The following is a 288,358-nucleotide window of genomic DNA, read 5'->3' on the forward strand; positions in this document are numbered from 1 at the left end:
CTCTGTCTATGAATTTGAGAGTGGTTACATTTCTCCAGCCCCATCCCTCAGCTGTTTACCGAAACAGAGCGAGTGCTTTGTTAAGGTTAGTCATGACAACAGGTTATGTTAAGTACAGGCGGCTGATACACATTGGAGGTGGAGGAGAGTTTGAGAAAAGTCAAAACGTTTAACACTGTACTATTATTATGCAGCGGTGTACTTGGTACTGTCTGTTATATTACATTTATATACAGTTGAAGTCGGAAGTTTACGTACACTTAGGTTGGAGTCATTCAAACTTGTTTTTCAACCACTCCACAAATTTCTTGTTAACAAACTATATTTTTTGCAAGTCGGTTAGGACTTACAACTTTGTACATGACACAAGTCATTTTTCCAACAATTGTTTACAGACAGATTATTTCACTTATAATTCACTGTATCATAATTCCACTGGGTTAGAAGTTTACATACACTAAGTTGACTGTGCCTTTTTAAACAGCTTGGAAAATTCCAGAAAATGATGCCATGGTTTGAGAAGCTTCTGATAGGCTAATTGACATCATTTGAATCAATTGGAGGTGTAGCTGTGGATGTATTTCAAGACCTACCATCAAACTCAGTGCCTCTTTGCTTGACATCATTGTCAAATCAAAAGAAATCAGCCAAGACCTCAGAAAAAAAAATGTAGACCTCCACAAGTCTGGTTCATCCTTGGGAGCAATTTCCAAACGCCTGAAGGTACCACGTTCATCTGTACAAACAATAGTACGCAAGTATAAACACCATGAGACCACGCAGCTGTCATACTGCTCAGGAAGGAGATGCGTTCTGTCTCCTAGAGATGAACGTACTTTGGTGCGAAAAGTGCAAAACAATCCCAGAACTACAGCAAAGGACCTTGTGAAGATGCTGGAAGAAACAGGTACAAAAGTATCTATATCCACAGTCAAACGAGTCCTATATCGACATAACCTGAAAGGCCGCTCAGCAAGGAAGAAGTCACTGCTCCAAAACCACCATAAAAAAGCCAGACTACGGTTTGCAACTGCACATGGGGACAAAGATTGTACTTTTTGGAGAAATGTCCACTGGTCTGATGAAACAAAAATAGAACTGTTTGGCCATATTGACCATCGTTATGTTATGAGGAAAAAGGGGGAGGCTTGCAAGCCAAAGAACACCATCCCAACAGTGAAGCACGGGGGTGGCAGCATCATGTTGTGGGGGTGCTTTGCTGCAGGAGGGACTGGTGCACTTCACAAAATAGATGGCATCATGAGGGAGGAAAATTATGTGGATATATTGAAGCAACGTCTCAAGACATCAGTCAAGAAGTTAAAGCTTGGTTGCAAATGGGTCTTCCAAATGGACAATGACCCCAAGCATACTTCCAAAGAAAATTTGTGGGCAGAACTGAAAAAGCATGTGCGAGCAAGGAGACCTACAAACCTGACTCAGTTACACCAGCTCTGTCATGGAGGAATGGGCCAAAATTCACCCAACTTATTGTGGGAAGCTTGTGGAAGGCTACCCAAAATGTTTGACTCAAGTTAAACAATTTAAAGGCAATGCTACCAAATACTAATTGAGTGTATGTAAACTTCTGACCCACTGGGAATGTGATGAAAGAAATAAAAGTTGAAATATATCATTCTCTCTACTATTATTCTGACATTTCATATTCTTAAAATAAAGTGGTGATCCTAACTGACCTAAAACAGGGAATTTTTACTAGGATTAAATGTCAGGAATTGTGAAAAACTGAGTTTAAATGTATTTGGCTAAGGTGTATGTAAACTTCCGACTTCAACTGTATGAGTAACTATTAAATGGGATTGACAGTGGTGAGTGCTACACAGCTTAACCAGTTAGTCTACTTGACTTTAGTGTGGAGTGACTTTAATGTGCAGTGTCATCAACCTCAGTTGTTATGGTAACCAGGGCAGAGTTCGTGCTCTGTCAGACAGGAAGCTAAGGAGCTGAGACTGAGACAGAGAGGTGAGCCTGGGAGAACTAGGCAGAGTTGACAACACAGTTAGCAAACAAGCATAGTGGCCTCACTGACCTGGACACCCCTATGCTCCTCTTCCCTCTCTTACTCTGTCATCATCCCTCCGTTACTCTCTTTCTATCTTTCCCTACCCTCACATTCTTTTCCTCCAACCTCTCGTTCACGTCTACCTCCGTCCCCATCCCTTCCTGTCCTTGTTACTGACAAGGAGCGTATGGCTGAGCTCTTTGAACCACCACTTCATTAAGTCAGGATTCCTATTTAAGTCAGCCATGTCTCCTTTTGATTTATTTTTGTAAATAGTAGATCAGCTTTAATATTGCAGATAGATTATGGCTTCTATCAATGTAATTGTCTTCATCATTTCACTCTTTTCCCCCTGCCCTGCTACACAGCTTCTCCCTGCAGGCGGTCACGGAGTCTGAGGTGCTAAAGGAGCTCCTTAAACTTTGACCCCCAGAAAAACATCTGGGTCAGATGGTTTAGATCCTTTCTTCTTTAAGGTTGCTGCCTCTATCATCGCTGAGCCTATCTCTGACCTTTTAACCCTGTCTCTCCTCTCTGGGGGAGGTTCCCAGGAATTGGAAGGCAGCCACGTTGCATCCTTTGTTTAAAGGGGGAGTTCAAGCTGATCCTAACTGTTATAGGCCAATTCCTATCTTGCCCTGTTTATCAAAAGTGTTGGAAAAATGTGTAAATAATCAACTGACTGGCTTTCTTGATGTCTATAGTATTCCCTCAGGTATGCAATCTGGTTTCCGCTCAGATTATGGATGTATCACTGAAACCTTAAAGGTCCTAAATGATGTCACCATTGCCCTCGATTCTAAGCAATGTTGTGCTGCTATTTTTATTTACTTAGGCAAATCTTTTAATACGATAGAACATTCCATTCTTGTGGGTTGGCAAAGGAGTATTGGTGTCTCTGAGGGGTCTTTGGCCTGGCAGTGTGTAAAATCAGAACATCTGTTGTCTCAGCCACTGCCTGTCACCAAGGGAGTACCCCTAGGCTCGATCCAAGACCCCACACTCTTCTCAATTTACATCACCAACATACACTACATGACCAAAAGTATCTGGACACCTGCTCATAGAAAATCATAAAAATAAAGAAAGACCCTTGAATGAGTGGGTGTGTCCAAACTTTTGACTGGTACTGTACATGTACACTACCGGTTAAACGTTTTAGAACACCTACTCATTCAAGGCTTTTTCTTTATTTGTACTATTTTCTACATTGTAGAATAATAGTGAAGACATCAAAACTATGAAATAACACATATGGAATCATGTAGTAACCAAAAAAGTGTTAAACAAATCAAAATATATTTGATATTTGAGATTCATCAAATAGCCACCCTTTGCCTTGATGACAGTTTTTGGTATTCTCTCAATCAGCTTCACCTGGAATGCTTTTCCAATGGTCTTGAAGGAGTTCCCACATATGCTGAGCATTTGTTGGCTGCTTTTCCTTCACTCTGCAGTCTGACTTATCCCAAACCATCTCAATTTGGTTGAGGTCGGGGGATTGTGGAGGCCAGGTCATCTGAGGCACCACTCCATCACTCTCCTTATTGGTAAAATAGCCCTTACAAAGCTTGGAGGTGTGTTGGGTCATTGTCCTGTTGAAAAACAAATGATATTCTCACTTAGCCCAAACCAAATGGGTGGTGTATCGCTGTAGAATGCTGTGGTAGCCATGCTGGTTAAGTATGCCTTGAATTCTAAATAAATCACAGACAGTGTCACCAGCAAAGCACCCCCACACCATAACCTCCTCCTCCATGCTTTACGGTGGGAAATACACATGCGGAGATCATCCGTTCACCCACATGGCGTCTCAAAGACGCGGCGGTTGGAACCAAAAATCTCCAATTTCAACTCCAGACCAAAGGACACATTTCCACCGTGTTGATGTCCACTGCTCGTGTTTCTTGACCCAAGCAAGTCTCTTCTTATTATTGGTGTCCTTTAGTAGTGGTTTCTTTGCAGCAATTCGACCATGAAGGCCTGATTCACACAGTCTCCTCTGAACAGTTGATGTTGAGATGTGTCTGTTACTTGAACTCTGTGAAGCATTTATTTGGGCTGCAATTTCTGAGGCTGGTAACTCTAATGAACTTATCCTCTGCAGCAGAGGTAACTCTGGGTCTTCCATTCCTGTGGCGGTCCTCATGAGCAAGTTTCATATAGCGCTTGATGGTTTTTACGACTGTACTTAAAGAAACTTTCAAAGTTCTTGAAAAGTTCCATATTGACTGACCTTCATGTCTTAAAGTAATGATGGACTGTCATTTCTCTTTGCTTATTTGAGCTGTTCCTGCCATAATATTGACTTTGTCTTTTACTAAATAGGGCTATTGTCTATATACCCCCCCCCCAACTTGTCACAATACACAACTGATTGGCTCAAACGCATTAAGAAGGAAAGAAATTCCACAAATTAACTTTTAAGAAGGCACACCTGTTAATTGAAATGCATTCCAGGTGTCTACCTTATGAAGCTGGTTGACAGAATGCCAAGAGTGTGCAAAGATGTCATCAAGGCAAAGGGTGGCTATTTGAAGAACCTCAAATATAAAATAGATTTTGATTTGTTTAACACTTTTTAGTTTACTACATGATTCCATATGTGTTATTTCATAGTTTTGATGTCTTCACTATTATTCTACAATGTAGAAACTTTGGCAATAGTCCTGATAGCCATTTAATTAACTGTTCAGCGGTCTTATGGCTTGGCGGTAGAAGCTGTTATGGAGTCTTTTGGACCTAGACTTGGTGCTCCGGTATCGCGTGCCATGCGGTAGCAGAGAGAACAGTCTATGACTAGGGTGGCTGGAGGTTTTGACAATTTATAGGGCCTTCCTCTTTCAATTCCTCCCAAAGTTGTTCGATGGGGTTGAAGTCAGGGCTCTGTACAGGCCAGTCAAGTTCTTCCACACTGATCTCGACAAACCATTTCTGTATGGACCTCACTTTGTGCACGTGGGCATTGTCATGCTGAAACAGTAAAGGGCCTTCCCCAAACTGTTGCCACAAGTTGGAAGCCCAGAATCGTCTAGAATGTAGTATATATGTAGTATGTTGTAGCGTTAAGATTTCCCTTCACTAGAACTAACGGCCTAGCCCAAACCATGAAAAACAGCCCCAGACCATTATTGCTCCACCAAATTTTACAGTTGGTACTATTCATTGGGGCAGGTAGAGTTCTCCTGGCATCCGCCAAACCCAGATTCGTCCGTCGGACTGCCAGATGGTGAAGCATGATTCATCCCTCCAGAAAATTTCCACTGCTCCAGAGTCCAATGGCGGTGAGCTTTACAGCACTCCAGCCGACACTTGGCATTGTGCGTGGTTATCTTAGGCCTGTGTGCGGCTGCTCGGCCATGGAAACTAATTTCATGAAGCTCCCGACGAACAGTTATTGTGCTGACGTTGCTTCCAGAGGCAGTTTGGAACTTGGTAATGAGTGTTGCAACCGAGAACAGATTATTTTTACGTGCTACGTGTTTCAGCACTTGGTGGTCCTGTTCTGTGAGCTTGTGTGGCCTACCACTTCAAGGATGAGCCGTTGTTGCTCCTAGACATTTCCACTTCTGTAACGCCCTGGCCATAGAGAGGTTTTTTTTGTTCTTTATTTTGGTTAGGCCAGGGTGTTACATTGGGTGGGCGTTCTATGTTCATTTTCTATGTTGTCTGTTTCATTGATTTTGGCCATGTGGCTTCCAATTGTTGTTGGTTGTTGCTGATTGGGAGTCACACATAAGTGCCTGTTTTTCCATTGGGGTTTTGTGGGTAATTGTTTCTGTTAGATTGTTTCCTAACAGGACTGTTTTGCTGTCGTGTTTTTGTTCAGTTTTGTATAGTGTTCTTACGTTAATTAAAATGATGATGAACACTAACTCCGCTGCGCCTTGGTCTACTCTCGCTACCGACAGCCGTTACAACTTCACAATAACAGCACTTACAGTTGACCGGGGCAGCTCTTGCAGGGCAGAAATTTGACTAACTGATTTGTTGGAAAGTCACTGAGCTGTTCAGTAAGGCCATTCTACTGCCAATGTTTGTCTATGGAGATTGCATGGCGGTGTGTTCGATTTTATACACCTGTCAGCAATGGTTGTGGCCGAATCCACTAATTTGAAGAGGTGTCCACATACTTTTGTATATATAGTGTAGCTCAGGCAGTAAGAAGCTCTCCCATCCATTTATATGCAGATGATTTTGTCTTAAATGCTCTACAACAAAGCTTTCTTAGTGTCCAACAAGCTTTCTCTGTCCTTAACTTTGTTCTGAAAAAACAAAGGTCATGTTTGAGATACCTACTGCAACTCTCATCCTCCACATACGACACTCATTCTGCCAGTCACATTCTGTTAAAGGTCCCCAAAGCACACACATTCCTGGGTCTCTCTTCTTTTCAGTTCGCTGCAGCTAGCGACTGGAACGAACTGCAAAGAAACACTCAAACTGGACAGTTTTATGTAGTGTTGTGGTGTCTCTCTTGTGGTGATGTGTTTTTTGTCCTACAGTTTTATTTTAATGGTAGGCCGTCATTGTAAATAAGAATTTGTTCTTAATTGACTTCCCTAGTTAAATAAAGGTTAAATAAAAAGTCTCTCCCTCTCCTTCTCTTAGTTAATCTCTCCACCCCCTCTTTCCCTTTCCCTTTCTCTCAGCCTTCCCCCTCTCTCTCTCCCTCCCTCCCTCCCCTCTCTCTCTACCCCTCCCACCTGCAGCCTGCAGGGTGGAACAGCTGTTGCCTCCAACTAATCAACCCCCCCCCCCCCCCCAGAGTAACCACTATACAGCCCCCCACGGCCCACTGCTCCCCGGCATCCCTCCCAGCTCTCCACACTGATACCTGCTGGTTCTACAAGTCTAACAGTGCAGAACACTGGAGCGTATTTTACCTGCGATTGTCCACCTCAGTTGAATTTCCAGATCGAAAAACATCCTTCAAGAAATAGGGTGCCAGATTTTCTCTGTTGGAATTTCTGTATGGTGGGAAGGGGGATTTCTGAGACGAGGGTTTTGGGCTGGCTAAAAGTGTAGGTGACAGACGGGCTGTGAGCCAACCAGGTAGAATGACTGGCATGGCTGTGAGCCAATGTGAGAGTGCGAAGGGTTCTATTATCCTTGTACTCCAATAGAGGTCTTTGATACAGTCACTGCCCCGCCACTCAGGGCCAGTCTGTGGGACTCCGTTTCCACTTCACCGCAGATCACAGCACTGCTGACAAAGCCCCCCACCCCATGTAACCACCCAGCCATCCCCTAGTCACCCCCTTATCTCCACCCCTCACCCCTCGCTCCCGCCTGCCCCTCCCATGTCTGTCTGCCATTCCAGCTGTCGCCGCCTAGGATCAACTCAGACTACCCACACTGGGGAGGTTTGATGGAGAGAAAGAAAGAGAGGGAGTGAGAGCACGAGAAAGAGTGAGAGAGGGATGGGTATGGGTATGGGAGGGAGAATAAAGCCATCCACATGCCTCCCATCTGAAACAGTTTGTGCATATATCATGAAGACATTTTGCGATGTTTTTGTTCGTTTTGGTCTATGGCAAGGCTTTTTTCGGCTGTTCGTGCACATAAAAGCCGGTATACACTTCCTCAGAATAGTCAGAATTCATCTAAGATAACTCAAGAAATCTGTAATTAATTTAGATGTTTTTGCAGAGGATGTATTAGTTGCTCAAAATCTATCGAAGCTTTTTGGTGCAGTATTTCTCAAGTCAAAAACGTTGCATGAAAACAAATTGTCTCTCGTTGAATGACAACAAACACTTAATTGAAGAATTCCTACTGTTGACCAATCGCTGACGAAGGGGCATAGACTTCGGTTACCGAGCTTCGGCTTGCCTTGGGAAAAAAAGTGTGTGCACGAACAGCCCAAAGAAATCTTGCCTAAGACCAAAACGTCAATTTTTTGGGTCATAATTTAGGCACACACTGTTTCGGATGGGAAGCATACGGACGCCTTTAAGGGAGAGGGACAGAAGAAAGGGACAGATAGTCTGAGGAGATGTGGGGGAGGGGATGGAGATAAGAGGGAAGGAAGGAGGCAAGAAAGAGAGAAAATGACAAGAGCGAGACAGGAATGAGGGCAAGGGCAGAGGGATGGGAATAAACTGGCAGACAGGATAGTGGGGAAAAGAGGGTTGAGAAAGCGAGGGCAATAAAAGGGGAAGATGGCGAGGAAAATGGAGTGAGACGGGCAGAGGATTAATGGCGTGAGAAAGAGAGAAGTAGAGTCGACGAAAAGGGTGAAGGAGTGAAAGAGATGACTGGGAGAAGCTTTTTTTTATCTTGCTGGTAGGATATTCTTCATGTCTTGATGTCCCTCATAGGTCTTTCTTTCTGTCACATATTCCTGTTCTGACACTCTAAAGAGAAACCATACATCAGTCAAGAACACGAACCCATCTCACAAAACACTACACTGGGATACAAGTACAGTATTCAGCACTGCTCTTAATTGTGTACGGTACCATAGTCGGCAGGTCCATTAGGCTAGGGGAAGCTTTCCCTAAAGTAAATTGAATTAAGTTGCCAAAATTATATCGTCTAATTAGCCTACTACTGTCTATACAGAAATACATTTAAGGATTCAAAATAGGCTTCTAAAGCATGATTTGGCAACAGAGACTCATTAGCTTCTTTAAAAAAAGTGGATTGTTTTCTATCGCATTGCCTACAGTCGGAAGGAAAGACAGCGTGCACGTTTTGGGCAGCGTGCGAGGCAGATACCAAGTATACGATTAACGAGTTACGACAGTCAGTGAAAAGTACATAGGCCCAGCCAGTCATATCGCAATATTTCAAAATACAATCGCAGGAAACGATAGTTTGGAATGCAAATGGCTATTGCTGTAAAGAGACGCCAATGGAAAGACTCTAATCTGTGTTTTAGTTGATCAAAATGATCAACCTAATACAGCCTGTCATTGGCACCAGAGGAGAGCATCGGTCATATCCCCGGTGAGTACACTGCTCACTTCCATATCCACTCTTATCATTGTTGGGTCAGTGCCACTTCAACATTTTTTTGAGGACAATAATTTCCTCCTGTAGTTTAGTTGGACTTCATATTCTAATTGCGTCTGCCCTTCTCGTAGGCCTATTATATAGATCAGACAACGTTGTTTTTATTGCTCTGTCTGTCAGCAGAGTAGTGTACTGTAGGCTACCATGTCATTTGTAGTATTTAAAAAAGGTTCCAGTTTCATAAAGTGTAGTAGAATTGCATGAAATGTGTTTATAAAAAGACACAATTTTACCTGTGCAAAGAAAGGAGAAATGTATCTGATATACCCTATAGCCTAGCCTCTATGGTTATACGCGCTCAGCCACGCATCTGAGTTATATTATTAGCCTAAATTATGATTACAGAATCTACTCATCACATTACATAAGTCTTCAAATGCGTTGATGCATGGTACACTTTATTATAAAGGTGCATTTTTTGGGGGGTGAAACTTGAAACTCCCCAAACTTGAAACTCACCCGCTGCCTATGTATGGTAATTTACAGAATGCCAGTAACAACATCAGCAAAATGGATGCTGCACCCACAGTATCGCAGCCAGACTTGCTGCACTTTGCCTGCTTGGATATGGAGGTTGTACCTAGTCTGCTCCCATGTCATTGATACCCCTGGTTGGCTCCATTCGTATAACCAGAGGCCATTTGGGCTCTAATCCTGAGCCATGCAGTGGCACAGTTTCACCCTGGAGGCATTCACTTTATCTCCACACAAATGCAACTGCCAAATTCGTTTGACCAGGCAGACTGGCTCTCATAAAGGATTGAGGTATTGAGACTGCTTTCCCCCAAGTATGTGGAGTAGGACTGCATCAATATTTGTACAATTGGGTTTAGAATTCAAGTCATATTTCACTCACCACCTCAAACATATAGGAGTGAAATTGACGTGGTTTAGCCAAAGAAAAGACATCTCTTAGCATTTGGGGCGATCCATTTGAACCTTCCTGTACCGTCTATTTGAGATACAAACCAGCGACACCAGGAAATCCATATACATTTGCCTGGACTGAGAGGCTAGTCTTAGATCCACCAAGCTCTGTAACGGACCAGGGTCAACACACAAACACGCTGACATACAAACACAGTCCAATGTTCATTTCACACAGTTATATTAGCCTTTATTTCTATAACAGCCTGTCTTTTTATACCTTTTTGTAGGTCGACACGTAGTTCGAGTGGTTGGTCCCGTGTGGCTCGGCTGGTAGAGAATGGTGTTAGCAATGCCAGGGTTGTGGGTTTGATTCCCACAGGGGACCGGTACAGAAAAAAGTACGAAAATGTATGCACTCACTACTGTAAGTCGCTTTGGATATGAGCGTCTGCTAAATGACTAAAATGTAGTTGTATATTGTATTGTAGTTTATCCCTGTGAGGCCTACTCTAACTGCAGTAGCTGTCCCCTGCTTATGACCTTTCCATGGGGCCCAGAGTTGCTTTGCTTGTCAGTCGATATTCATGTACACCCTCTCAGCCTAGCTAGGCCACTGTCTCACGGGACACACAGGCAAAAACATGAACAGGAAAACGTTTCTGACCAGCGAATTCATAACACATAGGATGATAACATTCTCCTTTGTTTTCAAAGAGTACACACAGTATAGCACACTCAGTGTGTCCTCTACTGTACTATGGTTGGTCAAGAACTCTGGCTCAGGGGACACACAGTGCAAGGCCCCCTGTGTTTGGCCAGCCCCCCCCCCCCAGGAGCCCTAGGCCCAGTGCTAGCCTGGCCAGCAACAATGCCCTTCTAACAGCAGTCGCCACACACAGCCTGGCCAATGTGCATTGTGCCAGCTTTCTGGCATGAGCGTACGAGCGTCTGTATGTGTGCATGCATTTGTACGTGCATGCGTCTGTGTGCAGCGTGCGCTCTCTGTTGTTGCTCTGTTGTCGCGTGAGGCTGGCAGAGGGAGGCTGGGTGCCATGGTTGCCCTGTTAACTGGGTACTGTACAGTATGTATGTTGGCATTCTGGGAATGTTATGAATGCAGGGAAATGAGCAACTAGGATGTACCTGAATATATGCCAAATTCCTCAAATCATTGAATGAGCGGAAACTCTAGAGAAGGCCATGGGGTTGGGAAGCTGTGTAGTGTGACCTGTGTCCTCACTAGTTTACTGGTAGCCATTGGCCTCATCTCTTATCTGTTTATTGACCTGTGTAGACAGTACCAGTGTGTGTGTGTGTGTGTGTGTGTGTGTGTGTGTGTTGCAATCTGACTGACCATTGATCAGTGTCATTTCAGACACACTGAGCTATTCTACTTTCCCCTGCTATCCCTCTTCCTCTCTCTATCCTGCTTCCCTTCTCTATCCCTCTCCCACTCTCTAACCCTCTATCCCTCTCCCACTCACTATCCCTCTATCCCTCTCCCACTCTCTATCCCTCTATCCCTCTCCCACTCTCTATCCCTCTCCCACTCTCTAACCCTCTATCCCTCTCCCACTCACTATCCCTCTATCCCTCTCCCACTCTCTAACCCTCTATCCCTCTCCCACTCTCTATCCCTCTCCCACTCTCTATCCCTCTATCCCTCTCCCACTCTCTATCCCTCTCCCACTCTCTATCCTGCTTCCCTTCTCTATCCCTCTCCCACTCACTATCCCTCTATCCCTCTCCCACTCTCTATCCCTCTATCCCTCTCCCACTCTCTATCCCTCTCCCACTCTCTATCCCTCTCACTACTATCCCTCTATCCCTCTCCCACTCTCTAACCCTCTATCCCTCTCCCACTCTCTATCCCTCTCCCACTCTCTAACCCTCTATCCCTCTCCCACTCTTACCCTCTATCCTCCCACTCTCTATCCCTCTCCCACTCTCTATCCCTCTATCCCTCTCCCACTCTCTATCCCTCTCCCACTCTCTAACCCTCTATCCCTCTCCCACTCTCTATCCCTCTATCCCTCTCCCACTCTCTATCCCTCTCCCACTCTCTAACCCTCTATCCCTCTCCCACTCTCTATCCCTCTATCCCTCTCCCACTCTCTATCCCTCTCCCACTCTCTATCCCTCTATCCCTCTCCCACTCTCTATCCCTCTCCCACTCTCTATCCCTCTCCCACTCTCTATCCCTCTATCCCTCTCCCACTCTCTATCCCTCTCCCACTCTCTATCCCTCTATCCCTCTCCCACTCTCTATCCCTCTCCCACTCTCTATCCCTCTATCCCTCTCCCACTCTCTATCCCTCTCCCACTCTCTATCCCTCTCCCACTCTCTATCCCTCTCCCACTCTCTATCCCTCTACCCCTCTCCCATGTTCTCTCTGTGTGGCGCTTTCATCATGTTTATCAACTCAAGGGGTCTAACTGAGCTTAACAAAGAGGGAATACAAACATTTGTTTGCAGTGTGCCCATGTTCTCACGGTGCCTGTGCTGAGTCCAAGGCCTTACTCAGAGCCAAAACAGTAGTAAGACAGAACATACTGACACTACTACTCACAGGACAGGCCTCATTTGACCTTATTCATTCGTCTGTCAGCTACTTCTCTTTACAACCATTTACTATGTTCAACTAATTAGTCCACCACCATTGGTTGATTGGTGAGGTGTTTTGGTTGGGAACATACAGATGTGTGGAGTAGAAAGAGCGGCACTAGAGGAACTGTACGACGTTGATTCTGTAGAACACTCTGACCGCATCGGCAACTGACCCCATCCCCACCACTTTCTCCATCCCTGTATCCCTGCATCCCTCCCTCCATCCCTCCCTCCATCCCTCCCCCAACCTAGCCCGCAGGGCCTACTCTACAGCAAGCACATTCCTCCTCCTTTTCTCAACCATCCGTCCCTCCGTCCTGTCATTCAAGGTCTACGGTCGACCTCACTCCCTCCGTCTCTGCGTCGTCCGTCCTCCGCACCCCCTTCCCCTCAGTGACTCCTGTCATTGTGAGCCCAGCTCTGTCTTGGCTTGTTGTGTGAGAATGGGGTCATTGTTGCTGCACTCCCAGTGAGTGTTCCCTGCCCTAGCTAGCGAGCACCACCGTGTCCCTCTGTCCCACCTCCAGACACACACACACACACACACACACACACACACACACACACACACACACACACACACACACACACACACACACACACACACACACACACACACACACACACACACACACACACACACACACACACACACACGCATGTAACACATGTACATACAAAGACATGCGTGCGCAAACACACTACTCCCAGTGATACATTCAGTGAGGAATGCATTTCGAAAGCATTCAGACAGGGCCCTTGATTGATTCATTCAATTGATTGAATCAGGTGTTCTGGTGCTGGACAATACTTTCCTACTCCTGCCATGATGATGAATCAAGTCAATCTGTGATGGCTCTTCAAGCAGCAACATCCCTCTTTCTGTGTGTGGGAGAAGCCAGAAAGACAGGCTACTCAGAGAGTCCAGCCCAGTTATCTACCGACCGTCAGCTAGGCTAGTCTATCTCTGATAGGGATTAGCCGCTACTGCTAGCCATAATGCTAATCCTTTTCTAAACAAACACACATTCAAACACAAACACACGCTTTTCAGTGGCACGCCATGCACTAATCCGATAAGTAGCAATTATGGAACATGTATTCATATCATAACTGAAGGATCCCTAAATGTAAGATGATGATACTCAACATTTTGGTCCAACGCCATCTAACCGAGTAATATCCAAGTTACTAGTTCCTGTAATAAATGCTGAATTATCCAGTGGAGGGGAATTAACGATTAAAGACTGGACATGCCAGCTTGCAGACACAAGGCCCCACTATTCAGGTGACTGTTGAATGTGTAAACTTGCTTTCCATTTGAAGTGACAGCACTCAAAACAGCAGCAGGTAACGTCAACCACCCACCCCATCTTTATGATGCCTATATACAGTATTATATATACAGTATAACAGCCTCTTGTTCAGTATCTTCATTCTCAAACAGCTGTCACAAAAACTCCCAACAGAGGCTACAAACATGGGTTTTTAATGGCATTTCCTTGGTTCCTTTCCTTCTTATCAACTCATCTATAAAAGGACTTGATAGGTGAATCCTCAGAGATGGGTATCTATCCAGTCCTTCCACCTATCAGTGGTTGCGCAGGAAACTGGGTCATGGGACAGAAGCAACCATACAGTTGGAGTCAGAAGTTTATATACACCTTAGCCAAATACATTTAAACTCAGTTTTTCACAATTCCTGACATTTAATCCTAGTAAAAATTCCCTGTCTTAGGTCAGTTAGGATCACCACTTTATTTTAAGAATGTGAAATGTCAGAGTAATAGTAGAGAATGATTTATTTCAGCTTTTATTTCTTTCATCACATTCCCAGTGGGTCAGAAGTTTACATACACTCAATTAGTATTTGGTAGCATTGCCTTTAAATTGTTTAACTTGGGTCCAACGTTTCGGGTAGCCTTCCACAAGCTTCCCACAATAAGTTGGGTGAATTTTGTCCCATTCCTCCTGACAGAGCTGGTACAACTGAGTCAGGTTTGTAGGCCTCCTTGCTCGCACACGCTTTTTCAGTTCTGCCCACAAATTTTCTATAGGATTGAGGTCAGGGCTTTGTGATGGCCACTACAATTCATTGATTTTGTTGTCCTTAAGCCATTTTGCCACAACTTTGGAAGTATGCTTGGGGTCATTGTCCATTTGGAAGACCCATTTGCGACCAAGCTTTAACTTCCTGACTGATGTCTTGAGATGTTGCTTCAATATATCCACATCATTTTCCTCCCTCATGATGCCATCTATTTTGTGAAGTGCACCATTCCCTCCTGCAGCAAAGCACCCCCACAACATGATGCTGCAGACATAAAGATGGTTAATATAGCCAAACAGTTCTATTTTTGTTTCATCAGACCAGAGGACATTTCTCCAAAGACTACGATCTTTGTCCCCATGTGCAGTTGCAAACCGTAGTCTGGCTTTTTTATGGCGGTTTTGGAGCAGTGGCTTCTTTCTTGCTGAGCGGCCTTTCAGGTTATGTCGATATAGGACTCGTTTGGCTGTGGATATAGATACTTTTGTACCTGTTTCCTCCAGCATCTTCACAAGGTCCTTTGCTGTTGTTCTGGGATTGATTTGCACTTTTCACACCAAAGTACGTTCATCTCTAGGAGACAGAACACGTCTCCTTCCTGAGCGGTATGATGGCTGTGTGTTCCCATGGTGTTTATACTTGCGTACTATTGTTTGTACAGATGAAAGTGGTGCCTTCAGGCGTTTGGAAATTGCTCCCAAGGATGAACCAGACTTGTGGAGGTCAACAAAAAAGATTTGGAGGTTTTGGCTGATTCTTTTAGATTTTCCCATGATGTCAAGCAAAGAGGCAATGAGTTTGAAGGTAGGCCTTGAAATACATCCACAGGTACACCTCCAATTGACTCAAATGATGTCAATTAGCCTATCAGAAGCTTCTAAAGCCATGACATCATTTTCTGGAATTTTCCAAGCTTTTTAAAGGCACAGTCAACTTAGTGTATGTACACTCGCTGCTAGTCCACCCATTATAGCATCATTGACTTGAATGGGGAGGTCTGTTCTATAGATTGTATTTCTATGTGTGTTACAGTAGCCAGGTGATCAGTGGTACAGTATTTTGTTACCTGATGCTGAGTCATGCCCATATACTGTACAACTCAATGCAGTGGCAGCAGACACGTTAGCCATCACAGGGTAGAGTTACCAAGACCTCTTTCTGAAGACCCATTATCTAGGGCAGGTTGGATTTCAACTTGGTCAAATCACCTGATCAATAATGTTTTTAATTGAATGGCTATCAACTAGGGCCCTGTTTTTGAGAAATGTGTTGTTAATGACGTGATTGGTCACATGACCATATTCTTAGGGCTTCTCTGAGTCAGCCTACTATATGTGCTTATAAACTGTTATAACAGTTATATTCATATTTATTTAGATTTTGCTGCTGGCATGAGAGCCAGCACACTCTTGCCCTGAATCATATGACCCAAGGAGGATTGTGCACCACTGAGAGAGTGGGCTGATTGTGGATCAGTGTGACAGGTACGGCTAAAGGGACCACGGGACAGCGACCTGCCAACCCACAAACACCGCTGTCACATCACTCTAAGGAGGTCACCGTAATCAGATTATCCCAGTTAGACAGTCAGGCTCACTACTCTAGCCTCAGCCTTGCAAACAACAACACAGAGAGAAAGGCAGAAACACACACACTACAAATACAGTGAGTGTGAAGAGGAGAGGTTTGAGGGCCAGCCAGATTGGTGGGGAAGAAACAGAGGAGAAGCTGCGGGGCCTAAAGCTTCTCTGTAACCGCAGTGATGCCAAATGGGCGGCGGTTTGAAGCGGATATCTGAGACCTGTACACCTGGACAATGAGCTGAGGTGTAACCCTAAACTAAGATGAACCACTATTTATCCCCCTCTCTCTCTATCCCTCTCCTTCTACCTCCCCAATCTCTCTCACCTTCTATTTCTCTATCTTTCTTCTCCCTTTCTGTCCCCCTCTTTCCTCCCTTATCTTTGTAGCCTCTCCTCTCTCACCATCTCTTTCGCTTCCTTCCTTCCTTCCCTCTCTCTCTCTCTCTCTCTCTCTCTCTCTTCCTTTCCTTTCTCCTCTCTCTTCATCTCTCCCTCCCTCCGGGCTTCACCGAGGTAATGTAAACAGTCATCTTTACGTCATCGTCTGATCACATACTTGAATACTTTATTTTTTTTTTTTACGGGACGCAGAGAAATGAGACGGCTTGGCAGATTGAGACACTCCTTTGAAATCATCTCTTCACACGGAATAATTCCAAGTGAAGGAATTGACATTTGCACAGAGATGCTGACAGCGGGATGACTCAACACAACCCAGTGTCGTGAAGGCAGCTCTGTGTTGTTGCCAAGGCTTCGCCATCCAATACCCATCTGATCCCTATCGTTACAGCTACTGAAGGAACGGCAGCTTTTCATATGGCGGCTCCCTCTACATCACAGCTTCACAAACCAGGGAGAGATTAGGAACATTATGGAAGATCTGTGAGCCGGGTGTTTTTCAGCCACAGACACTCCAGATCGTCTCTCTCCTTCAAAAACCTCTGGACTCAGCATCCTGTAGCCTCAACTCGCATCTCTACACCCCATCCCCCATACTCACGTCACACACACAGACAGGCCCACGTACACACACACACACTAACACACACAAACACACAGTGTATTCCCCCCCCCAATACACCAACAACTGTGACTTTAAACAGCAAGTAGCACAAAGGACCAAAAATAGCTTGGTGAGCTGCAGAGCAGAACTGCTCTCCTTGAGGAGGGATGATAGAAAGAGGAGGATGAGAGGAGAGGATCGGAGGAGGAGGGAATAAATGACAGGGGAAAGATGGCAGAGAGAGCCAGCTCTCCAGGTCTGATCTTACCCTGTCAATCGCTACTCAACTGTCTGTGTGTCAAACAGAAAACCTCTCTATTTCATTTCATCCACACAATACTTAAATGAACCCACCAACATAAGGATTAACAGTATGTATTGTACTGTACATTCTGTAAGTGTCCACTCATCCATCCTCTGTTAAATTAATTTCATATACTATACTGCCCTTAACTGGAGACTGGGACTAAAATAGGCAATAATACAGTCTGTCTATGGCCTATGAGGCAATCAACTGTGTATGCATGGCTGATTCAACATGCAAAACAATACCAACGGAAAGAATTAACACATTCCCATTATGAGTGTGATTTGCCCCCAAATGTTTTATATTTTACATGAAATATGAAAGGACTCATTTGGAGCGAATGGGTCAGAAACGATATCTTTGAGATAGAAGACTGGAGTGGGAGGCGTTTGTTGGTATACTCACTGTTGCTAGACTTGAGGTCTCTGTGTATAACCGGTACAAAGGTCTGATTGTGCAGGTAGTCCATCCCTGTGGCGATCTGCACGGCCCAGTTCACCAGCACCCTGGGGGGTACCTTCTTCCCAGCTAGGGCTCTGTTCAGGGCCCCCCCACGGGCGTACTCCATCACCAGGCAGAGGTTGGGCTCTCGCAGGCACACCCCTATCAGGTTGATGATGTTGGGGTGTCTGAGCATCCAGAAAAGCCTGGCCTCTTGTCGTACGCTTTCAGCTGTGGCGCTAATGTCCTCGTCAGGGTCCTGCCTGGCAGCTTTAACTGCCACCTCCTCCCCTTGCCACATCCCCCTGTACACCTTCCCAAACCCCCCCGCCCCGATCACCTCCTCCAGCACCAGCTCCGTGAAGTCGATCTCCAGGGGGCACCCCTCAGGCACCCCACCCGCCACCAGCCCTCCTGGGGTTAGCTGCGGGTAGCTGCCGGCGTCCCTCCGAGTAACGTAGTTGCATGGGAAGATGCCCACCTTGTCTTGGATCTTGCCCGTCCACCAGCCCTCGTCCCCAGAGACTTTGGAGTCCTTGGAGAGGACCTCCAGGAGGTCCCCACGCCGCAGGGTCAGCTCCTCGTCTGCCGTGGCCTCGTAGTCAAACACGGCCGTCCAGTAGGGGTTGGAGGTGGTAGAGCCGCCCTGGTGGCCAGGGTGGGAGTCTGAAGAACCAGAGGAGGAGTTCCAGCTGCTGCCATTCTCAGACTGGACAGCTGTAGCAGCACACACCGGGGGAGCGGGGGTCATGTGCGGGGGCATGGAGGAGAGAGGGGGGCCATAAGGGGGGCCAAGGGGACCAGCGAGCACGAGGCCAGGGGGAGGAGGGTCGCAGCATCCCCCACAGTTGGTGCAGGGCAGGGGGGCTGCTGTGCTGCTCGCTCTGGCATACGGGTCCATGGCTGCCCGGCTGCTGGTCAGCGGTGTGGGCCTGCCCTCTGTCAACTCACACACAAAATCCATGCAGGGCCCATCAGCTGAATCCAGGCCTCCTTAACCAGAGGAGTGACAGATCAGTGGACAGGCAGGCCAAAGCTCCACTGTCCCATCACTGTCCCCGTTTACTGGGGTAGTTCCAGTTCCTGTCACCAATCATGTGTGTGTAGCAGCCTGTATTACCATGTATAATGCAGTGTGTATTTAACATGTATACCTACGAGTTCACTTTGGGGTGACCCATGGTTATCCCCGAGAGAGGCTACTGATTATTCTCCCATGTATGTTCTAGAAAGCTACCAGAGAGTCAAGGCTGGCCTGGGAAAATCCCAAAGTAGACCATGTGTTCCCTCTTCAGTGCTGTGAGATGAGGTTCTTGTGGATGGGATAGCTTTGCGCTGCTCAGGATCTGAACATGGGTCTCTGTAACATCCCACACTGCTTTTACGACGACTGTAGGGGGGCTGTGGAGGGCTTATGATCCTCAAAGCATCTATTGCTATTTCATATTAGACTACAGATTTTGTTTACTGTATCCCTCTCAAGACTCAGCAAGAGCTGGATGGTCTGAGTTGACCACAAAAGTTTATTCTGGTGTCTTACCATTTTTATTTCCTTGAATTTTTGCCCTGATGAATAATTCATGGGAAAGCTGCACTTCATTTCGCCTCATTGAGAACAGATCCTGACAGATTTAAAGAGGCAAACTCCTCTCCCTGAAGATTATGAGAGGCCAAAGACAGTGGGGAAGCTACACGACAGTTAAAGGAGATCACACATCTAAATCGGCTATTTATAAATCAATTGCACCACATGTAACAAAACATTTGTATTCAAAATAGTTGAATCTGTATAGTTTAATATCCTCTGAGCAAGGATCGTTGTTATTTCCAATCAAGCACAGCGCAGAAGAATATCGCTTGTCTGACATCTCGTTATTACAGGGTCATTGGCTTTTTGACAGCGATGAAAGACACTTGTCTTGACGTCGTATTTCGTTGAAATATCGATTGAAATATTTCCCTACTTTGCTGCTGCCTCGTCTAAATCCTGCACGTCTAAATCGATAAACGTATACGCCCGTTGAATGTTCTTAAAAAGACTACTCCTCCATTTTTAGATGGGGAATGACGGCGGACAGTATTCAGGCAAACATCATTGAGTGACTGTACATTTTGCACCTTTGTAGTCAGCGAACATCAATGATTGATCGTTCGTCTTGTTACATTGTCCGGCCTAAGTTCTGCGCACAGTAATGTTTCAATAAACACCATACAGTGAGCGTTCACGAATGCGCGAGTTCTCGCGACAGAAACATTTACATACAACGTGTACAGAACAGTCTGTTATAATTATCTCGCGTTAATTTTGTCGGCTATAAGACGGTGCTCATTCATAACATTGGATACATTTGTAATCATAAGCAATAGCCTTGTCTAGTTATATGGACCCAATGTTGCACATTTCAGTTATTTGTGATCAAAGGTCCCGCACCTGCTGGCTCTTAACGAATATATTTCAGTGCTTTTCTACACCTTCACACGCTATGTTAGAGAACGAAATAGCCTACAATAATAATACATTATGTGTTTTGTGAAAGCATTTGACTGTAATTCCAATTGCAAATATTTGTGTATCTCTGATCCGAGTTGTCGTGATAAAAATAAGGCGATTAATCCTCTACGGTAACGTGTTTTCTTTGGCTTTGATAGACAGATGCACCATCCTCGAGGCAATAATAATAACAACAATAATAATAATGTAACAGGTCTAATAAAAGCCTAATCCTTCCTTTTAGTGCAAAAGTCAATTAGAATCCTGTCTTTATGTGTATATTGCGTCTTGTCTTCTGGCTCAAATAAACCAAATATGAAATATTCAAATATTTACGGAAAAAAAGCCTGGCCACTGTTCATCACAATATCCATTGACATTGTCGCATGGGCGTGTGATCGCATCCAAATATCCACCATCAGATTCCATAATCCAATTCCACAAAATGAATAGTCTTGGAGTCCTTACTCATCTGGGTCAGTCGGTTGGCCACTTGTCCTTCACAATCAAATCGCTTTTTTCTCCAAAAGACGTGCAATTTCTAGACGGAGCTGTCAGTCTCTAGGCTGACTTTGTATCCAAATACACCGGCTGGACTGGGGGTGGAATATGCTGTTGTATTCTGGGTAGTGTAGTTTCTTGAGTAGCCTACATCCACATATGCCTTTATATCGCATAATTTGGACATAGCTCGGACGACCAAATTAACTTTTGCTTCATTTTGATTAAAACAAATCAGGGTTTAAAATAGTCTATCTGTAAGACTTATTTTTCTGTACAACAACAGCCTATACTGGTCATTGTCAATTAACCTAGGTCATTAGGCTGATGCTTTGTGGATCAGTGGGTTGAAATAGGTTTTCATGGTGTGTGTATAACACACACCATAGCCTGTGTGTGCCATGTGCGCTTGTGTGAGAGAGCATGCATGTGTGTGTCTCCAATTATTACACAGCATACTTTCTAAGAATGTATACAGCTATATTTTATTGCAACTTACAACAACAAGCTTAATGCATTACAATTCCATCACAATTTGGTAGATGTTTATCACGCAGATATCCAGAGACAATACAACATAACACTGCCTAAATGGAACCTTGGCCCCACACTGCCCCCTGGTGATTAGGATGGATGACACCTAGACCTTATCGGGGCAGCTTCACTTCCTGCACCTTCCCTCTCTGGGGCTCCATTGGCTCCCTCACCCATTCCACCTCCAGCCTCCCATACATGCTCTCCAGAGGGGTCCATGATGTGGCTGTTGAGCTGCCAGGGCAGGGGCAGCCCATGGTGGAACTGGGAGGGGGGCCTTTCCAATGATGATCTTCCGCACCACCCTCTGGCCCAGGGACACCTTGCTGGCCTTCGTAATCTGAAGAGGGGACAGGGTGCAGTGGTAGCGCTGGGCAGCCCCTGGGACATGCAGAGGGCCAAGAGCGGACAGTCTGGCCCTTGTGGAGCGGATGCCATATTGGGATACAAGCTTGTACAGGCTCTCCCTCCAGTTGGAGTCCCTCTTACCCTTGATGGGCTCCAGTGTGAAGTGTTGTGAGCTGTCTGGAAGCTGCACCAGACTAGCCTCCTTGCTCATCCCCATGGAGCTCACCCAGAGTCACTGGGGGCCTTGATGGTGGGGAGCTGGCTGTACAACTGCTTACGGGCTTGGATTACTTGTAGAGGTCTATGAGGGTGGGGTCATAGACTTGTACATGTACTTTCTCAGGGACCTCCACAATGCTCTCCCACTTGGCTGTGGACTGAGAGAATTTGCTGCATTTCTTTGGTGAGCGGTGTGGGCGCTTGAAGTCGTCGCTTAGCAGGCTGAGGCCTGGCTCCTCTTTCGGGGGAGAAGATTCATGGGTAAGCCCAAGGGACCTCATAAGAGGGAGGTCAGGAGTCCACATGTGATCTGTTTACAGAGAGTGAGAGACAGAAATAGACAGTAAAATAGAAAAAAGAGAGGAGAACAAAAGGGATGGGAGAAATAGGGGTGAGACTGATAATGATTAAGCTAAAAATAATAGATTAAATAAATATACAAAAATAAACTATTACTTGATGAATCGTGTCTTGCCACACCATCACCCAGCACATCTAAAGACTTCCAGGGTTTCTCTCCATGAAACACGAAGATTAGTAATTAGGGCAGAAAATCAGCATTTGCTTCCCCCTGATTAAAATCAGAATTTTTCCATCGGCAGACGCTGCCTGTTTAGTTAGCACCAGCAGCACTGCCCTGGAAAGCAGAGGCCTGATTGGGTACTGAGGGATGAGAGTGGTAGCTAAGCGCCCTGGGTACAAGATGAGAACCAGTCAGCTTGGGAACCATTCAGTCACTGTGTTCACTTTCATAGCATATTGAGGAACTAGTTTGAAAATAATATTATAGGTTTGTAATACAGTAAAAAGCCGTCATGTAAATGATGAACATTGCCATTGTGCACTGGAAGTAACGTGTTGACAATAATATATAAGCAATTAAACAAATGCACTGGTTATGACAGTCATATTGGGCCTCATAGATCCACAAACTATACCTTACTCTGGGCTTGGAGTGCCTGTGTCCTTTGCTGTGAACTCCAAGAAGGGCCCTGAGGAGACAGAAGAAAGGGAGGGGGGGGGCTTGGACAGCCTTCTGCCGATGGATTTGGTGGGAGCATCTGTAGATCCTTTGTGCTCCAGATCATCAAAACAGTTTTCGATCCAGCTGTTTATGGAGCCTGTGGTTGTGAGAAGGGGTTGGGAGGGGAAATACACAAACAAATCATAAATAGGATTCTTGCTAACAAAACTGTTTGATTTGTGAAATGTCAATCAGTCGTTCCTTAGATTAGCTCTTGGGTACGTCTTCATTGGCCTGCATTATATTCAGCAATGTCACGACCGTTGGATGAAGTAGACCAAGGTGCAGCGTGGTGAGCGTACATTTTCCTCTTCATTGAATGTCGCCAGCAAAACCAATAAACAATACAAAAACGACCGTGAAGCTTACAGGGCAAAGTGCCACAAACAAAGTTTACTGCCCACAAGGACAGGTGGGAAAAAGGGCTGCCTAAGTATGGTTCCCAATCAGAGACAACGATAGACAGCTGTCCCTGATTGAGAACCATACCCGGCCAAAACAAAGAAATACAAAACATAGAAAATAGAACATAGAATGCCCACCCAAATCACACCCTGACTAAACCTAAATAGAGACATAAAAAGGCTCTCTCAGGTCAGGGCGTGACAAGCAAGCTGGTCTTGTTCTCAGTGCTGTAGACCCGGCTCAGGATGTACTTGGCCATCTCCCGCAGGTCCACCGCTGGGTCTAGGAGAACCTTCACCAGCAAGTACAGGTGTTTGTCCTGGAAGTGATCTACCTGATCCAGTTTCTTCATGGACCCCCCCAGGCATTTCCAGTGGGGGTTCCCCTTCTGGATATGTTTCAGGAGGCAGAAGGTGAGGTTCTTTATGATCTCTGGAGGGATGCCGTAGGTCTGGAACATGCTGAGCAGGGCCTATGTTCAGTTCGCAAAGACATCACTGTCCATATCCTCCATGGTCAACATCAGGTCAACGTCATAGGCTCTCAGAGATATTCTTCAGAAGCTCATTTCCGTCACCAGTGTCATCTTTCTCGACTTCGGGTGGGGATTCATACTCGGTTGGGGTGTCAAGCAGTTTAGGCATGCGGATTGGTTTGTTGAGTCTTGCTTCTTTGGCCTTAGCGAGGATGACTGTGACTACTGGTGAGTGCTCTGGTTCCTCCTCTGACTGCAAGAAGGTTATCCGAAGGGCTTTGGCCTCCTTTGGCAACAGGGCCTTGGGTGGCTCCTGCTTCGGCTACCAGTTACGCAGCACTGAGTTGGGGAGGAAGCCGTGTGGGGCCACGGTCCAGTCTAGAAGAAGTGTGTCTGGTGGGAGTCTTGAATGGTGTTTGAGACTTGTCCCATTCTCGTGGCCCTTCTATTAGCTCGTTCTCCAGATTCACTTACTTATCTACAGTTTTAACCAATTGGAGAACACAAGACCAGGAACCTGTGAGAGGGGAAATGTTTGCTTTAACTACCATTTATAAACAGGTAAACTTGACTTTGTTATAAAACATTTCATACACCCTAATAATTTAAGTGTGGTCGCTTTGCTTAACATAACAAGTGAGGCTGATCCACTCACCTGGCTGACCCTCTTTTACAATCGGTGGAGTTGGTACCCGAATCAGCAGAGACTACTTCTTCCTGTCCCTATTCAGCACGTCCAGTACATTCTTACTTCCTGAGCTTTCTGGCCTCACAACATCAAGTACCGCTGGGGTCTCATTCAGCTCTGGTGTGGCCTGCCCAGGCTTCAGGAACAGCCGTGGCACCGAATAAATATCATAGCAGCTCTGGGAGCGAGGTAGAAATGGGATGGGATCATCTAGGATGTCATCCACGGAGGTCAGGTCCAGTACCTGCTTCAGCAGCCTGGCAGCCAGGTAGCTCAGGCCAGAAATGATGCAGATGGTGCCTCCAAAGCAGGCTAGAACGTTGTGTAAAGCACACCTAGCTAACCGGCGTACCCAGGCGTATCTTGGCCAACTGCACACCCCGAGTGACCCACACTTCCAAAGTGCTGACAGGTCCCAACACCATCACCAACTCTATGGCAGCACAGTCGATTAGGGGAGAGCAGCTGGAGCTTCCTTTTGCGGTACCCGCTGAACACCAGGCAGGGGAGGGGGCTGACCCCGGCCCACTCCACGCCACCCACCATCACCGCCTCCAGGCACATCACGCTGTCATCCAGGTCCTCGTCCCTGGAGGTCTGGATGATCCACTTAGCTGTGCAAGGGCACAAAGCCATGTCTAGCACCAGGACCTCTGGACTACCACTGGCCACCAACAGTTCCTTCCGACCAGGGTTGTAGGAAAACCCCCGCCCTGGTCCAGGAGGAGGAAGGGCCAGGAGAGAAGTAGCAACTCCCCGCTGGCGGGAGAGATCAGTCTGGGGATACTATCCTGCAACACAGCCATGAACTGTGCCCTGACCTGACTGATCTCGACCCGCCTCAGGAGCTGCATCCAACAGCCTGGGTCATTAAACAAACTGTACAGGTTCTGGAGCCTTCAGACAGAGAATGATGAAGAGGAGCGGCACAGGATGCTGTGCTCGCCCAGAGCCCACAGGTTGCATACCCCTCCAGGGCCATCCAGGAAGAGCTTGAGGAGGAGGTCCCCACTGCAGCTCCACTCCTTCACCCAGCCATCCAGGGAGGAGATGAGCAGCTTGTGGGTGCTAGGCCTCATGACGACCGTGGAAACTCCTGCAGCAGACTCCTAGTATCCCAGCTCCACACCTGAAGGGAGAGGAGATTCATGACACACATCCAAGCATCTCAGTTTATTTAAGTCATATCAGCCTTGCTGATTGAGCAATACAACTTTCAGAACGTTTACTCTTTAGGAACATACAGTATATAATTGTGTGGGTATCCTTTCTGCATAAGACACTGTTTAATTTTTTTCATCTCCTCTTTATTCTCTTCCCTTCATACCTGCACAAATCCAGTTATGTCGCCCATATAGAGGTACAGTTGAAGTCGGACGTTTACATACACCTTAGCCAAATACATTTAAACTCAGTTTTTCACAATATCTGACATTTAATCCTAGTAAAGATTCCCTGTCTTAGGTCAGTTAGGATCACCACTTTATTTTAATAATGTGAAATGTCAGAATAATAGAGAGAATTATTTATTTCAGCTTTTATTTCTTTCATCACATTCCCAGTGGGTCAGAAGTTCACATACACTAAATGAGTATTTGGTAGCATTGCCTTTAATTTTTTACCATGGGTCAAACATTTCGGGTAGCCTTCCACAAGCTTCCCACAATAAGTTGGGTGAATTTGACAGAGCTGGTGTGACTGAGTCAGGTTTGTAGGCCTCCTTGCTCGCACACACTTTTTCAGTTTTGCCCACACATTTTCTATAGGATTGAGGTCAGGGCTTTGTGATGGCCACTCCAATACCTTGACTTTGTTGTCCTTAAGCCATTTTGCCACAACTTTGGAAGTATGCTTGGGGTCATTGTCCATTAGGAAGACCCATTTGTGATCAAGCTTGAACTTCCTGACTGATGTCTTGAGATGTTGCATCAGTATATCCACATAATTGTCCTTCCTCGTGATGCCATCTATTTTGTGAAGTGCACCAGTCCCTCCTGCAGCAAAGCACCCCCACAACATGATGCTGCCACCCCCTGTGCTTCACGGTTGGGATGGTGTTCTTCAGCTTGCAAGCCTCCCCCTTTTTCCTCCAAACACAACAATGGTCATTATGACCAAACAGTTCTATTTTTGTTTCATCAGACTAGAGGACATTTCTCCAAAAAGTACGATCTTTGTCCCCATGTGCAGTTGCAAACCGTAGTCTAGCTTTTTTAAGGTGGTTTTGGAGCAGTGGCTTCTTCCTTGCTGAGCGGCCTTTCAGGTTATGTCGATATAGGACTCGTTTTACTGTGGATATCAATCTTTTGTACCTTCAAGCGTTTGAAAATTGCTCCCAAGGATGAACCAGAAGGTAGGCCTTGAAATACATCCACTGGTACACCTCTAATTGACTCAAATGATGTCAATTAGCCTATCAGAAGTTTCTAAAGCCATGACATTTTCTGGAATTTTCCAAGCTGTTCAAAGGCACAGCCAACTTAGTGTATGTAAACTTCTGACCCAGTGGAATTGTGATACAGTGAATTATAAGTGAAATAATCTGTCTGTAAGCAATTGTTAAAAAAATGACTTGTGTCATGCACAAAGTAGATGTCCTAACCGACTTGCCAAAACTATAGCTTGTTAACAAGAAATTTGTAGAGTGGTTGGAAAACGAGTTTTAATGACTCCAACCTAAGCGTATGTAAACTTCCGATTTCAACTGTATCTATAGTATGACAGCCAGTGGTGTAAAGTACTTAAGTAAAACTACTTTTACTTCACCACATTCCTAAAGAAAATATTATACTTTTTACTCCATACATTTTCCCTGACACCCAAAACTACTCGTTACATTTTTAATGCTTAACAGGACAGGAAAATGGTCAAATTCGAACACGTGGTTATCCCTATAGCCTCTGGCCTGGTGGACTCAATATACACATGCGTCTTTTGTAAATATGTGTTGGAGTGTGCCCCTGGCTATCCATATGTTTTAAAAACAAGAAACAATACATTTGTGGAGTGGTTGAAAAATGAGTTTTAATGACTCCAACCTAAGTGTATGTAAACTTCCGACTTCAACTGTACATCTGCACCCAGTCGGGTGACACACATCGCAGAGTACCCTGACCATGGCCCCTGAGAGCCCTGTACTCTTTCTTCCTCACAACGTCAAAGCTCTTGATCCCGCGGTTGCAGAGCGTGTAAAATGTGGACACCTGTCTCTCCGTCACCAGGCCACTAATGATAGTGTCCCTCTTGAAGGAGCTGCAGTGCCAATCCAGCACCTTAACAATCCCCAGGTGGGTCTGCACAGAGGTCAGATGTCAGGGAAAACAATATGGTCGCTACTTATCAGTCCAACCAAGGTGCGGGAATTGAGTAAAAAACAGGATGTGTCAGAGAAGTTGAAGAGAAAATTATGTTTATCTTAAAAAACAAGAACTGTAGTGCTTCCTAACAAGAATGTTTTAACATCCCACCCACCTGCAGATTAGTCCAGAGCCCCAGAAGGTGATGATGCCCATGCTGCCAGTCAGCAGCTTCCCAGTCTCTTTGCAGTAGTGCATACAGAGCACAGAGCCCAAGCAATTGGCCCGGTACAGGACCACCATGCCCTGAGTTGGGTCAGAGAACACATGCAGAGAGAGGTCATCGCAGGCCCCAACGAAGACCCGCTGGCTAGGCACAGAGACCAGGTGCTCCACCCGGTAGCCGCTTTCTAGGGGCTGGCTCAGGTTGTGCCTCAGAACACCTAGCAGGTTCTATGTCCACACTGACAGAGGGAGGTAAGAGTTCATGGTTTTGCAGTTTTGAGGTTTGTGCTAATTCTATTTGAGCATCATGCAATGGCATACCGCCCTGGAACTAATTGCCCTGGCCTAATAGGATCAATAAAATGTTATTGCATGGCACTGCTTTTTATTATACACAGTATTATCTTTTAATTTACATTGGTAAATCCCCATTTAATGCCCCCTTCTCACCCGATGTGACGTCATGGAAGCCCACCACCACAGTGCCACTGAGGCTTGAGTTGGTAGTGAGGCACTGTATTTAGTTCTGTGCACATGAGTATCGGAACTGCATGGCGGGAGTGCCATCCAGATATAGGGCTATCTCTTCCTCCACCTCATCTTCATCAGGACCACACACTTCCTATAAATATGAATGGGAAATGGTCAAGTTCTTGTAATGACGACGATGATAATGAGATCATGATCATAAATTAGATTTGAATGAAGATCATGAAGAACAATGGGAGTTCCAATTAGTTTGTTATGGAAAATTAAAACAATTCCTATGACGTCAGAACTAGTCAGGTATGATAAAAAGTCAAAATGTCACATCAAGAGCGAGTTAGACAATACCTTTATAGTTTGTTTCAGCTGCAGAAGAAAATATTTCCATTCTGGAACAATCCTTCTCATTGAAGTCATGCTGCACCTTATCCCTTTTTCACTTAGACTACATTACCCCTGTAATTGAGGATGATTTCCACTCAGTTTGCGATTCACCTGTGTCAATTGAAGAAATTGGAGAGGCTCTGAATTCAATGAAAAATGGGATAGACATTCTATAGACAGTTTTGGTAGTTACTAGAAGACCCTATTTTTAATATGTTTCAAGATTGCATTGAAAATGGGGAAATGGTCTCCACTTATTTCACTGATTCTGAAGCCTGATAAAGACCCTTCTCTCATTGACAATTGGAGACCAATTACTTTATTAAATATTGATTACAAATTGATTGCTCTGGTTTATGCCAAAAGATTAAGGAAAGAAATAGATACCATTATAAATTAGACTCAAACAGGATTTATGAAGGGCTGTCACATAAGCTCCAACATTCGTTTAGTCTTGGACCTTCTAGATTATTCAGATGCAATTGACTCAGATGCTGTTGTCTTATTTTTGGACTTCTGTAAAGCCTTTGACACAATTGAACATTAATTTCTCTTTCGGTCTCTAAACTTTTTGGTTTTGGTGAACATTTTATCAAAGTAATTCGCATGTTTTACAAAGATGTAGTTTTGTGTTACTAAACCTTAATACAGCCAAAATATTCTGTATCAACAGAAGTGTATGACAGGGATGCCCAATTTCACCCTTTTTATTCATTTTGGTTGTGGAACTTCTATCTATAGATATTCTGAATAATGCAAATCAATGGCTTAAATCATTTAAAACAAAGAAATCATAGTTTCCCAACTGGCTGATGATACTACTTTTTTTTTTTAAAGACAAAGACCAAGTCGCCCATGGCCTTAATGCTATCACTGCACTCTCTATTAAAACTGATGTGAAATGTGAAATCTTATGTTTATATGACTCTGATGATAAAGAAATATAAAATATTCCTGTAAAGGACTGTGTTAAATATTTAGGAATACATCTGTCAAAAACCCCCACTTAAGTCAGACAACATATGAATTTCTCTCCAAACATAAAGAAAACCATACTTGGGAGAGTGATTCTGTCCAAGGCAGAGGGACTGTGTCGCTTTGTGTACCCCTCATTATCTTTGTTTGTAAATCCCTCAACCTGTAAAGAGATCAACAAGACCTTTCTTGACTTCAAAAACAAGTCAGTCCTCTCTAATAAAAGAGGTGAAGGCGGTCTGGAAGTGTTGGATTTTGTTGACATAAATAACACTTTCAAGATCAATTGGTCGAAAAGACATTTGGTCAGTACTGAATCAATTTGGTATTTCATTCCAAACAATGTGTTTAATAAGTTGAGATGTCTTCCATTTTTACTGAAATGTAATTATATTCCTGAAAGATAAACCCACTAAATTGGCTAGGTTTCACCGACAAGCTTTAATGGCCTGGAAAATATGTTTCCTGCACAATTTCTCCCCACATAAAGCTCTTTTGTGAAATAATTCAGACATAACTGTAAGGAATAAATCATTGTTCTACCCTAGCTGGCATGAGAGGAATATTGACTTTGTTGTAGATGTTTTTGAGAACAGGGGTAATATTCTTGCATATGAACAATTTATAACATTGGATGAGTTTCCAATACCTTTCAGAGAGTTTATTTCTGTGATCAAAGCCATTCCCAGTGGTCTAACTACACTAATGAAAACTCATCTTAGCTTGGTGATGATCACAGAGCCTATCCAGAACTCAGTTTGGAAGGTGTGGGCTTACTTGAGAAATCTTTTTGTAATAAATACATAAGACACATTTTCCATTCACGGAAGCAACTTACGCCTAGAGGAAAAAAATTATGGAACATGCTTATTCCTGACATTGTCTTGGTTGATGCCTTACAAATATTGTATACCAAACAAATTTAAGGAAGTGCACTTTACATAAGATATCCATATCCATGTAAATCTATGTTGTCCAAATTTGTGGCTATTGATGATATCTGCGTTTTCTGTGAAAAAGACGGGAAAAATCTGACTCACTTGTTCTATGAATGTAAATCTGTGATAGAATTTTGGGAAAACCTCGCAGAATATTATTTACCATTTTGAACACTACCCATGTTTTTGACATGAAGGATATAATATTGCAATAACAAGACCATTGAAATGATTTATTTAAATTTTTTATACTTCATACTAAATACATTATACACAAACAAAAATTCCAGAATTCTATACCAAAATTACTAATATTTTGGATTGAATTGAATCATCTTGTTAAGACATTATTCCTAGTGAATAACAAAACCAATAACATCTTCCTGAATCATTATGAGATTCTGAGTGAATACAATTGCACTATAATTGTTTTATTTTTTGTATGTATTTTATTTTTTGTATGTATTTAGTATTTTTGTATGTATTTACTATTTTTTTGTATGTATTTTTGTACGTATTTAGTATTTTCTTGTTTATACCTGTGTTTTGTTTTGTTAGACATGTTTGATGTAGCGATGTAAGTTGTTGATAATTTTGTATTATGAATTTAAAAAAAATATGGCGATAAAGTATATAAATATAAGAAAAAGTATATAAATAAAAAAATATATAAAAACAGACTACATTATTATATTTCCTTGAAAAATTGGCGTATTATGACGTAGAAATAATGTAATGCAGCTTAATAGTAAAACGACACCTTTGCGCCATAGTGGTTGGCAAGCATATAAAGTGGAGATGATGGGATTTATGTTTTCAGGTCATGTCCAAAATAAAATAGTCAAACGCTCGCTGTATGCCACTATTTGTGTTTACGTGTAAAAATGCTTTGATTATAACTGACTGCCACAAGGTTGTGCTATTTACTAATAAGTAGGCTCCAACTCTATAACAACAACCCCAAATAGACAATTAACGTGATGCAAAAATGATTTACAGGCAAATATAGCTAGGAACTCTTATACCAGAAAAATATAACTGCGTATTTCTGAATAGCGCTGTTGTTGTTTTTTCTCGAAACATTATTGCAACAGCACTCACTGCATTTTTGCAATGAACATACTAACACGTCTATGTATGGTTGTAGAATACCGCCCTTCATATGTTACTATCGGTACTACAACAACCATGCTCGCACAGGCGCATTGCGGCGTGAGATCGTTTGCTAGCGCAGCGCGGTGGTTTCGCCTGGCTTCTGTGATCCGACTCCGAGTGAGCATTCCTGGCAACGTTTGCGAGCGAGATTGAACAATATAGCGGACTGCTTGTTTCTATCAATGTTTCTCCTAGGATTGGGGATTTCTAAAGGGATATAAGTTCGTCGAAAGTGCGAGAACGTCGATAGGTAAGAAACACTCCCAAGTCGTATTTCAAAAGTAGTTTGTGTAATTAGTTAGGGCTCCTCAACAACATTGAAAAGTGGCGAGTCAGCTAGCGAGGTAACGTTCGCTACCATTACTCACTACTTGCAACTGGCCAGCGAGAGCTATAACTTCATTCCTGCTATGCAGCCAACAACTTGCATACTACGGGTTCTTTTTCAATCGTTGTTGCACCTATCTAAACACGCAGTGAATATACGTCTCACCTAGACCCATATTATTCCGTTAACTAGTTAAAAACATAGTATATCGGTCTCAGAAATAATGTTTTGTTAACTAAAAAATGCCCGATCCTTCCTGGTCCGCCGTCTATACATACGCATGCGCATAGTATTTAGCATACTCCGGGTTTGTACTTTCTACTTGATTTAATCATACTTGTAAAGGCCAAGCTGCAGTGGTAAAATGACAAGTTCCAGACAATGGAACAATTGTCTCGTTAAGTGAAACGCAACAACATTTGGCAATGTTACTAAGTCAGCTAGCTTGAACGAGTTTAGAATTTTGAAAAGTGCTGCAGTAGGAAGTTGCTAATGTGGGTTTATTTAGTTTTGACTGAATTGCCCATAAAAAGGTTTCCATGTAAACACACTGTTTTCTGTAGGGGATTTGTGTTGGGGGATACGTGTTTAGGGGATACGTTTCGTGTTTGGCAGCCTACGACAATGTTTTGGTGTTGTGTGATTCATGGGTAAAATCTTACGAACTAGCTAGTTAACTAACTAGGTCACTGAAAATGGTTGTTCCTAGTATGGGTGACTCTGGCTAGCATGCTAACTAGCTAGTTAGCTAGATCATTTTATTAACTAAAGCCCTCATAAGTGGTCTTGCTGATTTTAATTCAATCAATCATCTTTCATTCAATCATAGAAACTTAAACCTCAAAAGTTCTCCAATATTTGTTTGTCATTGAACAGAATGCTAGTTAAGCAAGCCATGCTGACCTGTTTGTACACATTAGTGTCAACGCTGATAAGCTGTCATTGTGACATGTTAAGGTCAGTTGTTTCTGCCACCTGACCAATCGTATCTGTTAGGCAGTTGTAGTTTACCCATAACTCTGGAATGGAGTTTGTGTGATGTTAAAATATCCTCTTGATTCAAAGTTATCTACTTTGTTCAAAGTCATCTGGTGGGTGTGCGTGCAGTGCAGTGGGAAAGGGGGGTGAAGCGTCTACATGTCGTATATTAGTCCAAATGCCTGTGCACTGAATGCCGCAGGAAATAACACATCAAATATCAGGATAGACCTTTCATGCAGGGGGCAGCATAGATATGACGGCGCTTAACAATTTATTTTGGTTGCTTTCTCTCCGTGACTAATATAATGACGATAATGCCAGTACTGGCGACAAAAGGTCAAGTCCACTAACTTCCCTGCTTCTGAGAACAGAGTGTTTCAGATCAGCTCATTAATGTTACACTAATCACGTCTGCATTTTCCTCAGGGGCCTATTCACTTAATTTGAAGGAAATTACATTAGAAAGGCAATGCGTGCTTGTGAAGTTCTGAATACCACAGTTAATGTTGAATAACCACGACCAGGTGCCTCTAATTCCAACTTCAGATCCCCTCATTCATCCCTGCTGCTTTCAACTTTACAGGTGCCTATCACTGAAAGATAGAAGTGTTTAATTCAAACACTTAGGTGTGGATAATTTCCATCAGGGAATTTCTATCAATGTCTCATGTTTGATCAAAATATTTGACAAAAGTTCTTGAATCAAAACCTAAACTAAGAGGAGTTATGTTTGGTTAACAGAGAATCAAAGTCTTGAAACAGTTGGGCAGGCTATGACCTGGTTGATACTGCTTCATGGAATTCTCATGTGGTTGGTGACCTGCTGGAGGGTTGATCATGCTTAGGTCATAGCCTTGGCTACTGTTTGGGTCCAACAAGTGAAGTTATGCATTGCAGTCAAATGCACTGAGGGTTTTACTCCCAAAAATGTAATATTATGCCATTTACATGTTTTGGGATATTTATTTAGATGACTAGTTATTGTTGCCAGTTGCTGAATTGCTAAATTTGATCGTTTTATTTTGGTTTATTTAGCCTTTATTGCCTTTCAAAGTTATCATTTCTGTACGGCTTTAAAATAATTAGTGACTTAAATCACCTCTGGGGAGAAAAGCTTGCCTTTTTAAAAATAATGTAAAAGCAGCATGTTTTTAAATCCTCAGCATGTTTTAATCCTCTGTGGTGACTTGGGATCCCGTAGTAGTGCTTCCCAATGTAATTCCATAAGGAAAAGTTCAAAATGATCTCGATGAATATGCCGTAGTTTCTTGCTGTCTCTATGATTAGGCTTACATTATAAATAAAGTACAAAGTAGAGGTCGACCAATTATGATTTTTCAACACCAATACCGATTATTGGAGGACCAAAAACGTCTGTACCGATTAATCTGACGATTTTTTAAATTTTTTATTTGTAATAATGACAGTTACAACAAAACTGAATGACCACTTATTTTAACTTAATATAATACATCAATAAAATCAATTTAGCCTCAAATAAATAATGAAACATGTTCAATTTGGTTTAAATAATGCAGCAAAAAAAGTGTTGGAGAAGTAAAAGTGCAATATGTGCCGTGTAAGAAAGCTAACGTTTAAGTTCCTTGCTCAGAACATGAGAACATATGATAGTTGGTGGTTCCTTTTAACATGAGTCTTCAATATTCCCAGGTAAGACGTTTTAGGTTGTAGTTATTATAGGAATTATAAGACTATTTCTGTCTCTACGATTTGTATTTCATATACCTTTGACTATTGGATGTTCTTATAGGCACTTTAGTATTGTCAGTGTAACAGTATAGCTTCCGTCCCTCTCCTCGCTCCTACCTGGGCTCGAACCAGGAACACATCGACAACAGCCACCCTCGAAGCAGCGTTACCCATGCAGAGCATGGGGAACAACTACTCCAAGTATCAGAGTGAGTGACGTTTGAAACGCTATTAGTGCGCACCCCGCTAACTAGCTAGCCATTTCACATCGGTTACACCAGCCTAATCTCGGGAGTTGATGGGCTTGAAGTCATAAACAGCGCAATGCTTGAAGCATTGCGAAGAGCTGCTGGCAAACGCACGAAAGTGCTGTTTGAATGAATGCTTACAAGCCTGCTGGTGCCTACCATCGCTCAGTCAGACTGCTCTATCAAATCATAGACTTAATTATAACTTAATAACACACAGAAATACGAGCCTTTGGTCATTAAAATGGTCGAATCCGGAAACTATAATTTCGAAAACAAAAGGTTTGTTAAATCATTAAATCATCACCCGTTTGTTGAAGTAGGCTGTGATTCAATGAGAAATTAACAGGCACCGCATCGATTATATGCAACGCATGACACGGTAGATAACTACACATGGTTGATGATATTACTAGTTTAACTAGTGATTATGTTAAGATTGATTGTTTGTTTTTTTAGAAGATAAGTTTAATGCTAGCAACTTACCTTGGCTTTTTGCTGCCCTTGCGTAACAGGTAGTCAGCCTGCCATGCAGGCTCCTCGTGGAGTGCAATGTGAGGCAGGTGGTTAGAGCGTTGGACTAGTAACTGGAAGGTTGCAAAAACGAATCCCCGGTTCTGCCCCTGAACAAGGCAGTTAACCCACCGCTCCTAGGCCGTCATTGAAAATAAGAATGTGTTCTTAACCGACTTGCCTAGTTAAATAAAGGTGTACATGTCTTTTTTAAATATATATAAAAAAATTACATTAAAAAAAATCAGCTAATCGGTGTCCAAAAATACCGATTGTTATGAAAACTTGAAATCGACCCTAATTAATCGGCCATTCCGATTAATCGGTCGACCTCTAGCACAAAGACTTTGAAATACAAAGGGAATTGTATCTGGGTGACCCCAGTTGCATTCTAACCTGTAAACGTAATGATTCACGCCCCTCTCATTGATGACTCATCGAACTCTGTTTGTTTTTAAAGATAAAGACCACTGATTCAACTGGTTCTCAAGGGTACACTCTTACATGTTGACCAAGCCGGCATCGCTCACACGTTGATTTTTGTTCACCCACACCAGAAGCGGTTAGGACACGCAGGTTGAAATATCAAAACAAACTCTGAACCAATTATATTCATTTGAGGACAGGTTTAAGGCAATTTAGCTAGCTTGTTGTTGCTAGCTAATTTGTCCTGGGATATAAACATTGGGTTGTTACTTTGCCTGAAATGCACAAGGTCCTCTACTCCGACAATTCATCCACAGATAAAACTGGAAACCGAATTTGTTTCTCGTCATCTCTCCTCCTTCCTACAGGCTTCTTTTTCTTTTTTGGACTTTTATATGGTTGGTTGGCAACCAACTTTATGGTGCATTACTACAACCGACTGGAGTGTGGATGTCAGTTCATCTTTTAAATTACCCATGTGGGTATATGCTCCTAAAAACCAATGAGGAGGTGGCACGTGGGTATATGCTTTGAAAAACCAATGAGGAGATTTGAGAGGCAGGACTTGAGCGTCAAATAGAACCAACTTCTATTTTAGCGCCTAGCCATGCAGACGCTCGCAGTCGCTGCAATGATTGAATAACATGTATGTGTACATTTATTTTTGCAACACTCGCGCACCCGACGCGAGCGGTGTGGTCAGCATGTTACTCAGCTATTGAGTTAAAACAATTCTCATAAAATGAATCGAACATGGGTTGTGTGTCAGGTGTCTTCTCTAAAAGTAGACTATACAAGCCCTATAGATTTATTTCTTTGTCTTCCACTTAGTATTTTTCAGTTTCAGCTATTCCAACAGCACAGTTTGAGTCTTAACCACCACACGGGTAGTCCTCCCTCTGTTTTGTAATTTTAGATCTATACTGTTTCTTGCCAGGTTTCTCCCTAACCCCTGGGGACTTCCTGGTTAAATAAAGGTTAATAGAAATAAACAATGTACTGCACAGCTTCACATAGGATGCGGCAGACAGACTGATCCATCATGCTCATTAGTGTAGCATCACAGCTCCGAGAGGAGGAAGCAGCCTCAGGCTAGGGATACCATCTGGCCCACATCATGCTGGAGAGAGCATCATACGTTTGTGCATTGTTTTTGATTTGAGCACATATCGCTCACATCCTGAGTAAATAAATAGTGTTTATCTGCTATTGATGTTGTAATCTTACAATCTAAGTACATGGCATGCAATCGGCATTAACCCACCTGCACCAGTGTTGCTCACAGAATCTCTTTGAAGTATCGGCCTCCCTTGAAGCCTGTCTGTGACTCAGCATGTATGACAGTTTGAGTTATATAAAAAGGAGCAGGATGTTCGTTAAAATTAGGATCTACTTTATGGCTCCTTTACTGTCATAAAACATCATCCCCTAACCTCACTCCCTCAGGCACGAACCCCCGAGGTGTTTATAGATTCACTTTTCGATAGGGAGGGAGAGCGAGCACTTCTCCCAGACCCAGTGTTTATTCCCCTGCAGGCTTCCCCAGGCCTGTTTGACTGGGGTAAATATAGCCTGTTGGTTTTAGCTGGAGGATAAACACAGATGTTGAGTAGACCTTCCTCGCCACAGAACAGTGTCCTCCCTGCACTGAGAGAGGGAGAAATGGCCCACTGTCCACAAAGCTTTTAAACAGAGTTATAGGACTTATTAAGTTGCTGTTAGGCTATAAGTCTCTACAACAGGGGGTTTTCTGCATGAAAAGGGGTGTGGTAGGGTGTTTGGCAATGGGTGGGCGGCGAGACTGATTTCCTGCAATTCTACAAGTCCATGTAGCAGATAATGGACCCTAACAGATATTTATGTATACTGAACCAAAATATAAATGCACCATGTAATCATTTTAAAGATTTTACTGAATTACAGTTTATATAAGGAAATCAGTCCATTTAAATAAGTTCATTATGCCCTAATCTATGGATTTCACATGACTGGAATTGCAGATATGCATCTGTTGGTCACAGATACCTTCAAAAAAGGTAGGGGCGTGGATCAGAAAACCAGTCAGTATCTGGTGTAACCACCTTTGCCTCATGCAGTGTGACATGCAGTGTGGAATGTTGTCCCACTCCTTTTCAATGACGTTGCTGGATTTTGGCGGGAACTGGGACACGCTGTCGTAGACGTCGATCCAGAGCATCCCAAACATTCTCAATGGGTGACATGTCTGGTGAGTATGCAGGCTATGGAAGAACTGGGACATTTTCAGCATCCAGGAATTGTGTACAGATCCTTGCAACATTGGGCCATGTATTATCATGCTGAAACATGAGGTGATGGCGGTGGATGAATGGCACGACAATGGGCCTCAGGATCTCGTCACGGTATCTCTGTGCATTCAAATAATTAAGCAATAAGGCCCGAGGGAGTGTGGTATATGGCCAATATACCACGGCTAAGGGCTGTTCTTATGCGCAACGCAGAGTGCCTGGACATAGCCCTTAGCTGCGGTATATTGTATATTGCGGTATATAACCTTCGTCGTGGCCAGAACTACTCTTTCCCATAGGCTTGTACAACAGTTGAAGTCGGAAGTTTACATACACCTTAGCCACATTTAAACTCAGGTTTTCACAATTCCTGACATTTAATCCTAGTAAAAATTCCCTGTCTTAGGTCAGTTAGGATGACCACTTTATTTTAAGAATGTGAAATATACTGTGATATACTATCTATATCCACTTTACTATGGATATAGATACTTTTGTACCTGTTTCCTCCAGCATCTTCACAAGGTCCTTTGCTGTAGTTCTGGGATTGATTTGCACTTTTCGCACCAAAATACGTTCATCTCTAGGAGACAGAACGCGTCTCCTTCCTGAGCGGTATGACAGCTGCGTGGTCCAATGGTGTTTATACTTGCGTACTATTGTTTGTACAGATGAACGTGGTACCTTCAGGCGTTTGGAAATTGCTCCCAAGGATGAACCAGACTTGTGGAGGTCTACAATTTTTTTTCTGAGGTCTTGGCTGATTTCTTTTGATTTTCCCATGATGTCAAGCAAAGAGGCACTGAGTTTGAAGGTAGGCCTTGAAATACATCCACAGGTACACCTCCAATTGACTCAAATTATGTCTATTAGCATATCAGAAGCTTCTCAAAGCCATGACATAATTTTCTGGAATTTTCCAAGCTGTTTAAAGGCACAGTCAACTTAGTGCATGTAAACTTCTGACTGAATTGTGATACAGTGAATTATAAGTGAAATAATCTGTCTGTAAACAATTGTTGGAAAAATTACTTGTCATGAATAAAGTAGATGTTCTAACTGACTTACCAAAACTATAGTATAACAAGAAATTTGTGGAGTGGTTGAAAAACAAGTTATAATGACTAATGTGTTATATTTTATATTATTTTGCTTCAATAGAGTGATCAGGGGCATGCAGCTATAGTTTTTCACAGAAAATACACTATATATACATAAGTATGTGGACACCCCTTCAAATGAGTGGCTTTGGCTATTTCAGCCACACCTGTTGCTGACAGATGTATAAAATTGGGCACACAGCCATGCAATCTCCATAGACAAACATTGGCAGTAGAATAGCCCTACTGAAGAGCTCAGTGACTTTCAATGTGGCACCGTCATAGGATGCCACCTTTCCAACAAGTCCGTTTTGTATAATTTCTGCCCTGATAGTGCTGCCCCGGTCAACTGTAAGTGCTGTTATTGTGAAGTGGAAACATCTAGGAGCAACAATGGCTCAGCCGCAAATTGGTAGTCCAGACAAGCTCACAGAACAGGACCGCCGGGTGCTGAAGCACGTAGCGTGTACAAATCGCCTGTCCTCGGTTGCACACTCACTACCGAGTTCCAAACTGCCTCTGGAAGCAACGTCAGCACAATAACTGTTTGTCTGGAGCACACAAGCCTAAGATCACCATGCACAATGCCAAGCGTTGGCTAGAGGGGTGTAAAGCTCGCCGCCATTGGACTCTGGAGCAGTGGAAACACATTCTCTGGGGGCGATGAAATCATGCTTCATCATCTGGCAGTCCGACGGACAAATCTGGGTTTGGCGGATGCCAGGAGTATGCTATCTGCCAGAATACTTACTGCCAACTGTAAAGTTTGGAGGAGGAGTAATGCTCTGGAGCTGTTTTTCATGGTTTGGGCTAGGCCCCTTGGTTCCAGTGGGAAATGTTAATGCTACAGCATACAATGACATTCTAGAGATGATTCTGTGCTTCCAATTTTGTGGCAACAGTTTGGGAAAGGCCTTTTCCTGTTTCAGCATGGCAATGCCCCTGTGAAAAAAGCGAGGCCCATACAGAAATGGTTTGTTGAGATTGGTGTGGAAGAAATTGACTGGCCTGCACAGAGCCCTGACATCATGCCCATAGAACACCTTTGGGATGAACGCAGACTGCGAGCCAGGTCTAATCTTCTAACATCAGTGCCCGACCTCACTAATGCTCTTGTGGCTGAATGGAAGCAAGTCTCCGCGGCAATATTCCAACATCTAGTGGAAAATCTTACCAGAAGAGTGGAGGCTGTTATAGCAGCAAAGGGAGGGCAAACTGTATATTAATCCCCATGATTTTGGAATGAGATGTTCGACGAGCAGATGTCCACATACTCTTGGTCATGTAGTGTATATTAGTGCAACACATTTGGCAGAAAATAGCTTTGTTCATCAGATGACAACAGAAGTGCAGCACTATTTGGCTAGCAGCCACACCAGTAAATTAACTTATGAAAAAGCAAGTAATGTTTTTGCAAGAACGATGCATGAACATCATATTTCTAATGAATGTTTATCATAGAAAGAATGAAGTCAGATACATTTCCTAATGTTTTGCTTCAGAATTGTTCTACTTCATATTCATCATCGCTAGCACCATTCCAACATCAACATATGTGAAAATGGTACATTTCTGTTTTTGTAGTAAAAAAAGATAGAGAAGGGTTTCCAATGACATCATGCGATTGTTGTGATTTTGACCAATTGTGAGTAGGCATTGCCTACTAATTGGTTGATGTCATTGAAAAGATTTATCTTTCTCTACAAAACATAGAATCGTGCCATTTCCACATATGTTGATGTTGGGGTGGTGCTGGAAATGATATGACATTTCCCTTCAATCTTTCATTTTCCCGAGGAAAAATAGGCGACGCAGAGAAAAGTACCGAACTAAAATAACTACACATTAGTCAGAGCGCTGCCTTCTGATCGAATTCCCCTTCGTGAAATCTCAGAGTGCAGAAAGGGCAACTGAAGCACAAAATGAATCTGAGCAGATATTGTAATAAGAAGCGTTTTATAAAACACAGCAAGATATTTCTGCGCGGGGAAAAACTGAATTCTGCATTAACCGAAACCGATGCTGTGCCGAATCAATAGAACAGGTAGATGAACAAATCATGCATGCAGATCTCCAGGCAACGCATTTCCCCAATCCCTTAGGATATGTTGTGCAACTGAGGCCCCTTGCTTTGTTGTTCTTCACTTTCTTATTTTCTTCTGTATTTGCCTCTGCTGTTTCCACTGAGAAGCGCTAGCAAGCCTCGCTGTCTTTATTTCACCCGTTTCTAGTTCTCTCAAACCGTGTTCTTGCACATGGAGCCATAATGGACAGGCAGTGTGAGAGTTAAGATGTGAGGGGACTTCCACAAAGAGCCCTGTCACGCAGAGAGTGAAATGTTCAGTACAGGAGGAATTCCTGGATAAAGGGAAAAGGAAACGGCAGATTCTCTCTCTCTTTTATGTGTTGAGGAGGGGTCAAAATTAGACTTGTACACCCCACACATGGTCGGGATCATCATGCTGTCACTCATTGGTAGAGCTTCGAGAAGTGCAAAGCTGCTTCAACCGGGTTACTTGAGTGAATGACTGACAGCGTATGATGGAGCTGCCCAGGATTGTGTTCAGGAGAGTTGAAGTGACGTGTGTGCGTGTGTGTTTGCATGCGGGTTTGCTCACTTGATGAAGAGAGGGCAACAGGACCTCTGATCTTTGCTTGGTTCCATCTGTTTTTCATTGGGAGAAGAATTGTTTGGCTCTTGCTTGCCCTGGCCCTTCCCATTGCGTGAGTGGAGGTCCGGCTTTAGGACAGGAAGTGAGTGTGCTCAGCAGGAAGTGAGTGAGTGTGTACTGGTCTGTGTGGTCAGGGAGATGACTGTCGCTATGAATCAGACAGTAGGCATGACTAGAATCCACCTGGTCAGGATATAATAAAAGACAGCTTAAACCATAACTGGAAAAGTTGAGGATATGTTTTTAAGTATGCATTGATAACATTTTGGAATGGATGAATGGGTACAACCCAACAGCACCAGGAAAGCTGTGGTCATTTGCTTAATTCCACTTCCCCCGTCTCTGAGGATGTTTCCCTTTGGGAGCTGGCCAGTCACACCCATGTCTGTGTGTCTATCTGCTCATCTTTATTTTTTCCCCCGCTTTCATTCTTCATTTTCACTCTCCATCTCTCTTTTGCTCTGGAATGTGTCTAGAGGCATGTGAAAGTCCCTCCCACCCTGTATGCATTTGTCCAGTCCACCTCCCCACAGCTCAGATTCGGTCTCAACTGTAGAGTCATTGTTTTAATGTGAAGTGGGTGTAGCATGTGGTCATTCCATGAATGCCATTTGGCCAGATTTTATGGTACTGTACCAGTGTGTGCATTTTTCCTCCCCATTTTCGAAATCCGATTTGGTGGGATGGAGCTGCTGCTATAGCTATGTGGTTATACTATAGTATGTTCAGGAGAGAGAAGGGGGTTTCTGAGCGAGACGCAGGCTGTTTGTTGTTTCGGCGGGTGGGGCTGTTGTCTCTCCTAATGATGTGCGTGTCTCTCTGGGCCAGTGGCGCTACTCTAATGATGACAAATGTCTGTGAATATGTGTATGAGAGAAGGAGAGAAATAATTGTGCGCCGTTGACACCTTTTGTTCCTGTCCCCTAGGAGTGGGCCTGAGAGTGATGGAGTGAGGGAAGTTGTGTTTTCTCTCTAGAACAGTAGACCCTGTTATCATCGTGGGAGAGGGAGAGATGGATTGGCTAATAAACCCAGACGGCGAGGTGGCGGGACGGAGAGGAGGGCGGAGGAAAGGATGTGTAAAGGATGTCTGTAGCCAGCCCAGAGGCTAAAGCGGCCCCTACAATAAGGGTGTAACGGTACACGTATTCGTACCGAACGGGGACCTCGGTTCGGGTCCACACTGTGAACCTTAATGAATACACCAATGTAAACAGATACACTAGGCCTATAGGCTATACCTACGCTGCGTTTTATGCCATTGCCTGTTGATTAAATCTGATCTGAAAAAAACACTGTAGGTTATTCCGTTAAAACGACTACAGCCTATGCACATGTTGTAATGAAAATTCTAATCTTAACCGGCACATTTCAAACTATCCTTTCGTGAAGTGCAGCCGGGAACTAGTTTTGTATGATGGCGAGTGGGGTACATTTTGACTTCGTAGTAGATTACAACAACGATGGACAGAGTTGTGGATAAAACATGAGCAGTATGTCGCCGCTGCTCCACGAGGATAGCCTATGCAGAGTGGCGCGTGTAGCTTGTTGTTGTTGGCCAATCAAAGCGGCACTACAGTCATAGTGCCTCCGTGTGTGGCAAAGCAAGTTAGGAGATCATCTAATCAATGGAAGATGTAATTACAAAGTTAAATGAGAAGGACATGCTACAACGACCAAGAGGCAACAGGTAGGCTGCTACTTAATAATCTGAATGGAGTTGTTGTTATTGGTAATTGTAGGACAGGTAGAAAGCGCATGCAGCCTCAAATAGTTTAGCTAACTAGCTTCTCTGTTTTTTTTCTTTTTTTTTCTTCTCCTTTATTTAACTAGGCAAGTCAGTTAAGAACAAATTCTTATTTACAATGACGGTCTAGGAACAGTAGGTTAACTGCCTTGTTCAGGGGCAGAACGACAGATTTTTACCTTGTCAGCTCAGGGATTCAATCTTGCAACCTTAACGGGTACAAATCCAACGCTCTAACCACTAGGCTACCTGCCGCCCCAGGTTTTGATGCAGTCAAGACAGGTACTACACTATTTCTCTGTTTGATGTGGTCAAGACAGGTACTACATTATATATACAAAGTATGTGGACACCCCTTCAAATGGATGGATTCGGTTATTTCAGCCACACCTGTTGCTGACAGATGTATTATAGCACACAGCCATGCAATCTCCATAGATAAACATTGGCAGTAGAATGGCCTTACTGAAGAGCCCAATGACTTTCAACGTGGCACTATCATAGGATGGTCCGTTCGTCAAATTTCTGCCCTGGTAGAGCTGCCCCCGGTCAACTGTAAGTGCTGTTATTGTGAAGTGGAAACATCTAGGAACAACGCCCAGCCGTGAAGTGGTAGGCCACACGAGCTCACAGAACGGGGCCGCTGAGTGCTGAACCGTGTAGTGTGTAAAAATAATCTGCCCTTGGTTGCAACACTCACTCCAGAGTTCCAAACTGCCTCTGGAAGCAACGTTCGTCGTGAATTTCATGAAATGGGTTTCCGTGGCCGAGTAGCCGCCCACAAGCCTAAGATCACCATGCACAATATCAAACGTCGGCTGGAGTGGTGTAAAGCTCACAGCCATTGGACTCTGGAGCAGTGGAAACTCGTTCTCTGGAGTGATGAATCACGCTTCACCATCTGGCCGTCCGATGGACGAATCTGGGTTTGGCGGATGCCAGGAGAACGCTACCTGCCCGAATGCGTAGTGCCAACTGTAAATTTTGGTGGATGATATTCTAGACAATTTGTGCATCCAACTTTATGGCAACAGTTTGGGGAAGGTCATTTTCTGTTTCAGCATGCCCCCATGCACAAAGCGAGGTCCATACAGAAATGGTTTGTCGAGATTGGTGTGGAAGAACTTGACGGAGCCCTGGCCTCAACCCCATCAAACACCTTTGGGGTTGGAACACCGACTGCGATCCTGGCCTAATCGCCCAAAATCAGTGCTTGACCTCACTAATGCTCGTGGCTGAATGGAAGCAAGTTCCAACATCAAGTGGAAAGCCTTCCCAGAAGAGTGGAGGCTGTTATAGCAGAAAAGGGATGTTATGTTTGACGAGCAGGTGTCCACATACTTCTGGTCATGTAGTGTACGTAATCATGTTGGATGATTAACTTCTAGCTTGTTATCGCTAGGTAATTTGTCTATGGTTGGTTGCTGTCTCTGTCTCTCCTCCCTCCTCCTTGCACCCCGTGTCACTCACTCACAGTACACACACCGCAAGGCCACTCCTCTGCCTGTTAGTGTCTCGCCCTCATGATTTATCAGCTCTGGTTAACAAAGAAGCTTACAAATTGACTTCTGCTGCTTCCCTCACTCTGACTTGACCGGATCTGGATCTGACCGGATCTATACGGAACTGGTCTAGTTATCCTCGGGTACGTTCAGAACGGGTCTCTATGTAAAGAAAAACTATTTTATGCATATCGGATCCAGGTGGGAAAGCCCCAGGTCCATTTCGGACTGTGTCCAACTTTTTGGACCTGTGAAGACCTCTACTTGAGAGGTCCAACATAACAATCCCTGTCACAGCAGACAATGCAAGGAACATTGTGAATGCTGTCACAGAAGCTGGACTTGGGCCACAAATGGGGTGCTTTTTAGTTTAGCTTCTTTTGCCAAATAAACAAAGATGAACTATGGTAACTATTGACATGAAAGACATATTGGAAGAGGAGGAGGAGAGAGTGTGAATAAACCCCTAGAGGAAAAAGTGAGCGGCTTGAATGAGTGTGTGAGTAGAGGAAATGTGCTGTTGTCCGTTCCCCGTTTTTCTCCTGAGAGGGAGAGGGTGTGTGCTTGGTTTAGCAGGGCAGTTCAAATCAAATGTATTTATATAGCCCTTCGTACATCAGCTGATATCTCAAAGTGCTGTACAGAAACCCAGCCTAAAACCCCAAACAGCAAGCAATGCATGTGAAAGAAGCACGGTGGCTAGGAAAAACTCCCTAGGAAAAACTCCCTAGAAAGGCCAAAAACATATAAAGGATATTTTCTCCAAACGATTTGAGGGATGCGGCTATTCTGTGTTGAGCGGTTAACAAAGAAATAGGTACTCCTATATGCTTAATTTAGAGTTGTTAATGTAACTTTAGGTGTTCTACAAACATTGGGCTATATGTTTAGATGTTCAATACATTGTAAGGCTGCATGATGAGATTCTAATGATTTAAAAACAGTTGCTTGAAAGGCATGAGCTCTGCTTAGTTTTTTGCGCAGGTTCTACACACTACATCAGTCTCTCATTCACAATTTGACAAGCACTTGATGAGCGTAGAATTTCACAGCGGCATCCCCTTTGTGTGGCCATAATGCACCCTAAAAAAAAAAAAATGTAGTAGGCCTAACCTATAGAAAGCTGATGGGATCCTCTTTTTAGTAGAGGCCATCACTCTGTTTTCTTGCGCAATCGCATAGTCTATAGAAATGTTGCGCAACATGATCTCATGGGCTCTCACGAAGTGTTAGATAAGTTACATTTGCATTGATGTCAGAGAAATGAGCGGGACAATGGAGCCCTGCGTACCAGGCAGTTAGCAAGTTTGGTAGGCTACTAATGACCAGCTGCAGCACCAAGAGCTCGGAGAAGCCTAATTACCGTGACTAAACGGTCACGTGGAATTTGACTACCTTCAACACGTTCACCGCTACAGCCCTACACCCAGCGTCCTCGCCACTCAGGCATGATCCTCTCAGCTTTGCCCTTTCAAAGTTGCATGAATTCACTCTACACAGACACTTAAAACTCGCACACACTTGCGTGCATTCACATTTACTTTCATGCAGTTCTCTCTTTTGCAAACCCTTGGACACATTAACATTTATATACACACACACTCTGTGTTTTTCCAGTGGTTCCCATGTCTGGATTTTACTGGAATGTTGGCATCCCCATGGGGAGCCTCTAGGCAGTATCTTTCTCTTGTTTTCTCTAGACCCCCCCACCCTTCATTCTCTTTTTCTCAGTCATTAGACAAATGGTTTCACTGAGGTCAGGCTACATGCTGTTGTCTGTTCAGTGGGACGTGTACGTGTACGAAGTGTGTGTTGTGTGCTCATAAATGTGGCACCACCACGCCATAGGCTCACACCATATTTTAAACTTAACATGTTCTGTATCTGTATTTGTATTGGGTAACTTTGTGATTGTGGGAGCATACTCTGACAAGTAGTATGGTCCCCCCACTGCATCTGTGTTCTGCCTGCCGGAAAACCCTTGGTTAAAGAAACGGGTTTATTGCGTCAGAGGGACACACCTTTACCGGGCTATTACTGACCGAATTCCATTTCTGAGATGGCTCTGCGGGGGGGGTTTCTAGCAGGAAAGGAACTTCCCTTTGATGCTGCTAGCTTAGAATCAACAAGCAGCCATAAATAATGATGGTTGCTCTGTATTAGAACCACATGCTGCGGAGAGGACCGTTTCATTTTAAAGGGGCATCGACCCTTGGATACTGAAGGGTAGGTGTTGACAGCTCTGGGTGGGAGTTTTGTCTCTACATTAGCCTGCCAGAGAAGGGCTTTGTAAGAGCATACAAAGCTAGAAGTGTACACGCACACACAATGCTGCTCTGCATTGGAAAAAGCCACACCTTGCTCCTCGTATCTTTTTACCAAAGACTGCCTATATAACACTGTCTGAATAGACCTTAGCTCACCACCTGCCTCTGTTCACGTGGCCAGGATAAGGGAGTGGTCTGTGTGTGTGCACTAGGCCTAGTTTGTATATCTGTGTAACTGTGCTAAAGCTGTGCTGTGCCACGGGGAGTGCTTTTTAACGCTGTTTGCTTGGTTTAATGCCCATGCTGCAATCTTCGTATCTCGCTTTAGATTCCGTTTGGAAAGTGTGTCTTTTTTTTTTTGTTCTAGTGATTCCGTTCAGTCTCAATAGTGCTACTGCACTCAGTTTGCCTTGCTTTGGCAGGCCAACCCAGGCTGCTGCGTTGTGCTCAGGGGTTTTGGACATGTAACCAAGGCAGCTGTGAAGCAGTACTACAGTTACAGTATATCCTCATGTTGCCAAGCTGTTTTAGCAACAGCAGGAGAGATGTCTGTGTTGTGTAATAGTCTTTGAAGACAAATGTGTGATGGACTAAGTTGGTGTGTCTGTACAGTGTGTGTGTGTGTGTGTGTGTGTGTGTGTGTGTGTGTGTGTTTCGCATTGGGAGCTGCATGGGCACAGAGTGTGTACCCAGTGATGACAACACACAAGTAGAACGGTACACAGTCTGCATAACTCGGGTCCCTGGGACTGGGAACAGGCAGACTGGGAAGGGTGAAGGTCTCCACCGGGCCAGACCTTGCCCAGCTTTCACACATTAGGTTAGGTGTGAGAGAGGAAGAGCAGGCCCTAGTAAAACCCGTAACACTTCAGTGTAAGGCAGTGTGTGTGTGTGTGTGTGTGTGTGTGTGTGTGTGTGTGTATCTAGGTGTCTTTACACATAATTAATTGAAACCGGGCCCCCTGTTAGTCACACTGCTTCACTGGACTCTTAGGGTAAGGCCTGGCAGACACAGAGGAGGAGGGCAAGAGCAGAGAGATTATGAAGCGAGGGTCTGATTTAACACTCGGGGGGGGCTCCTGCCAAAACGCCTAGCTTAGTGCTTTTAATCCTCAAGCCAACGGGTTTTTGCTTACCGATGTGCTCTTGTCTAACTTCCTTTTTAGTTAGTTTGTGTGCGTTGTTTGTGAGTGTGTTCGTCGTATGTTATGTGCACAGCTCGTCTGGTTGTTTCCTGGTCGTAAACACACTAGTGAAGAGCCCTGATGTGGTTCGGAGTGAGCCCCCCCGTTGGGTTCTTCTACACAAACAGGCAGGCAGACGTGTTTATTTACCCTGGACCCTGCAGGGCTTGCATCTGCCCTGGGCGCCAGTATACAGCGTGGAGCCACAGCCTCATCTCTTCACTGGGTTTTTACCGCTGTGTGTCTGTTTTCCTCGCTGTGCTGGGCTCACAGTTAATAAATACATGCTCGTTCCACAACGTTCTTTGCGTTCTATTTTTTTGTTGTATTTAGACGGCTGCCATGGTAACGAGTGGTAGTGCTGTACACAAACTGAACCGCGCACACATTGTTAGGACTGCCTATGATTATTGCCAAAGAAGTTGGCCTACCCAACCCAGCGTTGATAGCCCAATCTGACATTGTGGGTGTGGGGTGCTCACAGTGGAGATCTGATGGAAGGAGCAGAGGCTTGGAGGGGCGATTTCAGTAGCAAGGGCCTGTCACTGTGGGTTACGTCTCAGCGTGGCGTAGCACGGCTCCTCTGCAGAGTCACGCCAGAATCCGGGTCAGCCCTGTTTCCCGAGCAGCCCGGGACGTGCTTCACGTCGATCTCGGCTCCCTCTCTCCTCTCCACTCCCACCGACGCTAATGAGGAGCACGTAACAAGCCCTACCAGGGATAATCTGAAAGGAGAGAGGGAAAGATGGGAGAAAGGGCGTGCGAGAGACTGGGAACAAGGGCGAGATTTACTGGTACAAAGGGGTTTGCCCTGCTTGTGTGAGAAAGGCTTGGTGAAGTTGTGACTGCTTGTTTAGTCATGCCAAAACGCTGTTTTTGAAAGTGGGGCTTGGGTAGAGAGCACAGTGGACAGCGTAACATTCTACGAACTGAAAGGGATCGGGCAGGCGTGAACGTTTGTCAGCGTCTCCTCAGATTACCTCTTACACCAATTTGTAACACTGAGCCGAGCGATAGAAGCGAAAGAGCTACGTTAGAGCTAAGTTAGTATATGGGCCGCGGTGTGCTATAGTCGTACTGGGACCTGCGTCATTGCCATGTCTGTTGCTCCAGGTTGGGATGGCACAGCATTGGTCTGTTGGCCAGACAGATGGCCTGGTGCTGGCTACCTCAGGGATGGACTGTCCAGACAGACCCTATTATCATCTGGGGTCTCTATGCCATGGCAGCTGCACCATACCTAGAACTAATGCCCAACCCTAGCTCTGCAAGGACTGAATAGGGATTAGGCTCTTTGGAATTTTCACCTTGCTGCTAACACCCAGGGCTGTCTCTATTTAAAGAAACATGGAACTCTCAGTTAAGCTAAAAGGATTTGGGGCGGTCCTGCCAAAGCAGTGATTTTTGTTCTACACAGAGTAACAGGCTGGAGTGGTTGCACTGTGGCTTTGGACACTGGATCCAGCGTTTTGAGTTGGAGTCCAAGGTGATGTGGTCTAGAAGCACAGAGGCTGAGCCCAGGCTGCCCACAGTCAATATTGGCTTTTGTGAGTGCCTGCCTTCTGGCGGGAGAACAAACAAACTGGTAAATGTCTTTGAGAGAGAAATGGGAGTGAGAGATGGATTTTCTTTCATTCTTTTCCCAAAGTGAGGCTTTTCTCTCTAGTGTACTGTCCCCTTGCGGCAGCTGTCACCCTTCCTCTGGAAATGGCCACACACACACACACACACACACACACACACACACACACACACACACACACACACACACACACACACACATATATATATCTATCCACTCTTGCTACTCTCTGCCTGAGATGTGACACCTGTTCCTAATGTTCTCCAGGTCTGCATTTATAAAACACTTGATGCTAACCACAGCTCTAAGTGGTGAGGGGGTGGGTTTTGATTGCATTCGTCTACAGCTCTCCCAGGTTTTCCTGTGTACATGCATGAATATGTGGTTAAAATGTTTGCGTCGTGAGCTGCTGCTATTTAAATGCGACACACCAACGGCAAACCGCTTGGGCAACGGCCACCCATTGAGCCCTGGGCAGTATGTTTGTCTCACTCACTCACTCTGTCCATCTGGCTGCCCGAGAGAGTGAAAGATGTAAAGAGTCTGTACAGCAGAGTCAAGGAGGTGTAGAGGTAGCAGCGGAGGGAAGAGCTGGCGAGTGAAGGAAATAGAGGAAAGGGGTGAGTGAGTGGTGGGGGGGGGGAGATACAGAGAGGGTAATGAATAGTAAAGGGTGTGGTGGTAAAAGTGTGTCTCGGGGTTTCCGCGACAAATAAAGAGACCAGCCACTCTCATAAACTACACGTGCCAGAGATGCTTTGAAGGGAACCTCTCCACTGCAACCCCTGTCTCTGCCTGGGCGTGCTTGTCAGGCCGCAAGTAATGATCATCTTGCCCTCTGAGGCTATCAGAAGGGCAGGCCTGAGCCAAGTGCTTCTCCCACCTATAAGCCAGTGGAAAACTTGTAATGTTTTATAGTTTTGTGCCTGTCTGTGTCACAGCCAGAAATGAACACATTCTCCCACCACAAAGATTGAACCTTGTGTGGTTGAACCTAATAGCCTTATTTACTCCCGGAATCAATTAGGCTCTTGTGTGTCCACTGGTGTTTTTAGTTGTATTTCCTGTTTAGTTTTTTTTGTCAGTTAGAGCAAACCGGTGGATTTGTTTGGAGACAAGTGCTGTGTCTGAGCATGTTTACATGGGGGTGATCACACGGTGGTAGGGGTGGAGGACTCGGACATGCACCTTACATCAGCTGTCTGACTGCCGCATTAATAATTCAGAAGCTTACCTCAGTGTTTTCATGTTCTCGTCCCCATCTGTGATTACCGTCTGTGCTTGGTCATGATGCGGTGGCCTTTTGCCACAGAGCACTGCAATTGTCTCCAACTCTGTTGGGTCAGGGTGGAGGTGTTAACAGGGGTTGCCAAGTCGTTTGTGTAGTGACAACATTTGCGTGCTGGCTTGAAAAGGTAGCCTGGGAGTGAGTGGGATGCCAGAAGCTTTTTGAATCAATACAATCCCACATGTTCTTAGCTGTTTTGAGATTGACTGTGAAAACGTAGAGGGTCATATTTCGTGGCTTCCCCTTCCCACTATTTTCCATTTCTCTGGCCTGTCCTCCCCCTTCATCTCAATCTCTCCACCTTGTCTCTGGCTTAGCCCCCTTCCTAAAGCTTTTTTTCTCTCTCTGTATCTCTCTCGCTCTCTCTGTATCTCGCTCTCTCTCTGTATCTCTCTCTCTCTCTCTCTCTCTCTCGCTCTCTCTCTCTCTCTCTCTCTCTCTCTCTGTATCTCTCTCTCTCTCTGTATCTCTCTCTCTCTCTGTATCTCTCTCTCTCTCTGTATCTCTCTCTCTCTGTATCTCTCTCTGTATCTGTACTCTCTCTCTCTGTCTCTACCTCTCTCTCTCTGTCTCTATCTCTCTCTCTCTGTCTCTCTCTCTCTCTCTCTCTGTATCTCTCTCTCTCTCTGTGTATCTCTGTATCTCTCTCTGTATCTGTATCTCTCTCTCTCTCTCTCTGTATCTGTATCTCTCTCTCTCTCTGTCTCTCTCTCTCGCTCTCTGTCTCTCTCTCTCTCTCTCTCTCTCTCTCTCTCTCTGTATCTCTCTCTCTCTCTGTATCTCTGTATCTCTGTATCTCTCTGTATCTCTCTGTATCTCTCTCTCTGTATCTCTCTCTCTCTCTCTCTCTCTCTCTCTCTCTCTCTCTCTCTCTGTATCTCTCTCTGTATCTCTCTCTCTCTCTGTATCTCTCTCTCTCTTCTCTCTCTCTCTCTCTGTATCTCTCTCTCTGTATCTCTCTCTGTCTCTCTCTGTATCTCTCTCTCTGTATCTCTCTCTGTATCTCTCTCTCTGTATCTCTCTCTCTCTCTCTCTCTGTATCTCTCTCTCTCTCTCTCTGTATCTCTCTCGCTCTCTCTCTCTCTGTATCTCTCTCGCTCTCTCTCTCTCTCTCTCTGTATCTCTCTCGCTCTCTCTCTCTCTGTATCTCTCTCGCTCTCTCTCTCTCTGTATCTCTCTCGCTCTCTGTATCTCTCTCGCTCTCTCTCTCTCTCTCTCTCTCTCTCTGTAGCTCTCTGTATCTCTCTCTCTCTCTGTATCTCTCTCTCTCTGTACTCTCTCTCTCTCTGTCTCTCTCTCTCTCTCTGTATCTCTCTCTCTCTCTCTCTCTCTCTGTATCTGTATCTCTCTCTCTCTCTGTATCTGTATCTCTCTCTCTCTCTGTCTCTCTCTCTCTCTCTGTGTCTCTCTCTCTCTCTCTCTGTGTCTCTCTCTCTCTCTCTCTGTGTCTCTCTCTCTCTCTGTATCTCTGTATCTCTCTCTGTATCTGTATCTCTCTCTCTCTCTCTCTCTCTCTCTCTCTCTGTATCTGTATCTCTCTCTCTCTGTCTCTATCTCTCTCTCTCTCTGTCTCTCTCTCTCTCTCTCTCTCTCTCTCTGTATCTCTGTATCTCTCTCTCTGTATCTCTGTATCTCTCTCTGTATCTCTGTATCTCTCTCTGTATCTCTGTATCTCTCTCTGTATCTCTCTCTCTCTCTCTCTGTGTATCTCTGTATCTCTCTCTCTGTATCTCTCTCTCTCTCTCTCTCTCTCTCTGTGTATCTCTATCTCTCTCTCTCTCTGTATCTCTATCTCTCTCTCTCTCTGTATCTCTATCTCTCTCTCTCTCTGTATCTCTCTCTCTCTCTCTGTATCTCTCTCTCTCTCTCTCTCTCTCTCTCTCTGTATCTCTCTCTCTCTCTCTGTATCTCTCTCTCTCTCTCTGTATCTCTCTCTCTGTCTCTGTATCTCTATCTCTCTCTGTATCTCTCTCTCTCTCTGTATCTCTATCTCTCTCTATCTCTCTCTATCTGTGTATCTCTATCTCTCTCTCTCTGTGTATCTCTATCTCTCTCTCTCTGTGTATCTCTATCTCTCTCTCTCTCTCTCTCTCTCTCTCTCTCTCTCTCTCTCTGTATCTGTATCTCTCTCTCTGTATCTGTATCTCTCTCTCTGTGTCTCTCTGTGTCTCTCTGTGTCTCTCTGTGTCTCTCTGTGTCTCTATCTCTCTCTCTCTCTGTGTCTCTCTCTTTCTCTCTGTGTCTCTCTCTGTATCTCTCTCTCTGTGTCTCTCTCTCTCTCTCTCTCTCTCTGTATCTCTCTCTCTCTCTCTCTGTATCTCTGTATCTCTCTCTCTCTCTCTCTCTCTCTGTATCTGTATCTCTCTCTCTCTCTCTCTCTCTCTCTCTCTCTCTCTCTCTCTCTCTCTCTCTCTCTCTCTCTGTGTCTCTCTCTCTCTCTCTCTGTGTCTCTCTCTCTCTCTCTCTCTGTGTCTCTCTCTCTCTCTCTCTGTGTCTCTCTCTCTCTCTCTGTGTCTCTCTCTCTCTCTCTCTGTGTCTCTCTCTCTCTCTCTCTGTGTCTCTCTCTCTCTCTCTCTGTGTCTCTCTCTCTCTCTCTCTGTGTCTCTCTCTCTCTCTCTCTGTGTCTCTCTCTCTCTCTCTGTGTCTCTCTCTCTCTCTCTGTGTCTCTCTCTCTCTCTCTGTGTCTCTCTCTCTCTCTCTGTGTCTCTCTCTCTCTCTGTGTCTCTCTCTCTCTCTGTGTCTCTCTCTCTCTCTGTGTCTCTCTCTCTCTCTCTGTGTCTCTCTCTCTCTCTCTGTGTCTCTCTCTCTCTCTGTGTCTCTCTCTCTCTCTCTGTGTCTCTCTCTCTCTCTGTGTCTCTCTCTCTCTCTCTGTGTCTCTCTCTCTCTCTCTGTGTCTCTCTCTCTCTCTCTCTCTCTCTCTCTCTCTCTCTCTCTCTCTCTCTCTCTCTCTCTCTCTCTCTCTCTCTCTCTCTCTGTGTCTCTCTCTCTGTATCTCTCTCTCTCTCTCTCTCTCTCTCTCTCTCTCTCTCTCTCTGTATCTCTCTCTCTCTCTCTCTGTGTCTCTCTCTCTGTGTCTCTCTCTCTGTGTCTCTCTCTCTGTATCTCTCTCTCTGTATCTCTCTCTGTATCTCTCTCTCTGTATCTCTCTCTGTATCTCTCTCTCTGTATCTCTCTCTGTATCTCTCTCTCTGTATCTCTCTCTGTCTCTCTCTCTGTATCTCTATCTCTCTCTCTGTGTATCTCTCTCTCTGTGTATCTCTCTCTCTCTGTATCTCTCTCTCTCTCTCTCTCTCTCTCTCTGTATCTCTCTCTGTATATCTCTCTGTATCTCTCTCTCTCTCTCTCTCTCTCTCTGTGTCTCTCTCTCTGTATCTCTCTCTCTGTATCTCTCTCTGTATCTCTCTCTCTGTATCTCTATCTCTCTCTCTGCGTATCTCTATCTCTCTCTCTGTGTATCTCTATCTCTCTCTCTGTGTATCTCTCTCTCTCTGTATCTCTCTCTCTCTCTCTCTCTCTCTCTCTCTGTATCTCTCTCTGTATATCTCTCTGTATCTCTCTCTGTATATCTCTCTGTATCTCTCTCTCTCTCTCTGTATCTCTCTCTCTCTCTCTGTATCTCTCTCTCTCTCTCTGTATATCTCTCTGTATCTCTCTTTCTCTGTATCTCTCTCTCTCTGTATCTCTCTCTCTCTGTATCTCTCTCTCTCTGTATCTCTCTCTCTCTGTATCTCTCTCTCTCTCTCTCTCTCTCTGTATCTCTCTCTCTCTGTATCTCTCTCTCTCTCTGTATCTCTCTCTCTCTCTGTATCTCTCTCTCTCTCTCTGTATCTCTCTCTCTCTCTCTCTGTATCTCTCTCTGTATCTTTCTATTCAAGGACTTTATTGGCATGGGAAACATTTGTTAACATTGCCAAAGCAAGTGAAGTAGATAATAAACAAAAGTGAAATAAACAACAAAAATTAACAGAAAACATTACACTCACAAAAGTTGCAAAATAATATATAGTGTTGTAACGATGTGAAAACAGTTAAAGTACAAAAGGGAAAATAAATAAACATAAATATGGGTTGTATTGACAATGGTGTTCTTCACTGATTGCTCTTTTCTTGTGACAACAGGTCACAATACTTGCTGCTGTGATGGCACACTGTGGTATTTCACCCAGTATATATGGGAGTTTATCAAAATTGGGTTTGTTTTCAAATTCTTTGTGGATCTGTGTAATCTGAGGGACATATGTGTCTCTAATATGGTCATACATTTGGCAGGAGGTTAGGAAGTGCAGCTCAGTTTTTACCTCATTTTGTGGGCAGTGTGCACATAGCCTGTCTCTTGAGAGCCAGGTCTGCCTACGGCGGCCTCTCAATAGCAAGACTATGCTCACTGAGTCTGTACATAGTCAAAGCTTTCCTTAAGTTTGGGTCAGTCACAGGGGTCAGGTATTCTGCCACTGTGTACTCTCTGTTTAGGGCCAAATAGCATTCTAGTTTGCTAATGTTTTTGTAAATTCTTTCCAATTTGTCAAGTAATTATCGTTTTGTTTTCTCATGATTTGGTTGGGTCTAATTGTGTTGCTGTCCTGGGGCTCTGTGGGCTGTGATTGTGTTTGTGAACAGAGCCCCAGGACCAGCTTGCTTAGGGGACTTTTCTCCAGGTTCATCTCTCTGTAGGTGATGGCTTTGTTATGGAAGGTTTGGGAATCGCTTATTTTTTATGTGGTTGTAGAATTTAACGGCTCTTTTCTGGATTATGATAATTAGTGGGTATCGGCCTAATTCAGCTCTGTATGCATTATTTGGTGTTTTACATTGTACACAGAGGATATTTTTGCAGAATTCTGCATGCAGTCTCTCCAATTTGGTGTTTGTCCCATTTTGTGAATTCTTGGTTGGACCCCATATCTCACAACCATACAGGGCAATGGGTTCTACAACTGATTCAAGTATTTTTTTGCCAGCTCCTAATTGGTATGTTGAATTTTATGTTCCTTTTGGTGGCAAAGAAGGCCGTTCTTGCCTTGTCTCAGCTCGTTCACAGCTTTTTGTGTGCTCTAGGGCAACGTAGTCTAGATGGAATTTGTATTTGTGGTCCTGGCAACTGGACCTTTTTTGGAACGCCATTATTTTTGTCTTAATGAGATTTACTGTCAGGGCCCAGGTCTGACGGAATCTGTGCAGAAGATCTAGGTGCTGCTGTAGGCCCTCCTTGGTTGGGGACAGAAGCACCAGATCACCAGTAGACATTTGACTTCAGATTCTAGTAGGGTGAGGCCGGCTGCTGCAGACTGTTGTAGTGCCCTCGCCAATTCGTTGATATACATGTTGAAAAGGGTGGGGCTTAAGCTGCATCCCTGTCTCACCCCACGGCCCTGCGGAAAGAAATGTTTTTTGCCAATTTTAACCGCACACTAATTGTTTGCGTACATTCATTTTATAATGTCAAATGTTTTTCCCTCAACACCACTTTCCATCAATTTGACCCTCATGCTTTTTTTTTAAGTCAACAAAGCATGAGAAGACTTTGGCTCTGTTTTGGTTTGTTTGTCAATTAGGGTGTGCAGGGTGAACACGTGGTCTAACGTACGGTCATTTGGTAAAAAGCCAATTTGACATTAGCTCAGTACATTTTTATTTGACCTTTTATTTAACTAGGCAAGTCAGTTAACCTGTTAGGGCTAGGGGGCAGTATTGACACGGCTGGATAAAAAACATACCCGATTTAATCTGGTTACCACTCCTACCCAGTAACTAGAATATGCATATACTTATTACATATGGATAGAAAACACCCTACATTTTCTAAAACTGTTTGAATGGTGTCTGAGTATAACAGAACTCAAATGGCAGGTCAAAACCTGAGAGATTCCTTTACAGGAAGTGGCCTGTCTGACCATTTCTTGAACTTCTTTTCCATCTCTATCATTTACTAAGGATCTCTGCTCTAACGTGACACTTCCCACGTCGTCCATAGGCGCTCAGAGCCCGGGAAAAAACAGAATGTCGTCATTCCAGCCCCAGGCTGAAACACATTATCGCCTTTCTCAAGTGGCCGATCAAGGGACACTGGGCTTATGCGCGTGACCCGACCGCCCCCGCCTTTGGGATTTTTTCCTCTGTTTGCCGAAAAGGAGATTCCCTGTCGGAATATTATCGCTTTTCTACGAGAAAAATGGCGTAAAAATTGATTTTAAACAGCGGTTGACATGCTTCGAAGTACGGTAATGGAATATTTAGAATTTTATTGTCACGAATTGCGCCATGCGCGCGACACTTCTTTACTATTTCGGATAGTGTCTGGACGCATACGAACAAAACGCCGCTATTCGGATATAACGATGGATTATTTTGGACCAAACCAACATTTGTTATTGAAGTAGCAGTCCTGGGTGTGCATTCTGACGAAGACAACAAAAGGTAATCAAACTTTTATAATAGTAAATATGATTATGGTGAGTGCTAAACTTGCCGGGTGTCTAAATAGCGAGCCCGTGATGCCTGGGCTATGTACTTAGAATATTGCAAAATGTGCTTTCACCAAAAGCTATTTTAAAATCGGACATATCGAGTGCATAGCGGAGGTCTGTATCTATAATTCTTAAAATAATTGTTATGCTTTTTGTGAACGTTTATCGTGAGTAATTTAGTAAAATGTTAGCGAATTCCCCGGAAGTATGCTAGTTCTGAACGTCACATGCTAATGTAAAAAGCTGGTTTTTGATATAAATATGAACTTGATTGAACAAAACATGCATGTATTGTATAACATAATGTCCTAGGGTTGTCATCTGATGAAGATCATCAAAGGTGAGTGCTGCATTTAGCTGTCTTCTGGGTTTTGGTGACATTATATGCTGGCTTGAAAAATGGGTGTCTGATTATTTCTGGCTTGGTACTCTGCTGACATAATCTAATGTTTTGCTTTCGTTGTAAAGCCTTTTTGAAATCGGACAGTGTGGTTAGATTAACGAGAGTCTTGTCTTTAAATAGCTGTAAAATAGTCATATGTTTGAGAAATTGAAGTAATAGGATTTTTAAGGTTTTGAAAATCACGCCACAGGCTGCCAGTGGCTGTTACGTAGGCAAGCGTCCCACCTAGCCCATAGAGGTTAAGAACAAATTCTTATTTTCAATGACGGCCTAGGAACAGTTAACTGCCTTGTTCAGGTGCAGAACGACAGATTTTGACCTCGTCAGCTCGGGGATTCGATCTTGCAACCTTTCAGTTACTAGTCCAGCGCTCTAACCACTGGGCTACTTGCCGCCCCTCAGTACATTGTTTTCACTGAGGAAATGTACGAGTCTCCCTTTCTCTGTATCTCTCTCATTTCTTTTCTTTGCTCCTCCATCCTGGCAAGCCGAGACCTGAGGCTGAATACCAGCTAATCCCATAATACATACTGAACCGACCACAGGAGAGGGGGAAGGAGCGAGAGGAGGCATGAGGGTTCAAGGAAAAGGGGGGGGGGGGCAGAGCAAAGGATTTTTTTGGGGGGGGTTCAACCTAGGGGCCAGTTAATTTGGTAGCTCACAGATAGGAATAGGGAATATATCCAGAAGCAAGGCTTATAAGGAAGTAGTAGTAGTTACTCAGCGGGAGGGAGGAGGGTGTGGTGATGTTTTTTTACTTTCCTCCAGCTCTGTCTGTCTCTCTGTCTGTCGTGCGAAGAGAACCAGGTTAGAATCACTCGAGGAGGGGGTGACGGGCACGACACTCACATGACTACCTCCCCCCTGGAACGAAGCTCCACGCGACAGGCTGAGTTCGCCTGCCTCGCCACACGGTTCTGTGTGCAAATGAATGTAGTATTCCACCAGGCTGACTGTTTTGCACCCTTGACTGAGTCCACCCGAGTTGCTGCTATGTGAACCCAGACGGCATGCTGCTCACGCCACTGCCCCGCTGAATTGTTAACCCACTGATGAGAAGGTCACAGTGGAGGGTCACTCAAAGTCCTTCTCTAGGGTCGCGACTGATTTCCCCCCCCGTCTCTTTCTTGACCATTGGTGAATGTAATGGGGCACACGTAAGTACAAGAAGGCCTACTTCTAATTCATAAAGCTAATGAGAGAACAACTGTGCGAGTAGTCCAGCCTGCTAGGTAGTGGATGTTGTTGTGTCAAATTAGGCTTGTTCTGTTCAAAGCAGAGAAAGAGAGGATCCCTCAAGATGCATGCAATCTGCTTGCAGTGCTGCTCTTCCTGGAGAGCTGAGTAGTCACTCTCCTGCCAGGTAAAGGTCTCTACACCCCTCGTATCCCAGAGTCCATTAGGCAGAGTCATGACAAGACCCATCTTAGAGACCTTTACTTTTTCATTTTGGTAAAAGTACAGTCCCATCAGTCTCGCACCCCAAACACCCACAAGGCGTGTGCCGTCAGTGGTTCTGAAACGTTTTTTTGCGCTGTGACCCAGTTATAGCTTTAAAATTGTTTCGTGACATACCAGTTGAACAAACCAAGTTTTCGTGACAACAACTAAATATTTTCGGTAACCTGGAAAACGGCAACCCACCTAGTTTGCCGTGCATTGCACTTTGTGCGTGAGCCATGAGCTGAATTTTGTGCTTGTGATTTTATCATCCGGGCCAGTAACCCTGTCTCTTCTTATTCCAATGCAAAACGAGTCAACTCCAGGTGGTGGGTGAAAAATGTTTCCCTGGCATTGAAAAGTGAATTAAAAAGGTACACCACTGCTCCCTCTTCTATTTTCCTGGATTGATGTGTAGTGTGCTTTGATTGGCTCCCGAGTGGCGCAGCGGTCTAAGACACTGCAAGAGGCGTCACTGCAATACCTGGTTCGAATCCAGGCTGCATCACATCTGGCCGTGATTGGGAGTCCCATAGGGCGGCGCACAATTGGCCCAGCGTCGTCCGGGTTTGGCCGGGGTAGGCCGTCATTGTAAATAAGAATTTGTTCTTAACTGACTTGCCTAGTTAAATAAATGAAATAACCTCAAGTCCAGTCTGATCTGCATTCCAGCCTTACTAGGCCAATGCTTCCCATATAAGTCCAGTGAAGTAGAGTAGAGCGGTTCACAGAGGAATCCTCAAAAGAATACATCATTTCACAAGCATCAGAAGAACAGTGGCATTATTATCACTATCTCCCGGGCCCCTACTGGCTGCCGAGCCCCTACTGGCTGCCAGGCTTATCTAGGCCACATGACTGCTAGATGCAGCATAGCTCTCTATGGAGAACCCAAACCTTCCAGAGGACAGCCTGACTGGCAGACTGGCTGACCGACTGGGGAAAGCGATCTGGGACTGGGGGGGAGGTCTATGGAGCTCACTCTTCAGGGAGCACGCTCAGTCCTCACAGGATCCTGCATCTAGCCTCCACTCTCAATGGCGCCATTGAGGAGAGAGCGTGAGAAAAGGAGGCAAGAGAAGGAGAGACTGTCTAAAACTGTGTCACAAGCCCTCTTTGTCTGGCTGTACTGTAACCCCCCCCCAACACACACACACACTCTGCCCCTTGACCCTGTTGATAATGTGGCTTTTTGTTGTGCGTCAGTTGGCGGGAAAAGAGAGCTCTGTGTCAGTCAGTTTTTCAACAACACACGCTAACTGGCAACAAAACCATAAATCTTGTCAATGCATTTTGTTTTTCAATTTAGTGGCCTTTTTTTGAATATTCAACAGCTTTTTTCCAACTGTTTAATAGTTTCTGTGAAAGAAAATCAGTCACTGATTCTGAGGAGTAAAACAACAAAGATGCGAGTGTCATCAGAGCTCTGACTGCATGTATGGACCATTGACATATTAATGTATTGACGTCTATGGTATGAATCATGTGCCCGTCTCACCACCCATATAGCAACAGTCAGCCACAATATGCCTCTTTCTCACTGGCCCAAAATCTTTATTCCAAAATCCCATCTGTGTTTCCAGAAAGCAGTGTTTGTTTTGTTTACTTCCCGATTGCCAGATTCTGCTCTTAGCTCGAACGTATTTTTTTTGTCTCTGTTCCACTGGTGGTGCTGTTTTCAATCGGTTTTAAATGTGCTGGAGGATGTGTTTCGGGGCGTTTCAGGGGCATTTTAATCGGTGATTGACCCCACTGATCTGGTGCGTGCTGCTGGCAGGACAGAATGGCGTCGTTCCTACAGACCGGCTCTGGGGCTGGACAAACAGCATGTTTCAAAATATATATATTTAGGCTAATGGTTTGAAAGCTTAACATCCCTTTTTAGATGGTCCAAATGAAACTCCATTTTTTTTTTATAAACTGCACTTTGCACTTTTTCTCTGGGTCCCTTGAGAAATAACACTGATGCCACTGACTAGAAGGGGCCATGCCATGGGGGACAGCTGACTGTGTGACTATTCTATGTCATTGTATGTCTTTGTTGGGGTCTTTTCTCCTCTCCCTGCAGGACACCTTTTGCTCCTAAAGCCTCATCATCATTTAGCCTCATTAGCCTGTCACTGGGGTTATACGGTTACAGGAAGAGCCTCGTCAAAGACCCCCAGACCTCCATTTCCTCCCACGTCCCTAATGTAAACGTGATGGCCGTACTCAGTCAGAGCAGAGGGCAGTGTAACACTAGAAATGTCCCCCTTGAAGGATATTCAGCAGCCACTGCTCCTACTCGTGCGAGTGGTCTACTGTTTGTCACTGTGTTGTAATTAGCCTATGAACTGGATCTGCGCTGTAGGATTCTCCTAAATATGTTTGTGTTTTGTTGACGGACTGTGAAGATTGTTTCCCAAAGCTAGGCCTGAGAAGATGGCATCTGCCGGAAAGGCGGATAAATCCCCACATTTTTGCCGCGTGTTTTTTAATTTAATTTTTTTACGCCTGGTAGTCAGTTATGCGTGTTGGCTGAGAGTAGCCTCTATGTGCTGAGGGGCTAATCCGCGCGGCGCAGCACTATCCCCCCTGTTCTCTCCTGGGACGCACGCCTCCATGTGAGCAGCAGCAGCTGTGGGGGTCTAACGCACCCCTCTGGTCCGTCATTACCAGACACCCCCCCCCACGTGGGGCGGTAGATGGGAAGGACCTCAGGCCAAGAGCGGAGAAGCTTGACCATTTACTTCACAACCATTACTTAAATAAGCTGTTTGGCTACTGTTATGTCTACCCAGTCCATCCTTATGCTTTCCTGACCTAGCCTAAACAATGGTTTGTCTTCATGACTCATGGCTGTGTAAAGACAGTTATACATTAATGTTAATGGCATCTGTTACAGTATGTAGTCCTTATGGCGGGGGAGGGGCTTCAAGAAAAGTGTAACCTTCACTTCTACCCCGGACAACCAGAATAAAGTATCACAGCTTTGCTATGACAGCTTAGCTCATCCACTGTAATGTTCTTCCCCTGACTCTGTCTGTGTGTGTCTGTGTGCGCGCGTGCGTTCATGTCACCTCACAGGAATGTGGGTCAGTCGGTCTGTCTGCTGGCTCCTCAAGCAGCATGTAGATGGTAATCAGCCCTGTGTGTTGACACCTACCTACCTGACGCCACTCGTTACGCCTGTGTGGCCCAGGTAAATAGGCATGTGTTACTCTTGAAACCGTGCGTGCGTGTGTGTGGGACACAGAGTGGGATTTAGGCCTAGCTCCTGATCCGCGTGTTAGCATAGCCGCGTTCTCTTTAAAAGCGTGTCTAGTATATGTGTGGAATTAGGGCTGGGAACCGCTAGGTTCTGCAAGATACAATATCATGACACTTGGGTGCCAATACGATATGTATTGCGATTTTTCACGATTCTATATGTATTGCGATTCGATACTGTCGTTTTATTGCGACGTTCCAAACATATATGGCTCGTCAAATGTCTGCTGCAGAGGGACAAGACAGAGCCGTGAGAAAACGAGTTTTGATCAGTCATGGGAATAAGTGTTGAAAATTAATTGGCTCCCTATTTAAAAAGATGGAGAACAAGCTATGAAGGAAAAATACTGCCATTTTGGTGTGCGGGTACAGCAAACTAGCGCCAAAATAATATTGTAATATTGTCAAAACTAAAACAATATGTTGTCCAAAAAAATATCCCGATATGTGACTAAGGATTATTTTCCCCCAATCACTATGTGGCATGCTCAAAAATGCAGAATATTTTTTTTGAAAGCATGCAGGCTAGATTAAATTAGGGAAACGGACACGAGTAACAGATGTTGAAACCTGAGGGATGCTTATTTAACCTGTTGGGGCTAGGGGGCAGTATTTGCACGGCTGGATAAAAAAATGTACCCGATTTAATCTGGTTACTAATCCTACCCAGTAACTAGAATATGCATATACTTATTATATATGGATAGAAAACACCCTAAAGTTTCTAAAACTGTTTGAATGGTGTCTGTGAGTATAACAGAACTCATTTGGCAGGCAAAACCCTGAGACATTTTCTGACAGGAAGTGGATACCTGATGTGTTGTATTACCTTTAAACCTATGCCATTGAAAAACACAGGGTCTGAGGAATATTTTGGCACTTCCTATTGCTTCCACTAGATGTCACCAGCCTTTACAAAGTGTTTTGAGTCTTCTGGAGGGAGATCTGACCGAACAAGAGCCATGGAACGATGATGGCCCATTAGACACCTGGCGCGCGAGTTCATGTTGGGTACCCTCGTTCCAATACGTTATAAAAGAGAATGCATTCGTCCACCTTGAATATTATTCATGTTCTGGTTAAAAAGGCCCTAATGATTTATGCTATACAACGTTTGACATGTTTGAACGAACGTAAATATATTTTTTCCCCTCGTTCATGAAGTGAAGTCCGGCGGGCTTAGATCATGTGCTAACAAGACGGAGATTTTTGGACATAAATGATGAGCTTTTTTGAACAAAACTACATTCGTTATGGACCTGTGATACCTGGAAGTGACATGTGATGAAGAGAATCAAAGGTAATGGATTATTTACATAGTATTTTAGATCTCCCCAACATGGCGGCTAGTCTGTATCGCAACGCGTATTTTTCTGGGCGCAGTGCTCAGATTATTGCAAAGTGTGATTTCCCAGTAAGGTTATTTTTAAATCTGGCAAGTTGATTGCGTTCAAGAGATGTAAATCTATAATTCTTTAAATGACAATATAATATTTTACCAATGTTTTCTAATTTTAATTATTTAATTTGTGGTGCTGACTTGAATGCCGGTTATTGGAGGGAAACGATTTCCTGAACATCAACGCCACAGTAAAACGCTGTTTTTGGATATAAATATGAACTTGATAGAACTAAAAATGCATGCATTGTCTAACACAATGTCCTAGGAGTGTCATCTGTTGGAGATTGTAAAAGGTTAGTGCATAATTTTAGCTGATTTTATGGTTTTGGTGACACCTGTCTTTGAATTGGCACAACATTACACACAACTCTTGTAAATGTACTGTCCTAACATACTCTAAATTTATGCTTTCGCCGTAAAACCTTTTTGAAATCGTAAAACGTGGTTAGATTAAGGAGATATTTATCTTTCAAAGGGTGTAAAATAGTTGTATGTTTGAAAAATTTGAATTTTGACATTTATTTGGATTCAAATTTGCCGCTCTTGAAATGCACCTGCTGTTGATGGAGTGCACCATGGGTGGGACGCTTGCGTCCCACCTAGCCCATAGAGGTTAAAGGTACGGTTACTATGACGTCTTTGATGAATGTAGTGCAATTTAAAACACGTTGTATTGCGTGTTTTAAAGCAGTAGGGCACGTGGTTGTTAATCTTTTCACGCCTGAGTTTCAAATATGTCCGAGCGTGTGTTATTTGTTTTTCTGTACGCGATGTCAGAATGCACTCACTGTTCCAAAAATGTGATTGTCACGCAACATGACAGTGAACACGTGCTGCCCTCAAACCAAGACACGCTGCCTGCTAATTATCTATAGGCTGCGTTTCCACATGTCAATTTCAAATTATTTTCTAACAAGTTTTATTTTCTAACAACAGTTTGAAGTGAGGTGTGTGTGTGTGTGCCGCCGCCTCATTATTTCACATAGAAGTAGACCATTTCACTGTTGCGGACAATTTATGTTTGAGGCTTTACTGAGCCAGACAAACTTCTCGCTTGAAGGAGAGCCCAAGTACTTCCCCAGTGTTTCCGCAGATCAAGTATGCAGACATTTGCGCAGACTCGCATAAACTTTTCCCACCTGGCACATTTTCTGGCTGGCGCTTGCATTGCATTCATTGTTGTTTTCCTTGCAAATAATATTGGACGTGTGCATTTCTATCAAAGTAAATGCCTTATTTTCTGTATATTGTGTTGGCGTTTCTACTGTAGCTTACAGTATGTATATATGGAGCATCATGTATTTATAGTTTTATTCACGTTTTCAAGTACTGATGACAAATCATGCATTCCGATTATTGCATAGATTGAAATGGACACCTGTGATGTAAATGTACTTTTTTGAAGGTTGTACTGATTATGATGAGCTAATGCTAAGCTATTTGCCAGCTATGTGTGGCGCCATGTTTGTTGACATTATACAAAGCATTCTGTCAGACCAAAGATGTTATAACAAAATGCAGTCAAGGAATGGTTCACTCGTTTTTTTTTAATAAACTTCCGTAAGGGAATGAAGGGAAGTGAATGATGGTAGATGACACACCCCCTTCAACATCTGTACTACAAACTGACCCAACTCATCTTGTAACCTCTTATCTTTTTTTGACGCGAAAAAACAAACATTGCGGCGCACACAAATTTCCCATCGTCGGATTACTTTCGATTTTTATAAGGTATTTTACTACATTTTTTTCAGTCTGGTGAGCTCACCCGTGATGTGATGAATTGTAAATAGTACGTAATTGCTATTAGCTAATTACTATTGTGGTTTCTGTCAGCCGAGAGTTATTTAAATATGACCACTTGTGTTAAGTCAATATTTCCTCAGTTAGCGCTAGGACTAATGTAGTCTACATTTTATGGTTTGGATGATTGTGTTATGCTGTCACTACTTCTTTTATTTATTTACCCCTTTTTTCTCCACAATTTCGTGGTATCCAATTGGTAGTTACAGTCTTGTCTCATCGCTGTAACTCCCGTATGGACTCGGGAGAGGTGAAGGTCGAGAGCCGTGCGTCCTCCGAAACACAACCCAGCCAAGCCGCGCTGCTTCTTGACACAATGCCCACTTAACCCGGAAGCCAGCCTCACCAATGTGTCGGAGGAAACAGCGTAAACCTGGCGACCGTGTCTGCGTGCACTGCGCCCGGCACACCACAGGAGTCGCTAGTGCGCCATGGGACAAGGATATCCCTGCCGGCCAAACCATCCCCTAACCCGGACGATGCTGGGCCAATTGTGCGCCGCCCCATGGGTCTCCCGGTCGCGGCCGGCTGCGACAGAGCCTGGACTTGAACCCAGAATCTCTAATGGCACAGCTACTTAGACCACTGTGCCACTCGGGAGGCCCTTTGCTGTCACTACTTCTGTGAATGTCTGAACACTGCATCCAAAAGTAAACTGTTCACATTGAGGACTTAACATTGTAACGTTTCAGTGAAACAGCTGTGGCCAGCTCAAATGCTGACTGTTGCGTCAATCGAAACTGGACGTTCTAATCACACCGGTTTAAGTGTACACTGCAGGGACCGCTGTAGAATGATCACACCCATTTGTTGGTACGTGTCAAGCCTTCTCACACAGAGAGATTGAGGAGGCTAGCTGGGAGAAGAGGGCGAGAGCGAAGGGAGTCAAGGGACACAGAAGAAATATAGGCGAGCAAGAGGGAGAGATTCAAGGGATAGAGGAGAGAAGTGGAGAAGGGGGTGAGAGATGGATGGAAAGAAAGAGGGAGAGCTGGAGGGCCAGAGGATGACTCAGCGATCGGAGAGGAGGCGTAGTCAAGGGCCTCTGTAAGGAGCAGCAGCAGTTCTGTGATGGTGCATCACTCTAAAAGCCTCAGTCAATCTCTCCTATCTGATTCATCACTGAGTCCTTGGTCTGTCAGGCTCTGCTCTCTCCTCGTCTTCAAATGCATTCTTTCTCTCCCTCACACACACACTGAATTCCCCCCTGTGCTCACGTGCTTTCTCACTGTCCATTAATTTCCTTTTCCTTTACAGGCTCTTCTCTGACTGCAGTCCTACTAGGTTCCTAACTTACTACCTTCTTCTTTCTCGTTCCCTCTGGCTATTTTCATTTTTTTTCCATCTTCTGTTATACTGACCTTCTCCCTCTTCCACTCTCTTGTTTCCACTATTCATTTTTCTGTTGGCTCCTTAACCCTATCTCTCTCTTATTCCCCCTCTCTCCCCTTAGAGATTTGAACAAAGGTGATAGTGATGCGAGAGTGCAAGTGGGAGGCTAACCACTTTTCCTGTACAGTGTGTGTCTGCGTGCATGCTTGTTAGAGTCCTCTTTCCCTACCTGTAGTGATAAGGACACATTTTGTGATTGACATATTGCGGAGTGGATGATAGGACATCTGTATTTATCGCTCAGGTTATGTGTTCTGAATGCTCACCGCCTCACGCCTACATCATAACTCTTTCTGTGTGTCCAGGGTTGTCATGGAAACCGACAGCACAGCAATCCAGCGTGAGCGGAGTGTTACATACATGCATACATACATGCATACATACATGCATACATACATGCATACATACATACATACATACATACATACATACATACATACATACTAGAGGTCGACCGATTTTATGATTTTTCAACACCGATGCTGATTATTGGAGGACCACAATTTTTTTCCCGATTAATCGGTCAACCTCTAATACATACATACATACATACATACATACATACATACATACATACATACATACATACATACATACAACACAGCATTCCCCAACCTAACCCATCCTGAGATGCTCAAGGTAGATGGTGGCGGTGCCCCTTACCACAGATCTAGGATCAGATAAATGTACCCCCCCAACTCCATTTCCAAGGGCTTCCATCTTCTCCTTGAAATTCAGCTATTACCTTTCACCCACTTTTCATGTGATTAGTCCGGTACTTCTCATAGCAGTAGCCCCCATCATACTGTAGGCAGAGAGACAGCACAGCGCCACGCGTCACACACTGGAGAGACATCCAGCTGAGGTAGGAGTTCTCTCATGCAGTTCTGATCAACCCTCCTATTTCCATTCAAATAGAGTCGGGGGGTGTGGGGTGTAGAGTAGAGTGGGAATAGGAGGAAGAAAAGGATGAAAGCGTGGAAATCCCACCTCCCTGTGTTTTAGTATGAATGGGGTTGCCCACCCCTCTCTGCAGGGGGTCCCTGCCTGCAGCACACTTTCGGGCTTAATAGTGAAGGTTGCTCGATGGTGGTGCTATTAGAGAAAGAAACCGTTTTAGATGCACACAATGCCTTTTAACACGCCTAGCACTGTCTCTCTCTAGCTGATAAGGTTTGATGCAGGGCAGTGTTCCTTATTGCTGGTTCTGTAGAGGGATATGCAGGTACTTTGAACCAACCAATTTATAACTGACCAACGGTGTCATTGTTGACTTGTCGATGCATTCTTTAACCTCTCTGGGCTAGGTGGGACGTTTGCGTCCCACCCTAGTCAACAGCCAGTGGAATCCCGTGGCGCGATATTCAAATACCTTAGAAATGCTATTACTTCAATTTCTCAAACATATGACTATTTTACACCATTTTAAAGACAAGACTCTCGTTAATCTAACCACAATGTCCGATTTCAAAAAGGCTTTACAACGAAAGCAAAACATTAGATTATGTCAGCAGAGTACCCAGACAGAAATAATCAGACACCCATTTTTCAAGCTAGCATATGTCACAAAAACCAAAACCACAGCTAAATGCAGCACTAACCTTTGATGATCTTCATCAGATGACACTCCAAGGACATTGTTATACAATACATGCATGTTTTGTTCAATCAAGTTCATATTTATACCAAAAAACAGCTTTTTACATTAGCATGTGACTAGCATGTGACTAGCATACCCACCGAACACTTCCGGTGAATTTACTAAATTACTCACGATAAACGTTCACAAAAAACATAATTATTTTAAGAATTATAGATACAGAACTCCTTTATGCAATCGCGGTGTCCGATTTTAAAATAGCTTTTCGGTGAAAGCACATTTTGCAATATTCTGAGTAGATAGCCCGGCCATCACAGGCTTGCTATTTTGACACCCACCAAGTTTGGTACTCACAAAACTCAGATTTACTATAAGAAAAATTGGATTACCTTTGCTGTTCTTCGTCAGAATGCACTCCCAGGACTTCTACTTCAATAACAAATGTTGGTTTGGTTCCAAATAATCCATAGTTATATCCAAATAGCGGCGTTTTGTTCGTGCGTTCAAGACACTATCCGAAGGGTAACGAGCCCGGCGCGTTTCTTGACAACATTTTTCAAAATATTCCATTACCGTATTTCGAAGCATGTCAAACGCTGTTTAAAATCAAGTTTTATGCTTTTTTTCTCGTAAAATAGCGATAATATTCCGACCGGGAAACCCTGTTTTCGTTCAAAGACTGAAAATGTAAACATGGAGTCGTCTCGTGCACGCGCGCCCCCGTCTCATTGCTCTCAGATCGACCACTTACCAAATGCACTACTGTTTTTCAGCCATGGCCTGCAAAGTCATCATTCAACGTTCTGGCGCCTTCTGAGAGCCTATGGGAGCCGTAGAAAATGTCACGTTACAGCAGAGATCCTTTGTTTTGGATAGAGATAACGAAGAAGGCCAAGAAATGGTCAGAGAGGGCGCTTCCTGTTTGGAATCTTCTCAGGTTTTGGCCTGCCTAATGAGTTCTGTTATACTCACAGACACCATTCAAACAGTTTTAGAAACTTTAGGGTGTTTTCTATCCAAATCAAACAATTATATGCATATTCTAGTTACTGGGCAGGAGTAGTAACCAGATTAAATCGGGTACGTTTTTTATCCGGCCGTGCAAATAATGCCCCCAATCCCCAACAGGTTAACGGTGTTGGGAACATAGAAATATAATCTAGATTATATGTCTATGGTTGGGAATCAGGGAAAAGAGTGTTTGTTGTGCAGAAATGAGGGATGGGCATTTGAAATGATTGCACTTAGAACAATGCATTTTTTTCCTCGGATATCCGGACAGTGGAATGTTTGTTTTATTTATTTAATATCTTCAAATCGAGACTAGCTCTTTTTTTCAGCTTGAGAGTGGGGGAGGGGACGAGAGAGGGGCAGGGGCCTTGCGTGTGTGTGTGTGTGTGTGTGTGACAGTCTGTGTGTGGCACGGTGAGAGAGAAAGTAGGCAAACTGACTCGTGCTAGCTAGACAAACTTGTAGCTGCAGTAGGATATCTATCATACCATCTGGCAGTGCCTGTCTTGACTGCATCAAGTCGTTGTAAAGAAGTTAGCTAGCTACAGTAGCCTAGCTAGCTAGTTAGAGTAGCAGAGCTAATCGATGCTATTTTGCTGCGATCCTCGTCCTTGTCTTCAACTCCACTCATATGAATGAAACTGTCGACCTGTTGGTTGATCATTGTAGCCTACTCCTTCTTATTTTGACAACTTAATTCCGTAATTTTTATGAATTCCATTTTGCGTTGATAAATCTCCCACTTCACTTGCTACACACAGAACCTCTGTAGCGTCGCTTTGATTGACCGACAATAACAAGCTACACACGTGTTAAACGTGTGTAGTAGTGTTGTCACGGTACCAGAATTTTGACTTTGATAATAAACTTGGTATCGGTATCATACGCGATACGTCATGATACCAAAACGAGAGTATTAGGAGTATTAGCCAAAGTTACAGAATGGCACTTGATCCTGCTAGATAAACTCAGCTGCTGCACTGTTCAATCGTAAGACATCTTTTGAGTTCAATATCATTACATTTCAACAATTGTATGTAAATTAATATTGACACAGCCACTTATGCATTAATGAATCAATTATACAATCAATTTTACTTTGGTAAAAACAATCTCACTACAGAACAACATCATGGTAATCATTTATTGTAAATCTATTAATAAACTGGGTAAATCCAGATGTAGACTAGGTCTATTCACAATACAGGTGAATGCATATTATTCAATAGGAGTGTGTGCGTGCATTGAGTTATTGAGGTTGTTTTAGCTGATTTCATGGGGCTACAGATTACAAACAATCCCTTCCATTTAGGACTTATTTTATTGGCTAGGAGAACATATTATTTTATTCTATTGATCAACAACCTTTCCATAGAAGCAATCTCTTTTATAATAGTGTGCGCTGTCTCTAAGAAAGTAATGAGTAGGGCTGTTAGTGACCGTATTGATGGCAGTCAAATCCCATGTTACTGTTTAGTCACGGTAACAAGGCTTCTCCAAGCTCTGATGCTGCTGATGGTCATTAGTAGCCTACCAAACTTGCTAACTGCCTGGTACTCCGCACTCTATTGTCCCTCTAATCACTCTGACATCAATACAAATGTGATCGAAAATCTAATCAAACACTTCATGAGAGCCCATGAGCTCATGTTGGGCAACATTTCTATAGGCTATGCAATTGCGTGAGAAAACAGTTTTGATGGCTTCTATTAAAAAGAGGAGGATCACATCAGCTTTGTAGACCTCCACAAGTCTGGTTCATCCTTGGTAGCAATTTCCAAATGCTTGAAGGTACCACGTTCATCTGTACAAACAATAGTACGCAAGTATAAACACCATGGGACCACGCAGCCGTCATACCGCTCAAATTATATCTCCTAGAGATTAAGTAATTTGGTGCAAAAAGTGCAAATCAATCCCAGAACAACAGCAAAGGACCTTGTGAAGATGCTGGAGGAAATGGGTACAAAAGTATCTATATCCACAGTAAAACTAGTCCTATATCGACATAACCTTAAAGGCCGCTCAGCAAGGAAGATGCCACTGCTCCAAAACCTCCATAAAAAAGCCAGACTAAGGTTTGCAACTGCACATGGGACAAGGATGGCAAGCCGAAAAACACCATCCCAACCGTGAAGCACAGGGTGGCAGCATCATGTTGTGGGAGTGCTTTGCTGCAGGAGGGATTGGTGCACTTCACAAAATAGATGGCATCATGAGGACGGAAAATTATGTGGATATATTGAAGCAACATCTCAAGACATCAGTCAGGAAGTTAAAGCTTGGTTGCAAATGGGTCTTCCAAATAGATAATGACCCCAAGCATACTTCCAAAGTTGTGGCAAAATGGCTTAAGGACAACAAAGTCAAGGTATGGGAGTGGCCATCACAAAGCCCTGACCCCAATCCCATAGAAAATTTGAAAATGTGAAAATGTGTGTGCGAGCAAGGAGGCCTACAAACCTGACTCAGTTACACCAGCTCTGTCAGGAGGAATGGGACAAAATGCACCCTTCTTATTGTGGGAAGCTTGTGGAAGGCTACCCGAAACGTTTGACCCAAGTTAAACAATTTAAAGGAAATGCTACCAAATACTAATTGAGTGTATGTAAACTTCTGACCACTGGAAATGTGATGAAAGAAATAAAAGCTGAAATAAATCATTCTCTCTACTATTATTCTGACATTTCACATTCTTAAAATAAAGTGGTGATCCTAACTGACCTAAAACAGGGAATTTTTACTAGGATTAAATGTCAGGAATTGTGACAAACTGAGTTTAAATGTATTTGGCTAAGATGTATGTAAACTTCTGACTCCAACTGTATCTACAACAGGAGTGTAGCCTACCTGACTGGCATGAAAATGAACCATGGGAAAAGCGTCCTCCCTTCGCTATTTAAGTGCATAGATTATGAGACAGGTGCATGATAATGGTTCATTCTAAATCAAAACTCATTTCACACATATATTAATTAGTATATGTAAAGACAGCAAGAATAGTCTGATGGATGACAATATTAGCCTATCACTTGTGAATGATGTATTATCGCTTGTGCAGTAAGGCAAGAAACAGCTTGCCTTTTTTGTGTGTGACCTTTTTCAAAACATAGTCGCGTACTTCATGTAGCCAAGCCCGTAGACCTATATGTTTTGAAAAGAGGGAGTATTTTGCATGACAATAACCGGCGGACAAAATTTCATGACCGCCACAGCCCTAGTAATGACATTTTGTGAGGCAGAATATGCCAGTGGAATCAGATTTTGTGGCTGCGGAATCTAGTGGAAACCAGACGGCTGGCGAGGGAGATGAAGAAGTAGATTTTTTGGTGGCGAGCGAGGCAAAGTGAACTACTAACGTTTTTGGTGACAATCAGCTTTAAAATCAGCATATTTTGCTTTATGGTTTGCATATGACAAACAAAGCAGTTAGGGTAGTGGTTTCAGCTGTGTGCTAGCACGGAAAGTTAGCCTACAATTAAAGATGGAAGCTACAGGTATAGTCTTGCATTGTAAAAGTGTTCTATCATGTATGGACATTTGTTTTGCGAACAGTAATGAACAGATTCAACATTTCTTAATTCCGTTATTCAAGTGTGTTAACTTCTGTGCAGCATGAGTGGGGAGCTAACGAGGCAGCTCAGACAGCTCTAACATTGAATAGGTAGAGAAGGCAATTGCTCTTTGCGCTATAAAGGGACTGCACTGATTAGACGTAAAATCCTCTCAATCACGTGAGACACATTTGACAGTACCGAATGTAACAAAAATGATATTATCGAACAGGTTTTTTTTTCGATTATGACCTCTCTGATTCAGAGGGGTTGGGTTAAATGCGGAAGACACATTTCAGTTGAATGCATTCAGTTGTACAATTGACTAGGTATCCCCCTTTCCCTAATGTGTAGGCTACCGGAGCTTTTTTTAACGGGGTGCACTCATACAAACTGTTTTATTAAAATGTTGAATGTGGTGGTCTATCCTTGTTGACTTAGGTAGCAAAGCCTTTTTTCATTGTTAAATTAGGTCTGTTTTTTTCTCTGAAAATGAATCCTCTCCCAAGAAATCAAATTTTCAAATCAAATTTATTTTTATATAGCCCTTCGTACATCAGCTGATATTCTCAAAGTGCTGTACAGAAACCCAGCCTAAAACCCCAAACAGCAAGCAAAGCATGTGAAAGAAGCACGGTGGCTAGGAAAAACTCCCTAGGAAAAACTCCCTAGAAAGGCCAAAAACCTAGGAAGAAACCTAGAGAGGAACCAGGCTGAGGGGTGGCCAGTCCTCTTCTGGCTGTGCAGGGTGGATATTATAACAGAACATGGTCAAAATGTTAAAATGTTAAAATGTTCATAAATGACCAGCATGGTCAAATAATAATAATCATAGTAGTTGTCGAGGGTGCAACAAGCACGTCCGGTGAACAGGTCAGGGTTCCATAGCCGCAGGCAGAACAGTTGAAACTGGAGCAGCAGCACGGCCAGGTGGACTGGGGACAGCAAGGAGTCATCATACCAGGTAGTCCTGAGGCATGGTCCTAGGGCTCAGGTCCTCCGAGAGAAAGACGGAAAGAGAGAAAGAGAGAATTAGAGAGAGCATATTTAAATTCACACAGGACACCGGATAAGACAAGAGAAATACTCCAGATGTAACAGACTGACCCTAGGCCCCCGACACATAAACTACTGCAGCATAAATACTGGAGAAATCAAACACTAATGTACGTTTGGATTTTTAAATAACCGTTCCCATCCCTAGCAGAAATGAATTCATATAATACAATGGCAGTGACATCACACAGCTGAAAAAGTCCACCCAATCTAACAGGGTAAAGAACAGCATACATTGTACAGGCCTTGTCAGCCAGGGTATGATTACACCAACACTTCCATGTGTCTTACAGGGCTTTCACACTAAATTGGTTTGGAGCGTTCCCCCCCCCAACTCGGGCACGTTTCACCCCCTTAATTCGGTTCGTTTGGACTGGTGTGAACACTATCCTCACTCGAGAGCGCACTAAACAACGCACCATGGTTCGTTCAAAAAGGGTGGTCTCGGTCCAGGCCAAACACGGGGAAAAAAACTGATTCGAGCATTTTCTGAAATGCACGCAGTACTGTAATTTGATATTTTCATGCAGAATCTGAAATTATTATTATTATTATTATTGATTAGGGAAGATGGGGGCTATACCGGGTTATAAGCTACTGAATATAGCTACTGTTGCGCCGTTTTTAGCGAAAGTAATATGACGTTTGGGATACACGTGCTCTGCTTCTTGATAATCAGAGATATTTAATATGAGCATTTTCCTCCAATAAACAAATGACTTGCATTAACATGTGGTTTTGTTTAGGTGTTTTAGTTTGTTTGACATTTGGCCATGTGGAACCAACCGGACCGAATGGGGTGGAGGGGATACAATAACAAATAATGGAACTCCGATTCGAACTATAGCTCAGAACTGTGTGAAAACGCCCGTACAGTTGCGTTGACAAACCCATTAGATGACTAGAACAGCACCTCTTCAAACTGGTTGGAATATGGAACGACTTAAGTAGCACTTTAGTAGCACTCACACACACTGCAAACTTTCTAAAATATTAATGCAGTCGGAGTTTGGAGTAATCCATTTCAATCGCAGCACAATGTGTATGACAGGCGGGCGGAAGGAAGCCCGCTCATTGCTTCTCTCCTCTGTGGCTCACCATGGAGCAGAGCAGCGCTGGATCAACCACTAATGATATGTAAAGTACGATTTGCATGTCCTCTTTGAAACGCGCCTGTTCTCTAATTCAGGCCGACCCAGTCGCACTGTGTTCAGTGTACTGAGAGAGATGTTTAATTACCTTGCTCTGCTGTAGGAGATGATGATTACTGAGCTCTCCCTAGCTCTAACATGCAGGGACATAACTGACCATGTTCACTGAGCCTACTGTACAGCCGTATACAGCAAGGCACACACGTTCATATTACACAGTACGCACACAGGCAGGTGTAAACACGCTCATTCACACTCATACGTACACACTCTTGGAAGCATAGCTACTTCACAGATCACAGGTACCAAGAAGCCCAGTCATCATACTCATAAGTCAAGAACATGCACTCAGATTTCCTGATAGATCCAGCTCTCCACCCACACAATCTCTCTCCCTCTGCACTGGGCTTGACTTTCTTTTCTCTTTTTGTTTGATGGTCATTCTGTCTGGCAGGCACTGCAACCACAGAGAATGACTCCAGTACTAAATATACAGTTGCTGTGTCCTATTTAAAAATGCACACATAGGAGGCTATATGGAGTGTCTTAATTTCTTTGTGTTTATTATAATGGAATGTATGCTAGGCAATTAGCCCCATGGCCTAGGTGTTGCATTTATACATTTCAACCCTAATAGGCTTACCAGTGACCCTACTCCATGGGCTGAAATGTTAGCCACCGCTGGAAAGTTTTCACTCTTTATTTGATTTGATTTTGGAAGTTGGGGAGGTCTAAACTGTAAATCCATGCTGACTCTGCAGGCTATATTCAGGACTGGCCCTTGGCTCTGGATACTATACTCTCCAGTAGTTTAGTCGATACACACACACACTCATGGCACACGCGCACACACAATGTCTCTCCCCACCCCCCCCCCCACACACACATTTACTAAGAGATTGTTATGCTGTGCGTCGTGGAGTAAGTGGACCTGAATTGATCAGTATTGATTGGTACTGTATTGTCAGACGGTAATGGGCCTCTCCCTCAGGATGTTTTAGCAGTGTCTGACCCCCCCCATCTCAGCCCAATCAACCTCACTAGGGTTGGGCGATATTACAATAGTATCGTATAGCCATCGTTGATGGCGACGACATCGTGACGTGACAGCCGATGGTTTAGCCTATTTGAACTTGAACGGAGTGGTACAGCACACAAGCGACATTCAGAGTAATTTGCCTATTCCTATTTGCTTTATAGCCTATTTGTTTCAATAAATATGTTAAAGAAAGCAAGGGAGGAATGTAGGCTAGACAGTAGAGCCGGGACGATACCAGTATCGCGATACACGTAAGTATCGTGGCAAGGAAACAAAACACAACGCGGATTTAATTTATTTAGGAAAACAGACCTAATGTTGGAAACAAACGTTCACTCTGGATGACAACATAATAACATTTATGTATTTCCTAAGCTATAGCACACAATATTTTACATACAGCGGGTTTTTAACGAGTTACGTCTGCTTTGTGTGTTCATTTTTGAAAAAATATCACAATAATGTTATCGTCCCGGCCCTACTAGACCGAGCGGAGAATTCCAACAAAGGCGTGCAAATTGTCCATTCTCTTTCGGAAGACATGTAGCCTTCACATAAAGCTTGTTGTTTTTGTCAGCCAATCTGAGCGACCCTACAGTCAAAGAAGCTATATGTGTAGCAAGTGAAGTGAGAGCTCACTAATGCACTGCAAGATTAACTCAAAATTACTGAATTAAACTTTGGCAAAGTGAGAGACGAGCAACTAACAGGTTGGCAATTGTTTGGAGTTGGTGGAATGGACAGCATGTAGACTCAATTGACTACCTAGCTGGCTACGTTAGATTAGATAGCCTCTCTAGGCTACTAGGACTTAACGGAGGGTACATTCATTTGAAGTAAATCACTTTTTGACAGCATCCCTTTTGATTTGAACAAAATGTTCCATACAGACCCATGGAAGAAGTGGCCAGAAAGGGATAAAGGTGCTCAAAGTTGACCCGTTTTGCATACTCCACCATACCATGAGACATCCATGCCTTCATCACTGGGGGCAAATGTTACCATTTTTTAAATGTTTTATTCTACCTTTTTTAATGTCAATTATCAATTATCATGATTCAGACCCCTTGACTTTTTCCACATTTTGCTATGTTACATCCTTATTCTAAAATGTATTAAATTGTAATTTTTTTCTCATTAATCTACACAATACCCCATAATGACAAAGAAAAAACTGATGTTTAGAAATGTTTGCAAATGTATTAAAAATAACAACGGATACCTTACCCTTTGCTATGAGACTTGAAATTGAGCTCAGGAGCATCCTGTGTCCATTGATCATCCTTGAGATATTTCTACAACTTGGAGTCCACCTGTGGTAAATTCAATTGATTGGACATGATTTGGAAAGGCACACATCTGTCTATATAAGGTCCCACAGTTGGCAGTGCATGTCAGAGCAAAAACTAAGCAATGAGGTCGAAGGAATTGTCTATAGAGCTCCGAGACAGAATTGTGTCGGCACAGATCTGGGGAACTGTACCAAAAAATGTCTGCAGCATTGAAGGTCCCCAAGAACACAGTGGCCTCCATCATTCTTAAATGAAAGAAGTTTGGACCCACCAAGACTCTTCCTAGAGCTGGCCGCCCGGCCAAACTGAGCAATCAGGGGAGAAGGTGCTTGGTCAGGAAGGTGACCAAGAACCCAATGGTCAGTCTGACAGAGCTCCAAGAGTTCCCTGTGGAGATGGGAGAACCTTCCAGAAGGACAACCATCTCTGCAGCACTACACCAATCAGGCCTTTATGGTAGAGTGTCCAGCTGGAAGCCACTCCTCAGTAAAAGTCACATGACAGCCAGCTTGGAGTTTGCCAATAGGCACGTAAAGGACTCTGACCATGAGAAACAAGATTCTCTGGTCTGATGAAACCAAGATTGAACTCTTTGGCCTGAATGTCAAGCGTCACGTCTGGAGGAAACCTGGCACCATCCCTACGGTAAAGCATGGTGGTGGCAGCATCATGCTGTGGGATGTTTTACAGTGGCAGGGACTGGGAGACTAGTCAGGATCGAGGGAAAGATGAGCGAAGCAAGTAGAGATCCTTCACGAAAACCTGCTCCAGAGCTCTCAGAACCTCAGACTGGGGCAAAGGTTCACCTTCCATCAGGACAACGACCCTAAGCACACAGCCAAGACAATGCAGTAGTGCCTTGGGGACAAGTCTTTGAATGTCCTTGAGTGGCCCGGCCAGAGCCCGGACTTGAACCTGATCGAACATCTCTGGAGAGACCTGATAATAGCTGTGCAGCGACGCTCCCCATTCAACCTGACAGAACTTGAGAGGATTTGCAGAGAAGAATGGGAGAAACTCCCCAAATACAGGTGTGCCAAGTTTGTAGCGTCATACCCAAGCAGAATCCAGGCTGTAATCGCTGCCAAAGTTGCTTCAACAAAGTACTGAGTAAAGGCTCTGAATACTTATGTAAATGTGATATTTCTGTTTTATTTTTTTTACTTTTGCAAAATGTTCTAAAAACCTGTTTTTGCTTTGTCATTATGGGGTATTGTGTATATATTGAGGGGAAAAAACGATTTAATCAATTTTAGAATAAGGCTGTAACGTAACAAAATGTGGAAAAAGTCAAGGGGTCTGAATACTTTCCGAATGCACTGACTGTATATTGTAGTTAACGCTTCGAACACACCGACAGCATCTTTGCGTAAAATAGTACGCAGCATCATCTGGATATGTATGGAACAGAAGTTCAACATTCACCTTCTGCTACCATTTCTGTCAAGCCATCTCTGCATACAGTTTGACGCGTAAATCCAACGTATACACCACACCGAACGCACTGCAACTGCCTCTGCAACGCAATGCTGCAAGGCAAACGCAGCGTTTCATTGGAAATGAATGTAATCCTGGTGTACCAAAATGCAACGACGCGGTCGGTGGGTTCGAAGCGTTAGACCCTACTTTATATCATCTGAGGTTTTTGTGTTGTGCCTACCATCGGTGGAGACACAACATGCTCTTGAATACAGGGTGGGTGTCATTTCAATCATAGGTCCATTCTATGAATTCTATTTCTATCACCTCAGACCACTGCAATTCATCTGGTACACCGTGACTTTTTATTTTATTTTTAATTATTTTTGTAATTAAATAAATAAATACAAATATAATTTTTTCCCCCAAATTACTACCACAAAGATGGCAGCTGGTCCAACCACCATAACTTAAATGGTCATGTCTATTCTATTATCTATATTTCTATGATTTCAATAGGTTTCCTATGAAGGATTGACAGTATAATTTAAAACAACAGATATTCTCATTCTCTAATGTGTGGACCTCCAACCATCTTTGTGGTACGATTCTGAAAGTTATTGAAATTTGATTACAAAATGGTTTGACAACCCGGTTTGTAAGCTTTTAAATTAAATCAATCTCAACCCCTTATCTTTTCCATTGATGAAGACATGTCTCATGGTATGGTGGGAACACTTATCTCTTGAATGTGTTTCGTCCAAAAAGTCACTTTCGGCACACTTTGACAATGGGTAAATATGTATGGAAGGTTTTGTTCAAATCAAAAAGGGGTGTTGTCAAAAAGTGATTGAATTCACATTGATTTAGGCTACCCTGTAGTCAAGACAGGCACTGTCACATGGGATGATCATTTCTTCTTCTCTCTGTCTCCCATCTGCTCCTATCTCGCACACCCCGCCCATCCATCTTTTCTCCATGTGCGCGCTACACAGCCACAGACACACACCCACCTGTCACATACTGAAGCTGCCTCCGCCAGGAAGGATATTAGAAAATATTTGCTCTGCCCATTTTAAACATCTTTTGTCATGATTTGTCCAGTTGTGAATGTGATTTCACTCTATAGCCTAATGGTGGTTATAGTAGGGTTTTGTTTTCCCGCCAATTGTATTTTTTAGAGGGGGTGGCCAATAGTGGCAATACCATTTGTATATCAGTGTTTTATGAGTACATAATCACGATAGGACAAAAGTTGACATCGCCCAACCGTAAACCTCACCCTGCCCTCCCCCATATTTGATCACCCCACCCTCTTGCATACCTTTTCACATCACTCACTCCGGTTCTGAGCAACCCAACACCATTTTTTTTACTGAGCCTACATCAACCCTGTTCCTCATCCCACTACTTTGTAGCCTACCCTCGGCTTGCCCCCAGTCCTACAACCTCCACCGACACACACCGACCTCCCATGCACTGGCACTAGCACTCTGAGTGCAGTAGTCCCCTGGCTCACCCTGCTGCTGTCGTTTTGTTCAGGAGAACATTCCGGTGCACAGGAAGAGGAAATCAGGAAGTTCGGAGGGGTAGGGCATTGGCACGGTGGGGGAGGTCAAGGATACAGAGGGATAGTCATCAAGGACGAGGTTGAGGGTGAGTGAGAGAAATACAGACAACAGAGGGACATGGGAAGAAAAGGGGGGAAGATAGAGAAAAACAGAGAGCGAGAGAGAGGAATAAAGGTGTCTGCATGCTTCCCAGCCAAAACAGTTCGGAAGAGTTTGAGCATATATTATAGGGACATTTTGTGACAATGTTGTTAATTTTCGACTTCAGTAGGGTTTTTTCGACTGTTCGGGCACACAATTTATTTTCTCTCTCGACAAGCCAAAGTCGGTAGTCGGAGTCTAAGCATAGGGATTCTTCAATGAAATCTTAGTCATTCAACGAGAGGGACGAGTTGATTTCATGCCCATTTCTTGAATTGAGAAATACTGCACCAAACAGCTTAGTTAGATGTAAAATTATGCGACTAAATGGACACTGCTATTGCTGCTTTTTGCTCATTTTCCAAGCAAAGGTCTTTAAGGGACCATGCAGACACACTTGTTCGCTTCGCCTAGCTGAGTTCGACTAGGTGCCAGCCGGACTGAAGCATGTTGATGCCTTAAGAGGAAGAGAGAGGGAGAAGGAAAGCGAGATGGGGAAAGGCAGAAAGAGGGAGAGAAATGCCAGAGGATGCTGCCTGATTTATCTGTTCAATAAAAGTTTTATTTTACTTCAGTATAACGTCTGACATGTATAGTGTCGTAGCTACACGAAAAGAGGTAAATGAACAGAGGCTTTATGTCTGAGCTGTTTTATCCGTGGAGGATCAGAAGATCTTAATTGTTTGCTCGATTTTTGGATGCTAACATATGAACGTTGTAGAGATAGCTGGTGAGTTTGTGTATTTAGGAGACTATGGTGTGTGCCACTGAGTGATTGGATGTAGGCCTCGTGTGTGTTTGTAAGACACAGACAGAGCCCCTGGCATCCACATCTCCTCATCACACAATAGACTCACTGCTGGACTGATGAGCCTGGAACTGACAGCACACACACACACACACACACACACACACACACACACACACACACCCCTCAGCCAGACTGTACACACTTAACTCCTCACACATCTTCCATCCATATCAGAGCTCAGTCAGCCTACTTGGAACGTAATTACCGGTTAACAAATAAACCTTCTGAATCTGCTAAAGTAAAGTAGCAAAATTTATGTTTTGCGGGGTGTTTCTCTCTTTTGGCCTAGATCTTCCCAATTGTGGCAGTGTAGTTTTCCTCTGGCTACCTGGAGGCTTTGTTAGGGCTCTCTGATGTTTCACTCAAAATGTCACCCGTTAAACTTTTCAACAACTGGTAGTTGTCTCTTCGGTTCCCTAATAACAGAGAACAGTGGTTCTAACTTCTTACCATTTGTTCCTCTTGTGTTCCAGGCAGCAGAGCTGTGATAAACTTCCCCTGTCCCCGCCTCACTGATCCCCTGATCCCCTGTGAGTCAACACGCACACGGACCACGCCCGATTCACCTGCGCAGCTGACGCCTGGAGGAGGTAGGCTAAATGAGTAACAACAGTGTGTGTGCACGTATGTGTTAGTAACACTGTTATTTTACAGCAGCAGGGCAATACGTGGTTGGCTGTAAAAGTGAATGAAGTCACGGAAAGTGTGTTGCATGATTTGTGTCCCTATCTACAGATTTATATTGCCTTCAGATTGACAGCTTGAAGGACTGGTTCAATACTCAGTGAAACTCCCCACCTCCCACCAGTAGAGTTTGGGGTTGCATTTGCATAGTCAACACGGGACTGTTTTGATTTGTTTGTGCCTGCTTCTGTCTATGCGTCCGTTTGTTGTAGCCTGAATGTTGACACCATTTTTAGGTGGTTCTACTCTTATTGAGAGATTGAATGTGGGCGTAAGTGTGTATGTTCGCACATGAACCCATCAGGAATACTGAAAGTCTTCTGTGCGACCAGCCTTAACCTTGGGGCATCACCTGATCCTCTGTTATGTAACAGCTGTCCTGTGTGTTGTCAATGTTAACAGCCGGGGGGGGGGGGTTAAGGGGTGTGTTTGACGTCTGTGGCTGAGTCTTAGGCCCTATTCCCGCTACGAGAGATGCGGTGTGGCGAAAGACATTTCTACTTTTCAATTCACATTACATCCTTGCTTTGCCTTTCGTTGTGGCTGGCAAAGCGTCGTTCTTGGTACGCAGATCAAATTGACCCTAAATATCACAGTAGCCATTAGCCAGTAAGCACAATTTATTTAACAATCTGAGAAACTTTTCTTCTGAAATATCATACACTATTGAATAATACAACCAAACCCGATTACACTCTTGAATAATGCACCAATTGACAAGCGTGGTTTATTTTCTCATCCGTACGCATTCAATTAGCTGAAAAGACACAGCTAACTCCCGTTAGCTAGCTATCTAGCAAACAACATTCTTCAGGATCAAGTAACGTCAGCATATCAATACTGAACGTTTACCCCTCCCGTACTAACAGAAGTACATTCACGTTATCATACAGCGTCATTCATATTATAATATAGGCTACACAGCTAGGTAACTTTATCTAGCGAACTAGTTAGCTAGCTAAACAAGATCATTTCTGCAACCTAAGCACATCAACTTGTGATCTGTTAGCCGAATGCTGACGTTTTCGCTGAACCATAGATAGACAGGAGCTTTTAGGCTTACACTAGCGTATTAGCGCTACCTTAGAACAAACCAGGTAAAAGCAAATTGCGTCTGACAACGTTGGACATTTCAGAATGTAACAGGCTGTTTCTACAATTTCAGGTAAAAAAAAAAAAATAGAGGGTATTTTTTGTAAAAAGTCTTAAGCAGGAAATCCTTTTTTTCCCCCTGATTTTTACCGCTGCCTCTACCTTTTACTCATATGAAATAGATCTACACTTAACCATATAGTCCTGGTTTTAATGTACTGGTAATATTCACTTAAATGCACTTCGTCCAATAGGGCTGTGAATTCTTAGAATACTTAGATGTCGATACGATATGTATTGCAATTCAATACTATGATTTTTATTGAGATTCCACGGTCCAAACATATTGCTCACCACATGTCTGCAGCAGAGGGACAAGAGAGAGCCATGACAAAACGAGTCAGTCATGGAAATAAAAGTGCTAAAAAAAAAAACTGCCTCCCTATTTAAAAAGAAGATAGAGAACAAGCTATGAAGGTTTTGGGTACAGCCAACCAGCGCAAAAATATTAAGATATTGTAAAAAACGATATGTTGTAAATTCAAAAGTAATATCATGATATGTAGCTATCGATCCCCCCCATCACTAACGACCGAGGCGAGTCATGTTCCTATTCAGTCCGAAAGTCGAGTACTGTGTCTGAATCCACTGTAGTCCTACTAAGCTACACCACAGACTTTTAGAGGTAGTAATGCAGTTGGCTGCTATTAGCTTTCCCTCTTTCTGAGTCAGAGAATTCCCCCTGTTCTCTAAAGTGGCTGTCTACCCCAGGGGAAAGGCCCAGTGCTAGATTGCAGCACAGCAGCAGATCAAAGTGGTAGTAAATTGAAGTCGATGCAAAGGTCTCAGTGAAATTATGATGAATGCTTTATTTGCCTAGCTGATTGGGGTTAAAAGTACCACTGCTCAGCATGACGGCCTCGGGTCACGCTTCAGAAATGGGCTGTAACAGTAAGTCTCTTTTTAAACCTGAATCAATGGTGTGTAGATGAGGGCTCATCTCATCCAGTCAGAGGGGAGAAGTTCCGATGTTGCGTGGCCTTGTGCTGATGTGTAAAGGTTTGTGTACGCCTATGTCATGGCAGAGACATCAAGGCGCCTATATAGCGACCTTCAACGTATCTCCCTCCCCTCGCAACAACTTCTCAAACTTCCACTGCCCTTCACCCTACTTCAGATCACAGGCAACCAATTGGAGGAGGGAAGATTGTAGGTCGCCCCTCATTCCCCGCCCATGCACCCTTCTCCTATGTGTGTGTGTGTGCACAATACAAATGTGTGCGTTTTCGCGTGTGTGTGTGGGGGGGGTTGCGGCTGAGTGTGTATCACTCCCTGCCAATGCTTCTCCTCCAGGCTAGCATTCTGTCTGTATGACGGAGTAGACCACAGCCGTGACAGTAGAGGTTATCAGGGATAGAGCGCAAAACAATGTCACAGGAAATCAATGGAGACCATCACAGCCGGGCCAGGAGAGGCAGCACAGAGACCCTGATCCTGACAAGACCTGTCACTGCCAGGTTCAGTAGGGAAGCACAGCCGACCTGGAGGACACACTAAGACAGGGGTGGAAAAACAAGGGCTGCAGTGTGTGTGTGCAAGCTTTTCCAAGCCGTCACTTTATCTCAAACACTGCAGCCCTCCAGGACCAGAGTCAGGCTAAGTCGGTCAAGTCTATCACACAACAGTCCCGGGAAAAACCATAGATAGGCCTTTTATCATGTTCATGTGGCACAGGGGTTTGGTTAGGGTCAGAGCTGTGGTCAGGTTGCAGGGGAAGCCAGTGGGGTGAGATCGGAGAGACGGGTCATCCTGGAATAGCTTGAGACAGACTAACCACAGGAACCCTTCAACGACCAGAGTATAATAGAGCTGAACTTTCTGTATCGTTACACATTCACAACCCACTGAAGCGACAGTAAGGTCCTAGTCATCTCCACCACTCACTAATCATCTATTCATTCATTATCAGGTCACAGTTCTCACTCATTACAGCAATTTTGTCTCCTAATAAGGATTAAGGACGCTAACGTTTTGGAAAACTGAACAGACATTAAGGGTCTCGTGTCATTTCCTCCAGTCACTCTCGATCAGTTTGCAAAGTACTGTTTGGCTACATATATTTCAGCACTTTATTCTCGTCTTCATGTATATTTTACCCCGGCCCTGGAGGTTGTGTATGAAGACTGCACAGCCCAGTCTCTGTTGTAGTCTATCTATATCAGGGCTGGTATTAGTAAAGCATCTCAGAGTAGGAATACTGATCTCGGATCAGGTCCCCCTGTCTACATAATCTGAATGCTGATTGGCTGACAGCCGTGGTATATCAGCCGGGTATGACAAAACATTTATTTTCACTGCTCTAATTACGTTGGTAAGCAGTTTATAATAGCAGTAAGGCACATCAGGGCTTTGTGGAATATGGCCAATATACCACGGCTAAGCTCTGTGTCCAGGCATTCCACGTTGGGTTGTGCGTAAGAACAACCCTTAGCCGCGGTATATTGGCCATACACCACACCCCCTCGGGCCTTATTGCTTAATTCTGTCGCTATTCTATGCGTAGGCTACCTCTTTATCTCAAATGCATTATTATCCTGCGTGGCGGTCTGTTCCACAAGTTACTTTTTCCTTGACCTTGATCACTTGGCTTTGTCACGATACAGTAACCGCTCTCTCCGTCTGGAGCATGTGTACAGTCATTCCGCTGGTAGCTGTAGCTCTCTCGTTGCTCTCTCTGTGATTATGGTGAGCGACTAGTGTAATTACCAGCTCCAGTGTGTGTTTGCGTTGTGTGGGCCAGGGGTGCACAGGCACTCCGAGCGGTGGGGAGCATCTTCAGAGGCCTCACTAATTGCTATGGGAGTAATTAAAAGGCATTACATTCCTGCTTTACGTCTTCTGTAGTTTGGGCCAGAGCTGTGTCTGCCTGGGGGTGGCTCAAAGCCCTTCATATTCCTCTGGCTTCTGTTTCCTATGGCACTTGCCATTTTCTGCCTCCCCTACTTAACTCTATTTAGTTATTTTCATTGTTTGGGGATAAAATTCATCCCTTTCACCTATGTGGGCCATCCTCTGTGCCTTGGGTTGCGATGGGTCTGTCTGGAGGAGTTTTCTTGCAGCTCTTATTTTGGGGCCGTGGCGAGCAGATCTCTTTCAGTTTTGCAAAGGTTCCGTGAACTGTGAAGGCTAGCGACGACATCGAATAACGTAACATTTCACATTTAGTTGAATTAGAAACGTATCGGTGCACTGCATAACAAGATGTGTTTGCCAAACACGTCCTGTTTCGTTGTGTGGCTGTGGTAGTCTGTGTCTGTCCGCCCTCCCAGCTTGTGCGGAGTAGTTGTGGCCCAGTTCTGCTCTGTCTGTCGGCCTTGACATAGTGTTGTGGACACCCAGAGACATGACAGAACTCCCACTCTCTCCTGACCTGCGTTCAGCTAAATAAAAGGGCCCTTTCTCTGGCTGTTGCAGCCGGGACCTATCTGGGATTGGGACTGATAGCGTATTAAAGCAAACGCGCCGGATGAGGGAAGATTTTGTGCCGGAGCAGCAGGATCAGACCAGGACCCTTCGGAAGTGGTCTTTTGAATCGCCTGTCTTTCTCCAAAACAAAGACATGATGCATTTGTGTGGTTAACTGGTGCTCAACTGACTGGGTGTTTTGTTCACTGCAAATGAGTTTTGTACATGGTATGTGTGTAATGCTGTCATATGCCAAAAGTGAATCACAGAGGATTGTGCAGAACGTAAGATTCATTCACTCTCTGCCTTGTGAGATGTAACACTCAATATTATTCAAATTCGGCTGATGAATAGAAGCTTGTGTGGAAATGATTACGATCCTCACAAAACATATTTTTCCCCTCGTACCAGTAGCTAACATCCGTTAAACAATGTCAGACTGAGAAATTGCCTGGATCATAAGCTTACTGGAGACAGATGTTGGGATGGAATGAGAACAAGGATTGATGCATCATAAGCCTGAATGGAGAGATACAGAAACACAGGGATGAAGCAAAAGAAACCGATAGGGATGGAGCGACGAAGGAGAGGAGGGAGTGTGAGCGGAGAAGAGACTGAATAAAATGGCGATAGATGAGCCTAGGTATAGAGGGACACAGAAACAGAGAGAGTAAAACATTAGACGGAGAGTTTTGAGCAGAGAAGACCCTGAATAAAGCAGAGGTAGATTAGGAGTCTCGGGAGGCTTTTTATAGCGGCGGGGCGGTGGTGAAGCCTGATTCTTTGTGACTGCCATATTAAGGCGAGTCATTTTGGTTCAGTGAACACGTTCCTGCTCTCTTCCTCCTCGCAGTCTCTCGACTCCGTCACTTTCTCCCCCTTTCAGTTTCCCTCCCCCCTAGCGTTCTACTGTTCTGTCGCTTTACATTCTCTCCCCCCTTCTCGGTATTCTATTCACCCTTCCCCTCCTTAGCTGAGTATAAAGTAGCTTAGTTATGTGCATCCTCGTTTGTTTCTTGCTGAAAACGCTATGGCAAGGGAGGGTGAGAATGGACAGAAGGATGGGTGGAGTAGGGTTGGGCGATATTACGATAGTATCTGATATCGAAGATGATTGGCAGCCATCGTCGATGGCGGCGACATTGTGATGTAACAGACTATGTATAGCCTATTTCAACTTGACTGGCACAACGATGTAAGGAGCTGACTGGGTAGCCCACAGCAAGGCCTTTTGTTATAGCCTGCACAACCTATTTCAATAAATATGCTATAAACAATTTATATGAATACCAGTTTTTTCCAGCCATGCTACTTCGTGATCAAACAATGAATTTATGTAACTGAGTTTTCAGAACATTTTAAGTTGTTATTGAATAACCTAACCTAACCACTGCATGGCCACTGCACCATCCTCGATCGCATGGCGCTACAGGGGATGTTGCGAACAGCCCAGTACATCACTAGGGCCGAACTCCCAGCCATCCAGGCCCTCTATATCAGACGGTGTGAAAGGAAGGCCTGGAAAATTGTTAGACTCCAGCCACCCAAGCCATGGACTGTTCTCTCTGCTTCCGCACGGCAAGCGGTACCGGAGCATCAAGTCTGGCACCAACAGGCTCCTGAACAGCTTCTATCCCCAAGCCATAAGACTGCTAAATAGCTAACTAAATGGCTACACAGACTATCTGCATTGACCCTTCTATTTTATTATCTCTATTCACACACTCACTCAATGCACTCTCTCTCACACACACACACACACACACACAACACACACACACACACACACACACACACACACACACACACACACACACACACACACACACACACACACATTCATACTGACTCTACACACACTAGGATTCTCACGATACCAACATTTTACAAACGATATGATACCAGGCCAAGTATCACGATACCAACATTTTACAAATGATATGATACCAGGCCAAGTATCACAATACCAACATTTTACAAACGATATGATACCAGGCCAAGTATCACGATACCAACATTTTACAAACAATATGATAACAGGCCAAGTATCACGATACCAACATTTTACAAACGATATGATACCAGGCAAGTATCACAATACCAAGTAGTATCGAAATACCACGGTGGGTAAAAATCAGTGGCCTAGCATCCTGTTTGCCCCGCCCCCCCGGCGCTTGTTCACATTTTTTTAACGTTCTCCAAAAAACTGTCTCTGAAATTCACACTTCTACTCAATACAACACATTTGAATTTAACTTCACACTGTTCAGTGTATAATAGAATTCTGCATAGAATGGCTGATTTGCTCATATTTGCAAAGGACTAACTGTGATTTGGCTGGAGGAATGGGAGGAAGGAGTATACATCAGTGGAGGCTGCTGAAGGGAGGACAGTTCATAATAATGGCTGGAACGGCACGAATGGCATCAAAACGCACAGAAGCCGTGTGTGATACCATACCACTCATCCGCAAAAGCCGTTATCACGAGCCCGTCCTCCCAGATGAAGATGCCACCAACCTCCTGTGATATACATGCATAATGATCTGCATGTCATTGTGTCAGTAAGGGGAAAACACTGCATGAAGCCTTTACTCTGCAGTACACACACACACACACACACACACACACACACACACTGCTCCCAAACAGATTTTAAGGAGCACCAGAAATAGATTTTTATCTAGTTTAGGCTTAGATTAGGCCTAATATGAATCCTACCTTTTGAAGCACATCATAAATAGCAGACCCTTTTCCTTTCTTTCTGTGCCAATCAAATGTGCCTAAACCTACTGTCAAGTACCAGCTTGTTAGCTAGCTAGGTAGCATAACCGAACAACATTTTTTGTTATCAAGCCAATAATTAGCGACCCGGGATTATTTTTTTTGAAACGGCCCACAACATGGTTTGTGAAATTATTTAAAATGCATGCGAATCTCGATAGGGGAAAAAAAAGGCATCTCCGGTAATATATATTTTAAAATCCGTTTAGGCTAGAGATGAGCCCTTTTCTTTGCTGTAAAGCTGCAAGCATGCCTTTCACAATTTTTTTCCATTTTCCCTCTCAGACACTCACAGGCTGCATGATAGTGAGCTTGCAAAGTCGACTCAGACTGGTCTGTGCTCTTGGATATAACAGGTGATGAAATGATACAATGTATCAACATTGCTGGCTTTGCACACTGCTCCAATGAAACAAATGTAGAAATCTAACAGAAGACTCATCGGGGTCTGCATCCCCACTCGCCATCACGGCTAAATTGTATTTTTAAAAAAACTGAAGGTGGAATAGACGTGAAGTGCTGACGGAGAGAAGCAGGTGAGTGAGGGCTGATAAGGGATGTAAGCAGGATAATTACAGCTGCCACACGTGATATACACATGAAAGTGAAGTGGATATCATTGGACCTGCCCATACAAGAGACTAGTGGCTGTTGCTTCAATTCAACTAAATTTATAAACAAAACTGACTTTTATATAAGGCACCAGCAGGTTCTTTAGATCGGTAGGGCATAAAAAGTTGTTAGTATCATATAAAACGGTAATACGGTATTCTAAAATGTTGGTATCATGACGTTTTGGTACCGTGATATCACTGGTATATCGAGCAACACACACATAATCATCAAACTGAGCAGCAGCATATACTGTATCATATATCCTGATGCCTAGTCACCTTACCCCTATACATATCTATCCCTACCACTCCAGCATCCCTGCACATTGGAAATATGGTATTGGCACTGACCCTGTATATAGCTTACTTATTTTGTGTTCTTCTTATTTCTATTTCTTGTGTTTTGTGCTATTTGACTTTTTTTTTATCATTGTTTTATACTTGTTTTATAGTTCTACTGATATTGATTACTGCATTTTTGGAAAAGAGCAACTAAGGCATTTCACTTCATGTGACAATAACTCTGAACTAAAAACATGATAGGCTTCAGGTAATAATGAGACGGGTAAGAACAAACAATGGCAAGATAGAAAAATCGAATGAGTAGTTTGAATAAACCTTACAGTTGAGCGTCGCTTAATCTAAATTAAGTTATGCATGCATCCGTCCTCCTTGCCGTTGCAAACCAAACGGCCAAAAGCAAAATCCTGCTAATTAAAATAGCTTATCAAAAGCATTAAGACGAGTTAAAGCTATGAGGAGTATTTCCCAAATAGAGGCCATTCTAATGGTGTTTGTCCTAAAAGTTGCAGCTTTCAAATGGTAACAATTGTGAAAATCTGATTTTATCAGATTTATTTTGAATGACAAATATTAGTCAACAAGAAGTGAAATTGAGCAAACATTTTTTTTTAAAGTTTTAACAAGAACTCAAAAGAAAACTTACAGCTTATGAAGAAACTGTGGAGAGTAGACCTATCCTATTTCCATAGTTTATTATTACTTATGTAAAGTGCATTTGGAAAGTATTAAGAGCCCTTGACTTTTTCCACGTTTTGTTACGTTACAGCCTTATTCTAAAATTGATGACAGTTGTTTTTTTTAATCCACACACACAATACCCATCTACACACAATACCCCATAATGACAAAGCAAAAACAGGTTTAGAAATGTTTCCAATATTTATTACAAATAAAAAAATTAGAAGCCTTGTTTACATAAGGGTGGCAGGTAGCCTAGTGGTTAGAGCGTTGGACTAGTAACCGAAAGGTTGCAAGATTGAATCCCTGAGCTGACAAGGTAAAAATCTGTCGTTCTGCCCCTGAACAAGGCAGTTAACCAACTGTTCCTAGGCCGTCATTGAAAATAAGAATTTGTCCTTAACTGACTTGCCTAGTTAAATAAAGGTAAAATAAATCAAAAATAAGTATTCAGACCCTTTGCTATGAGACTCAAAATTGAGCTCGGGTACATCCTGTTTCCATTGATCATTCTTGAGATGTTTCTGCAACTTGATTGGACATGATTTGGATAGGCACACACCTGTCTATATAAGGTCCCACAGTTAACTGCATGTCAGAGTAAAAACCAAGCCATGAGGTCAAAGGAATTGTCTGAGACAGGATTGTGTCGAGGAACAGATCTGGTGAATGGTACCAAAAAATGTCTGCAGCATTGAAGGCCCCCAAGAACACATCGTTCTTAAATGGTAGAAGTTTGGAACCACCAAGACTCTTCCTAGAGCTGGCCGACCAGCCAAAATGAGGAATCGGGGGAGAAGGTCCCTGATCAGGGAGGTGAACAAGGACCCAGTGGTCACTCTGACAGAGCTCCAGAGTTCCTCTGTGGAGATGGGAGAACCAGAAGGAGAACTATCTCTGCAGCACTCCACCAATCAGGCCGAGTCACCAGACGGAAGCCACTCCTCAGTAAAAAGGAACATGACAGCCCGCTTGGAGTTTGCAAAAAGGCACCTAAAGGACTCTAGGACCATGAGAAACAATATGTTCTGGTCTGATGAAACCAAGGTTAAACTCTTTGACCTGAATGCCAACCGTCACATCTGGAGGGAACTTGGCACTATCCTATGGTGAAGGAGACTAGTCAGGATCAAGGGAAAGATGAATTGAGCAAAGTACAGAGAGATTCTTGATGAAAACTTGCTCCAGAGCACTCAATACCTCCGACTGAGGCGAAGGTTCACCTTCCAACAGGACAAGAATCCTAAGCACACAGCCAAGACATCGCAGGAGAGGCTTTGGGAAAATCTCTAAATGTCCTTGAGTAGCCCAGCCCGAGCCCAGACTTGAACACCATTCGAATATCTCTGGAGAGACCTGAAAATAGCTGTGCAGCAACACTCCCCATCCAACCTGACAGAGCTTGAAAAGATCTGCAGAGAAGAATGGGAGAAACTCCCCAAATACAGATGTGCCAAGCTTGTAGCATCATACCCAAGAAGACTCCAGGCTGTAATCGCTGCCAAAGGTGCTTCAACAAAGTAAAGGCTCTGAATACTTATGAAAATGTGGTCTTTTTTATTTTTTATACATTAGCTAAAATTTCTAAAAAACAGTTTTTGCTTTGACATTATGGGGTATTGTGTTTAGATTGAGGAAAGTGTCATGGAAATTCTTACAGATGGACACAAAGTCAATCTTAAATGAATCATTGTTTATTTGTCAGCGCGCTGGAGAGGTTCCAACCAACTCGATGCACCATAGTACACATGTCAATCGGGAGCTCTTCCTGGGTAGACCCAGCAGTTGTCTTATATATGGCTATACACAAGTTATATTTGCTTGATTTAGCATAATTAATTAATCATTACTGTTTTGTTTCATCCATGTGACAGACCAATACCTCACAAGGCTTCTTTCTCTCTAAGCTGAGACCTTGAAACTGAGATCTTTCGTTCGTTCTCAAAACAATGTCTGGGCGTACTGACAAATTACAGCTACTGATAGTGAGGATTTGTAGTCAGCCACTTGCATGAAAACGGAAATTGGTTATTAGAACAGCACATGAAAAGAAGACAGAAATTAGTTACAAGAAAAGCTCTAACATTCAAATTCCCATTACAAACGAAAAACAATTTAATCAATTTTAGAAGAAGGCTGAAACGTAATGAAATGTGTAAAAAGTCAAGGGGTCTGAATACTTTCCGAAGGCCCTGTATAGAACCTTGCCTAGGCATAATAATAAAGGAAGATTAGGCAAAGATGCAAATCATTGTAGAATTATCCAGTTCTGGGGACAGCAGAGTTGCGTGCTCTGAAGCCGTGCCCTTCATGACAACCCATCACACGACGCTCAGCCTGCGAGGCTGCCTTGTGCGTCGGCACACACAGACACTCACCTCTTTCGTGCCACAGCTTCAACAGAGAGGAATAGGCTACTGAAAAAGATTTGGCTCCAAAATATATTTTGTCATGATTCCTCTCGTCCCTCTCGCAGCATGCGAGCTCGTGTTAGCTGTCCCTTTTAGCTTTTTCTTTAAATTATTATTATATATTTTTATTCAAAAGTGTTTCCCAATGGGGGATGTTGTTTTATGGGTAATTAATCACAATAGTACAAAGGTTGACTTCACCCAACCTCAGTCATGCTCATGTTTGGCCTGGTGCTTAAACTTATCACCACTGCACACACACCTCACATACCTACTCTCACACACGAATGCATATGACCTCTCACTGCCTGACACCAGCTGTAATGCACTTGTGTACACACACATACCTCTCACAGGCTGATACCAGGTAAAATCTCACAAATGATCTATGAACCTACCAGGTACAACCCCAAATCCGTAAACACGGGCACCCTCATAGATATCATCCTAACTAACTCGCCCTCCAAATACACCTCTGCTGTTTTCGACCAAGATCTCAGCGATCACTGCCTCATTGCCTGCATCCGTAATGGGTCTGCGGTCAAACGACCACCCCTCATCACTGTCAAACGCTCCCTAAAACACTATAGCGAACAGGCCTTTCTAATCGACCTGGCCGACGTATCCTGGAATGACATTGATCTCATCCCGTCAGTAGAGGATGCCTGGTTATTCTTTAAAAGTGCCTTCCTCACCATGTTAAATAAGCATGCTCCATTCAAAAAATGTAGAACCAGGAATCGATATAGCCCTTGTTAGGAACCAATTATACACAGGCAGTTAGGAAAGCTAAGGCTATCTTTTTCAAACAGAAATTTGCATCCTGTAGTACAAACTCCAAAAAGTTCTGGGACACTGTAAAGTCCATGGAGAATAAGAGCACCTCCTCCCAGCTGCCCACTGCACTGAGGCTAGGAAACATTGTCACCACCGATTAAATTCACAATAATTGAGAATTTCAATAAGCATTTTTCTACGGCTGGCCATGCTTTCCACCTGGCTACCCCTACCCCGGTCAACAGCCCTGCGCTCCCCACAGCAACTCGCCCAAACCTCCCCCACTTCTCCTTCACCCAAACCCAGATAGCTGATGTTCTGAAAGAGCTGCAAAATCTGGACCCCTACAAATCAGCCGGGCTAGACAATCTGGACCCTCTTTTACTAAAATTATCTGCCGAAATTGTTGCAACCCTTATTACTAGCCTGTTCAACCTCTTTCGTATCGTCTGAGATTCCCATAGATTGGAAAGCTGCTGCGGTCATCCCCCTCTTCAAAGGGGGAGACACTCTAGACCCAAACTGCTACATAACTATATCTATCTATTCTACCCTGCCTTTCTAAGGTCTTTGAAAGCCAAGTTAAACAGATTACCGACCATTTCGAATCTCTCCGCTATGCAATCTGGTTTCAGAGCTGGTCATGGGTGCACCTCAGCCACGCTCAAGGTCCTAAACGATATGATAACCGCCATCGATAAGAGACATTACTGTGCGCCGTATTCATCGACCTGGCTAAGGCTTTCGACTCTGTCAATCACAACATTCTTATTGGCAGACTCAATCAACAGCCTTGATTTCTCAAATGATTGCCTCACTTGGTTCACCAACTACTTGTCCGACAGAGTTCAGTGTGTCGAATCGAAGGGCCTGTCGTCCGGACCTCTGGCAGTCTCTATGGGGGTGCCACAGGGTTCAATTCTCGGGCCGACTCGCTTCTCTGTATACATCAATCATGTCGCTCTCGCTGCTGGTGATTCTTTGATCCACCTCTACACAGACGACACCATTCTGTATACTTCTGGCCCTTCTTTGGACACTGTGTTAACTCACCTCCAGATGAGCTTCAATGCCATACAACTCTCCTTCCGTGGCCTCCAACTGCTCTTAAATGCAAGTAAAACTAAATGCATGCTCTTCAACCGATCGCTGCCGGCATCTGCCTGCCCGTCCAGCATCACTACTCTGGACGGTTCTGACTTAGAATATGTGGACAACTACAAATACCTAGGTGTCTGGTTAGACTGTAAGCTCTCCTTCCAGACTCACATTAAACATCTCCAATCCAAAATTAAATCTAGAATTGGCTTCCTATTAAGCAACAAAGCATCCTTCACTCATGCAGCCAAACATACCCTCGTAAAACTGACCATCCTCCCGATCCTCGACTTCGGCGATGTCATTTACAAAATGGCGACCAACACTCTACTCAACAAATTGGATGCAGTCTATCACAGTGCCATCTGTTTTGTTACCAAAGCCCCATATACTACCCACCACTGCGACCTGTATGCTCTCGTTGGCTGGCCCTCGCTTCATACTCATCGCCAAACCCACTGGCTCCAGGTCATCTATAAGTCGTTGCTAGGTAAAGCCCCACCTTATCTCAGCTCACTGGTCACCATAGCGGCACCCACCCGTAGCACGCGCTCCAGTAGGTATATCTCACTGGTCACCCCCAAAGCCAATTCTTCCTTTGGCCACCTCTCCTTCCAGTTCTCTGCTGCTAATGACTGGAACAAACTGCAAAAATCTCTGAAGCTGGAGACTCGTACCTCCCTCACTAGCTTTAAGATCCAGCTGTCAGAGCAGCTCACAGATCACTGCACCTGTACATTGCTCATCTGTAAATAGCCCATCCAATCTACCTCATCCCCATACTGTATTTATTTATTTATCTTGCTCCTTTGCACCCCAGTATCTCTACTTGCACATTCATCCTCTGCACATCCTACCATTCCAGTGTTTAATTGCTATATTGTAATTACTTTGCCACCATGGCCTATTTATTGCCTTACCTCTCTTATCCTACCTCATTTGCACATGCTGTATATAGATTTTCCTACTGTATTATTGATTGTATGTTTGTTTATTCCATGTGTAACTCTGTGTTGTTGTATGTGTCGAACTGCTTTGCTTTATCTTGGCCAGGTCGCCTACCTGGTTAAATAAAGGTGAAATAAATTAAAAAAATATATATATATAGCATAGATGCTCTCATATTTATCATTGCCCTGAGCAGATATGAGGAACCATACATACATAAGTTAAATTAGCTGAAAGATGACACTGCAGCAGTAACCCAACGTGTGTGTGCATATTCTGCCTCCATGCGACTATCCAGTCGGTTTCTATTTTTTCTTTATGAAGTGTGGTTTAGCTGGGATTTGTCCTAGCACTTTCAGCATGGCTTTATGATGCAGGACTTTGATTTGGTGTAATGAAAATGTAGTGCGTTCCTGTGTGTGTGTTGCTGCTGAAATATGACACTAGTATGATAATAATAACCCTGCTTGTCAGGCATTCTGAAGATTAGTCTCAACGGGAAAAATCCTCGGTCAAATCCCCTCACCTCACTACTCTCTCTCTCGCTCTCTCTCTCATATCCTCCTCTCTACCTTAATCACTCTCTCACACTCTACTGCAGATGAGTTGCTGTAGTCAGTTTTCGTGGTGTCATTTCATTGGGTAGGAGGGGGGAATCTGGGTCAGTTTATGTTAGTGTTTAGGTGTGCATGTTAAGAAACAGCGTATTACTGTATGCATGTTTTTTTGTTATGGTCATCAGCATATCAATGTGTGTTTTGTCTCCTCCCCAGATCTGCCCAGAGCCTGAGAGAAGAGAGACAGCCTACTGTGTAACTGGGCCTATGAGCAGCAGCGTCTCACCCTCCCAGTGAAAGCGATGTGTGTGGGAGGTGGAGGCCACAGCATCAGCAGAGTGTGTGTGGGACTCCTCTCCCACTCCCCTACCCCCCACCCTGGCCCGGGATGCCAGCCCACTTCCCCCCTGCCTTCTGTCCTGCCCTGAGCTCTCCTGGGGCGCCATGAACACCTACAGAGATAGAGGGGTCACCTGCACCTCCTCAGACCTGCTGGAGAGGGGCGGAGGGGGAGGCCCTGGGTCCCTCCTCACACAACATGCTGCCTTCCACCTCACCCTCAACGGCCATCCTGCCCCCTTTGACCCAGCCACCCAATCCCGTGTCTCCGTTCCCAAGATGGGTGTCCGCGCCCGTATTGCTGAGTGGCCGCCACGCCATGCGCAATCGAGGGAGTCGCTCCTGGAGAACGGGCAAGGTGGTAATCACCATGGAGACGACCCTTCCACGACGACTTCCTCCACATCTTTCCCCATCTCCGAGGTCGGGCTGGTGCGGGGAGGAGTAGCTCGTTTACCGAGGCGACGCACGAAGGACGTGGAGTTCCGTGGTGGGTACGGGGGTGAAAGAGGGTCTCCCGTAGGCCTGCGTGCCTTCCCCCCGTTACGGCAGCGCTCCAACAGCGAGGTGACTCTGAGCGAGCAGGATGAGAACGAGGTGGAAGGTCGTGGAGGTGCTAATCTGTTCCGGGAGTACGGCAGCACCTCCTCCATCGACGTGCAGGGCATCCCCGAGCAGAGCTTCTTTGACATGCTCAGCCAGTTCCACCAGGAGAGGCCCGACCAGCGCAGCACTGCCCCCGTACGCCTGGGGGAGCTACTGTACTTCAACTCCCCTCCCTCGGCACCCCTCCCCACGGGCCACTCCCCCACCCCCACACCCCGGGGGGAGGATGGAGGGGTGGGACGGTCGGAGAACAGGGTGAGGAAGAAGAGTGGGGGGACAGACTCGTCTCTGGGGACATCCTCTCTGTTCCGGAAGCTCCGCAGCTCCAGCAGAGGGGAGCTGGACAGAGGGGAGGCGGGGGAGGACGGGGGAGGCCGTAACTCTACAGATACCCCCTACAAACCCTGGGTGTGCCCCAAGAGCTTTGTCCACTACGACGCCCAGAGCATCCTGTTTGACCTCCATGAGGCTGCTGCTCAGCGCGTGTATGTATCCCAGCGGAGGAACACTGCCACCGGGGCATCGGCGGCCTCCGTCTCCCTGGCTGTGTCACGGTCCTCAACTCTGAGTGGGTTGGACGCTACCTACTCCAGCGTTGAGGACCTGACGCTAGGTCTCGACCCCAGCGCGCCCACCCCCTCCCTGGGCGTGGACCCTCTGGACGCCCCCCCCGGAGGCCCCACCACCAGTTTGCTCCTCCTCAGCTGCCCCCACTTCCGCAACGAGACGGGGGGACACGGGGAGCGCAACGTCAGCTTCCTGAGCTCCTCGGCCGAGCGGGGAGGGGATGGGGGCGCGGGTGACACGGCGAGGGGCAGCCTTCGGCGTAGCAACGCCAGTGTGTCGGTGGTGGAGGTGCCCATAGAGCAGCAAGTCACCAGAATGGACAGGCTGAAACTCTATAGCATCGAGCACGTGGACTTGGGGGCGCGCTACTACCGAGACTACTTCCACGGGAAAGGTAACAGCTGATCTGATCTTACCACTCAATCCAGCCGACCTATCCTGCCTAACTTGTACTACTTTTAGTGTTCACTCTCCTTATCATTTTCTGCTGTCAACACAAGTCTAGCCACGTCACTAGTGTTTCCACTGGCAGTCCTCTCCTCCTCCATCCAGCTGTCCCTGTACGGTCAGCCAACCTGGCAGCGGTCCCAGAGGGTAACATGTACCTGCCTCTGCCTGTTGGCAAACTGAGTTCATAGCTCTGAGAAGAATTAGCTTACTCCCTCACACACACACGTTGACCTCTCTGCCTCTGCACATGAATCCTGACACTGGTTGTCTCTTCCTATTTAAAATGCCCCCGATCATAGAGAAGAGGTGTGTGTGTGTGTGTGTGTGTGTGTGTGTGTGTGTGTGTGGAAAAATAGATGGCTGCCTCCCGAGGACAGAATCGTCTGCTAAGAGCCTAATTAGAGACAGAACGCTGTGTGGAACATGAGACTACTCCGGTGCTGTAACTGTAATACCCTGCATGCATGTCAAAAAGCTGACATTTATACTGCAGGACAAAGCGGGAATGCTAAACATGGCTGAGCCTCTTCAATTATGCAGGGACGAAACAAGTTGAAAACTAGATTCTTCCATGGGTTTCTTCCTCCTCCGCTCACAAATGGGAGAAGTTGCTCTCAGTTTGAGGAGTAAGCCATTAATGAATCATAAGGATATGTTTATAACCTTTTTACTTTAGGAATGTGTCTTATCAGAGATTTCCACTTATTCATCAAACTGTAGATAAGCAGATAGGCTACTCAATCTTCAGTCTGTCACACAGTTAGAATAAAATGTAATAAAATATCCCGTGGAACGATCTGTTTATGAAACCAACATTTCTGGCTACAAGGCCTATAGCAATAAGGCTAGTACGTCAAAGTAAGCGATTTGTATTGTTGTGGCTTGAAGAACAAATTTAAATTGAATTTAGTCATTTGTATATTATTATTGTATTATCTACTCTACCTATCTGAAGGTTACTCAAGCATGTGACATCTGAAAAAGTGGAATCTGTTCCTAGCAAGCCATGCCACCACACCGCAGGCTCAGCTGTACAGTCTTTGTTTGTCATTTGTAGCTCTAATCAATGTCCTCAGCTTCCTTGATGACCTGATTAATTCAATGTGTAATTGAAAATGGATTGAAACCACATACAAGCACTGCGAGCTCTGTTCTCACACTCCACCCTTCAATCTCTTCTCTTTCCCTCCTCCGCTCTGAGCCTGTTCTCTCTCTCTCTCTCTCTCCATCTCCTTTCACTCAACCCCCTACTTTCCCTCCTCCATTTTTCCATGTCAAAAGGCTGTTATTGCAATGATCAATACACGGTGTTCAACAGTACCAAAAGCATGTCCAGACATGTTGTGAACACACTCTCTCCCTGTGTGACACTGCAGAGCACTCTAACTACTTTGGGACGGACGAGAAGCTGGGTCCGGTGGCTGTGAGTATCCGCAGGGAGAAACTGGACGACACTAAAGACCTGAAGGACCAGTACCAGTACCGCATCATCGCCAGAACCAGTGAGGTACTAACACCCACCCCACCTCCCACTGCCTGCCTACACACAGCTAGATGGAACACAGAGTAGGCTGAATACTGACGCTGCCAAATGTGTGTGTCGTTTGAGTAGGCAGAGTGCGTGTGAGACAGTGTGTGGGGGAGTCTGCGTTTTTTTGGATGCTGTTATTTATGCCTGGACTGGACCTCAGCGAGTCCCCACGGCTCATCCTGACTCAACACACACTACCCTCTCCCTCCACACCTTCCCCTCGTACTCTTACCTCCCCTCCTCTCCAATCCCTCTATTCTCTGCCAGTGGAAATTTCCACCTGACCAGGCCCTGCTCAGAACAGCTAAGCCGAACGCTGCCCCGGGCCCGGCCCCAGTCCACTGGTCGGCCTCCCTCTACTAATACCCCAGCTAGTGATAGGTCAAAACCTCTTCAATCGAAGCAAAAATGTAGCCGGACAACTCACGCTAAATTCTTCCGTTGCTCTGGGGATCGCAACATGCTTTAGTCTGAGACTGCCATTGTTGAAGTCGTATGTGGTGAAGAGGTGCGTTGTACAAAACAAAGTCATCAGCGATTAGATCGTCTCTAACTGGAGTATCAAAGCCAATGACGCATTTTCAAACCGCCGCTTTACCCATGTGCGTTCTGGCTCTGGCCCTACCCATCGGTTTCTGGACCAATCAGACGGCCCAAATGTGTTCGCATTCGGTAAAGGGTTGGGGAGGTCCTCAGATCCAGACTCATCGCCGAGAAGAAACTAATGTCCGTAAGCTTGGCGTAGTGTTTGGCCGGAGCAAGGAGTCTGGGTAGCCAGGCAAGCAAAGATGTGCTCTGATTGGATCACCACACCTCCAGGCCTGGGACAGGGGATTCTCTATGATTGGCCAATCACCCATCTAGCATTACCAAAGTCCTCTTTAGTAGATTATAAACACAGAGTGTGGACACTTTCTCCTTGTACAGGGTTTTGAATAACGGGTGCCCCAGGGTGCGGGGATCTCCCATTAACAAACTAGGGTACCATCAGAAGCACTGAAATATTAATGTGGAAAACCCCATAAACAATCCAGGCCACTATTTTTAGGGCACTCAAGGGTCCACATGTACCTGGCACTACCTTTGCTGCACACTCAAGTTCTCTCAGGATGTTTCTTGTACAGTGCATTCGGAAAGTATTCAGACCCCTTGACTTTTTCCCCAAAAATGTACGTTACAGCCTTACTCTAAAATGGATTTAAAAAAAATACTCTACACACAATACCCCATAATGACAAAGCAAAAACATACCTTATTTACTTAAGTATTCAGACTCTTTGCTATGAGACTCAAAATGGAGCTCCGGTGCATCCTGTTTCCAGAAGGACAACCATCTCTGCAGCACTCCACCAATCAGGCCTTTTAAGGTAGAGTGGCCAGACGGAAGCCAGTCCTCAGCAAAAGCCACATGACAGCCCGCTTGCCAAAAGGCACCTAAAGGACTCCCAGACCATGAAGAAACAAGATTCTCTGGTCTGATGAAACCAAGATTGAACTCTTTGGCCTGAATGCCAAGCGTCACGACTGGAGGAAACCTGGAACCATCCCTACGGTGAAGGATGGTGGTGGCAGCATCATGCTGCGGGGATGTTTTTCAGTGGCAGAGACTAGGAGACTAGTCCAGATCGAGGGAAAGATGAACAAATCAAAGTACAGAGATCCTTGATGAAAACCTGCTCCAAAGCGCTCAGGACCTCTGACTGGGGGCGAAGGTTCACCTTCCAACAGGACAACGACCTTAAGCACACAGCCAAGACAATGCAGGAGTGGCTTCGGGACAAGTCTCTGAATGTCCTTGAGTGGCCCAGCCAGAGCCCAAACTTGAACCCGATCGAACATCTCTGGAGAGACCTGAAAATAGCTGTGCAGTGATGCTCCCCATCCAACCTGACAGAGCTTGAGAGGATCTGCAGAGAAGAATGGTAGAAACTCCCCAAATACAGGTGTGCCAAGCTTGTAGCGTCATGCCCAAGAAGACTCGGCTGTAATCACTGCCAAAGGTGCTTCAACAAAGTACTGAGTAAAGGGTCTGAATAGTTATGTTAATGTGATATGTCCCCCCGCTCTTCCATTTTTGCTTTGTCATTATGGGGTATTGTGTGTAGATTGATGAGGGGGGGGGACAATTCACTCCATTTTAGAATAGGGCTTTAACGAAACACAATGTGGAAAAAAGTCAAGGGGTCTGAATACTTTCCCAATGCACTGTACACCCAGTACGCAACGTTACATACTCAGAGACTGATTGACAGATTGACTGACCACTGCACAAATAGCTATCCTAATAGACTGGGTGTACATAGCAGTTCTGCTTGCGCCCTGTCTAGTACATGTACTTTCCAATAGTGTCCAGTGAGTGTCGTGGCTGTGCCCCTCTGGCTAGCTGCTGCCCTCCCTGTTGTTTTTAGCTGGATTACATGGCTGCCTGGCCTCATCGCCTCAGCCCCTATGGAATAATGGGCCGCTCCGCCGCCTGTGTCTACAGAGCTCAGCTCACAGACGCTCCACTCAGGCCTGTCCTTGGTTCCCACAGAGAGAGAGAGAGAGAGAACTCTACAATGCTCACAGCCCCCCCTTCCCTCCCCCATACTCACTCATTGAAGCTTGAATGACGCTGACTCAGCATGCTGTAACCACACGATACACACTCAATCACACACATCCACGTGCACACACACATTCTTACACACACCCCACAGATGCCCCAGATTGGTGCAGTCAGTCACTACTTGACACCAACATAGGGTTTCCCATCCTGCCTCCCAGGGGGAGAGATTGGGTTGGAGACAATTGTCAGAGGTTAAAGGTCACCGGGGGAAACACGGTATGAATAGTTCGACGACAGGTTATTGGCAACTATTGTCTCAGCATCTGAGAAACGACTTGTTAAGTCCAGTGTCGGAGTAGCTCTATGTTGTGCCAGAAGGTAATCTGAATCGGTGGAATTGAACCTGCATTGTTTAGGGGTTTCTTTTCCCCCACGCCAAACCCTTGACTTCGTTAAGATGAAGCACTCTCTTGTCCCCTCCAGCTCCTCAGCAGTGTGTTGCAGTTTTAATGAAGCGCGGTGCCGTGGTCTCTCTGAATACATTGAATAAAATACAGCCCTCTCAGCACCTGAGATTATTATAGCCCCGCTGTCTGGAAACACCCCGAGTACCGGTCTCCCCTGTAGGGTTCACTCAGGTGAATGGCACTATGGGCAGTAAGAAGCTTTTAAAGATTGCACATATGCATCTACTGAAGACATTTGTCCTTTTTCTCAATGTCTCAAAAAAACTTGCAGAGACATAGATGTGAGCAGGTTCTCTGCAAGTTAATGGACTATAAAGTACATCTCATCTTACCTTTTGTGTGTGTTTTACATCTCTATCACTCCCATGTCCTCTGTGTGTGTGTGTAGCTGGTGACGTTGCGGGGGTCCATCCTGGAGGATGCGGTGGCCTCCACAGGGAGGCACGGCACAGTGCGGGGTCTCCCCCTGAAGGAGGTGCTGGAGCAGGTGGTCCCAGAGCTCAGTGTGTCCTGCCTGCGCCTGGCTCTCAGCACGCCCAAGGTCACCGAGCAGCTCCTCAAACTGGACGAACAGGGGGTGAGTCAGCGGGCCATGGTCTCAGGCGCGAGTTATATGATATCTCTGTGTCTTTTATCACCTCTGATATCACCTCCTGTAGCTACAGTCATAAACGCTAGATAGGCGTGTCTCTGTTTTGAGCCAGGGCGTGGCAGCCGCGTGTAAATGCGGCCTAATATTTGTTTGTTCTCCGGTGTAGCTGAGTCAGAAGCACAAGGTGGGAGTGCTGCTGTGTCGGGCAGGGCAGAGCACCGAAGAGGAGATGTATAACAACGAAGAGGCCACGCCCGCCTTCTCTGCCTTCATGGACCTGCTAGGGGAGCAGGTGTGTCTCCGAGGCTTCACCAACTACGCCGCCCAGCTGGACACTAAGAGTACGTCGCTGTGTGTGTGTGTGGTAGGGTGTGTGTGTCGGTGTGTGTATGTATATGTTTGTGTCTTGTTTGTGTGTGTGTGAGGGGGTGCGTAGTAGGGTGTGTGTGCAGGCGAATGTGCGTGCCCAATGTCAGCACAGTTTTCTGCATGCCTTCCTAATGGTTAAATGTAGTTTTTGCAGTCATATAATGATCGACTTAAGGCTCAGGTGTGAACACTGAGTAAAATGAGTGATTCCTGTCAAATGGTGCATGAATATAAAAACACTGTTGCTACGTAACTGCCTATGAAGTCAACCGTTTAGAAAGAGTCTCGACAGACTATGGTTTTTGATGTGGTGTTCCTTTATTTGTTGAGTTCATGCCCTGGTGCTGAACTGGGACAGGATAATGGAACGTTGACCGTGTGTTTGCTTGTGTGTATGTTTGTGTGTGTTGCTCTCTCTCTCTCTCTCTCTCTCTCTCGGTTTCCTGCAGCTGACTCGACAGGAACCCACTCCCTGTACACCACCTACCAGGGCTATGAGGTCATGTTCCACGTGTCCACCATGCTGCCCTACATGCCCAACAACCCACAACAGGTGAGACCAACACACACACACACACACACACACACAGCATGTTCTACCACAGCCCACCCCAAACACCTTCAACTTCCCTTCTATCTAGTATTGTTGTCTGGTCAATCCCACAGGTGTAGTTACAGAGGTTAGGAAGCTCTTCCAGATTCCTAAAGGGTACTCAGGGTGGCGTGGCCATTGTCAAAGTCTCACTAATCCTTTGGCCGTCCGTTTGAGTGTCACCGTTGAGTGTCATAGCTCAGAATCAGAAGACACATGGCGGACAGAGACAGGAAGGGTTAACTATTTTGTGTTTGTGTCTGTGGTTTTGTTATAGCTCTGTTCTATAGTTTGTCTGGCTCGGACATGGACAATTGCAGCTGCTCATGAAATAGAACTTCTCTCTCTGCCTCTCTGTTAGAGTGGTGTTCCTCTTCAGTTCTGTGTCTAGTATTTGTATGGAGTCTTTGCTCCCTTTGAATGGTCTTTTCAGTCCTCTCTCTTATAACTGGATCAAAGCTGGGTGGGGCTCAGGCTCTAGGTTTCTCTTTCTGCTCTAAATAAAGCTGCCTTCCGACATATCCCTCAGGGCGTTGTGTTAACGGTGTGTGCGAGTGAACTGTGTGTCAGTTGTTAAGCTAGGCATTTCTTGTGTGCGCGTGTATGTTTAAATCGTTTGCTCAAGTGTTTGCATGAGAACTTAATGTGGGTGAATGTACAAGGTCATATAAACCCCACGAGTGTACTTATATTTGTAATGTGCTGCTAACAGTATCTATGTTCATTGAATACATGCCAACTGTACAGTAACTGTTGCTAGCACATACACCACATGATCAAAAGTATGTGGACACCTGCATGGGCATTAATATGGAGTTGGTCCCCCCTTTGCTGTTATACCAGCCTCCACTGTTCTGGATAGGCATTCCACTAGATGTTGGAACGTTGCTGCTGGGACAAGCTTCCATTCAGTCACAAGAGCATTAGTGAGGTTGGGCACTGATGTTGGGCGATTAGGTCTGGCTCGCAGTCGGCGTTCCAATTCATCCCAAAGGTGTTCGATGGGGCTGAGGTCAGGGCTCTGTGCAGGCCAGTCAAGTTCTTCCACACCGATCTCAACAAATCATTTCTGTATGGACCTCGCTTTGTGCATTGGGGCATTGCTGAAACAGGAAAGGGGCTTCCCCAAACCGTTGCCACAAAGTTGGAAGCACAGAATTGTCTAGAATGTCATTGTATGCTGTAGCATTAAGATTTCCCTTCACTGGAACTATGGGGCCTAGCCCGAACCATGAAAACCAGCCCCATTCCATTAGTCCTCATCCACCAAACGTTACAGTTGGCACTATGCATTCGGGCAGGTAGTGTTCTGGCATCTGCCGAACCCGGATTCGTCTGTCGGACTGCCAGATTGTGAAGCGTGATTCATCACTCCAGAGAACACGTTTCCACTGCTCCAGAGTCCAATGGCGACGAGCTTTACACCACTCCAGCTGACGCTTGGCATTGCTCATAATAATCTTGTCTTGTGTGCGGCTGCTTGGCCATGGAAACCCATTTCATGAAGCTCCCGACGAACAGTTTTTGTGCTGGTGTTGCTTCCAGAGGCAGTTTTGAACTCTAAATTTAGAATTGCAACTGAGGACAGGCGATTTTTACACTCTTCAGCACTTGGCGGTCCAGTTCTGTGAGCTTGTGTGGCCTACCACTTTGCGGCTGAGCCGTTGTTCCTCTTAGATGTTTCCACCTCACAATAACAGCACTTACAGTTGACTGGGGCAGCTCTAGCAGGGCAGAAATTTGACAAACTAACTTGTTGGAAAGGTGGCATCCTATGACGGTGCCACGTTGAAAGTCACAGAGCACTTCAGTAAGGCCATTCTACTGCCAATGTTTGGAGACTGCATGACGGTGTGCACGATTTTATACACCTATCAGGAACGGGTGTGGCTGAAATGGCCGAATTCACTAATTTGAAGGGTTGTCCACATAAGTTTGTATATATAGTGGATACTTGCTAATACATGCTAACTGTTGCTAACAGCAACCTTTTTGTAAGTCAATGGGTCTGAATACTTCGGAATATCTACAGAGATTCCAAGACTATCACTGTTAATGACAATTGGTTCCCAGTTGACCAGCCTGGTTAATTAAATAATGAGTTCGATGAATAAAATATAAACGATGTATGAAAGGTTACGCCAAAGACTACAGTATGAAGATCGGCAGAAACTGCTTCTACAATAGAAATCCCCAATCAGACTTGAAGGCGACGTCATGGCGACGTTAGCTAGCATAGCTCATGTGCAAAAACCCTCCGTCGGGTCTAACGGTCATGCCTGGCCGAATTACGCATGTGCAGGCTGTCAAATGAAAGTCACTCCTTCGATATTAAAAAAGTTTCACAAGGTTGTAGTAATGACAGGTTCAGCTACTTAATAAGACATTTCCTCAAATCTCACTTCTCCCATTGTCTGCCAAACCCTGATCTGTTTAGTCTGCTTCCAGACCTTATTGCCAGAAGTATCGCGACGTTGCGCCTCTGGGTTCGAAAACTCTGTGGTTACGCTATATGTGTAAGTGTGCCTGACTGAACTACTTTTATAGGCGTGTGGGTGTGTAAATGGTACAATGGCAGAGAATAGATGAATATTCAACACACTAACTCCTTCCAGGGACGCAAAGGCAACAGCAGCAACATTTTTACTTCTGCCATGCAACCTCTAGGTGTCAGTGTTGACCACCAATAAACCCTCACTCAGAGAGGGAGAGATCTGTTAGAAAGTCAGGTAGTCAATATAGAGTAATGTTATATGCCAGAGAGGGGAGAGTCAAAAAGAGAGCAAGAGAAGAGGTGAATGTGACTAAGGGCAAGGACCTAGAGAGGAGGATCTTCAGTACATCCGGACCGCAGGGGCCTCTGGCAGTTGTCCAGCCCCAGGCAGAACGTGTGTCTCAGGCATACAGAGCTCGTGTGTGTGTGTGTGTGTGTGTGTGTGTGTGTGTGTGTGTGTGTCTGTGTGTGTGTGTGTGTGTGTGTGTGTGAGCGTTATGCTGTCTTATATAATTGACACTTTCACACTGCTACACCGCAATCGACACAGGATGGATTCTGTCACTGTGTGACTGACATTCACACCAGTGGAGGCTGGTGACTTGAAAAATGGAGTAGGATGGGAGACCCACGGTATAGGCGCGGAACGCATGGAGACGACAAAGTGTTTTTCAAAAATCGTCAAAGACTAATTATTTTAACCTAAAGCATTTAATAAATACATTTATTGTACAATGTTATGGGGAATGGGAATGAGGGGGCTACTTAAAGTGTTGGAAAGGGATCACAGCAGTGATTGAATGAGGGTATGAGGCATTAGTTGAGGTGTGGAGAGGCTTGACCAGTGCAGGACAGGATTTGACTGGGAAGACAAACACAACACACTACACAGTTAGACAAAAGAGCTAAGAATGAGTTAGTCTAAGCAATGAGTAAAATCATTGTGTAATAATGTGATTATGTATGTGATTGACTCTACATACAGTAATGAGATGAAATTGATAGGGGTACTCAGTGCTTGGAGGAGAAACATTCAATGTGCCAGTGGATGAGCGGGCACATGAGACGTGGCTTCAGTTCATGTCAGGAGAAAGTTGACAATGGTGGTGGAGTGGAGTAGTCATCACCTCTTAATCAGGGAACAAGAGGGGACTTAGCTGTAAATACAAATAGCAGATACGACGGCGCAGCTCTAATGGAATGTAAGTTTGGACAATGAGTTTCTCTATGAAATTAAACTCAGACATCTCAAAATTCATAAAGTCAAACAGACTGCACATCTCGCCCACTTGACACATCAAAGTAGCCCAAGAAACGTTCCTGAATACAGCCCTGATCATCCACATACCTGACGATAACTGACAACTTTCCCTCTGGGGCCTGGAGTTCTTCCTTATATGTTAACCTAACCAGGAAAACTCTGGACCCTATAAGGCATTGACAGTGATTCATTGTAAAATGGTTTTATATGGGCTATGATGGGAGCAGTTTTTCCTAATCAGGTCACATGGTTTTAAAAAACTCCTGGCCCTGGGGATGAAAACCCGTCAAACTGCAGCTATCTTATATTTGTTCATATTAATATATTTAGACTAGAGAAGGAGGGGGATTTCTTCTACCCAGACAACAACTACAACTGATGGACAATAGATCTCACAGGGCTGAGCTTTATGCATGTTTGCGTCATGCAGCCTATATGTAGGCCTTATAAAACATTTACTCACATCTGTCATCACTATTATGTTGATTCATTCATTCCAGTTAATAATGTTGGATTAAAAACGTACAGGCAGCCTAGCCAGCCCGATTTTGAATATAAACTACATTTGATCACATTCACATTTTCTCCTGACACACAAATGGACTATAAATGCATAACATTACCAATTAGTTACCCTGACCAGATGGACTGGGCGCGTAGGATGTAACGTTATGCAGCTGCTCTTATTAACAGACTACAGTTGATCAGACTGAAAAATAGTCTCGTTTTCATCCCATACAGCATGTCAGATTTCAAATGTGCTACATTTTGATGGATGATGCAATGGAAGCTATCATATCATTCGGAATTGTTTTCGACATCCTAGAAAAGACAGTTGAAAGTTTGATATGTTCAGCAAGTAAAGCGTCGTAACGTGCAATTACCCCTGCAAGCTCCTTGTAGTTGCCCTTGGCGGAACTTTCCCTCTCGTCGAGTACTCTAGCCATGCAGATTTTTCCCAGAAGCTTGAATCTGATGTGGGCATTTATATGCTTCCTGCTTTTGTTTTGCCGTTTAGCTGAGCGATCGATGTTCTTCATGTCACTGTACCCACCTTTCGACCAAGGCTCAGACTTTCCAAAAAGCAGGCAAGGCCAGCAATACAGGCGGCTTGATGAAAGGCTCCCTGTTAATCAGCTATACTTTTGATACCAGTTGGTCTTGATACCAGTTGGTCTTGATACCAGTTGGGTCTCCTTCTTCATGAAACTGATCTCAGGCAGAGGTTCACCCTCGCATTTAATTCGCACTCTTTCTGTGTACCCCAGAGAATGAAAGGGGTTCTAAAACAAAAAGTCCACAACATTTTTGGGCAGCATTGGCCATTCTTCCATTCTGGTGTAGAAAACTGCACTCTAGCTGGTAGCTAGCTAGCTATTGAAGTTATCAAGGCTAACTTTCAAAAATGTTAAATAAATTGCATTAACTGGACACAAATAAAGGTCTAAAACCAAGAAAACAATTTATAATATACCTCTTCCATCTCCTGTAATTTGAAAAAAACGAATTTGAATTGAGTAGTATTCTAAAAATGCTCAACTATCACTTTTCACTATTAATCTCTATCCAACAATGTCACCAAGCTTCTCAACACATAGAACCCCCATAATGCTCTTTGGCACAATCCCAATAGATAACATTAGGTTTGTTCTCTGATCCTAATTCTATGATTGGATGGGCAACATATCAGTCAACTGCAAAAGCTTTGATTGGTTGGAGGATGTCCTCCAAAAGTGGTCATAATTACCATGTATGTCTATGGAAGGGGTTGAGGCCTACGAGCCTCCTAGGTTTTGTATTGAAGTCAGTGTAGCCAGAGGTGGACGGAAGCTAGCTGTCCTCCGGCTACACCATGGTGCTACACCAGACAGTGCTGTTGAAGTTACGGTAGACCTTCATTGCAAAACAGTGTATTTTAATCTATATGGTGACATAAAACTATACTAAACATATTCATATCTAAAAAGGATATCTAAACTTTCTTTAATGTTTTTTTTTAAATGAAATTTCACTGAGGAGGATGGTCCTCCCCTTCCTCCTCTGAGGAGCCTCCACTGATTCACACATAGTCAATCAAATTCTCAATGGGTACACTAATTGGGAGAAAAATGTAGCATTACATGAAGATCTGTTTGTTTGCCTGAGCACTTCTCTCACTGCCTATATCTGCATCCCAATATCAGACCTACATTGGCATAGACTGGGACCAATCTGTATCTCTCTCGCTCTGTCTCTCGCGGACTTTTCCCTAACAATATACTGGTGCGATGGTGAGTCAAGTGAGCTCATAGTGCCAATTCTGGCTCACTCATGTTCATTTGTACTTGTTCTGTCTCCCCCGCTCACTCTCCTCCCTCCCTCTGCTTCGGTCTGTCTCTCCCTCTGCCAACACTGTGTCCTTACCTCCACACTTGCTCACACTCCTTTCTGTCTCCCTCTTTCACACGTTCCTTTTTGCTGCTCTCTCACCCCCCTCCCCCTCTCCTTTTTCTCCCTCAGCTCCTGAGGAAGAGGCACATAGGGAACGACATCGTCACAATAATCTTCCAGGAGCCGGGAGCGCTGCCCTTCACCCCTCAGAACATCCGCTCCCACTTCCAGCACGTGTTCGTCATCGTCCGCGTGCACAACCCCTGCTCCGACGGCACCTGCTACAGGTATGGGGGGGGGGACACCAACTCTCACCATGGCATCCATTATGCTGCTGTTATTGGTCGGTTTGTTGATGGTTGTTTTTTCCTCCCCTCTCCTCAGTGTGGCTGTGACGCGTATGAAGGACGTGCCTCCCTTCGGCCCGCCCATCCCCAGCGGGATGACGTTCCGTGACCCTGAAGCCTTCCGCAACTTCCTCTTGGCCAAGGTGATCAATGCAGAGAGCGCCGCGCACAAGTCTGAGAAGTTCCACACCATGGCCACGCGCACGCGACAGGAGTACCTCAGAGACTTAGCCGAGAACTGTGTGAGCAGTACGCCGCTCGACTCCGCGGGCAAACTCAACAACCTCATCTCGCTGGCGTCGAAGAAGAGAGAGCGGGCGCGGGCGAGGGAGGGGGCAGAGTTGGGAGCGGCCGGGGCGGTGGCGTGGAGGGTGCTGGCCCAGGACTTCAGTGGCGGCGGGACGGAGATCTCCTGCGCTCTGGGTGTGTCAGCAGAGTACATCCTCCTGGCAGACTGCAACACCAAGGAAGTGGTGTTCAACTGCTTCTGCGTCGACGTGATCGGCTGGACGCCGGAGAGGTTGGTGCTGAAGATCTTCTACGGGAGAGGAGACCACATCGCCGTTAGAGTCCCCGAGGGCTTTGCTCAGGACATCAGGGAGGTGGTGCAGAGGTTAAAGGTGAGCAGGCAGAGGTCATAGAGCTGGGGAAGGTTTACCACATGTATGGTGGTGTAAGAGGCACAGGGGCAGGGAAGAGTTCAACTGGATTTTTTTGTAGAAGAAATAGCCTGGGTACCACTTCCCTACATTGTTGCGTAAGACAATTAAAGGTTTGCTAAAGCAGACAGACAGCCACCCAGGCTAAGGTGGCCATGATTCTTGCCAAGGGGAGGTTCAAAACTGATTCTGAAACAAAAATCCATGTTTGGCTGTTTTGTGTAATTATGTATTTAATGATGCATTTAAAACCACCAGCCTTTTGAAGCCTTTTTATTTGCTTAAAGCTCCTAGGCTCTCCTCCCTCCCTCTCTCCCCAGGCGCTGACAGTGGGCTGTGAGACGGTGGATATGACTCTGAGGAGGAACGGCCTGGGACAGCTGGGGTTCCACGTCAGGCTGGATGGCACCGTGGCTGAGGTACTTTTCCATTCCTTCAAAAAATATATTTCTGTAAAGTCATGTAAAATCCGTAAAAATTCACAGTGAAATTATATTACACATAAAAAAAAAAAATGTTGACCTGCTTTAGGTGGAGGAGTACGGCTTCGCCTGGCAGGCAGGGCTGAGGCAGGGCAGCCGGCTGGTGGAGATCTGCAAGGTTGCCGCGGTAACCCTGACTCACGAGCAGATGATCGACCTACTGAGGACGTCGGTCACCGTTAAAGTGGTGATCATACCGCCCTACGAGGAGGGAGGGCCCCGCAGGTCAGTGTGTGTGTGTGTGGGTGGGTGTGTTTGTGCCCATGTGTGTGTGCGTTTTGAGTGTCTGTGTGTGAACATGAATGTGTTTGTGTCAAAGCATCATCCTGCCTCTAAGGATGTGTTGCAGAGAGAGAAGATTCACAACATACAGCAACACCAACAGAGCTGAGATATGCTGGCCAGACGTCTCTGTTCTGAGGAGAGTTTTGAGTGGGAGTGTGTGAAAGAGAGGCGAGAGGCACATGGTCTGAACATGTGTGAATTCCTGGACGTGGTGAAAGAGGAGAGGGAAAGAAAGACGGATAGAATGAAGTAACAATCAATGGAATGAATACACAATTTCCTTTCAAGCTTTCTTATTCTCGCTGTCTGCCCGTATTGCCTGTGTTTTTCACGTGCCTCTCACTCATTATCTCTCTTGCTATCTCCCCTTCCCCCATCTCTTTTTTTTGGCTCCGTTCCTCTCAACCTTTCATCTGAGTATGGGCCTTGAGTACAGTGGGATAATGAGGCTCTATTAAATACTGTGGGGTTGAATGTTACTGAGATGAATACGCACTGACTACACAGAGTGGGACTAGTCTCTACTCGATATATAGCCCAGCTTGGGTGTGTCCCAAATGGCACCCTTTCCCCTATTTAGTGCATGACTTTTGAATAGGGCCCATAGGGCTCTGGTTAAAAAGGGTGCACTATATAGGGAATAGGGTGCCATTTTGGACGCGGCCCCCGAGTGTGCTGCTCCGTAGTCAGGGTCACATGGAGCAGGATGTCTGTTCTTGATTGAGTTGGGGGTTGCTAAATACAGTAATTGTGCTGCCGGGGCTGTGTGATGGCACAGTAGTTGGACTTCTTTAATGTGTAAGGCAGTTTAATTGCATGACTTAAACCCATTTGATACACACACACACTTGCACACACACATGCTCACTCCTCTACACACACTACATAATTAGGCTTGTATTTCACTCTTTCTGTTCCGCCCTCTTTTTTTCACCTCACCCCCCCCCCTCTCTATCACACTCGTTTTCAATAGTGTGCCAGGAAAACAGATTGCATGAGATTAAGGCCTGGAATCTGCAGGAAGAGGGAAAATAAATAAATATATAGAGGCGATTAATTAAAACGGCATGCTCTGTTTGAATGAAAAGGGTAGAAAAGGAGGGAGGAGGGAGAGAGGTAGTGTGTGTACAGTAGGATAGCGGCATAGAGGAGCTTGGATGGGAAGACGTGTCTGAACACCTCTCAGGTGGGAGAAGCCAAGTGGGTGGGAGAGAGAAAGAGAACTGCCTTCACTTCTTCCTCTTTCTCTCCCCTCCCTGTGTGCGCTATGGACAAGAGAGCGATATAGAGATGCAGTAGCGAGAGAGGGTGTGTGTTCGCTCGCGGAATGTGTGTGTGAGAGAGAGAGCTCCAGCTGTCAGGCCGGCCATTGCGATGGAGCGGTCTCTGGAAGTGGACACCGGTGTTTTCTCTCTCTAAGGTTGGTGCTCTGGTGTGTGTGTGCACCGTACGTGTTCTTATCCAGTGTCTGTGTGTGTGTGAGCGTTGTTTTGTCACTTGACATTGGCAGTTCTATTTGTGTGGGATCAAGTTTTTTTTCCCCCCAAGGTTGGTTAGTACACTCACTGGTATGTGTTTGAGAGTGATCGCGAGACCACCAAATGCCCATCATTCTACCCATACAGTGTCTCCTGGTATCTTTCATACAGACAGTGCATGTGACGTTGCGATGTCCCCTCTGTGTGTGTGATCTGTTTACCTTAGCCTGCAGCGGTAGTAGTAGTAGTAGTAGTTGTTTGTTGTTTTCTAAAGCAGTCTTGGGCTTAGTGTGGCCAGGCCAGTGTGATTGAGCTTAATCCAGGTCAAATAATAGGGGACAGATCACACACAGAGACACAGACAGGACAATCTGCCCCTGTCCAGCTCCTCTTTCATTCTCTGCTCCTCCACTCCTCTAGTCCTCTCTTGTCCTCTAATTTGTTCAGGTATCCTGTCCCTTTCTTCCCTTCTCTTTACCTGCCCTCTTTTTTTCCCCCTCTCTTCCCTTCCCCCGCTGTTCTCTCCTCATCTATATTTTCCCTCTCTTCCTTAAACTAGTCTGTCCTTCCTCTCACCTCTCCGCTCCCTCCCTGTTGCAGTGATGTACATTGTCTGGTGTCTGTGGCGGTGTGGTGCCTCTTTAACCTCCGATACCAGACTTTAGTGACGAAGGATGAAATATTTATGTGCCGTTTCTGCTCAATGCTTTAGTGAGGATGTTGAGAGGGGTAAGCCTGTCATGCTGTGCCGGGTTAAAGAGGGATCTATCGCTCTCTTGAGTAGAAAAGGAGAAGAACACCCCACTGAAACTGATATTGGTCATTATTACGTAATTGACCATGTTCCTTTGAATTTGCCAACAATGTTCATGTACCGTTCATTGTATTATTGATAGTGCAGTGACTCATAATGTCCAGATCATGACTGTTTAGGGGAAGTTGAAGAAAACCCTGTTATCTCACTAATAAAAGTATTTAACTGGAGTGGCCTAGCCTGAAACGACCATTTCCACACGCCTTGCGTGTATAAACTCAATGCAAGTTGACACATCTAGGCTACATACACACGACTAAAAGGCTGACCGAGAGCATCTTTATGAGATTAGCGGTTTATCTTATCGTGCTTCTGTCCAGCGACAACTGGGCTGACTGAGAGGTTAGGTCATGGCTTCTATCTATACGTATGCTCATAGAAACACACACACTTGACCGAGGCCTTACAGTAGAGGATGGAGTCCTGATGTTGCAGTAATCTGCGCCCCCCCCCCGTTTCCATCCTGAGGTAAAATAATAAGCTCATTAGTTCTCATTAGGATATGCTGGCGGAGAGTATGGAGGAGTTCGGGGGTTTTCACCTGCTCGGCTTAAGTTCAGCTTGAGTTCGACTGCAGCTCCTGTGATCAAGGTGGACCTCTTATCTGAGTGCTGTGTGTGTGCACGTGTGCGTGCGTAGCCACTGACATTTTGTATGCAGCTATGACATTTCTAGTTGTTGTCTGGTGTTTGTGTATAATCTATGTGAACGGTGCAGTCTTGCAATACCACTGACTCTCCATTCCCCCTCTCTGTCTGTAGGGGCTGCACAGAGGAGTATGAGATGAAGACCATGGAGCAGAAGCCAGAGTCTGAGCCTGTGGCAGCAGGGTACCGGCCCTCCCCTCGCCCCCCTGATTGGCGCTGGGACAGCCCCCCCGGCCCTCCTGGCCTGCACAGCTTCCCCACCCCTCAGCGTTGGACCCCTATGGGCCCCCCACCACCCCAACCCCGCTCACACAAAGCCATGGTCATGCCCGTCCCATACAGGGAGCCCCAGCACCTCTCCAACAAGAGGTGCGACACTGACGTTTGTTTGTTGTGTGTGATGTGTTTGCCTTGTGCTTAGGCACTGGTGGAGTTGCCCTTGTTTGCTTCAGTGTATTGAGCGGGTTGTCCTATGCTTATGGCCTGGTGTGATTCTCATAAATGCTCCGACAATGAGGCTATCCTTATAAAAGCGTCGCTGTAGGTGGAGAACATATGAGTGATTTCACACGAAACCAGGACAAAAAATACCATGATTTTGGGGATTTTTACAAAATGTAACCCATAGAATGGTTCTTTTGGAGGAAGTTTACATATATTTTACATTTGTATCTAATAATTTAGCATAATTGAGAAATAATTCATCAAAGATGTAATTTTTATGATATTTTGGCCTTACCAAGGCCTCCTTTAAGACTCCATAATGTTTCATCTGTAGGTGCTACAAGGCAAAAATGTGTCATGAAGCTTTACCGCTTGCTCTGTAATAGGAAATACCAAATAGGGCTATCTTCTGTATACCACCCCTACCTTGTCACAACACAACTGATTTGGCTGAAACAAATTAAGAAGGAAAGAAATTCCTCAAATTACCTTTTAACAAGGCACACCTGTTAATTGAAATGCATTCCAGGTGACTACCTCATGAAGCTGGTTGAGAGAATGCCAAGAGTGTGCAAAGCTGTCATCAAGGCAAAGGGTGGCTACTTGTTTAACATTTTTTTGGTTATAACATGATTCCATATGTGGTATTTCATAGTTTTGATGTCTTATTCTACAATGTAGAAAATAGTAAACGTAAAGAAAAACCCTTAAATGAGTAGGTGTGTCCAAACTTTTGACTGGTACTGTATTTTGCTGTGTGACTAGGGGCTTTATTTTGGGAGCACTGTGCAACTATGAAAGAAATCTACCAGATATGAATTGTTGTAACAAGGCTTCACTTTACCGTTGTTTCCAAGTGACCTAGAGAAACAATTAAGTACGGATCCGTTAGCATCACGTTTGATAGAGCAAAAGTGGCTTGCTTCTAGTTAGACCAGGTCAAAAGATCTGACCCGTTACCCGCGCAACAGTTTTTATCTTCCTATAAATGATCTCCGGGACCACACTTTACATTCATAAACCATATCGTGGGCCATTCTTAAACTCATCAACGTTGTTAACCATTTTGCACTTTGTTCAGTCATGTTACCTCGTTGGCTAGCTAGCTAACAACCTGGTAACCTTACCAGTGTATCCAAACATTTGGGTGCACAGAAAGAAAGGAAGAGGGATAGCTTTCTTCAGTAGATCAATGATCATACAAATCAATGAATGACGGATCTCTTGTATGTTGTCAACACAAACCTGAGGTTTTTTAAAGAGACCATGCAAGATTTTCAATGTAATGTGTCGCAATAGGAAAATAGTGCACTGAACAACAACAACAAAAACTCAACATGCAACAATTTCAAAGAGTTACAGTTCATATAATGAAATCAGTCAATTGAAATAAATGAATTATGCCCTAATCTATTCATTTCACATGACTGGGAATACAGATATGCATCTGTTGGTCACAGATACCTTATAAAACTAAAAAAGTAGGGGCGTAGATCAGAACACCAGTCTGTATCTGGTGTGACCATTTGCCTCATGCAGCATGACACATCTCTTTCGCATAGAGTTGATCAGGCTGTTGATTGTGGAATGTTGTCCCACTCCTCTTCAACGGCTGTGCGAAGTTGCTGGATATTGGCGGGAACTGGAACATGCTGTCGTACACGTCGATCCAGAGCATCCCAAACTTGCTCAATGGGTGACATGTCTGGTGAGTATCCAGGCCATGGAAGAACTGGGACATTTTCAGCTTCCAGGAATTATGTACAGATCCTTGCGACATGGGGCCGTGCATTATCATGCTGAAACATAAGGCGATGGCAGCAGATGAATGGCACGACAATGGGTCTCGTCAGGGTATCTCTGTGCATTGAAATTGACATTGATAAAATGCAATTATTTTCATTGTCCGTAGCTTATGCCTGCCCCTAACATAATCCCACCGCCCCCATGGGGCACTCTGTTCACAACGTTGACATCAGCAAGCCGTTCGCCCATACAAATTACATTTTATTAGTCACATGCACCAACAATGCAGTTTAAAAAAATAAAAGTAACAAGTAATTAAAGAGCAGCAGTAAAATAACAATAGTGAGACTATATACAGGGGGGTACTGGTACAGAGTCAATGTGTAGGGGCACGGGTTAGTTGAGGTAATATGTACATGTTGGTAGAGTTATTAAAGTGACTATGCATAGATGATAACAACAGAGAGTAGCAGTGGTGTAAAAGAGGTAGGTATGCAAATAGCCTGGGTAGCCATTTGGTTAGATGTTCAAGAATCTAATGGCTTGGGGGTAGAAGCTGTTTAGAAGCCTCTTGGACCTAGACTTGGCGCTCCGGTAGCGCTAGCAGAGAGAACAGTCTATGAGTAGGGTGGCTGGAGTCTGACAATTTTTAGGGCCTTCCTCTGACACCGCCTGGTATCGAGGTCCTGGATGGCAGGGAGCTTGGCCCCAGTGATGTACTGGGCCGTTCACACTACCCTCTGTTGTGCCTTGCAGTCGGAAGCCAAGCAGTTGCCATACCAGGAACTGATGCAACCAGTCAAGATGCTCTCGATTGGTGCAGCTGTAGAACCTTTTGAGGATCTGAGGACCCATGCCAAATCTTTTCAGTCTCCTGAGGGGGAATGGGCTTTGTCGTGCCCTCTTCACGACTGTCTTGGTGTGCTTGGACCATGTTAGTTTGTTGGTGATGTGGACACCAAGGAACTTGAAGCTCTCAACCTGCTCCATAGCAGCCCCGTCGTTGACAATTGGGACGTGCTCGGTCTTATTTTTCCTGTAGTCCACAATCATATCTACAATCGACTCCATGCACGCTGTCTGCCATCTGCCTGGTACAGTTGAAACCGGGATTCACCCATGAAGAGCACACTTCTCCAGCATGCCGAAGGTGAGCATTTGACCACTGAAGTCAGTTAGGACGGCAGTCAAGTTTGTGCAGAAATTCTTCGGTTGTGCAAACCCATAGTTTCATCAGCTGTCCGGGTGGCTGGTCTCAGACGATCCCGCAGGTGAAGAAGCCAGATGTGGAGGTCCTGGGCTGGCGTGGTTACATGTGGTCTGCGATTGTGTCGGTTGGACGTACTGCCAAATTCTCTAAAATTACGTTAGAGGCAGCTTATGGTGGAGAAATTAACATTCAATTATCTGGCAACAGCTCTGGTGGACATTCCAGCAGTCAGCATGCCAATTGCACGCTGCCTCAACTTGAGAAATCTGTGGCATTGTGTGACAAAGCTACATATTTTAGAGTGGCCTTTTTTTTTGTCCCCAGCACAAGGTGCACCTGTGTAATGAGCTTGCTGTTTAATCAGCTTCTTGATATGCCACACCTGTCAGGTGGATGGATTATCTTGGCAAAGAAGTAATTCTCACTAACAGAGATGTAAACAAAGTTGTGCAATTTGTTTTTGAGAAATAATCTTTTTGTGCGTATGGAAAATGTCTGGGATATTTTATTTCACCTCATGAAACATGGGACCAACACTTTACATGTTGCATTTATATTTTTGTTCAGTATAGAAAACTAATATTCCACAAATGACTTTGTAATTTTCATGACAAGTATTCGTGTCAACATTTTAGCTTTAATAAATTAATGTATTTACAGTGTTACATATTCGTTTCTAGGGCACAACATAGGCCCAATATAGGCTGTTTATCAATCAGTTTAAAAAAATCTTATTTTCTGGTGCTACTCAATTTCATTTAGTGCTACTAACTTTTTGAAGTTGGGAGCACCAGTGCTACCAATTAAAAATGTTAATTTAGAGCCCTGCCTTAGAGTATATTATGCTCAACAATATATTGAAAAATGTCTTCTACTTTCATTCATTAATGTAAATGTGTTTATTGAAATCAATATAGTACTCTTTACAGTGCACATAGTAAAGCTTCGTATGACACTGAATTCTGCTTTATAGCACTTAGATTAAACATTAGGGAGTAATTATGGAGTCCTGGGTAAGGCAAAATGTCATAAATATGCCAGCTTTGATCAAATATTTCTAAATTATACTTTTAGATACAAATGTCATACACTATATTTACAAAAGTATGTGGACGCCCCTTCAAATTAGTGGATTCGGCTACATGGCACACAGCCATACAATCTCCATAGACAAATATTGGCAGTAGAAGGGCCTAACTGAAGAGCTCTGTGACTTTCAACGTGGCACCGTCATAGGAGGCCACCTTTCCAACAAGTCAGTTCGTCAAATTTCTGCCCTGCTAGAGCTGCCCAAGTCAACTGTAAGTGCTGTTATTGTGAAGTGGAAACGTCTAGGAGCAACAGCGCAAAGGCGGTAGGCCACACAAGCTCACAGAACAGGACCGCCGAGTAGTGAAGCGCATAAAAATCGTCTGTCCTCGGTTGCAACACTCAGTACAGAGTTCCAAACTTCCTCTAGAAGCAGTGTCATCACAATAACTGTTTCCATGGCCGAGCAGCCGCACACAAGCCTAAGATCACCATGCGCAATGCCAAGCATCGTCTGGAGTGGTGTAAAGCTCGCCGCCATTGGACTCAGTGGAAACGCGTTCTCTGGAGTGATGAATCACGCTTCACCATCTGGCAGTCCGATGGACAATCTGGGTTTGGCAGATGCCATCAGAACACTACCTTCCCAAATGTATAGTGCCAACTGTAAAGTTTGTTGGAGAAGTTATAATGGTCTGTGGCTGTTTTTCATGGTTCGGGCTAGGCCTCTTGGTTCCAGTGAAGGGAAACCAATGACATTCTAGACAATTCTGTGCTTCCAACTTTGTGGCAACAGTTTGGGGAAGGCCCTTTCCTGTTTCAGCATGACAATGCCCCCATGCACAAAGCTAGGTCTATACAGAAATGGTTTGATGAGATTGGTGTGGAAGAACTTAACTGGCCTGCACAGAGCCCTGACCTCAACCCCATCGAACACCTTTGGGATGAATTGGAACACCGACTGCGAGTCAGGCCTAATCGCCCAACATCAGTGCCTGACCTCACTAATGCTCTTGTGGCTGAATGGAAGTAAGTCCCTGCAGAAATGTTCCAACATTTAGTGGAAAACCTTCCCAGGAGAGTGGAGGCTGTTATAGCGGAAAAGGGGGACCAACTCCATGATTTTGGAATGAGATTTTCAACGAGCAGGTGTCCACATACTTTTGGTGGATCAAGATCAGGTCCTCTCTATCCATATAACCATATAAATAATGATCTAAAAGTTATAACTAATCATAGATCAGCACCCATACTCTCCGACGTTTTATGAATATAGGCACTGACTTTAAACTCCGCTGTCCCCTCTGCAGACCGGTGAGTTTCCCTGAGAACCACTACTGCCTGTCGCCAGCGGGGGGCGACAGAGTGCTGCCCTACAGGAACCCCTCAGCCAGCTTCTCCTCCCCCTCTGGCCTGGGGGGCATGGTGGCCCTGGGGGGCCCCGTACTCAGCGGGACCTTCATACGCTACAAACCCTCACCTGACAGGTCAGTCAACAGAGTGTGTGTTAGTGTCTTTGTGTATCTCTGGGGTTGTCTCTGTTTGTGTGCATTGAGGTATCATTGAGGACTCCATTTGTTTGTATTGGAGGAGAATGTCACTCCTTCCTGTTCCCTGGCATTTCCTTTGCATGACACTTGACAGGCTTTTGGTGGTTGTTGCTAGGAGTGGTAGCTAACTTGCTGCAGTCCTTTGACTGATTTGACTGTCAATCTTCTGTCAGTGAGACCTGTACGAACACACTCTTGGATTAAGACTCCATTGTGTAGTTTTACCTGTGTGTTTGGTGATTAGTTACATCCTGCCCAACCAGAGAAACAAGTTTGAAATAAGCGCCACCGGGGAACATAACAAGAACAGAATCTGGGAAATGCTCTTAAACATATTTGTGTGTGTTAGGGCTGTCCCCGGGGGGGGGGGGATATATTGGTCGACCGAGAATCGTCTGCTCGATTGGTTGAAACTTTAAAACGTGTATTTTTCCATATAAAGACACACCCTATATGTTTGAATAATTTCAACTACATGCACTGAACTTGTCTGATGCTTTAAGCGCACTGTTTGATTAAATAATTAAGACACAAATGACTCGATGGCCATGTTGTGTTAGAAGAAATTACAGCAAGGGCCTGTCTGACTGACGCACGTTGTCGGTCTCCCCTCCCTGCTGCAATGAAAAGGCACCACATCACAGCAAGTGTTTATCGCGCTGTTCGTCCTGAAGCTGCAACATCATTTCAGCCATTTAATTTCTTACTTGTTTCTCTGAATGAAAAGTTGTGTTACCTAAATCCCTCATTTGTTTAGAAAACATATTCCCTCTCTTTACTTGAAACATGTAAGCATTGCATGCATGTGACCAATAGGGCCTGACCTATACACTATCATAAAAACTTCAATACATTCGTAATAACAAACTCCAAACACCATAACATGTGACAGTAAAAATGGATGGGAAGTCAGATCTGTGCGAGATTTTTGACTTAGTTGTGGAAACTACTGGAGATCAATAAAAAGGAGGGTATAGAAGCAAGAGTTGGGCGAGTATTGTGTAAGCAACACTAAATATATTGACTAAACAGGATGCGCTCTTAGGCCTACAGCTCAGTGGTGGTTATACAAGGCTATTACTATAAGAAGCCATAGAATGATAATGACACTACATATTATTTTAATGATAATCATTGTAATAACAATAAGGAGAACAGTGTAAACAGAATAAATTATAAGTAATACTGAAGACTGTTCTAACAGGCTTGGTGCTCACGGTATCAGTAGGCTATTAAACAAACACTCAAACAGGCAACAGAAACAGGAACGGTCTTACTTGTGTAGATCTATATGGATGACTATTAAAGCCAGGCACGTTTAAGTTAGGCTATTGATTATAGACCCAGTTAAGTTAAGGTTTGCTCTCTGCTCAATTTTTCTTAGACAATTAAGGAAAAGGCTGTTTCCTCGTCTCCTCAATCCGCTGCTGCCTCCGCCACATTGTTCTCAACACCAATATGCTGGTTAACTTTGGTATTATGCACATGGCAACAAAGGGAAAGGTGCCAATTCAATGGTGCACTGAAGATTGTTTCAGAACCACAGACAGCGACCTCTATCCAATGCGTCAGAAAGCTAATTTGTTATAAAATAATAGTACCATTATTTTTTTTACATATAACCGTATACAATTTCAGTATCACATCTTTGAGAAGTGGTCACCAACCGGTTGATCACGATCGACTGGTTGATCTTCAAGGCATTCCTAGTCAATCACCAAACATTTCTGTAGAAAAGCCAAAGATCAAGGCTTGGTCTCGTTTTTTAAATGTATTAATAAAAAAATCAGGGGGCGCTGTTGTCGGTAGTTGCACTTGATTCAGAGGTCCTGCGCACCGGGTCAGCAAAGTGGTCATATTTTGAACCATTTAATTTTTCTGAAATTACAAACTCCGCCTATCGGGTGGACTGGGAGATCTGTGGCTAAATCGAGTGCGCCTACTACGCTGGCCAATCGAATAGCTCAAATTACCGTGCCGACAGAGCTTCCACGACCCTGGCTACAGCAAAGTTTGATACGTAATATTTTATAACTATTAAAACCATGACCACAGAGAGACTGTCAGAGAATACAGCAAAGAGCTGCCGTTTTTAAAGAGTGAGTTAATGTTAACGTTTTTATTCAACACTAAAACATGAAACGTGCTTCTCCGTACAGCCGCTCGTAATGCCGCTGGAATGAATGACTATCCAAGTGTATCGTTAGCCCTGCGTTTTTATTATTATTAGCAACTCGTCGTCTCTTTTAATATAAAGGAATATTTCACTTTCTCTGGTCATAGGAACAACATGAATTTGTGGATCAAATCAAAATAAAATGTTATTTGTCACATACACGTGTTTAGCGGCAGTGCGACTCGAGTTTAGCCATCAGGTGGAAGACTGTGTCCCCTCTCTGTTCACTCTCACCGGAGGAAAGGATGGAGAGAGTAGGGACCATGAGATGCGGACCCAATGCTGCTCTCTCCCGCCCTGCGCTGAGACTACTGCCGTGTTTAAAAACAACTGGGAACTCAGAAATCTCCGATATCAGTGCGTTGAAAATAACTGGGAACTGGGGGGGGGGCAAATCGAAAACTCTGGCATCTTTCTAGAGCTCCCACTTTCCGACCTGAAGATCACTAATGTCATGATTTGACCTAGTTTATTTCCCCCAGTTCCCAGTTATCTTGAAAGCACCATGACCATCCGATGCCGATACAATCAGGCCATTTACATTTACATTATTTACATTTTTTGAAGTCATCTGTTTTTTTTTTTTATCTGAGCGGTAGATTTTGGCTTGCTTTTTTTTTTTACTTCGAATGTGATCTTGACTCAGAAAAGGTTGGTGACCACTGTCTTAGAGTGATGGACTGTGCAAACACTGTCTTAGAGTGATGATCCTCCGCAATGGATTAGTCCACTGAGACAGGCGCGAATCAGACAGGCGTTTTGTGCACCATAGGAAGAAAACAGTTGAGAAGCACAAGAGTGGTGATCAAGTTGCACATGAAATTCACTACCAATGTTTGCCAGCTATAAATATCTTATAACTATAAATGAACTATTTAAGATGTGCCAAATACATTTTCTCCAGTTCAGGGCTCCAGCTATGCATTTGGTTTGCTAATTTGCTAGCTATAACGTTAAGTGGCTAGCTTGCAATATCAAGCTTCTTGGTTGCAGCACAGACAATCAATCCCCTTCTGGATCAAGTGTGAGTAGCCTTTTGAGATAGTTCTACAACTCTACGACCTGGGTTGGCTGTCCTGTTCTCTTGCCCTTGTTAGCGTTTAGCTAGCATCCGCTATGGGAATCCGCTAGTACTTTGTTAGCATTTGTTAGCATATAAATATATTTGCCGGAGGATAAGGAGAGAAGGCTCAAGTAGCAAATGGAGTAAACAAAAAAAAACTGAAAATGGCGTTTTACATTTAACGAACCAAACATTGAAATACCGTTGTAGAAGGTAAAGTAAAAACCCAAACCAGTCCATGCATCAAAACTGGTATATAGTACGGTATTACGCCCAGTCCTTGTGTGTGTGTGTGTGTGTGTGTGTGTGTGTGTGTGTGTGTGTGTGTGTGTGTGTGTGTGTGTGTGTGTGTGTGTGTGTGTGTGTGTGTGTGTGTGTAACCTCCCTGTTCCTCTTATATCTGTATAGGTACGGTTCAGCCCAGCGTCCCCTGTTGGCCTACGAACCTCATCTCAGTCTGGACATCACCTCTAGTGGAGAGTCCTCCTCGGGCTTCACCAGCCAGGACAGCACTATGGAGCGCTGCAAGACAGGTACACAAACACGTATGTAGACAAACATACAGAACACACACACTGTGTGTGTGTTCTGTATGTTTGTATACCTATTTTTTTATTGTTCTTTTTTTTCTTTTAAGTGGCTAGCTTGCTTTGTGCATGACACAAGTAATTTTACCAACAATTGTTTATCGACAGATTATTTCACTTATAATTCACTGTATCATAATTCCAGTGGGTCAGAAGTTTACATACACTAAGTTGACTCTGCCTTTAAACAGCTTGGAAAATTCCAGAAAATGTCATGGCTTTAGAAGCTTCTGATAGGCTAATTGACATCATTTGAGTCAATTGGAGGTGTACCTGTGGATGTATTTCAAGGCCTACCTTCAAACTCAGTGCCTCTTTGCTTGACATCATGGGAAAAACAAAAGAAATCAGTCAAGACCTCAGAAAAACAATTGTAGACCTCCACAAGTCTGGTTCATCCTTGGGAGCAATTTCCAAACGCCTGAAGGTACCACGTTCATCTGTACAAACAATAGTACGCAAGTATAAACACCATGGGACCATGCAGCCATCATACCGCTCAGGAAGGAGACGTGTTCTGTCTCCTAGAGATGAACGTACTTTGGTGCGAAAAGTGCAAATCAATCCCAGTACAACAGCAAAGGACCATGTGAAGATGCTGGAGGAAACGGGTACAAAAGTATCTATATCCACAGTCAAACGAGTCCTATATCGACATAACCTGAAAGGCCGCTCAGCAAGGAAGAAGCCACTGCTCCAAAACCACCATAAAAAAGCCAGACTACGGTTTGCAACTGCACATGGGCACAAAGATCGTACTTTTTGGAGAAATGTCCTCTGGTCTGATGAAACAAAAATAGAACTGTTTGGTCATAATGACCATCATTATGTTTGGAGGAAAAAGGGGAGGCTTGCAAGCCGAAAAACACCATCCCAACCCCGAAGCACGGGGGTAGCAGCATCATGTTGTGGGGGTGCTTTGCTGCAGGAGGGACTGGTGCACTTCAAAATAGATGACATAATGAGGAGGAAAATTATGTGGATATATTGAAGCAATGTCTCAGAACATCAGTCTAGAAGTTAAAGCTTGGTCGCAAATGGGTCTTCCAAATGGACAATGACCCCAAGCATACTTCCAAAGTTGTGGCAAAATGGCTTAAGGACAACAAAGTCAAGGTATTGGAGTGGCCATCACAAAGCCCTGACCTCAATCCTATAGAGAACTGAAAAAGTGTGTGTGAGCAAGGAGGCCTACAAACCTGACTCAGTTACACCAGCTCTGTCAGGAGGAATGGGCCAAAATTCACCCTTCTTATTGTGGGAAGCTTGTGGAAGGCTACCCAAAACATTTGACCCAAGTTAAACGATTTAAAGTCAATGCTACCAAATACTAATTGAGTGTATGTAAACTTCTGACCCACTGGGAATGTGATGAAAGAAATAAAAGCTGAAATAAATCATTCTCTCTACTATTATTCTGACATTTCACATTCTTAAAATAATGTGATGATCCTAATTGACCTAAGACAGGGAATTTTTACTAGGATTAAATGTCAGGAATTGTGAGAACCTGAGTTTAAATGTATTTGGCTAAGGTGTATGTAAACTTCTGACTTCAACTGTACGTATGCATATACACACACAGAAATAGAGAGTCAGGATTAAAGAGAGTCAATTGGAGAGGGTCCAAATCGAACTGAGTTAGACATCAGAAAAGAGGCTTAAATACTGACTACCCCAATACAGTGACCACACACACACACACACACACACACACACACACAGTGGACACATAAAACATAATGCTGGCCTACATACCACACCTGTCACTACATTAAACCTGTAATGTGTAATGGTGTGTGTGTTCTCTGCCCAGAGCCCCTATGGCATGTCCCAGCGTCATCGTCTCGGGGGCCAGGAGGAGGAGGGGGGCAGAGGAGACCCACCCGACAGGACGTCCCAGGGAAAGACTCCCCCAACAGACACTCAAAGGTCAGATATAACTGTCCTCTTTTATTTAGAGAGATTTTCTGCCCGTTGCTTTTCTGAGTATCTACCGTCTCTTTCTCTCTCACCTCATCCCGCTCTCTGTAGGGTGAGACCCAGTACTCCAGCCACTCCAGCAGTAACACTCTCTCCAGTAACGCGTCCAGCAGCCACAGTGACGAGCGCTGGTTCGACGGGGCCGGGGGGGAGAGAGGAGGCCCGGGGGGATCCGGGGGTTGCCTAGGCGACCTGGCTGAACCTGACCCCGACCCCCTCAGTAAGGGCGGATCCAGCGATAGCGGCATCGACGCCCCCACCCTCTACAACACCAAGCCCGGCGGTCGCCACGGAAACCAGTCCAGCCAATCACAGAAGCCGCTGCACTGTTCAGCAACCTATAATAGCGGGCTGCAGGACGTCTCTGGGGTGAGGGGCAACGGAGTCGAGGGGCGGAGACTAGAGTCGTCACCTGTATTACCTGCCAATCAGAACAAAGGATACCGCACGCGTACCTTCCCTCCTCCTGGATCCAACGTGGAGAAGCCAGACTCATTTAAACCCAGGTACAAGAGAGACACACACTGATAGAGCTTATACACTCCAACTCAGGTTAGCTTTTAGTAGTGGTAAGAGAGTAGAAGTGGGGAGGACAAAGAACTGTATGTTTTGTCTGCACAGGCATCCCACCCCCCATACTGAACATACCGAAACACATCACTGTGTAATCCCTATGGGGGGGCATGTATGGGCCAGATGTACCACCCCTGCCCTACATACACATAGACACACATATTTCGAGTCCAGCTACTCTTAGAGGGGGATTAAAGGATTGGGGGTTTAGACCCCCAGTTCCATCACTCCAGTCCCCCAGTTTATACCCAGTCACTTCAGGGAAACAGGACAGCACACTGGCACTCTGACACACAGAGGCACCCATCACAGTGGGACACAACACGTAACTTACAGGTATGTAGTCTAAACTGTGGTACAGGAGCTTAGGAAATGGGGATGGAGACGTGTGAGTGTTAAGATGGATGGGTGGAGGTATTGAGTGATGGTGGGTTAGATGGACATGTGTAGATGAATGGTTGCTTGAGTGATTGGGTGGATGGTTTGCTGGATGTATGTCCAGAGAAAGACAGACAGCTGGTCAGGGATATTCACAGATGTTGCTGCTGGTTGGTTGGTATGTTGGTTGAAAAAAGAGAGAAAAGGGGGGATTTGAGATGTGAATTCCACCAGCAGCTGTTCTATGTGACGTGTGGTTTGTTGTGTCTGTTATGCATCTCACCCTGAGTGGATCCGTCAACTCAAGCATATCTCTAAACCTGTGCATCATTTATATTGACTTTGTTATGCATGTAGACGGATAGATAGATCGATTTATGGATTTGAGCATGTGTTTCTCTGTACGTGTGTTTCTCTGTACGTTAATGCCGTGCGTCTGTGTGTCGTCACAGGGCCTGCTATACACCCCAGGGTTACAAGACCCCTGCAGCAGAGAAATCACGGCCGGTCCGAGCCGCCACAGTCACGCCTAACTCTGCTCTACTCAGCTCCACCCCTCTCTCCAGCTCCGCCCCCAAGGCCTTATACAGCAAGAGCAGACTGGGCGCCTGGCAACCAGACGACAACGCCCCCTCCCGTTCAAACACACCCACTACCTACAGCTCTGACACTAACAGCAGCAAGAAGTAAGAGAGTGTGTGTGTGTGTGTGTGTGTGTGTGTGTGTGTGTGTGTGTGTGTGTGTGTGTGTGTGTGTGTGTGTGTGTGTGTGTGTGTGTGTGTGTGTGTGTGTGTGTGTGTGTGTGTGTGTATACACTACCGTTCAAAAGTTTGGGGTCACTTAAAAATGTCCTTGTTTTTGAAAGAAAAGCACATTTTTTTTTGTCCATTAAATAACATCAAATTGATCAGAAATACAGTGTAGACATTGTTAATGTTGTAAATAACTATTGTAGCTGGAAACGGCTGATCTACATAGGCGTACGGAGGCCAATTATCAGCAACCATCACTCGTGTTCCAATGGCACGTTGTGTTAGCTAATCCTAGTTTAGCATTTTAAAAGGCTAATTGATCATTAGAAAACCCTTTTGCAATTATGTTAGCACAGCTGAAAACTGTTGTCCTGATTAAAGAAGCAATAAAACTGGCCTTCTTTAGACAAGTTGAGTATCTGCAGCATCAGCATTTGTGGGTTCGATTACAGGCTCAAAATGGCCAGAAACAAAGTACTTTCTTCTGAAACTCGTCAGTCTACTCATGTTCTGAGAAATGAAGGCTATTCCATGCAAGAAATTTCCAAGAAACTGAAGATCTCGGAACAACACTGTGTACTACTCCCTTCACAGAACAGCACAAACTGGCTCTAACCAGAACACCAGAACATTTCTAAGTGACCCCAAACTTTTGAACGTGTGTGTGTGTGTGTGTGTGTGTGTGTGCGCGTGCATTGAGATGCACTGGTCTACCGTGGCACCAGTGTGCTACACTACCAACTAAAATTCAAGCATCACGCCACTGTGTTAAGCCATGCTCAGTGGGATAAGTTGTGTTACTGTATTTAACCTACAGTATATTCCTGCTGTGTGTGTGTGTTCAGACAGGTGGACGTGAATTCTAAGAACGTGTTCGGACAGCCCCGTCTTCGAGCATCGCTAAGGGACCTGCGGTCTCCACGGAGATCCCACAAGAGCACTGTCGAGGACGACCTGAAGAAACTCATCATCATGGACAACCCTGGAGAGATGCCACAAAGAGACACGGTGAGGGGGACACACAGTACACATACAAACCCAGTACATACAGTACCAGTCAAAAGTTTGGACACACCTACTCATTCAAGGGTTTTTCTTTATTTTTACTATTTTCTACACTAGAATAATAGTGAAGACATCAAAACTATGAAATAACACATATGGAATCATGTAGTAACCAACATTTTATGTTTTATATTCTTCAAAGTAGCTACCTATTGCCTTGATGACAGCTTTGCACACTCTTGGCATTCTCTCAACCAGCTTCATGAGGAATGCTTTTCCAACAGTGTTGAAGGAGTTCCCACATATGCTGAGCACTTGTTGGCTGCTTTTCCTTCACTCCGCGGTCCAACTCATCCCAAACCAAATTGGGTTGATGTCGGGTGTTTGTGGAGGCCAGGTCATCTGATGCAGCACTCCATCACTCTCCTTCTTGTTCAAATAGCCCTTACACAGCCTGGAGGTGTGTTGGGTCATTGTCCTGTTGAAAAACAAATGATAGTCCCACTAAGCGCAAACCAGATGGGATGGGGTATCACTGCAGAATGCTGTGGTAGCCATGCTGGTTAAGTGTGCCTTAAATTCTAAATAAATCACTGACAGTGTCACCAGCAAAGCACCATCACACCTCCTCTTCTATGCTTCACATGCGGAGATCATCCGTTCACCTACTTTGTGTCTCACAAAGACACGGCTGTTGGAACCAAATATCTCAAATTTGGACTCATCAGACCAAATGACACATTTCCACCGGTCTAATGTCCATTGCTCGTGTCTCTTGTCCCAAGCAAGTCTCTTCTTATTATTGGTGTCCTTTAGTAGTGATTTCTTTGCAACAATTTGACCATGAAGGCCTCATTCAATTCACACAGTCTCCTCTGAACAGTTGATGTTGAGACGTGTCTGTTGAACTCTGTGAAGCATTTATTTGGGCTGCAATTTCTGAGGCTGGTAACTCTAATGAACTTATCCTCTGCAGCAGAGGTAGCTCTGGGTCTTCCATTCCTGTGGCAGTCCCCATGAGAGCCACTTTTATCATAGCGCTTGATGGTTTTTGCGACTGCACTTGAAGAAACTTCCGAAGTTCTTGAAATGTTCCGTATTGACTGACCTTCATGTCTTAAAGTAATGATGCACTGTCGTTTGTTTTTGCTTATTTGAGCTGTTCTTGCCATAATGTGGACTTGGTATTTTACCAAACAGGGCTATCTTCTGTATACCACCCCTACCTTGTCTGATTGGCTCAAACACATTAAGAAGGAAAGAAATTCCACAAATTAACTTTTAAGAAGGCACACCTGTTAATTGAAATGCATTCCAGGTGACTACCTCATGAAGCTGGTTGAGAGAATGCAAAGCTGTCAAGGCATGGGTGGCTACTTTGAATTTGTTTAACACTTTTTTTGGTTACAACATGATTCCATATGTGTTATTTCATAGTTTTGATGTCTTCAGTATGTAGAGTAAATGTAGAAAATAGTAAAAATAAAGAAAAACCCTTGAATGAGTAGGTGTGTCCAAACTTTTGACTGGTACTGTCCATACACATATACACCCATACACAACACACTATTTTACACATACACACCCCCAAACCTTACCACTTGCTCACACACAAACATACTACCCCACGACTAACCTCCCTCCCTTCTCTTTTCAGTCTCCTCGACACACTCTTCAGCGCACGTTCTCAGACGAGTCTCTGTGCAGCGGGCGCAGGGATGCCAGCTATGCCAACTCTGCCCCCCTGTTTGACCAGGGGACTCCCAGCGACCTGCTGTTCACCTGCACCCTGCCCACCCGACGCCATGCACACTCTGCCAACCACGTGCCCAACAAGAAGGGTGAGTGGGGCCACAGCTTGATGTCATTACCTTCTCACTTCATTGTATCCGTACATAATTATGGTATGTCAAGAAGGCACAAGGATCAGTTAGAGTGTCAGAAGCAAAGTTTATCATGTGACATCATCATGAATGCTAATCTGCTAAGACTACTTCATTTGACCTCCTTGTCCCCCCTCCTGCCTGGCCAGTCCCTCTGTCTGCGTCGGAGCTGTCTCTGACAGAGGTGAGGGATAAGGTTCCCCCCCTGAGGAGGCTGGACCCGGGGCTCATGCCCCTGCCTGACACTGCCTGTGGCCTGGAGTGGGCCAGTCTGGTCAACGCTGCCAAGGCCTACGAGGGTGAGTGTGAGTATTCTGTGTGTGTTCAGATATTTACTAGAGAGATTTTGTTTGTGTATACACGCTGAGAGAGAGAGAGCGAGAGAGTGTCTCACCTCAGTTCTTGACACCTGGGTCCCTCTGGTCTCCTGCCACCACAAAGCTTCTCACAGCAGCTCCAGCAGGCACAAACACGTATTGACACATGATCCTGGGCCTCAATTACTGCCCTAGCCCAGCAAAGCTGCTCCTGGCTGGGCTTGATTGTGTGAAATGTAGACCTTGGAGACCTTGTGAAGATGGATGGATGGATGGATAGATAGAGGGGAAGCAGATTTTGTAGATTGGTAGCTGATTGTGAATGGGGAAATGCAGCATTGTAACAGTGTGTCTCTGTGTGTGTTTTACAGTGCAAAGGGCAGTGTCGCTCTTCTCTCTCAGTGAGCCTCCAGACATGCGGCCGATCAACAGTCCAATCCAGTTCCAAACACCTCAGACTCCACGCACTACCCCCACCTTCAGCGGGTAAGTCTCTGACACACACACACTTCGCATGAATTCACAAATAAGACACAAACTCACACACCCAAGATTCACGCACAAGCTCAAACAATCACCATCCATAGACACTGCCACGGACGTACAATGTTGTTTTGTCTGTTTGACACTGACACTCCAAATCCTAAACCCAAAATTTGAGTGTATAAAAGCACTGCCTACACTTGGATTTCCCATTTGTCAGGTCAACCTCACCTGTCACATGTAGAAACCACCATCCCGTAGTTAGCTGTGGTAGTTAGACATGTATCAAACAATTTACCAAGGATCTTTGAACACCTTCTGTTGTAAACAGACAGTGGAGTGTTTGAGTTACAGCAGTCCGGCCGGTCAGCTTGTGCTGTCTCAGGGCATAACTACAACCTATCACTGAAACTACCTCTTGTTTACCGAACTAACATACTGCGTCGTACGGTCCCGATGAACTCTGTTGTTCTGTTGAACACACCTTGTTAAACCTGTCTGCCCTACCTGCTACGTAACCCAGATGACAGGGCGAGTTATTGTCTTTGTGTGTTTTCAGGGATGAGGTACCCAACGCCCTCTCGGGGCGACTGTACAGCCTAGAGGTGATGCTGAAGCAGCTCAACACTGACCTGGAGAAGGTACCGTTTACACCAGAGAGACATTTAGGCTCAATGCTAATATATATGGCTGTACCGCTGACGTAGGTAAGAACAGAAACAGATAATAAATAAACTCTTCCTTTCTCTCCATCTCCCTCTGTCTCGCTCCCTCTGTCTCTCCCCCACCTTCCCTCCCTCTCTGTCCCTCAGGAGAAGAAGGACAAAGTTCACCTGTTGGCTGAGATGGCTAACCTGCGGCAGAATAACCAGCGGCTGCAGGAAGAGAGCCACTCGGCCAGCGAGCAGCTCCGCAAGTTCAGCATGCTCTTCGCCGACACCCCGCAGAGGAAGTGAGCTCACACCAGACACAGGAAGCGACCTCGGAGAGGGCGTGCGAAAGCATTCGCAAAGAGGACGTGTGACCTAAGCCAGAGAACGATGGGGGGGAGAGAGGTTAGGATAAGTGTGATTTAGTGGAAAGACTTATTGGAAACGTGGCCACAGTGAGTTTCATGCTGTTGGGATTGAGTGGGAAATAGATTTGTTAGTGGGTCTGGTTAGGTACTGTGGAATACATGGGCAGTAGATAATAGAACAAATGCAAGTAAGTTAGGGTGTGACATTATGTACAAGAAAATGTGTAGCTTTTAAGCATAAGAGAGGGAAAGGACCCCCCACCCCCCCTACATTCTTACGTTCTATCCTTCACCTGCTGCTTCTGTCACATTCCAACCACACTATCTCCCTCCGGCCTCTTCTAGAGGGGTGGGGTGGTAGGCGAGAAGAGGAGCACTACCCCTCCACCACTCTGACCTGCTTTTGGAGAGAGACCTGGCGTTACGCCTCCACCCTCCCTGCTGTGCACCTCCTACCCCAGAATCCCTGCCTCGCTCTGGGCTGGACGGACACAGGGACTGCAGAGAACCAATGGATCCCCGTTGGCTCATCTGAAACCGAATTGCCTAGACAGAAGAGCCTGCAAGTAGACACGCCTATTTTTTAAAAACTAACACTGCACAAGCCGACTCCCTCGGGCTGTGCACCCAGAGTGAATCCCTCTCTGTCCCTGCTTGTAGGTTTTTATTTTTTGTAACTGAGGTCTTACACACTCCTGCGTCAGAGCAGAGCCAATAAAGAGGAGAGATTTTATTTAACTGTAGAACACAAAGATCACACGGCGAGGCCTAATACTGTTCCTGAAGCGAATCAGCCAAAAAGAAAAGACTCCAACTCCCAGAATGCTCTGGGAGACGTGTGTTATAAAAGACATGGTACTGTAGTTTTGCCTGTGTGATTCAACATATAGCTTGAACACATGTCTATTGTACTGATATAACTGACTAAAAGAGGTGGGTGTGTAACTCGTGAAGGTGTGTAAGGTACAGCAAATACTCCCACAATGCATTATCGCACAAAATAGAGAGCTCTGGCGATGTTATTTTTACCCTTCGTTGAGTGTGTGATAGAGCTGACAGGGCATTTCAGTTATGAGCAAGCTGTAATACGACAAGTTACGCTGGTGATATGAGACGAGCCTTCTCGTTCAGTTTATGAAACAGAATATAGTGTCATAAACTCAATGATAGGATCTCAATGTCCATTTTCGGTTAACATTTTAAAGGTATTTACAAATATCTAAGCAGTATGTTTTACAATTTGTAGAATTAGCATATTTCGTGGTTTTTGTTTTGGGTACCAACTGCTAGTACACACCTGCGTTCATTTAGAAAGGACTCGTAGAAGTTATCTCTTAAACACTGTAGCGGCGTGTGTGTGTGTACTAGAATGAAGGGGTATTATACATTAATTTAGCTAACAGACAGTCCTAGTGGCTGCAGAATCAAACTCAACAATTTATACACAACTGTGAGACCTTGCTAAATGACTTAAAACGTAAGTAGCTTCGCTTGGGGTGGTGGGTCTGTGTGAAACTTGTGGCCATTTTGTAAAAATTTCCATCTGACAGGAATACACTCAAATAAATCAACACAAATACACTTTATTCTCACTAGCTTGGTTATATTCTTTACAGGAAGTATTTTTCTTACAGATTTGTGTCTTTGTGTCCATTGTTTGTTATGAATGTGGGATAAATGGAGGGGAGCGTGGAGCTGGCTAAACCAATGGTGTGGGTTCAAATTCTCGTTTGGGCCACATCCATTCACAAAAATGATAAAAGGGTCTGCTGAAGGAGCATATTACCATTTTCGTTCCAGTAAATGTAAGCCCCTAGCACAGTTAAGTACCCTTTCATCATTAGACCCTCTTTTTAGGAACCTTCTGCCCTGCCTCAACTGGAATCCTTTCTTCCCCTCACTACTCTCAGGACCTTTCAGACACCCCCTTTAAGAACTGTACTATGTATTTATTGTTTTGTGTGTGGGCATGTACCTGAACGGTGTAAACCCTTTTGTGGCTGGATCAGTGGACATTCACACTCATGTGGCACACAAACATACAAAACACACTACTCAACACTGCCCCCCCATGCTTTCAAAAACATTTGTACATTGTTGAGACATTCCGTTTAGAAAAGAGCAACATATATACAGACATCTCTGTCTCCATTTCTCTTCATCTCACCATCTCTGGTATTTGCTCATCAGTGTCCATCCAAAGACGCTGTTGTAGTCTGCCTCCCTGTGTCCTGTAAGCTGTCCATCCTCCTCCAGCCAGTTAAATCATCTCATCTTGGACAAAACCAAGAGCAACTGAAACAGCCCTAGACACTCATGTTATCACTGAAGCTCAGCAAATGTGCTGTGATGTCGTTATCTTCGATGTCTTAATCTTTATTTTGTTTATTTGTGTGTGTGGAGGGGTACGGGTGTTAAGGATTTAGTTTTGATATATTTGATTTGAAGCAAACTGCAGTTATACATGTTGAACATAGCTCGGTGCATCAATGTTGCACGTGCACAAATCAGAAATGGTAATACCGAAACTTGGTAAATGGATCAATTGTATGATTACTTTTTTTTTTTTTTAGATGTTTAATATTTGTATAATTTATTTTTGGCCACTTTTGCAACCTGAAAAATACAAAATAGTGAAATGAAGAGGGTACTGTGTTTTTATTTTTTATGTATGCTGTATTGATTTTATGATTTAGATTGATTTTCTTTGTTGGTGCGTTCTGCATGAGGCAGGGGTGCTTTATGCATCAACAAACTTATGGTTGAACATTGTTTTTCTGGGGGATGTTGTATCAATGACTGTACATTTAAAAGGGTAAATTGTTTTCATTGTTTTATAAGAACATATATAAAAAAAATCTTTCATAATGATGGAATCATTTTTTATCTTTCCTGGCAATGGTATTTAACTATTTGATCATATAAACAGGTTGTGGGTCTGCTGGAGTTGCTGGCATGTGACCTGGGGCATACAATGTATCGACTGAATCCTCAAATGAAACACTGAATGTAACCCAATGGAACAGGAATGCCAGTGGATAGAAGGGGAAACAATGTAACGGTCGCGTTCCTCTGGCTCAGACGTTGCGCGCATCAACCAATGGTTGTGTATGGTTGCGTGCTACGTCATCGACTGACAGATTGCTATAACGTGTATGTATACTGAGCAAAAATAAGCGCCACATGCAACCACTTCAGAGATTTTACAGAGTTACAGTTCATGTAAGGAAATCAGTCAATTGAAATAGATTCATTAGGCCCTAATCTATGGATTTCACATGACTGAGAATACACAAATACATCTGTTGGTCACAGATACCTTAAGGTAGGGGCCTGGATCAGATAATCAGTCAGTTTCTGGTGTGACCACCACTTGCCTCAACACATCTCCTTTGCATAGAGTTGATCAGGCTGTTGATTGTGGCCTGTGTAATGTTGTCCCACTCCTCTTCGGTTGCTGGATGTAGCCGGGAACAGAAACACGCTGTCATACGTCAATCCAGAGCATCCCAAACATGCTCAATGGGATATGTGTCTGAGTATACAGGCCATGGAAAAACTGGGACATTTTAAGCTTCCAGGAATTGTCTACAGATCCTTGCAGTATGGGGCTGTGCATTATGAGAAAGCGGGAGATGAATGGCAAGACAATGGGCCTCAGGATCTCGTCACGGTATCTCTGTGCATTCAAATTGCCATCGATAAAATGCTATTTTATTCGTTGTCCATAGCTTATGCCTGCCCATACCATAACCTCACTGCAAGGCACTATGTTCACAACTTTGACAGCAAACCGCTTGCCCACACGACGCCATACTCATGGTTTGTGAGGCCGGTTAGACATACTGCCAAACTCTCTAAAACGACGAGGTATAGAAATTCACATTCAATTATCTGGCAACCGCTCTGGTGGACATTCCTGCAGTCAGCATGCCAATTGCACAGTCCCTCAAAACTTGAGACATCTGTGGCATTGTATGAAACAACTGCACATTTTAGAGTGGCCTTTTGTCACCAGCACAACGTGCACCTGTGTATTGATCTAGCTGTTTTAATCAGCTTCTTGATATGCCACACCTGTCGGGCTGATGGATTATGTTTGCAATGGAGAAATGCTTACTAACAGGGACGTAAACAAATTTGAACATTTGAGAGAAATAAGCTTTTTGTGGGTATGGAAAATATCTGGGATATTTTATTTCAGCATATCAACATGGGGTCAACACTTTACATGTTGCATTTATATTTTTGTTCAGTAGTTAGCTGATACGTAAAATACCTATCGCGGCTTTGTAAGATCTGTCAGGCAGGGACAGCTCCTTTAAAATAAACCCTTGCCTCAACGAAAACCTGGTGCCAGAAAAGCAAGTTGTGTTGCGTTATCAGTGGATTAGATGTTTTCAGTTGAGTGAGAGGCTATATAAATTACAAACCATGGCAGTTACTGCATTAATTTATTTGAATACAAAATATTTTAGATAAGAGTAGGCTAACCATGATATCGATAAATGTTAAACTCCAATAAAGCTGGACAGTAGAACTCGACTCTTTCCTGTCGCCAACGCCTCGGGGTCAGGTCAACTTCTCCGTCATTGCGACCCTTGACCCCGAGGCCCCTCGCAGGCTGCTGCTGACCTGCCACTATGACTCCAAAGTCCTGCCCTGGACCCCCGCGTCCCAGAGAGGGTGTTCCTGGGGGCCAGCGGCTCAGTGGTGCCATGATCCTAGAGCTGGCTTCTGCTTTGGACACCCAGCAGGTACCTTGTCCTGTTTTGTCCATCAATTTATTTCCAGGGACTGCATTTTATACCTATCAGTTTAGTATAGGAGATTTTGATGAGAAACGGTCAAATGTTCAAAGCACACCCATCCCAAGTTGGCAGCAAACAAAATTCAGTAACACAATGAGCCTAACATTGTGGTCATAACCTTACATCAGTGTCTGATTTCAGGCAGTTTACTCAGATACACAGAATAAAGACTGCAATGGAAAGAACAGAGAGATGCTGAGTAGCTGGGTTTCTCTCCCTACACTCTATCCCCTCTCTCCCTCTGTAGTGTAGAGTATAAGGTGCTGACTGTAGCCTTGCAGAGAGCAGCCCTGTTTTTAGCCGCAGAATCCTCTGTTAAGCAGGGTCCCCCCCCCCCAGGAGACTGATCTTGGTAGTCAAACTGCGACATCATTGCAGCCTCACACAAAAAGGAAAATCAACTGCAGGAGTGAGGTAGTTGCTGGGAAATGAGATGTGATGAAATGATGTTGCCTTGGCCTTTACTTGGTTTCCAGTTGGCACAGAGCATAATTCACCACTCTCTCTCATCTTCTGCTATTAAACACTCCCCCCTCCCTCTCTCTGCAGGCATCTGCTGTAACCCTCCAGCAATTGTTGTTTTGACAGAGAGGAGTCATTTGAGGAGTGGACAGCCAGACTCTCTCTACGGATCAAGGCACCTGGCAGAGGGCATGGCACACATCCCCCCCCCACCCACTAGGCTCCACACACACCAACCTGCTGCAGGCTGTGGTGACAATCAATTATGTCCCCTTCCTACATAAAGGTCAGAGGGTGTGCTCATATACAGACACACACTATCACAACACTACGTCGCCTTGGCTGATGGAATTTTGTCTTATGAAATACTTTCAATCCTGCATTTCTTTTTTTCTTTCACGCCAACTCAGGTGTTCATGTGCTTCATGTCATTGTCACTCCCTTCCCCCTGTTCTGGTACACACTGGATGACACTGAGGAGAACATGCACCAGCCCACAGTGGAGAACCTCATCAAGGTTCTGGCTGAGTACCTGGGCTTCTAACCACACCTGGACTCGCCGTTGGACTGGTCCCATAAACCAGAACCAACAGATTTACCTGGAAACCTTTTAACCACAGTGTAGGAAATACACAGACGGGATTGGGGACAGTTTTGCCCTGACATTGCAAAAGAACAGGGCAGATGGATGTTCCATCCACTGAAACCAACAGACTCGTAGACACATTGATCTGAGAGCAGAACTACCATCAAGTTACATTGCTAGATGTTGGCAGCTTGGATCACAGAAAACACTTGATGGTACACGTTCATGAAGAAAAAAAAAAATGCCTTTCTCTGAATTATATTCTCATTGACTGACTTAAACCTTTTTTTATGCTATATAATCATGATCATCAGTCGATTTCTGTGAATGTCAGATATGAGACATTTGATTTCATGCAGTAAGCTCACAGCTGACATTGAAGGTTATGTTCACAGAGCACGGCACTGACCGGAAAACCTGAAGAAGCCTATTAATTGTTGTACTATCACTGGATATCTTCTGTATACATTACCTCTCCAAGAGGTTTCAGGCACGTCTTGGTTTTAGCTATGGAGTTGTATTTTCATTGGTATCATTCAACACATCTTGCCAGAGTGCTGCTTTTTAAACATTGTTTATTTACATATGCTTGTGTCAATGATTAGGTCTGGTGACAACTTTTCTATTAAACTGAATTTTATTTTTTTTCAGATTTAAACACTTTATCAAAAATTAAGGGTGTCACGAAACTACAGAGCTAAGTTACTAAAAAAGATTGTTCTCTCACATTTCTGGCTAGACACCTGAATAGTATTGCCTCTGAAGTGAACATACTATACATGATGGCTCAGGTAGTGGAAAGATTCAGAGTTGTCCCCCACCCATATGACTCAGAGGTGGGGGTTGGGGGCAGGAGAAGGGGGGACTGGGGGTGCCTGGAGATGAAAGGTCATTGTCAGAGGGGTATGCTGCTCCTGGGGTTCTGTTGGAGCCAATAAGTGGTCCACAACCTTCCTGTTCCCTGAGAGAGAGGGCACATGTCAGTTCTCTGGTCGTGCCAGAAGAGGGCAGTGGTAGTCCACTGTAAAATGAGAGGTAGTACAGTCCTAAAGCAAAAGAGGATTGACTGCCAGACAAACATTCAAATTAAAGGAGGGATGAATATTTTCTCGTGAAACGTATTAGAGGGAGAGCAGAGAAAATGAAGACTCACCCGGTAGTACGGTGAGTTGCTCGGTCCCGTTGCCGTCTGTTCTTGAACCAGTTGCTCACCTGGGTGGGGGTGAGACCGGTGGCTGCCGCAAGCGCTCGTTTTTCACGTGGTGAAGGGTACGGTTTATGGTAATACCACTCCCGCAGCACACTCCGGGATTTCTCCTAGAAAGAGGAACATTCACTTCGGAATGATGAAACAAGTAGGATAATGATTTAAAGTTCATGATAGCCGTAAGAGGCCTCTGCTCATTTCCTTTCCTTCATCTGCACCGTTCAGTACATTTGAAGCAGACAGAGTAAGACACTTTAGACTTGAGTTCCAGGTAGAAAGTCCTTTTGTCTTGACATACACCATCTTGACTCCACAAGGCCCTAGGGACATTTTGTTTTACAGAAGCAAAAATGTTCTGAAACAGTATAATATTAAATATATTATTTATATTTACTCAAATAAACCTAGTAGGCTTAATTCACTGTACCTTGAAGCAGTAGCTGGTCTCCTCTCCATCCCAGATGGTTCTTGGCAGGGGAAACTTACGGCGTACACGGTACTTCCCCACAGCCCCAAGGGGGCGCCCTCTCTGGCACTCAGCCTCCAGATAGTGAGCCCTCAGCCAGAGCTGCTGCAGCAGGGGGTGGCTGCGATTGGAGAAGGGGAAGCCCTCCAGGAGGGCGTAGAGGTCGGAGAAGCGCCCCAGATGGAAGGCCACTGCAGCCCGTGCCTTCAGGACGCTCTCCAGACCCCCCAGGCAAGAGGAGGAAGAGGGGGGAAGAGTGCGGAGGAAGCCAGTCAAGCTCTCCATGCGTCCGCTCTGCAGCAGGACCTCGCACACACACGCCACTTGTTCTGCCGAGAAGACCATTGCCATGGAGCCCACGCACGACAAGAGGTCAAAGGTTAGTTGGCCTACCTCTGTGACCTTTCACAACTCTCTGTGAAGGGAAATGTTTTAGAGAGAGCTTGAGAGCCTGTAGAGAATGTTAGCTGCTGTCGGGTGAATAAGTCTGTATGAATGTGTATATATATATATCTCCTTGTCTCCGCCCTGGCAATGTTGAACTCACAGGTAACCTGAGAGCATGGGGGTTACAAAAACAGACACACCTGATTGGGTACACAACAGAGAAAGCATTCATCCAGAGAGAAAGCAGGATTGTGTTGTTCAAACAAGTGTATTTAAATCTAATTTACTAACCAAATTGCAAAAGCGCTTCTAACGTGTTTTGGTAGTGTAGGCACTCAATAGTTTATTCCCCATGACCCATAAATCTCACATGGAGATTTAAATAGAAGCATTCACAAAATCGCCCCCCCCCAAAAAATGTATTCTTTATATAGTTTATTAGAATATCACAAAATTGCATATAAAAAATAAAATACCTTTAAGTACAAAACCAACCTCAAAATGTTTTTTTTTATTATTTAATAATCCCTTTACTCACTTAAAGTACATTTAAAAAAAATACATCTTTGGATAACTCAGCTGGAGGATAACAGCCTTTGGAGCACCACACACTAAAAGAGAAAAACCACTACATGTAGACAAGGGGTGGGCTCATGGATATACAAACAAAACACACAAACACATTCCCTTTAGCCTCCAACTCATGCACCGTGTCGTATGGAAAAAATGCCTAGAACCAAACAAAACATTTCTAAACACCGATTAAAAAAAAAAAGACTTGTAACATTCCTTTGACAGGTATTAAACATCCTATTCAGATTGTGAAAGTGTATAATATCATTAGCTACACATTCTGAGACTGTACAACCAGCCATCCTCTGGGAAGGTCCATTGATGCTTTTTCCTATGTCCATTTTCCTCACGGACCGCTCGGTTTCTTTTCCATTCGAAGTATTCAAAATTACTACTAGAAAATGATTGATACATGCTTTAAATACACACAGAAAATAAACAAAACACACAAATATAAAAACACAGTTGGGAGTGACACTGAAGAGTAGCTACCATTGGCCAGAGAACTAACTGCCATCTGTGCTTTGGTTATGGAGAGATGGTGAGTACTGTATGTTTATGGAGAAAACAACTGCACCAAGTCTCGCTGGATACCATTCCATTCTAGGAGACCTGTCACCTGCTCTCAGCGCTTCGGAACTCACTTATCAGGATAGACAGAGGCTGTTTGAAACTCAACCTAACCAGCTAATTCGACCTATCCCGTGTCCCTTCAGATCAGTGAGTGCAATTCGTGAAGAACAGAGAAAAGGCAGGTTTTCCAGAATAGAATCTGGCCATCACCGAAGACGTAAACATGACATGGACGAAATGTGCAAAACGTACAATGAGGAGGGAGTTCCCAATGGTGACTATGTCACGGTAGGTGGTAGTGATGCTAAAAGAGCAACGGACGTGCAACCAAGAGCATCACATTCCGTTTCTCTGGAGTTCAAGAGGGATACGGGTTATTACAAAACTCATATTCGACATCAATGTGGGAAAGTTGCTCGTCACAATGGTGCTTCATTTTGTGAAGAGTAGAGCACATTCTTCACTTTGAAGATACAAAAGGCAAGAAAACCCACACTGGCCCACCAACCTCAGCAGCTAGATAAGGCACTTATTAGGTCTAGCTCAAACCCATACAAGTAATATAAAGGCATAAATATTGTTCATTGATAGACAATTTGTAGTAGTGTACGATAGTGGCGCAAATATTCGCACCATGTGACCAAGCAGAGTGTGTAGTGTACACGCGTTAGACATAGGTTTCATACACTGTCTTCACTAAAGCTTGGTCTATCCTAATTAGACTGGTTTACATGTCACATGGTCATATTTACAGAGGACCATGCATTGATTGCATAGAGTAAAAATAAAAAGCTGTTTTCAAAAAATCCCAGGTGACTCCATTTCCTCCAACAGACCTCAGACGTGACAAGAGCTTAGCATGTATGCCAACCTGTAGTTAAATGAGGGAGCCTGTGTCCTTGACGCAGTGACACTGCTGACAGAGAGGAGTACACAGTCCATCTCGATGCTAGAGTGTTCTGGGGTTTCTGGTGTCACGGTCAGCCCACTTTCTGTTTGCGTTCACTGAGGCTAAACTGTGCAATACTCAGCAGCACCAAAGTGAGCAGCCATTCAGAACCACCCAGTCCAACTTCAACAGGACTTAACGCTTGGCTGCGTCTGCATTTGGCGGAGTTTAGAGACTTAAACAAGACAACCCGGCCGTGGCGTACTGCTCAACCCAACGCCAACTAAAACCCAAGGCATTCATTCCCTTGTAGTACAAATAGTCTTGGCTGAAACGGGGACGTCTGTGCATAAAAGCCGCAGAATGTCCTTAGAAATCAACTTGATGCAGAGTAAAAGGAACCGTGCCTTGCTTGGAGAGTTAAGACTTTTACTCCCACGGTTGACTCAGCGCCTCCATTTTGTCTCGGACTGGATTTTGTGACACAGGAAGGGCTCTTGGCTTATGGGAGGCAGATGACAACAGTATAAGAGCTCTAAAATTGTGGAAACCAAGCAGTGGACAGTTGTGTAACATAAATCAGGTAACAGGCTAGCCTAGATGCAAGGCCATCCTCCAGGTCATTCCAAGTTGCATACAATCAGCCTATCCCATGACGGTTTATCCAAAAGGATCATCGCCTAGGATTTTTTGAGTCAAAGCACATTTCTCATATGAGTCAAAGCCAGTCCACTCCTCAATGCAAACCTATCCAAGGGAGCACTGAGGTTGTTCCGTAACATGTAGTCTTGCTGACTGAGTTTATGGTGATGGGGGGGGGGCTGGATTACAGCCCCAACTCGTCATCCACAGGGACTGATTGTAGCTGGGTGAGGATCTTGGGGTCTCCATCCATCTCCTCTGGGTCCCCCAATGGCGACACCCTGTCCACATCCTGGTCTGGAGAGGGGCTCCCCAGTAGCAGTGCCTCGCCACCAGGTAGGCCCAGCAGAGCCGGATCCTCGGGTAAATCCCCCTTCCCACGGACGTCAAACATAGTCAGGCTGGCAGAGGTGGAGAGGGGGACAGGGCTCCAGGTGGTCTGGGAGAGCTGAGTGGTGGGGGTCACTCCGCTGCACATGGGGCTGAGAGAGAGCATGCTCTCTGGGGTGAGGGTGGCAGAGAGGTCCAGGGTGTGTGGGGAGGGGGTGGAGAGGGACTGGTTGGTGGGGACACCCGTCTCATGAGTGCAGTAGAGCGGAGAGGAGTTGATGAAGCAGAGGGGGGACGTCTGGAGGGTGTTGGAGGTTGAGACAGAGGTGGAGACTGGGATGAGGGTAGGTGTAGGGTGGATGACAGGGTTGAGAGTGAGTCCGGGGCCTACTCCGTTGGTGGGGTGGGTAGAAGCCTCAGGGACGGGTTTCATGGGCAGGCTGCCGAACTGGATGCCAGCTGGGATAGTTAGGATCAGCTTGCCGTTCTGGTAACTCAGGATGGGGCTTCCACCATAGAGGAGATTCCCTACAGGACAGAGGAGAGGTGGAAGTGGAGAGGAAGTAGTAGTGAAAAAAATATTTGTTAGCAGTTCATCACCAACATTGACATAGCTAAATTTGCCCTAAAAAGCAAATGACTTAGTAATAGGTCAGACACACAGAGAAGATTGACTGCTGATAGGTACTTAGCACAGTACGAGGCTTTCCTTATCTTGCTAGAACAAAAGACAACCCGTTGCGTACCGATCTGATACTGACAAACCTGCCGTTTCAACACAACTTTAATCTGAGCCAATCAGACAGCAGATTTTATTTCAAGTAGGATAGCAACCTACACAAGAAATAACTAATATTGATACATGAACATAAAGTCTATGCAATGGAGGGGCATGAACGGAAACAAAACCGGGACACAGTGCCTTTCGCTCCTGCTTGACCAGCAATACTGTCCGGCAACGGCGTGGGAAGAAGCTACCTAGTATCATGGGGACAGTCAGTAAACACACGCATATAAACGCATAAAGCAACAGTACACCCATCATCACTTTTAAATTTAAAAAAAATAAACAAAGCGTCAACTATAACTGAAAATGTACAATTATTTATGTAAAACTAACAGTGAAATCAGACTCATCCTCTGGCTTCAAAACAGAAGTCGAAACTCTCGCGGTATTATAGCTCAAATGTACAGTAGTTGCGCGGTAAGAAACGGGAGGGACAACAACAACAAAAAACACCACACAATCAAAACCGCCTAACCTATGGCAGAGCAGTTCACACACCCATACTCCAGACGCCACATTGGGATGCTTCTCTGAAAAGGAGCGTCAACAGAAGACAACAAAAACGGGGGGGGAAAGGCACTTGACATCCACCCTGCGTTAGCTTGCCAACTGAGTCAGGCAGTCACACAACACTTCATATGAAACACATGGGGTGTTAAGTGCAGCACATAACATTAGCTGCTTTACCAAGCTAGCTATCACTTGTTCATGACTTTCAATTACATTAAATTCCACAGAAGAGTCATTGGATGAAGGTGTCTTCTGTACGGGGGACTTTTGTAAAGAGCCCAGATGCTCAATCTAAACATTAAAACACTGGTCACTCGTGGTACGGTTTTGGATGCATAAGGAACCTTTTATTTCATATCGGCGATAAATAACTTTCTAAAAACAAAAAAAGGTTCAATTGATACACAACTGGATAGGGTTAAAGTTAGTGTTTCCATATCTCCATGTTACAACGCTTGTTTACAGAACACAAGAGGCCTGTGCCAATTAGCCATTTAGCATGCTCCAAACACCTGTGTGGAAGTGTAACTCGGGAAGTGCAGCGGAAATGTAGTTCCGTCGGATGGAGGCGCACACACAGCTGTATGGATTTGTACAAAATTGCTACATTAAGTAGATTTTTTTATTTGAAGGATTCTTTCTCGCTGATGAAAGATAAGGGCCATATGTTTCGAAAAGCCGTATTGCAAGCGATGATTATTGACGTTTCTAAACGTTAAAAACAGAGCATTGTTCACAAGGTAGTCGTGGGCGAAACTAATGACGGAAAATGTATGGAGAAGGCAGAATGCTGCCTAGAGTTTGAGCTAGCCATATTCACTCTCCATTATCCCATACGGCCAGAGCCAGTTCCCTTGCTAGCTAATTTTAGCTAAACAGTTAGCATCACCGTTTGCCAGGTAGCAAAAGCCAAACAAAGCTACTGCCATCTTGTGGTTTGGAGTGTTCCAGTGATCTGATCAGCGGTTGATCTATATGATGTGAACAACAAAAAAGTTGACTGCCGACACTGGGCAGAGGTGCTAAGTATCTATTGGCAGTCTTCTCTGTGTGTCCGAGCGTTAAGTTACCTGGCGAGGCGGAGGGGAGCTGAATGACCCCAGAGTTGAGGAGCTGGACACCAGGAGCCATGCTGGTCGAGGGGCCTACAGTCTGGAGGGGTCCCAGTTGGTTTATCCTGAAGGGCCCCTGAGGAATCCCACCTCCAGTGGCCGAGGCTAGGATCTGGAAAGTCCCCCCAGATAGAGAAGGGGTGGCCGGGCCGACCTGAGGGAAGGAGAGTTGTCCCGCGGAGGAGACAGGCACCAGCTGGGGCAGGGAAAGGGGAACCAACTGGGCTGGGGTTGTCTCTTTGGACTGGGAGACGGGAACCACTTGGGTAGGGGAGGAGATGATCTGAGGGTGGCCTAGTGGGGACTGGATCTGTGTCAGAGTGGGGATTGTAGCTGAGGTCTGGTCACCCAACTGGAGGGTGAGTCCCTGGGGGAGCTGTCCATTGGTGAGCTGGGACAGGGAGAGGATGGTGGATCCTGCTCCCAATGTAGAGGAACCAGTATGATGCTGGGGGAGGGGTTGGGCGAGGCTGGGAGCAACGTTCAGAGTCTGGTGGCCCTGGAACTGGGAGAGGGGACACTGGCCTCCAGGGTTGTGTTGGACCAGTTGGGATACAGGGACACCCTGGATGGAGGGCACCACCTGAGGCAGGGAGAATACCTGTGGGGTGGAGTAGTTGTAGGAGGACACAACCTGGCAGATGGAGCTGGAGGGGGTGAGCTGAGAACCAGCTGTGGCAAACACCACATACTCCCCCTGCTGGTTGGGGAGGCTCACTACCGGGCTGGAGATGACCACGCCTGGGGATGACTTAGAGACCGGGAGGGTGTCGGAGAGGTGGCCATTTTGAGTCAGAACCAGGGAGGGGAGGGAGGTGGGGGAGAATGTTGAGGGGGAAGACAAGGAGGAAGAGGAAGGAGAGACTGTCTGGATGTCCTCTGCTTTGAGAACCATCCCCTCTGGGACATTGATGAAGTCCAGGGTGGGAATAGTCGAGGGGTTCGTCAGGCTAACATTGTCCGTCTTACGGTCCTCTGTCAGGGGGAGGGAGATGGCAGAGCTGGGCTGGGCCTCCATGGCTGTAACCCCCTGGCCCTCCAGACCCATATCCTGCACTACCGCGCTGCTTTTGGATATGATCTGCGCTCCATTGAAGAGCAGAGGCGAGTTAGCCGATATGGGGCTGAGGGTAACCGTGTGGCCATCGCTCAGGGTCAGCCCGTTGATGATGACACCACCCCCTGCCCCGGAGATCAGGGAGCCCCTATTGAGGAGTAAGGGGTGGGAGGCGGTGAGGAACCCACCAGCCCCGTTGAGGAAGATCTGGCCTCCAGTGCTGCAGGGGGAGCCAGAGAGGGAGATGATGGAGGCTGTGGAGCCCACAATGTCCTCGGGTTTGTCTGAGATATCATCAGCCTCATCGTCTGTGCTGTGGTTGCCATCGGACTCACTAAGAAAACACAGGAGAGGAGCAGAGGAGAAAGATAGGGTGAGTGAACCGTGGGGGAGGAGTGAGACAATGAACAGAGACAGCGTATGAAAGAAGGAAGGGGAGTAGAGGGCAAGGATTGCCCGATGGAACGGAAAAAGAGGGGAAAGGGATCAGAATGTTACAATACACATAACATATGGTAAATCAATAACCGTCAGTGACAATCGGCTTTGATCCTATGGTTTACACAGTATGTGATATGTCCTGAAACATCCTAGTGCACTGAAGCAGTGTGGTTAACACAGAGAACAACTGATTTACTGTCCCCAGCCACCACAGCCCCTAGATATAAGATAAAGACTGGACTGCATGATTGGCATTCTCTTTATTTCTCCACACATGGGAATAAAGGACATCAACAACTGACACATGAAAAACCCAATTTCCTGTGTAGCTTTGTTAAACTGCCAACTTCCCTGGCCAAAACTAGCATACTGTATGTAGCCTATACACACACACACACACACACACACACACAACAGTAAAATAAATACATCCATAAATAAATACACACATATATACATACATACATACATACATACATACATACATACATACATACATACATACATATATATACACATACACATATATATATATATACACATACACATATATATATATATATACACATACACATATATATATATATATACACATACACATATATATATATATACACATACACATACACATACATATATATATATATATATATATATATATATATATATATATATATATATATATATTTAAAAAAAGAAATGTTATAAATGTACACTCCAAACGGGGCACAGGAGAGCTGAAGACATTTAAGGTTTTAAATATATTATTTTCTCCTTTTGTTCCCCAACAGCTACACCATTTCCTCTCTCTTTCGGTCTCTGCTCCCCCTGCTCTCCCAGCGGTGCAGGGCCTCGGGAGCGCGCAGAGGTCCGCCGGGAGGCTTTGCGGTGCAGGATTTCAGGAAACTTGAGCCACAATGGGCGCCCGGATCTCACATTTCACAACAAAGCAACATGCTCTTGCTCCCAGTCGTGCTCTCTAAGACATGTGTGTCGTTATCACAGTCAAAGAGTTAACGCATTCTGTCATTCATAAACATCAAATCAAAGTTTGTCACGTGCGCCGAATACAACAAGGTGTAGACCTTACAGTGAAATGTAGTTATTGCAGGAATTTATGGAATTTGATTTAAATATGTTGAACATGAACCATACAGTTGAGATAAACCACACAGTCAAGCCCATGGATCAGTCTGTCTGCATTACATGACATAAAATATGTTTGAAGCACTAAAATAATATTGCAGTTGACAGATCCATATATGTTACAATGTTAGGCTACTTTCTAGCGCTCACTCCTACCTATCTGATCAGGAGAATTTCGGTGAACATTGTTTATTTGAGTCAAATGAATCCATATCTTAGTGTGTGCCGTGTGCAACAGTATAGTCTATATGTACTCCCATAGTCTGGCTGCCTTGCTAAAAATAAACAACTCTGCAAATGACACTGCACATAAACAATTGTGTTCATTATAAAACGAACCATATTGACATAGATGTTTGACATGCAATCGTGTATGAAAGGATTTAATGGGGTATTTGGTGACAAATGTAGAAAGGAATGCATAGCCTACCTTTTGCTGTTGGTACCGGACGGGGTTCGGTCTCTCTGCCGTCGATTCTTGAACCAATTGCTGACTTGCGTGAGGGAGAGTCCAGTCACTTTGGCCAAGTTTTTCTTCTCGTCTGGAGTGGGGTACCTGTTGCTTTTGTAACACTCTTTCAGTGCATTGCGAGACTTCTCCTTGAAACAATACACCGTTTCCTCTCCATCCCAGATTGTTTTCGGCAGGGGAAACTTCTTCCGAAGCCGATACTTGTCCACAGCGCCCAGGCTACGACCTCGGGACCTCTCCGCCTCCTTGTAGCGCGCCTGCAAGTAGAGGTCCTGCAGGAACCCATGGTTGCTCGGGTGGAAGTCGTGGCTTTCCAATATTGCGTACAGCTCTTTGAATTCTTCCCGGTGGAAAGCGACTAGTGCCTGGGCCTTGAGCAGCGTCTCGTTGCCACGTAGCAGCTCCGCCGAAGGAGGGATGGTTGATAGGAATCTCCACAGGCGATCCACATTGCCCGCCTGTAGAAGGGCTTCGCACAGACATGCTACTTGATCGGTCGAAAAGCTGAGCGCCGAGTTCTGAAAAGTTTTTAGCAATTGTTCCGAAACTTCATCCGGATCCGTCTCCTCTTTCACCGGAGCGGCCTCTTGGGTAAGGTTCTCCGTGCTATTCTCAGATTGTTCTGCAGACTCCAAAGACAAGGAAGCCATTTTTAGTTTAACTTTTTTTTATTTTAGTTCCTCCCTTGCGCGCTCTCTCTCGCCCATTCTCCGTCGACGAGTGTCTACCACAGCTACACGCGTCACGCACGCCTCTAACCTCGTCAAGCTCTGATTTTAAGATTCATTATAGCGATGCATGTTCAATACCTTTTATTGGGCTACTGGTAGATACATGTTATTGTTCAATTCCAGATTGTCAATAAAATAACGTGGTTATTCAATTTGATGTTATTATCAGATTGTACTAAATAGGCCTACTGCCTTTTACCCCCCTTTTTTCCCCTTCAGTATACACTTTTCAGCCTGTCTATGGAGGATCAGGATATACTAGCGCCCGGCTATGTGGTGTGTACATATTCCAGATGAGATGATGTACATTATAACGTCACGTGTAGATGTGTCCATTTGTTTACTGATCTCAAAGTCTGTTGATTTCACATGAACAGTTGAATTGAGCAGGATCAGCTCTTTCCATCAGTGAGATAGGACTGCTGGTGAACTAGCCCATGCACCGCTTATGTCTGTGTGCTGTGTGTTCTTTCCCGGCTGTCTGTTTACACTTTAGATGGTTAATAGTTGTCTCTCCAGTTCCTCAGCTGGCATCTGAATGAGCACCTGGTGTGGTTTCTCTACCCAAATACTCTCAGTGCAACACACACACACACACACACACACACACAGTGCCATGATGTGAATGTTGTTTTAGAATTAAAATGTGCACCCATCTCTCTGACAGTGGGTTTGGTACAAGAGCTGATTTGATTGGTTTGTGCAAATAGAGTGTGCAAATTTGTGACTTTATTTTGCCTTTCTGATAGAATAATCAAATCAAATTGTATTTTGTCACATGCGCTGAATACAACAGTGAAATGCTTACTTACAAGCCTTTAACCAACAATGCAGTTTTAAGGAAAATAAGTGTTAGGTAAAAAATAGATAAGTAAGAAATAAAAATAACAAATGATTTAAAGAGCAGCAGTAAAATAACAGTAGCAAAGCTATATACAGGGGGTACCGGTACAGAGTCAATGTGCGGGGGCACCGGTTAGTCGAGGTAATTGAGGTAATATATACATGTAGGTAGAGTTAAAGTGACTATGCATAGATAATAACCAGAGAGTAGCAGTAGCATAAAAGAGGGGTTGGCGGGTGGCGGGACACAATGCAGATAGTAGCCAATGTGCGGGGGCACCGGTTAGTCGGGCTAATTGAGGTAGTATGTACATGAATGTATAGTTAAAGTGACTATGCATATATGATAAACAGAGAGTAGCAGCAGCATAAAAGAGGGGTTGGGGGACACACACAATGCAAATAGTCCGGGGAGCCATTTGATTACCTGTTCAGGAGTCTTGTGGCTTGGGGGTAAAAACTTTTGAGAAGCCTTTTGGTCCTAGACTTGGCGCTCTGGTACCGCTTGTCATGCGGTAGTAGTTAGAACAGTCTATGACTGGGGTGGCTGGGGTCTTTGACAATCTTTAGGGCCTTCCTCTGACACCGCCTGGTGTAGAGGTCCTGGATGGCAGGCAGCTTAGCCCCAGTGATGTACTGGGCCGTACGCACTACACACTGTAGTGCCTTGCGGTTGGAATCCGAGCAGTTGCCGTACCAGGCAGTGATGCAACCAGTCAGGATGCTCTCAATGTTGCAGCTGTAGAAACTTTTGAGGATCTGAGGACCCATGCCAAATCTTTTCAGTCTCCTGAGGGGGAATAGGTTTTGTCGTGCCCTCTTCATGACTGTCTTGGTGTTTTTGGACCATTCTAATTTGTTGGTGATGTGGACACGAAGGAACTTGAAGCTCTCAACCTGCTCCACTACAGCCCGGTCGAAGAGAATGGGGGCGTGCTCGGTCCTCCTTTTCCTGTAGTCCACAATCATCTCCTTAGTCTTGGTTATGTTGAGGGATAGGTTGTTATTCTAGCACCACCCGGCCAGGTCTCTGACCTCCTCTCTATAGGCTGTCTCGTCGTTGTCGGTGAACAGGCCTACCACTGTTGTGTCATCTGCAAACTTAATGATGGTGTTGGAGTCGTGCCTGTGCCACGCAGTCGTGGGTGAACAGGGAGTACAGGAGGGGACTGAGCACGCACCCTTGAGGGGCTCCAGTGTTAAGGATCAGCATGGCAGATGTGTTGCTACCTACCCTCACCGTCGGAGGGCGGCCCGTCAGGAAGTCCAGGATCCAGTTGCAGAGGTGTTTAGTCCCAGGATCCTTAGCTTTGTGATGAGCTTTGAGGGTACTATGGTGTTGAACGCTGAGCTGTTGTCAATGAATAGCATTCTCACGTAGGTGTTCCCTTTGTCCAGGTGGGAAAGGGCAGTGTTGAGTGCAATAGAGATTGCATCATCTGTGGATCTGTTTGGGCGGTATGCAAATTGGAGTGGGTCTAGAGTTTCTGTGATAATGGTGTTGATGTGAGCCATTACCAGCCTTTCAAAGCACTTCATGGCTACGGATGTGAGTGGCTTGGTGGTAGAAGCGGTTAAGAAGCCTTTTGGACCAAGACTTGGCACTCCGGTACCGCTTGCTGTGTGGTAGCAGAGAGAACAGTCTATGACTAGGGTGGCTGGATTCTTTGACAATTTTTAGGACCTTTCACTGACACCACTGGGTATAGAGGTCCTGGATGGCAGGAAGCTTGGCCCCAGTGATGTACTGGGCCGTACTACGCACTACCCTCTGTAGTGCCTTGCGGTCGGAGGCCAAGCAGTTGCCATACCAGGCAGTGATGCAACCAGTCAGAATGCTCTTGATGGTGCATCTGTAGAACTTTTTGAGGATCTGAGGACCCATGCCAAATATTTGTTGTTGTGCCCTCTTCACGACTGTCTTGGCTGTCACACCCTGATCAGTTTCACCTGTCCTTGTTATTGTCTCCACCCCCCTCCTGGTGTCGCTTGTTATCCCTGGTGTATATATCCCTGTGTTTTCTGTCTCTCTTTGCCAGTTCATCTTGTATGTTCCAAGTCAACCAGTGTGTTTTTCCCGTGCTCCTGCCTTTTTCTATTCTCTTTTACTAGTTTTGACCCTTGCCTGTTTTCTGGACTCTGTACCCGCCTGCCTGACCATTCTGCCACACTGTACTTCCTGGACTCTGAGCTGATTTTGACCTTTTGCTTGTCCACGACTATTCTCTTGCCTACCCCTTTTGGATGTAATAAATATCAAATACTCAAACCATCTGCCTCCCGTGTCTGCATCTGGGTCTTGGCTTGTGCCCTTATAGTACGAACTGGCCATGACAGACCCAGCAGACTTGGACCAGCTCCGCCATACTGTCTCCCTGCAGGGAGCCATCATTGGGAGGCATGAGGAGCTACTGCTGGACCTTTTGGAAGGGCTTCGTTCCCTGACGGAACGTCATGACCAAGGGTTCAAGGCTATCATGGAGCGAATCAATGATTTAGCTTATAGGCAGCCTGCTACCTCCGAGACCTCCCAACCACCCAGTAACCTGTGTACTATCAGTGGTGGGTTTGTACAGCCTTCCCCGGCTCCCCGAGAACCCTGCTTACCTCCTCCGGAGCGATATTCTGGGGATCCTGGAACTTGCCGGGGTTTTCTTTCTCAATGCTCCCTTATTTTTGAGCTGCAGCCATCTTCGTTCCCTTCAAGCCCGTTGAAAATAGCGTATATTATTACGCTAATGTCAGTAAGGGTGCTCTCCTGGGCTATGGCAGTTTGGGAGCAACAATCCACCATTTGATTCTCCGGTATCCGGGAGAGAGGTGGCCAGTAAACTTCTTGATTTACGTCAAACCTCACGTAGTGTGGGGGGGGAGCGCTGTTGGAAGACAAGGATGTAGAACGCGTTTCCCTATCGCTCCTGAGTTAGTGACCAAATTTATATATTTAACCTTACAAAATTGTATATATTTTGGTTTGGCCAGGCATCTGAAGGGACCCCTAAACAATTCAGATCTATTTTGAGAAAGTTAAGTTTGTAATGTCGTCTACCCGGCCAAAAACTGAGTCTGCAAGAGCAGGCCGCAGCAAGCCCGCGCCTTTTCTTGTTTCACCCCCGCCACCGGATGCTGCTAATGCCGGCCTCACGGAAACACTGACTGTGGAGATGCTCTAATCCGTGATAGGCACCCTCAAAACCGATATTTTCTGCAAAATTGACTCTCTCTCTACCAATCTTAGGTCAGAGATATCAATTGTCAAAGATGAGCTTAAAAAATATATTGAGAGAATACGCTCGATGCACATGGAGTGGCCTTATTGGAGCTGGAGCGAGGTGCTACAGACCACAGCACTCGCATTAGCGAGCTAGAGGCTAACGTTGGCTCATTAACAACTAGGATGGCATACCTCGACAATAGATGCGAAGATATGGAAAGTAGAATGCGGAGGAACAACATTCGTCTACTGGGAATCCCGGAGGGAGTGGAGGGCCCAAGACCCACGGAGTTCATGGCCCAGCTGCTTCAGGAGCTGCTCGGTCTGGAGGAGAAGCCACTGCTAGACCAGGCCCACCGCACTCTGCGTAACCAACCCTGGGATGGAGAACCCCCGCGACCATTTGTCATCAGGGTGCATTTCTTTCACGTCCGCAATGACATACTGAGGAGATTGGGACAAGCATCCCTTCTCCTCTATAAGGGTAAAAGAGTCTCGATATTTGCGGACTACACCACAGCTGTGGCTAAGAAGCGGGCTAGCATTGGAGCTATGAAGCGTCAGCTACGCGCCTGCCCGGGCGTGAAGTTCAGCCTCATTTGAACGTCACTCTCTTTAAAAAAAAAAATCATTTCCAACGCAGGTTGCCGACTCTAATGCCAATATCTGGCTGTTTCCATTGTTCAGTCATAGTTTTACCATCTGTATTGATGTTAAACCTCTCTTAACCAAGGTTTGTTTTCCGTAGACTCTGCTGGGGACCGATCTATGTATGTTTGGCTTACTTTGGTTAAATGGTCACAAATCTCAGGTAGCACAGAGTAAGAGTTATCATGCTTTGCTCTAAACTGTTTTTGTATTTAGGGTTTCGCTTGCATCTCAGTTGGGGAGATGCTTTGGCAAGGGAAGGTGTGAGGGAAGGGTTTTTTCCCTCTTTATTTGTATATAGTTTTTATATGTTTTTTGTGCTTCGTCGCTTGTCATTGTTTTTGAAATTTGCGCTTTTAGGTTCAACTAGGATATTTAGTTTACATTGTACGTTGTCCTTTACACATCCTCTCTCTTAAGACATGACTCAGCCTAGTGTAGCCCATCCTGCTGGAGGGAATGGCTTTAATTTTCTTACTTGGAACTGCAGGGGCATCAATAACCCAGTTAAACGTAGTAAGGCACTACACCACCTTCATCAATTGAAAGCTCACATCTTTCTCCAAGAAACTCTTTTGAAGGTATCACAACACTTAAGTCTCAGGTACAGATGGGTGGGTCAGGTTTTTCATTCCTCATTTCAGAGTAAGGCAAGAGGGGTGGCTATTTTACTTCACAGATCGGTTCCTTTTACATGTTCTAATGTGATCGCAGATCCCCATGGAAGATACATAATTGTCAGTGGTAGGCTGCTCAATATGAATGTACCTCTTGTTAATATTAATGCTCCTAATTGGGACAATGGTGATTTTTTTTAAAATCGGTTTTCTCTACACTCCCAGATATGTCTTCTCTTATGTTGATCTTAGGCGGTGACTTTAACTGTTGGTTAGACCCACATTTGGATCAATCCTCCACTAAACCTACCACCTTATCAACCTCACCTAGAGTTGTCCGAACCTTTATGTCTGAATTCGCAGTCTCAGATCCTTGGAGAATGTTTAATCCATCTGGAAAAGCATACTCTTTTTTTCTCATCGGTTCACCACACTTTTACGCGCATAGACTACTTCCTTGTAGATGACAGGCTCCTCCATTCCATATCTTCATGTTCATATAATCCAAGTGTTGTATCTGACCACGCCCCTGTTACTATGGAAGCAGTCTTTCAAACTGTTGACAATCTGCGACCGCCTTGGCGGCTAAATACTCAACTGCTCAGTAATGAACACTTTGTCAATTTTGTTTTGAGTCAAATCGACATTTTCATGATTACAAATAGAACCCCAAACATCTCGGATTCTACTCTTTGGGAAACTTTCAAAGCTTATATCAGAGGTGAAATTATTTCCAACACCACACATGAGAACAAACTGAAAAGGGATAGGCTATCTATGTTAATACACTGTATTGCCCAATTAGATGACATTTATGCGGTTTCACCATCTCTGGATATTTATAAGGAACGTTTAACTTTGCAAGCAGAATTTGACACATTATTAACAGACTAGGTTACTGAACTACTTGTCAAGTCTAGGAGCACTTACTATGAACAAGGAGATAAAGCCAGTAAATTATTAGCTCACAAGTTACGTCAACTATCATCATCATTTCAGATTCCTAAAATTCGTACATCTTCTGGGATATCATTAGATCTAGGGGGATCAATGATGAGTTCAAGAGATTTTACCAGCCTCTATATACTTCTGAAAGTAAAGTGGATACATCGGAATTGGATGATTTCTTCCACTCACTTGCTGTGGCTTCTGTAAGCTGAGATTTGGTAAAAAAATTAGAGCAGCCGATCACTGTTGAAGAATTGTCTAATGCTGTCAAATCCCTTCAATCTGGGAGAAGCTTGGCAGAGTTTTTTTTTTTTTTAATTATCCAAAATAGCCCCTATTCTAATTGAAATGTACAATGAAGCATTTGTAAATGATGCTCTCCCACAGACTCTCACTCAGGCAACCATTTGTCTTATTCTTAAAAAAAACAAAGACCCTCTTGACTGTGTATCATACCGTCCAATTAGCCTGCTAAATGTTGACTATAAAATTCTAGCCAACCTTCTGGCAACGCGTCTGGAAACAGTCCTCCCATCAATTATCTCTCCGGATCAAACAGGATTTATTAAAAATAGACACTCATTCTTCAATCTTCGATGATTATTTAATATTATATATAATCCTTCTGTCGTCAATACCTCTGAAGCCATTATATCCCTGGATGCGGAGAAAGCGTTTGACCGGGTGGAATGGAAATACCTTTTTTACACTCTAAATAAAATCTGCTTTGGCTCCAAATTCATGACTTGGATAAGACTTCTGTACTCGCCCTCAAGCCTCTGTCAGGACTAATAACACTCAATCAGATTGCTTCCCTTTGCAACGATCGACACGCCAGGGTTGCCCTTTAAGTCCCTTACTGTTTGCCCTCGCCATAGAACCACTTGCAATAGCACTTTGCTCCAACCCCCTTATCAAAGGTATAGTCAGATACAGGCACAATAACTTGCCATTTAAAATTGCTCACAGTAGTTTTATTTACCTCGGAGTACATGTCACAATCAGATTTGAAAACCTTTTTCAAGCCAACTTTTCTCCTCTTTTAACCCATACTAAGGATGATTTGGAACGCTGGTCTTTGCTACACCTCTCCTTAGTCGCAATAATTAATTCTATTAAAATGAATACTCTCCCTAAATTCTTATATCTATCAGTGCCTTCAGAATTTTCTTCCCAATACATTTTTCAAAAAGATCGACGGCCTAATACTAACCTTTATATGGGACAAAAATCCCCCCAGGATACGAAAACAGCTTTTGCAGAGAACCAAAGCAGACGGCGGTCTAGCGCTACCGGATTTCAGATTCTATTATTGGGCCGCTAACCTTAGGATCATTCAGTACTGGTTGCAGAGCAGAGAGATATTCCCACCCCCAATTTGGCTAGGATGCCTCATCTATACCGGCATCATTGTCTTCCCTCGCTCACTCCTCCGTTATAGGCCCTTACTCGTCCTTCACCAAAAATATATGTGTCAAAACAACATTGAAGATCTGGAGTCAATTTAGGCGCCACTTTGGGTTTCAGTCAACCTTATCTTTGGCTCCGGTAGCCTCAAACCCAGCTTTTCCCCCCCATCTATGGTTGATGGTGCTTTCTCAAGATGGTCTAGTCTCTGTATTAAAAGATTCAGGGATCTGTATATTAACAATACATTTAGTACATTTGAACAATTATCAGCTAAATTTGGTCTCCCCAGACATAATTTCTTTAGGTTCTTACAAGTCTGGAGTTACGTCCACAGCATAGATCCAGGATTCACCACCCTTCCTGGTGAAACACAGTTTGACTGTCACGGTTGTCGTCTGGAATGGAGGACCAAAACGCAGCAGCAATGTGGATGCTCATCTTGTTTACGCTGCTGTGCGTTTTTGTTGCCGATCTTACTTTGATACCTGACGGTTTTTTACTTTTTCATTACCGTATATTTTTACTTTTTCCCTCACTCAACTTTTTTCCTCACTCAACTTTTTTCATTCATCCCCGGAGGTTTTATCTGGACATGGTTCGTCAGGACTTCAAACAGCCGAAGCTAAGTAACATTAACATGATGCCTTCTAATTGCAGTCGTTGTACTTATAATATACAGGAGAACGATCGCCTTACGGCAAGGATAGCTGTGCTGCAAGCCCAGCTTCAGACGCGATCGTTAGGTAAGGGTAATTTCAGTGTAGGAAAGGATGAAACAGCGTCTGTGCCACCAGTAAGTACAGATAGTAACGTTAGTATAAACCCCCTCGCACGGTCCCCGCAGCCGGACATCTTTCTCATGGCTTCTGGAGGGAAACGCTGTAGGAATGCTCAACCGGTGTCGCTTATTCAGCCGACAGAAACTTTCAACCGGTTCTCCCCATTAAGCGAGTCGGAGTCGGAGGCCGAGACTTCTCTGGTCTCTACTCCTCCCGTTGTGGGGTCTGAGACGCCGACGGCTCCCACCATTAGCTCTGACAAATTGAAAACCCTAGTCATTGGCGACTCCATTACCCGCAGTATTAGACTTAAAACTAATCATCCAGCGATCATACACTGTTTACCAGGGGCAGGGCTACCGACGTTAAGGCTAATCTAAAGACGGTGCTGGCTAAAGCTAAAACTGGCGAGTGTAGAGAGTATAGAGATATTGTTATCCACGTCGGCACCAACGATGTTAGGATGAAACAGTCAGAGGTCACCAAGCGCAACATAGCTTCAGCGTGTAAATCAGCTAGAAAGATGTGTCGGCATCGATTAATTGTCTCTGGCCCCCTCCCAGTTAGGGGGAGTGATGAGCTCTACAGCAGAGTCTCACAACTCAATCGCTGGTTGAAAACTGTTTTCTGCCCCTCCCAAAAGATAGAATTTGTAGATAATTGGCCCTCTTTCTGGGACTCACCCACAAACAGGACCAAGCCTGGCCTGTTGAGGAGTGACGGACTCCATCCTAGCTGGAGGGGTGCTCTCATCTTATCTACGAACATAGACAGGGCTCTAACTCCTCTAGCTCCACAATGAAATAGGGTGCAGGCCAGGCAGCAGGCTGTTAGCCAGCCTGCCAGCTTAGTGGAGTCTGCCACTAGCACAGTCAGTGTAGTCAGCTCAGCTTCCCCCATTGAGACCGTGTCTGTGCCTCGATCTAGGTTGGGCAAAATTAAAAATGGCGGTGTTCGCTTTAGCAATCTCACTAGTATAAAGACCTCCTCCATTCCTGCCATTATTGAAAGAGATTGTGATACCTCACATCTCAAAATTGGGTTACTTAATGTTAGATCCCTCACTTCCAAGGCAGTTATAGTCAATGAACTAATCACTGATAATAATCTTGATGTGATTGGCCTGACTGAAACATGGCTTAAGCCTGATGAATTTACTGTGTTAAATGAGGCCTCACCCCCAGGTTACATTAGTGACCATACCCCCGTGCATCCGGCAAAGGCGGAGGTGTTGCTAACATTTACGATAGCAAATTTCAATTTACAAAAAAAAAACAACAATGACGTTTTCGTCTTTTGAGCTTCTAGTCATGAAATCTATGCAGCCTACTCACTCACTTTTTATAGCTACTGTTTATAGGCCTCCTGGGCCATATGCAGTGTTCCTCACTGAGTTCCCTGAATTCCTATCGGATCTTGTAGTCATAGCAGATAATATTCTAATTTTTGGTGACTTTAACATTCACATGGAAAAGTCCACAGACCCACTCCAAAAGGCTTTCGGAGCCATCATCGACTCAGTGGGTTTTGTCCAACATGTCTCTGGACCTACTCACTGCCACAGTCATACTCTGGACCTAGTTTTGTCCCATGGAATAAATGTTGTGGATCTAAATGTTTTTCCTCATAATCCTGGACTATCGGACCACCATTTTATTACGTTTGCAATTGCAACAAATAATCTGCTCAGACCCCAACCAAGGAGCATTAAAAGTCGTGCTATAAATTCTCAGACAACCCAAAGATTCCTTGATGCCCTTCCAGACTGCCTCTGCCTACCCAAGGACGTCAGAGGACAAAAATCAGTTAACCACCTAACCGAGGAACTCAATTTAACCTTGCGCAATACCCTAGATGCAGTTGCACCCCTAAAAACTAAAAACATCTGTCATAAGAAACTAGCTCCCTGGTATACAGAAAATACACGAGCTCTGAAGCAAGCTTCCAGAAAATTGGAACGGAAATGGCGCCACACCAAACTGGAAGTCTTCCGACTAGCTTGGAAAGACAGTACCGTGCAGTATCGAAGAGCCCTTACTGCTGCTCGATCATCCTATTTTTCCAACTTAATTGAGGAAAATAAGAACAATCCGAAATTTCTTTTTGATACTGTCGCAAAGCTAACTAAAAAGCAGCCTTCGCAAATGGAGGATGGCTTTCACTTCAGCAGTAATAAATTTATGAACTTCTTTGAGGAAAAGATCATGATCATTAGAAAGCAAATTACAGACTCCTCTTTAAATCTGGGTATTCCTCCAAAGCTCCATTGTCCTGAGTCTGCACAACTCTGCCAGGACCTAGGATCAAGGGAGATACTAAAGTGTTTTAGTACTATATCTCTTGACGCAATGATGAAAATAATCATGGCCTCCAAACCCTCAAGCTGCATACTGGACCCTATTCCAACTAAACTACTGAAAGAGCTGCTTCCTGTGCTTGGCCCTCCTATGTTGAACATAATAAACGGCTCTCTATCCACCGGATGTGTACCAAGCTCACTAAAAGTGGCAGTAATAAAGCCTCTCTTGAAAAAGCCGAATCTTGATCCAGAAATTATAAAAAACTATCGGCCTATATCGAATCTTCCATTCCTCTCCAAAATTTTAGAAAAAGCTGTTGCACAGCAACTGACTGCCTTCCTGAAGACAAACAATGTATACGAAACGCTTCAGTCTGGTTTTAGACCCCATCATAGCACTGAGACTGCACTTGTGAAGGTGGTAAATGACCTTTTAATGACGTCAGACCGAGGCTCTGCATCTGTCCTCGTGCTCCTAGATCTTAGTGCCGCTTTTGATACCATCGATCACCACATTCTTTTGGAGAGATTGGAAACCCAAATTGGTCTACATGGACAAGTTCTGGCCTGGTTTAGATCTTATCTGTCGGAAAGATATCAGTTTGTCTCTGTGAATGGTTTGTCCTCTGACAAATCAATTGTAAATTTCGGTGTTCCTCAAGGTTCCGTTTTAGGACCACTATTGTTTTCACTATATATTTTACCTCTTGGGGATGTCATTCGAAAACATAATGTTAAATTTCACTGCTATGCAGACGACACACAGCTGTACATTTCAATGAAACATGGTGAAGCCCCAAAATTGCCCTCGCTAGAAGCCTGTGTTTCAGACATAAAGAAGTGGATGGCTGCAAACTTTCTACTTTTAAACTCGGACAAAACAGAGATGCTTGTTCTAGGTCCCAAGAAACAAAGAGATCTTCTGTTGAATCTGACAATTAATCTGGATGGTTGTACAGTCGTCTCAAATAAAACTGTGAAGGACCTCGGCGTTACTCTGGACCCTGATCTCTCTTTTGAAGAACATATCAAGACTGTTTCAAGGACAGCTTTTTTCCATCTACGTAACATTGCAAAAATCAGAAATTTTCTGTCCAAAAATGACGCCTAGAAAAATTAATCCATGCTTTTGTTACTTCTAGGCTGGACTACTGCAATGCTCTACTTTCCGGCTACCCGGATAAAGCACTAAATAAACTTCAGTTAGTGCTAAATACGGCTGCTAGAATCCTGACTAGAACCAAAAAATTTGATCATATTACTCCAGTGTTAGCCTCCCTACACTGGCTTCCTGTTAAGGCAAGGGCTGATTTCAAGGTTTTACTGCTAACCTACAAAGCATTACATGGGCTTGCTCCTACCTATCTTTCCGATTTGGTCCTGCCGTACATACCTACACGTACGCTACGGTCACAAGACGCAGGCCTCCTAATTGTCCCTAGAATTTCTAAGCAAACGGCCGGAGGTAGGGCTTTCTCCTATAGAGCTCCATTTTTATGGAATGGTCTGCCTACCAATGTGAGAGACGCAGACTCAGTCTCAACCTTTAAGTCTTTACTGAAGACTTATCTCTTCAGTAGGTCCTATGATTAAGTATAGTCTGGCCCAGGAGTGTGAAGGTGAACGGAAAGGCTGGAGCAACGAACCGCCCTTGCTGTCTCTGCCTTGCCGGTTCCCCTCTTTCCACTGGGATTCTCTGCCTCTAACCCTTTTACAGAGGCTGAGTCACTGGCCTACTGGTGTTCTTCCATGCCGTCCATGGGAGGGGTGCGTCACTTGAGTGGGTTGAGTCACTGACGTGGTCTTCCTGTCTGGGTTGGCGCCCCCCCTTGGGTTGTGCCATGGCGGAGATCGTTGTGGGCTATACTCGGCCTTGTCTTAGGACGGTAAGTTGGTGGTTGGAGACATCCCTCTAGTGGTGTGGGGGCTGTGCTTTGGCAAAGTGGGTGGGGTTATATCCTGCCTGTTTGGCCCTGTCCGGGGTATCATCGGATGGGGCCACAGTGTCTTCTGATCCCTCCTGTCTCAGCCTCCAGTATTTATGCTGCAGTAGTTTATGTGTCGGGGGGCTAGGGTCAGTCTGTTACATCTGGAGTATTTCTCTTGTCTTATCCGGTGTCCTGTGTGTATTTAAATATGCTCTCTCTAATTCTCTCTTTCTCTCTTTCTGTCTTTCTCTCGGAGGACCTGAGCCCTAGGACCATGCCTCAGGACTACCTGGTATGATGACTCCTTGCTGTCCCCAGTCCACCTGGCCGTGCTGCTGCTCCAGTTTCAACTGTTCTGCCTGCGGCTATGGAACCCTGACCTGTTCACCGGACGTGCTTGTTGCACCCTCGACAACTACTATGATTATTATTATTTGACCATGCTGGTCATTTATGAACATTTTAACATTTTAACATTTTGACCATGTTCTGTTTTAATATCCACCCTGCACAGCCAGAAGAGGACTGGCCACCCCTCATAGCCTGGTTCCTCTCTAGGTTTCTTCCTAGGTTTTTGGCCTTTCTAGGGAGTTTTTCCTAGGGAGTTTTTCCTAGCCACCGTGCTTCTTTCACATGCTTTGCTTGCTGTTTGGGGTTTTAGGCTGGGTTTCTGTACAGCACTTTGAGAATATCAGCTGATGTACGAAGGGCTATATAAAAATAAATTTGATTTGATTTGATTTGATTTGTATATTTATTTAAATAACAAGAACACCAAAAAAACAACAAAACAAAACGAACTCACGAACAACGAAACAGTCCTGTCAGGCACACTCAGCAAAACAAGAAACAATCTCCCACAAACACTAAACCAAACACATACCCATATATAGGACTCTCAATCAGAGGCAACGAGAAAGCACCTGCCTCCAATTGAGAGTCCAACCCCCCCATTAACCTAAACATAGAAATACAACCAACTAGACTAAACATAGAAATACATAAACAAGGAACAGTGCCCACAAAGCCCGGAATACATAAATCAAATACCCTTCTACAAAAACACCACCCCGAACCACATAAAACAAATACCCTCTGCCACGTCCTGACCCAAACTACAATAACAAATAACCCTTATACTGGTCAGGACGTGACATTGACACATTTCTTACCCCACTTTCTACTCTGAAAGGCACCTTGTCAATAATCTATAGTCAAATTTGCTCACTACAAACCATCTCATTAAACAATATTAAATCTTCATGGGAGGAGGAACTGGGTGAGGAAATATCTGATGAACTATGGAAAGGGGCACTCAAAAGGGTACATAGCTCTTCTATTTGTGCTCGACACGGTCTCATTCAATGCAAGCTCATTCATAGGGCCCACTGGACCAAAGCAAGTTTATCCAAAATTTACAAGGATGTGAACCCTAATTGTGTACGATGTAATCAGTCTCCTACTAATCATGTACACATGTTTTGGTGTTGCCCATCACTTGTTGGTTTCTGGAAAGACATCTTTAACCTGTTTAGGATAGGGGGCAGTATTTTCACTGCCGGATAAAAAACATACCCGATTTAATCTGGTTATTACTCCTGCCCAGAAACTAGAATATGCATATAATTGTTTGATTTGGATAGAAAACACCCTAAAGTTTCTAAAACTGTTTGAATGGTGTCTGTGAGTATAACAGAACTCATATGGCAGGCCAAAACCTGAGAAGATTCTATACAGGAAGTGCCCTCTCTGACCATTTCTTGGCCTTCTATAGACTCTTTATCGAAAACAGAGGATCTCTGCTGTAATGTGACATTTTATAAGGCTCCCATAGGCTCTCAGAAGGCGCCAGAATGGGGAATGATGACTCTGCAGTCCCTGGGCGAAAAACAGTAGCGCATTTGGATAGTGGTCGATCTCAGAACAATGACACGGGCGCGCGCGTGTACGTGAAGAGTCCATTTTACATTTTCAGTCTTTGAACGATAATATTCCCGGTCGGAATATTATCTCTATTTTACGAGAAAAATGGCATAAAAATTGATTTTAAACAGCGTTTGACATGCTTCGAAGTACGGTAATGGAATATTTTGAAATTTTTTGTCACGATATGCGCCGGCGCGTCACCCTTCGGATAGTGTCTTGAACGCAAGAACAAAACGCCGCTATTTGGATATAACTATGGATTATTTGGAACCAAAACAACATTGGGTGTAAAGTAGAAGTCCTGGGAGTGCATTCTGACGAAGAACAGCAAAGGTAATCCAATTTTTCTTATAGTAAATCTGAGTTTGGTGAGTGACAAACTTGGTGGGTGTCAAAATAGCTAGCCATGATGGCCGGGCTATCTACTCAGAATATTGCAAAATGTGCTTTCACCGAAAAGCTATTTTAAAATCTGACATAGCGGTTGCATAAAGGAGGTCTGTATCTATAATTCTTAAAATAATTGTTATGTTTTTTGTGAACGTTTATCGTGAGTAATTTAGTAAATTCACCGGAAGTTTCGGTGGGTATGCTAGTTCTGAACGTCACATGCTAATGTAAAAAGCTGGTTTTTGATATAAATATGAACTTGATTGAACAAAACATGCATGTATTGTATAACATAATGTCCTAGGAGTGTCATCTGATGAAGATCATCAAAGGTTAGTGCAGCATTTAGCTGTGGTTTTGGTTTTTGTGACATTATATGGTAGCTTGAAAAATGGGTGTGTGATTATTTCTGGCTGGGTACTCTCCTGACATAATCTAATGTTTTGCTTTCGTTGTAAAGCCTTTTTGAAATCGGACAATGTGGTTAGATAAAGGAGAGTCTTGTCTTTAAAATGGTGTAAAATAGTAATATGTTTGAAAAATGGAAGTTTTGGGATTTTTGAGGAGTTTGTAATTCGCGCCACGCCCTATCATTGGATATTGGAGCGGTGTTCCGCTAGCGGAACATCTAGATGTAAGAGGTTAACACACTCTCAGAATTAAGCGGCACACAGATCGAGCCAGACCCTTTTATTGCACTCTTTGGGGTTTCCTTACCCACAATACAATTGACCAAAATGAATAAGGATGTAATTGCCTTTGTCACTTTGTTAGTGAGACGATTAATTTTACTTAGATGGAAATCCCTGTACCCCCTTTTCATGCTCTTTGGATTAAATCCGTTTTGAATTGCATAAAGCTGGAAAAAATTAAACACACACTCAATGGGTCTGTAGACAAATTCTATGCAATGTGGGTTCTCTTCTTTTCTTGTGTTAAACGACTACATTTCCCTTCAGTTCCAGAGTGATGTATATTTATATATTGGGGATGTAAGAGGCCTGGTATGTGCATAAACAACATCTCGGATGTTAAAGACTGTATTATCTGTGCTTGTTGACCTATAACAATTGTATCTATATATATATATATATATATATATATATATATATATATATATCTGTTTTATATATATATATATATATATCTGTTTTGCTGTATTGTTGTCTTTGATGTGTTGTTTTATATTACTACCAAATAACTTACAAGTGCAATTATTTTGTAAATGCTAGTGTTGAAAATTCAATAAACAATGTAAGAAAATAAATAAAAATAAAACTCCCGTAGTGTGGCAGACTAGGCGGTTGATTTTCGCACGTTAGCTCGATACCTTTCTTCACGGATTATCTGAGGTTGTAAAAGATGAGCTAGCTGCTCGGGAATTACCGGTGGACGTCGACCCTCATCGCCCTCACCATTAGAATTGATGGATGCCTAAGGGAATGCAGGAGTGAGAGTAGGTCTGGTCTCGGGCACACTCGTTCATCCGCTATGGCTCGCTCACCTTCGAAGGAATCCGGAAGTTCCCGAAGGCAGTTTTTCCCAGAGGATCCGAAGCCACCCGAGCTCCCTCGTGAATCATCAACGACGGGTGAGTTGGATACTCCTGAGCCTATGCAATTGGGAAGAGCTAGGTTATCGGTTGGGGAACGCTCATGTAGGCTGAGTTCAAAATGTTGTCTGTACTGTGGAGGGGCAGGACATTATATAGCTACCTGCCCTGTTAGGAAACCCTTGTCTCTGGTGGGTACAAGTACTCTGGTGAGCCAGACTGGGAGTTCCCTAATTCCCATCACTCGCACACATTTTTTTGTGCTTTTGCTGTGGGGAGACCAATCTAAGTCTCTTCGAGTGCTCATTGACTCTGGGGCTGATGAAAGTTTTATGGATGCCACTATTTTTTTTGATCTTGGTATTCCCACTCAACCTCTCTCGGTTTCCATGGATGCTAGGGCACTGGACTGCCACTCAATAGGTAGAGTCACCCATAGTACTGTGCCCGTTCATATACGGGTTTCAGGTAACCACAGTGAGACCATACAGTTCCTCCTCATTGCATATCCGCATGATCCAGTTGTCTTGGGATTTTCATGGCTTAGGATAATGTCCAGATGGATCCTGGAAAGGTGAAAGCAGTGGTGGATTGGCCTCAACCTACGTCCAGGGTGTAGTTGCAACGATTCCTAGCCTTTGCTAACTTCTACCGCCGTTTCATTCGGGTTACAGCACCCTGGCAGCACCCCTCTCGGCACTCACCTCCCCCAAAGTACCGTTCACATGGTCTCCAGCTGTCGACAAAGCCTTTGTGGACCTGAAGCATCGGATCACAACAGCACCCATCCTCATCCATCTGGACCCGTCTTGTCAATTTGTGGTAGAAGTTGATGCTTCTGACGTTGGAGTGGGGGCCATCCTGTCCCAGCGATCTGCCCAGGACCAAAAGCTTCATCCTTGTGCCTTCCTGTCCCATCGTCTCAATCCTGCAGAGAGGAACTACGACGTAGGCAACCGAGAACTCCTGGCGGTCAAGATAGCGTTGGAAGAGTGGAGGCACTGGCTGGAAGGAGCAGAACAGCCGTTCTTGGTCTGGTCTTGGAATATCTCCGTACAGCCAAGCACCTTAACTCCAGGCAGGCTTGGTGGGCTCTCTTGCTTACTAGATTCTACTTCACCATTTCCTACCGCCCAGGGTCCAAAAATGTTAAGCCTGACGCTCTCTCCTGCCTATACAGTTCCTCTGCTACACCCCCGGACTCCGAAACCATTCTCCCTACCTCATGTAGTTTGGGGTATTAAGACCCTGGTTCGCAAGGCACAACGCTCCCAGCATACCTCCGACAACATTTCTGGTGGCCCACAATAGTTCCTGACGTCTCTGCCTTCGTCGCCGCATGCACGGTGTGTGCCCAGAACAAGACTCCACGGCAAGCTCCTTCTGGCCTTCTTCAGCCACTACCGGTTCCTCATTGTCCCTGGTCCCATATCTCTCTGGACTTTGCCACTGGGCTTCCCCCATCTGATGGCAACACCGTCATTCTGACAGTGGTGGATCGGTTCACTAAGGCCGCTCATTTCATCCCTCTCCCCAAACTTCCCTCTGCCAAGGAAACGGCCCAGCTCATGGTGCAGCACGTCTTCCAGATCCATGGACTCCCGGTGGATATGGTTTCCGACCAGGGTCCTCAATTCTCATCTCAGTTTTGGAAGGCGTTCTGCACCCTAATTGGGGCGTCGGCCAGCCTATCCTCCGGATTCCACCCCCATACGAACGGCCAGTCGAACGGCCAGTCGGAGCGAGCTAACCAGGACCTGGAGACCACCTTAAGATGCCTGGTCTCAACCAACCCCACTACCTGGAGCCGACAACTGGTCTGGGTAGAGTATGCCCGGAACACCCTTCCCTGTTCAGCAACGGGACTCTCCCCTTTTGAGTGCTTCATGGGGCATCAACCTCCGCTCTTCCCAGGACAAGAACCAGAAGTCAATGTTCCCTCGGCCCAGATGTTCGTCTGCCGCTGTCGACGTACCTGGACAAGAGCTCGGGTAGCACTTCTCAAGGCCAACTTCAGGTATCGTCAACAAGCGGACCGCCACCGGACTCCAGCTCGCCGCTACCGCATTAGGCAGAGGGTATGGCTGTCCACACGGGACCTGCCCCTTCGGGTAGAGTCCCGCAAACTTTCCCCCGTTTCATTGGTCTGTTTCCCATCTCTAGAGTCCTTAGTTCCACTGCTGTCCATCTCTTGTCACCCCGTACCCTCCGTATTCACTCTACGTTCCATGTGTCTAGGATTAAGCCCGTGTCTCACAGTCCTTTGTCTTCTGTCCCCAGGCCCACCCCCCCTCCCCGTGTCATTGATGACCATCCGGCATACACAGTGAGACATCTCCTGGGTGTTTGACCAAGGGGCAGGGGTTTCCAGTACCTGGTTGACTGGGAGGGTTACGGCCCGGAGTAGAGGTGCTGGGTTCCTGCTAGACATCCTGTATCCAGCCCCCATCACCGACTTCTACTGCCGACACCCTGGTCAACCTGGTATGCGCCCAGGTAGGACGCCAGGTGGCGTCCCTAGAGGGGGGGGGGTTATTGTCACACCCTGATCAGTTTCACCTGTCCTTGTTATTGTCCCCACCCCCTCCAGGTGTCGCTTGTTATCCCTGGCGTTTATATCCCTGTGTTTCCTGTCTCTTTGTGCCAGTTCATTTTGTATGTTCCAAGTCAACCAGCGTGTTTTTCTCGTGCTCCTGCCTTTTTCTATTCTCTTTTACTAGTCCTCCCGGTTTTGACCCTTGCCTGTTTTCTGGACTCTGTACCCACCTGCCTGACCATTCTGCCTGCCCTGACCTCGAGCCTGCCTGCTACACTGTACCTCCTGGACTCTGAACTGGTTTTGACCTTTTGCCTGTCCACGACCATTCTCTTGCCTACCCCTTTTGGATGTAATAAATATCAAAGACTCAAATCTGCCTCCCGTGTCTGCATCTGGGTCTCGCTTTGTGCCCTTATATTGGCATGTTTGAACCGTGATAGATTGTTGGTGATGTGGACACCAAGGAACTTGAAGTTCTCAACCTGCTCCACTACAGCCCCGTCGATGAGAATGGGGGGCATGCTCGGTCCTCCTTTTCCTGTAGTCCACAATCATCTCCTTTGTCTTGATCACGTTGAAGGAGAGGTTGTTATCCTGGCACCACACGGCCAGGTCTCTGACCTCCTCCCTATAGGCTGTCTCATCGTTGTCGGTGATCAGGCCTACCACTGTTGTGTCGGCGGCAATTGCAGATGATTGTGTGTATGATGATGAGTTCCCCGGAGAATGAAGAGTGTGACCAAGTGAGAGAGATGGTATGTGTGTGTGTAACAGAGAGTGTTTTACAGCACGTACACCTGGATGTGCAGACAGACAGAGTGTGATGAGGCAAGGCCAAACACCCCTATCTCAACTTCAAACAGGAATGGTAAACTTTTCCTCTAGGGGTGGAGGTAGTGGGGAGGCGGTCTGGCTTCTGGCTGCACCCCCATACTCCTTTCTTTGATCTTGTCTTTTCTGACCATACAAGCCCTCAAACTCCCACTCTCAGCCCTAAATTCTAATTTGATGCACAGATGTTATTTTATGTTCCTGTCTGATCTGTTTATTTCCCACTCATACATCGATGAGTAGATATTGGAGTAGACAACCATTATATGTCAAAGGCAGGGCCTGGTAATAACTTTTCAAAGGTAAGAATGTGTCTCTTTCTCACTGTGATTAATATGTCATAAAGCAGTGAACACCTTAGCAAGGAATCAAATTATTCTGCACTTGACATTGAAAATGATTTTTTTTTTTATTCAATCAACAGACTAACTTCAAAATTATTCAATGCACAATTTTCTTTGCTCTCATCGCAATTCAACATTGTAACAATGTAGCTAACATTGAATGACTTTGTTACAAAACAAAACATTTGGGCTTTATATGGCTTATAGCGCCACTACGTGGATACAATTGATACTTCTATTATTTGGGCGTGGCACTTTCACGCAAAACTCCGCATTGATTCCTACATTGATGATTGGTTACTAATCATGAAAGGCCACTTCTATCAACATGATTGACGTGCCTATGTAGGCATCCCAAAGCCTTTCTTTCTGTGACGGCATCTTAGAAATGTGCTACTCATTGGTCAACCCAAATACCCACCCGACATGTTAATGACATGACTGGTTCCCTGCGGTTGTGGGCGGGTAGAAGGTTCCAGAACTGGGCGTACCAGGATCTGTGGGAGGTGTCGTTTGAGGTGAACAACACATCCGCCAGCCACCCTTCTCCCGTCGGTTCACTGAGATTACTGCACATGGTCCCTGGATTGTTTTAGTATAAAAACACCCAGTTATTTGATAGTAGCTACGTATTTATAGAGATCGTCAAGAAAAGCGCAGAAGGACAGGTAAATATTTGTGAGCGACCAAGCTGGAAGGACTCACGTTAGCTAGCTAACTTTGTTTAGTTTGCTGCGTGCATGCTAGCTACTGAAGCTAGCTAGTTCTCTTTTTCTAAACTGAACTTTGTATCTGACTAGCCATGTTGAAATCCATTTGCAACTGTTGTGTACTATTTATTTAGGTGAGAATGTTAACGTTAATTAGCTGACTAACTGTTATTTGTATTTTATGCAGTGGTCGTTGTGCCTGAATAAGTTAAACACCGGCGAAACAAAAGCTTGAAAATGGACGGTGGCGTGACAGTGATCACCAATCCCACAGTGTCGGTGCGGCTGACCAGTACCATCAGTTCGTTCGAGGTGAATAAACGATATAACAGGGGAATCACCATCGCCGAATTCAAGGTAAGTTGTTGCTAATTTGGCCTTCGGGCCTCTGAATTATAATAATGTAGCAATTGCCCCTCTGCACTGCCGACACTAAGACCACAGGCACAGCCCAGCCTGTGGCCATGTGATGCAGTTTCTCGTGGTCTATTTTTTTCCCTCTAGGGTAAATTGGAGATGGTTGTGGGTACCCCGGCCTCCAGCATGGAACTGCAGCTTTTCAGTACCACTGACAAGTTCATGCAGAAACTGGATGACAACGAGGCCCTACTAGGTTCCTACCCTGTGGATGATGACTGCAAAATTCACGTATGTACTTCTGTGCTCAAACACTGCTCACATAGTATGTCCCCTGTTTACCTTTATTCACACTGGAGTCATGCGTAAGATGTTAGATCTGTTGATAGGGTCTCTTAATCCGCAAGTGACTTCAATGCTCACAAGATTGCTGACCACAGCATGACTTTGCTAGCTTGATTGCCAGCCTCTTTCTAAATTCAATAAGGTTATATTGTTGCCTTGCCATACTTGTCTTATTGGGCTAAACAGCGACCAGTTGGTTAAAAGCAGAAACTGACTGGCACCTGTAAGATGACTGAGCCATTCTGTTATTTTTTTATTCAATATGCTGAGTCAGGATGATGGTGAATTCTGTGTGCCTAGGTGATTGACCGCAGTGGAGCCCAGAGCGGAGAGTTCAGTGATCTGTCTAAAGTGGAGAAATTTGAGATTCCAGACGAGGTCTATGAGAAGAGGACAGGTACTGTGAGCTTGAGCTATCGTCCATCATTCACAGCTAAAGCTTATGCCTACATTTCAAATTGAATCGGAGGCAGTGAAGATAAGACTTGTTGAAAGCCATTTGCCACTTTCGAGTGCCACAACAGAGAACTAGTGATACTTGCTCTCATCTACATCCTGTGTTACCTTTCAGTTTGAGGTTACATGGCAAAACCTTTCCTCAGTACATTACGTAATGATTGAGTGACAAACTAATTACCATTGTAATATGGGGATTTCAATGTGGATTGTCCATTTTACCTCCTCAGATTCTGTAAGGTCATTCATGAAGAAGCAACGCGTTGGTCGCTTCAATGAAGAAGAGACGGCTAAAAAGGGGGCAGAGCTTGCAGCTCGTGAGGCCGAGGAGGAGGCTGCTGCTGCTGCCATCGGCGTTGGCAACCGATGCCAAGTGCAGGTTGTAGGGCTACCCACCAAGATTGGCACCGTTATGTATGTTGGTGAGTGAGGTTGAAGCTTATTTTCCACAACAGGATTTAGGCTAGTCAAAGCAGACTGTTACCATGGTTACTCCATGGATTATCAGTCTGACTGAAGTCGCCCTAAAAAGACGCAATAGTCTCTACAAGCCAGAGTGTTGAATAATGTATTTCCACTTACTGTACTTGTTGTACATGCTGTTGGTCCTTTTTGGCGGTAGGAGGTGGAGATGGGGTGTCCACAGGAAAGGGAGAGAGAGACCCTTTAAATTGAATTGAGACTTCAGAAAGTATTCACACCACTTTACTTTTTCTACATTTTGTTATAACAGCCTGAATTTAAAATGGATTTTAAAAAATGTTGCTGGCCTACACACAATACCCCATAATGTCAGTGGAATTGTTTTTAGAAATGTTTTGACATTAATAAAAAATTAAAAGCTGAAATGTCTTTATGGCAAGCCTAAATAAGTTTGTGTAAAACTTAGCTTATGTCAAATGATAAGTTGTCCTGAATACAAAGTGTTATGTTTGGGGCAAATCTAATACAACACATTACTGAGTACCACTGTCCATATTTTCAAGCATAGTGGTGGCAGCATCATGTTATGGGTATGCTTGTAATTGTTAAGGACTGGGGAGTTCTTCAGGATAAAAAAAGAAACATAATGGAGCTAAGCACAGGCAAAATCCTGGAGGAAAATTAGGTTGTCTGCTTTCCACCAGACACTAGGAGCTTAATTCACCTTTCAGCAGGACAATAACCTAAAACACAAGGCCAAATTTACACGAGTTGCTTACCAAGAAGACGGTGAATGTTCCTTTGTGTCTAAGTTAACAGTTTTGAGTTAAATCTACTGCAACACAACAAAATGTGGAATAAGTCAAGGGGTATGAATACTTAAGGCACTCCTTATTCCAACAGAAAACACTTTTCTGTCTTGCAGGTACAGTAGATTTCAAGCCAGGTCATTGGGTGGGAGTGAAGTATGACGAGCCTCTTGGGAAACATGATGGCAGGTGAGGGCAACTGGCATAATTTTTGTGACATCACATGGTGTCTGAGAATGTTCCCTGTTAAGAGCTACCTTGTATTTCTTGTATTAGACCTATGGAGAGGTGCAGACCGGATGAGTTTCTCTGTCAGAAATGTGCTTGATGTCTCTTCTCTCTCTTTCCTTAGTGTGAAGGAGAAGCGATACTTTGAATGTGAGAACAAGTACGGTGCGTTTGTCAGGCCCCTCACAGTGACCGTGGGGGACTTCCCAGAGGAAGACTACGGTCTGGATGAGATGTAGAACTGTGATGCTGTCACCCAGTCAAAGGGTGTGGGCAGATGGGTTCAACCAAGGTTCAACTTTGACCTCTAGTCCGACTACGAACCCGGAGCGAGGGACAGTGTCATTGCGATTAACTTTATTTTGTTTTGCGCTGGTCAGGGGGGTATGGGTTGGACTATAGAGAGCTGCAACTGGGTTAAGGAGGCAGTATCACCTAGGACCAAATCTAGCGTAGGTGTTTGATATCAGAATAGAAATTCAGTGCAGAACGTGAGTAAACCGTCATGGAAGGATCTAACCTAGTCAATGTTTCATGTGAACTCTGTCGGAGGGTATGAAGTGGTCCTCTTATGCATCACCTTCCCTTCAGAAGTACCCACTGCCCCCACTCAATTACACTGCTCAATGATGAGTTGTTCCAAGATGGGAGACGACTACTAATATTCTTCACTAGCATTCTATATCAGAGCAGACTCTTGGGTTCCAAATAAAATTCATGTTTTTTTTCCATCTGTACATGTACGATTGTACAGTGCACTCAGAAAGTATTCAGACTCGACATTTTCAGCCTTATTCTAAAATGGATTAAATAAAACATTTTCCTCAACAATCTACACACAATAGCCCATAAAGACGACGCGAAAACAGATTTTTAGAAATGTTTGCAAATTTGTTGAACAGAAATACCTTGTTTACATAAGTCATTTCACAGTAGTTTTGAAAGTGGCGCTCCTGAGTCAAAACTGGTCCCTGTTTTTTGTGTACTGTCATTAATTTTTTGTGATATGAATTTGGCAATTTGTATGATGTGTATTTTGAAATTCATGTGTTACAAATCCAATTTGTGCCATATTTCACGAATTTGTTGTTTAAAATCCAGGACTGCGTCTTTAAATGTTATTTTTTGGTGGAATTTACTGTATATTGAATGAGGAGAGTTGAGAAAGCTCTCGAATTAAAGTACAAAGTCTTTGATGCCTTGTTACAACTACATTGTTGGATGTATTTAATGTAAATGACAACCCGGTAGTCCTACTAGTTCATTTGATCTAGTGGCTGTAGAATGCAAGCATTCCTAAATTGATGTCCTCAAAATTTTGAGTTGAACCTGAATTGCCCATCACATCCTAGATTCTATATGAATAATAGGCAGTCATAAAAAGCATCACAATGTGAATCAAATGTCAATTATCAACCCAAGCCATGGTTCTGTTAAACTTTATAAAATAAATCCCATGCTTTGGAATGCAAGAATTCACACTACAACAACATATCTAGTTGTACTGACTAGTGACAGTTTATTTTAATATCTGTTAGTTCAATGGTTATTGTACCATAAAGCCCTTTGTTTTTGTGTGTCATGTCCCTGTTCTAGATTCTGGAAAATGTTAAACTGCTTCTAACGCTCCAACACTTCAAATGTCTGAACACCAGTTATGCACATAGACAGCATGCAGTTCAGACCTAGAGCTCAGCTGACGACAATTCACTTTTCAGATGGATGACACATCATATCTGTGTTTCTACTGACCTTCATTGTACTGCTCCTCATCGCCACTTCAGAGTTTGACTCATTGAAAGCATGTGATCTGTCATTTGTTTTGGAAGAGAAACTATGAATATAAAAGCAAATGATTCATGCATTCCTTTTTTATTTTAATTGTCTTTTTTCCCCGGGACCTTGTCAGCAACTGACAGGCCCTGATTGGTCCATGAATTGCAATCTGTTCTTATGAAATCTCAAAGGTGCTGGTGTTATTTTTGATGTGCCAAAGTGTAATGGTATCTTATGCACAATAAAATATAATAAACATACCAGCAGATGTGATGCTCAAGGTGTATTTTACCGATTCTTACTCTGATTCACCATTAGTAGGACAGAAATAAAGTACCTCATGCATGGTGAAAAGAGAGGTAGAAGAGATCTCTAGTCTAGGCAGGGGTTAGAGATGTCATCACACTTATCCCGAAACTGTCAGGTTGCAGTGGGACACTGAACAGTGAAGCACTGACGGAAGGAATATGGTCAGTGGTCGTAAAAGTACCCAATTGTCATCCTTGATACCTGTTCATTGACTATAGCTCAGCCTTCAACACCATAGTACCCTCCAAGCTCATTATGCTCGGGGTCCTGGGTCTGAACCCCGCCCTGTGCAACTGGGTCCTGGACTTCCTGATGGGCCGCCCCAGGTGGTGAAGGTAGGAAACAACTCCTCCACTTCACTGACTCTCAACAAAGCGGCCCCACAAGGGTGCGTGCTCAGCCTCCTCCTGTACTCCCTGTTCACCCATGACAGCGTGGCCACACATGCCTCCCAACTAAATTATCAAGTTTATAGACAACATAACAGTTGTAGGCCTGATTACCGAAAATGACAGCCTACAGGTAGGAGGTGAGGGCCCTGGCGGAGTGGTGCCGGGAAAATAACCTCTCCCTGATCATGGACTTCAGGAAACAGTAGAGAGAGCATGCCCCTAGCCACACCGACGAGACCACAGTGGAGATGGTGAAAAGCTTCAAGTTCCTCTGCATACACATCACCGACGATCTGAAATGGTCCACCCACACAGACAGTGTGGCGAAGAAGGCGCTTAAGAAATTTGTCTTGGCCCCTAAGACCCTCACAAACTTTTACAGATGCACAATTGAGAGCATCCTGTTGGGCTGTATCACCGCCTGGTACTGCACTGCCCGCGACCGCAGGGCTCTCCAGAGGCATCACCGGTGGCACACTGCCTGCCCTCCAGGACACCTACAGCACACGATGTCACAGGAAGGCCAAAAAGATTATCAAGGACATCATCCACCCAAGCCACGGCCTGTTCACCCCGCTACCATCCAGAAGGCGAGGTCAGTACAGGTGCATCAAAGCTGGGACCGAGAGACTGAAAAACAGCTTCTATCTCAAGGCCATCAGACTGTTAAATAGCCATCACTAGCCGGCTACCACCTGGTTACTCAACCCTACACCTTAGAGGCTGCTGCCCTATATACATAGTCATGGAATCACTGCTGTCACATAAATAATGTTTACATACTGCTTTACTCATTTCATATGTATATATGTTGGTTAAGGGCTTGTAAGTAAGCATTTCACGGTAAATTTGATATACTGTATTCTACTCTACTGTATTTGAGTCAATGCCACTCTGACATTGCTCGTCATAATATTTATATATTTACTCCATTATTTGACTTTAGATTTGTGTGTATTTTTATGAATTGTTAGATATTACTGCACTATTGGAGCTAGGAACACAAGCATTTCGCTACACCCACAATAACATCTGCTAAATATGTGTATGTGACCAATAAAATTAGATTTGATTTTAATCGAAAATTACTGAAGTAAAATTGAAAGTCACCCAGTAAAATACTATTTGAGTAAAAGTCTAAAAGTATTTGGTTTTAAATATACTTAAGTATCATAAGTCAATTGAATTGCTAAAATATACTTAAGTATCAGAAGTAAAAGTATAAATAATTTCAATTTCCTTATATTAAGTAAACCAGACAATTTTTGTTGGTTTGTATTTATTTACGGATAGCCAGGGGCACACTCCAACACTCAGACATAATTTACAAAGGAAGCATTTGTGTTAAATGAGTCTGCCAGAACAGTGGCAGTATGGATAACCAGGGATGTTCTCTTGATAAGTGGGTGAATTTTACTTTGAATTTTTCTGTAAAAACATAACGAGTACTTTTGGGTGTCAGGGTGTAACAAGTAATTTTCTTTAGGAATGTACTGAAGTAAAAGTAGGAAAACAAAATACATAGTAAGGTGCAGATACAACAAAAAAAATACTTAAGTAGTACTTCAAAGTATTTTTTACAAAGGTACTTTACACCCCTGGGTTACAACAGGCACAAATACAGTAAGCACAACATACCACTGAACATAACAGTAAAGAGAGTGTAGCAGATATAACAAGCTGCTGTCTCCTCTATTGTTTAAAAGAGGGGTCTGCTGGAAATAGTCACGTTGATGATGTACCTATCTGAGCTCACGCGAGAACTGCGTTTTCATTGCCAGCAGTGTGCGACAGAGACAGCGAAGATGGCGTCGCAGGAGACCGAAGCTTCTCCGCAAGCCAACGGCGAGGTAAAAATGAATTAAATTGTATGACTGTGGTCAATGTGTGAACGTACCAATATCGGCATATGGCTAACTCGAGTAGTGAGTGGCACTGCAGACATTGTTATTGAAGTGTGATCGTTTCACATGCGAGCTTTTGACGTTGTCAATGCCGGTCGGTTTAAAAACGTCCCCCTTGCCTTTCACGTTGTGTTTGTTACAGCATCTTGCAAGTTAGTTGTTATTTTCTGATAAGCCAACAGAACTGTCGACAACCATATTTCTGACCAAAATAATGAGGTCGGTACTTGGGGTAACAGATCACGTCATGACTCATGGCAGTGGATGATTGGGTTAGCCCGTTTTAACCTAGCTAGTTAGCTACAAGAGTGGCTAGTTAGACTGGCAGTGATATTTCGTCAGCCTATGTAGCTAGCCAACGTTCGTTAGCAGAATCATTTGTCAATCATTTACTTTTAATCACACGGCCGCCTTCAATGGACTAAAGTTATTACTTGATAGACTAGGCTAGTCTGCTGCCTATCACTATCAACTGAGTGCTAAACGAATCACAGCCCGACGCTGAGAATGATCGAACATCTGTGTTTTCTAGATTTTGGTTCGTTAGCTACTTAGTTATGGATGTCGTATCTTATTAGCTAGCAAGCAGATCCGACCCGCATGCTTACAGCTGCACTAGGGTCAGACAGGATTCATGTGTAGATTAACCTGTTAGGGCTAGGGGGCAGCATTTGCACGTCTGGATAAAAAAATTTACCCGATTTAATCTGGTTACTAATCCTACCCAGTAACTAGAATATGCATATACTTATTATATATGGATAGAAAACACTCTAAAGTTTCTAAAACTGTTTGAATGGTGTCTGTGAGTATAACAGAACTCATTTGGCAGGCAAAACCCTGAGACATTTTCTGACAGGAAGTGGATACCTGATGTGTTGTATTACCTTTAAACCTATCCCATTGAAAAACACAGGGGCTGAGGAATATTTTGGCACTTCCTATTGCTTCCACTAGATGTCACCAGCCTTTACAAAGTGTTTTGAGTCTTCTGGAGGGAGATCTGACCGAACAAGAGCCATGGAACGATGATGTCCCATTAGACACCTGGCGCGCGAGTTCATGTTGGGTACCCTCGTTCCAATACGTTATAAAAGAGTATGCATTCGTCCACCTTGAATATTATTCATGTTATGGTTAAAAAGGCCCTAATGATTTATGCTATACAACGTTTGACATGTTTGAACGAACGTAAATATATTTTTTCCCCTCGTTCATGACGAGAAGTCCGGCTGGCTTAGATCATGTGCTAACAAGACGGAGATTTTTGGACATAAATGATGAGCTTTTTTGAACAAAACTACATTCGTTATGGACCTGTGATACCTGGAAGTGACATCTGATGAAGAGAATCAAAGGTAATGGATTATTTACATAGTATTTTCGATTTTAGATCTCCCCAACATGACGTCTAGTCTGTATCGCAACGCGTATTTTTCTGGGCGCAGTGCTCAGATTATTGCAAAGTGTGATTTCCCAGTAAGGTTATTTTTAAATCTGGCAAGTTGATTGCGTTCAAGAGATGTAAATCTATAATTCTTTAAATGACAATATAATATTTTACCAATGTTTTCTAATTTTAATTATTTAATTTGTGACGCTGACTTGACTGCCGGTTATTGGAGGGAAACGATTCCCTCAACATCAATGCCATAGTAAAACGCTGTTTTTGGATATAAATATGAACTTGATAGAACTAAAAATGCATGCATTGTCTAACATAATGTCCTAGGAGTGTCATCTGATGGAGATTGTAAAAGGTTAGTGCATCATTTTAGCTGGTTTTATGGTTTTGGTGACCCTGTCTTTGAATTGACAAAACATTACACACAACTCTTGTAAATGTACTGTCCTAACATACTCTAAATTTATGCTTTCGCCGTAAAACCTTTTTGAAATCGTAAAACGTGGTTAGATTAAGGAGATATTTATCTTTCAAAGGGTGTAAAATAGTTGTATGTTTGAAAAATTTGAATTTTGACATTTATTTGGATTCAAATTTGCCGCTCTTGAAATGCACCTGCTGTTGATGGAGTGCACCACGGGTGGCACGCTAGCGTCCCACCTAGCCCATAGAGGTTAAGACACCGTGGAGCTGGCGCAAGATATGGCTCCGGAAACATACCTCAATCCAGGGATGAGATGTGTTGTATTCCGATTTGTCACATTATTCAAACTGTTACACCGAGAAGTTTTCTGGAAGGGTTAGCTAAAAGAGTTAGGTAACATGCAAAGTAGTTAAGTTGCTAAAAATGCTTTGGTTGTCTGTGATGAGATTTGAACTTGCCACCTTTGGGTTACTAGACATTTGTGTTAAATGCCCAACCAACTACCCTACTTTAATTTTTGTTTGTCTTATGTAACCATACCAAATGTAAAATGTACTAATTTGGGTGTCCTGGATTTACAATTACTATGTTACGTCTAGTCTGAGACCAGGCTCTTTTTCTGGAACACTACTCTTTCATCCTCAAGCCATATCAGCCATTTTGGAATTGCAGTGTCAGCCAATCCGCTTCTTTGTTGTTCAAAGCGACATGCCATTCCATAATGGCTACTGTTAACTATGTCATTCAATCTTCTCCTGTAACAGTTTGGATAATGGGACAATTCGGAGTACAAAGCATTTATCATCCCTGAATTGAGGTATGTTTTCCAAGTGAGACGCCAGAATCTAAACTACATGGTAAGCCTGTCCGACCCTAGTGCATCTGTAAGCAAGCGGGTTGGATATTCTGCTTAGTTATTAGCTAGCAAGCTAGTCACTACTCATCAGTTAGCAAGCTAATGTTTACTTCGGTCAAACATCAGTGCACATGCATGCCACGGGACTGTCATCCCCTTCTGAACAGATCGGATCAATTACTCATTTTTGGTTCGTGTGACATTTGCTTTCCACTGCGAGACTACGCATGTAAAAATAAAAAGGGGGGGGGGCTGCCTAATGTCTTTGTGTCTCAACAAGCCTCCTGATTTGACAGGTGTGTTCAGTTATTAAATCAACTTCAAACGCATCCACTAGAGGCCCTCTTACCATGCTAACCTTCAGAGTGCTGTTCTCTAAGGTCCTCAGGGCTTGTTTGTGCAGATACTCGTGAATGCAGTGGATAATCAACTAGAAGTATCTCCCATTCATAGGAACCAGTTTGACAGTATCTGTGATAAGAGGACCAATCATCTCACCAATGAGGAATGCTACAGGAGCCAAGGCAGCAGCTGTCTTCCGATTCCCTTCATGAAAGATTGACATAAGGGCTGTGTTGCCTCTCATAGCAGTAGGCAAAGCCATTGGTTGTTTTGAACGCTTTTACTCTGTCCCATTGGCAGAATTTAGTAGTGGGTAAAATTTTAGCCCCAGTTGACAATGTGAGTTGTAAGGATTACTTCTTACTGGGGAAATAACACAGTTGGATCCTGTGTAATCTTGGGGTGTCCTCCGGAACAAAACAGAGCATCTGCCACAGATAATGGAATCATTCCAGTCAGTTAACATCATAAGGCAACTGCTGCCTTCACGCAAAAACACTCATGCAGCACTGTGTAGCTTCAGCCTCTTAGGCCATGGGGGTCACTTGTGTTGACTGAAACCTTTTTGACTGTCAGTGCAGTTTGTTCTTAGAGGCTTGCTGTCCATCCCTTTTGTGTTTGTGACATGGAGGGGAGATGTGATTTTCAGAAAGTGGGGCCTGTCTTGTGACTTGGAGTGTGCTTGTCTTTTGTGTCACTGGGCGAAAATGCACCCCTGCTTGGGCTTTCTGACTGACACGTGATTGGCCTGGAATGCTTCCTTCATGCTGCACTCACCCCAAACCATTTAACTTAATTAGACAGGATTTGACATGTAAGCAAAACCTATCAAAGAAGCTACATCATCGTGGGGTCCTAATAGTAGGCTTACAGTGGAACATTAATACAGTGTAAATCATTGAGAAACCTCAGGAAATCACTGTCTTTATAAGTGACTCACATAATTCATTGGTGGCTCTTGAAATGAGTGCCAGACTGGATAAACCCGAAGTGCTACTTCCCGCACCCTCGTTTGGGTCTTATTTTTTTCCTCTTGCTCGCTTTAGGGAAAATTTAGCTGATGCTGGAAAATCAACGATCTTTTCTTATAGTGTTCATGGAAACTGGAAACTTTTGGGTAAAATGTCCTACAGTCGACAAAACAAAATACACCAGACATAGGTGAATTTTGTTGTCTGACAGGAGCGGAAAGCCGATCACCTGTCAAAAAGCCTGTACTGATGAGAAACGTGCTTTCGTCAGCCTAGTCATTGCGCAACAAATAACATGCGATTGCATCTAGAATTGTTAACTTTGATGGCCACCATTTTAAAAGGAGCTATTTTTATTTCTCGATCTCAACTCGTAATTAACGCACGCCTCCCATTCGAGTGCGTAGGCTATAACGTTAGTCAATTGTAAGAAGGCAATCAGCGCGTCACTCACCACTTTGCAATTTGAGTTTGCGGTAGTATATTTGTTTCAAACCTGAACATTTTACTTCAAATAATGAGTCATGTCTTACCTTGCTTCAAAGTAGCCTTGCGAAAATCCATCCATAGAAACGTGGAGGCAAATATTTGAGACTTCCTCATGCCATTAATCAGCATTTCTCTCCTGTTAAAATAAAATTCCCGTGAATTGCGTTTTGGCAAATGTTTAAAATGACGTTTTATTAGCTGCTTCATTACAGCAGTTGCATGTTAAATAGTAGACCATAGACTTTTGACTGTATGAAGCTCTGTGGCGACAGAGACCCACCTGTTTTGAGACCCACATTTTTAGGTTAGAAGTAGTGTAGCAAAAAGGGTCTTTCCGGGAAACTTTCCATGGGAAGTTAAGCCTGGGAATTTTGATTGTAGGAGGGACTGGTGCACTTCACAAAATAAATGGCATCATGAGGATGGAAAATTATGTGGATATATTGAAGCAACATCTCAAGACATCAGTCAGGAAGTTAAAACTTGGTCGCAAATGGGTCTTCCAAATGGACTATGACCCCAAACATACTTCCAAAGTTGTGGCAAAATGGCTTAAGGACAACAAAGTCAAGGTATTGGAGTGGCCATCACAAAGCCCTGACCTCAATCCTATAGAAAATGTGTGGGCAGAACTGAAAAAGCGTGCGTGAGCAAGGAGGCCTAGAAACATGACTCAGTTACACCAGCTCTGTCAGGAGGAATGGGACAAAATTCACCCAACTTATTGTGGGAAGCTTGTGGAAGGCTACCCAAAACGTTTGACCCAAGTTAAACAATTTAAAGGCAATGCAACCAAATACTAATTGAGTGTATGTGAACTTCTGACCCACTGGGAATGTGATGAAAGAAATAAAAGCTGAAATAAATCACTCAACTATTATTCTGACATTTCACATTCTTAAAATAAAGTGGTGATCTTAACTGACCCAAGACAGGGAATTTTTACTAGGATTAAATGTCAGGAATTGTGAAACTGTATTTAGATGTATTTGGCTAACACGGAACCCAAACCGACTGTGCGCCATCGTGTATAAATGTATTTTGTCCCTCCACACCAAACGCGATCACGACACGTAGGTTAAAATATCAAAACAAACTGAACCAATTATATTAATTTGGGGACAGGTTGAAAAGCATTGACCATTTATGGCAATTTAGCCAGCTAGCTTGCACTCGCTAGCTAATTTGGCCTTTTTAGCTAGCTTGCTGTTGCTAGCTAATTTGTCCAGGGATCTAAACATTGAGTAGTTATTTTACCTGATGCACAAGGTCCTCTACTCCAACAATTAATCCACACATAAAACGGTCAACCGAATCGTTTCTAGTCATCTCTCCTCCCAGGCTTTTTCTTCTCTGGACTTTATATTGCGATTGGCAACTTTCATAAATTAGGTGCATTACCGCCACTGACCTCGTTCGTCTTTCAGTCACCCACGTGGGTATAACCAATGAGGAGATGGCACGTGGGTATCTGCTTCTACAAACCAATGAGGAGATGGGAGAGGCAGGACTTGCAGCGTGATCTGCGTCAGAAATAGAACTGACTTCTATTTTAGCCCTTGGCAACGCAGACAGTTTTTGGCGCGCGCAGTGTGGGTGCAATAATTTAATAATATTGATTTATACATTTATTTTGCAATGCTCCCGCACGAGACGCGAGTGGTGTAGTCAGCCTGTAAGGTGTATGTAAACTTCAGACTTCAACTGTATGTTGAAAACATTTTTGGGCGATGCGATGGATCATTCAATATTCCCTTTCTTTTGTTGTTCAGTGAAATCATCCCATCTGTAGAGTCAACTCATTCAATTAAAGTTACATTTGTAACTAAACAGTTTTTTGATTTCTATTGGAAGGATTTAATCATTTGCAATGGTCTACTTATAATAAGGTAAAAGGTTTATGTCTCGGTCTCCATATATGGTAAATATATCCAATGCAAAAAAACATCTACTTTTAAATCGTATTAATATTAATTTGTATATATTCCTGTTAATCCCCACGGAAAGTTTCCACCTCTGAATATACCCCAAAATGTGCAACCCTAGTTAGAAAATATATATTTTGGCATTAATACGTGTCACATCAGTTTGCTAACAATGTAAAAAATAATAATAATTGAGTTCATAAAGCTGCATACAAACATTTCTTGAGTAAGGCATTTCCAGAATGCAGGTGTTTCAATCTAGCTCAGTGCTTTCTGTGGTGGTGGGGCAAGCCAGCAGAAAATACGTAGCGTTGCACCGTGGTTGGCTGTGTTCTCTCTCACTCATGGGGACACTACTTCACTGACAAGTCTATTGGGTAGAGCTCAAGAATTTTTACCCCTTGCGTGCTGCCATAGTTACATCAGAAGTGCCCATCCAAGAAGGCTCAAGGTCATTGGCCACAGAATGACATCAAATCACGTTTTATCTGCAGTAGCTTTGATTGGACAGATCCTTTGTCCATAATCATCTCATGTAAGATATATGCGCACGCGCCAATACCAGAGTGGGCACTTCTGCTATATAACGCAACATTTAAACTATCGGTAGAGTTGAAAATGCGATGGAAACCCATTTTAACTTCTGTATTTTTTTATACGGTACTTAAGCACGAAAGTTGTGCACTACGTCATCACGTACAACTAGTCAATTTGATGGAAACACGTCTCTGGTGGGAAAAGGCACATTTTGTTTAATGCAGAGAATATTCGCATAAATCTTTTGCATAGCTATTGAAATTGCTTTTTTTTTATTTACATTTTTGCACCCTACATTCCACTTTATCAGTGTTGTCTAGAGAACATGCACCAAGACAAGATTGGGCAAGCTTGCTATTGATAGAAACAGTTTTTGTGACGAGCGATGGAATTGCATTGAACTTAAGTTTCCACGAACTGAATAAAAAACTAATGTGGAAAAGGTGTTTTTTTTTTTTTAATGTCATCGCGCACAGCTTTTAATCTGTAACACGGCAGTTTGATGGAAACACTCCTGTGCATATCTTTTTGATGGATATTTCGCTAGTGGATGGAAACCAATCTTAGGATTCCCTGATTGATAGGGATGCACGATATATCGGTGAACGTATCGGAATCGGCCGATATTAGCTAAAAATGCCAGCATCGGTATCGGCTGATGTCTAGTTTAACCGATGTCAAAGCTACCGTGCATACCTATATAACGTAGGTACATGATGTAATAACGCCACGTAACATTTTGAAATGACTGAACAACGGAACAGCACAGCAAGTAAGTGAAAAATGTTTTGATTGTTTTACTGGTAATGGGGTCATAAGTAAATGCCAACAAAATAACTTTGTGTAACCTAAGTAGGCAAGTCAGTTAAGAAGAAATTCTTATTTACGATGACGGCCCGGACTAAGCTGGGCCAATTGTGTGCCACCCTATGGGACACTGCCTGGATTCGAACCATTGACTTTAGTGACACCTCTTGCACTGAGATGCAGTGCCTATTTAACTGTACTAGATTGCTTAAAAGACCGCTAAAATTGTAAATATTGGTTATTTGTATCGTTTTTGTTTTTGGCAAGGAAAATATTGGGTATCGGCCAAAAATGTCATATCGGTGCATCACTACTGATTGTGTGTGTGCGTGTAGGTGAGCAGCAATGGAGCTGCTGCAGCCGTGGATGGCCAGGCCGTACAGACTGCTGCTGGGGACCCTGCACAGCAACCGCCGGCTCCACCACCCAATGCATGGTCGGTCATAAAGGGAGTCCTCTTCAGGTGGGTCAGAGATGTGCGCATGGAAAGTATTCAGACCCTTTTACTTTTTCCATATTTTGTTACGCTACAGCCTTATTCTAAAATTGATTAAATCGTTTTTTTTTTTCGCTCATCAATCTACACACAATACCCCATACTGAGAAATCAAAAACTGAAATATCACATTTACACAGGTATTCAGACCCCTTTACTCAGTACTTTGAAGCCCCTTTGGCAGCAATTACAGCCTGGAGTCTTCTTGGGTATGATGCTACAAGCTTGGCGCAACTGTATTTGGGGAGTTTCTCACATTCTTCTCTGCAGATCCGCTCAAGCACTGTCAGGTTGGATGGGGAGTGTCGCTGCACAGCTATTTTCAGGTCACTCCAGAGATGTTTGATCGGGTTCAAGTCCGGGCTCTTGCTGGGCCACTCAAGGACATTCAGAGACTTGTCCCCCTAGCCACTCCTGCGTTGTCTGTGTGGTTAGGTGAACCTTTGCCCCAGTATGAGGTCCTGAGCAGGTTTTCATCAAGGATCTCTCTGTACTTTGCTCCGTTCATCTTTCCCTCGATCCTGACTGATCTCCCAGTCCCTGCCGTTGAAAAACATCACACTGCATGATGCTGCCACCGCCATGCTTCACCGTAGGGATGGTGCAAGGTTTCCTCCAGATGTGACGGTTGGCATTAAGGCCAAAGAGTTCAATCTTGGTTTCATCAGAAACCAAGGAGCACAATGGCGCACGCGGAACCCAAACCGTGCGCCATCGTGCAAAAATGTATTTTGCCCCCCCCACACCAAACGCGATCACGACACGTAGGTTAAAATATCAAAACAATTACATTAATTTGGGAACAGGTCGAAAAGCATTAAACATTTATGGCAATTTAGCTAGCTAGCTTGCTGTTGCTAGCTAATTTGTCCTGGGATATAAACATTGAGTTGTTATTTTACCTGAAATGCATAAGGTCCTCTACTCTGCCAATGAATCTACACATAAAACGGTCAACCGAATCGTTTCTAGTCATCTCTCCTCCTTCCAGGCCTTTTCTTCTCTGGACTTTATATTGCGATTGCCAACTTTCATAAATTAGGTGCATTACCGCCACTGACCTCGTTCGTCTTTCAGTCACCCACGTGGGTATAACCAATGAGGAGATGGCACATGGGTACCTGCTTCTATAAGCCAATGAGGAGATGGGAGAGGCAGGACTTGCAGCGCGATCTGCGTCAGAAATAGAACTGACTTCTATTTTAGCCCTTGGCAACGCAGACGCTCGTTGGCGTGCGCAATAATTGAATAATATCACATTTATATAGCCCTTCTTACATCAGCTGATATCTCAAAGTGCTGTACAGAAACCCAGCCTAAAACCCCAAACAGCAAGCAATGCAGGTGTAGAAGCACAGTGGCTAGGAAAAACTCCCTAGAAAGGCCAAAACCTAGGAAGAAACCTAGAGAGGAACCAGGCTATGAGGGGTGGCCAGTCCTCTTCTGGCTGTGACGGGTGGAGATTATAACAGCACATGGCCTAGATGTTCAAATGTTCATAAATGACCAGCATTGTCAAATAATAATAATCATAGTAGTTGTCGAGGGTGCAACAAGTCAGTAACACAAGAGTAAGTGTCAGTTGGCTTTTTCATAGCTGATCTTTGAGAGTATCTCTAATATCGATTCCTAAATTTATTTTGCACGCGACGTGAGCGGTGTAGTCAGGGTGTAAGTCTAAATATTGCTGTTACATTGCACAACCTTCAATGTTATGTCATAATTATGTAAAATTCTGGTAAATTAATTATGGTCTTTGTTAGGAAGAAATGGTCTTCACACAGTTCGCAACAAGCCAGGCGGCCAAAACTGCTGCATATACCCTGACCGCTTGCACAGAATGCAAGAGAAGTGACACAATTTCCTGAGTAAATAGTGACTGCTAACATGCATTTCTTAACTAAGTATGCAGGTTTAAAAATATATACTTGTGTATTGTTTATGGTTCGGTACGTTGGTGCAACGACAGTGCTTTTTTTTCCCGCGAATGCGCTTGTGAAATCATCATCAGTTTGGAGAAGTAGGCTGTGATTCGATGATAAATTAACAGGCACGCATTGATTATTTGCAACGCAGGACAAGCTAGTTAAACTAGTAATATCATCAACCATGTGTAGTTAACTAGTGATTATGTTAAGATTTTTTTTTTTTTAATATAAGATAAGTTTAATACTAGCTAGCAACTTACCTTGGCTCCTTGCTGCACTCACGTAACAGGTGGTCAGCCTGCCACGCAGTCTACTCGTGGTGGGCAATGTAATTGGCCATAATCGGCGCCCCAAAATGCCGATTATCGATTTGTTATGAAAACTTGAAATTGACCCTAATTAATCGGCCATGTCGACCTCTAGTACGCATTACCCTCTGTAGTGCCTTACGGTTGGATTCCGAGCAGTTCCCATACCAGGCGGTGATGCAACCGGTCAGGATGCACTCGATGGTGCAGCTGTGGAACGTTTTGAGGATCTGGGGACCCATGCCAAATCTTTTCAGTCTCAGGTGGGGTGGGGGAGGCATTGTCGTGCCCTCTTCATGACTGTCTTAGTGTGTTTTGACCATGATAGTTGGTGACGTGGACACCAAGGAACTGTAATCAATTGTCTCCAACATCTGATGCCTTCCCTGTAGCTCAGTTGGTAGAGCATGGTGTTTGCAACACCAGGGTTGTGGGTTCGATTCCCACGGGGGGCCAGCACAGATAAAAAATGTATGTAATTGTATGAAATGTATGCATTCACTACTGTAAGTCGCTCTGGATAAGAGCGTCTGCTAAATGACGTAAATGTAAATGTGATGCTAAAGATGTATATAAAAAAAACACTTGTCTTTATCTCAACCTTTGTTTCAGACACACATACTTTACGGTAGATGCTAAGTGGGATCGTTGGGACTACCCTACCCTTACCTAACATTTAACCCTTACCTTAACCGTTTTAAATTTCAACTTTAAGGGGGTGATGTCATTTGGGTGGTCCCAATCATAGAAATGTAATTCTATTTCTATGGTTCCAAGCATCCCACTTAGAAAAAAAACCTTTTACACATTTGACTAAAAGTTTAATTGGTTTCAATTGGACTAACTTGACTTTCTTCTTCTCTTTCCTCGTCCTCTACAGGATCTTTGTCATCTGGGCCATCAGTAGCTGGTTCCGCAGAGGGTCCTCTACACCAGACCCCAGTACCCCAGCTGGGGCACCGCATTTACCCAGCCGAAACCTTTTCCCCAAGGAAAGCCTCATGGTACACCAGCCTTTTCACACCGTTCTGCATAAGCGATTAACCCCAGGTCATGTGACTGTATTGACTTCCTGGTTGACCTTTGATCTGTGCCTGCCGCTCAGTGGTAGTTCTTTGGGTGAGTTGTGTGCACAACTTGTCTCCGTTGATGAGATTGATCCTGGCTAGCTTGTTGACTTGCACTCAGTAATTAGTTCACACTGCTGGACAAAGAAGCTGTGCCACAGCAAACAACCACCCAAAGTGGTTGAGAACAAGTCAATAGGAGAATATGGAAATGGATAACATGAAGAATAAATGATAACCTGTTTTCTTTTTGCCCTCAGGACCTGTATGTGTACATCTCCCAGGACGAGGTGTTCTCTGACTTCAACGACACACAGTCCCTGTTTTGGTTCCATAGAGACCTGGTCTACGGAGACTGGAACACTGGAGAAGAGGGGGACGGCTGCTATGAGCACTCAATAGATCTGGACATACCAGAGGTGAGGGGGGACTGGGTAGGAGAGGGAGAAGGGAAGGTAGGATGTCCGTTTTCTAATCGCTCTCTCTTTTTCGCTGATCCTATGTGCTACAGAAGGTGCAAATGAATGGTTCCCTCTACATCCACGTGTATTTCACGAAGACTGGATTCCACCCTGACCCCAAACGCAAGGGCCAGTATCGTCGGCTGGCGACAGTCCATGCCACGCGAAGTAAGTATCTGACCCCCCCCCCCACACTCTGGTGCATGCATGACCTTTTCAAAGTAGTATGTCAGTGGTTTGACTCACGTTTACCTCTTTTGACTCTTTCAGTGCTGAACAAGTTCAAACGCAGGAAGTTCGTGAAGACTAAGAACCTGCTGACGGGGGAGACCGAGACCGACCCGGAGATGATCAAGGTCAGCTGTGTTTACCATGATGCATAGACCCTATTTTTATTTTCGGTCAGTAAACCCAGTCCGCACAGTATTGACTGACTGCCGTTCCTCCCCCCCCAGCGAGCGGAGAGCCACGGCCCAGTGGAGATCATCTCCCACTGGCACCCCAACCTCACCATCAACATGGTGGATGACCATACAGCCTGGGTCAAGGGCTCGGTCCCCCCTCCACTGGACCAACGTAAGCTCTACCCACCTATTCTCACGCTTCTCAGTGGGTCGTACCAGAGCATGTACTAGGAGGGTTGAGATCTACTGCTTCTTTACAAATATCTTTTTTTTTGTTACTGCTCTATTCTGTCTCATTTTCTCAACCCATTATTTTTAACCTCCCCAACCCTACAGATGTGAAGTTTGACGCGGTGAGCGGCGACTACTATCCTATCGTCTACTTCAACGACTACTGGAACCTGCAGAAAGACTACTACCCCATCAATGAGAGCCTGCAGTCGCTGCCTCTGCGCCTGTTCTACTGCCCGCTGTCCCTGTGGCGCTGGCAGCTCTACGCTGCCCAGAATGCCCGCTCACCATGGAACTTCCTGCCAGAGGACACCTATGAGCAGTCTGACGAGGACCAGGATTCTGTCAAGGTCAGGGGTTAGAGGTCATAGGCCGGGGCAGGGCGTACATTTTTGTTTTGTTTTTGCTCCAATTTAGCACATCTTAGAATCAAACTGGTCCCGGAGTCTGGACTCCATGTTTTTTCCCTGGTAACCGTTGCTAAGGAACTGTGTTGTCTCTGTAGGTGGCCCTGCTGGAAACCAATCCCTACCTCCTGGGCGTGACCATTGTGGTCTCAATCGTTCACAGCATCTTTGAGTTCCTGGCATTCAAGAATGGTGAGCTCTGTGCTTTTTCCCCCCACAGCTTAACTGCTTATACATGTATTTTGTGTGGTTGAATGTTCTTTCTATTCTGGTGTGTGTGTGTGTGTGTGTGTGTGTGTGTGTGTGTGTGTGTGTGTGTCAGACATCCAATTCTGGAACAGCAGGCAGTCCATGGAGGGTCTCTCTGTGCGCTCCATCATCTTCGGGGTGTTCCAGTCCCTGGTGGTGCTGCTCTACATCCTGGACAATGAGACCAACTTTGTGGTGCAGGTCAGTGGGGTTTTTATTTATTTATATATATATAAGATTAAAATAAAGACTTGTCACCAGACCCTTTAATGTCATTCATCATGGCAGGCTCTGTACGCATGTCATTCATCATGGCAGGCTCTGTACGCATGTCATTCATCATGGCAGGCTCTCTGTACGCATGTCATTCATCATGGCAGGCTCTCTGTACGCATGTCATTCATCATGGCAGGCTCTCTGTACGCATGGCATTCATCATGGCAGGCTCTCTGTACGCATGTCATTCATCATGGCAGGCTCTCTGTACGCATGGCATTCATCATGGCAGGCTCTCTGTACGCATGGCATTCATCATGGCAGGCTCTCTGTACGCATGGCATTCATCATGGCAGGCTCTGTACGCATGGCATTCATCATGGCAGGCCTCTGTACGCATGTCATTCATCATGGCAGGCTCTCTGTACGCATGGCATTCATCATGGCAGGCTCTCTGTACGCATGGCATTCATCATGGCAGGCTCTCTGTACGCATGGCATTCATCATGGCAGGCTCTCTGTACGCATGGCATTCATCATGGCAGGCTCTCTGTACGCATGTCATTCATCATGGCAGGCTCTCTGTACGCATGTCATTCATCATGGCAGGCTCTCTGTACGCATGTCATTCATCATGGCAGGCTCTCTGTACGCATGGCATTCATCATGGCAGGCTCTGTACGCATGGCATTCATCATGGCAGGCTCTGTACGCATGTCATTCATCATGGCAGGCTCTGTACGCATGTCATTCATCATGGCAGGCTCTCTGTACGCATGGCATTCATCATGGCAGGCTCTCTGTACGCATGGCATTCATCATGGCAGGCTCTCTGTACGCATGGCATTCATCATGGCAGGCTCTCTGTACGCATGGCATTCATCATGGCAGGCTCTCTGTACGCATGGCATTCATCATGGCAGGCTCTCTGTACGCATGGCATTCATCATTGTACTAGAGCAGAGGGGTCCCTTTTCTAATCCCCATCTCGTGTTCCCATAACATCCAGGTCAGCGTGTTCATCGGCCTGCTCATCGACTTCTGGAAGATCACCAAGGTCATGGACGTCAAGGTGAGATGGAGAACAGGTATTTCTCTTTTTTCTGGTTGCACAAATGAATCCCTGTTTGTTAGCTAATCTGTTTGTCGGTTTCCCCTTAGTTGGACAGAGAAAACAAATTGTTCGGGATCCTCCCACGCTTATCAATAAAAGACAAGTCAACGTACGTGCAGTCCTCCACCAAAGTCTTCGACGACGTAAGGAAACGTGTCAACGCCACACAATACGATAGCTTTTATTGACCACTAGAATGGACAATCTCGTACTGATGTTTTTTGTTCTGTCCTCTTCCCTCTGCGTAGATGGCTTTCAAGTACCTGTCATGGCTGCTGTACCCACTGTTCGGGTGCTATGCCGTCTACAGTGTGTTGTACCAAGAGCACAAAGGCTGGTACTCATTCGTACTGGGCATGCTCTATGGCTTCTTGTTAACCTTTGGTGAGTCACTGGTGGTCATTGTTCAGGAATGTGACTATAAATAAAAATTGCCAGATTTTAAGGAATTCCTATTTTTCTGGTCTTGGAAAATCATCCTTTGTTTTTCTATGCTGTGATGATCAAATCGCTAAATATCAGTTGCACAGTCCACGACAAGTGAGAATCTATGCCGTCTTGATCCTCATTTACGTAGTCGGATCCCTATTGACAGTCTGTCCAAGCAGATAGTCTAGCCTTATTGACCCATAAGTCTATAATTATTGATAGTCTGTCCTTGTTAACACATTCTCTCCTAAATGTCTCGTTATGAATTGACATCCTAAGTGATATTCTACCCTAAGTGACACTGTCGGAGAAGGACTAAGTGCGACGCTCATTGTTTCTTTGATCTGATGCGTCGTCGTGTCTGCTTTGTGATTTTGGCTCAGGTTTCATCACGATGACGCCCCAGCTGTTCATCAACTATAAGATGAAGTCTGTGGCCCACCTCCCATGGAGGATGCTCACCTACAAGGCACTGAACACCTTCATCGACGACCTGTTCGCCTTTGTCATCAAGATGCCCATGATGTACAGGATAGGATGTCTCAGAGACGGTGCGTTGTCACTCACTGCCCTCCAAACACACACATTTCATAGACTTAAGTACAGCCCATTCCGGACCTGAATGAATGCATCCCAAAAATATATGAACAAAGTAAACACTTTTTTGTTGTTGAGTACATCTGAGCTGAAAACTAACATGTTCAGGCTGTTCCGTTAACGACTACAGTTGTTCCTCACTTGAAATCATACTGCAGTATAGTGAACGCTATGTTGTGATATGTCGGTGAGTCGCAGCGCTTGCAGTTAATACTCATTTAAAACACCAGAGGGCGTTTTTGAGCACGTCTAGTCTCTTTATAATTATTTTTATTAACGAAAACACAAAGATGTTGATGAACCAATAACGTATACTACTTTCTATTGGATATTAAGTTTTGTTGTTTTGATTATCTGGATTATAATTGAGGGGGTTGAGGTCAGGGAAAATCAGGTCTGGTGATATTGAGTTAGACATTTCTTGTGTCAGGTGAACTGTTGTATTTTTTTGGTCTGACAATTTCGTTCAACACAAAGAGAGTTGAGTTTATATACCCAACATGTTCAACATGCATTATATAGTGATGGTTGTATATCAATTACACCTACTATAGTTGAAAAAAGCTTGCCTTGTTTTCCAATAGTTTTTTTTTTTTACTGGTTCCACTTCTGTATTTCATCACTAGGTGGAGACATTGACCGTAGTACCCCAAACCCTTAGTTCCAACCTGTATGGTCTACCACGTGTCTCATCACCACGAGCTGATGATTTCTCCGTAATTGTCTTCCCCATGCCTTAATATGAACTTGTCCATTCACTTTGTGATTATTCTGAAGAAGGCCATTGAAGGCCGAAACGTCAATCTTTTAAACCTGCGTTGCGCCTTTTCCATTCCAATTCCTTAAGGGAGAAATGGTTTATTACCCTATTACTTCATCTCCCTGTCGAACCATGATGTAAGGATTGGAGAGAAGGAGGAGTGCCTAACTTGGAGTATATATGCTTGTGGTGGTGGAAACATGTCTAGTGCAGCTGTATTGATCCTCTGGGAAGAATAAACTTGGTTAAGCTTTCAGAGTTGTATTACTCGGAGAATTAGAACACTTAACTGTTAGGACAGCTTATGGGGTCTCCGGTAGGCCGTCATTGTAACTAAGAATGAGTTAAATAAAGGTTACTTTTTATTTATTTATATATATTTATAAATGTGTGTGTATATGTGTGTGTATATATATATATATATATGTATGTGTATATATACACAGTGCCTTGCGAAAGTTTTCGGCCCCCTTGAACTTTGACCTTTTGCCACATTTCAGGCTTCAAACATAAAGATATAAAACTGTAATTTTTTGTGAAGAATCAACAACAAGTGGGACACAATCATGAAGTGGAACGAAATTTATTGGATATTTCAAACTTTTTTAACATATAAAACTGAAAAATTGGGCGTGCAAAATTATTCAGCCCCCTTAAGTTAATACTTTGTAGCGCCACCTTTTGCTGCGATTACAGCTGTAAGTCGCTTGGGGTATGTCTCTATCAGTTTTGCACATCGAGAGACTGAAATTTTTACCCATTCCTCCTTGCAAAACAGCTCGAGTTCAGTGAGGTTGGATGGAGAGCGTTTGTGAACAGCAGTTTTCAGTTCTTTCCACAGATTCTCGATTGGATTCAGGTCTGGACTTTGACTTGGCCATTCTAACACCTGGATATGTTTATTTGTGAACCATTCCATTGTAGATTTTGCTTTATGTTTTGGATCATTGTCTTGTTGGAAGACAAATCTCCATCCCAGTCTCAGGTCTTTTGCAGACTCCATCAGGTTTTCTTCCAGAATGGTCCTGTATTTGGCTCCATCCATCTTCCCATCAATTTTAACCATCTTCCCTGCCCCTGCTGAGGAAAAGCAGGGCCAAACCATGATGCTGCCACCACCATGTTTGGCAGTGGGGATGGTGTGTTCAGGGTGATGAGCTGTGTTGCTTTTACGCCAAACATAACGTTTTGCATTGTTGCCAAAAAGTTCGATTTTGGTTTCATCTGACCAGAGCACCTTCTTCCACATGTTTGGTGTGTCTCCCAGGTGGCTAGTGGCAAACTTTAAACGGCACTTTTTATGGATATCTTTAAGAAATGGCTTTCTTCTTGCCACTCTTACATAAAGGCCAGATTTGTGCAGTATACGACTGATTGTTGTCCTATGGACAGAGTCTCCCACCTCAGCTGTAGATCTCTGCAGTTCATCCAGAGTGATCATGGGCCTCTTGGCTGCATCTCTGATCAGTCTTCTCCTTGTATGAGCTGAAAGTTTAGAGGGACGGCCGGGTCTTCGTAGATTTGCAGTGGTCTGATACTCCTTCCATTTCAATATTATCGCTTGCACAGTGCTCCTTGGGATGTTTAAAGCTTGGGAAATCGTTTTGTATCCAAATCCGGCTTTAAACTTCTCCACAACAGTATCTCGGACCTGCCTGGTGTGTTCCTTGTTCTTCATGATGCTCTCTGCGCTTTAAACGGACCTCTGAGACTATCACAGAGCAGGTGCATTTATACGGAGACTTGATTACACACAGGTGGATTCTATTTATCATCATTAGTCATTTAGGTCAACATTGGATCATTCACTGAACTTCTGGAGAGAGTTTGCTGCACTGAAAGTAAAGAGGCTGAATAATTTTGCACGGCCAATTTTGCAGTTTTTTATTTGTTAAAAAAGTTTGAAATATCCAATAAATTTCGTTCCACTTCATGATTGTGTCCCACTTGTTGTTGATTCTTCCCAAAAAAATACAGTTTTATATCTTTATGTTTGAAGCCTGAAATGTGGCAAAAGGTCGAAAAGTTCAAGGGGGCCGAATACTTTCGCAAGGCACTATGTATATATATATATATATATATATATATATATATATATATATATATATATATATACTGCTCAAAAAAATAAAGGGAACACTAAAATAACACATCCTAGATCTGAATGAATGAAATAATCTTATTAAATACTTTTTTCTTTACATAGTTGAATGTGCTGACAACACAATGACACACAAATAATCTATGGAAATCCAATTTATCAACCCATGGAGGTCTGGATTTGGAGTCACACTCAAAATGAAAGTGGAAAACCACACTACAGGCTGATCCAACTTTGATGTAATGTCCTTAAAACAAGTCAAAATGAGGCTCAGTAGTGTGTGTGTGTGGCCTTCACGTGCCTGTATGACCTCCCTACAACGCTTGGACATGCTCCTGATGAGGTGGCGGATGGTCTCCTGAGGGATCTCCTCCCAGACCTGGACTAAAGCATCCGCCAACTCCTGGACAGTCTGTGGCGTTGGTGGATGGAGCGAGACATGATGTCCCAGATGTGCTCAATTGGATTCAGGTCTGGGGAACGGGCGGGCCAGTCCATAGCATCAATGCCTTCCTCTTGCAGGAACTGCTGACACACTCCAGCCACATGAGGTCTAGCATTGTCTTGCATTAGGAGGAACCCAGGGCCAACCGCACCAGCATATGGTCTCACAAGGGGTCTGAGGATCTCATCTCGGTACCTAATGGCAGTCAGGCTACCTCTGGCGAGCGCATGGTGGGCTGTGCGGCCCCCCAAAGAAATGCCACCCCACACCATGACTGACCCACCGCCAAACCGGTCATGCTGGAGGATGTTGCAGGCAGCAGAACGTTCTCCACGGCATCTCCAGACTCTGTCACGTCTGTCACATGTGCTCAGCGTGAACCTGCTTTCATCTGTGAAGAGCACAGGGCGCCAGTGGCGAATTTGCCAATCTTGGTGTTCTCTGGCAAATGCCAAACGTCCTGCACGGTGTTGGGCTGTAAGCACAACCCCCACCTGTGGACGTCGGGCCCTCATACCACCCTCATGGAGTCTGTTTCTGACCGTTTGAGCAGACACATGCACATTTGTGGCCTGCTGGAGGTCATTTTGCAGGGCTCTGGCATTGCTCCTCCTTGCACAAAGGCGGAGGTAGCGGTCCTGCTGCTGGGTTGTTGCCCTCCTACGGCATCCTCCACGTCTCCTGATGTACTGGCCTGTCTCCTGGTTGCATCTCCATGCTCTGGACACTACACTGACAGACACAGCAAACCTTCTTGCCACAGCTCGCATTGATGTGCCATCCTGGATGAGCTGCACTACCTGAGCCACTTGTGTGGGTTGTAGACTCCGTCTCATGCTACCACTAGAGTGAAAGCACCGCCAGCATTCAAAAGTGACCAAAACATCAGCCAGGAAGCATAGGAACTGAGAAGTGGTCTGTGGTCACCACCTGCAGAACAACTCCTTTATTGGGGGTGTCTTGCTAGTTGCCTATAATTTCCACCTGTTGTCTATTCCATTTGCACAACAGCATGTGAAATCTATTGTCAATCAGTGTTGCTTCCTAAGTGGACAGTTTGATTTCACAGAAGTGTGATTGACTTGGAGTTACATTGTGTTGTTTAAGTGTTCCCTTTATTTTTTTGAGCAGTGTATATAAATCTGTCAACGACTAGTTGGAACTCTTAAGACTGGAGAGGCTTCATGCATAGCAAGTTGCGATATTAAGACTAAACAGGACGCACTCTTAGGCCTACAGCTCAGTGGTGGTTATACAAGGCTATAGCGATAAGAAGCCATATAATGACATGACTTATTATAATGAGGATCATAATTGTAATAACAATAAGGAGATGAAGAGAAAGGAGTGTAGAGAAGTGAGAGCTGCTTGCATAATACGTGTGACAAACAGATGGTGTTGGATTGCGATCCTTTTTCTGCCTGTTTGGAACCGTGTAAACAACACTAAGTGATACCAGAGAATCTGTTCTAACAAACATTTTGTAAAGCCTTTTTTTAAAGCATAGCAAAGATTTTAAAAACATACTTCTCGCTTTACCCAACATTTATCCGACATTTTGCAGTTGTGTGATACTTGGTACTCACGGAGTCAGACTAAGTAAACTCTCAAACAGGCAACAGAAGCAGGATCTGTCTTATTCCTGTAGACATGCACTACATGACCAAAAGTATGTAGACACCTGCTCGTTCAACATCTCATTCCAAAATCATGGGCGTTTTAATATGGACTTGGTCCCCCCTTTGCTTCTGTAACAGCCTCCACACTTCTGGGAAGGGTTTCCATTAGATGTTGGAACATTGCTGCGGGGACTTGCTGGGTGATTAGGACTAGCTTGCAGTCAGCTTTCCAATTCATCCCAAAGGTGTTCATTGGGGTTGAGGTCAGGGCTCTGTGCAGGCCAGTCAAGTTCTTCCACACCGATCTCGACAAACCATTTCTGTATGCACCTCGCTTTGTGCACGGGGGCGTTGTCATGCTGAAACAGTAAAGGGCCTTCCCCAAACTGTTGCCACAAGTTGGAAGCACATAATCGTCTTGAATGTCATTGTATTCTGTAGCATTAAGATTTCCCTTCACTGGAACTAAGAGGCCTTGCCTGAACCATGAAAAACAGCCCCATCCTCCACCAAACTTTACAGTTGGCGCTAAGCATTGTTCAGGCAGCGTTCTCCTAGCATCCGCCAAACCCAGATTTGTCTGTCATCACTCCAGAGAACGCGTTTCCACTGCTCCCGAGTCCAATGGCGGCGAGCTTTACATCACTCCAGCCGACACTTGGTATTGCGCATGGTGATCTTAAGCTTGTGTGCGGTTGCTCAGCCATGGAAACCCATTTCATGAAGCCCCCAACGAACAGTTCTTGTGCTGACGTTGCTTCCAGAGGCAGTTTGGAACTCGGTAGTGAGTGTTGCAACCGAGGACACCATTTCTACGCGCTACAGCACTCGGCGGTCCCATTCTGTGAGCTTGTGAGCCCCTTTGAGGCTGAGCCATTGTTGCTCCTAGATGTTTCCATTTCACAACCGCGCTTACAGTTGACCGGGGCAGCTCCAGCAGGGCAGAAATTTGACAAACTGACTTGTTGGAAAGGTGGCATCCTATGACGGTGCCACGTTGAAAGTCACTGAGCTCTTCAGTAAGGCCATTCTACTGCCAATTTGTCTACGTAGATTGCATGGCTGTGTGCTCAATTTTATACACCTGACAGGTGTGGATGAAATGGCCGAATCCACTCATTTGAAGGGTGTCTACAAGCTTTTGTGTGTGTATTTGGATGATTTATAAAGACAGGCACGTTTAACAGTTAGGCTGTTGATAATAGATCTATTTATACTGAACAAAAATATAAACGCAACAATTTCAAAGATTTTACTGGAGTTACAGGTCATGCATGGAAATCTGTGAGTTTTAAATAAATTCATTAGGCCCTAATCTATGGAATTCAAATGACTGACAGAGACCTTAATAAAAAGGTATGGGCGTAGATCAGAAAACCAGTCACGCCAGATACTGTCTCATGCAGCGCAACACATCGCCTTCGCATTGAGTTGATCAACAGCCTGATCTCCCCCCCCTCACGATAACTCTGTGCATTGAAATTGCCCTCGATAAAATGTAATTGTTCGTTGTCCGTAGCTTATGCCTACCCATACCACAACCCTACCGCCACCATGGGGCACTCTGTTCACAACGTTGACAGACGTCTGCGGTTGTGAGGCCCGTTGGACGTACTGCCAATTTCTCTAAAACGACGTTGGAGGCGTCTTATGGTAGAGAAATTAACATTTAAGCTACTTCGCAACAGCTCTGGTGGACATTCCTGCAATCAACATGCCAATTGCACGCTCCCTTGACTTGAGACATCTGTGGCATTGTGTTGTGACAAAAATGAACATTTTAGTGGCCTTTTATTGTCCTCAGCACAAGCTACACCTGTGTAATGATCATGCTGTTTAATCAGCTTCTTGATATGCCATACCTGTGAGGTGCATGGATTATCTTGGCAAAGGAGAAATGCTCACTAACAGAGATGTAAACAAATGTTAACAATATTGAGAAATAAGCTTTAAGTGCATATGGAACATTTCTGGGATCTTTTATTTCAGCTCATGAAACATGGGACCAACACTTCATATGTTGCGTTTTATTTTTTTGTTCAGTGTAATTAAGTTGGTGTTTCCTCAATTTGCGCTATTCTGCACAAAGCAACATATAGGGAAAGGCGACAATTCAATGGTCACTGAAGATTGTTTCAGAACCATGGACAGCTCTATTTTTCAGCATAGGGCTGAGTGACTCACTTATTTGTGGCTTTTGTTCAAAATAAGTTATACTATGAAGCAGGGTTAAAGACAAACTTTCTGATTTGTCTTTAGCATGTTTATTGCCGTGGATATCCGCCCATTCTCGGTGGTTGAGAATATGGGGTTTCAGCACCTCATGAAAGTGCTCGAGACACTATGAAACTGGAACCCTCGCACTCATTTCAGCAAATGGGTAGAACCCGCTCTATCTAAGCAAGCTAAAGTCGACGTCAATGAATTGGCCAATGCACCATGTGTTGAGCTTACTACAGATCAGTGATGGGCAACTCCAGTCCTCGGGGGCCAGAGTGGTCTCACACTTTTCTCCATCCCTAGCAGACACGGCTGATTAAAGTAATTGCATTCTAAACAGAAGATCATGATTAGTTGATTGTTGGAGTCAGGTGTGTTAGCTGGGGCAAAAGTATGAGACCAATCAGGCCCCAGAGGACTGGAGTTGCCCATCCCTGATGCAGATGGATCTCCACACCTACAGAGCTAATTAACTTCTCTGGGCTAGCATCCCACCTGCCACACTATTCTGGGCTAGCGTCCCACACTATTCAAGAAATACAAAACAGCAAAAATCTCAATTTCATTTTCTCAAACAATCAACTATTTTACACCATTTTAAAGATTAACGAGAAGTTTATCTAACCACATTGTCCGATTTCAAAAAGGCTTTACGGCAAAAGCATAAAATTAGATTGTTAGGACAAACTTCACAAGAAAAACCACACAGCCATTTTCCAAGCAAGGACATGCATCACAAAAACTAAAAATACAGCTAAAATATTCACTAACCTTTGATCTTCATCAGATGGCACTCATAGGACTTCATGTTACACAATACATGTATGTTTTGCTCGATAAAGTTCATATTTATATCCAAAAACCCCATTTTACATTGGCACGTGATGTTCAGAAAATGTATTCCCACCAAAACCTCCGGTGAATGAGCACATGAATTTATAAAAATACTCATCATAAACGTTGATAAAATTTACAACAGTTATTGAAAGAATTATAGATAGATATACTTCTCCTTAATGCAACCGCTGTGTCAGATTTTAAAATGGCTTTACGGAGAAAGCACATTTTTCAATATTCTGAGTACATAGCTCAGGCCATCAAAGCAAGCTATACAGATACCCGCCAAGTTCTGGGATCAACTAAACTCAGAATTAGTATTATAAATATTCTCTTACCTTTGCTGATCTTCGTCAGAATGCACTCCCAGGACTCCTACTTCCACAAGAAATTTTGTTTTTGTTCAGAATACTCCATATTTATGTCCAAATACCTCCGTTTTGTTAGTGCGTTCAGATCACTATCCAAAGGCGTAACGCGCGAGCGTAAATCCAGACACAGTCAAATAGTTCCATTACCGTTCGTAGAAACATGTCAAACGTTGTTTACAATCAATCCTTAGGGTCTTTTTAACATAAAACGTCGATAATATTCCTACCGGACAATAGCGTATTCATTCCAGAGGAAAAAGAAGGAGCGGCACGCCAAACGTGCCTGCGCAGTAAACAACTCACTGGTCCCAGGCAGTCCACTCATTGACTGAGCTCCTATTTTTCTGCCCAGTAACAGGAGAAGGATGAAACACATTTCTAAAGGCTGTTATACTCACAGACATCATTCAAACAGTTTTAGAAACTTCAGTGTTTTCTATCCAAATCTACGACTCTGGGCCCGAGTTTTAGGCAGTTTACTCTGGGTACGCTTTTCATCCGAAAATGAAAATACTGCCCCCTATACCTTAAAAAGTTAAAGGATAAAAAAATATATTGTTAAAGTAAATTTCCTGCAGTTCTACACATTTTGCCATAGGGTGGAGGCAAATGCTTGCAGTTTTTTAATATGATCCCTCATGATCAATGTGCCTCACCCTGGTCGGTAATTCAAAACATGCTTACTACAAGTTTAGATAGCTGGCCACAAGACTAACTAAACAATCTAATATTTTTTGTGCTGACATGAACTAATTGAGTGAGTGATGCACAACCACATGTTTTAATTGCTGCTTGTGTATTCTATTATTCTAACTCTCAACACTAAGTTGAGACCCAGGCTGAGTTGGTCCACCGGCCTACAAAATAATTCTGCGGGCTCATCCCTGGTGTAGATGAAAGGGACAGGTTAAGGATTCTCAAGCCTTGAGACAATTGACACATGGGGTGTCAACTGAATATTAGGAAGGTGTCCGTAATGTACAATGTCTGAGCCATGATTACATATTGATTTCACACGCATATTGCACTTTATTTTAGTGTTGTTGAGTAATTGTTGGTACTCCTGATGTGTGCTCTCATCAGCCATTATATGACTCATGATCATACATGGAATCAGGAATACCAACACTTTGTATTTTCTTAAATGGCCAAAAATGTTGCTACAGTAACTTTTGGCAGTTCATTTTCCCGCTGTACCGATACCGAACTGTCACCCCAAAACCACCATACTTACTGACTTTATTGTCCCCGTGGGGAAATGTTGTTGCAGTGTCATGTACATGTTTTTTGTTGTTGTAAATACTAGCATGCTGGCCTCACTGAGTCAATAGGAACATTAGCCTGAGCTATTGAGGAGGGATATCACATCTGGCACAAATGATTGTCTAGTTGTGTTTTTCCTGCTGAGGGGGTGCCCTATACCTGCGCCCAGAAGGGAGTAGTTCAAAGTCCGGGTACAAGGGGTGGTTTGGGTCTAAAATGATTTCTGTTCAAATAAAGCTACCATTAAAATTATAGACTGATCATTTCTTTGTCAGTGGGCAAACGTACAAAATCAGCAGGGGATCAAATACTTTTTTCCTTCACTGTATGTGGGGGGCACTAGCCATGGATTTAATCCCTTGCCAGGCCACCCTTGCGTTTCCTGAGTAGAGGGTCCTCTCCACCCTTGTATGCCTCCCTTGTCCACCAGTATCTGTCTTTTGATCTCACGCTGTACATCTCTTAAAGCCTGTCTATCACCCTCAGCATAAGCTGCCTTCTTCCTATCAAGTAGGGATTTTAGATGTTTTGATACTCAAGGCTTATTGTTAGGGCAGATTTTACAGGTTTTAGTAGGCACAACTGACTCGGCACAGAAGTTTACATTAGTCTAAAACAACATGTGAGTTCATCAAGATCAGAGCTGCTGTCCTCAAATACCTCCCACATAGTAGAGTCAAAACACCCCTGGAGACAAGTGAAACATTTGTCATTCCAGATCTGGACAGTTTTAACTGTTTTAACTTAATACTTACCGAACCATGGGTTTTGGTGAACATTACACTGTAAGTTCCCTGTAATAACTCTTATGTTTCCCTCCCACAGATGTAGTATTCTTTGTCTACCTGTACCAGCGCTGGATCTACAGGGTGGATCCCAACCGGATGAACGAATTTGGCACCAGTGGAGCGGAACCCACTGGAGTGGATCCTAACAAGGACAGCACAGCACAGGGGGAGGTCACCGCCACAGGGGAGGTCGCCGCCATAACTGAAAAAGCAGAGGAGGAGAAGAAGAACGATTAACATGACCAACCTATCCGCCTTTCTCGCTCTTGGGGCGAAGCGGACCTGTGGAAACCAGGCAGAGTGAAATGTCATTTGCCAGGAAAAAGGAGTCATTGTATTCTGTCATGGACACCGCTACATATTTCTGTTTAACTCTCTTCTTTGTGTGGGGGATCTGCAGCAAATCGTAATTAATGTAGACTCACTATTTTTTTTTGCAGTTCAAGTGAAGTGAAACGTGATGTACTGTAATCTTTATCTTTTTCAATGGGTAACAGTAATGGTTTGAAAGCAAGGTTGTGAATGTGGGAGGCCCAGTTGAGGGTGGAAGGTCGCAGTACATATCTCCGTATTTTCAGATCTTTGCGCCATTTATGGATTTCTTGTGATTTTTTTATTTTATTTAAATTTTTCATTCCATGTGTGAACACAGTGTGTCATGGTGGGGTAACTGGAAATTGGTGAGTAGTGCTGGAAGAAACTGGAAGGGTCCAGAGCCAAGGGTGACGTGAAGGGAACCAAGATGGACGACCTGTCCAACACTACCCACGAAAGTCAGACTACCCTCCATTTTTAAACAAATGGTCGATGTTCCAAACTTGAACAAAAAAACAGCCTTGTAGGTATTAATATAAATATATTAATATTATTGACTTGATTTCTGTTTTCAGTCATTTGAATTTATTTAGTATGTTCTGAAACTACAGAATCTCAGCTTGTAATGTTAATACTCGTGTCAAAATGTCTACCAATAGCTGATTTACAAGTCTTTTTGCCTGGACTTCTGATTTTTGAATTGTTTTGCTACATTCACACACCAAGCAGGACCACCTTGACATACAGTCTATAAAACATTAAGAACACCTAAGACATTAACAACCCACCCTCAAACAGCCTCATACTGTTGGGGCATGGACGCTACAAGGTGTCAAAAGCGTAGAACAGGGATGCTGGCCAATGCTGACTCCTATACTTCCCACAGTTGTCAAGTTGGGTGGTGGACTATTCTTGATACACACGGGAAACTGTTGTGTGAGATGGCGTAAAGCAGTGTTTCCCAAACTAGGTCCTGGGGACCCCAAGGGCTGTACTTGTTTTAGTTTTTTTTCCATAGCACTTCACAGCTGATTCAAATAATCAACTAATCATCAAGCTTAGATTATTTAAATCCGCTGTGTAGCGCTAGGGCAAAAACCAAAACATGCACCCTTTTGGTCCCCAGGACTGCGTTTGGGAAACGCTGGCATAAAGGCAACCCGCAGTGAAGTCACACAACAACACAGATACTTAGTTTTTTCCACTATTTATTTTTCTCATTTTTAGAAACACTTAAATTAAGGGCTGTGTAGGCTTAACAGGGCGTGATGAGTTATTAACCGTGTAAATCTCTCTCGGACATGGTAATTTATCAATATATTCGGCTCTATTTATTCTCAGCTTTTAAAAATGCTAATTAGCATCAAAGTAGACGACATGCAAGATTACAAATCCCTGCAAGTTCCTGCATGTCATCTTTAGATGACACCTTTGCTAACAGGTATTGTGTACATTTCAAACATGTCCAAGACAGTTCTCAGAATTGTAAATTTTAAGGAAATTTTGCCAATTTATTCCTTACTAAATTTAGATAAGATGGTTAATCCAGAAATTCGTACCTTTTCCTCGTTTTGGCAGTCACATCCAGAGCATCATGGCATGGTTATCAAAACATGACGCCAGGGTAAGACTTCACAAAACACATCCCTTATTTTAAGTGTTTCTAGAATAGGTTTTATGGGTATTATTGCTCATACTGTAGTACTCTAAGAAAATATTTTCATTAAACTAGCACCATATAAAGTGGCAAATTGTAGTTCAGATGTTGCCTGGACATTTGCTTGAAGGTACACCCCGCTACTGTCTTTGGTAAACAGCTGAGGTATGGATGTAACCACTGTTGAAATAAACCCGGAAGACAAATTATATTATTTAAGAATCAATGGGTGTATGTATGTACAGTTGAAGTCGGAAGTTTACATACACCTTAGCCAAATACATTTAAATTCAGTTTTCACAATTCCTGACATTTAATCCAAGTAACATTTAATTGTTTTAGGTCAGTTAGGATCACCACTATTTTAAGAATGTGAAATGTCAGAAAAATAGTGATTTATTTCAGCTTTTATTTCTTTCATCACATTCCCATTGGGTCAGAAGTTTACATGCACTCAATTAGTATTTGGTAGCATTGCCTTTAAATTGTTTAACTTGGGTCAAATGTTTTGGGTAGCCTTCCACAAACTTCCCACAATAAGATGGGTGAAATTTGTCCCATTCCTCCTGACGGAGCTGGTGTAACTGAGGCAGGTTTGTAGGCCTCCTTGCTCGCACACGCTTTTTCGGTTCTGCCTACACATTTTCTATAGGGTTGAGGTCAGGGCTTTGTGATGGCCACTCCAATACCTTGACTTTGTTGTCCTTGAGCCATTTTGCCACAACTTTGGAAGTATGCTTGGGGTCATTGTCCATTTGGAAGACCCATTTGCGACCAAGCTTTAACTTCCTGACTGATGTCTTGACATGTTGCTTCAATATATCCACATAATTGTCGTCCCTCATAATGCCATCTATTTTGTGAAGTGCACCAGTCCCTCCTGCAGCAAAGCACCCCCACAACATGATGCTGCCACCCTCATGCTTCACGATTGGGATGGTGTTCTTCGGCTTGCAAGCGTCCCCCTTTTTCCTCCAAACATAACGATGGTCATTTTGGCAAACAGTTCTATTTCTGTTTCATCAGACCAGAGGACATTTCTCCAAAAAGTACGATCTTTGTCCCCATGTGCAGTTGCAAACCATAGACTGGCTTTTTTATGGTGGTTTTGGAGCAGTGGCTTCTTCCTTGCTGAGCGGCCTTTAAGGTTATGTCGATATAGGACTCGTTTTACTGTGGATATAGATACTTTTGTACCTGTTTCCTCCAGCATCTTCACAAGGTCCTTTGCTGTTATTCTGGGATTGATTTGCACTTTTTGCACCAAAGTACGTTCCTCTCTATGAGACAGAATGCGTCTCCTTCCTGAGTGGTATGACGGCTGCGTGGTCCCATGGTGTTTATAATTGCGTGCCATTGTTTGTACAGATGAACGTGGTACCTTCAGGTGTTTGGAAATTGCTCCCAAGAATGAACCAGACTTGTGGAGGTCTACAATTGTTTTTCTGAGGTCTTGACTGATTTATTTTGATTTTCCTTTTATGTCAATAAGCCTATCAGAAGCTTCTAAAGCCATGACATCATTTTCAGAAATGTTCCAAGCTGTTTAAAGGCACAATCAACTTAGTGTATGTAAACTTCTGACCCACTAGAATTGTGATAGTGAATTATAAGTGAAATAATTGGTAAACAATTGTTGAAAAAATTACTTGTCATGCACAAAGTAGATGTCCTAACCGACTTATAAAAACTAGTTTGTTAACAAGAAATTTGTGAAGTGGTTGATAAACAAGTTTTAATGACTCCAAACTAAGTGTATGTAAACTTCTGAAGTCAACTGTGTGTGTGTGTACACACACGTGTAGGGCCTTTAGAAATAATTGAAACCTTTAGACTTTTTCCACATTTTCTTATATTACGACCTTATTCTAAAAGGGATTAAATAAAATATTTCCCAGCAATCTACACACAATACCCCATAATGACAATGCAAAAACAGGCTTTTAGAAATTCTTGCAAAATAAAATATTTAAATAAGTGTGTGTGATAGATATATGTAGATATATATATATATATATATAGATATATGTAGATATATATTTAAATATATATATTTAAATAAGTATTCAGATCCCCCTGCTATATGACTCGAAATTGAGCTCTGGTGCATCCTGTTTCCATTGATCATCCTTGATGTTTCTACAACTTCAGTGGAGTCTACCTGTGGTAAATTCAATTGATTGGACATGATTTGGAAAGGCACACACCTTACATAGTTGACAGTGCATGTCAGAGCAAAAACCAAGCCATAAGATCAAAATGAATTGTCCGTAGAGCTCAGAGACAGGATTGTGTCTGCACAGATCTGGGGAAGGGTACCAAAAGGCTGCCCGGCCAAACTGAGCAATCGTGGGAGAAGGGCCTTGGTCAGGGAGATGACCAAGAACCCGATGGTCACTCTGACAGAGGTTTAGTTCCTCTGTGGAGATGGGAGAATGTTCTAGAAGGACAACCATCTCTGCAGCACTCTACCAATCAGGCCTTTATGGTAGAGTGGCCAGACGGAAGCCACTCGTGCCTTTTACTGATGACAGCCCGCTTGGAGTTTGCCAAAAGGCACCTAAAGACTCAGACCATGGGAGACGAGATTCTCCGATCTGATGAAACCAAGATTGAACTCTGGCCTGAATGCCAAGCGTCACGTCTGGAGGAAATCTGGCACCATCCTATACGGTGAAGCATGGTGGTGGCAGCACCATGCTGTTGGGATGTTTTTCAGCAGCAGGGACTGGGAGACTAGTCAGGATCGAGGCAAAGATGAACGGAGCAAAGTACAGAGAGATCCTTGATGAAAACCTGCTCAGGACCTCAGACTGGGGCGAAGGTTTACGTTCCAACAGGACAACGTCTGTAAGCACACAGCCAAGACAGGGCAGGAGTGGCTTTGGGACAAGTCTCTGTATGTCCTTGAGTGGCCCGGCCAGAGCCCGTACTTGAACCCTATCGAACATCTCTGGAGAGACCTGAAAATAGCTGTGCAGCGACGCTCCCCATCTAACCTGATCGAGCTTGAGCGGATCTGCAGAGAAGAATGGGAGAAACTTCCCAAATACAGGTGTGCCAAGCTTGTAACGTCATACCTAAGGAGACTCAAGGATGTAATCGCTGCCAAAGGTGATTTCAGCAAAGTACTGAGTCAAGTGTCTGAATACCTATGTAAATGTGATATTTCAAATCAATTTTGTTTTCAAACATTTCTAAAAACCTGTTTTTGCTTTGTCTTTATGGGGTATTGTCTGTAGATTGATGAGGGGAAAATGTAATCCATTTTAGAATAAGGCTGTAACGTAACAAAATGTGGAAAAAGTCAAGGGGTCTGCATACTTCTGAATGCGCTAATGTATAAGTCCAAAAATGGATGCACCAATTGCATCTTTAAAGCAACAAAACATATAGTATTTTGTAATATTACAGAACACCACTACCCAGACTGACACAATATGGCTTATCCAGAGATATGGCTCATTAGAGACTATAAAGATGCTAGTTTTAAGCTTATCATCAGTTAACATACCAGATTTCTCAACAATAGGCTATGGAAATACCCAGAATTCACATTATGTTGAGAGGGTTGGGCTTCTTTCCTCTGGGCTGGATAAAGGTTCAACACCTGGAAAGGATGGAATGATCGCTGAGGTCAGAGATTAATGTTATGGTGTCTGAAAAATGTATTGTTTTCACTCAGATGTAAGTGTTGCCTGGCACCAGTTCAGAGCTGCAGTGTTTGGGTAATGTGACTAGAGGGGAAGGCAGGGTGCTGACATTGCCATGAGAGGCCAGCAAAGACATGACGTTTACCATCCCGATGGACCACTCGTTCATCTTCATAGACACACTCCACTGTCCCTAGTAGAACTGGACACACACTTCAGATCAGCATCTTGAAGCCACTGTATATCATTTTCAAAACAAAAGTATAATGAACAAAAATATAAACGGAACGTGCAGCAATTTCAATGATTTTACTGAGCTACAGTTCATATAAAGAAATCAATCAATTGAAATCAATTCATTAGGCCCTAATCTATGTAGTTCACATCACTGAGCAGGGCTGAAGACATGGGTGAGCCTGGGAGGGGAGTAACTGGGGAGCGAGGGCCAGCCAATCAGAATGACTTTTTCCCCACAAAGGGGGTTTATTCCAGACAAAAATACTTCTCAGCACCCTACCTCACGAAAAATCCAGGGCTGGCGTGGTTACATGTGGTCTGTGGTTGTGAGGGCGGTTGGATGTACTGCCAAATTCTCTAAAACGACATTGGAGACAGTTTGGCCCAAAAAAATCAGTTGGCGGGTGTTCCCTAATTACAGCTCCCAACACAAATCTGATGATTAATTATGAAAAGGATTAATTTGATTCATCTCATTTACCACAATATTACAAATAATTTTACACACACACACATACAACATGAGCAGATTAACTTGGTCAAAATGTTTATTTCTTAAAGACAATCAGAAATAATGTTTCTTGTACTTATTCAAAGAAACACCGGTAATTATTTATTTTGATCCAAAGCCCCAAATTATGGCGTCCACTCAGCTTAATGCTGACAAGTATGGCTTTATCCTGAAAAATAGCCTACTAAATAGGCCAAGCCTAAACGAATACATGTAATTGCCTAAATAAACTAGTACATTCCATAAAACAAATACAATTTCTCAGGTCTTAAAACTTTTCCCGTCCATTATCGTCACTGGACTCTGTTTCTTCTTCACGTCAGCAAAGAAAGGACTCCATGTTTCATAACTTCACATTATATACAGGGGCAATCAGTCTTTCCACATTGTGATAAATAAAACCCTTTAATAACAGAATTCTTTCCGTCTGTTTTTCGAGGGAGAGAAACCTACAGCGTCGTCTGGATACGTGTGCAACAAAAGTTCAACATTTACCTTCTGCTACCATTTCTGTCAAGCCTTCTACACATACAGTTTGACGCATAAATCCGATAAATCCAACGTATGCACCACACAGAACGCACTGCAACAGTCTTTAAATCTCCAGTTTGGGAACATTTTGGCTTCCCAGTAGATTACAACGACAATGGACAGAAGGAGTGTGTCTCCACTACTCAACGAGAATAACCTATGCAGCTGCCATGTTGACATATTTACACCGGAGTAAGACAGAAATAAAAAATATCAACACAACTTGGTCTCCCCTCTAGGGGTGGTTCTGGGGGGGGGCAGTGCCCCTGTGACAACCATTTTGGACCACCTTGTGGCCCCCTAAATGTGGAGTATGAAATAATTTTTACATAACAAATTTTTGCTTTTGTTCTTTTTTTTACATCCGTTATTAGGCAACGGGGAACACTAATGATTATGAACATGGTCTTTAGCCTGCTAATGCCTGCAATGCAGTGAAGAAAACGATATGACAACAATAACGTCTAATGTAACTGGCCCGTCTAACAGTACAACTGGCCCCAGCTTCGCCCCCCCAGTTGAAATGGTCTAGAACTGCCACTGCTCCCCTCTGCATTCATGCAGCCCTTTGCAACTGATTCTAACCGGGCCAAAGAAATAACGAGAGATATGTATGTTTATAGCCATGGATATGCGCCCATTCTCGGTTGTTGAGAATATGGGGATGCAGCACCTCACGAAAGTGCTTGAGCCACTACGAAATTGGCCTCTCTCGCACCCATTTCAGCAAACGGCTAGGACCCGCTCTATCTACGCAAGCTAAAGCCGACGTTCTCAATGAATTGGCCAATGCACCATGTGTTGCGCTTACTACAGATCAGTGATGGGCAACTCCAGTCCTCGGGGCCTGAGTGGTGTCACACTTTTCCCCATCCTTATCTAACACAGCTGATTAAACTAATTGCATTCTAAACTGAAGATCATGATTAGTTGATTGTTGGAGTCAGGTGTGTTAGCTGGGGCAAAAGTATGACACCAATCAGGCCCCAGAGGACTGGAGTTGCCGATCACTGATAGAGAGTGGCCCATCCCTGCTACAGAGTGTCCCATCCCTGCTACAGAGTGGCCCATCCCTGCTACAGAGTGGCCCATCCCTGCTACAGAGTGGCCTATCCCTGCTACAGAGTGGCCCATCCCTGCTACAGAGTGGCCTATCCCTGCTACAGAGTGGCCTATCCCTGCTACAGAGTGGCCTATCCCTGCTACAGAGTGGCCCATCCCTTCTACAGAGTGGCCCATCCCTTCTACAGAGTGGCCCATCCCTTCTACAGAGTGGCCTATCCCTGCTACAGAGTGGCCCATCCCTTCTACAGAGTGGCCCATCCCTGCTACAGAGTGGCCCATCCCTTCTACAGAGTGGCCCAATCCTGCTACAGAGTGGCCCATCCCTGCTACAGAGTGGCCCATCCCTGCTACAGAGTGGCCCATCCCTTCTACAGAGTGGCCTATCCCTGCTACAGAGTGGCCCATCCCTGCTACAGAGTGGCCCATCCCTTCTACAGAGTGGCCCATCCCTGCTACAGAGTGGCCCATCCCTGCTACAGAGTGGCCCATCCCTGCTACAGAGTGGCCCATCCCTGCTACAGAGTGGCCCATCCCTGCTACAGAGTGGCCTATCCCTGCTACAGAGTGGCCCATCCCTGCTACAGAGTGGCCCATCCCTTCTACAGAGTGGCCCATCCCTGCTACAGAGTGGCCCATCCCTGCTACAGAGTGGCCCATCCCTTCTACAGAGTGGCCCAATCCTGCTACAGAGTGGCCCATCCCTGCTACAGAGTGGCCCATCCCTGCTACAGAGTGGCCCATCCCTTCTACAGAGTGGCCCATCCCTGCTACAGAGTGGCCCATCCCTTCTACAGAGTGGCCCATCCTGCTACAGAGTGGCCCATCCCTGCTACAGAGTGGCCCATCCCTGCTACAGAGTGGCCCATCCCTGCTACAGAGTGGCCCATCCCTTCTACAGAGTGGCCCAATCCTGCTACAGAGTGGCCCATCCCTGCTACAGAGTGGCCCATCCCTGCTACAGAGTGGCCCATCCCTGCTACAGAGTGGCCCATCCCTTCTACAGAGTGGCCCATCCCTTCTACAGAGTGGCCCATCCCTTCTACAGAGTGGCCCATCCCTGCTACAGAGTGGCCCATCTCTGCTACAGAGTGGCCCATCCCTGCTACAGAGTGGCCCATCCCTGCTACAGAGTGGCCCATCCCTGCTACAGAGTGGCCCATCCCTGCTACAGAGTGGCCCATCCCTGCTACAGAGTGGCCCATCCCTGCTACAGAGTGGCCCATCCCTGCTACAGAGTGGCCCATCCCTGCTACAGAGTGGCCTATCCCTGCTACAGAGTGGCCCATCCCTGCTACAGAGTGGCCCATCCCTTCTACAGAGTGGCCCATCCCTGCTACAGAGTGGCCCATCCCTGCTACAGAGTGGCCCATCCCTTCTACAGAGTGGCCCATCCCTGCTACAGAGTGGCCCATCCCTGCTACAGAGTGGCCCATCCCTGCTACAGAGTGGCCTATCCCTGCTACAGAGTGGCCCATCCTTGTTGGCTGCTAGACTAACCTACCAATCAAACATTTCTTTGCTGACATGGGCTAATTGAGTGAGTGACTGATGCACAATCACATTTTAAATTGCACCTTGTGTTTTCTATTATTCTAACTCTTAACAGTAAGTTGAGACCCAGATTGAGTTGGTCAGTCGGCTACAAATTGGTCCGCGGGCCCATCCTTGGTGTAGATGAAAGGGAGAAGGCAGGTTAGAGAAGGGTTCTCAACTCTTGAGACCATTGAGACATGGATTGTGTATGTGTGCCATTCAGAGGGTGAATGGGCAAGACAAAAGATTTAAGTGCATTTGAACGTGTTATGGTAGCAAGTGCCAGGCGCACCGGTTTGTGTCAAGAACTGCAAAGCTGCTGTTTTTTTTTACGCTCACCAGTTTTCCGTGTGTATCAACAATGGTCCACCACCCAAAGGATATCCAACTGACCTGACACAACTGTGGGAAGCATTGGAGTCCACATGGGCCAGCACCCCTATGGAACGCTTTTGACACCATGTAGTGTCCATGCCCTGACTAATTCAGGCTGTTCTGAGGGCAAAAGGGTGCAACTCAATATTAGGAAGGTGTCTGTAATGTACAATGTCTGAGCCATGATTACATATTGATTTCACACGCATAATGCACTTTATTTTAGTGTTGTTGAGTAATTGTTGGTACTCCTGATGTGTGCTCTCATCAGCCATTATATGACTCATTATCATACATGGAATCAGGAATTCCAACACTTTGTATTTTCTTAAATGGCCAAAAATGTTGCTACAGTAACTTTTGGCATTTCATGTGTCGAACCATGTGTTTTAGTGAACATTACACCCCTAGTTCCCTATAATAAGGTCACAGCCACAGGGGAGGTCGCCGCCATAACTGAAAAAGCAGAGGAGGAGAAGAAGAATGATTAACAATGACCAACCTATCCGCCTTTCTATCTCCCTCTCCCTATATCTCCCTCTCTAACTTTAAGCATCAGCTGTCAGAGCAGCTTACCGATCACTGTACCTGTACACAGCCAATCTGTAAATAGCACACCCAACTACCTCATCCCCTTATTGTTATTTATTTTGCTCCTTTGCACCCTTGTACCTCTACTTACACACTCATCTTCTGCACATCTATCACCCCAGTGTTTAATTTGCCATACTGTAATAATTTCGCCACTATGGCCTATTTATTGCCTCACCCCTCTTATCCTACCTCATTTGCACACACTGTTGTATTATTGACTGTATGTTTGTTTATTCCTTGTGTAACTCTGTGTTGTTGTTTGTGTCGCACTGCTTTCTTTGCTTTATCTTGGCCAGGTCGCAGTTGTAAATGAGAACTTGTTCTCAACTAGCCTACCTGGTTAAATAAAGATAAAATCAAAAATAAATCTCTACTTGCACATCTTCATCTGCACATCTTTCACTCCAGTATTAATTCTAAATTGTAATTATTTCGCTTCAATGGCCTATTTATTGCCTACATCCCTACTCTTCTACATTTGCACCGATTGTACATAGATTTTTCTATTTTTATTTTCTATTTTGTTATTGACTGTACGTTTGTTTATGTGTAACTCTGTGTTGTTGTTTTTGTCGCACTGCTTTGCTTTATCTTGGCCAGGTCGCAGTTGTAAATGAGAACTTGTTCTCAACTGGCCTACCTGGTTAAATAAAGGTGAAATCAAAATAAAATTCCAAAGAGATGGATGACCTGTCTAACCCTACCCTTCAGGGCCGGTCCTGGACGTTCTGCCGCCCTAGGCGAGACAATCTCCTCGAATATTATAGGCTGCAGTTTAGCTTCAGATTGTCATAGTGAGGAATCAATATATCCCCGTATGCATCGGAGTCACGTCTTTCGCGGGAATTTTGGAACTTATTTCTACCATAAGGCATCACCGAGTTAAGCATTGTTATAGAACACTTGATATAATCTGGATAGGTTTTTTGTATTTATTTCAAAATATAAAGCAAACAATAGAGTTTCTTTAACAAACGGTATGTGATACCCTCAGTCAATTGGAGCCCTGGTTTTAGTCAAACACACCAAGCCCTTCCCAGACACCGAGGTATTTAATCAGTGCATGCGACAGTATTGGAGTATTTGACCAACATCTATGGATATGTTAATTGTCTCTGTCAAACAGTTAGGCTTAACACTTCTTTTTTGGAAGATGAAGAAATAAGCTCAAATTATCTATGTAATTCTATGTTTATGCCCATAAAACAATTTGGTGGCCGCGTGCACATATAGGAGGTCCCTTACCAGGCAGAAGGGAATTTTACTTTAACCCCTGCATCGGAGAGTTACATCGTTGCTGTCACTGTGCAACCTAGTGCCTATAGTAGGAAAACACGTTTCTTATTAATAATATCCCACCTGTTATCACACAATGTACGATCCCATTATTGTTACAATTACAATAAAAATAACACTTTTATAGAACATATTTAACATGTTTTTTAATATTCCTGTAGACCTGTAAAACAGAGTAAGATCATTTGAGCTTTGGAAACAAGTGCTTTCATAAATGCATGGCGGGCCTCGTTTCGCTGGAGCAGTGGGACGCGGCGGGACGAGGAATCTGGGGCTCGGAATGTAAACAAACATGGCGGCGCCCAGCCCCTGGCTGCGTCCGTATCCGTTAAGACCCCAAAGTATTCCGGTAAGGCGGATTGGGAAGCTTTTCATGCTCAGTTTGAACTGTTAGCTCATTTTAGGGGGTGGTCGAATGAAGATAGGGCACTGCAGTTGGCTTTATGCCTGACGGATGATGCTCTGGCCTGTTTGTTATTGATTAGCCCCGAGGACAGACGCGATTATGGTGCCTTAGTGGGAGCACTGAGGAGGCGCTTTGGACAGTGTGTACAGCCCGGGCTGCTGCGCTCCGAACTGAGTAATAGACGCAGGCAGCCTGGAGAGCCTCTACGGGTGCTAGCTAATGACATTGAGAGCCTCTCTCGGCGGGCATATGCTCACATGCCCCCCTACGTGCAGAGCGAGCTAGCACGGGACCAGTTCATACAGGCGCTTTCTCCTACGGACCTGCGCATACAGACCCAGCTGGCTCATCCTGAGTCATTGCAGATAGCCTTGGAGATGGCTTTGGAGAGGGAGCTGGTGTGGGCTGGGGCTTCAGCTGGGTCTTTGGTGGGGGCGCAGGGAGGCAGACCCTCTTAGAGAGCTGGGGGGCAGAGCAGCCCAGAGCCGGAAAAGCCTGCATGCGTGGCTGATATGACAGAACTCATTCGTGCTGTGTCGCTACAGGTGGAACGAAACACACGCCGGGGTCCCCGGGTCTGCTGGGGTTGTGGCCAGACAGGCCATCTGCGCCGAGATTGCCCCAAGTTCCCCGGAGCTCAGGGAAACGGCTCGGGGTCCGCGTTGACCGGGTAGTGCGGACCCCTGGCTTTCTATCCCAACCACCACCATCTTCTTCAGGTTGAGCCCACCGGCCCAGACGGGGAAGCAAGGCTCCACTTCCCCCAGAAGCAGACGTGGGCAAGCGGACGGAGCCTGTTGTCGTGGTGGGCCGGACCTGTGTTGGGGACTTTTGTCATTTCCCTGTCACTGTGGAGGGGGTGCCCTGCTCTGCCCTGGTGGACACTGGGTCCACAGTAACCCTGGTGAGGCCAGATATTGTACCAGGTTGGATTCAGTGTGAGCCCACAACTGTGCAGCTCCGCACAGTCACAGGTGAGCTGGCACCCATGAAAGGGAAGGGAATAATGACTCTGACAGTAGGGGGCAGGACTGTGCGTCATCCTGTGTGGGTGGCGGCTGTGCAGGACCCTTGTATCCTGGAGGACCCTTGTATCCTGGGGTTGGACTTTCTTAGGAGCACAGGCTGCCAGTTAGACCTAAATGGGGGCACACATCAGGGAGGGCCTGCAGTCACCATGGCCCCCCCCTAATATCACATACACTCAACCCAACAAACCCTTTACTCCAACAGTTAAAGCAGCAGAGACTCATGGCTGCCCCCCCCTCCCCCACATCTGTGTGTGACTTTTCTCCAGCCCCCCTGTCACCTACGGCTGTGTGTTACATTCCCCCAGTTACCCCCACGACACAGCCCTCCGTGAGCCCGGGCCGCTCCCCCCCCAGCCCAGCTACCCCAGATGGGAGAGGAGAGGACACTGTCTGCAGTGAGGGAGATATGGGGGAGGAACTGTGTTGGTCTTAACCCTGAGCAGCAGGAACGGTTGTGGCAGTTGCTGTTTGAATTCAGAGACAGCTTTGCGCTGAGTGAGGAAGAGGTGGGTCAGACTCATCTGGTGCAGCATGAGATCGACACAGGTGATGCTCGACCCATCAAGATGCGACCCGCCGTATCCCGCTGGCACGCCAGGAGGCGGCAGACAAGGCTGTGTTGGAGATGCAGCGGGCAGACTTCATCGAGCCCTCAGACAGCCCCTGGGTGGCGCCGGTTGTCATGGTTCCTAAGAAGTGGGGCAAGCTGAGGTTCTGTGCGGACTACAGGCGGCTGAATGAGGTAACCAGGAAGGACTCATACCCCATACCACGTATCGATGAGTCGCTGGACCTGGTTAGGGGGTCCTCCTGGTTCTCCTCACTAGACCTCCGCAGTGGCTACTGGCAGGTGCCCCTCTCCCCAGAGGCCAGAGCCAAAACTGCGTTCTCCACTAACAGAGGACACTGGCAGTTCAAGGTCCTGTGCTTCGGCCTGTGCAACGCTCCAGCTACTTTTGAGCGTTTGATGGACAGGGTGCTGGATGGCATCCCCCGACAGCAGTGTCTGGTATACCTCGATGACATCCTGGCCCATGGCAGCTCCTTCCAGTCAGCCCTGGTGGCGCTACGGAGTGTGCTGGAGCGGGTGGCTGCCGCAGGTCTGAAGCTCCACCCCGAGAAGTGCCACTTCATGAGGAGAGAGGTGTCCTTCCTGGGCCACCGAGTGGGGAAGGAGGGGATCAGCACCATGGAGGACAAGGTGGGGGCTGTCCGAGACTGGCCCACCCCCACCGACCAGCGTCAGCTGAAGAGCTTCCTGGGCCTGGCCTCGTACTACAGGAGGTTTGTACGGGGCTTCTCAAGCGTCGCTGCTCCCCTGAACCGCCTCCTGCCGAAGGACAAGGCCTTCACTTGGACAGTGGAGTGTGAGGAGGCCTTCAACACCCTCAAATGTGCACTAATCGAGGCCCCTGTGCTCGCCCCCCCTGACCTCACCTTGCCCTTTATCCTGGACACAGACGCGAGCAATGTGGGCATGGGTGTGGTGCTGGCCCAGGTGGGGCCAGAGGGGGAGAGAGTGGTGGCGTACTTCAGCAGAACATTTAACAAACATGAGCGCCGCTACTGTGTCACCTGGCGGGAGCTCTTGGCTGTTGTGGCTTCCATCAAACACTTCAAGTACTACCTGGGTGGCCTGCCATTTACTGTGAGGACTGACCACTCTGCTCTCCAGTGGCTCATGTCGTTCAGAGAACCAGAGGGGCAGGTGGCACGCTGGTTGGAGGAGCTTCAGCCGTATGACTTCACAGTGGTGCACAGGGCAGGGGCACGCCACTCCAACGCCGACGCCATGTCCCGTCGGCCCTGTACTGCAGATGGCTGCCGCCACTGTGAACAGAGAGAGGGACGGGAGAGAGCGCTGAGTGCAGAGGAGGGGGTCTGTGCCACAGTGTGTCGGGTGAGCGGCCCTGTCTGCTGTGAGCTGCAGACTGTCGACCTGGCTGAATGGGGGCAGCAGCAGGGACAGGACGCAGACCTACAGCCAGTGCTACAGTGGGTAGAGGCACAGGTGAGGCCACCATGGGAAGAGGTGACAGTGCTCTCACTCGCGACCAAAGGGTTGTGGTCAAAGTTTGAGAGACTGCGGCTGGCTGATGGCGTGCTACAGCGGGCATGGAAGGAGTCAGCTACGGGAGAGGAGAGGTGGCAGGTGGTGGTCCCAAAAGCATTGCGGGAGGCGGTGCTCCAGAGTACTCATGGGGGGGTGGGGACTGGACACTTTGGGGTCACAAAAACACTCCGCCGCCTCCGTCAGGGCTTTTACTGGGGGCAGCACAAGAGGGATGTGGAGGACTTTTGCCGCCGCTGTGACAACTGCACAGCGAGAAAGGGCCCCCCAGGCCGCTCTCATGCTCAGCTCCAACAGTTCCCAGTGGGGGCTCCCATGGAGAGGGTGGGAGTGGATGTAGTTGGGCCGTTCCCCACCACAGACAGTGGAAACCGCTGGGTGCTCACGGCTATGGACTATTTCACAAAATGGCCTGAGGCCTATGCTCTGCCTGACCAGGAGGCAGAGACCATCGTCGACGCCCTGACAGCGGGGATGTTCAGCAGGTTTGGAGCTGCGGAGTCCATCCACAGCGACCAAGGCAGAAACTTTGAGTCCCGTGTGTTCGCCACCATGTGTGAGAGGCTGGGTATGCACAAGACCCGCACTACTCCTCTCCATCCTCAAAGTGATGGCCTTGTGGAACGCTTCAACAAAACGCTTGGACAGCAGCTGGCCATCGTCTCTGCCAAACACCAGCGTGACTGGTACAAGCACCTGCCTATGGTCCTCATGGCATGCCGTTCCGCTGTCCAAGACTCCACCTCCTGCACGCCTGCCCTCCTCATGCTGGGGAGAGAGATCCGCACCCCTGCGGAGATGGCGTTTGGTCGGCCCCTGGATAGCCCTCATGTTCCCCCGGGGCCGGAGTATGCCCGGAGACTCCAGGACCGCCTGGAGACAGCCCACAACTTCGCCAGAGAGCAGCTGGTGAATGCAGGTGTGAGGCAGAAGAGGAACTATGACGTGCACACCCGAGGAAGGCACTTTGTGGCTGGGGAGCTGGTCTGGGTCTACAGCCCCCTAAGGAAAAAAGGCAGATGCCCCAAGTTGGACAGTCACTGGGTGGGGCCCTGCAGCGTCCTGGAGAGGGTAGGGGAGGTTGTGTACCGGGTGCAGCTTCCTTCCAGGGGGAGAAAGGTGGCACTGCACCGGGACAGGTTAGCCCCATACAGAGGGGCCGCTTCTCCCCAAACCCCAGGGACCCCCACAATTCCCCTCTCTGGCAAGGACATTCTCCAGGCACCCACCCCCAGGTGCCGTCGACAAGGCTCCAGACGGCCCACTCCCCGTCTCCCTCCCTGTGTCACCGCGTGGTTCCCCGGTGCCACGGACTGTATTCCCCGTTCCCGCTTCCTTGTCTCCCATATCCCTTCCTTCATCCCCTGGGTCCCAGAGGGGCAGCCCCCTGCCACGGATGGAGCCCCCTGTTTCACATCTGGACACTCTGCGACCATCACGGCCACGCAGGCAAAGGAGACCTCCGGGTCGCTTCAGAGACTTTGTTTGTTCCCTCGGGGACGAGGGACTTTGTGGTGGGGGGGCTGTGTAGCGACCCGCACAGACAGTTGTGGGTTATGTGTTAGGCTATTAGTGGGTTGTGTCGTACTTACCAGTGTTCGCGGGGTCATGCCAATCAACCTGCTATCTGCCAATCACGGGAATGCCCGGAATGTTTGGATACCGGGCAGCCTGGTGGTTGGCGGAGTGGCATGAATGGGGGTTGGGCAGGGGGATGGAGCATTGGAAGTTAAGACCGGGTTTAGCCATTGTTCTCTCTCTTATGTCTGGGCTTCACAAGAGAAGGTCACGGTTGGTTTGTAGTGTACCTTTCATTTATTTGGCGTGGGCTACGGCCAAACAGTAGCCTGTGTTAAGTTGTGTTAATAAACCGTCCATTCGTTAACTCCATCCTCTGTCTGGACAATTGTTCCTTCATGATCTAGTCAGGTCATTACAATACCTTTATTTAACTTGGCAAGTCAGCTAATAACAAATTCTTATTTTCAATGACGGCTTAGGAACAGTGGGTTAACTGCCTTGTTCAGGGGCAGAACGACAGATTTGTACCCCGTCAGCTCGGGGATTTGAACTTGCAACCATTCGGTTATTAGCCCAACGCTCTAACCACTAGGCTACCCTCGGATTTAGCAGCAGCACCACAACTGCCATCGGGGACAGGGAGCGACGAATCTGGGTCCAAGATAGTAGGGTCTTCGCCAGCATTGTTTGGAGGTGTGGCTACGCCTGGTGCGACCACCTGTTCTTGTCCAGCCAGAGAGCTGTCATCATCGGTGGAAGTGCATGGCTCGGACTCCTCCGGTTCGCCCTCTTCCCTGCTAGAATCAGTGAATGGGGGCTCGTCGTATGAAAAGCCTGTTCTCGTAGGCTTGTCATTCTCCACACCGGCTGATGGACATTGCTGCACACTGATACATTTCACCAGCGAATTTCTTTGGTCCAGAGATTGTGCCTCTTTTCTCATTGTTTAAAAAAAAATATTTGCTTCCTGATAGTTTTTGTTTCTTAGACGTGGTAGCAAATTGTTTCAAATCTCTATAGATTACTTTTAGCTAAAATTATATCCACTAGTAGTAGCTAGCTAACGTTAACAGGCTAGTTTAGGCTGCTGCCTTAATCAATAATCGTCTTCGTCACACACAAATGTAAAAAAATATATAGAATCACTTATTTGGCGGATTCATTTTTATTATTGTTTCACAATTGGATAATCCCATATAAACACATTCATCACCATAGCTACCAAGGATAGTGGGAGTGAACTTCGGGAGAAGCGGGAATGGGGTGAGGGCGGGAACTGCACCCCATGGCTGGGGTTCCGCGGGCGGCGAAGTAGACAATCAGGGGCGCCGCAAGGCGGCAGCCAATTGTCAAAATGTCGCCTCAAATTCAAGTGCCGCCATAGGCGACGGCCTAATCTTGCCTAATGGTAGGGCCGGCCTTGCTACCCACGAAAGTCAGACTACCCTCCATTTTTAAACAAATGTTCGATGTTCCAAACTTGAGCAAAAAAAACAACAACCTTGTAGGTATTAATATAAATATATGAATGACTTGATTTCTGTTTTTCAGTCATTTGAATTTATTTTGTATGTTCTGAAACAACAGAATCTCAGCTTGTAATGTTAATACTGATGTCAAAATGTCTACCAATGGCTGATTTACAAGTCTTTGCCTGGACTTTTGATTTATGAATTGTTTAATATATTCACACACAAAGCAGGACCACCTTGACATACACCGAGTCTACAAAACATTAAGAACACCTAAGACATTAACAACCCACCCTCAGAACAGCCTCAATTCGTAGGTGCATGGACGCTACAAGGTGTCGAAAGCATTCACAGAGATGCTGGGCAATGCTGACTCCAATTCTTCCCACAGTTGTCAAGTTGCCTGGATGTCCTTTGGTGGTGGACCATTCTTGATACACACAGGAAACTTTTGAGTGAGAAAAACCCAGCAGTGTTGCAGTTCTTGCCACTCAAACACCATAACCCGTTCAAAGGCACTCAAATCTTTTGTCTTGCCCATTCACCCTCAATGGCACATAAACACAATCCATGCCGTAAAAATATATTTTAACCTGTATCCTCCCATTCATCTACTGATTGAAGAGGATTTAACAAGTGACATCACCTGGATTCACCCAGTCTGTCATGGAAAGAGCAGGTGTTCATGATGTTTTGTACACTCACTGTATGTGGAATAGCATAAAGCAGTGTTTCCCAAACTCGGTCCTGGGGACCCCAAGGGCTACACATTTTGTTTTTTTCCATAGCACTTCCCAGCAGATTCAAATAACTAATCATCAAGCTTAGATTATTTGAATCTGCTGTGTAGTGCTAGGGCAAAAACCAAAACATGCACCCCTTGGGGTGCCCAGGACCCAGTTTGGGAAACGCTGGCATAAAGGCAACCCGCGGTAAAGTTACACACCTACACAAATACTTGCTTAAAAATAGGCTTTATTTCCTGTTGTTTCACAACGTGGTGCAATCACTTCATAGACAGGTTTACGCCTACGATGTTAGTGTCACATTGAACGAAGCATTAACATTCAGTGAAGAAATGGCTTCAGTATGGATTTGGAGGGAATAGCCATAGAGCCCCATAGTGGATGAGTCATATACCCAGAAAACCTAGCGGTCAAACAGGGAAATGGTTCCAATCGGTTTTCCACCATTTATTATTCCCATAAGGGATTTTAGAAACACTTAAAATAAGGGCTGTGTTTTGTGTAGGCTTATCTGGGCGTGACACTTTATTAACCGTGTAAATCTCTCTCGGACAAGGTGACTTATCAATATATTCGGTTCTATTTATTCTCAGATTTTTAAAATGATAATTAGCATCAAAGTAGACATCATGCAAGACTACAAATCCCTGCAAGTTCCTGCATGTCATCTTTAGATGACACCTTTGCTAACAGCTATTGTGTACATTTCAAACATGTCCATGACAGTTCACAGAATTGTCAACTTAAGGATATTTTGCCAATTTATTCCTTACTAAATTTAGTTAACAGATGGTTAATGCAGAAATTCTTACCTTTTCCTCGATTCGGCAGTCTCATCCAGAGCATCATGGCATGGTTATCAAAACATGACGCCACAAAACACATCCCTTATTTTAAGAGTTTCTAAAATAGGTTTAATGGGTATAATGACTCATACTGTGGTACTCTAAGAAAATATTTTTATTAACCTAGCACCATTAAAGGGGCAATCTGTAGTTCAAACAAATGTTCAGGCAACAAATCTGCAGGTACACCCCGCTATTGTCTTTGGTAAACAGCTGAGGGATGGGTCTGGAGAAATGTAACCAGTGTTGAACTAAACCCATGAGACAAATTATATTCTTTAAGAATCAATGGGTTAGGAATCAGGACCTTTTCAGACCTATTTCATCAGAAACCACTACACTGAAATCCTTTCAAGAGCTCTGCAGTGAATTCAATGTGCCAAGATCCCATTTTTTGAAATCTCTTCAAATTAGACATGTCATTTCCTCATTTACTTCCAAGAGGAGCTTTAGAACTCAGTTGAATGAAGTTGAAACTCTTCTTGTCACAGCACAATCCATTAAAGGCAAAATATCTTATATCTATAGACTCCTTTCTGAGAAAGTGGACACCTCCTTTACTCCTTTGAAAATAATCTGGGAAAAGGACCTTGGTCTGAATATCAGTGATGAGTTATGGACGGAAGTTTGCGACAGGGTATACTGCTCCTCTACTAATGTAAAAATTAAATAATCGAATTACAAATTTTTGTACAAATTTTATTACACTCCTTTGAGACTCCATAGAATGAAAACAGACATTTCTCCTAACTGTAAAAGATGTACCTCTGAAAGTGGAACCTATATGCATGTATTTTGGAGCTGTAGAGAGATTGCCAAAATCTGGCAATCTATACATACTGCTGCACAGAAAATACTAGATGTACAGTTTGATATGACCCCGTGTATTTATCTTCTTAATGCCCAGCAGGACTTTGTTCTTGATCCTGAGAGAGAAAATTTGCTGATGACTATTACATACTTTGCTAAGAAATGTATTCTTGTATTGTGGGCCTCTAATACCTCTCCTACATTTAAAATGTGGATTGACCAGATTGTTGACTTTCTCCCTCTTGAAAAGCTCACTTATGACCTCAGCAAGAGACAGCCCAAGTTTGATAGACTCCGGTCTCCACTACTCAACTATATTTCAAATTGGACAGAGTGAATGGGGTGATTAGGGAAATGAGCAGATACATGTTGTGTAAGGTGCTGTAAAATCTAAAAACTAATTATTTGCTCGTCGTCTCAGCTTAGGGTGGAAATAACCTTGATAGTGCTGCTGCTAGATAGATAGATAGATAGATAGATAGATAGATAGATAGATAGATAGATAGATAGATAGATAGATAGATAGATAGATAGATAGATAGATAGATAGATAGATAGATACACACACACACATTTTTTATATATATACAGTGCATTCGGAAAGTATTCAGACCCCTTGACTTTTTCCAAATGTTGTTACGTTACAGCCTTATTCTAAAATGGATTAAATAAAATAAAAATATCAATCTACACACAAAACCCCATAATGACAAAGCGAAAAACAGGTTTTTAAATGGTTTGCAAATTTAGTAAAAACAAAAAACAGAAATACGTTATTTACATAAGTAATAAGACCCTTGCCTATGAGACTCGAAATTGAGTTTAGGTGCATCCTGTTTCCATTGATCATCCTTGAGATGTTTCTACAACTTGATTGGATTGGACATGATTTGGAAAGGCACACACCTGTCTATATAAGGTCCCACAGTTGGCAATGCATGTCAGAGCAAAAACCAACTCATGAGGTTGAAGGAATAGTCCAGAGAGCTCTGAGACAGTATTGTGTCGAGGCACAGATCTGGGGAAGGGTACCAAAAGTTTCTGCAGCATTGAAGGTCCCCAAGAACACAGTGGTCTCCATCATTCTTAAATGGAAGAAGATTGGAACCAACAAGACTCTTCCTAGAGCTGGCTGCCCGGCCAAACTGAGCAATCTGAGGAGAAGGGCCTTGATCAGGGAGGTGACCAAGAACCCGATGGTCACTCTGACAGAGCTCCTCTGTGGAGATGGGAGAACCTTCCAGAAGGACATCCATCTCTGCAGCACTCCACCAATCAGGCCTTTATGGTAGAGTGGCCAGATGGAAGCCACTCCTCAGTAAAAGGCACACGACAGCCCACTTGGAGTTTGCCAAAAGGCACCTAAAGGACTCTCAGACCATGAGAAACAAGATTCTCTGGTCTGATGAAACCAAGATTTAACTATTTGGCCTGAATGCCAATTGTCACGTCTGGAGGAAACCTGGCACCATCCCTACGTTGAAGCATGATGGTGGTGGCAAGCATTTCTCTACACCTGCAATATATGTGTATGTGACCAATAAAATTTGACTTTGATTTGGCAGCATTATGCTGTGGGGATGTTTTTCAGCAGCAGGGACTGGAAGACTAGTCAGTATCGAGGCAAATATGAATGGAGCAAAGTACAGAGAGATCCTTGATGAAAACCTGCTCAGGACCTAAGACTGGGGCGAAGGTTCACCTTCCAAAACGACAGCGACCCGAACAACACAGCCAAGATAACGCAGGAGAGGCTTCGGGACAAGTCTCTTAATGTCCTTGAGTGATCCAATCAGAGCCTGTACTTGAACCCGATTGAACATCTCTGAAGATGTTCCCCATCCAACCTGACAGAACTTGACAGGATCTACAGAGAAGAATGGGAGAAACTCCCAAATACAAAAAAACAGCTGTTTTTGCTTTGTCATTATGGGGTATTGTCTGTAGATTGATGAGGGGGAAAAACTATTCAATCAATTTTAAAATGAGGCTGTAACATAACAAAATGTGGAAAAAGTCAAGGTCTGAATACTTTCCGAATGCACTAATGTGAAAGTCCAGAAATGGATGCACCAATTGCATCTTTAAAGCAACACAAAATGTTGTCAGTATTTTGTGATATTACAGAACACCCAGACTGACACATTATCCAGAGATATGGCTCATTAGAGACTATAAAGATGCTAGTTTTAAGCTTATCATCAGTTAACATACCAGATTTCTCAACAATAGGCTATGGAAATACCCAGAATTCACATTATGTTGAGAGGGTTGGGCTTCTTTCCTCTGGGCTGGATAAAGGTTCAACACCTGGAAAGGATGGAATGGAGAGGGGAGGAATGATCGCTGAGATCAGAGATGAATCCTGTTTTCACCCAGATGTAAGTGTTGCCCGGCACCAGTTCAGGGAAGCTGCAGTGGTCGGGTAATGTGTGGTACAGAGGGGAAGGCAGGGCGTTGACATTGCCACGTGAGGCCTGCACAGACATGGCGTTTAGCATCACGATGGACCGCTCGTTCATCTTCATAGACACAGTCTCCACTGTCCCTAGCAGAACTGGACACAAAATTCAGATCAGCTTTGTGAAGCCACTGTACAGAGTCAGCCAAATACATTTAAACTCAGTTTTTCACTTTTCCTGACATTTAATCCTAGTAAGAATTCCCTGTCTTAGGTCAGTTAGGATCACCACTTTATTTTAAGCATGTGAAATGTCAGAAAAATAGTAGAGAGAATTATATATTTCAGCTTTTATTTATTTTATCATATTTCCAGTGGATCAGAAATTTACATACAATCAATTAGTATTTGGTGGCATTGCCTTTAAATTGTTTAACTTGGGTCAAACGTTTCGGGTAGCCTTCCACAATAAATTGGGTGAATTTTGACCCATTCCTCCTGACAGAGCTGGTGTAACTGAGTCAGGTTTATAGGCCTCCTTGCTCGCACACGGTTTTTCAGTTCTGCCCACACATTTTCTATAGGATTGAGGTCAGGGCTTTGTGATGGCCACTCCAATACCTTGACTTTGTTGTCCTTAAGCCATTTTGCCACAACTTTGGAAGTATGCTTGGGCTCATTGTCCATTTAGAAGACCCATTGGTTTTAACTTCCTGCCTAATGTCTTGAGATGTTGCTTCAATATATCCACATAATTCTCCTCCCTCATGATGCCATCTATTTTGTGAAGTGCACCAGTCCCTCCTGCAGCAAAGCACCCCCACAACATGATGCTGCCACCCCCATGCTTCAAGGTTGGGATGGTGTTCTTTGGCTTGCAAGCCTCCCCCTTTTTCCTCCAACTATAACAATGGTTATTATGGCCAAAAGTTCTATTTTTGTTTGATCAGACGAGAGGACATTTCTCCAAAAAGTACGATCTTTGTCCCCATGGGCAGTTGCAAACCGTAGTATGGCTTTGTTATGGTGGTTTTGGAGCTGAGCGGCCTTTCAGGTTATGTCGATATAGGACTCGTTTTACTGTGGATATAGATACTTTTGTACCCGTTTCCTCCAGCATCTTCACAAGGTCCTTTGCTGTTGTTTTGGGATTGATTTGCACTTTTCGCACCAAAGTACGTTCATCTCTAGGAGACAGAACGCATCTCCTTCCTGAGCTGTACGACGGCTGCGTGGTCCCATGGTGTTTATACTTGCGTACTATTGGTTGTACAGATTAACGTGGTACCTTCAGGTGTTTTGAAATTGCTCCCAAGGATGAACCAGACTTGTGGAGGTCTACATTTTTTTTCTGAGGTCTTGGCTGATTTCTTTGGATTTTTTCCATGATGTCAAGCAAAGAGACACTGAGTTTGAAGGTAGGCCTTGAAATACCTCCACAGGTACACCTCCAATTGACTCAAATGATGTCAATTTGCCTATCAGAAGCTTCTAAAGCCGTGACATCATTTTCTGGAATTTTCCAAGCTGTTTAAAGGCACAGTCAACTTAGTGTATGTAAACTTCTGACCCACTGGAATTGTGATACAGTGAATTATAAATGAAATAATCTGTCTGTAAACAACTGCTGGAAAAATTACTTGTGTCATGCACAAAGTAGATGTCCTAACCGACTTGCCAAAACTATAGTTTGTTAACAAGAAATTTGTGGAGTGGTTGAAAAACGAGTTTTAATGACTCCAACCTAAGTGTAAGTAAACTTCCGACTTCAACTGTATACTGAACAGAAATATAAACAGAACATGCAACAATTTCAAAGATTAGACTAAGTTACGATTCATATAAGGAAATCAATCAATTTAAATAAATAAATTAGGCCCTAATCTATGGAATTCACATCACTGTGTAGGGGTGTAGCCATGGCTGGGCCTGGGAGGGGATCCACTGGGGAGCTAGGCCCAGCCAATCAGAAATAATTTCCCCCCACAAAATGGCTTTATTACAGACAGAACTACTCCTCCCAACCACCCCTCAGACGAAGAAGAAGCCGGATGTGGAGGTCCTGGGCTGGTTACACGTGGTCTGCGGTTGTGAGGCCGGTTGGACGTACTGCCAAATTATATACAACGATGTTGGAAGCAGTTTATGGTAGAGAAATTAACAGCTCTGGTGGACATTCCTGCAGTCAGTGTGCCAATTGCACGCTCCCTCAAAACTTGAGACATCTCTGGGATTGTGTTGTGTGACAAAACTGCACATTTTAAAGAGGCCTTTTATTGTCCCCAGCACAAGGTGTACTCACTCTGTTTAGCCTCACATGTGAATCCTTAAAGAGAAGGGTGGGGCTGGCTTAAGAGGATGTGAACGATGCTGAATGGGTGTAGACAAAGAAGAGCTCTCCAGTAGTGGTACCAAAACATTCAAAACATTCATTCAACATCCATTTTCTCAAAAGTGGGGTTACAAGTGTATCAACTTTCAAAGCATAATTACTTTCCCATTGTTCCTCAACTCTAGTGCATGATATGCCATTTTCTAGCTCTGAGTCTATACTTTTATCCAATGTAAAAAAACACTACCTCAAATTTTGCTACATAAGACCGAATCCAGCCGGTTGGCCACATTTTTGTTCAGTGTAGATTCAAGTGCTTCCCACTGTTCTTGCTAAAGGTCAAAGTATAGAGTCATGTTTCCTTCATTCTGTGCTTCAAACTGGAGGCCTTACCTTCGGTGTAACACAGATCTTCAGTCTTCAAATCCCCCAGTGGTAGAAGCCTGGGTCCTGAGGATAGTAAACAACAGTCTAATCAAATGGGCTTAGACAGAGACAGAATCCGGGCAGGGACCCATCAAAAAACACCCCCTTTATCTTTTATGAACTACATATAGACTCATCATATCAATCGTCTGACCTATGGGTTGGTCTTTCGTAGGGCCTTTCAGAGATAAACAGACGCAACTCAAACTGTGACATAAATCATAGATCGATGAAAAATGGGAATCAAATTCGGATTTCATCCTGTTCCCACTGACCTGGAATCATGTTTTTGCTGGTGGTGTTTCGTTCAGTCCTTGGGTGCAGGACCCCCGCGCAGCAAGACCACAGGGAGGAGTTGGGGTAGCGGTGCCCACAGCAGGTGAACCCTGACTGGGTAGGGTAGAGCAGGTCTAGTCCTGGGGCGGAGCAGCAGGTGGATCCGGCCTCCATCAGGACACTCCCACAGCATTGGGCATCCTCTGTGGGCATGCCCTGAACCTGCAGGTCGTACAGAGTCCCTGCACAGCACTTCATCTGGCCCGTGCTGGGGCTGTAGCCCTTCCTTCCGCAGCAGGACATGTTTCCCAACCTGCGGTGTCTGTGCAGAGAAAAAAGATTTGACCTCCCAATAGAAAGAGAGCTGTTCCGATATCAATTTGCTGGTGTGTTAGGTATTGTCAACAGGGTTGTTGTCTCTATTAGTGTGTGGCGGGTTAGTTAACACTTGGATAAATTGATTAAAGTTAACGGTAGAACTAACACAATAACTGGCTTATGGAAGCACTTCTCTATGTGAGAGAGGTATAATTATATATTTCTATATAAACTATTTATGCCACCTTTTATATTATTGATCCTAATGATATAGGCCTAGGTGTACAACAGCCAAGGTGATGAGTAATGACCGTGGAATAAAAAACAAAACGTGTATGGGTGGAGAGAGGGTTGGTTTACAGGTTCACTCGCTCTGGATTGTCAGCACTGCATGTATTCTTGGCTGTCGTGCCATGGCTGTGTCAGAGTCGATTGTAAGTTCAACTTGGGAATTCCTTTATGGGCAGTGTGATGCCTAAAACACATTTTTACTTCCAGTCATTAGCAGCCGTTAGAATCTGTTCTTTTTTCCTTCCTTTTTTTTGTTGGAAAACAACAGGATATAATGAGGACTACATGAAATATGTCTTGCATGTATTGGACATTAAAAAAAAGGACTGGTCTTGTGATATATTTAGGTTGTTTTCTCTTCATTTTTTCAAAATGTTTCTAACAATTGAATCCAATTAACTGAGCAGGCTGGGCTGACATGCTTATAGCCTTGCTAGGACTTTCAAAATATGAGCATGCATTTATAAGATTGTGCTGTTATTATTTATATTAAAATGATCAATTATTGCTACTATTTATTTTTTTCTGACTGTTTTCCATGTTATTTGGTTAGTTCTCTTAAGCACCCTCATAGATATTTATGTTATCATGGGACTGCCCATATTTCCCTCTGGCCAACGCTAATTGGCAGCCAAGGGTTTGCCTTAGGACGCAAAGGCGCGTCATGAGTCAGGCAGATGGTCTGATGGTCTTAGTGGGTGGAATATTACATCTCGATAGTGCGGCTGTAGAACTTTTTGAGGATCTGGGGACCCATGCCAAATCTTTTCAGTCTCCTGATTTTGTTGTGTCCTCTTCACAACTATCTTGGTGTGCTTGGACCATGATAGATCGTTGGTGATGTGGACACCAAGGAACATGAAACTCTCGACCTACTCCACTACAGCCCTATTGATGTTAATGGGGGCCTGTTCGGCCCACCTTTTCCTGTAGTCCACGATCAGCTCCTTTGTCTTGCTCACATTGAGGGAGAGGTTGTTGTCCTGGCACCACACGACCACGTCTCTGACCTTCCTAAAGGCTGTCTCATCTTGCCGGAGATCAGGCCTACCACTGTTGTGTCATCAGCAAACTTAATGACGGTGTTGGAGTCGTGTTTGCAAAATGCAGTTGTGAGTGAACAGGGAGTACAGCAGGGGACTAAGTACAAACCCCTGAGGGGGCCCAGTGTTGAGGATCAGCGTGGCAAACGTGTTGTTACCTACCCTTACCACCTGGGGGCGGCCCGTCAGGGAGTCCAGGATCCAGTTACAGAGGGAGGTGTTTAGTCCCAGGGTCCTTAGCTTAGTGATGAGCTTCGTGGGCACTATGGTGTTGAACGCTGAGCTGTAGTCAATGAACAGCATTCTCACATAGCTGTTCCTTTTGTCCAGGTGGGAAAGGGCAGTGTGGAGTGTGATTGAGATTGCGTCATCTGTGGATCTATTGGGGCGGTATGCGAATTGGAGTGGGTCTAGGGTATCCGGGAGGATGCTGTTGATGTGAGTCATGGCCAGCCTTTCAAAGCACTTCATGGCTACCGACGTCAGTGCTACGGGCGGTAATCATTTAGGAAGGTTATCTTCGCTTCCTTGGGCACATGGACTATGGTGGTCTGCTTGAAACATGTAGGCATTACAGACTCAGTCAGGGAGAGGTTGAAAATGTCAGTGAAGACATGTACCAGTTGATCCGGGCATGCTTTGAGTACACGTCCTGGTAATCCATCTGGACCTGCGGCTTTGTGAATGTTGACCTGTTTAAAGGTCTTGCTCACATCGGCTACCGAGAGCGTTATCACACAGTCATCAAGAACAGCTGGTGCTCTAGTGCATGCTTCAGTGTTGCTTGCCTCGAAGTGAGAATAAAATGCATTTAGCTCGTCTGGTAGGCCCGCGTCACTGGACAGCTTGCGTCTGGGTTTCTCTTTGTAGTCCGTAATAGTTTTAAAGCGCTGCCACATCTGACTAGCGTCAGAGCCGGTTCAATCTTAATCCTGTATTGACGCTTTGCTTGTTTGATAGTTCGTCTGAGGGCATAGCGGGATTTCTAATAGGCGTCCGGATTATTGTCCCGCTCCTTGAAAGCGGCAGCTCTAGCCTTGGGGATGACGTCGATGCACTTATTGATGAAGCCAATGACTGAGGTGGTATACTCCTCAATGCAATTGGATGAATCCCGGAACATATTCCAGTCTGTGCTAGCAAAACAGTCCTGTAGCGTAGCAACCGCACCATCTGACCACTTCCGTATTGAGCGAGTCACTGGTACCTCCTGCTTTAATTTTTGCTTGTAAGTAGGAATCAGGAGGATAGAATTATGGTTAGATTTGCCAAATGGAGGGCGGGGGAGAGCTTTGTATGCATCTCTGTGTGTGGAGTAAAGGTGGTCTGGAATTTTTTTCCTTCTGATTGCACATGTGACATGCTGGTAAAAATTTGGTAAAACTGATTTAAGTTTGCCTGCATTAAAGTCCCCAGCCACTAGGAGTGCTGCTTCTGGGTGAGCATTTTCTTGTTTGCTTATGGCCTTATAGAGTTGGTTGAGTGCGTTCTTAGTGCCAGCATCTGTCTGTGGTGGTAAATAGACGGCTACGAATAATATGGATGAGAACTCTCTTGGTAGATCGTGTGGTCTACAGCTTATCATGAGGTACTCTACCTCAGGCGAGCAATACCTCGAGACTTCTTTAATATTAGACATCGTGCACCAGCTGTTATTGACAAAAAGACCCACCCCTCCTCTTACCAGAGGTAGCGTCTCTGTTCTGCCAGTGCATTGAAAATCCCTCCAGCTCTATATTGTCCGTGTCTTCGTTCAGCCGTGACTCGGTGAAACATAAGATATTACCGTTTTTAATGTCCCGTTAATAGGATAATCGTAATCATAGGTCATCTATTTTATTTTCTAATGATTGCATGTTAGCAAGTAGAATTGATGGCAATGAGAGTTTACTCGCTCACCTACGGATTCTCAAAAGGCAGCCTGATCTGTGTCCTCTTTTCCGCCGTCTTTTCTTCACGCAAAAGGCGGGGATCTGGGAGAGCAGTACATCTTTCTCGTCGGACTCCTTAAATGAAAAAGCTTCTTCCAGTCCGTGGTGAGTAATCCCAGTTCTGATGTCCAGAAGTTATTTTCGATCATAAGAGACGGTAGCAGCAACATTATGTACAAAATAAGTTAAAAAAATAAGTTTCAAACAACGCAAAAAACGAACAAAATAGCACAATTGATTACGGGCATGTAAATCGTCAGCCATCCTCGTCGGCGCCATTTTTTGACACTAAATCATCGTGGTGCTTTTTAATTGTACGTTTACAAACATTGGTTGTGGTAAGTATAATTGAAACTTGTGTATCATTATGGTAAGTCTGGAAATAAGTATAGGCAGTTATAATTGTAATGGCTTAGCAGATCATAAAAAAAGAAGATACATTTTACATGGCTAAAAGAGAATATAATATCTATTGTTTACAGGAAACTCATTCTACAAATACAGATGAGGTTGGGTGGGAAAAGGACTGGGAAGGAGAAATATATTTGTGTCATGGGCAAAGAAACTCAAAAGGGGTGATTATACCAATTAATACACATTTTGATCCTCTGGATAAGAGCGTCTGCTAAATGACTAAAATGTAAATGTAAAAATGATCCGATTGTGCAAACTGTGAAAACAGCTCTGCAAGGAAGATGGATTATTTTAAATATGCTATTGGACCAAAAACAGATCTGGCTAATCAATCTACAGTTGAAGTCGGAAGTTTACATACACTTAGGTTGGAGTCATTAAAACTCAAAAGTAAATGTAATTGCTAAAATATACTTAAGTATCAAGAGTAAAAGTATAAATAATTTCAAAATGTCTTATATTAAGCAAACCAGATGGCACCATTATCTTGTTTTTTAAATTTACGGATAGCCAGGGGCACACTAACAGATCCCCGATTTTGTGTTAAATGCTCTAGAACAAAGCTTTCTTAGTGTCCAACAAGCTTTCTCTACCCTTAACCTTGTTCTGAACACCTCCAAAACAAAGGGCATGTGGTTTGGTAAGAAGAATGCCCCTCTCCCCACAGGTGTGATTACTATCTCTGAGGGTTTAGAGCTTGAGGTAGTCACCTCATACAAGTACTTGGGAGTATGGCTAGACAGTACACTGTCCTTCTCTCAGCACATATCAAAGCTGCAGGCTAAAGTTAAATCTAGACTTGGTTTCCTCTATCGTAATCGCTCCTCTTTCACCCCAGCTGCCAAAATAACCCTGATTCAGATGACCATCCTACCCATGCTAGATTACGGAGACATAATTTATAGATCAGCAGGTAAGGGTGCTCTCGACCATTCAGCCATCAGATTTGCCACCAATGCTCCTTATAGGACACATCACTGCACTCTATACTCCTCTGTAAACAGGTCATCTCTGTTTACCCGTCGCGTGATGCTTATTTATAAAACCCTCTTAGGCCTCACTCCCCCCTATCGGAGATATCTACTGCAGCCCTCATCCTCTACATACAACACCCGTTCTGCCAGTCACATTCTGTTAAAGCTCCCCAAAGCACACACATCCCTGGGTCGCTCCTCTTTTCAGTTCGTTGCAGCTAGCGACTGGAACGAGCTGCAACAAACACTCAAACTGGACAGTTTTATCTCAATCTCTTTTTTTCAAAGACTCAATCATGGACACTCTTACTGACAGTTGTGGCTGCTTTACGTGATGTATTGTTGTCTCTACCTTCTTGCCCTTTGTGCTGTTGTCTGTGCATAATAATGTTTGGACCATGTTTTGTGCTGCTACCATGTTGTGTTGCTACCATGCTGTTGTTATGTGTTGCTACCATGCTGTGTTGTCATGTGTTGCTGCCTTGCTATGTTGTTTTCTTAGGTCTCTCTTTATGTAGTGTTGTGTTGTCTCTCTTGTCGTGATGTGTGTTTTGTCCTATATTTGTTATTTTTTATAATTTTTTTTAATCCCAGCCCCCGTCATTGTAAATAAGAATTTGATCCAAGGCCATCATTTAATCCCAGGCCATCATTGTAAATAAGAATTTGTTCTTAACTAACTTGCCTAGTTAAATAAAGGTTAAATGAAATAAAATATCTGTACTTTACTATTTATATTTTTGACAACTTTTACTTTACAAAAGACAATAATGTACTTTTTACTCCATACATTTTCCATGACTAAAGTATTGAGAATTGGCATCTGTATAAATTCAGACTGCCATGCAACTTCGTGGGGACCTAACCAGGTTTCACGACCCACATTTTGAATGACAGGGTGAGAGCCTATAACATTGGAGCATTGTTTGTTAATGTGTTCGACCACGTTTCCACAGACTTTAGATCAGTGTGTGAAGCCACTGTACAGAGTCAAAACAAGTAGTAGTGCTTTAAAAAAATATATTATTCCCATCCGCATCATGGATCACCTCAGACATGGTACATTCTTCTGTATTCCCTATAAACACACTTCAGCCAATATTTACATGGAATGTACATTAATAACATTCCTCAAATCCCAAACAGGAATCAACCAGCTTCCTCCTAGAGTCAGACACTGAGGTCAAGCACAAGTCACACAACAGGGCTAGGCAGACAAAAACAACGACCCACCCCCCAAACCAAAACAGGTGTCTGGTCTCCTCAGAGACCCCGAAGCAGACACACCACCTCTCTTAGATGTCTGGCAGTCTGTCTGAATGCCTCTGACTGGAAAAAGGGAAGTGAAGTACAGAATGGGAGGAGACCCTTAGACCTTTGGCTGCAGCGGTAGACAACCTCTGGGAGTCAGTGGTTTGTATGACTTAGTGCATTCCATTAAGCAGCCCACGGAATTCGCCAACGGAATTCTCCAAAATCTACGGTAGTGGGCCTGGGAATGTGGGTATGTTTTTTTTCATCACAATCGCATCCATTCATGTTTCCCAGACATAAACATACAACGACGCAAACCCAGTCTCTGATGGTTGGAAAATATATTCCACGGTTAGTTATAGTACAAAGATGCACACGCACACACTGGTTGAATCAACATTGTTTCCACGTGATTTCAATGACATCACGTTGAACCAACGTAGAATAGATATGTTGAATTGACGTGCCTAGTGGGATTGCATCATCACTTGGACAGGGGAGGCTGGATACATTCTGTTGAAGATGAAGTGATCTAATCGTTAGCGCTTAGGCACTCTGAACTGTGCTTGCAGTGATAACCCCACGTCTTCAGGATAAACTGCCTGGCTAGGTTCAACTACCTACAGTTTCCACCCTACAGAGCAACTCACTTCAGTCCGTTGCAGCAGATTTCATCCTTAGGGTTGTATGTCTCCTCTCCACAGCAGTGTTTGCCTGGATTGTTGAGATGAACGTGTGACTCACACACCATTTCACGGGATGGCAGATACAAGTGGCCACCTGGGGAGCACTGGTGCCCAGCCTCCACCCCACGGTGCAACGTCTGGTTACAGCACAGCACCCGTCGTTCCTCTACAGCATAGGGAGTTGTACCGCAGCACTGGGAGAGACACACACCAGTCAGCAGGGTATCAACACACACATACGCACGAATAACAGACACACATACAGACATCATGCACTCACAAACCGTAGCATGCACATACACAAAATTCACACACAATCACAAAAGAAAGTCAAAACGCTAGAAAAGAAAGTCTGACTTTCTTACCAGTAAACCTGTGCACACATCTTCTACCAACAGAGTGCCGTGATAGAAAAGAGACCCAAAGAGAGCTCTCGTTACCCGTCAGGTACACTCTCACACTGAAGAGGAACTGCTCTACTCTAATTGGTTGTGGAATGGGGAAAATGACATAGTACAGCATGTAGCCAAAGTAAAGCAATCACCACTATAAAGAGTCATTGTTACTGGCAAATCATGGGGCAGATTTTCTCCGTGATAGACTTTTAGATCAAACAGCACTCTAGAATATTGGCATTGAGTATAGGACACCCTCTTCCAACTGGGGCCCTGTCTAAACATTCTGAGTGTATTGAAACTAGTCTGTGGACAACGTATAGTTTGACACTTTTAGTTATTTTCACCAGTAAAGTTTTTTACAAACACATCCGTTTACAGTACAGCATTGTCTTCATGCCTTGACAAACAACTACTCAACAAGTGGGTGGATGATTTAGCTGTTTTACTTTAATTTGACTGAGATTAGAACAAATTTTTATGTTGCAGAGGAGGTTCAGTGAACTAAATGTAGCTGTAGGCCTAAGCTCTGTGGGCTAATGGACTCACCAGGTTTTTCCCAAGCACCCTATTAGAAAGCTGTCCGGCACAGCAGATGTTGATAACTGGATTGTAAACCTGAGAGCCACAGCTAGCAACATTGTAGGGACCTGGTTAGAGAGATGGGAAGGAGGGAGGACAGAGATGGTGATGACCCACATGAAAAAAATACTAGTTTGCTATAGAATTCAGAAGGTATTCAGACCCCTAGACTTTTTCCACATTTTGTTACGTTACAGCCTTATTCTAAAATTGATAAAATCGAAAACAGGTTTTTAGAAATGATTGCAAATGTATTAAAAAACAGAAATGCCTTATTTACATAAGATATAAGACCCTTGCCTATGAGACTCCAAATTGAGCTCAGGTGCATCCTGTTTCCATTGATCATCTTTGAGATGTTTCTACAACTTGATTGGATTGGACATGATTTGGAAAGGCACACACCTGTCTATATAAGGTCCCACAGTTGACAGTGCATGTCAGAGCAAAAGCCATGCCATGAGGTCAAATAAATTGTCCCTACAGCTCTTAAGACAGGATTGTGTCAAGGCAAAGATCTGGGGAAGGGTACCAAAACATTTCTTCATCATTAAAGGTCCCCAAGAACACAGTCTTCCATCACTCTTAAACGGAAGAAGTTTGGAACCACCAAGACTCTTCCTAGAGCTGGCTGCCCGGCCAAACTGAGCAATTGGGGGGAGAAGGGCCTTGGTCAGGGAGGTGACCAAGAACCTGAGCTCCAGAGTTCCTCTGTGGAGAAGGGAGAACCTTCCAGAAGGACAACCATCTCTGCAGGACTCCACCAATCAGGCCTTTATGGTAGAGTGGCCAGAAGCCACTCCTTCCCTGTAGAGCATGGTGTTTGCAACGCATGGTGTTTGCAACGCCAGGGTTGTGGGTTCGATTCTCACGGGGGGCCAGGATGGAGAAGAAAAAAAATATATATGTATGAAATGAAATGTAAGTCGCTCTGGATAAGAGCGTCTGCTAAATGACTAAAATGTAATGTAAAAGGCACATGACAGGCCACTTGGAGTTTGCCAAAAGGCACCTAAAGGACTCTTAGACCATGAGAAACAAGATTCTCTGGTTTGATGAAACCAAGATTGAACTCTTTGGCATGAATGCCAAGCGTCACATCTAGAGGAAACCTGGCACCATCCCTACGGTGAAGCGTGGTGGCAGCATCATGCTGTGGGGATGTTTTTCAGCAGCAGGGACTGGGAGACTAGTCAGGATCGAGAAAAAGATGAACGGAGCAAAGTACAGAGAGATCCTTGACGAAAACCTTCTCCAGAGCACTCAAGACCTCAGACTGGGGCAAAGGTTCACATTCCAACAGGACAACAACCCCAAGCACACAGCCAAGACAATGCAGGAGTGGCTTCAGGACAAGTCTCTGAATGTCCTTGAGGGGCCCAGCCAGAGCCCGGACTTGAACCCGATCGAACATCTCTGGAGAGATGTTCAACCTGACAGAGTTTGAGAGGATCTGCAGAGAAGAATGGGAAAAACTCCCCAAATACAGGTGTGTCAAGCTTGTAGCATCATATAGAAGGAGACTCAAGGCTGTAATTGCTGCCAAAGGTGATGTAGATTGAAAAACAATTTAACAATTTTAGAATAAGGCTGTAACGTAACAACATTTTGAAAAAGGGAGGGGGTCTGAATGTTTTCCAAATGCACTGTATATATATTTTCTAAGCTTTCTTATATCTCCTAGATATAGGACAGACACTTAAACCTCATGCTTGACACACTAACCTGGCCCCTACTAGCATACCCCAATCAAAGGCACTTGAATATTTTGTCTTGCCCATTCATCCTCTGAATGGCACACATATACACGCATATCTCAATTGTCTCAAGGCTTGGAAAATCCTTCTTTAAAAAGTCAAATGTAACTATATGTAATCTAAAATGTAATTTCCGAAAGTAATTATGTCTCATGAGAGGACCATAAACAATAACTAGTAACGCTGCATACTCCAAGAAACGTTAAAATCTCACCTCTCTAGTAAAGATAGTTATAAATTGCTAGTGTAGTCACTTTTCAGGACACAAGCTCAAGTACACAGTACAAACATATTTCCTATTCAACAAAACTGTATGAATAAGGCTTGAAATTACTTCTATGCTTTCTAAATATAGTATAATACAATTATAAAACCACTAACTATGAGATTTCACCTTCCTTATAACTGTAAAATACATATTTGTATGTTTAGTGTTAGAGAAATGTACATATTTTCTAAAGGTCTCTCTTGCCCCAACTGCTGTGAACGTTACACAGAGCTCTTGCTTGGCTTCCTGAACTTGTTAGGAACCCACCTTTCACCCCATATCACTGTTGTCCATCTATGACGAACATAACGTTTTTTTTTGTTTAAAATCTATTCATTATTTTAGAGGAATGGCTGTAAATCAAACTCAATGTGCTATGATGTAAGGATTGAGGGTTAGGGTTGGACAATATTACGATATAAATCAGAAATCAATGATGTTTGACAGACATCGTCGATGGCAATAACACCGTGATGCGACAGACGATAGTTTAACTTACAGTTGCAAGAAAAAGTATGTGAACCCTTTGGAATAACCTGGATTTCTGCATAAATTTGAGATCAAATTTGATCTGACCTTCATCTAAGTCACAACAATAGACAAACACAGTGTGCTGAAACTAATAACACACGAACTATTGTATTTTCCTTGTCTATATTGAATACCTCATTTAAACATTCACAGTGTAGGTTGGAAAAATATGTGAACCCCTAGGCTAATAACTTCTCCAAAAGCTAATTAGAGTTAGGAGTCAACTAACCTGGAGTCGAATCAATGAGACGAGTTAGTCGATTTTGGTTAGAGCTGCCCTGCCTCATAAAAAACCCTCACAAAATTTGAGTTTGCTATTCACAAGAAGCATTGCCTTAATGTGAACCATGCCTCGAACAAAAGAGATCTCAGAAGACCTAAGATTAAGAATTGTTGCCTTGCATAAAGCTGGAAAGGGTTACAAAAGTATCTCTAAATGTCAGTCCACGGTAAGACAAATTGTCTATAAAATGGAGAAATTTCAGCACTGTTGCTACTCTCCCTAGGAGTGGCTGTCCTGCAAAGATGACTGCAAGAACACAGCGCAGAATGCTCAATGAGGTTAAGAAGAATCCTAGTGTCAGCTAAAGACTTACAGAAATCTGTGGAAGATGCTAACATCTCTGTTGACGAGTCTACAATACGTTAAAAACACTAAACAAAAATGGTGTTCATGGGAGGATACCTATAGCTCTTCCCACCAGCCTATTGCCCCTTCCAATAAAAACAAAAATAAATAAAACTAGTTTGACACCTTGTGCTGTCTTACATGGTATTCCTTCACAGCAGGTCTGGTGACGCAAGTAACGCTTCCCTTGGAGAGATGTAGTGTTCACACAGCAACTCTCTGTTGTTGGGTTAAAACAGGCACCTCGACCACAGGGCCTCTCCCCTGGCATACTGGAGGCATGCAGAGAGCGAGAGAGATGCAATACAAACACATGCACCTACACATACATAAACAAACAATAAACGTATATGTACACAAACATAGTTGTGAAAAACCATGCTAAAAAACAATCATCGTCACGTTTCTAATTATTCCACCACTCTTTTTCTACAGACAAAAAGTTACCAGTTAAACTCCCTTCTTGTGCTTGTTGGCAGGCCATTCAATATCTCGGGCCTCGATCAAAAGCCACAAGGAAAATAAAGCAATCCCTGACACCTGCAGATGTTCAGTTCATTTAAAATCTATTGACATGTAGTGGTCGTTTTTTAAATGATATCGCATCATTTGAAATGGATGCCACCCCCAACGTGGCTTTTAGCAACTAAGACATCAAAATGATTATTTGAAACCCTGACTGTTAATGAAATGGTTGAATTGAACATTGAATAAAGAAAAGTGAGACGGTATGAGGTTCTTTATACGGATGAAGGCAACCTTTACCAGTTTGGAGAACTCGCATCAATTTCCGTCAGCTGAAAAAATAGAGAACAAAATACACACAAAGATGACAAACTATCATAATGTGAAGTTTCATTACAGCCATACAAAACTAGCAGGTTGGCTTTTCACTAACATTAGAACTTGATGGTTCACAGCAGCTTGCATTGAGAGGCTCTGGGGACAGTGGTTCAGAGCAGCAGCAGTGGCTTTGCTGGTCAAACTGGTGGTCTCCACAGCATCGGTGGTGACTGGACATTTTGGTCAGGACCTTCCTTCCTTTGACAATATTTCCACAGCAAAGCTGGTGGTCTTCATCGTAACACTCTGTGGGACAAGTAATAACAATTGATGAGATGTACTGTTAAAAGCACAGAAGTGCTTTCAAGTGCTCAAGTGTTACAAGCTTGACATTGTGAAGGGGAGTGAGTGAGCATAGAAACCATGAGGTGCAGCTGGGAAATGATGTTGTCACAGGGAGTCAGCATAAACGTTGCCTATAAACCTACATTTGGATAGGCTACAAATTACAAAACCAATAAAGTAAACAAAACAAGTACGAAATAAACCAAATAAATTACAGTGCAAATAAGTTTAAGGCACACAACAGAATATTCTTGCCTAGGCTACATTTATTTCGAGGAAGACATCTGCGAATACAGGCGTTGAAAATGTAAGAAATAAAAAGTGCAATGAAAAACCATTCCGACAATTTTTCTTTTCATTATATATTAACCTACCTAAAGGTTTCTAGCAAGGAACACAAGCATGTTCACCTTTTTTGGCTTTAATAGACTGCAGAGTGGGGTAATAATATATTGCCTGCTATAGGCAGATTGAAAAAGACAGTTTGAAATGCACACGACAACACCACCTCTGTTTATGCCTTTGGGGAGAATAAAACAAACACAACTACATCATCAATGATGACAGCAAACACGTCAATAGACCGGACCTCACAGACCTTTTCCACAACACTTGGCATGGGGATGGGTCCTGTTTAGTATCCGTGAGTCACAACACAGTTGGTTGAGTGGGTCGTAGGCCCTAAACCCACAGCAATCTGACACCAGCTGGCTCACATTCAGAGTCAGTTGACCTGCAATGGTTGAATCACAGATAAACACCCACACAGCATATCAATTCAAATTCAGGAGGTGCTGAAAAAACGATGATTTTAACCCAGTTACCAGGTTTAAGTGAATAGATTTTGTGGGATACCGCTAGGAGATGCGACTGTCTATATCACCTTCACAACAGGAAGCCTGGGTGAGGTTAAAGGCCCTGTTTCCACAGCAGGACAGCCCCGCCCCGTTATGAGGTACTCCTTCACAGCAGGTGTATTCTAGAACGTCATAATTCAGCCCGCCGCAGACGTGATCTCTGGGAGACCTGAAAGGTAGAGACTCATCTTCATGTCTAGAGGGCATTATCTTCATCTATATGCAGCACATAAACTCGACATAGACAAAGTGGAGTCACAATGCTCACACATACAGTTACATCATGATGACACATCTTAATTAAAGAAAGGTAGTAGGATGAAGTTGCCCCTAAACACTGTTAAGGTCAGTTTTGCATAACCCCACTAAAGATCTGGGCCCAAGGGCAGCTTCTAACCAGAGCAGAGATCATAAGGGCACTTGCTATACTCACGTGCCGTAGAACTTCCCAGCATGGACGGAGACTGGAATTCCAAAAGGATTGACCTGCCCTGTGAGACAAGTAACATCCCCACATCAAGACAATGTCCTGGCTACGTATTCTGTGAGAAGCTCTATCTCAGATCATGCTATTAATCTAAGTGTGATATTTGCAAAACACACACTAAGAAAATATTGTAACTGTAAATTGCTTTACAGTAAAAAAAAATAAGTAAATTGTAAAGCAATAAATAATTTATCGCTTTAAAATCGCATATTACAACTGCCTATTAGTGACTGAAGTTGATTAGGATAAAACGCATAAAGATAATTCTATGATAAAATGCCTGAAAAACTGAGTAAGGTATGTCAGGAAGCAACGGTACCTATGGCTGCAGTTAGCGCTCCTTAAAGTTCTCTGCAGGCTTAATATCTCCAAAGCAACTATAAAAAACACATTCATTAGTATGCCCTAGAAGGCTATACTGTTTAGAGTAACTCATTTCACTGACTTACTATCTATACTGAACTAAAATATAAGACACAACATGCAACAATTTCAACAATTTTACTGAGTTACAGTTCATATGAGGAAATCAGTCACCTGAAATAAATTCATTAGGCCCTAATCTATGGATTTCACATGACTTTGAAGGGCGCAGACATGGGTGGGCCTGAGAGGCCTTAGACCCACCCACTTGGGAGCCAGGCCCAGCCAATCAGTGTCACGTCCTGACCAGTAGGGGTCATTTTGTTAATATAGTATGGTCAGGACGTGGCAGGGGTGTGTTTGATTTATGTGTCTTGGGTAATGTTCTATGTTGTCTATTTCTATGTTTGAATGTCTATTTAGTCTATTTCTATGTTCAGGTTTGGTTTGACCTTCAATTGGAAGCAGCTGTTCTTCATTGGTTCTAATTGGAGGCCATATTTAAGTAGGGAGTTTTTGTCACTGTGTTTGTGGGTAGTTGTTCCATGTATAGCTGTGTAGCCTTACGGGACTGGTTTTCGTCGTTGTTTGTTATTTTTGTTAAGTGTTCACGTTTATCCAAATAAAAAAGGAAGATGAGCACGATACCCGCTGCGCCTTGGTCCACTTTTTACGACGTGCCTGACAATCAGAATGAGATTTTATTTTGCACCTGTGTCGTGATCATGCTATTTAATCAGCTTCTTGATATGCCACAAATGTCAGGTGGATGGATTATCTTGGCAAAGGAGAAATGCTCACCAACAGGGATGTAAACACATTTGTGCACCAAATGTGTGAGAAATAAGCTTTTTGTGTTGTTGGGAAAATTTCTGGGGACTTTTGTTGCGTTCATATTTTTGATTAGTGTAGATTGCATATATCCCTATACAAGCAGAACTCTGTCAGGGAAGTAAGGTACATGATGCACAGGGGTGAAAGTAATGCCCGATGTCCACCAGATGAATAAACGTTTTGTTTTGCCGGATGTCTAGCACACATTTTCCATACTTGACGCACATGTACTTCGCTTTTCAACTAGCTACAATGAAAAAAAATGTAAACACAACATGTAAAGTGTTGGTCCCCAAATTGTTGCCACAAAGTTGGAAGCACAGAATCATCTAGAATTTCATTGTATGCTGTAGTGTTAAGATTTCCCTTCACTGGAACTAAGGGGCCTAGCCCAAACCATGAAAAACAGCCCCATACCATTATTCATTCTCCTCCAAACTTTACGGTTGGCACTATGCATTGGAGCAGGTAGCGTTCTCCTGGCATCCGCCAAACCCAGATTCGTCTGTCGTACTGCCAGATGGTGAATCATGATTCCTCACTCCAGAGAAGACGTTTCAACTGCTCCAGAGTCCAATAGCGGCGAGCTTTACACCCCTCCAGCCGACGTTTGGCATTGCGCATAGTGATCTTAAGCTGTTCGGCTATGAAACCCATTTCATGAAGCTCCCGATAAAGTTATTGTGCTGACGTTGCTTCCAGAGGCAGTTCGGAACTCTGTATTGAGTGTTGCAACCAAGGACAGACTATTTTTTTTACGCGCTTCAGCACTAGGTGGTCCCGTTCTGTGAGCTTGAAGGAGTGTCCACATACAGTACTTTTGTATAGGTAATGTAGTTTGGAAAGCAAATGGCTATTGCTGTAAAGAGAAGGCAATGAAAAAAACTCTAATCTGTCTTGAAATGTATCAAAATGCTCACCTTAATTGAGCGAACAGTAGGCCTATAGCCCATCTTAGGATATTGGCACCAGCAGACATTTTGGGTTGAAGTTGAATTGAACAGTATACTGTAAAACAATCAGCATGGGGAAAGACCCATTGAAATCACATAGAATGTATGTGTTGCCAGCCTAGGGTCACACACTACTCAAAGCAATTTTATAACTTTTATTATTCAAAAACATAAAATACCTTTTTGTTTTACGCCAGCACCGTGGCCTAGTGGTTAGAGCGTTGGACTAGTAACCGAAAGGTTGCAATCCCCGAGCTGACAAGGTACAAATCTGTCGTTCTGCCCCTGTTCCTAGGCCGTCATTGAAAATAAGAATTTGTTCTTAACTGACTTGCCTAGTTAAAAAATATGAATAATAGCATGACATGATATTTTGGCCATACCACCAAGCCCTAATCAGACATTGTTTTTATTGATCTGTTTGTAAGTGTCAGTAGAGTAGCCCACCCTGTCATTTGTCTAATCAAAAAATATTATTTCAATGTCTCCAGTCATATAAAGTGAAGTAGAATCGCATGAAATGTGTTTATAAAAGACAAAATTCTTCACGTGCAAAGAAAATATAATAAATGTATCTGCTATAGCCTAGACCAACTCTTCCCCACTACGCGCTCAGCCAAGCATTGAACGGTCATTTTGTGAACAGTGATTGAGTTATATTAGCCTAAATTATGAATATCCAATGCACTGATCACATTAGGAATAGCAGGCTATCTTACATACGTCTGCAAATGTGATGGCGCATGTAATGCTTTATTATTAAGGTGCATTTCTATGGTGAACATTAGCTTCCCCAAACTTGAAACTCACGCGCCGCCTGAGTGGACACATCAATTCTGGCCTAATGACAATCGGCAAATATCATTACACTTTTTGGTGTTTTGTGTAACAGATGTCTCTTTGCATTCACCACTGTTTGGAGGCTTGAAATATGTTGGAAGTGGATGAATGTGCGCTGCTAGCCTGGTAAAGGAGCCCTTTGAAGTGACTGTTTGACAATCAGATGAAAACACCAAAACTGGTTGTGTTTATGCCACAATAAAAGGTAATGCATTTTAAAAGTAAAATGACAAATCTTTACAACTATGTCCACAGAGATCCAATTGATTTAATACTAGGGATTGTATATGTAATAATATAGCAAGCGTGTGCAAATACAGCTCCCGTACCGGGATTTTTTAGTTTGTTTGTTTAAATCTTTATTTTAACAGGGAAAACACTGAGACCTGGATCTCTTTTACGGCTGTGCCCTGTGTAAACATGTTGACATGTACAGTTTTAGGCATACAGACAAGAACATTTCAAACATACAAAACAAAGACACAATTCAGCAGAAACAATCACAGACAACATCATATTGATCCTCCATAACATTTTTTAAATGGGCAAGGGACACCAGAGTGTCTAACTAAAGTTGGATCTGCAGTTTGTTCCAAAAATAAGGTGCAAAGGAACTAAAGGCAGTCCTACCCAACTGTGGAGACCGCAGGAGTCTCTAATGTAATCCACATCTGTGATCTGGTTTTAAAATTAATATATCTAGTGGAAATTAATGATGATATATATGGAGGTAGTTTTAAAAGTAGTGCTTTATAAATAAACAAGAGAGCATGTTGCTCTCGCCTCACAGATAGAGAGGCCCAACCCACATGTTGATATAGGATACAGTGATGAGTTTTGTAACTATCACCCGTGATAAACCTGAGTGCACAATGGTAAATAGCATCCAGTGGTTTTAAAGTGTTTGCCGATGCATGCATATAGATAATATCACCATAATCTAAAATGGACATAAAAGTAGCCTGCACAATTTGTTTTCTATTTACGGAGGACAGACAAGCCCTGTTTCTGTAAAGGAACCCTATCTTGAATTTGAGCTTTTTTCCCAATTCAGTAACATGTTTTTTAAAAGAAAGCCTATCATCCAACCATACCCCTAAATATTTATATGCAGAGACCTGTTTGATTTGAGTACCATCCAAGCTAGTGATTACAAAAGTGTTTCTGAGAGTTTAGACCTAGAATCTAAATGAATTATACTTTTACTCCAATGATGCATAAACGCTCAAGTCCAAACCACAGAACAATAAGTAATAATGAATTCCACTGGGGATTATCGTAACTGAAGAGGAGCCCACATTACAATACTATCCCTGCTGTATACTGTACACACATCAATCTGAGAGGCAGAATAGTAGCCCACACGGCCCTACACCTCTCAACAGCTGGCCCCATTTAACTCATACAAACAGATGCAAGAGATGACAGTGCTTTCCACTTACCATGTGCGCTGTAGCAAGGTAGAGTCAGAAGAACTGCACAAATGAAACAAACAAATGTAAAGGAAAGGAAGTCCAGAGATTGTACACACAAATTCGAGCAAATGTGCAGAGTTTGATAGTGATGGTCACATACCAAACATCAGTAGTGGAGTTGTCATGGTGTTTCTTTCCATAACGCAGTCTCATTCATAGGTGAAAAACTAAGATGCACTGACATAAGTAGTCCAATTCAGCCCCACCTACAAGCACCTAGTGGTGGGGAGTCAACTTCTGCAACGAATCGACTCCTCGATTTTTGCAAGGGTGGAAACTACACTACATCACCAAAAGTATGTGGACACCCCTTCAAATTAGTGGATTCGGCTATTTCAGCCACACACCACCATGCAATCTCCATGGACAAACATTGGCAGTAGAATGGCAGTACTGAAGAGCTCAGTGACTTTCAAAGTGGCACTGTCATAGGATGCCACCATTCCCACAAGTCAGTTCGTCAAATTTCTTCTCAGCTAGAGCTGCCCCGGTCAACAATTCTCTCAACCAGCTTCACCTGGAATGCTTTTCCAACAGTCTTGAAGGAGTTCCCAAATATGCTGAGTACTTGTTGGCTGCTTTTCCTTCACTCTGCGGTCCAACTCATCCCAAACCATCTCAATTGGGTTGAGGTCAGGTGATTGTGGAAGCCAGGTCATCTGATGCAGCCCTCCATCACTCTCCTTCTTGGTCAAATAGCCCTTACACAGCCTGGAGGTGTGTTGGGTCATTGTCCTGTTGAAAAACAAATGATAGTCCCACTAAGCGCAAACCAGATGGGATGGGGTATCGCTGCAGAATGCTGTGGTAGCCATGCTTGTTAAGTGTGCCTTGAATTCGAAATAAATCACTGACAGTGTCACCAGCAAAGCACCCCCACACCTCCTCCTCCATGCTTCACGGTGGGAACCACACATGCGGAGATCATCCGTTCACCTACTCTGCGTCTCACAAAGACACGGCGGTTGGAACAAAAAAAATCTCAAATTTGGACTCATCAGACCAAAGGACAGATTTCCACCGGTCTAATGTCCATTGCTCGTGTTTCTTGGCCCAAGCAAGTTTCTTCTTATTATTGGTGTCCTTTAGTAGTGGTTTCTTCGCAGCAATTCGACCATGAAGGCCTGATTCATGCAGTCTCCTCTGAACAGTTGATGTTGAGATGTGTCTGTTACTTGAACTCTGTGAAGGATTTATTTGGGCTGCAATCTGAGGTGCAATCAAATCTAATGAACTTTTCCTCTGCAGCAGAGATAACTCTGGGCCTTCCTTTCCTGTGGCGGTCCTCATGAGAGCCAGTTTCATCATAGCGCTTGATGGTTTTTGCGACTGCACTTGAAGAAACTTTGAAAGTCCTTGAAATTTTCCGGATTGACTGAACTTCATGTCTTAAAGTAATGATGGACTGTTGTTTCTCTTTGCTTCTTTGAGCTGTTCTTGCTATAATATGGACTTGGTATTTTACCAAATCTGTATACCACCCCTACCTTGTCACAACACATCTAATTGGCTCAAACGTATTAAGAAGGAAAGGAATTCCACAATGTTATTTGACGTGTATCTTTTTGACACGAAAAGACCCAAACTGCGTTACATATTGACGTGTCAAAAAAGATTCACGTCAAAATAACATTATTTGACGTGTCATATAACACTATTTGAGCTTGTTGACCAATCAGGACCTGAATTTGACTGCACGTCACGTAATAATTGAACGTGTTCATACATTTTTTACATAGTTATTACACATTAATTACACTATCACTCATACTTTATTTCACAACGATTCATCGATACCTATGCTATGATGCTGGTAAAGTTGTCTCGCGCACCTGCCCTTCCCCAAGCTTTGGACTAGTGATGGATCATTCGCGAAAGAGTCGGCTCTAAGAGCCAGCTCTTGTAGGTGAACGTTGGGAGCCGGCTCGCATATCAGAAGAGCCAAATGTATTTATAAAATGTAAAAAATAAATAAAATAAAAATGAATATATATATTTTTAAATGAATAGAATGAACTAATTCAAAGAACGAAAATAAATAAATAAATAATAATAATATAGGCCTAAATGGTCAAGCGCACACACATTCGTTCTGACTGTCTTGCTCAGACCAACAGCCTCACCTGTTGTTCCTGTCAATCAGACACGCAGTGTCAACCAATGAACCAAAGATGCGTGAGGGAGGCCAGAGCCAACTCACTCACAGTCACACACTTAGCAGCCGAGGAGAGAGAGGAAGGACAGCTGAGAAAACAATGTTATTGGTGTAAGATGGCACAGTGCTGCCATCTGTTGGTAAATGTTAATTACTGCAACTCCAGTGTTTTTACCGGTGTGCTTGAAATACCCGGATGTATTGCAATATACTGAACAAGACTGGTTACTCGCATCAATGCCTCTGTCTCGTCATTTAACATTCAAACATGGTGTCAGAGTCACCTGTTCTGGTTTACCCCCCAACAATGCTTATTTGAGTAAAACTTCGCCGGACGCCGGAATTGTCCTTAGCTAGAGTGAGTTTGCTAGTTAGCTTCAGTGTTGTTAGCACCGGTTAGACATGGCAGCGAACATTCCCTCTCCCGCCGTTATGAAGCACAAACTGGGATACGTTTAGAGGTGAATGGGAGGACTATGCACTAGCAACGGGACTTCGGGAAAAGGACGATGAGGTAGTGGCTGCCACTTTGACGACTATAATGGGAACTGAATGCCGACACGTATACAAACAACCTGAACCTAACAGCAGCTCAGCAAGGTAACGCTACAGCTTTTCTTGACGCTCTTGAACATTACTTTAAGCCAGCAAAGAACGTTATCTACGAGCGTTATGTTTTCGGTTGTTGCGAACAGGAGGACGGGTAGTCCATTGACAACTTTGTCACTAGGCTAAGGGAAAAGGCAGCTAGCTACATGTGACTATGGGGGTGGGTATAATTTGTGGAACGTTCCAACACGAATCCGTTCCAAAAAACTCCGTAAATGTCAAGGTTGCCAACCAACAACGCATACAAAGTCGTAGAACGAGATACCGGGTAGAGAGTGGGCTATGTAATTACGTTTTTCACTCACCACGTTTATCCCGAAAAATGTCTCTTCGTTCTGGTAGCCTCCACCATTCCTTGTTCGTTGGTTAAGTTATTATTTCCGGTATTCCTGCATTCGCTGGTGAGTTCTGTTGCGCCTCAATTAGGGAATCGCTATGGTTGAAATGTAACTAGTGACTGCCGGCCCCAGTATTTTATTAGCTTGGTGGATTGTACACAATTGTTACCGATGATGCTGTATATACCAGCCTTCTCGTATTACTGAAACATACATTGTATTTTGCCAAGTTCTCTGTGTTAATCCTGTTTCCCAAATATCAGCTAACTTGTGTCTGTGTCGATGTTGTTTAGTTCAACTTGCCTAGTTAAATAAAGATTAAATAAATTACAACGTATTAAATATGCTTGATTCACTATAGTTGCTTTTGAAGAACTTTCCAGTCGTTTGTGCTTTACATTCCGATTTTTGAACGTCTGTTTATTGGACATATATATTAGTGTCTAATAAAAAAGGGCAACGTATGTAAAGCATCCCATCTGTTTTAAGGTTAGTGTGTGCGCGTGGTGTAGTTCCTCTTAATGTCCACTAGGTGTCAGCACAGCTTCAATAATGTCACACCAAGGTCACAACATGTTTTCATGTGTAACCTTACAGTGAAATGCTGACTTACAAGCCCTTAACCAACAATTTCGTTTTAAGAAAAATGTGTTAAGTAAAAAATAAGAGATAAAATTAACAAATATTTAAAGAGCAGTAGTAAAATCAAAATAGCGAGGCTATATACATAGGTACTGGTTTGTCGAGGTAATTGAGGTGTTCCTTTCAATTCCAGTGGTGTAAATTACTTAACAAAAAATGTATTTAAACTACTCCACTACATTCCGTTTATATATCGGTTTATTTTGTATCTGTACTTTTACTCTGTTTCTTCACAACTTCAAATTTTACTTCACTACATTTCTAAATAAAATAATGTATTTTTTTACTCTATACAGTTTCCCTGGCACACAAAAGTACTTGTTTCATTTCAAATGCTGAGCCGGACAGGAAAATGGTCCAATTCACACACTTATCAAGAGAACATCCCTGGTCATCCCTACTGCCTCAGATCTAGCGGACTCGCTAAACACATGCTTCATTTGTAAATGATGTCTGATTGTTGGAGTGTTCCCCTGGTTATTTCTTAAATAAAATAACAGAATCGTGCTGTCTGGTTTGCTTAATATATGGAAGGTCAAATAATGTATACTTTTACCACTGATACTTAAGTATATTTTAGCAATGACATTTACTTAGTATTTTACTGGGTGACTTTCACTTTTACTTGAGTCATTTTCTATTAAAGTCATCTTATTATTGTACCTTATTCCCTTCATTTGCCTACTACTGTCTATAAGCTATCATAACATGTGGGTTTTTTCTTGGGGACCAGGTATCGGAACACCTTTGAAGGGTCTACAAAGCATGCCCCCAGGTAAAAGTTGCCTTTTGCAGAGATAGTATCAAATCCATCTTAAAGTTTGTTACTCCATGACATCTGATATCGCAACACTATTGAAATGACATACTTTACAATGTGACTGGAGTCTTAGACCATTTTTTTTGCTCTTCCTCTGACACCGCCTAGTATATACAGTAGATCCTGGATGGCAGTAAGCTTCTACTCAATGATGTACTCGGCCGTATGCAATCAAATTTTATTCATTAAGCCCTTTCAACATCAGCCGATGTCAAAGTGCTGTACAGAAACCCAGCCTAAAACCCCAAACAGCAAGCAATGCAGATGCACGGTGGCTAGGAAAAACTCCCTAGAAAGGCAGGAACCTAGAGGAACCAGGCTCTGAGGGGTATCCAGTCCTCTTCTGGCTGTGCCGGGTGGAGATTATAACAGTACATGGGCAAACGTTCATAGATGACCAGCAGGCTCAAATAATAATAATCACAGTGGTTCAAGAGGGTGCAACAGGTCAGCATCTCAGGAGTAAATGTCAGGTCTGGGACAAGGTAGTACGTCCGGTGAACAGGTCAGGGTTCCGTAGCCGCAGGCAGAACGGTTGAAACTGGAGCAGCAGCATGACCAGGTGGACTGGGGACAGCAAGGAGTGATCAGGCCAGGTAGTCCTGAGACGTGGTCCCAGGGCTCAGGTTAGGGCTGGGCGATATGGACCAAAAGTCATATCCCGATATATTTAGGCTGAATATCGATATAAGATATATATCCCAATATTTTTTCCGCAAAGTGAGAGCAAATGTTCAGTCAAAGTCAAAGCCAGATATGACATGTCTCAAGTAGTTTTATTGAAACCGGCTATTTCAATGAACAGTTAAAATGAATAAATAATAAACAGGGCTCTTCACCTGGTTCAGATTAAATGCTCAGCTGTTCAAATAACAATAACATGTAAACACTGTATAACAACAGGAGTACCTTTTTTGAAATCAAAGCTCCATAAGGTGCCTGACTTCAGTGTACATTTGTGGCAGTGCTTCTCGTGCAAAGTAGTTGCGACTGGGAAGCTCATATCTCGGGTCCATAGTTTTCAGTAGCTTTTTGAATCCGACTTGTTCCACAGTTGCAACAGGGACCATATCTTTACCAATGTGATAGGACACCGCTTTAGTTATAGTACACCACTTGCCAATTTTCTTTTCATAAGGCACACTGCGGGAAAATGAAGTTTGCAGTGAGCTTTGTTTCGGGGCTGGAGCTTTTTCGGGTTTCGGCGGCTGGGGCTTCTGCAGCGCGTAGTTTCACACACTCTTCGTATTGCAGTTTGTGCCACTGTTTTAGGTGGTGAAAAAGATTTGTAGTGCTTCCACCCCTGGCTGTAACTTTTTTTATGGCACTGCCTACATATAACGTGATTTTGTTGCTCATCTGATACTTTGAATCCGAACCATCTCCAAATTACTGAGCCAATGCTTTATCTTTTACTAACCAATTCCTCCTCAAAACGCTCCGCAGACGCTGTTGCTTCCTCCATGTTTGTTGAAGTGTCTGTTCCTGCCCCTCCCCCCTCTGTGCATGAAAGAGGAGGGGCGGGGCGCAGCGCAGAGAGCTCCGGGTCTGCAGCTTGCTTGGAGCAAGGATCAAAGTGCAAATTTGAACTATATTGATATGCGAAATGGTCTAATTTCATATCACATTTAAAATATCGATATTTTTTATATCGCTCAGCCCCTCCGGGATAGAAAGGAGAGGGAGAGAGTGAATTAGAGGGAGCATACTTAAATTCACACGGGACACTGGATACGACAGGATAAATACTCCAGGTATATCTGACTGACCCTAACCCCCCTACACAAACTATTGCAACGTAAATAATTGGGGCTGAGACAGGAGTGGTCGGGAGACACTTCTGAATGGGAGAAACTCCCCAAATACAAGTGTGGCAAGCTTGTAGCATCAGACCCAAGGCTGTAATCGCTGCCAAAGGTGTTTCAACAAAGTACTCAGTAAAGGGTCTGTATACCTATGTAAATTTAATCAAATTTTGATTTAATAAATTGGAAATCATTTTTAAACGTCACACCCTGATCTGTTTCACCTTTCTTGTGATGGTCTCCACCCCCTCCAGGTGTCGCTTATTATCCCTAGTCTCTCTGTGCCAGTTCGTCTTGTATGCTTTTAAAGGCAACCAGCGTTTCCCTTACTCCTGCTTCTATTCTCTTTTGCTAGTCCTCCCTTTTTTTTTTTTTTTTTACCCTTGCCTGTTTTCTGGACTCCATACCTGCCTGCCTGACCATTCTGCTTGCCCTGACCTCGAGCCTGCCTGCCACTCTGTACCTCCTGGACTCTGAACTGGTTGACATTTTGCCTTTCCACGACCACTCTTGCCTAGCCCTTTAGGATTGTTTAATAAATATCAAGACTCAAACCATCTGCCTCCCGTGTCTGCATCTGGGTCTCGCTTTGTGCTCTTATACTAAACCTGCTTTTGCTTTGACATTGTTCGCTATTGTGTGTAGATTGATGAGAGAAAATCAATGGTAGAAGGCTGTAACGTAACAAAATGTCAAACAAGTCAAGGGGTCTGAATACTTTCTGAAGCGCTGTAAATATTGACAAGTCACCTTGTACCAAATGTTTTAAACCATATAGTTAAATTTAGAAATGGTAGGTTGAGACTAATACAGTCAGGATAGTATAACTTATCCCATCATACCCAAGACATTTAGTACAGTCTTCCAATACATTAGATTACAAGGCCCAACCTCGCACTCTGTCGAAGACATCCTTTCTGAACTGCGATCCCAACGTACAGAATTCAACATTAAATTAGATGCCATTAACTCTCAGCTCAGTGCGATAGGGGGCAAGGTGACAATCCTGGAAAATGCTTTGCCTGACAACAACAAGAACCATCAAAGCGGGGTGCCTGGACGAGGCATAGGGGCGAATCCTATCCATGGAAAACTTACTGACAGACTCCATGGAAACAATAGCATATGCTAAAAAGAAAATAGAGCATCTGGAAGAGAAAACAGAGGACCTGGAAAACAGGGGGCGAAGGAATAACAGTGCTCTATTAAACCAGGCCGAAAAAGAAGAGCGAAACATGCCAATGATCCGCTACCTACAACAAACTCCCCGAGTGGCTCCACCTGTCCACCGACAGGCCCATAGAACTCGAGAGAGCTCACCGAGCACTGAGGCCCCCACCAGCAGCCAGACAACCACCGCACCCAATCACCATACGTTTCCTGAGATTCACCGACAAGGAACGAGTCCTACAGGCGGTGAAAATCAACACCATTACAGTGGGAAACGCCAAACTCACTTTACACCAGGACCTGTTAGCTGGAATATGCCGAGAGTTTGACGAGGTGAAATACTCCATTGACCGAGGCATCTTTAGGGGATTCAAATACCCAAACGAGCTCAGGATTCTTCACCAAGGAGCCCTGCGACACTTCAAAACTCCCTAGGAGGCGAAAAGCTTTTTGAAAGACAATCCTGGTCAATGAGAAATGGACCAATGACTAAATGCGATTACTGTTATTACTAAAAGGAGGGAAGACAACATATAGCCGACATCCAAAAACCCACCCGCCCCGCTGTCTAATCTATATTTATTTTCCTTTAGCTGAGAGGGATAGGTTCTATCGCCTAACCTAGGCCTACTAACGTTTCAGCCTACTTTTATTTCCCTTTTTTGTGCTATTATTACTTGTGGTTCCCTATGTCCCTTGGGGGAGGTATATGTAGGCTGGGCTATAGATTTTATTTTCTCCCTCTTAATGTGGTCTGGACAGGAGCTACGTTGTCATTTACTCAATGCGGGGCAGAGAGGATGAGGCATTTCTTTGGTGGGGAGGGGGAGACGTTGTGCGTTGCTAACTGTTCCCGTTTTTTTGGGGAACAAAATTGAGACTGAGCGGGGGGGGTAATAGATCCAACGGGATGTGTCGAGTTGTTTGGGAACTCGGCTGGGGTGTTCAGAGTGTTATTTTATGTGAACGCAGCTGTAACTATTATCCACCTTTATCCAGAGATGACTTGCACTAAAGTTCGATGACGATGACTAGTACCTTAAATCTCTTGACATGGAACTGCCATGGTCTAGGTCATGCAATATAACGGAAAAAGATACTATTTGCTCTAAAAAAGGGAAAAAAAGCAGACATTGCGCTATTACAAGAGACACACCTCTGTCATGCCAAACTCCGCAGAGCTTGGGTGGGACAGGTGTATTTCTCATCTTTCAAATCAAACAGTAGAGGTACAGCCATACTTATCCATAAGAATGTTCCACTCATAATTGACAAAAACATATCTGATCCGGAGGGGAGATTTATTTAGAAAACTGGGTCACTTTATTGGCAACCAATTACTATCTTAAACATATACGCCCCTAACACAGATACTCCTGCTTTCATGTCAAAAATGATAACCCTGTTCAATGAGCATTGTGCTTCCTTTGGAGTGGTGGCCGGCAATTTTAATTGTACCCTCAACCCAACCCTAGACAAATCATCAAGTCCCCACCACAAATCCTAGATCTGCAAAGATGTTGAAGTCTCTTACTAAAGAGATGGGACTGATAGATATCTGGAGAGACTAATAGCTCATCTATGGACTATACATACTACTCTAATGTCCATAACACCTACTCCCGTATAGATTACATTTATATCATCCCAAAGAGTTTCATAAATTCAGCCACGTGTACAGTTGGACCCATAGCACTTTCAGATCACGCTTTTGTCCACCTCCGCTTTGACCTCTGCAACAACATTCCGAGGTCAAAGAGCGGGAAATTCAACACCTCCATGTTATCAAATGAAGCGTTCCATACATTGGTAACTACATGGATAGACAACAAAGATTCTCCTGTTTCTCCAGCCACAATGTGGGACACTGCCAAAGCCAGACTAAGAGGTCATCTAATTGCATATGCTTCCTCTAAGAAAAAAGCAATGGAAACACAGGCTAGATCCTGAGAGGGAGCTGGAACGCTGTGAAAAAGTACAAACAATCCCCAGACAGCACCTCCTGGAGTCAACTTAAAGCAGCCAAAGCTGAATTTGGACTATAAAGTTTCACTAAACAGAAATACCATGAGTATAGCAATAGGCCGAGTAGATTGCTTGCCAATTAAAACAAGAGCAGTCAGTGTACAATCATGGCTATCCGAACAGCAGAGGACGAGGTCACATATGACCCAAAAAAGATAAATGTAACTTTTCATGATTTTTACTGCAAACTATATACCTCTGAGAGAAAACATACGGAGGCAGAACTCCACTCCTTCCTAGAGGGAATCTCGCTACCTAAACTATCAGAAACTGACCGAGAAGATCTCATCTCCCCCTTCACTCCTGAGGAGGTCCTGGAGGCAATTACCTCCATGCCACCTAATAAGTCCCCAGGCCCAGATGGATTCCCCAGAGTTCTACAAAGCTTTTTGGCCCCAGCTTAGCCCTATTTTCATGCCAATGCTGGATGATTTTTACAAAAACTGAGTTCTCCCAGACTCAATGCACACAGCTCGCATTACAGTGTTGCTCAAAAAAGACAAGGACCCTCTATCCTGCTCGTCCTTCCGGCCCATAAGCTTGTTGGATTTCGACTACAGAATAATTGCCAAATGACTAAACACTCTTCTTCCCAAAATAATACAAGCGGACCAAACTGGATTTATTAGACAGATAGTCTTCTGATAACATTCGCTGTCTTTTTTATATTATTGATCAAGTAAACGCACAGAAGACCCCTGTCCTGCTGGCTTCACTGGATGCTGAGAAGGTGTTTGACAGGATGGAGTGGAGCTTTCTGTTCTCAGTCTTAGAAAAGTTCAATATGGGGCCAAACTTTATTAAATGGATTAAGTCCCTATACTCTCATCCAAATGCCATGGTGACTACTAACGGACTGAACTCTGACAGATTCCCTTTGGGACAGGGCACAAGACAATGGTGCTTGCTGTCCCCCCTGCTCTACTTGTTGGGGGTGGAGCCTCTGGCAGAGTTGATAAGGAGCAATCCAAGTATTATGGGTATCTCTGCAGGCAGCCTGCGGCACAAGATTTCGCTTTACGCGGATGATGTCTTGCTCGACATATCCAACCCTGAGAAATCCCTGCCTCCCATTTTATACACAATTGCTCAGTATGGCAAGTTTTCAGGTTATAAGATACATTTTAACAAATCCACTGTCTGCCCTCTCAATCTTACTCACCAGCTCTATGAAGACACTATGTCCATTTCAATGGAAGAACGGGTTTCAATACCTTGGGATCTTCATAACACCAGGTCTGAATAGCCTTTACGGAAAATCATCTTCCACTCCTAGATCGAATAATGAACAATCTCTAAACCTGGATCTCCCTCCCAATTAGCTTAGTAGGAAGAATTAATGTCATCCGTATGAACATCCTCCCATGCTATCTCCCAGTTTGCTTTTTCAAAACAACTAACCAAAGCATCACCAAATTTATAAATGGGGCAATAAAAAACCTAGGATCAAGTTCTCCACTCTATCGAAACCTGAATCTAAGAGTGGTCTTGCCCTTCCCTCCCTTCAATTGTTGTTCGGATTTTTGTTATTTAGCCCTCCGAAAAGGCTCACCAGGAAGCACACAATGTCATGACTCGTGTTTTGTCCTTAATTTTATTTTAAATCAAATGACCACAGGTCATAAACCTGAAATACAACAAACAAGTAATGACAATATATTATTCAGATATATTATTTAGTATATTATTCAAGTAATATAATAATAATAAATCAAATAAGCCTGCAACACCATCAAAGATGTGGCGAATCTGGCTTAAAACAGCACCGACTACATCACCCAGAATGCCCAGCGCCAGAGGAGCATGCGCACAGTGACTCTGCCGTCACAGGTTGCTATGGACGCTGTCACAGGACACAGAACCCATGCCACCACATGCCTCGTCCAAAGGATTTACACACAAACGCAACATAATGCAGCACTCCACCATGGATCACCGAACCAAACCACCGCTATCACCACCGCCACCAGAAACCAGCAGAGTGCTCCGAACAATCAGCACAATGCAAATGGCTGATAATAATAGCCTAATGCTATATAGCATCTGGTTCGCTGAGCTACCGCACCCAGCGAGCTACAAGTTACTCCCGGCCAACTAACACCGACAGTGAGGTAAACGTTCAGTGCACAAACATATGTGACTTAAACATCAATGCTAGACTGAGTAGTTCGCAGTTGCATACCAACGGGCTGTGTGCTCCTGATGATTGTCTACGGTGAAGTGATTACCAGGTGCTGTAATTTAAGATTCTAGTGAAGCTGCGCATGCGCGCATAACGTAACATATCTAAGAAACTTAAAGAAATCACTCGTTCCCCATTTAATTGAACACATCAGACCCATTTGCTTCTCTTATCTATTTATATATTTTTTTCTTTTCCTGAGTGAGCTAGAAATCTCAACAATTGTACTACTGGTCTGCCCAAATCCGCAACATGCTAACATGGATCACAAACAGACAAGAGTCAACGTGAATTCAGATAGAAGCTCAATCCTGTGGTTCATTGCCCCTAAGCTCAATTATATTAATTAATAACTTTATTGAAGTGGCCAACCCAGCCAAAACCTTTGATTTACAGCACCCTACTAGTGTGAAGGGACTAAGAAATACCTGGGCATTTCCTCCAAAATATGTTCTCACTCGCCTATAGTAGGCAACCCAGACTTGCCAAAAGCCCAGAGTGATGCCAACTTTGATCTTTGGCATACTCTTGGAATCAGGACCTTTTCAGACCTATTTCATCAGAAAATCACTACACTGAAATCCTTTCAAGAGCTCTGCGGTGAATTCAATGTGCCAAGATCCCATTTTGTTTTTTTAATATTTTCAATTTAGACGTCATTCACTCATTTACTTCCAAGAGGAGGTTTAGAGCTCAGCTGAATGAAGTTGAAACCCTTCTTGTCACAGCACAATCCATTAAAGGAAAAATCTCATATCTATAGACTCCTTTCTGAGAAAGGAGCCTCCTCCTTTACTCCTTTGAAAATAATCTGGGAAAAGGACCTTGGTCTGACTATCAGTGATGAGTTATGGGCGGAGGTTTGCGACAGGGTATACTGCTCCTCTACTAAGGTAAAAATGAAAGAATCTAATTACACATTTTATTACACTCCAATGAGACTCCACAGAATGAAAACAGACATTTATCCTAAACGTAGAAGATGTACCTCTGAAAGAGGACCTATATGCATGTATTTGAGCTGTAGAGAGATTGCCAAAATCTGTAAGTCGCTCTGGATAAGAGCGTCTGCTAAATGACTTAAATGTAAATGTAAACATACTGCTGCACACAAAATACTAGATGTACAGTTAGATACACGGGATGATAGCAATCTTCTTAATGCCCAGCGGGACTTTGTTCTTGATCCTGACTAAGAAATGAATTCTTCTATTGTGGGCCTCTAATACTTCTCCTACATTTAAAATGTGGATTGACCAGATTGTTGACTTTCTCCCGCTTGAAAAGCTCACTTATGACCTCAGCAAGAGACAGCCCAAGTTTGATAGACTCCGGTCTCCACTACTCAATTATATTTCAAATTGGACAGAGTGAATGGGGTGATTAGGGAAATGAGCAGATACATGTTGTGTAAGGTGCTGTAAAAACTAAAGATTTGCTCATCGTCTCAGCTGAGGCTGGAAATAGCTAATAAGAACCTTGATAGTGCTGCTGCAAGTCTTATATATATATATATATATATATACACATACTGCTCAAAAAAATAAAGGGAACACTTAAACAACACAATGTAACTCCAAGTCAATCACACTTCTGTGAAATCAAACTGTCCACTTAGGAAGCAACACTGATTGACAATAAATTTCACATGCTGTTGTGCAAATGGAATAGACAACAGGTGGAAATTATAGGCAATTAGCAAGACACCCCCAATAAAGGAGTGGTTCTGCAGGTGGTGACCACAGACCACTTCTCAGTTCCTATGCTTCCTGGCTGATGTTTTGGTCACTTTTGAATGCTGGCGGTGCTTTCACTTTAGTGGTAGCATGAGACGCAGTCTACAACCCACACAAGTGGCTCAGGTAGTGTAGCTCATCCAGGATGGCACATCAATGCGAGCTGTGGCAAGAAGGTTTGCTGTGTCTGTCAGCGTAGTGTCCAGAGCATGGAGGCGCTACCAGGAGACAGGCCAGTACATCAGGAGACGTGGAGGAGGCCGTAGGAGGGCAACAACCCAGCAGCAGGACCGCTACCTCCGCCTTTGTGCAAGGAGGAGCAGGAGGAGCACTGCCAGAGCCCTGCAAAATGACCTCCAGCAGGCATAAAAATGTGCATGTGTCTGCACAAACGGTCAGAAACAGACTCCATGAGGGTGGTATGAGGGCCCGACGTCCACAGGTGGGGGTTATGCTTACAGCCCAACACCGTGCAGGACGTTTGGCATTTGCCAGAAAACACCAAGATTGGCAAATTCGCCACTGGCGCCCTGTGCTCTTCACAGATGAAAGCAGGTTCACACTGAGCACATGTGACAGACGTGACAGAGTCTGGAGACGCCGTGGAGAACGTTCTGCTGCCTGCAACATCCTCCAGCATGACTGGTTTGGCGGTGGGTCGGTCATGGTGTGGGGTGGCATTTCTTTGGGGGGCCGCACAGCCCTCCATGTGCTCGCCAGAGGTAGCCTGACTGCCATTAGGTACCGAGATGAGATCCTCAGACCCCTTGTGAGACCATATGCTGGTGCGGTTGGCCCTGGGTTCCTCCTAATGCAAGACAATGCTAGACCTCATGTGGCTGGAGTGTGTCAGCAGTTCCTGCAAGAGGAAGGCATTGATGCTATGGACTGGCCCGCCCATTCCCCAGACCTGAATCCAATCTGGGACATCATGTCTCGCTCCATCCACCAACGCCACGTTGCAACACAGACTGTCCAGGAGTTGGCGGATGCTTTAGTCCAGGTCTGGGAGGAGATCCCTCAGGAGACCATCCGCCACATTTAACATTTACATTTAAGTCATTTAGCAGACGCTCTTATCCAGAGCGACTTACAAATTGGTGGATTCACCTTATAATATCCAGTGGAACAACCACTTTACAAAAGTGCATCTAAATCTTTTAAGGGGGGGGGTTAGAAGGATTACTTTATCCTATCCCAGGTATTCCTTGAAGAGGTGGGGTTTCAGGTGTCTCCGGAAGGTGGTGATTGACTCCGCTGTCCTGGCGTCGTGAGGGAGCTTGTTCCACCATTGGGGTGCCAGAGCAGCGAACAGTTTTGACTGGGCTGAGCGGGAACAGTGCTTCCTCAGAGGTAGGGAGGCGAGCAGGCCAGAGGTGGATGAACGGAGTGCCCTTGTTTGGGTGTAGGGCCTGATCAGAGCCTGAAGGTACGGGGGTGCCGTTCCCCTCACAGCTCCGTAGGCAAGCACCATGGTCTTGTAGCGGATGCGAGCTTCGACTGGAAGCCAGTGGAGAGAGCGGAGGAGCGGGGTGACGTGAGAGAACTTGGGAAGGTTGAACACCAGACGGGCTGCGGCCACCTCGCGGGCTGCGGCCACCTCGCCACCTCATCAGGAGCATGCCCAGGCGTTGTAGGGAGGTCATACAGGCACGTGGAGGCCACACACACTACTGAGCCTCATTTTGACTTGTTTTAAGGACATTACATCAAAGTTGGATCAGCCTGTAGTGTGGTTTTCCACTTTCATTTTGAGTGTGACTCCAAATCCAGACCTCCATGGGTTGATCAATTGGATTTCCATTGATTATTTGTGTGTGATTTTGTTGTCAGCACATTAAACTATGTAAAGAAAAAAGTATTTAATAAGATTATTTCATTCATTCAGATCTAGGATGTGTTATTTTAGTGTTTCCTTTATTTTTTGAGCAGTGTATCTAATTCTATTTGAATAATTAGTTTTTATTTATTTTTATGTATATATCTTTTTTTTAATCTCTTTACTATTTTATATGATACTTTTTTTAAGTCTGTCACATCTGTGAATGTGGAATGTGTTTTGTTGGTTGAAAAACAAAACTTAACTTTAAATTGAAAAAAAAAAACACTACAAGTATATAAATTAAAGTACTGAGTAAAAATAGGTTTAAAAATCCAACATGCCTTCGATATTTTTTCTGTTTTTCTGTTACCTTAATGTTTTCACACATTACCTTTTCCTTTCAATTTAACCTGTTATGGCTAGGGGGCAGTATTTTCACGGCCGGATAAAAAACGTACCCGATTTAATCTGATTATTACTCCTGCCCAGAAACTAGAATATGCATATAATTATTAGCTTTGGATAGAAAACACTCCAAAGTTTCTAAAACTGTTTGAATGGTGTCTGAGTATAACAGAACTCATTTGGCAGGCCAAAACCTGAGAAGATTCCATGCAGGAAGTGCCCTGTCTGACAATTTCTTGGCCTTCTTGATTATCTCTATCCATTACAGGGGATCTCTGCTGTTACGTGACACTTCCTACAGCTCCCATGGGCTCTCAGAAGGCGGCAAAAAGCTGAATCGTGGCTTTGCAGGCTCTGGCTGAAAAACATTAGCGCGGTTGGATAGTGGCCAGTCACAGTACTATGAAACTGAGGCGCGTGCACGAGTTGACTCCATTGTTTATTTTCTCTCTTTGAACGAAAACCACCACTCCCGGTCAGAATATTATCGCTTTTTTACGAGAAAAATGGCATAAAAATTGATTTTAAACAGCAGTTGACACGCTTCAAAGTACGGTAATGGAATATTTAGAATTTTTTTGTCACGAAATGCGTCGTGCGCATGACCCTTATTTACACTTCAGATAGTGTCTTGAACGCACGAACAAAACGCCGCTATTTGGATATAACTATGGATTATTTTGAACCAAACCAACATTTGTTATTGAAGTAGCAGTCCTGGGAGTGCATTCTGACGAAGAACACCAAAAGGTAATCAAACTTTTGTAATAGTAAATCGGAGTTTGGTGAAGGCTAAACTTGCTGGGTGTCTAAATAGCTAGCCCTGTGATGCCGGGCTATGTACTCAGAATATTGCAAAATGTGCTTTCACCGAAAAGCTATTTTAAAATTGGACACCTCGATTGCACAAAGGAGTTCTGTATCTATAATTCTTAAAATAATAATAATAATTGTTATGTTTTTTGTTAACGTTTATCGTGAGTAATTTAGTAAATTCACCGGAAGTGTTCGGTGGGAATGCTAGTTCTGAATGTCACATGCTAATGTAAAAAGCTGGTTTTTGATATAAATATGAACTTGATTGAACAAAACATGCATGTATTGTATAACAATGTCCTAGGGTTGTCATCTGATGAAGATCATCAAAGGTTAGTGCTGCATTTAGCTGTGGTTTTGGTTTTTGTGACATTATATGCCAGCTTGAAAAATGGGCGCATGTGACTAATAACATTTGATTTGACAGTACAAGGCAGGCAGGGGTCAGTAACCAGAGATGTGGCAACGGTACCAGACCGCAGGCAGGCTAAGGTTCTGGGAAGGCAGAGGTCAGAAACAGGAGACAAAGAGCTGTGAGACATGGTTTTAACTCTGGACACATTAAAGGTGGGATGTATACGAAGAGTACGGAGCAACAGAAGATGAACAGCAGAGGGCCTAATAATCTTGGATGGGAAATGGGCCAATAACCTGGGGGGAAGAGTTTGCGAGATCCACCCGGAGTGGCAGATCCCGGGTGGACAGCCATACCTTCTGCCCTAGCCGATACTGGGGAGCTGGGGTCCGATAGCGATCCCCTTGTCTTCGATACCTTGAGGTGGTATTGAGGGCCAATCGGGCTCTCCTTCAGGTAAGACGACAGCTGCGGACAAACATCTCGGCAGAAGGTATGCCGACCTCTGCTGATACCCCAGGGAACACTAACGGAGATAGGCCCATGGCAGAGCAGGGTAGGGCGTACTCGACCCACACCAGCTGCTGGCTCCAGGTGGTGGGGTTGGCGGAGACCAGGCAGTGCAGAGTAGTCTCTAGATCCTGGTTTGCTCGCTCCGACTTGCCAGTGGCCTGGTGGTGGAGCCCAGAGGACAGGTTGGCCGACGATCCAATGAGGGCGCCGAATGCCTTCCAGACCCGGGATGAGAACTGAGGCCCCTGGTCGGAGACCAGGTCCACGGGCAGTCCATGGATCCGGAAGACGAGCTACACCATGGGTTGGTGTGGGGAGAGGAATGAAGTGGGCGGCTTTGGAAAACCGGTCGACCAGTCAGGATGGCAGTGTTGCCCTCAGACAGGGGGGGGACCCGTGACGAAATCCAGGGATATGTTGGACTAGGGACGGTGAGTGTGACAGGCTAGCCTGGAGGAATTGGCCCACTCCAGGACCGCGTAGCGGACAGCGTCAGGCACGAACATCTGGTTACCCCCCAGGTTTTCGGCTAAGACCGCTGCGCCTCCCGGGCATGTTCCCCTATACCCCAGCTGAGTGCCATCACCAGGCAAGAGGTAGGAAGGATTGTCCCATGCTCCAGGGTACTAGCCGTGGGGTTAAAGCGATGAAACAAAACATCTGGCTTGATGTTCTTGGACCCCGGCCGGTAGGAGAGGGAAGAACTGGGTAAACAACAGTGCCCATTTCACTTGCCTGGAGTTGAGGCGATTGGGGGTGCGGAGATACTCCAGATTTTTGTGGTCTGTCCACACAATGAACGGATGCTCCGCCCCTTCAAGCCAGTGCCTCCATTGCCATCTTCACTGCTAGAAGCTCCCGATTCCCCACATCATAATTCCTCTGTGGTGTTGAGGCGGTGGAAGAAGGCAGCGCAGGGGTGCAACTTACAATCCAGAGCAGAACGTTGCGACAGAACAGCCCCCACTCTGACATCAGAAGCATTTGCCTCCACCACAAACTGACAGGAAGGGTCCGGATGAACCAAGATCAGAGCTGTGGTGCTATTTCAGGTCCCGGAACGCCCGGTCAGCGGCCGTGGAACACGTGAACTGAACCTTGGTAGAGGTGAGGGCAGACGGGGGAGGCAAGGATGCTGTAATCCCAGATAAAGCGGCGATAAAAGTTGGCTAACCCCAGGAGGTGTTCAGCTGCATCCTGGACGTAGGCGGAGGCCAATCCACCACCGCTTTCACCTTCTCGGGATACATCTGGACACTCCCAGCAGAGATCATGTAGCCCAGAAAGGGAATGTGGCGCTGGAGATCCTGCTGGACATGGAGCGTGTGTTCTTGAGGGGAGCGGAAGAAGACAAGGATGTTATCAAGGTAGACGAAAACAAACCGATTCAGCATGTCACAGATAACATCATTCACCAGAGTCTGGAACACGGTAGGGGAGTTGGTGATGCTAAAGTGCATGACCAGATATTCTTAGTGGGCGCTGGCCGTGTTGAAGACAGAAGACTCGTCCCCCTCTCGTATCCCCACCAGGTGGTAGGCATTTCGTAGATCCAGCTTGGAGACTACAGTTGCCACCTGGAAAGGCTCGAAGGGCGAGGAAATGAGTGGTGGCGGATATCGGTTCTTAACAGTAATGTCATCGAGTCCCCTGTAGTCAATGCAGAGGGTCTTCACGAAGAACAAGCCTGCGCCAGTAGGAGAGGAAGAGGGATGGATAAATCCTGTAGCTAGAGAGTCCCCAATGTAGTTCTCCATAGCCTTCGTCTCTGGTCCTGACAATGAGTACAGACGTCCCCGGGGCGGTGTGGTGCTAGGGAGAAGGTCAATCCCGCAGTCATAGGGGCGGTGCGGCGGAAGGGAAGTGGACCGGGACTTGTTGAAAACCTCCCAGAGGTCCTGGTACTCTGCATGAATGATGGAGAGGTCCGTAACCACCTACAAGGACCCAGGAAGCCTTCCCGGGGCAGGTTGTGCCGAATTCAGAGAATGGCCGTGGCAGAACGAACTCCAGCCCATGATAGCATCAGTAGACCAGTTGATGAGTGGATTGTGCCATTTGATCCAGGAGAATCCCAAAACCACGGGAATCTGGGGGGACTTAATGAGCAGGAACTGAATGGTCTCGCTGTGATTCCCTGACACCCATAGGTTGATGGGAGTGGTGTTATGGGTGACCCGACCTATAGAGCGCTCGTTCAATGCTCGAACATCAATGGGAATAAAGAGGGGCGAGTAGGGATGTCAAAGCGATGAGAGAGAGTCAAGACTAGTGGGTAACTCCCCAGCAGCAAGCTCGTCCTTAACCTCCTCCGAGACGCCGTGCAGGAACATGTCAAACAGTGCTTCCGGGTTCCATGCACTCTCCACTGCCAACGTGCGGAAATCCACTGCATAGTCGGCCACCCTGCGGGCGTCCTACCGGAGCTGAACTAACGTACAGGCAGCTTATCTCCCGGAGAACGGGGCATCAAAAACCCACGAACCCCTCCAGGCTCACGCATATGGCTGGCTGCTGTTCCCATATGGCGGTAGCCCAGGTGAGAGCCCTTCCAGACATCATAGTGATGAGGTAGGCTATTATGGAGCGATCCGAGGGGAAGGAGGAGGGTTGAAGCTAGAAAATGAGGGCACAGTTGGCTAAAAACGCCTGACGGGTGCTCGGCTCTCCATTAAAGCATTCTGGAGGAGGTAATCCGAGGTTCCCGGGAAGGTAGAGTGGCCGGTGGGACGGCGCTGCTAACCATTGAGTGACTGAGGAACGGTGGGGTTACCCCCGTGGCAGGCTGCCCTCCAGAGAACCCGCGGAATTGCTCTAGCAGCATGTCCAACACCCGGGTATGGCGGGTGAGTAACCAGAGGTGGGGCAACGGTACCAGATGGCAGGCTCAGTATAGGGGTAGGCAGAGGTCAGAAATCAAACGGGAAGCAAAGGTCCAGGTCGACAGGCAGGCTCAGGCAGAGTGGTCAGGTGGGCAATCTCAGGGGCAGGCAGGCAGACTGTTCAGGTGGGCAGCAGAGTGTTCAGGTAATTGGAAACAGGTCCCTTTGGAATTTCGTCCCCCATTCCTAAACACATCCATCCTATAGTGTAGGTTTTGAAGATTGATCATCTCTGATTGTAGTCATCAGAAGAAGATTGAGTAACGGTTGATAGGTCCAAGAAGTACAAACCCCCACATCGTTCTCCAACCTCTGAAATGTTGTCTTTGATGCGTGCATTTTGAAGTACCCCTTAACATTTTGCCTCTGTCGGTCCGGTAGAGTAGTGGTTATGGTGGTTGCTCCCCAAACCAGAGTTTGGGAGTTCAAATCCAAGAAGAGCATTTTTGATGTTGCATTTTGTTGCCATGAAAGAGCTACCTTGGTGTGTAGGGCGGTAGGGACTAGTTCCCAACAAATAGAAGGAATGAAGTGACGCCTTGTGTAAAATGTCCTTTTAATAGAGTTGTGATAACATATGTCGTGGAGTAACAATACAATCCTTGTCTGCAAAAGGCAACTTTTACCTGGGGGCATGCTTTGTAGACCCTTAAAAGGCGTTCCGATACCTGGTCCCCAAGAAAAAACCCACATGTTATGATCGCTTATAGACAGTAGTAGGCAAATGAAGGGAAAAAGGTACAATAATAAGATGACTTTAATAGAAAATGACTCAAGTAAAAGTGAAAGTCACCCAGTAAAATACTAAGTAAATGTCATTGCTAAAATATACTTAAGTATCAGTGGTAAAAGTATAAATTATTTGACCTTCCATATATTAAGCAAACCAGACAGCACGATTCTGTTATTTTATTTAAGAAATAACCAGGGGAACACTCCAACAATCAGACATCATTTACAAATGAAGCATGTGTTTAGCGAGTCCGCTAGATCTGAGGCAGTAGGGATGACCAGGGATGTTCTCTTGATAAGTGTGTGAATTGGACCATTTTCCTGTCCGGCTCAGCATTTGAAATGAAACAAGTACTTTTGTGTGCCAGGGAAACTGTATAGAGTAAAAAAATACATTATTTTATTTAGAAATGTAGTGAAGTAAAATTTGAAGTTGTGAAGAAACAGAGTAAAAGTACAGATACAAAATAAACCGATATATAAACGGAATGTAGTGGAGTAGTTTAAATAAATTTTTTGTTAAGTAATTTACACCACTGGAATTGAAAGGAACACCTCAATTACCTCGACAAACCAGTACCTATGTATATAGCCTCGCTATTTTGATTTTACTACTGCTCTTTAAATATTTGTTAATTTTATCTCTTATTTTTTACTTAACACATTTTTCTTAAAACGAAATTGTTGGTTAAGGGCTTGTAAGTCAGCATTTCACTGTAAGGTTACACATGAAAACATGTTGTGACCTTGGTGTGACATTATTGAAGCTGTGCTGACACCTAGTGGACATTAAGAGGAACTACACCACGCGCACACACTAACCTTAAAACAGATGGGATGCTTTACATACGTTGCCCTTTTTTATTAGACACTAATATATATGTCCAATAAACAGACGTTCAAAAATCGGAATGTAAAGCACAAACGACTGGAAAGTTCTTCAAAAGCAACTATAGTGAATCAAGCATATTTAATACGTTGTAATTTATTTAATCTTTATTTAACTAGGCAAGTTGAACTAAACAACATCGACACAGACACAAGTTAGCTGATATTTGGGAAACAGGATTAACACAGAGAACTTGGCAAAATACAATGTATGTTTCAGTAATACGAGAAGGCTGGTATATACAGCATCATCGGTAACAATTGTGTACAATCCACCAAGCTAATAAAATACTGGGGCCGGCAGTCACTAGTTACATTTCAACCATAGCGATTCCCTAATTGAGGCGCAACAGAACTCACCAGCGAATGCAGGAATACCGGAAATAATAACTTAACCAACGAACAAGGAATGGTGGAGGCTACCAGAACGAAGAGACATTTTTCGGGATAAACGTGGTGAGTGAAAAACGTAATTACATAGCCCACTCTCTACCCGGTATCTCGTTCTACGACTTTGTATGCGTTGTTGGTTGGCAACCTTGACATTTACGGAGTTTTTTGGAACGGATTCGTGTTGGAACGTTCCACAAATTATACCCACCCCCATAGTCACATGTAGCTAGCTGCCTTTTCCCTTAGCCTAGTGACAAAGTTGTCAATGGACTACCCGTCCTCCTGTTCGCAACAACCGAAAACATAACGCTCGTAGATAACGTTCTTTGCTGGCTTAAAGTAATGTTCAAGAGCGTCAAGAAAAGCTGTAGCGTTACCTTGCTGAGCTGCTGTTAGGTTCAGGTTGTTTGTATACGTGTCGGCATTCAGTTCCCATTATAGTCGTCAAAGTGGCAGCCACTACCTCATCGTCCTTTTCCCGAAGTCCCGTTGCTAGTGCATAGTCCTCCCATTCACCTGTAAACGTATCCCAGTTTGTGCTTCATAACGGCGGGAGAGGGAATGTTCGCTGCCATGTCTAACCGGTGCTAACAACACTGAAGCTAACTAGCAAACTCACTCTAGCTAAGGACAATTCCGGCGTCCGGCGAAGTTTTACTCAAATAAGCATTGTTGGGGGTAAACCAGAACAGGTGACTCTGACACCATGTTTGAATGTTAAATGACGAGACAGAGGCATTGATGCGAGTAACCAGTCTTGTTCAGTATATTGCAATACATCCGGGTATTTCAAGCACACCGGTAAAAACACTGGAGTTGCAGTAATTAACATTTACCAACAGATGGAAGCACTGTGCCATCTTACACCAATAACATTGTTTTCTCAGCTGTCCTTCCTCTCTCTCCTCGGCTGCTAAGTGTGTGACTGTGAGTGAGTTGGCTCTGGCCTCCCTCACGCATCTTTGGTTCATTGGTTGACACTGCGTGTCTGATTGACAGGAACAACAGGTGAGGCTGTTGGTCTGAGCAAGACAGTCAGAACGAATGTGTGTGCGCTTGACCATTTAGGCCTATATTATTATTATTTATTTATTTATTTTCGTTCTTTGAATTAGTTCATTCTATTCATTTAAAAATATATATATTCATTTTTATTTTATTTATTTTTTACATTTTATAAATACATTTGGCTCTTCTGATATGCGAGCCGGCTCCCAACGTTCACCTACAAGAGCTGGCTCTTAGAGCCGACTCTTTCGCGAATGATCCATCACTAGTCCAAAGCTTGGGGAAGGGCAGGTGCGCGAGACAACTTTACCAGCATCATAGCATAGGTATCGATGAATCGTTGTGAAATAAAGTATGAGTGATAGTGTAATTAATGTGTAATAACTATGTAAAAAATGTATGAACACGTTCAATTATTACGTGACGTGCAGTCAAATTCAGGTCCTGATTGGTCAACAAGCTCAAATAGTGTTATATGACACGTCAAATAATGTTATTTTGACGTGAATCTTTTTTGACACGTCAATATGTAACGCAGTTTGGGTCTTTTCGTGTCAAAAAGATACACGTCAAATAACATTGTGGAATTCCTTTCCTTCTTAATACGTTTGAGCCAATTAGATGTGTTGTGACAAGGTAGGGGTGGTATACAGATTTGGTAAAATACCAAGTCCATATTATAGCAAGAACAGCTCAAAGAAGCAAAGAGAAACAACAGTCCATCATTACTTTAAGACATGAAGTTCAGTCAATCCGGAAAATTTCAAGGACTTTCAAAGTTTCTTCAAGTGCAGTCGCAAAAACCATCAAGCGCTATGATGAAACTGGCTCTCATGAGGACCGCCACAGGAAAGGAAGGCCCAGAGTTATCTCTGCTGCAGAGGAAAAGTTCATTAGATTTGATTGCACCTCAGATTGCAGCCCAAATAAATCCTTCACAGAGTTCAAGTAACAGACACATCTCAACATCAACTGTTCAGAGGAGACTGCATGAATCAGGCCTTCATGGTCGAATTGCTGCGAAGAAACCACTACTAAAGGACACCAATAATAAGAAGAAACTTGCTTGGGCCAAGAAACACGAGCAATGGACATTAGACCGGTGGAAATCTGTCCTTTGGTCTGATGAGTCCAAATTTGAGATTTTTTTTGTTCCAACCGCCGTGTCTTTGTGAGACGCAGAGTAGGTGAACGGATGATCTCCGCATGTGTGGTTCCCACCGTGAAGCATGGAGGAGGAGGTGTGATGGTGTGGGGGTGCTTTGCTGGTGACACTGTCAGTGATTTATTTCGAATTCAAGGCACACTTAACAAGCATGGCTACCACAGCATTCTGCAGCGATACCCCATCCCATCTGGTTTGCGCTTAGTGGGACTATCATTTGTTTTTCAACAGGACAATGACCCAACACACCTCCAGGCTGTGTAAGGGCTATTTGACCAAGAAGGAGAGTGATGGAGGGCTGCATCAGATGACCTGGCTTCCACAATCACCTGACCTCAACCCAATTGAGATGGTTTGGGATGAGTTGGACCGCAGAGTGAAGGAAAAGCAGCCAACAAGTACTCAGCATATTTGGGAACTCCTTCAAGACTGTTGGAAAAGCATTCCAGGTGAAGCTGGTTGAGAGAATTGTTGACCGGGGCAGCTCTAGCTGAGAAGAAATTTGACGAACTGACTTGTGGGAATGGTGGCATCCTATGACAGTGCCACTTTGAAAGTCACTGAGCTCTTCAGTACTGCCATTCTACTGCCAATGTTTGTCCATGGAGATTGCATGGTGGTGTGTGGCTGAAATAGCCGAATCCACTAATTTGAAGGGGTGTCCACATACTTTTGGTGATGTAGTGTAGTTTCCACCCTTGCAAAAATCGAGGAGTCGATTCGTTGCAGAAGTTGACTCCCCACCACTAGGTGCTTGTAGGTGGGGCTGAATTGGACTACTTATGTCAGTGCATCTTAGTTTTTCACCTATGAATGAGACTGCGTTATGGAAAGAAACACCATGACAACTCCACTACTGATGTTTGGTATGTGACCATCACTATCAAACTCTGCACATTTGCTCGAATTTGTGTGTACAATCTCTGGACTTCCTTTCCTTTACATTTGTTTGTTTCATTTGTGCAGTTCTTCTGACTCTACCTTGCTACAGCGCACATGGTAAGTGGAAAGCACTGTCATCTCTTGCATCTGTTTGTATGAGTTAAATGGGGCCAGCTGTTGAGAGGTGTAGGGCCGTGTGGGCTACTATTCTGCCTCTCAGATTGATGTGTGTACAGTATACAGCAGGGATAGTATTGTAATGTGGGCTCCTCTTCAGTTACGATAATCCCCAGTGGAATTCATTATTACTTATTGTTCTGTGGTTTGGACTTGAGCGTTTATGCATCATTGGAGTAAAAGTATAATTCATTTAGATTCTAGGTCTAAACTCTCAGAAACACTTTTGTAATCACTAGCTTGGATGGTACTCAAATCAAACAGGTCTCTGCATATAAATATTTAGGGGTATGGTTGGATGATAGGCTTTCTTTTAAAAAACATGTTACTGAATTGGGAAAAAAGCTCAAATTCAAGATAGGGTTCCTTTACAGAAACAGGGCTTGTCTGTCCTCCGTAAATAGAAAACAAATTGTGCAGGCTACTTTTATGTCCATTTTAGATTATGGTGATATTATCTATATGCATGCATCGGCAAACACTTTAAAACCACTGGATGCTATTTACCATTGTGCACTCAGGTTTATCACGGGTGATAGTTACAAAACTCATCACTGTATCCTATATCAACATGTGGGTTGGGCCTCTCTATCTGTGAGGCGAGAGCAACATGCTCTCTTGTTTATTTATAAAGCACTACTTTTAAAACTACCTCCATATATATCATCATTAATTTCCACTAGATATATTAATTTTAAAACCAGATCACAGATGTGGATTACATTAGAGACTCCTGCGGTCTCCACAGTTGGGTAGGACTGCCTTTAGTTCCTTTGCACCTTATTTTTGGAACAAACTGCAGATCCAACTTTAGTTAGACACTCTGGTGTCCCTTGCCCATTTAAAAAATGTTATGGAGGATCAATATGATGTTGTCTGTGATTGTTTCTGCTGAATTGTGTCTTTGTTTTGTATGTTTGAAATGTTCTTGTCTGTATGCCTAAAACTGTACATGTCAACATGTTTACACAGGGCACAGCCGTAAAAGAGATCCAGGTCTCAGTGTTTTCCCTGTTAAAATAAAGATTTAAACAAACAAACAAAAAAAATCCCGGTACGGGAGCTGTATTTGCACACGCTTGCTATATTATTACATATACAATCCCTAGTATTAAATCAATTGGATCTCTGTGGACATAGTTGTAAAGATTTGTCATTTTACTTTTAAAATGCATTACCTTTTATTGTGGCATAAACACAACCAGTTTTGGTGTTTTCATCTGATTGTCAAACAGTCACTTCAAAGGGCTCCTTTACCAGGCTAGCAGCGCACATTCATCCACTTCCAACATATTTCAAGCCTCCAAACAGTGGTGAATGCAAAGAGACATCTGTTACACAAAACACCAAAAAGTGTAATGATATTTGCCGATTGTCATTAGGCCAGAATTGATGTGTCCACTCAGGCGGCGCGTGAGTTTCAAGTTTGGGGAAGCTAATGTTCACCATAGAAATGCACCTTAATAATAAAGCATTACATGCGCCATCACATTTGCAGACGTATGTAAGATAGCCTGCTATTCCTAATGTGATCAGTGCATTGGATATTCATAATTTAGGCTAATATAACTCAATCACTGTTCACAAAATGACCGTTCAATGCTTGGCTGAGCGCGTAGTGGGGAAGAGTTGGTCTAGGCTATAGCAGATACATTTATTATATTTTCTTTGCACGTGAAGAATTTTGTCTTTTATAAACACATTTCATGCGATTCTACTTCACTTTATATGACTGGAGACATTGAAATAATATTTTTTGATTAGACAAATGACAGGGTGGTCTACTCTACTGACACTTACAAACAGATCAATAAAAACAATGTCTGATTAGGGCTTGGTGGTATGGCCAAAATATCATGTCATGGTATTATTCATATTTTTTAACTAGGCAAGTCAGTTAAGAACAAATTCTTATTTTCAATGACGGCCTAGGAACAGGGGCAGAACGACAGATTTGTACCTTGTCAGCTCGGGGATTGCAACCTTTCGGTTACTAGTCCAACGCTCTAACCACTAGGCCACGGTGCTGGCGTAAAACAAAAAGGTATTTTATGTTTTTGAATAATAAAAGTTATAAAATTGCTTTGAGTAGTGTGTGACCCTAGGCTGGCAACACATACATTCTATGTGATTTCAATGGGTCTTTCCCCATGCTGATTGTTTTACAGTATACTGTTCAATTCAACTTCAACCCAAAATGTCTGCTGGTGCCAATATCCTAAGATGGGCTATAGGCCTACTGTTCGCTCAATTAAGGTGAGCATTTTGATACATTTCAAGACAGATTAGAGTTTTTTTCATTGCCTTCTCTTTACAGCAATAGCCATTTGCTTTCCAAACTACATTACCTATACAAAAGTACTGTATGTGGACACTCCTTCAAGCTCACAGAACGGGACCACCTAGTGCTGAAGCGCGTAAAAAAAATAGTCTGTCCTTGGTTGCAACACTCAATACAGAGTTCCGAACTGCCTCTGGAAGCAACGTCAGCACAATAACTTTATCGGGAGCTTCATGAAATGGGTTTCATAGCCGAACAGCTTAAGATCACTATGCGCAATGCCAAACGTCGGCTGGAGGGGTGTAAAGCTCGCCGCTATTGGACTCTGGAGCAGTTGAAACGTCTTCTCTGGAGTGAGGAATCATGATTCACCATCTGGCAGTACGACAGACGAATCTGGGTTTGGCGGATGCCAGGAGAACGCTACCTGCTCCAATGCATAGTGCCAACCGTAAAGTTTGGAGGAGAATGAATAATGGTATGGGGCTGTTTTTCATGGTTTGGGCTAGGCCCCTTAGTTCCAGTGAAGGGAAATCTTAACACTACAGCATACAATGAAATTCTAGATGATTCTGTGCTTCCAACTTTGTGGCAACAATTTGGGGACCAACACTTTACATGTTGTGTTTACATTTTTTTCATTGTAGCTAGTTGAAAAGCGAAGTACATGTGCGTCAAGTATGGAAAATGTGTGCTAGACATCCGGCAAAACAAAACGTTTATTCATCTGGTGGACATCGGGCATTACTTTCACCCCTGTGCATCATGTACCTTACTTCCCTGACAGAGTTCTGCTTGTATAGGGATATATGCAATCTACACTAATCAAAAATATGAACGCAACAAAAGTCCCCAGAAATTTTCCCAACAACACAAAAAGCTTATTTCTCACACATTTGGTGCACAAATGTGTTTACATCCCTGTTGGTGAGCATTTCTCCTTTGCCAAGATAATCCATCCACCTGACATTTGTGGCATATCAAGAAGCTGATTAAATAGCATGATCACGACACAGGTGCAAAATAAAATCTAATTCTGATTGTCAGGCACGTTGTAAAAAGTGGACCAAGGCGCAGCGGGTATCGTGCTCATCTTCCTTTTTTATTTGGATAAACGTGAACACTTAACAAAAATAACAAACAACGACGAAAACCAGTCCCGTAAGGCTACACAGCTATACATGGAACAACTACCCACAAACACAGTGACAAAAACCCCCTACTTAAATATGGCCTCCAATTAGAACCAATGAAGAACAGCTGCTTCCAATTGAAGGTCAAACCAAACCTGAACATAGAAATAGACTAAATAGACATTCAAACATAGAAATAGACAACATAGAACATTACCCAAAAACCCAAGACACATAAATCAAACACACCCCTGCCACGTCCTGACCATACTATATTAACAAAATGACCCCTACTGGTCAGGACGTGACACTGATTGGCTGGGCCTGGCTCCCAAGTGGGTGGGTCTATGGCCTCCCAGGCCCATCCATGTCTGCGCCCTTCAAAGTCATGTGAAATCCATAGATTAGGGCCTAATGAATTTATTTCAGGTGACTGATTTCCTCATATGAACTGTAACTCAGTAAAATTGTTGAAATTGTTGCATGTTGTGTCTTATATTTTAGTTCAGTATAGATAGTAAGTCAGTGAAATGAGTTACTCTAAACAGTATAGCCTTCTAGGGCATACTAATGAATGTGTTTTTTATAGTTGCTTTGGAGATATTAAGCCTGCAGAGAACTTTAAGGAGCGCTAACTGCAGCCATAGGTACCGTTGCTTCCTGACATACCTTACTCAGTTTTTCAGGCATTTTATCATAGAATTATCTTTATGCGTTTTATCCTAATCAACTTCAGTCACTAATAGGCAGTTGTAATATGCGATTTTAAAGCGATAAATTATTCATTGCTTTACAATTTACTTATTTTTTTTTTTTACTGTAAAGCAATTTACAGTTACAATATTTTCTTAGTGTGTGTTTTGCAAATATCACACTTAGATTAATAGCATGATCTGAGATAGAGCTTCTCACAGAATACGTAGCCAGGACATTGTCTTGATGTGGGGATGTTACTTGTCTCACAGGGCAGGTCAATCCTTTTGGAATTCCAGTCTCCGTCCATGCTGGGAAGTTCTACGGCACGTGAGTATAGCAAGTGCCCTTATGATCTCTGCTCTGGTTAGAAGCTGCCCTTGGGCCCAGATCTTTAGTGGGGTTATGCAAAACTGACCTTAACAGTGTTTAGGGGCAACTTCATCCTACTACCTTTCTTTAATTAAGATGTGTCATCATGATGTAACTGTATGTGTGAGCATTGTGACTCCACTTTGTCTATGTCGAGTTTATGTGCTGCATATAGATGAAGATAATGCCCTCTAGACATGAAGATGAGTCTCTACCTTTCAGGTCTCCCAGAGATCACGTCTGCGGCGGGCTGAATTATGACGTTCTAGAATACACCTGCTGTGAAGGAGTAAAAGACGCTGACTTGATTGCCAGCTGTAGGGGAAGGAGCCTCCTCCTCCTGCCTGTCTGTCTTAAAGGCCTCTACATTTGGATTCATCTGGGGGAATGTTTCCCCCAAAACCTTCAAGAAGCTGCTCTCCTCCTGACCATAGGGCACTTTGATCTACCTAACAGGATACTCTAAAGATACTTATTTAAATCTAATAAATATTATCTTAATATAAAACAGGGAAACAGTCCATGATCTTTAAATCAGTAAAATAACATTCAATAAGTCTGTTTAATCACAAGATAGATTCACACCTAGGATGATGGAGGCAACAGGGGAAAGAGCCTCAGATCCACAAAGTCCCTTCCACCAGGTGGCTGATGAGATATGTTGCCACGACTGCCATATTGCATCTCCATCCCAAAGCCCTTGCTTGGAAGTGTACTTCACCAGACTGCCAAGAACCTCACCCTCATCCAGGCCAAGGTGGCGAGACATGGTAGTGATGACACCATAGGCCTTGTTGCTCTCTGCACCAGACAGGATGCTCTTGCCAGCATACATGGGGTCCAACATTTACGCTGTGGTGTGTATGGACTTCAGGCAGAAGTCTTCACGCTTTTTGATGTATTTCAGAACTGCAGTTTCCTCTGTTTGGAGCAACAGTGAAGTGGGCAGGGCAGTACGGATTTATTTCTTCCATCTGCAAGCAGAGTCTGAACATCAGACAGGGTCGCATTGTCTCTCTCAATCCGTGCAATGGCTACTGCTATAGGTTTCAGAAGTTTCAGGAAGCTTACCACTCTCTTCCAAAATACATCATCCAGGAGGATACTCTTGATGGGGCTGTCCATATCGGCAGACTGTGATATGGCCATTTCTTGGAAAGACTCCTTCCCCTCCAGGAGACTGTCAAACATGACAGTCTCACTTTGCTTGGTGAGGTAGATTTCTGCTATAACTTGATGACCCTTCACATACCTAACCATTTCCTTGGCTCTCTTGTAGAGTGTATCCATTGTTTTCAGTGCCATGATGTCCTTGAAGAGCAGATTCAATGCATGAGCAGCACAGCCAATGGGTGCGATGTGAGGGTAGGACTCCTCCACTTTAGACCAAGCAGCCTTCATGTTCGCAGCATTGTCTGTCACCAGTGCAAATACCATCTGTGTTCCAAGGTCATTGATGACTACCTTCAGCTCACCTGCAACGTAGAGACCGGTGTGTCTGTTGTCCCTTGTGTCTGTGCTCTTGTAGAATACTGGTTGAAGGGTGAAGATGATGTAGTAATTATTCCTTGCCCATGAACATTCGACCACCCATCAGAGATGATTGCAATACAGTGATGGAGTGCTGCATCAGTTGACCTGGCCTCCACAATGACCCAACCTCAACCCAATTGAGATGGTTTGAGATGAGTTGGACCACAGAGTGAAGGAAAAGCAGCCAACAAGTGCTCAGCATATTTTGGAACTCTTTCAAGACTGTTGGAAAAGCATTTGTTTAACACTTTTTGGTTACTATATGATTCCATATGTGTTATTTCATAGTTTTGAGGTCATCAATATTATTCTACAATGTAGAAAATAGTACAAATTAAGAAAAACCATGGAATGAGGAGTAGGTGTGTCCAAACTTTTGACCGGTACTGTATGTTATCAATCAAGGTGAGACTGAACATCGACAAGGCGCAGGAGAAACAGAAGGAGAGCTACTGGAGGAGAATCAAGAAGGGAACCAAGTGCTTCGACATCCGGGCGAATGACTTGGTTTGGAAGAAGGATGCAAGGAAGGCGAGACCTGGGAAACCTTGCTGCCCTTTCACTCCTAGCTGGGGTCACCATCCGTTAAGGTGAATAGAAAAATCTCAGATAATAACTATTTGCATTTGAAGCTAGTTTTAGTTTCCCTAACACTGATATTTTTCTCTTTGCCTTCCTAGGGTTACCTCGTGGAAGCCAACAATCTTCTCCAGTTGAAGCAGTTGGACGGTCGACCACTGAAAGCCCTGACACCCTACATTTTGATGATTCCCATGAGACAAAGTATGTTAAATGTCACACCCTGATCTGTTTCACCTGTTTTGTGATTGTCTCCACCCCCCTCCAGGTGTCGCCCATCTTCCCCATTATTCCCCTGTGTGTTTATACCTGTGTTCTCTGTTTGTCTGTTGGCAGTTTGTTTTGTTTGGTCAAGCCTACCAATCGGTTTCCCTCTGTTCATGTCTCTCGATTGTTCCTGGTTTCCCGGTTTTTACCTTTTCTGCCTGCCCTGACCCTGAGCCTGCCTGCCGTCTTGTACCTTTGCCCCACCTATCTGGATTACTGACCCCTGCCTGCCCTTGACCTGTCTTTTGCCTGCCCTTGTTGGATAAATAAACTGTTGTTAATTCGACGTTGTCTGCATCTGGGTTTTACCTGAAACGTGATATTAAGCTTTGGGTGACATGAGAAAGCAAGAAATGGTAGTTATGCTGAGCTTATAAAAAATGTACCTCTTCAATTTACCTCTCCAAATTACTTTAGGACCATCGACTGTCTGAGACACATAGGAGGTATCCCATCCACCAGAGCCAGTGAGATCTGATTCTCTGTGCTCTGAGTTGGAGGGGAGGGGGGGGGGCAGCTTGAGCGTAGGCTATACATTAAACAACTGTTGAAAAGTAAATATCTCCCATTTATAACACTGCACTAATCCATCAAATGTTCTCACAGGTGCCATGTGTTTGATTACATACACAGTTTAACTAAAAACACTAGCACTGCAAACACTCAGAACAAAGAGAGCAGCAGTGCCTGGACTTTACAGTTTTCCTCTTTGAGTCCCCTTTCAGAGACAGACAGAACCTCCCACCACACAGCACCCACCACCTCTCTATTCCACACACAAGAATTCAGTATTTCAGTCTATGATTGTCATGTGAGTGTAGTGGGGGATTCTGCAATTACGGAACTTCTATGTCCTCAGGGTCAATTTTGGGGATTTTATTTTTTTGAAATATGTTTTTATTCTTTACATGTAAATGACGTGATGTAAATGACATTTGTCTATGGCTGTCTTAGAAAAATTACAAAAATATATACATTCCTGAATAGTACGATCGCAGCCATTATCAGATATTATTTCTAGAAAAATCAAAGACAATTATAATACTGGTAAAATGGTGTTTCAATAAAAAAAAAATCTGAAAGCTTGTAGGGCCAAAGTGCCCGAAGTTGCAGAATCCCCCCCCCCCCCCAAAAAAAAAAAATCCAAGGTTGGCTTTCTCAGCTGTTGCACAAGGTGTTCATTGTTGTAAGTTGTAAGGTATCCCTTTATGGTATTTGTTAGTTCAACATGATTAATTGTTGTATTCTAGGACCTACAATAGATACATATATTCAACCACAAGGGTGTACTAATGAGCTATGCGAGATAGAAAAAAAGTATCATAATAGAGGACTACTGAAAGTATATTATTTCAGTGTCGATAAGGGAAGGACATGTTAAATGAAAAACATGCCAGCCAGACAAGCCCGTGTATGAATCAAACATATTTGCATATGAATGGTGTGGAAATTAGCTGACTTTGTGATCTGTAAGGTAAGTAACATTAATGTGCCAAACAGGTCACACATTTTCTCTGCTATTTCCGAAACGTAGCAACGTTTAAGACATGGATTTCATGTTCTTGAAATGTTAATTAACAAGATACCCAAAAGCACTTGGAAGTAATGTTTTCATCCTATTAGCTAAACAAAACTCGTTTAAAACAGCGAAATTGTCGCGGTAATGATCTCCAAAATTCGATGCATTAGGTTGATATAGCAACGAACGCTAATAGTTTATCGAATCCCATTGTGATTTGGCGGGACACTTTTTGCCATGACACCCCCCATAGATTATTTTTTTTGTCACTCTTACGTCAACATAATTTCTCTTATGCCCCCCAGAACGCTAGGGCCAGTGCTGTTTGGAGGTGTGGGTATGCAGACCTGCAAATATTCCTGACGTTTAGCACAATGACGTTTCGCAAATATCCCACTCTATTTTTCATTAAACAATGAAATATACTTAACTGTTTTCTGAAATATACTTGGTGCAAGTAGATATATTTTAAAGTACAATAATCGATCCCATTGTGCGTAAAAACCGGCCATGAGGAAGGGTCTTTTTATATATCAGGATATTCACACTCGGGTCATTGCACTTGTGGCTATTATACTACAGTAGTTTGCAAAATATAGTTGATGGAATGAGCCGTTATCTGAAGTTTCTACATGGCTACTGCCGGCACAACACTGCCGCTGGGGGTTTCCCAAGAAGTGATGTAAGGGGATTTCCACCCAACCGAACAGCCAGTCAGATCCATCCAACAAGTGCGGAACTAAACGCACACTCGAACAGGGCGCTCGTGAGGCGACTCATTTTATCCATAACATATGCACGAGCTCATCGCATGCAAGAGAGGTAGAATTTGTATGCTTTTTAAAAACGAAAGGTCAATTGAACCATATCGAAGTACGAGAGCGAAGAGAGGACAATATTTGATTGCAGTAGCCTACCATGGCCACGAAATGATCGGTCAGGGGAAATAGGGCATTCAAAAAAATACTCGAACAAGGTTTTCAGCTCCAGGACAAACATCGTAACGTGCCATGAGAAACATGAGTGTTCAAAACTGCACTGCAAGTAAGTGTCTTTTTCTTTTAAATAAACGGAATCTGAGTTATGCATCTACGGTGTCGCATGTGTGTTGTTCCACGTCATTCACATATGCACGAATAATAGTATAATTTTCATAAATGATTTATCTACTTGTAGTGTAAACGCATTGTCACGGGTCTGTGTCAAAAAGTGGACCGACAGCAGGCGCCCAGACAAGTGATCCTATAGTCTAAACGGCACACACTGCCATGCTATTCAATTGAGTTGTGTTGTCATTCTGTCTTCCCCAGCGTGACTGACAGTTGAGTAGAAGAGTCAACACCCACTTCAGAGACGTTACACTAGTCTTAGGCTACCTGTTTAACCTATACTATTACATTGTAATACATATACTTACCTGTTATACTTAGACTATTACAATCACTGTCATAAATGTATATAGTCTTGCCTGTCACAAAGTAATCATTAATGAGTTAACTCTTTTTCTCCCGCTTTGTACAACAGCAAATGACTTGGGTGAGTAGGCTATTTGTTATTAATGTATAGTTATTTGTTTTTTTAAATGGCAAGTAGGCCTATAGTCTAAGTACGGGCCTCCTAGGCCTGTGCATCATGCTCGTGGTTTGATGTAGCTGGTACTGTACACATACAGACATGGATCACACTCAGATGGCCAACCCACCAGCTCAATGTTTGCAGGCCCCATCAGCGTGTTTGCAGTCTCCCTCATCCCACTCCGTCTACTTTTTTAGACATCATTCAAGAGGTGATCTCTGCAGACCGAGAGTTTCCCTGTCAGGCCCAGTCTGGTTTCTGCCTCCCCGGACCTCCTCATCCCCCTGTAGACTCTGACCTCCAGGCCCAGAACCACAGGGCCATGCCCAGGCAGACCCCCTCCTTGACGCCCTCAGTACTGGTGCCAAGGGGCACGACCTCCAGGGTGAGTACCAGGCCTTTCGGGATCTAATACAAAAATATATATTCAGCCACTCTTGGAGGAAAATGGATGTTAAATAAATGATAGTTTTTGTTAGGCCATTGATTCATAGAGTTCAATAGAAAAATGGAGGGGTTTACTTTTTTGGTATTTGACATTTCATTAAGTTCCCCATTAGCTGTCGAAAAAGCAGCAGCTACTTTTCCTGGGGTCCACAGATGGCCTACACACCAGCTCAAAACTTGTAGTTGTTGTGTAGTGATTTGATTTGTTTCTGCAGCCACTCAGGTGGTCACATCAGTTCACACTGTCAGGGCTTGGTATCTCCGTTTGTTGTAATAGCTGGGAGATAAAGTCAAGAAAACAGCTAAGGTCTAGTCTTATCAGGGACGTGTGCTATCGCTTCCTCATGGGCTAGTTGTGGGAGCCAAGGCAGACAGACACACCTCAGGGATAAGTGAAACTCAATTACTCACAGTTTCCATGGATAAGCGTGGTGACTCAATTCACTGGTGCTTTGACCTTGTTATTATGCCCTGGGTTGCTGTTCTCCAATAGTCTGGAACTCACAGTGAGACAGTTGTGGTCTGTGTATATCTGTGAGTCAAAGCGGTGCCTTGAGATAGACTGTGAGCTGAGTTGACACACCCCCGTCTGCATGTTGTGGCATCTCGTGGGGGAGGTGGCAGAAAAGGAGAGAGAGTGTCATCTGATTCCTACTTTCGTTTTGAGTTCCCTTCCTTCCGGGACCCAACCCTTTCAGGGTGGAAGTTCACATTCGGAGGCTTTTCTAATTGGTCGATCTGCTGTAGATTATGTCAACTTCCTGTTTCCTGAACATGCGCCTCCCGGCTCGATCCTAGTTGCTTTTGTGTAGAGGCTCTAAGGCATGCCAACACTATTACTCTTACACACACACACACATATACTCCGCCTGTTGACGCTACTTTGAGGTGGAGCACAATGACCTCACACGCACCTCTTTTTGCTCATACAGCCTTATTAACTTCTGGCGGTTTGTTTAGACAGACTTGAGTTGTAGGGCGGCTTGTAATAACAAACGGAGAAGGCGATCCCTTAAGTCGGCCAGCTTTTTTTTCTTTGTTCCGGTTTGTTTTTGGTGAATAGATTTTCCTGTTGCTGGTCTCTAGGGATTCTTCAAACAAGCTGTTAATTAGAAGGTATGTGGTTGAACTTGGAGAGTGAAGGGCAAAGTGTGTGTGAGAGATTGCGTCTGTCTATAATGACCACAGGCCGTTTTTATTTATTTATATAAGTATACCATTTTGACGTATAAGAGAACCTAGGAGAAATGGGCAGATGGACAGAGCTAGAGAGATGGAGGCATGAAGGATGAAGAACAGTCATGCATCTCAGCAGCCTGAGCGGGTGGAAGGGAGACGGAAGAATAGAGGGGTTAACCAAAAACGGAAGGGGGTGCTCTCTAGTTTAACGGTTGAAAGGGGGGCAAGGCAACAGAATGTGTCAAATGAGGACATAGAAAGTGGTGTACTGAGTGGGAATATGTAGATAACCTGCATTGTTATTGTTTATCTTTGAAAACGCTCTCACCATTTTACTCTTAGTACCATCATGATGATGTTTTGGATGCAAAGTTAACTGTTTGTCGTCTGCTGTGTTCTTTACATGGATTTTTAAACATGGCCATTGACTTTAAATGACGTCTCTCCGCAGCCGCCCTGCTTCTTCCCTCAGCCCCAGCACCACTCTAGCACCAGAGATATGGCAGCACCTCGCCCCACTCGTGGGGTTTCTCACTCGGGCTCAAACCGACGAGGACGGTCCTCTGGTTCAGGGACTTCCAGGGGGCCAGATAGTCCCTCTCGACAGGCCCAGACAGACACAGATCTGCTGGAGCAGATCCTGGAGAGGCCCACCCTGGCTGTGGTGGAGCAGCCCAAAGAGAGAGGCATGAGATTCCGTTATGAGTGTGAGGGCCGCTCGGCAGGGAGCATCCTAGGGGCCTCCAGTGGGGAC

General features: G+C 44.3%; 8 protein-coding genes across 13 annotated transcripts in view; 4 read left to right on the forward strand and 4 right to left on the reverse strand.

Annotated features, from left to right (window-relative positions):
* LOC106612493 (mitogen-activated protein kinase kinase kinase 10) overlaps window positions 1–20,989 on the reverse strand; it is a 33,495-nt gene extending 12,506 nt beyond the window's left edge. Inside the window, exon 1 of the mRNA XM_014213679.2 lies at window positions 17,870–20,989. Coding sequence (XP_014069154.1) covers window positions 17,870–18,869 — 1,000 coding nt within the window. The 5' untranslated portion in view covers window positions 18,870–20,989. The remainder of the gene's footprint in view (window positions 1–17,869) is intronic.
* Window positions 20,990–32,078: 11,089 nt separating this feature from the next.
* On the forward strand, window positions 32,079–138,035 carry LOC106612494 (signal-induced proliferation-associated 1 like 3). Of its 2 annotated transcripts, none has more exons than XM_045724368.1 (23): window positions 32,079–32,299; window positions 83,136–83,252; window positions 98,289–99,978; window positions 101,411–101,541; window positions 104,969–105,157; window positions 105,339–105,513; window positions 105,991–106,094; window positions 112,388–112,545; window positions 112,643–113,225; window positions 113,585–113,683; window positions 113,796–113,971; window positions 117,085–117,339; window positions 122,710–122,886; window positions 126,597–126,721; window positions 128,592–128,707; window positions 128,810–129,264; window positions 130,162–130,395; window positions 131,307–131,469; window positions 133,124–133,307; window positions 133,499–133,654; window positions 134,038–134,152; window positions 134,709–134,790; window positions 134,962–138,035. In XM_045724368.1, exons 3-23 carry the CDS (start codon window positions 98,517–98,519, stop codon window positions 135,103–135,105), a joined length of 5,283 nt encoding a protein of 1,760 aa, XP_045580324.1. In that variant the 5' UTR covers window positions 32,079–32,299; window positions 83,136–83,252; window positions 98,289–98,516; the 3' UTR covers window positions 135,106–138,035. The 2 variants fall into 2 exon arrangements, with proteins under 2 accessions (XP_045580324.1, XP_045580325.1); XM_045724369.1 differs by having other exon boundaries at window positions 133,499–133,648.
* Window positions 138,036–141,584: 3,549 nt separating this feature from the next.
* six9 (SIX homeobox 9) lies at window positions 141,585–143,197 on the reverse strand. 3 transcript variants are annotated; one of them, XM_014213693.2, is made up of 3 exons: window positions 142,661–143,197; window positions 142,180–142,343; window positions 141,585–141,980 (listed from the first exon to the last, which is right to left on the reverse strand). In XM_014213693.2, the coding sequence occupies exons 1-3, from the start codon at window positions 143,048–143,050 to the stop codon at window positions 141,857–141,859; spliced, it is 678 nt and encodes a 225-aa protein (XP_014069168.1). In that variant the 5' UTR covers window positions 143,051–143,197; the 3' UTR covers window positions 141,585–141,856. The 3 variants fall into 3 exon arrangements, with proteins under 3 accessions (XP_014069168.1, XP_014069169.1, XP_014069167.1); XM_014213694.2 differs by having other exon boundaries at window positions 141,585–141,976; window positions 142,661–143,196; XM_014213692.2 differs by having other exon boundaries at window positions 141,585–141,987; window positions 142,661–143,195.
* A 311-nt stretch (window positions 143,198–143,508) lies between these two features.
* LOC106612495 (homeobox protein SIX5-like) lies at window positions 143,509–152,572 on the reverse strand. Its single transcript, XM_014213683.2, has 3 exons — window positions 151,577–152,572; window positions 148,461–149,893; window positions 143,509–146,621 (listed from the first exon to the last, which is right to left on the reverse strand). The coding sequence occupies exons 1-3, from the start codon at window positions 152,266–152,268 to the stop codon at window positions 145,948–145,950; spliced, it is 2,799 nt and encodes a 932-aa protein (XP_014069158.2). The 5' UTR covers window positions 152,269–152,572; the 3' UTR covers window positions 143,509–145,947.
* Window positions 152,573–173,158: 20,586 nt separating this feature from the next.
* tbcb (tubulin folding cofactor B) lies at window positions 173,159–177,981 on the forward strand. The gene is made up of 7 exons (NM_001140492.1): window positions 173,159–173,285; window positions 173,515–173,684; window positions 173,832–173,975; window positions 174,330–174,426; window positions 174,716–174,907; window positions 175,834–175,906; window positions 176,070–177,981. Exons 2-7 carry the CDS (start codon window positions 173,565–173,567, stop codon window positions 176,182–176,184), a joined length of 741 nt encoding a protein of 246 aa, NP_001133964.1. The 5' UTR covers window positions 173,159–173,285; window positions 173,515–173,564; the 3' UTR covers window positions 176,185–177,981.
* Window positions 177,982–180,118: 2,137 nt separating this feature from the next.
* On the forward strand, window positions 180,119–207,381 carry LOC106612496 (CLPTM1 regulator of GABA type A receptor forward trafficking). The gene is made up of 15 exons (XM_014213684.2): window positions 180,119–180,272; window positions 188,418–188,545; window positions 191,695–191,818; window positions 192,142–192,300; window positions 192,393–192,510; window positions 192,613–192,698; window positions 192,798–192,918; window positions 193,083–193,327; window positions 193,483–193,576; window positions 193,707–193,834; window positions 194,859–194,921; window positions 195,011–195,106; window positions 195,212–195,347; window positions 195,776–195,943; window positions 206,431–207,381. Exons 1-15 carry the CDS (start codon window positions 180,156–180,158, stop codon window positions 206,628–206,630), a joined length of 1,983 nt encoding a protein of 660 aa, XP_014069159.2. The 5' UTR covers window positions 180,119–180,155; the 3' UTR covers window positions 206,631–207,381.
* Window positions 207,382–211,820: 4,439 nt separating this feature from the next.
* On the reverse strand, window positions 211,821–250,886 carry LOC123744717 (keratin-associated protein 10-4). Its single transcript, XM_045724370.1, has 14 exons — window positions 250,607–250,886; window positions 250,474–250,506; window positions 245,988–246,045; window positions 245,581–245,723; window positions 245,296–245,430; window positions 244,468–244,658; window positions 244,335–244,366; window positions 243,711–243,841; window positions 240,353–240,453; window positions 239,373–239,602; window positions 232,497–232,819; window positions 232,189–232,245; window positions 229,373–229,619; window positions 211,821–211,975 (listed from the first exon to the last, which is right to left on the reverse strand). The coding sequence occupies exons 1-14, from the start codon at window positions 250,644–250,646 to the stop codon at window positions 211,969–211,971; spliced, it is 1,728 nt and encodes a 575-aa protein (XP_045580326.1). The 5' UTR covers window positions 250,647–250,886; the 3' UTR covers window positions 211,821–211,968.
* Window positions 250,887–284,213: 33,327 nt separating this feature from the next.
* LOC100380715 (v-rel avian reticuloendotheliosis viral oncogene homolog B) overlaps window positions 284,214–288,358 on the forward strand; it is a 10,244-nt gene continuing 6,099 nt past the window's right edge. The window contains exons 1-4 of one of the 3 annotated variants that reach the window (XM_014213472.2): window positions 284,214–284,358; window positions 285,928–285,939; window positions 286,176–286,363; window positions 288,056–288,358. The exon at window positions 288,056–288,358 is cut by the window's right edge and continues 27 nt beyond it. In XM_014213472.2, the coding sequence (XP_014068947.1) occupies window positions 286,301–286,363; window positions 288,056–288,358 (366 nt within the window). In that variant the 5' untranslated portion in view covers window positions 284,214–284,358; window positions 285,928–285,939; window positions 286,176–286,300. Of the gene's footprint in view, window positions 284,359–284,394; window positions 285,448–285,927; window positions 285,940–286,175; window positions 286,364–287,208; window positions 287,542–288,055 lie in introns of those variants that run through there. The other 2 variants (XM_014213471.2, XM_014213473.2) reach the window with 2 other exon arrangements.

The sequence above is a fragment of the Salmo salar genome, chromosome ssa09 (assembly GCF_905237065.1).
Source record: "Salmo salar chromosome ssa09, Ssal_v3.1, whole genome shotgun sequence".
NCBI lineage: Eukaryota > Metazoa > Chordata > Actinopteri > Salmoniformes > Salmonidae > Salmo > Salmo salar.

Bases quoted from the DNA above. Each gene is read 5' to 3' on its own strand.
- LOC106612494 (XM_045724368.1), top strand. From the start codon at position 98,517: ATGAACACCTACAGAGATAGAGGGGTCACCTGCACCTCCTCAGACCTG. The intron at 128,708-128,809 runs GTCAGATATAAC...CGCTCTCTGTAG, and splicing joins CCCCCAACAGACACTCAAAG to GGTGAGACCCAGTACTCCAG. The intron at 134,153-134,708 runs GTAAGTCTCTGA...GTGTGTTTTCAG, and splicing joins ACTACCCCCACCTTCAGCGG to GGATGAGGTACCCAACGCCC.
- six9 (XM_014213692.2), bottom strand. From the start codon at position 143,050: ATGGCAATGGTCTTCTCGGCAGAACAAGTGGCGTGTGTGTGCGAGGTC. The intron at 142,344-142,660 runs GTACAGTGAATT...TCCTCTTTCTAG, and splicing joins AGACCAGCTACTGCTTCAAG to GAGAAATCCCGGAGTGTGCT. The intron at 141,988-142,179 runs GTGAGTCTTCAT...CCTCTCTCTCAG, and splicing joins GCAACTCACCGTACTACCGG to GGAACAGGAAGGTTGTGGAC.
- LOC106612495 (XM_014213683.2), bottom strand. From the start codon at position 152,268: ATGGCTTCCTTGTCTTTGGAGTCTGCAGAACAATCTGAGAATAGCACG. The intron at 149,894-151,576 runs GTAGGCTATGCA...GTGTTTTCTTAG, and splicing joins TCCGGTACCAACAGCAAAAG to TGAGTCCGATGGCAACCACA. The intron at 146,622-148,460 runs GTAACTTAACGC...TCTGTCCTGTAG, and splicing joins GCTCCCCTCCGCCTCGCCAG to GGAATCTCCTCTATGGTGGA.
- tbcb (NM_001140492.1), top strand. From the start codon at position 173,565: ATGGACGGTGGCGTGACAGTGATCACCAATCCCACAGTGTCGGTGCGG. The intron at 173,976-174,329 runs GTATGTACTTCT...CTGTGTGCCTAG, and splicing joins ATGATGACTGCAAAATTCAC to GTGATTGACCGCAGTGGAGC. The intron at 174,427-174,715 runs GTACTGTGAGCT...TTACCTCCTCAG, and splicing joins GGTCTATGAGAAGAGGACAG to ATTCTGTAAGGTCATTCATG.
- LOC106612496 (XM_014213684.2), top strand. From the start codon at position 180,156: ATGATGTACCTATCTGAGCTCACGCGAGAACTGCGTTTTCATTGCCAG. The intron at 192,301-192,392 runs GTGAGGGGGGAC...TATGTGCTACAG, and splicing joins TAGATCTGGACATACCAGAG to AAGGTGCAAATGAATGGTTC. The intron at 195,107-195,211 runs GTAAGGAAACGT...CCCTCTGCGTAG, and splicing joins CCACCAAAGTCTTCGACGAC to ATGGCTTTCAAGTACCTGTC.
- LOC123744717 (XM_045724370.1), bottom strand. From the start codon at position 250,646: ATGGAAAGAAACACCATGACAACTCCACTACTGATGTTTG. The intron at 245,431-245,580 runs GTGATATAGACA...CAACCATTGCAG, and splicing joins CCAGGCTTCCTGTTGTGAAG to GTCAACTGACTCTGAATGTG. The intron at 244,367-244,467 runs GTTAGTGAAAAG...CTATTTTTTCAG, and splicing joins GTGAACCATCAAGTTCTAAT to CTGACGGAAATTGATGCGAG.